The sequence below is a fragment of the Ctenopharyngodon idella genome, chromosome 17, assembly GCF_019924925.1.
Source record: "Ctenopharyngodon idella isolate HZGC_01 chromosome 17, HZGC01, whole genome shotgun sequence".
NCBI classification, from domain to species: Eukaryota; Metazoa; Chordata; class Actinopteri; order Cypriniformes; family Xenocyprididae; genus Ctenopharyngodon; species Ctenopharyngodon idella.
In genome coordinates, this window is record NC_067236.1 from 8,756,273 (window position 1) to 9,044,630 (window position 288,358).

The following is a 288,358-nucleotide window of genomic DNA, read 5'->3' on the forward strand; positions in this document are numbered from 1 at the left end:
CTTACTGGTCACTTTATTAGATACACCTTGCTAATACCGGATTGGATCCCCTTTTACCTTCAGAGCTGCCTTAATTCTTTCATGGCATAGATTCAACAAGATGCTGGAAACATTGCTGAGATTTTGTTCCATATTGGCATGATAGCATCAGTTGCTGCAGATTTGTGGGCTGCACATCCATGATATAAATCTCACGTTTGACCACATCCCAAAGGTGCTCTATTAGATTGAGATCTGGTGACTGTGGAGGCCATTTGAGTATAGTGAACTCATTGTCATGTTCAAGTCACCACCGCCAGCCTGAACTGTTGATACAAGGCAGGTTGGAGCCATGCTTTCATGTTGTTTATACCAAATTCTAACTCTACCATCTGAATGTCACAGTAGAAATCAAGACTCATCAGACCAGGCAATGTTTTTCCAATCTTCTATTGTTTAGTTTAGGTGAGCCAGTGCTAATTGTAGCCTCAATTTCCTGTTCTTAACTGACAGGAGTGGCACCCGTTGTGGTTTCTGCTGCTGTAGCCCATCTGCTTCAAGGTTTGATGTGTTGTGCGTTCAGAGATGCTATTCTGTATACTTCGGTTGTAACAAGTGGTTATTTTTAGCTACTGTTGCCTTTCTATCAGCCTGGACCAGTCTGGCCGTTCTCCTCTAAACTGCTGCTCACTGGATATTTTCTCTTTTTCTGATCATTCTCTGTAAACCCTAGAGATGGTTGTGTGTGAAAATCCCAGTAGATCAGCTGTTTCTGAAATACTCACATTAGCCTGCTTGGCACCAACAAACATGTTCAAAGTCACCTTTCTTCCCCATTGCTGGAAAATATGATCATCAGTTCATGCAGCTCAAGTGCTGCTGCCATCAAAGCAATAGAGGGGCAAACCAAATTGTGAGAAATAAGTGTTCATTTTTTAATTCCAGACCTCTGGAAATGTTTTACCCTGCTCTGTTAATTTGAGCTCTTATTTTGTCCTTTTCTTTCATGTGTCCCTCAGGCTGGAGAAGAGAGAGAGATTTCTTTGATGACACAGCAAGTGTTCGCAGTGAGGGCAGCAATGTGCGTGGAGGCCCGAGGGGCAGGGGCAAAGGTCGCGGCCGGGGCAGAGGTCGTGGACGAGGTAACCAATAAACATCCCTAAACAACCTAAACATAGTTTCTCACAGTCAGACTGTCTGTTAAATCAGGTTTATACTTAGAAATTATAGATGTCATGTAAAATTAAAGTGAATTTGGAGCAGTATTTACATTTTAAACAAACCTAGCAGGAGTTCACATTCAAAGCTAAATGGAACCGAGTCACCTTAAACTTTAAAGGGTCATGAAACCACAAAACACATTTTTTTTAGATGTGAACAGATATGTACAGGCTGCACATCACTAAAAAAACACTAAAAGCCCTCATTTATTTTATAAATAAGTGAAAATTGGTTAAAAAATAAAAATCAATTAAAAAATATATATATTTTTGCATTTTTCAGAGCAATTTCGTTCTTCCGAGTTGAAAAGCAAAATCGAACCAATGTCACTGAATCAGAGGTAGAAGCCAGAGCCGTTTTTCAAAGGCTCTGGTAGAAGCGTTCATCCGGAGTGTGTGATTGGTTGCAGAGGATAGAGAGCACAAATTCTCGTCACTGCGGTTTTGAGCACTTCTCTGCATTTATTCATGAGAAAGCACTTATTCAATCCAATCACTTCGTCGTAGTATACATGAGATCGCATTACAGCGGAAAATTCAAACATCACGAAACACCATTTCAGCGCTGTTCCTTCACCTCTGCCTGTTCAGCGTTGCGTTCAAACAATATGTGCCTTAAGTGTATGTTTCCTCAGCACAGTAGCACAAAAGTGTTGTTTCATTTTCTGCACGATGCTGTCAGAGCTGGAGTTTGACCACCAACACATGGAAAATATTTAGTATGTAACAACATGCGGAGCGCACATGAGAATCGTTTTTTGCGCGGAATGTCGCGATAAGTTTAACAACGCTCGCATTAGATCAAAGATCGTATACGAACTAAGTTTTTATGGACATATTTCATATACTGTAGTGCTCTAAACATGAACCAACACCATGTATGCTCACATATTTAATCACAACTTCTTCAAATGAAATATATGTGCAAATAAGGACACTGATACAGCCGTACATCTGATCACGATGAATTATTCTAATACACAGAAGTAGATACACAGATGTAGACTGTCTGAAAATTCAAAGAAAAATGGACAAAAAAAGTAACTATGCCTTTAATCTAACTGTGTGTCGTTTGTTCAGAAACTGTAGTGCTCGTAAATGTAATAAATATTATTTGACCTTTTAAATGTTCTTCCGCGTGTCTTCCTCATACTTGGGAGTTTTTTTTTCCCCCTCTGTGGTCATATTTTAATATTCATTTGTCTGTATAATGAGTCTGTTGCAGGTCTGTGTTTTATTGGTTATTTTCTCCTCTTTCCCCACCTTCTACTCCACAGCTTTACATGCCCATTTCTTGAGACTTTTGAGGTGTGAGGCTAAAACAAGGGGGATTCATCACACTTTAAAATCTTCCTTTCTGCCGGCTATGCACAAAAATCAACTCCTGACACAGTTTCCCACAGTTACGATGCTTTTTGTGTCATATTTGCAGCGTAAAAATAGATTTAGTTGTACAACCTCACTGTAGGTTTCACTTATTCAAAATCAAGTGTGTATATATATATACAGTGCTTTACAAATTTATTAGACCACCTGTCATAAAGAGAAAACACAAATATTTTGGGAATCTGTCAAACTTGTTTAAACCTAAACATTTTATTGTCATTTATTAGGCAAATAACAAACTGAAACAACGAAATAGTCTTGAATCACACATAATAACCAGAAAAATTGTTTTATTTTTATTTGTATGGCCTCCTTTGGCCTTGATAACAGCTTGCATTCTTGCTGGCATTGTTTTTATATACTTTTCCACGTTCTCTATCTCTGTTGTAATTGACTTCCAAATAGTTTCTAGTTGTTCCCAAAGACTTGCTTTTGTGTGATCTATCTTTGAATCCATTAATTTACAACAATAATTATATTTTAGCTTTAGAAGCACTACTACGACTAAAGAGCTTACACATACTGGTGTGGATTAACCATTACAGAAACATAAAAAATGATTTTGGCAATCACCAATACTGTTAGTTTTGGGGGCGGCTGTGGCACAAACTTTACATTGGGTGGTGGTCGAATAAATTTAAGCGCTGTATATAAAAATATACATTATGTAATAATCTTACATCTTATCTCTTTCTTTCCAGGTCGCTATGATTACTCCCACAGTTACCGGGACTCTTACGTGGATAGGTCCACGGTTCCAGCCGAGTTCGGCACTAACATGATCTATTACTATGACGACGGTAATCGTGTGCAGATGTATACGATTGAGGAGAGTTTGCTTAAAGAATACATCAAACGCCAAATGTAAGTTACATATCTCTCTTCTCTTTGCATTTAAACAAAATACAGCACACCATTTGCTTTTTCCAGCTCTGGGGCTGTCAGTGTGTCACATGGTTTCTTTTTTTATTGGTCATATTTTGACACACAATAATGAACTTGTACATTCAAAGTTTATCTTTAGTTTCGTAAAATAAGCCAAACAGCGTGAGAATGGTTGTATTATATCAGGTGTGTCCAATGCTGTTTCTCGAGATCTACCTTCCTGCAAAGTTCAGCTCCAATCCTGATCAAACACAACTGAACCAGCTAATTAAGATCTTCAGGAGCACATGATAATTACAGAGAGATGTGTTGGATCATTCCATCTGAACTCTGCAGGTAGGTAGATCTCCAGGAACAGGATTGGGCACCTCAGTATTATATGGTCACTGTCTTTTTAAAGTGTTTAATGCATTACCACCAGCAGGGGGAGCAGCTACAGAATCAGGCAGCCTGGCACTGCCTGTCTATGTGTGTCCTTAATATAGCTCCTCTGCCTTATGGATGATGTGGAAGGGGTCAGATGATCTGGGTCAGAAAGATTAGGGCAGAGGACACTGGGTGCATTGTGCGTGTGGGTTCATTTTTAGTCAGAAATAATGATTTTTGCTTTTCACATGGAAATAAAAATGTTGTATTGTATGCATGCAGTCAAAGTCTGTGTGTTCATGTTTTTTTTCTCTACTACCCAGCATGAGTTTATTGTTTGTGGGTGTGCGTTCTTGCCCATGTAATCTTTTCTCACAGAGTTCAGCCAAGCTTACTTCACTCAACACTGTGAACGTAACAAGCTGAGATTCCTCAGGGAACACACACACACACACACACACACACACACACACACACACACACACACACACAGACAGACACAGACATGTGGTTGATGACTGACTGTTTAACACTGATCTGAAACTGTGAAGTCTTTCAAAAACAGTGAAGATCTGCGCTGACTAAAAAACTGCTCATAGATTAGTAAAATAAAAATGAGATGGAAATGGTTTTGGAAAGAGATGGAAAGCACTTTGTGGAAACAGGTGAACAGAGAGAGAGAGAGAAAAAGATGAGTAGAAAAAAATATAGAAAATGTATATATAAAATGTATACATACCACATATATTTATTTGTTATTTTGTTTTTTATATATATATATATATATATATATATATATATATATATATATATATATATATATATATCATATCTGTTGAGAGCATGAATGCAATGGCCTATCAGAGACACTAGCTTAGGCCTAACTGCTGAAAATGCACAAGGTTTTGTTTTGTTCAAGAGACCCATACACTCACAAATCTTTTCGTTATAACCAACAAAGTGCAAACACAATGTAAATAAGAGATTCATTGTACAATTTTTATTACAAGGGAAGTTTTTGCGAGAGTGCTGAATTTAGTGAGCTTGCACTTTAGAGATTGACAGCCAGTGACTATAAAGGGAGCCTCTTCTCATGCTTATATATATATATATATATATATATATATATATATATATATATATATATATATATATATATATATATATATATATATATATATCTTGTTATATATCTTTTGTTCCCTTGAAAAGGGGATATAAATATAAAAGCGTAAAGTTTCTCCATTTCTCACGTTTCTAAATCCATTGTACTGGATGCTGTCCCAGGCCAGATTTTCCTCACACCTAAATATACCAGTAAGTGAAACTTGCACAACCTCGGCTGAAACTCCCCAGATTCATTTGCAGTGTGGCTTATGGGGCATCTTGTCCTAGGCTGACTAAAGCTGCTGGAATGTGAGGTGTGTTCTGGGTGGAGGCCGCACCGTTCTTCCCAGAATACATCTGCTGCTTACAGAGGAGGTTTTAACAAATCTTCATGTATGCTAAGAAGTGTTTAATGGGCATGGGAGGCTTTTCATTGGTTGAATTTTATCATCAGTTACGTCTTTTGAAGTTCCAACTTCAGGTGCTTCATCAGGATACTTTTTAGGAACTTGCTTGTGTTAGTAGAAATTTGATCAACTTTTCTCCAAACTGCTTGTCCACAGAGGCTCTAAATGTTTAGTGTACAATATTTAATTGTGAAATTCAGCTGTGATAGTGGAGGTTTAGTCTGCAGTTTGGTTTCGCTGCACCTGGTCTCACTGGAATCCAGCCAGAGGGCAGCTCAGTGCCGTCTGCAGTGAGACTGCTCTGTTCCTCACCTTTAACAATACACAAAACCCAGAGGACAGAGATAGACAGAGAAAGGGTACTGATCCGTGAATGCATATGTTGCTGGAAAAGAGATGGATAACTAAAGGGATGTGAGATTTGTCTTTTATTCCCATGATGTCCATTCAGTTCTCTCTTTGCCTGCAGCGCTTGCAGAACAAGACTGTAATACCCAACAAAATTGTTCTTGGATATGTGTACTATATGTCCAAGAAGATGTATTTTGCATTACATTGAATCAGACTGAAAGAGCTTATATTATAGCTATATTTTTATTTGGTTGTAAGAAAATATTGTATTGTCTATTGCATATAATTTAATTTATTTATTGTTTTCTTTCAGTTAAGTCTTTTAGGGTTTTGAAAAAAGAAAAATGACGTTATGGCAAAAAATGAATTCAAAATATTCTGTTCATGCAGCTCAAGTGCTGATGTCATTGAAGCAAGAGAGAAATCAAATACTAAGACGTTTTGAAATGTTAATTTTTCAGTTCAGCATTTAAATTGATTTGTTATGGTTATAATATCATTTGTAATAAAAAAATATTTGTATTAAATTAGTAAAATTAGTAAAATGCAAAATTTGCTTTAGTGATCTCAGACCTCAGAAAAAAATAAGTATTTCACTGCCATTATATCAGATGTGAATGGAACAAATTAATAAAACTATTAAATGAACCTCTAGTATATATTTGTATGTTTTTCAGAGGTAATATTTATGGTTTTTATTTTCATTTATTTATATTTATATGTATTAAATACATGGCTTTAAATATGTGATGTGTAATAATAATAATACATAAGTTGTATCAAGACTTCATATACAGAAAGACGGTGCACTCATATTATTATGAATGGGAGAAAGTGCAACACGCAATATGGAGGAATAAGTCCCGCCTTCTAAGTAATAGAGCCAATTGCCAATTGGTAAAGTCATTGTATCACTGCGGCTGCCATTAGAAGAAGCTTTTTCTGAGACGCGCGATTATGACTGCGCATGTACATTGGCTGGTCTAGCCTGAAAAATGCTGGGTTTTTTTGTCATGAATTGAGCATTTAGAAACTAAATTTAAGAGACAGTTGTTGTCAGATTTCATTGGTAAATTAAAATCTGAAATTTAACCGTAAGCTTGGTTAACAACTTTGGAGAATTTGATGTTTCCACATTCAAAGAGATAGGAGCTGTACTTGCATGACTGAAATAGCTGCCCAAGAGGTGTTTCAAAGATGGCCGCCGAGTGATATGACTTGCCTGAAAGGGACTTTGGTTGTATGTAATTATATCTTATTTGCACACAAAAGCGACATGCACGAGCTATTTTTGTGGTTATTATTTAAATACACCGTAATTAGTGGCAGCAAATGTGAAACTCTACTGTTTAATTATTATTTTGGAGTTTACAGATTGCTGTTTTTGTTTGTTTTTAGTGAATACTACTTCAGTCTCCCAAACCTGGAGCGTGACTTCTTCCTGCGGAGAAAGATGGATTCAAAAGGCTTTTTGCCCATCTCCCTGATCGCCAGTTTCCACAGAGTCCAGGCCCTCACCACCGATATCAACCTCATTAAAGAGGTGACATTGACCTCTGACCTACCTCTTTTTCTGGACACACATCAGAGATTATTATCTTTAGTCTGTGTTATATCTGGTTTTTATGTGTATAAACAGGCGGTGAAGAACAGTGATGTCGTGGAGCTGGTTGATGAGCAGATCCGTAGGAAAGAAGAGCCGGAGCATTGGCCCATCCCAGGTCCCCCTCTAGACTCCCCTCGCACAGATTTCTCCCAGCTCATTCACTGCCCCGAGTTCGTCCCAGGACAGACATTCACCTCCATCAGCACAGGTTCTGATGTGTTCTACTGTTCTGGCTTTTTTGTTGTACTCGCTGTTGTTTTGCATTGATGAATTATTCTGTTACTGTTGCCCTGACTTTAGCATTCACTCACTCACACTCTCTCTCTCTACATGTGTCACAGTATCATCCTCCCCAGTCAGTCAGCACATGGACGAACCTGCTCTGGTGAATGGCCAAACTAGCGATGACACAGACACAGCTAAACCTCAGTCCAAAGAATCCTTTCCTTCCGACTCAAAAAGCAGCTCTAGTGAAGATGGGAATACCCCAAAAGAGCAGTCCATCAGTCTCTCTGATCCAGATGCCCAGCCGTGGATACAGGTGGAAAAACGACACAGAAACTCCCCTGGAAAAAATAAGGTACTTCCGGATCCGTTCAGAGTCTAGTGATAAACAGTGTTTTGTAGGGATGCACCTAATTTTTACCGATAACATTAAGCCAACATTAGTTTATATGTAATAGCTGATTTTAGATTAAAATGCAATACTGTTTTGTTTAAATAAAGTAAAAATAGGAACAAAAATCTACAGTCATTTTAAATCAAGGTAATTTAGGAATCACAACATTATAACATGCAAGTATGAAAAATGTAATGTTCATTTTAGAGATTTGGTAAAAATTTCATTTGAAGGGATAGTTAGCCCAAAAATTATCCCATGATTTACTCACCCTCAAGTCATCCAAGGTGTATATGACTATCTTCTTTCAGACGAACACAATCAGAGATATTTTTAAAAATATCCTTAATCCTCCAAGGTTTATAATGGCTGTAAATGGCACTCCTGATTTTGAAGTCCAAAAAAGTGCATCCATCCATCCATCCATCCATCCATCACAAAAATAATCCATATGGCTCCAGGGGGTTAATAAAGGCCTTCTGAAGAGAAGCGATGCATTTTTGTAAGAAAAATATCCATATTTAAAACTTTATAAATTAAAATAACTAGCTTCCGGCAGACGGTCTGCGCAAATCGACTTGCGCCAAAAGAGTAACTTCTGACGCGATGTATGACGCAGGATGTAGGAGTATCGTAAGCTTAGATGCCTCTCGCAGTTCAAACAAATAGGGCTGTGCAGCAAACTCAAGCTCAAAAATATCAGAGCAATCCTCTGATATTTTTCTCTTTAAAAATTCTTGTTTTAGACTTCTAATTCATGACCGGTGTTTTGTTTTACTCTATCCTCTGCGCTTCCGCATTCATCAATGCGTCATGCGTCAGGTCAGAGGTTACTCTTTTGGCGTAAATCAATTTGCGTAGGCTGTCTGCCGGAAGCTAGTTATTTTAGTTTATAAAGATTTAAATATTTAGATATTTTTCTTACAAAAACCCATCACTTTGCTTCAGAAGGCATTTATTAACCCCCTGGAGCTATCCATCCATCATCTTTTATGATAAATGGATGCACTGATGGAAGAGCTGGGATATTTTATAATATAACTCTGATTGTGTTCTCCTGAAAGAAGATAGTCATATACACCTAGGATGGCTTGAGGGTGAGTAAATCGTGGGATAATTTTCATTTTTGCATGAACTATCCCTTTAACAGTGTTATTAAATTAGATTAAAAGAGTGTTATTAAAAAAGATCAAATAGTCTGTGTTTGAGTGAGTGTAAGATGATGATGACAGAGGTAATCTAAATGAAAAAAAAACTGGGAAATGAGAATGCCCAATTAAATATACACTACTGTAGAACTTTTGAAGTCCGACATTGAATCTCAATATTGGCCAATAACCAGCATGAAACCAATGTGTTGTGCATCCCTATTAATTTGCTTAATTCATTGCAAAGTCATTTTAAACACTTCTTTCCTTTTCCTCCTCCATATTTCTTCATCCATCATTTCTTCTCTCCATCCATTGTTCCATCTCCTGTCCTGTGGGTGTGCAGACCTCAGTAACTCCTCTTCCTCCTAGCTCTCCTTCTTCTCCTTCTCCTCCTCCTCTTCCTCCTTCTTCTCCTCCTCCTCCCCTTCTTGAGTTGTTCCCATGTGCAGTTGAGTATTTGTCCTGCTTTCTGTTTGAATAATTTTTTTGTTTGTATTTATATAAGGAAATAAGACCTGTTTTGTGTTTGCTTCAGGAGAGCACAGAATTGGTTCAATCCTGCCCAAAGCAGCCGCCTGAGGCAGACCAGGAAGAACTGGACTTTCTGTTTGATGAAGAAATGGAACGGCTCGCAGCGCCTCGCAAGAACACCTTTACCGATTGGTCAGATGACGATTCTGACGATGAACTTGACGACCGAGACGTTAACAAGATCCTGATCGTTACACAGACCCCCCCTCACTTGCGGAAACACCCTGGGGGAGATCGGACGGGGAATCGTGTGTCACGTGCCAAAATTACAGCTGACCTTGCCAAAGCCATTAACGATGGACTGTTCTACTATGAACAGGATCTTTGGACAAAGGAAGAAGGACTGCAAGAGTGTGCCAATGCCAAGGTAAGAGTGGCTGTGCTTTGAGAATTATTCTTTTAATGTAATAAATAATTTAGTTTACGTCACAATAAAGAATCGTTTAATAAAATGTCCAAGATGCTCTTTTCCATATAGTGAAAGGTGACCACTGTTATCACTGGTCAGCATCCACTTTTTTATTGTGTGGAAGAGAGCAGCTTGACAGAATTCTCATTTTGAGCTGAAGTCTCGATTTAACTACATCATTGATAAATATTCCCCCTTATTTTGAATGTTGAATATAACTTATGTTGAAAAGTGATATTTCTTACAGTGGCACCGTGGAGTTGCCATCATATGAGCATCGTGAGTTCGACATTTTGTGTCATTGTGTTTCCCTCGTCATTCCCTAAAATACACTTCCATTAAAAAAATAAAATAAAAAATGTTTTTTTAATGTCTTAAAAAATGTCTTAATGTTAAAATGTCTTAATTATGTATATTTTTTGTAACAATGTAAAAGTCTTTACTGTAGCTTGACCAATTTAGTGCATCCTGGCTGAATAAAAGTAATTTCTTAAACTCTTACTGATTGAACAGTAGTGTAAACAAGAAAGTTTCTTTTAAAGAGTGAGTAATAGTAACTCAGAAGATTGTGCTAAGTGTGGTGTTTGTTCAGCAGCTGTTGGCTTCAGATAAATGTCCATACTCAGCAGTAACATGGGAATTTTCCCATTGCAAATGTTTGAATTGCTTTGTGGTTGATAGAAATATGCTGAAATATTTGCTTAAGGTCACACATTTTGTCTTCACTGACTTATTTCTCAAACAACCTGTGCACTCTAGGATTCATCATGTGATCACAGACCTCTTTAGGGTTTGATATGTGCTAATATCTATATTATCATCAATATTATCATGTTATGATTCAGTTTTTTAGTACATTACAATTTTATCACAGTATTGGGATTAAATAGTGCATTTGCATTTGGTTAATCAGACTCCAGAAGTGTTATCATTTGTTCAGTGCAGTGACAAATATCTGCTTGTACCCTTTACAGTCAGCCAATCAGACAAGAGCTCTCTGATAGAATGTGTATGTTCTTTAGAGGAAGAGTTCTGTTCTCGATTGGCTCCTCCTGGATTAAAAACATAGTATGACTTATTTAGATGTATGAGCCCATTCATACTTAACTGTATCTGAGCCCTTAGCAAACTCTAAAAGAATTTGGCTGTTTAATTTAAATCTAATTAGTCAGACACTGAGTGCATTTAAATTGTACAGTGGTATCAGGGTTGCCCATATGTTCCTGCTCATGGGAGCCGTAACACCTGTGTTAACTGTGCCAAGGTCTCTGTGGGCTGGAGTTCATAGTACAGACACCTGATAAACATCTGCACAAAATGACAGAAATGAGCACATGTGGTTTGCTTCATATCAGTTAAGAGTTTGTGATGTTACTCTGAGATGAAATCAAATGAAATGATTTCTCATTTTTGAGGGCTGTGATGTTAGTGTGGAATTTTTGCATTAATATTTTCTGTGTATCATGGTGGCCAATGCATTTATAAAAATAAATTTGACATATTAAGGTTTAAGAACATAATATCAGTCATTTGTATCAAGAAAAGTCCAGACATTCATCTCTTTGTTATTGCAAATTATGTTCTTGGAAAACTTCTGATAGACTACAGTATGTCTGAGTTAAGGCCAAACGGCTAAATGGACTGAAGTCTTTATGATGGACAATAAAGTTGTCATTTCTAAACTGCTGCGAGTAATAGCTGCTGATAAACCTGTTCAAGTGCACTGCCTGCAGTCAGATACAGAGCAGTTATATGACTTCATTGTTCAAACAGGCAGAAACAGGAAGCCCATCAGAGCACTTTGTCTTCCTCCTCTCTCATTTGTCTTTAAATGAAGAGTGTGATGCTCCGCTTGTAGTTTATATGCTTGCATGTTCTTATAGTAATGTTGTTGCTCTGTGTTTAATGTGTCAATATGATTCACATTTTTAGGATGTGGAGAACTTTAAAAAACTCAACATGATCAGCCAAGACGAGTTTGAAACTCTGACCCCTAAACTTCCCATTGACCCCAACCAGGAGGTCCCACCCCCTCCACCATGTCAAACAGGTGATTGCACACTTTATGTCTCTATGAGATAACTATGGAATGTCTGTCTGTTTTTGTTTTATTAATTAAACAAATATTTACGTAAACAATTACATTTATTTAATTATTTTTTATTTAATTGTTTATTTTATTTAAATTATTTATTCAGTGTAATTTATTTAATTTTACTCATTTAAATTTTTTTCTGTGTAATGTCACATATTTGCACAGACATGTTCAGGAAAACAATGATGAAAGCAAGATTTTTTTATTTAAAAAAAAATACTATAATGTTAAATTCCAAATGTTTTATATTTCCAGATATTTAATTTTTTAATGTTGGTTCTTTCTGTAGATGATTCCAGCATGGCTCATTCTCTCCCCACGGATGTCCCAGAATCCCCCAGTGTCCCCCGTACCCCACGCACACCACGCACCCCTGGAAGACAGGACCCCACCAAAACCCCACGCTTCTACCCTGTCATCAAAGAAGATAGTGGAAACCTTGATGGAAAAGTAAGTTTTTACCAGGCAAACAGATTTCATGATTTTCAGGATGACTTGTGTATATATATGTGTATATGTATTCTAACCTATTCTATTTCTGCATAATTTTATTTTTTTCTCTCACCCTTTTAGACTCCCAGAAAGAGGAAAACCCGTCACAGTTCTAACCCTCCTCTTGAGTGCCATGTAGGCTGGGTAATGGACTCACGAGAACACAGACCCCGCACTTCCTCTATCAGGTTTGTGGCTTCTTTAGTCCACACCCTCAGCACTAAGGTGAAAGTTGGCTCAACAGTGTCTCTTTCTTCTTGTTCTTCCTTGTCCTTTGTACAGCAGCTCTAATGCGTCTCCATCAGAAGGAGCCCCCGCACTGTCAGGCAGTTACGGCTGCACCCCACAGTCCTTGCCCAAGTTCTGGCATCCATCCCATGAGCTTTTGAAAGAAAATGGCTTTACCCAGCAAGTTTACCACAAATACCGCCGACGCTGCCTCAATGGTACAATGATTATTTTGAGTTTACACCACACTATACTTGCTTTACATGAATTTCTCATGTTTGTGTACTTTTTTTTTTTTACCCCCCTCAGAGAGGAAGCGATTAGGTGTGGGTCAGTCTCAGGAGATGAACACCCTCTTCAGATTCTGGTCCTTCTTCCTCAGAGACAACTTTAACAGAAAGATGTATGAGGAGTTCAAGCAGTTTGCCTTGGAGGATGCCAAGGAGAACTACAGGTGAGTCATGGTCCTGAATTCTGTGTTTTTTCTGCAGATCTTGTCTGGAGAAGTTATCGACCTTTGAGAAATCAGAGGCTTAAGCAGGCAGTAAGTCAGCCAGGTTCACTTGACCCCTTCTCAAGTGCCTCCCAGTTTAGCAAGAGGGTGCATAAATGACATACCTGAATTAAAAAAGGGTTTCTGCTCATGAGTCCTTGTGACTATACCGGTCATGGTATTAGCCACAGGTATTATAGATATCTCAAAACCTTAAAAAATTCTCCTGATTTTGAGTTGCATCACTGAATATAAGCTACAGAAGAGAAAATGGCTAATGTCTATTAAAAATAATATTGAAATATACATATATCATAGCAGTTTCTCATGAGAGTGTTAAGTTTGGCATTCACGTTTGACCTGCACAACATACAAACACACCCACGTCAAAATGGCTGCCAAGTCTGAACATTAGTTGTCTCAAATGACATACTATACAGTATGCACTTACACTATGCACTGTGTAGTCAACTGTCTAGTGTATGAATTATATACGGTTGTTATTTTTGTCATCCAGCATCGCAGTCTGTTAGCCCCTCCCCCTCCAGTACGTGATTAAAGTTGAGTGCATGAAATGTCCAACATTCCACACTTCATTTTTTTTGGTTAATTAAGTGCATCTTTTGAAATGCTTTTTGTTTTTTGTTTTTTTTCCTCAGTGTGTACACACTATACTACAAAATGGCATAGAATAGTGCATAAGTATGTGAATTGGTATACACATTTTGTTCTTCATTTTGGATCAACTTTTAGAGGAATTAGATTTTTTTTGTTGTTGTTGGGGAAAGTCCTGAATGCAGAGGTGTTGCACTCCTATTGAACTAAGTTATTTCTTGGATCAACAAAACTCATAATGGAATATTAAAATCATTCACGATATCGAAAGGAATTTGAACTTCAAATGCTATCAAAATCACAAATCTTGCAGATTCACAAACAATAAAGCCATCCTGTTTCAAGCAATAAAGCAAAATGAAAATAAAAAGTAATTAATAAGAGCATTTCACATTAAACAAGTTACCAACAAAGGATTTGTGTGGGTCCTTAAAAAGTCTTAAATTCAATGTAATCCAATTTAAGGCCATAATTAATAATAATTTCTTAAGTCTTAAATATTTTAAATGGTATAACAAAAGTCTTAATTATCATTTTAAGAGGTCCTAAATTTGGGGACAGAAAAGGAATCATGATACGACCTAATGCGATTATTAAACCTCAAAACAGTTTTAGAGTTTCAAAATAAGAGTCCCGTTGCATTATGAGCTAGTTTATAATTAAAAATCCTGCATTATCCAGAAAATCTTTTTTTTTTTTTTTTTTTTTTGTTGTTGTTGTTGTTGTTGATATTATTTATATTTGGTTACACAATATACTGTGGTATTCATTTTATTTGTGTAGGTCTTAAGTCTTACATTTGATTTTAAAAACTGCAGAAACCCTGCAACAAAACATTTATAACATTCATAACATTAATATCTTATTAATATTAATTAATATTAATATCTAACATTTTAATAAATTGTCTGGGAACTCAGTTCATTGCAGAACAATATTAGTTCATAGAATCTTGCGCATGTTTTTTTTCTTCTTTTTTTTCTTTTTTTTGTGCACAAAAAATGACTTTGTGTGAACAGGCCTTAAGACAAGTTCAAACTTTATCAGCTCTGACTTCCTGCATTTATAGTATTTTCAGTTTTTCTTAGACATGAAAATGATTACACTGGTAAAGGATGCCCAACACTAGTTTCCTAATGTGTGTTCATATGTTTGTCACAGGTACGGACTGGAGTGTCTGTTCCGGTTCTATAGTTATGGACTAGAGCGGCGATTCAGACAGGACATCTTCAAGGACTTCCAGGAGGAGACCATGCAAGACTATGAGAAAGGTCAGTCACTCTTAATTTTTGACAAACGAATTTAATGTTGTTCCAAACCCCTAAGACCTTCTGGGCCTTGAAAGTGGTTAGAACGTTGCAGTCTATAGGGGAGTCAGAAAGCTCTCGGATTTCATTAAAAAATATCTTAATTTGTGTTCAGAAGATAAAGGTCTTACGGGTTTGGAACGACATGATGGTGAGGAATTGATGACAGAAATTTCATTTTTGTGCACTAAACCTTAAAAAAAAAAAAAAAAAAATCATGCAAAGGCAGAAATGTTTTTGCCGTTTCAACTTTGCATATCACCCACCATCAGAGTCTGGTGTTTTGCTGGTGAAATTCACTTCCCATTGGTGGAAACTTGTTCTTGAACCACCATCTCTGCATGACTGCAATGTCTGCATTTCTGTTTCAAATGTTTACATCAAATGTCAATCACTATAACTAATTCTGAATATATTTCTTGATCATTTAGTCATGTGATGTTGTTTTTTCACTCTACATGCTGATGTTTTTGGGGGGTTTATATAGGTCAGCTGTATGGACTGGAGAAATTCTGGGCTTTCCTGAAATACGCAAAGGTGAAGAATCAGCCTATTGATCCCAAACTCCAGGAATACCTCAGCAAATTCAAGAGCATTGATGATTTCAGAGTAGATGTGAGTATAGGCATCATCCCTTGCAAAGGGAAATGAGGTTTTGAGTCCAGAATATGATATTAATAGGATTAGTCTATATGCATTGAATTGCTTTCTAACTGTTAATATCAGTCTATTGCAATCTAAATCAAATGTAATTTCCCTGTTCTTAGCCACCAATGACAGAGGAAGGAGTAAGGAGGAAAGCACACTCGTCCTCCACAGGAGATGAGGTGAAACGTAGGCGACACAACTCGACATCATCATCGAAACAGACCCCCATCTCCAAGACTTCAGACAATCAGCCAGCCGCTGGAGGGATGGCAAAAACAGCCACGACTGATCAGGCCACTGCCCCAACGGCAACGAAAACCAACAATCAACCATCAGCCAAGGCAGCCTCAACCAATCAGAAACCAGCACCTCTGACCGCCAAGAGCAGCTCGGCTAATGACCCATCTACAAAAGCCCCACCCAAAGAGAATGTGAAAAAGAATACCTCATCAGATGTTCGCAAAGGAGAGGCGGCGACCAGCAAAAACAAAGATGCCCAACAGCCAAAGAAATGAGGCCCTTACTACACTATATACAGTATTTGAGTGTGATTCTAACTCTAGAGCTGTGAAAAGATTTTCAGTGCTGGTGCAGGCTTACGTTTTACACCGTAACCTCGGAAGTGAGCCAGTCAAACCGTTAGAGCAAAGACCAACTGTCAGACTGCTGCATTCACAAACTGAAGAGTAAACCAGAGACGTCTTTGTGTTGTACAAGACACTTTTTCTGGACAGGTTAACTTTCATTAGATTTTTTTTTTCCTTCATTTTTTTTTTCTGCAGTTAATAGTTTCAGAATCAAGTACGCATGGTGAACTTGTTTTGCTGTAAAGTTTACAGAAGATGCATTCCTACATCGAATGCAGTTTTATCACTTTTAAAAATTAATTTTACCTTTGCAAATGCCTTACATTTCAAAAGCAACAAAAAATATATATATATATATTTTAAAGCATTGTCAGCATAAATAATGAATAATCTCTTGGTGTTTAAAAGTGTTTTTAATTTGTGTGTGCATGTCCTGCACATCACACATATTTACTTCATTTATTTTATAAACTCAAAAAAAAAAAAAAAAAAAGATCAAACAAAAAAAAATCTCTAACTTGAACTGAGGTTGACACAAGGTAACACACACTATATAGCTTTTTGCATTTTTTGCTCTTTTAGCTTGTGTAGGAAATATGACAGTGATGGAATACTAAGTTCTTTATGCTTTTATGATTATCTGAGTGTCTGAGCTGAATATCGGAGAAGTACATAGATATCAAGCCAAAGTGGTGAGGGATTGTAAAAAGTGTTAACATCATCAGGAAATACACGATGTTCCTGCTTTTAATTGTTTTTTTTTTTTTTTGCCGTTTACGCCATGAAAGTGGTGATCTCAAAGACGCCACATCTCTAGTTTAGGTGCAGAGTACAGAAAGAGAAAACATATTTGAACTTTTTATTAATTTTGACTTAAATTGGAAAACGTCTGTGTACTTTTAGTTTCTAGGAAATGTTATCTTTTTTTGAGAGGAATTATCCTTCCTTTTAAATTTTGAATCCTATTGGAGTTGAGTTTGAGATAATTTATTGTTTTACTCTCTTTTGAAGACTTAATTGATTACAATCTTTTTTTATTGATATTACAGAGAGAGTATAGATGACCGCAAACATGGTGGCCCAGAGAATAATTTTATTAGCATTTTTATTTTGCAGGTTGCTGATAACATTAAATCAGTGTTTTTTTTTTCTCACTTATGATCATTAATCAGACACTGAATTGATGTCCCGATTGTATCATATTTGCTTATGAAAACTGTACATAAAAATATTAGAAGCAACTCTCTAATATCAATCAGTTCATTTTTATTGATTCATTTTATTGTGATATTTTTGTTTGTGTGCGCTTGTGTGTTGGTATGCATGTCGGTTTAATTTTTTTTTTCTTTCCTCATAATTGTAAAATGTAAAAAAAACACAAAATATATTAAAATCTGTTTATAAAACCCCAAAATAATATATATTGTATTTCTTGTCAAGTTCAATTCAAAGACAAAGTGTGCAGTGTAATGTTATACTGGGTCTTACTGACACAGAGTTTTTGAACGATGAATTTTCATAACCTTTTCCAGTTATTTGGATTACTGGATAATAAATATTAATAAATTAATATTAAAAAATATAATAAAAAAATTAATTAATAACAATAATAATAATTTGCACTCAAAAAGACTGATATTTACCCAATATTTTAGAGCGGAGAATAACCTGAAGCATGTGTTTTTACTATAGGAATTTGTTTAAAGATTTTCCAGGCCTGCAAGCCCTCTTAAAATTCCATGGCATTTTCAGGTTTTCTGTGATTGTGGGAACCCTCTTAAAAAGACATTATAAACACAACACACACTGAGAAATACAGCTGCTTTGCTGTAAACAATACATTTAGTATACACAGTAAACAATTACTTGAGACACTTAAAAAAAAAAAAAGACAAAAAAAAAGTATTCAGAAACTAGAAGTCAAGGGACATGGAAACAAATTGTGTAAGCTTGGAAATTAGGTTGTGAAGATAAAGGTCTGATAAGGGATACTGTTATCTTTGTTGAATTATAATTTTAAAAAATTATTTTTTTAAAAGTGATATTATAGCCTGCCATGTAATATTTTAAGCAGTTTTGTATTTAATGCAAACATTTTTTTTTTTTAAATGTGTGCAATAGATTTTTCAATTTGAAACATACTTGAGTTTCAGGTTAATTAATAAGCATATTTGTGAATACCGTTGTATTTTATCGCGGTTAGCTAATGATAAACATAATCATAACAGTTAGCGCCTTTTCATTATCTGAAACCTTTGTCTGGTCGCATCTGCTCCGTGGTCTTGTAGGCGCCATGCTGACAGAAAACTACAAATCCCAGGAGCCAACGTGGTGTTCCGGCGACGGTTAGCCAATCAGACGTGCTTCTGCGTGCCAGCTGGGCGGGCGCGTGCGGTGGGAAGGCGCTATCGTTGCAGTATGGCGGACGATGGGGACGGTAGGAGTGCAGCGGCGGACACCAGCGGCGGGCAGGGGACAACGGAGGAGTTGGATGCGGGGGCCGGTCTCGGTATAAGCGGCATGATGCTCAATCTCAGCGTTTTAGTGCTCGTGCTGGCCGCGTGTTACGTGCTTTACGCGCGGTGGTGGAGGAGGGCGGGTGCGGACGCGGGCCGGAGCAGTGAGGCCTCGCCGCTGCCCAAGATGAGGAGACGCGACTTCACCCTGCAGCAGCTGCGCGAGTACGACGGGGTGCAGAACCCGCGCATCCTCATGGCAGTCAATACCAAGGTCTTCGATGTGACCAGCGGCAAAAAGTTTTACGGACGCGGTAAGGAGAGCGCAATGCTCATGCTCACACTCACATTTAGCGGTGTGTTTTTTAACTTGAGCAGTGGAGAAGATACTAGTATTCAGTAAACAAAAGTCTAGTAATCCTGGAATACATACTAGTAACTATTGGGATGGTTAATACTAAACAAGTATTCGTACCTTATTAATGTTTAAGGTAGCGCTTTATTTTAATTTTTATAGTAAATTTTGCATAATTACAAGCAACTATAGTATACATGCAACTATCCTATAATAAGTAGATGTGGTTATTAATATTACTCGGTATTTATTTGTGTAACAACACTGCAACATGGGCACCTTAAAATAAAGTGTAGCTTATTTTTCCACTAAAACTGGATTAGGTTCCAGCAACAGTTGGAACACATACCAGTCTGAAGTTAATATTTCATATCAGTACCACAGATTTAGCCATTTATTACTAGTAATAATAGTTACATGTCACAGCTGGGGTAGTTGGTAGTATCCAATAAGTACTAGAGAATGCTTGGATACTAGTACTTACTCCAGTATCGATTCGTATCTATTCAGTTAGTCACTAGTACTTATTCAATAGATCTTAGTCACTACTGGAATAAATACTAAAAGCTAATGAGCAGTACTAGCTACTAGTAAAATGGTGAAAGTTACAATTAGATTACTTACTAATCATGTACTTATTATAGCAATAATAGTAAACTGTGCATGATTACAAACAACTAACATAAGTATATGTTGTTAATTAATATTACTCAGTGCTTATGTGTAAATATACTGTAACAATGACACCTTAAAATAAAGTGTAACCAGATTACTTAATAGAAAAATAGTACAAGTAACAAAAATTGATAGTGGTTAGTTTTAAGGAATATATAGAATAGATGCTTATCAATATTGCAGTATTGCAGTACAAGCGAAATAGTAAAAGATAGTTAGATTACTGGTAACACTTATTTACTAGAAAATAGAATTAGTAACATACTAGTACGTTTTAAGAAACAATAGCTTGCCATTGGTGAAGAGCCCGTGTTAACCAGCTTATATTTGCCAATACATTGGTCAGAAGAAAGCTAATGAGCAGCTCATACTGGTAAATACTGGTCAGAGTAAAGTCACACAAAGCCTCTTTCTCCCATGGACCTCTTGTTGTGATGCACAGTTTGGTCTGATGTCTTATCGGAGTTTTCCAACCTCTTGACGGGTCCTTTCTGTCTTATTCATAACTGCGGTCACCTTTCTCCTGCTCTGTTTTGCCTTGGTGAAACTCTTTCCCTGGCATCAACCTGTCATGTCAGTGCATTTTTGAATGAGAGTCATATGTGATGTGGACAAACAGGGTGAGAGCCATGTGCTGGCACACCCAACAGGTATGTACTGTACCGGTAGTACATTCATTTGTGCAATAATCAATATGCTTACTTTAAACTTGTAAAGTGAACAGTTTGATTTGTAATGACGGATATAAGGTCAGCTAAGTTTAGCAGTAGCCTTGGTTAAGAAATCAAGCACTGAGCCTCATTCCTTTCTCCCTCCCCTGCGTGTTTCTTTCCCCTGTGCTTTAAGCGTGGTTTGCAGACTTGCAGCTGCTTTGCAAAACAGCTGTCTGCTGCAGATAATATTTGAAATATTTTGCCCTCAATGCCAGAACAGCAGTCCTTTGTCTGTCTGGAGTCTATATTTGGAGACCCAGCTCAGAAGTGAAACTGAGAATGCACATAAAATCTGGATTATCATGGCCTTTGATTGCATTTACAGAGTTTTGATTCACAGTCCAAGCCAGGGCCTGTGATTGGGCTTCACATCTCCCTCGGCTATATTTGTATATGGGATGTTATCTGACCATCTGTGGTGTTTATGGAGGAGCGCGGGGCGTTCAAGGTGTGGTGTCAGCAGTAGACAAGACTCTGACCAGTGCGTCATTCATTTAGACACCTGTGTCGTCTTGCAGCTTTTCACACAGGCAGAATATGATATCAGTTTTATTTACCTGTTGCTGCATTCATTTATAACCTAATGAGACTGTGGCAAAGGTTTTAACTTTGTAGACAGAAGTGGTGTTATCATCACTGGACCATAGGGCAGCTTGATCTTTTTGGTCAATGTTTGGCTGGACCTCTTGTACCTTGTAAGACTATTGTTGCTCAACTGAGAGAGAGAGAGAGAGAGAGAGAGAGAGAGAGAGAGAGAGAGTGTGTGTGTGAGAGAGAAAGAGGGAGAGCTAGCATGCTTTTGCACATGAAGATCAGATGATGAACCAAAAAAAGAAGTATCGAAAGAGGCCTTTTTCCACTTCTATTGCCTTCTGTTCTGAATAAACAATGAAATGAAAGCGAACAGAAGAAACTGCACATGCCAGAGCAGCCTAGTCATCGTCAGGCCTCATCTGGCTTTGGCAGTCGTATTTAGAAATCATAGATTCTAGTTTCTATTCAGGAACTTGCTTATATGAAGTAAAACAAGTCTTTGAGACATGCATTTCCTCTTGTTGTCTTCTTTTATTACATCATCTCATCTCGATTAGGTGACTGAAGTTCATCAGTCTGTTGTGCTCCGCTTTATCACGTCTCCGGTTTGGGAAGAAAGGTGTGGCCTGAATGGTCTGTGCACAGCTGGAGTTGTTTCTTGTTGGTGTGGTGTATTGTCATGACATACATCTCCTTATTCAGCAGAGTGTGTTATTTACAGAATCTCTCACATCTGTTCTGAAGTACCTTTTGTGTGTACCTGCATTCCTCTGGTTTGCGTGAGCGGCTCCATTCATCCCAGCTGTATGGTTGTTTTTGAGGCAACACTCTGCTTTGGTGTCAGCTTGTCTGGGATTGTCTGACCCACTGACTCAAACTTTTTTTTTTTTTTTTTTTTTTTTTTTTTTTAATATATTCTTAGCTGTTTTATTTTGATTGAAATTCAGCTGGGGTCTTTAAGTTTTTATCAGACTTATTGAATAATTATAATAATTATTTTTATTATTAATAGTACTACAATACAACTATTGATTAGTAGTGTCAATAATAATCCTTATTGTTAATGTTTATTATTTATTTATTATGAATAATAATTATACATGTTGTTTTAACCACTTTACATACTTCATTGCAAAGACAGTAAAAATAATTATTAAATGTAAGTTAATTTACTTTATTCTTTATAAAGATATATTTTAATGTGAGAGGGACATTTAGCTTAGCTTTACCGTTTTTTTTTTTCCCCAGATTTTTTTCCACACATTTTTTAGATCAAACAATAATTGTTGGAGCTCTGGCAGCGTTGCACTTTCAGTTCTGTTCCCTGTACCTATAATGTGTAGAGGTTCTTAAATTTGTCTTGCTGATCTTTATACCCGTGGTATGTCTATCATTCCAGAGGGCCCCTACGGGATCTTTGCGGGACGTGATGCCTCTCGGGGTTTGGCAACATTCTGCCTAGAGAAGGATGCGTTACGGGACGAGTATGATGACCTTTCGGACCTGAATGCTGTACAGATGGAAAGTGTTCGAGAATGGGAGATGCAGTTCATGGGTAAGCAAAATAATTCCTTTGTAAATTCAGAAAGAAAACATGTAGTTACTCAAAAAAAAAAAAAAAAAAAAAAATCTTAACAATGTCTGAATTTTTTTGGGCCTCTAGGATAAATGGAGGTTGGATAGTTATGCAGTCATGTTGGTAGTTATCACTCACTCCTCCTTGTCCACAAGCTTTGCATGTTGTACCTGTTGTGCTGGTTAGGGCTTGTCTGTACATGTTAGTGATGGTATGAGTTCTCGTGCCACGAGATCTCACGTTATTAAAACGTGACGTTATTTCTCGTCGAGGTGAAAAGCTGTATCGCAATATCAGCATCACTGAGTTGAGTTTGTGGCAAAATCTTTTACAGTGCTTGCATTATACTGTCCTGTCTTTTACAGCATATGATAAGTGATACTCAGAAAGTAGAACTGTAACATTCATTACAAGATGAAAATTAAATAGCAGAAGTGGCGCATTCGAAGGATGAGAATCCATGAACCGTATTAGATAGTTTTCTAAGGCTGCATGATATATTAAAACAATTTAAAAATCATAATATAGCATAGCGCTATCTTTTATAGACATACACTAACATACACAAAAAATGAACATAAAGTACACAGGAGTAAATGCAAAGTGTTCGTTGTTAGTCGCAAACAGCACAGCAGCTCCAGACAATCAAAACCCAGTGTACTCGCATGAGAAGCGGGATCAAAGCAGTTTTCAGGCCTTCCCTCTTAGCTCTCTCCAGCACTGGAAAGCTTTTCTAATATAAACCGGGTCCTAAAGTGCTTGCCCAGTCCAGTGATATTCTTTTGAGCTCTTTTGTATTGTGTCCCATTTCTCGTTCTGCAGGGTTTTTTTTCTTCTTATTTTCAAATCTCCCTCTTGCTCGTTCTCTCTCCTCGACTGTCATACGCCCCCTGATGCTGATTGGTTAGACGTTTGTTGTTGGACTCGGCCCGACTAACTTCCAAACAGTGAATTTGAAATATCACTGAGTCCCCCTTTAAAGAATTGATAGATTGTATTGAGTGTTTATTTATTTTTACAAGCAAATTGGCCAATTCCGATACTGGTTGCAGATATTTTTATTATTATTATTATTATTATTATTATTATTATTATAAACAAAAATATCTAGCCATTCCGAATTAGAGGTAGCCACTACATTTTAATCACAGTCCAAACAAAGATGCTACACAGGTTGAATGAGCAGTTGTTTTTCATTTGAATTAGATTTAATTTCAAGATTTAAAGCAAAAACAGAACGGTCTGACTTTATCTTTGTGAAATTATTTGTTACACAAAAAAAGCATGAAGCAAAAACAGCAGACAGGCTGAATGAGACGCAGATTCACTCTCCGACAGCAGGTGTTGCTTATGGAAGAGCAGTGATACAGCGTTTCCTTGGTTACCACTGTAAACAAAGCAGCACTGCGCTTATAAATAGAGGGTATGCATAGACGTCACTTTCCCGCCGGAACGCACTCCCTCAGCTGAACTGAGTGGCAAAAGAACCTGCTGGATGACTGGATTTAATAGGGGAAACTGCGAAAACTCGAGTAAAACAAACAATTACACTAAAGGTTGGGCTCGAAAGTGTTCCTTATGACATGCCAAAGAAACCTAATCCATGGATATTGACATGCATCCAGGAATCGTGTTTCCTTACATTTATATGTGCCTGATTTCGACGCCGGGGAAATGCATAAAGCAAATCCGACTGAACGCTTTATATAAATACAATATAGGTAGGTCTAAATCGGAGTGAAGACTTATAACAATGTTATATATCATCCATCCCTAAAACTTGTATCGTTTTTGTCAGTTTATTTAAAAACACCCAATTATGCAGAATATAAGATGGTAAATATTTAATTGATGAATTGTCAACACAATATATTACAATACAATATATAGGGTATGATTTTACCCCAAAATCCAACATTTTGACAAAAAAAGATAACTGCAAAACATGTTTCTTTGCCTGGAAGTCCAGCTATTTCTGTGAATTGCAGCGACCTATTTGCTTCTTTTTTCTGTGGCTTTCAACAGTCTGTAAAAAATATACCTCAGATTTTGTGTCAAAACTATTTGTGCAGTCAGTCGCAAAGCTCTTTTCCGTTTTGAATGTGTTTTGTGTTTTTCGCGGCCTTCACACCAATGCCCACGTCAATGAAAACTAATGCTGCCACTCAGTGGGCGTAACGGTCGACGGTGACGTCACGTGTATACCCTCTATAGCTACTTTATTCGGAGGTAAGAGGAAAATAAAATGCCATTGCCATCGAAACTTTTCTGAAGACAGTAAGTTCCTTTCAGAGATACATTCATATAACCCCTCACCCCAATTTAATATTTATATTTTCCTCGTATATTTCGAGTATCGTGAACAGTGCGCTGCTCTGCCTGCTACAGAATTTTCTCCTCTCTGCGTCCGTCTTCAGCGTCTCTGGCCTCTTTAACGTCCGTTTACAGACTCAGGCACGATGTGGGCTATTTACTTTTATCACTGTCCCAGTAGCTCCCGAAAATAACAGAAAAATAAATACAAAAATACAGTACAAATACTGGACAAATGTATTTTTGTACTCATATTTAGTCTTTGTACTGTATTTTTGTATTTATTTTTCTGTTATTTTCGGGAGCTACTGGAACAGTGATAAAGATCTACCAGTCGATCGCGATCGACGGGTTGGCAACCACTGTGTAACAATCACCAGGCCGTTGGCGCCCTCTGCAGGCATTTGTTATAATACATAATGTACATAAGTTAATTGTTTATAATATTATGTATAATGCATTATGTACTATAACAGTGTTGTTCAATAAAACCACTAATTGTCTCACTTTTGATACTTTATTTAAACCAATTATTATTGCCTTTTTATTATAAGTCGTTCAAAAGGGTATTCACTTAGGTCTATTTTTATTACAACAAAAAATATTATCCGATTACTCCATTAATTGTCAAAATAATTGACCATTTACTCGATTACCAAAATAATCATTAATGACAGACCTAGATTAGTTAAATAAGTAAAATGCACCTGCGTTGTTTTTCATTTTGTGACTTTGTCGAATAAAACCTTTTTTTTTTTTTTTTTTAGTCAAAATTTGTCATTGAGGATTTCTTAAATATAGTGTTTCTTAAAAATCTTGTCTTCATGAACCTAATATCGTGTTTCGTCTCGTGAGCTAAGTGTATCGTCACATCCCTAGTATATGTACTGTAATCAGATAGCTGATGCATGTATAGTATAAAGCTGATGGTTTACAGTATAAAATCTCTAAAAGATGAGTGACAGTAACCTTTAATTGCTTGAGAGCTATAAAAAAAAAAAAAAATATGGCAATATTTTATCAGCACCATTTAGTGGGTACCACAAAAAAAGCCAAAAATAAAAATTATTTTTATTGCATTGTGTTGCATCAGGTAGCTTCACTACAAAAGATATTTTGAAGAATTTCTGTAACTAAACAGTTGATGGGCCCTATTGATTTCCATTGTATCTCCCATCTGTTTGGTGACTGACATTCTTCAAAATATATTTTTGTTTTCAGCAGAAGAAAGAAATTCATACAGGTTTGAAACAACTTGAGGGTGAGTAAATGAGACCAAATCCGAGCCCATTCATTATTTCTTTTGTAGAAAACAAAGACAAATGGGCCTTCTCTTGAATACTACTGATTTTTTTCCCACATTCGTTCATACTGACCCTGAGGCTAAGGTTAGTGCTAGGGATGCACCGGTAGTATTTTTGGGGCCGATACCGATTTTAACAAACAATTATTGGCCGATACCAATATTTGTCACTTCCTGTGTTTTGAAATTTTGTCATCAAAATAGATAGTATTTTGATCATGTTTTAAATCAGCAAAGTAAAAAAAAACACCTGCATTAAATTATACTAGCAGGTTTATTGCTGCATCATCAAATAATTTCTAATGAACATGGATTGGATCCATTTAACATTCAGCAGGCCTACATAAATACAACAGAACAAAGATACTTATGAAATAAACAGTGCTTTTTAGGTAGGTTTAATAGTTTTCAGGTACAGAAATAAAGTAAACAAATGTAAAATAGCACTGCGTATTCTTCACTGTATAAATTAAATACATATTAATCCTTTATTGTAACAGACTTTATTATGATTAATTTGTTTTTGTATACATTTTAATATTTTTTTGTAAGTTTAAATATGAATGAGATCTCCTTTACAATGGCGGAACTCTAATTTTGACGGGTTTTCTAGTCTACGGAGCTACACGGGTAATGACAAGGAGTGATTTTTTTGGAGTGAAAATGGACGCAATAAACTTAAAACATCAGTAAAGTTTTGGTCATTATTCAGATGGGGTCCGCTACTCTTATGAAAGTTACAAAAGTTGCTTAGTCAAGAATAGTGTGTGATCTTTTGTTATTTGATTAGCATAGCGCAGACAGCAGCACTAGGATTACGCAACAGACATTATACAGCTCAGTGCCTTCACGCAGTTAATTAATAAACTATCGGTTTGTTATATCGGCCTTTTTCCTGCTAAGGCCAATATGCCGATGGTTGTAAATTGAGCAAAAATCAGCCGATAAATATACATCGGTGCATCCCTAGTTATTGCCTTTATTTCCACTGGAGGAACTGCACGGAACTAAGCCAAAACAGTGGTTTAAGTTTTAAGGCATTAATGGGTATGGAAGGAGATAGGAGAGATGTGGCGTCTCAGGATTATAACATCTTGCAACATGAGTGTCACACCTTGGCTAAGCATTTTGCTTCCGTGTGGGATCACATGATTTACACTTCTCCCTCTGAGGAAGATGTTACTCATAAGCTGTCAAATGGTAGAATACCTCACCTGAGTATTGGGCAAGTTAAAGTGAGACTTCGCAAAATGAATGCAGCGAAGGTTGCTGGTCTTGACTGTATTCCTCCTTGGGTCTTAAAGACCTCTCATGAAGAACTGGCACCTGTTATGTGATATCTTTAACACATGCATTCAACATAATATTTTCTCAAAACAATGGAAGTAGGCTATGGTTAAAGCTGTTCCTAAAAGAAGCAAAGCAGTTTTCCAGCAGATTACTGCCAGGTTTCAGTAATCAGCTGTGCTGGAAAAGTATATGAAGCAATCCTCAGAGATGACATTCTGGAGGATACAGTCACTAAGATTGAACCATTGCAGCATGGCTTTATGGTGAACAGATCAGCTGACACTGTTCTGATTTATATTCTACAATACAGGTGTAAAGCAACTAATAGCCACCCTAAAATGAACATTCATGCTGTTTTGGTCGATTTTACTCGAGCCTTCGAGCACTGACAATTGCTTCATGCTCTGGCTGACATGCATATCAGACATCCCCTTTGGCTCATTGTAAGAAGTTATCTGAGTAATAGAGAGCAAATGGTGAAGTGGGGTTCCTGTGTGTCTAACTCCTATCCAGTTCCAGCTGGTGTTCCCCAGGGGGGTCTTTTATCCCCTCTGCTTTTTGTCATCTGTATATAAACAGCAGTCTGCCTCCCTCGGTAATTCCTGTGAAATATGCTGATGATTTAACAATCACTTCAAATGGGATCCTTACCTGGCCTAACCAGAAGACCTTGGATTCAGTGAGGACAGGAATTTGCACTAGCAACGAATGGAGCTAAGACCAGGGATATTGGTAATTAGTGCCAAGAAAGATGACAACATCCCTCCTCCTCCTGTAATTTTAGGATATGTAATCAGTAGTCTCCACTTTTAAACTGCTTGGAGTTCTAAAATCATCTGATCTTTTATGGGACGTCCACATGAAGTATATGATTTTAAAGTTGTGTCCAAGGATCTATTATCTTAGTGTTGCTAAGAGAGCGGGTCTCCCTTACGATGTTTTAATGCAAATATATTTGACTTTTATACAGCCAGTTCTTGAGTACGATAGCCCATTATGGAGTGGAATGCATACACAAGGGAACACTGAGTCCCTCAGTTGTCCTCAGTGTGAAAAGATGGATCTTAAAATCATACAGTCACTGCTGGAAAGGGTTCAAATATGCAGAAGATACTAGAAAACCAAAAAATGTGCAGGACCTGGAGGATTTTTCTAAAGAATGTTGGGCAGTTTAAAGGCAGGAACACACCAAGCCGACGCCGACAAAGCATAGTGGCGACGAAAGCAGACTGCGGGGTTGGCTCACGTCGGCAGCGTCTGGGTCCAAAGTTGGCCTGACACACCAAACCGACGCTCGACAGCCGACGGCCCAACAGACCGTCGAGCTCCGACGCCTATTCAACATGTCGAATCGGCCGGAAAAAAATCCGACAAGGACCAACTTCAGCCGACGGTGCGGAACACACTGAGAAAACCTAGTCGGCCAACTAACACAAACTGCCCGACGGCCGACCGTCGGCTTGGTGTGTTCCTGCCTTAACTGCTCAGGACAAACAAGAGACTCATGAACAACCAAAACAAAAAAACAGCTGTAGATCATTTAGGTAACAACATAGTATTAAGAATCAATGAAAAGGGGAGACGATTACATTTTAAAGCAACAGTGTGAAAACAAACCTGGAAAGGGACGTGAGGATTTGGGAGAAAACGAGAGATCCTTAGTGCATTCCAGTGAAACATTCATAGGATAAATAGGATATATCGTAAATTAAATCGGGAGAACAGACCACGAATGCACAGTATATGTTGTATTTTTCATACTTTTACAGCAGAATACAAGGGGGGGGGGGGAAGAAAAATAGAAAATAATCAGGAGAAAAAGAATCCATTGTTTGAAAAGAGCTCTTGCTATAGATATTCTTATGAAACCATTCCGCATTAAATTACAAAGCGTTACGCTATTCTCCTGATGTCTGAAAATAGAACATGAAGGAAATTTTACAGCTCATTCAGTCAAACTGACAGATAAGGATTATTTGTAATGCAACCATATGATTTGAAATGATTTAGAGTGGAACCCAAACCGGAAGTGCCTCCTATAATCTAAAACGCAGCAGGCTCATCAGGAAAAATGTGGATAAAGCCAAAGCAGAACTGTTGTGTGTCTCAGAGCAACACGCAGCTGTGTTTAGTTTCTGAATTAATCCACATTTCGAGCGAATCAATCAGATAAACCAATGATTCAAAGGCCTATTCATAAAGAGAGCCATTAAGTGTGTTCGACTTGAAACCGCAGACCAATCGGTGTATGATTATAAAAATAATTTCATATTTTGGAGATAGTTTGCCCAAAAATGAAAATTCTGTTTATTTACCTTTTACTTACCCTTGTGTAGTTTCAAACCTGTATGACTTTCTTTTATTTTACAGAACAGCATAGAAGAAATTTTGAAGAATGTTGGTAACCAAACTGTTTTGGTCTGTAAATATATCTAAAATACCAAATCAAATGTAGCTTCTGAAAAAAATCATGGCCATTGTAGCCTCAAAGTTTGTGTAAAGTCTGTTGAATTAAATTAAATATTTCTAAAACTACTTTTTGTAATGTCTATTTGATGCTCTTCTTATTTAACACAATGACTTTAAATTATATTTTGGGGCTAATTTCTTAACCATATTTGATGTGCAGTTAATTAGATTAATTAATCTGTACATCATGTTATTAATTAAAAGAAAAAATGTAATCTTGTCTTTTGTTTGATTAACATTAAAAACACAGACCACAGCACTTTGCTGTCACTTTAAAGCAATGTATGGATCCATAATGCTGATATTGTACACATTGTCTTTCTAAACTGTTTAAGCTCACACTACAGGACTGTGGTGCTGATCAACAGCAGAAAATCCTTTCTCACAAATTCACATTCTCAAGTGATTGAGATTTTTCTGTTTATGCCATCTGCATTGTGATTGGTTGGATTAGTTCCACCTTGTCATTGCATTGCACACACTAGATCATGTGGCAATATCAAACAGGTTTAAAAATACTGCAGCGTGACTGCTCCAGACCTCAAATCATGTTGCTGACCTGCTCATACTTAAAGAGAGTTCACCCAAAAATGAAAATTGTCGTCATTTACTCACCCTAAAGTTGTTCCAAACCTGTATGAATTTTTCTTCTGCTGAACACAAAACATGGCAAAGAATATTTTGAAGAATATGGGTATCCAAACAGTTGATGGGTCTCATTGACTTCCATAGTATGGAAAAAAAACACTATGGAAGTCAGTGGGGGCCCATCAACTGTTTGGTTACCAACATTCTTCAAAATATCTTTTAATTGATTGTTATAATGTTGTTGTTGTTATAATGTTGTCTTTTGTGCAAATTAAATGAGTGATGTACCAACTGGGGTTCCCTGTATAGTTTACAGCGTTTGTTAAGAGATTTTTTTTTTTTCCCTTATGAAAATTTGTACTGTACCTGATAGCCCCCAATTAATTGATATTGAATCAAATTTAATTGAAATAGAATCAAGTCGCAAGCTTGTAAATCAAAATCAAATTGAATTGTGAAATTTGCGTCAATGCCCAGCAAGCCCTAGTTTACATTGAGCTGATCTAGATCGATTGGAGCACAGTCTCATATCTGTTTGTTCTGCCATGTGAGATGAGGGGAATGTGTGATAAGCTGCTTGACTCTCCTGTCACTCGCCTGTGGGGAAAATCAGGGCTGTAATATGACCGATTAATGCTGTTTGACATAAGGTTCTCTGATGATAAAGTACACAACTTTTTCACACTGTTTCAACCAAACCAAACTGTTTGTTTGCCTTGTTGCTACCAGAGAGGAATTCATGGTTAAAAGCCCTATTAAAAAATCACTCATTCTGGAACATCTAGTATTTTTTTTTTTTTTTTTTTTTTTTTTTTTTTTTTTAAATGGTATTTTATTTTAGCTTTATTTCAAATGACAAACAAATTTCAGTTTTAGTTTTGGTTTTAGTTATTAACACCATGGATGGAGAAAGATGTTCTGTAGCCATGAACAAGAAATAGCATAAATGCAATCTTATATTAAAAATAGCATCATTAATTATTTCTCCTCTCATTCTCTCTCAGAGAAATATGACTACGTTGGACGTTTGTTGAAGCCAGGAGACGAGCCGTCTGAATACACAGATGAGGAGGACATGAAGGATCATCAAAAACATGAATGATCTGCTGAATTATTACAGCAGCTGAAGCCCAGGACTGAGAAGGCCACCATCCAGAATTGTTAAACCCCAGCAAGAAAAACCCCTCAGAATCTGCCCTTTACCTCAGTCGTACGGTGTCCCCCTACTGCTCCATCACAGCGGAGATAAACGCGTCTGTCTAAAAGCCCCTGCTGTCCTGACTGTTCTTTTACCAAAACAGACCAATAGCCTGTCAGAGTTTCCTGTACTCTTCTTGTCTGCTCTTGATACTTCTCCTTAATCCAGCTCCTTTGTCCTTGCCCCTCCATCTTCCTGTCACACCTAAACACTCAATTTAAAGCATAAATACCATCAAACACTACTGTATACCTAAATCATCAGTCATGCAGTATAAACCCCAAATCCTCCGTCATTTACACTACAGTCCAATGGAAAGTGAAACGGCCTGAGGCTTTTATAGCATCCTGCACATTTGTGCATTCAGGCTTGGACTGACAATGTGAAGAGATGAATAAAAAGGAGGAAGGAGAAAACACTCAATACACATTCATTTTCTTTGGGGACTTCATTCATGACCTCAAAGGTCACGTACATAGAGCAGGGCAGATGCCTGGAGTTCAGTACACAACAGGTTAAAAACTGGGGTCTCTTTTAATTTTTTGCTTCCATTTGTTTTGTTGTACGTGTAGTTATTGTACCACAACACGCGTCTCAAACACTTCTGGAGCATTAAAATCTCATGCTTATTCGTTGACTGTGGAAACGTTGTTGTTTTAAATCAAAGTAAATGTCGAATGGAAGTAGTAAACAATCCAAAAGCCAGATTGTCTGCCATCAGCCAATCAATCCAAAGGTTGGGAGGGTCTGGGGTGGGCGGGTGCTCTTAGCAATTTTTGTATTGTGTGCACCACTAGTGTGTAGCGATTTTTGTCACAATGTGATTGTAAAACATTAGGGATGGGGAATGTTTGTGAGGGGTTGGGTATCGTTCGCATTCTCGCCATAAAACTGTTGTTTTATTTGAATTGTATAAATCTGAATGGCTGGTTGGGATGAAAAGGGAAGATCAGTAGGGTAGTTCAATTGGATCAGCTCGTCTGCTCATCGGTCAACAGAACTTTCCCCCTGTTAATGAAACAGTCAGCGTAGTTATTGTGCCTTATTTCCGTTTAAGTCTACTACAGAATAGTCAAGAGATGTAGAAAGCTACAGGTATGAAAACCAGAGGGAGAAACCGCAAAGATAAAACATGTTCTGCTCTGCCCTTTCCACATTATCTGCTTGTAGGGGGTTTTCAGAAGCCAAGGCATCTTTCACCTCCATTTCCTCACAGTTCGTACGACGAGGCGTGCTCGCATCTGTGAGCGAATCGGACACGGGAGGCTCGACCGCCATTATCGTGACCTTGTACATAGACTATATGAGCTATTTCAGTGTTACTGCCATATCTGCGCTGTTATTAAACTCCACGCACTGCTGTGTTGTACTGGCCAAAAGATCCATTGCTCTTTCTTTTTGTTTCCATCTCTTTTTCCCCTCTTTTTTTTGTGTCTCTGCTGAATTTATTTTTAATCGTGGGTAATTTTCAAATCCACCCTTAAGTGTTATATTTTGTTTTTCTTCTGGAGAGGGGAACTATGAGTTTGGAAGAATATTTTGTCTTTGCTGGGGAGGGGATGAGGCGAAATTCAAAAATTGTGGATTCTGTAAATATGTGTATCATTTTATTAAAGCATGTGCAGCAAACAGTGAGGTAATGCTGGCTCTCACGTCATGTATTTAAATGGAGTTTGCAAGGATGAGTGTGTGTGTGTGTGTGTGTTTGTGTGCGCGCTAATGGGGAGGACAAGAACGTGTTGTTGCAGAAATAAATACATTTGGTTAATAACTACTGTTATCCTCTACTGTTATATTACTGTTATCTGCCCCTTTGATGTGTTGGTCTTGAGTGCAAAAACTGTCCTCACAAAGGGCAATATTTCAAATCGCAGAGCTGTAAAAATGGCAACCAAGACTGTAACCACTAAAAAGTCAAATGTGTTGAGAAACCAGTAGGTTGGTTTGTTTACTAAATGTCCCTTAATGGATATTATGCCATTCCGTCATAATATTTGAGTGTTTTGGACCAGTTTGAAGATTTTGCCTTTCCACAGTAAAGCATATGGCTCGCAAAAAATATGGTGAAGCGAAAGGGAGGAAATTTGTGGTTGGTTGAGGTATTTGTCAGGCTCCAGTTATAATTACTGAGATTGCATATGCAAAAATGTAACGGTCGTAGGAGTAGCTTGTTGAGAAACTTGTTACTTGCAGACTTGGATATATTTTTAAACCTAGCTAAGTGAAATGTCACAATCTTGTTAGAGCTGTACAATAACACTGAGACATCAGTACTGTGCATCTCACAAGTCTCACCCCATTTACACAATGAGTAATGCAATAAAACTAAATCACCGAATATGTCTAAACTGCAAGCAGGGGTTGATTCTAGGATTTTAGATCATACCCCCCGAACGAGGGTATGATTTAAAAAAAAATATTTTATATATTATTTGTATACTCGGATAGGCATGAACAATACAGTAGGTTCTACACTACCGATCAGAATCCCTGAATATTGATTTCATTTCAAATCATTTTAAATAACCAACTAATATTCATTAATAATATAGACAAACCTTATATTACTCGATTGTATTATCTGTCCCATATTAAATAATTCCCTTTTTGTTTTGTTTATTTAAAAAAAAAAAAAAAAAAAAAAAAAACCCCGCATATAATCAAAGTTGTATCAAACTCTGGGTCTCTGAACGCATGAATCATGCGAATTGACTGAGATCGCCCCCTAGCGGCGAACCATTATACAAGTCTGTGGTTTTTCCTGATCTCTGATCAGTTTTATACATATATTTGTAGACGTTTTAAAAATTTGTATAATTAAAAGGAGTAATAGTAGTTAATAGTCTCTTACTGGCCTGAGGTGCGTTTACCAAAAGCATCGTTAGCCAAATAACATCGCAAGTTGCGTTGTTACCTACATAGTTCAATATTTTGGTGTTTCCCGAAATCATAGTTCAAACGAACATTCGCAAACTGCATCGTAAACTTGTGTGGTTGGAACGACAGCTCTCGAGCTGTGGTTAGAAGCATAGTTTCTTGTTTTTATGACATGTGGACATAATTCGTTATCTTGAGCAAAATAAGCAAGCTGTCGTTAAGTACAATCTATATCTTTTATTTCGAATATATACAAATGTCATTTACATATTTTAGTTTGTCAAGAGATAGAGCGCCGTTTTTGAAGAGGGCGCATGTGCGTACGTGCTCTAATATGTAAGAACAAGCCTATGATTGAATCTGGAAATAAAGCAAAATTAGAATTAGTCCTCGGATGCCATATCCGTAATTTGTAGCAATAAATAAATAAATAAATAAAAATCTAGCATTAATTCGATCTCAAACGGATTCATTTAAATAAGTTATTACTAAGGTTGCAAAATTCCGGGAATTTTCAAAGCTGGAAACTTTCCATGGGAATTAACGGGAATTAATGGGAATAAACAGGGAATTTGCAAAATTGCAGGTTAGCCTATAACAGGGTACTTAAATGTAGTTGGAAAAAAAACATCTTGCAGCATAATTTTGGTTAAAACTACCATATTTATTGCAATTTTAATTGAATTTTTACCCTGCACATTCCTCAGTCACATTCACACAGCACACTACTTACTGCAGGGCTATTGAGGCCACACCCCCTGCATGCACTGTGCATTCCACCAGTCCATAACATGCACATTTGATCAAAAAAACAGAAAAAAAAAACAGTAATATTGTGAAACATAGCTACAATTAAAATAATGGTTTTCTATTTTGATATACATAAAAATATAATTTATTTCTGTGATGCAAAGCTGAATTTTCAGCATCATTTCTCCAGTCTTCAGTGTCACATGATCCTTCAGAAATCATTTTAACATGCTAATTTGATACTCAATTATCAATGTTGGAAACCGTTGTGCTGCTTAATATTTTTTATAACCTGTGATACTTTTTTCAGGTTTTTTTGATGAATAAAAATGTAAAGAACAGCATTAAAATAGAAATCTTTTGTAACAATATACACTACCGTTCAAAATTTGGGGGTCAGTTTTTGTTTTTTTTTCTTTATTTTTTTATTCAGCAAGGATGTGTGAAATTGATAATAAAGAAATTGATATTAAAGTGATATTGTTAGAAAAGATTTCTATTTTGAATAAATTCTGTTCTTTTTAACTTTTTATTAATCAGTGATCCCTGAAAATAGTATTACAGGTTCCAAAAAAATATTCAGCAGCACAACTGTTTCCAACAATGATAATAACTGAGTATCAAATCAGCATATTAGAATGATTTCTGAAGGATCATGTGACACTGAAATAAATAACACATAACAATTGCTGCAATATTTATTTTACATATTTACTAAATTAGAATCAATTGAATGCGAAAAATAAATAACTTATTTCATGTTATGACCAAACAAAATGTTTATATTTGTTTTTAATATGATACATTTTATATAAATATTATAAATTGTATAAATTTCCCAAAATTTCCAATTAATTCCCATAAATTCCCATAAATTCCTGTTAAGTTTCCAAATTGGAATATTTCCAAAATTCCCCAGGTTAAGTTCCCGTGGAAAGTTTCCGCCCCTTTGCAACCCTAGTTATTACTCCACCACCTGCTTGACATTCACCAACGTAGCTGAATGACAGGTTTGCGTCGTGACTAGTTGATTTGTTGAACGATGCATCGTACTAGTGAAGCAGCGAGTTACGTCGTTGTACGGGAAACGCACCCCTGTTTAGAGCCATCTATGGAACAAACAAAACAAGCCCTGAAAATTAATAAATTAACATATATTATGCAGACACTTGATATTTAATATTATTAGATGATTAGTTAATTGCATTTGATAGATTTTACTTTCAATAAAACATTTGCAATGGGTTTGTAAAAGTTGTTTTATGCATGTTTGGCCTGAATTTTTGTTGCATTTACACTGTTCTGATCAGCAGGGGTCACCAGCGTGTGGCGTTTCGAACGCTTCGAAACAGTGAATCATTTTGAGAAGCAATTGGTTCATTTGATTCGAAGCTTTGAAATTTTCATTACAGGGTCATTCTACAGAAACGTCCACTTTTTTGTTCCTAGCCTTTACAGAAATATTACACTTGAAAAACACTTTAGGATTACAATTTTTTATATTTTAAAATGAAACAATATGTTATTTGAACAATTACACCACCTTGAGCCATCAATGTGGCAATATTTGTTTTTTAATTAATTATAAGAATTCCAAGCACCACAGAAGTGCTCGTCCCTACAGTCATGTACAGAGAGAAAGTGCTTTATTTGAGGTCAGAAACAGGTTTTTCTACCATTTAATATACAATAGTGTATACATGACTGTCAAATATATAATGTAAATGACATAAAAAAAAATATATATATATATAAAATATATAATGAATGTAGTCATCCCCTGGAGTTGTGTCACTGGTGTTACCATTTAACAAAAATCTCTTATTTTGAAATAAAAATCACAAAGATGACATCACTTGACTTCCCTTTTCCTATTGTTTGTCAAGAGATCTATGAAAAAAGGCCAATGGAAAGTCCACTGTCTCTTTTCAGTCATCTGAAATTTTAATCAGAAAATCATAATTTCATATGAAGCTTTTAGTTGAACTCATTGGTATGACCTACTTTTTTTTTAAAAACTAGAATACAAATGGATTAAACTGCTTAATTTAGTGAGTATACAATGACTGACAACATGTGGTTTGATACCTTGCAGCAGCCATTTTGTAAAATGCATTTTTCATGAAAATTGTCACTGGTGTCACCTTTTTATGGGTAACACCAGTAAAGATCAGTAACACCAGTGACTCCCATTTACAGATAAACTTTATTCAGAGCTATTCATTTAGTTATTTTGCATAAAATAGCACTGAGATTAAGTGATTCTAACTTTTCTTTCTCACTGTTAATCCTATGTTAATCCAGTATGTGGCTATACTGAGTGCAGCTGAGAAGCAGCGACTTTAAAATGTTGTTTATGATCTTTTACTGTCTGCTATCACTATGTGTCAATGATTGATGTATACCAAATGCAAAAATTTAGTCCCATCTACTTAATTTTAGTTGAAGAATAAGGATCTTTAATCTTATGTATACGTCACTGGTGATTCATTGTTAAATAAAATGTGTCATATGTGACATGATAATTTTACATCCATTGAATTCTGCTACACTCAAGAATTAAGATTTAAAGGACTGCATCATTACTTGTTTATAACTGTTTTTCAAATATTTTTATTGTTATAGCAAATACATGGTTGCGCAAATGAACTAGCATCATTCAATCACACTTTTAACAAACTTGATTAAAATAAATAACACATAATCTCCTTATTTTTTTGCATTATCATAATTTTTTCTGTAATTCTGGCTGCATGTGCTGAAAAAAATTAGAAATAATATTTCATAAAAACCTTTAAAATCGCCAGCGAAGTAAGGTAATACCAGTGACAAAAAATGGTACATGCGGTCTTTAAATAAATACACACAAAAAAAAAAACATAAAAATCATTAAGCTGTCATTTATGTGTATTCATAAAGTCAAAGGGTAATCTAATAATGTGGTCTAAGTTTAAATGTTAGAAAAAGAAATACATTTTAAGACCATTTAAGACCATGACCTTGCCATACCAAAAGTGGACGTTTCTGTAGAATGACCATACAACAGATTTTCAGAGTATCTGGTCAATAATTTTACCAAATTTTGGCTCCAAATGAACAGATTGTGCAGCATAAATAAGTCTTGAGAGGACTTCTCAAATAGAGATCTCTTTGTAGCCACTGATTAAACCTTATCTAAATTTTATCCATAAGGGGTTGAAAATTAAAAATTATTATTATTATTAACCTTTTTTTTCACTGGAGTATCATGAATAAAGGAGTCATTGCATTTTATTTTTATTTAATTTTTTTTTTTTTTTTTTATGGCCAAAATCTCACATGTTGCCATATTTAAATGCAGGCCTGAGGCTCAATCAATAATATTTATTGCCAGAGGGATCTGCATAGCATCCCTAAGAAAGGGTCGAATCATCAGCAAGCTGACTGATGATCACCTCTCCTTTAGCAATAGCTATTCCTTTCAGATTGCTGGCTTTTATGTAAAAGAAGCTGAGCTGCGAGAAGAAAAAGGTAAAGCGAAATGGGACAGTCCTGCCTATCCCCTTGAAACTTCAAAAAGGTGGGTTACACCATGTTTCAGTTTCAGAATAACAGAACTACTGCCATTTATATAGGAGGAGACGGGGAGTGTTGTAACACGGGGTCAGTTGTAACACTGTCAGACAAGTCAGAAAAGAGCTGTGGTGATGTCATCAATGTCATACACTCCCATCACCTTTTTTAAGCTCACAGAAGAAGTGCCATGTGACTGAGTAACACTGTAGATTTTATGACCAAAAAAAAAAGATTTTCAGAAAGAAAAGTAAAAAAAAATTTATCACGATTAAATATATAGCACAAACACCCACCAAGTTACTGATGCTCAAACAAAAGGTGTTACTTTCATCCCCGGTCTCCCCCTACAGAGTTTTTATGCGGCACTACAGAAGAGCTTTTCTAAACCATTTCCACTCCCTTTTATAGTTCTTTTCATGTGTTTTGCTTTTGGATTTATTATAAAATGAATATCATAACAAATTTTAACAATTTTTTAAGTACGAAGTATAGCAAGAGCAGAAAAAGTCACAGTCTCGAAGGTCCCCTAGAAAGGCTTATTATTTATTTATTCATTTATTTTTAAATTGCCAATTTTAAATTTGAAATGAAAATAGCATCATGATCTTTTTCCTTCATGGGTGTAAAGCACTCTGTTTTTGCTGGAGGTGTGATTAGGGGTTAACAGCCTCTTAAAATGGACCTAGTGACGCCACTGACTGCAAGCTTATTTCACAGGACACTTTGAGCCTCTAATTAAAGGGTTAGTTCACCCAAAAATGAAAATAATGTCATTTATTACTCACCCTCATGTTGTTCCACACCCGTAAGGACTTCATTCATCTTCGGAACACAAATTAAGATATTTTTGATTAAATCCGATGGCTCAGTGAGGCCTGCATTCACAGCAATGACATTTCCTCTCTCAAGATCCATAAAGGTACTAAAAACATATTTAAAACAGTTCATGCGAGTTCAGTAGTTCTACCTTAATATTATAAAGCGACGAGAATATTTTTGTGTGCCAAAAAAACAAAATAATGACTTTTCAACAATATAGTGATGGGCCAATTTCAAAACACTGCTTCGGAGCTTTGCGAATTGAATCAGTGACTCGGTGCGCCAAAGTCACGTGATTTCAGCAGTTTAGCCGTTTGATAGGAGATCCGAGTCACTGATTCGATTTGTAAAGCTCCGAAGCAGTGTTTTGAAATCGGTTGTTGAAAAGTCATTATTTTGTTTTTTTGGCGCACAAAAAATATTCTTGTTGCTTTATAATATTAACATAGAACTACTGAACTCGCATGAACTGTTTTAAATATGTTTTTTTAGTACCTTTATGGATCTTGAGAGAGGAAATTTCATTGCTTTGAATGCAGGCCTCACTGAGCCATCGGATTTAATCAAAAATATCTTAATTTGTGTTCCGAAGATGAATGAAGGTCTTACGGGTGTGGAACGGCATGAGGGCGAGTAAGTAATGACATTATTTTCATTTTTGGGTGAACTAACCCTTTAAGTCCAAAGTTTACTGCATTAAATGTAGCCCAATTCTTTTATGCAAATCTTTTTGAGCTCTGCATCTTAAATGAGTATGTCTGTGTTGTCATTTAATTTATTTTTATTAACCACTTTGCAGTGGTCAAGAATTTTTATATTTTTCACAAAGGCTATCCTTTAGCTGTTAATACTGATGTTAGTGGTGTTGTTTCCCCACCATAAATGATGCCACTTCCTGGATGATGATATCATTTAGTATTTTTATTTTTTCATTAAAAAAAAGGAAGAAGAAAAAAAAAAAGACAAATTAACAGCATAGTCTTGAAAATGTGGGGTCGTTAAAGCAATGAACTTCCTAGAACAATTCCATATTTGGAGTTCCATAGCCACACCCTAGGAGCTTGTCATCAGTGACGACGATTCCTGTTTACATGCTTTTGGGCGTCACTGACAGCATGGCAGTGACTCAGAAACCGAAGGCTGATGTGACTCGAGATCGCAAGGTGAGGATTTTTAAACAACTTGATAATTTAAATAACCACACCGATAAACAGTGTAAGGCAGGCGAATCGCTCATATGACAAGCAATTCCCATCCCTACAAAACACATTCTTCCACTGTGACAGAGAACCAAAGTCAGATTTGTCAGTGCTTTTCCCCCCTTTATTTGTAGAGTCGTTTGAGCTTTTTTTTTTTTTTTGCTGTCTGGGTTCTTACACGGGGGGAATAAATGAGTGTACGCATTCAAATTCCTTTGTAGACAAAATGGACAGTCGGTGCTTTACTCTATGGGGTTATTTGCTATTCTTTTCTATTTCCACAGCGATAGTTCACCCAAAAATAAAACTCCTGTTATCATTTACTCACCTTCGTGTTCTTTCAAACTTGTATGATTTTCTTTCTCCCGTGAAACGCAAAGGAGAATGTTAGGAACCGACAGCCTCAGTCACCATTCAGTTTCATAGCTTTTTCCATATAATGAAAATGAATGGTGACTAATACTGTCATTTTGTCTGACGTCTCTTTTTGTGTTCCTTGTTTGGTGAAGTATCCATTTCAGAACCATTTGATGTTACTTTGAAAGGTTTGAGTCGTGCCTCTGGGAACACAGGTTTAGTTTCACAGTCGGACACCGGAGCCACAGCTCGGAAACTGGAATCGGTGATGGCCACGCTCCAAACGCGACTTTAGTCAAGGTTAATTGGCTTTTCAAATTTGAAGATTCAAATGTCTGTAAGTAACTTTCATGACGCCACTCTCCGAGGTTCGTGGTCTTGCGCAATCCAGTTTGAATGATAAAAAAATGTGTTTGCAGTTTAAACTGTATTAATTCTCCATGAACACTACCCACTTGTTGGCTGCCTTTCCTTCGCTATCTGGCCCGAATCACTCATTAAAATGTTTTGCTTGTTATATTATTTGTAGCCTACTTTTTCAGTTTTGTAAAGAAATTCATATGTTGGCCCAATTTATGTTGTTCTGCAAAATTAATCTGGCGAAGGATTATATCACGAATATTAATTAGGTTATACAGAAAGCATTTAACACAATTTTCTGTTTATAGTTAGGTGCTCGAAATGAACTTTTGGCATTTAATTTATTAACTTCATTCTGCTGCTGTGAGTTCCAGGATTTCATAGGTTCTTATCCACATAATAATACTTTATTTTACCAAACCAAAATTGCTGATGTGCATCAGTGGACGTATATCAGATAAAACTCATCCAAATGCCTCAGGATTTGGTAACAACAAGCTGTTTGTTTATGCAGTGTTGTGCAAGAGGACAGATGCTTGGTTTCAGCTGTTCTGTAGCGTCCCTGAATCAATAATTGCTCTTGGTACAGAGTGGCAGTATTCGTGTGTGTGTGTGTTCACACCCAATGATTGTAATCATTTTGTTGTTAATTTCAAATAGACTCAGGCTGTTTCAGTTGAGTATTATTTATTTAAGTTGCTCCCTACTGAATGTCGTGATATTTTTTAGTCTAGTTCCAGGAATGTCACATGTTTGACAGTCTGTCATCATTAAGGTTCATAACAGATCAGTAATAGTAGACATTAAATATGTGCACACAGCACATACCAGTCATACACATTACTTCTTAAACATTTAAAGGAATAGTTCAACCAAAAATGAAAAGTCTGTCATCATCATCATCATCATCATCTTTTTAGCATAGCTAGAAATGTTGGCTTATTTTTAGCTCATCCTGTTGTGCCAATAGGTCTAACATAGAGAACTAATAAGGGTCTGTGTAATGTAGTTCAGCATGTTTAAGAAAACATCAGTGTTATCAGATCCTTTCTATCTGTGTGCAAGTCCTTTGCAGCAATGACGTGTAAACATTTGAACTCAAATTAAGATCTCCATAAGATCAAGATCTTGAGTTCCATGTACTTGTCTAAATGAGTATTTAGTGAGATCACGCAAATGAAATGACTAAAGGTCACAATGTAATTCAAGTCTGCAAGCACCGGTTATTAGGTTTGATAATTTAGACTTAGCACACTGATCACATTTCAGACATTATTTGAACTGATTACAGGTTACAAACAGTCACGGATGTGTCCTATGTATGTTTGTTAGAAACTCTGCACTTTAGCACTGAAGATTGCATGAATGTACTCGGATAAAAGTAGTACTGATTGTACACAGACCTTTGGAGTCAGAGAGAGAAGTTAAAATTGTTGAGCTGTAGAGAGTGATTCAATGAGACCAGGAGTGTACAAAGTGAGTGTCTGCTTATTCTGTTGGATTTATCGTCACTGTTTGGTTTAAGGGTGTGCAAAACTACATATTTTCAAAACCAACTTTTCTGAATGACTAGCTGACTAATGGTTCTTAAATATGTAGTCATCATTTACTCACCCTCAAGTTTGAGTTTCTTTGTTCTGTTGAACACAAAAGATATTTTGAAGAATGTTGGTAATCAGACAGTAGACGGTAGCCATTGACTTCCATAGTAGGAAAAAAATGCTATGGAAGTCAATGGTTACCGTCAACTGTCTGGTTACTTCAAAATATCTTCTTTTGTGTTCAGCAGAAGAAAGAAACTTGTACATGTTTGGAACACCTTGATGGTGAGTAAATGATGACAGAATTTTCATTTTTTGGTGAATTCTCCCTCTAACTGAAAACACCGCTGCTAAAAATATTAAAAATCTAAAACCAACCATTGTGACCCTTCCTTAGTACGAATTCAGATGTTAGAAGAAAATTCTTCATGTTTGTTTGTGTGTTTCTGCATTTTATCCTTGTACATGTGTAATCATATCTGTCTCTGCAGGTATGCCGGGCTCCAGGTTTGTCAGTGTGGAGAGTTGGAGCAGTAAGCAGGTAGCTGGCTGGCTCAGAGAACAGGGGTTTCGTGAATATGTGGATCTCTTGTGCTCTAAACACCGTTTAGATGGTGCCAGCCTGCTGTGTCTTACAGAGACTGACTTGCGGTCTCCTCCGCTGGAGCTTAAGGTGCTGGGTGATATCAAGAGATTGATGCTGGCTGTGCGAAGACTACAGAGACAACACGCAGCCCACGTGCACTCAGGGTCAGAGGTCAGTGCATTGTCTCCCATACACACTGACGGAAAGGACCTTGTCATCTCTAATGGCTTCACAGAGCGAGGTTCAAGAGACCACCAACACTGTAATGGGGCAGTCACTACAGTTGGTGGTGAACACAGTTACTCAAATGGAAAGCGTAAGCAGTATTATGGTCGGTTGGACCCAGAGTACTGGAAGACCACCCTTAGCGCACTCTACGCCATGCTGGTGTGCGGAGTGACATCATTTGTCATGGTGCTAGTGCATGAGAGGGTTCCTGACATGAGGACATACCCGCCACTTCCAGACATATTTCTAGACAGGTGAGTTATTATCTGGATGGGTGGGGTGGATGTATTTTTTGGATAGGTGTGTTGTATTGCTTCACCAGTGTTAAAGGGTTAGTTCACCCAAAAATGAAATTTCTGTCATTTATTACTCACCCTCATGTCGTTCCACACCCGTAAGACCTTCGTTCATCTTCGGAACACAAATTAAGATATTTTATTACCAGGAAAGGTAGTAATGCAATGGTGTTGTTGCCTATGTGTGGTTCAGATACTATCGGATTTCATCAAAAATATCTTAATTTGTGTTCCGAAGATGAACAAAGTCTTACGGGTTTGGGATGACATGAGGGTGAGTAATTACTGACAGAAATTTCATTTTTGGGTGAACTAACCCTTTAAGACAGATACATTTTAATAGCATTTATTCAAACCTCATCTGCAAAACTTTGTTTCCATTAAAGGGTTAGTTCACCCCAAAATGAAAATAATGTCATTTAGTACTCACCCTCATGTCGTTCCACACCCGTAAGGCCTTCATTCATCTTCGGAACACAAATTAAGATATTTTTGTTGAAATCCGATGGCTCAGTGAGGCCTGCATTCACAGCAATGACATTTCCTCTCTCAAGATCCATAAAGGTACTAAAAACATATTTAAAACAGTTCATACAAGTTCAGTGGTTCTACCTTAATATTATAAAGCGACGAGAATACTTTTGTGCGCCAAAAAAACAAAATAACGATTTGGAATAAATAAATAATAAATAAATAACCTTTATGGATCTTGAGAGAGGAAATGTCATTGCTTTGAATGCAGGCCTCACGGAGCCATCGGATTTCAACAAAAATATCTTAATTTGTGTTCCGAAGATGAATGAAGGCCTTATGGGTGTGGAACGACATGAGGGTGAGTAATTAATGACAGAATTTTCATTTTGGGGTGAACTAACCCTTTAATCAGTTCATGACACTGAATCGAACATTCTTTAAATAAAAACAATAAACACATGTAATATTATTTGCATATGTAAATATATGTCATATAACTAACTGTTACTATGCAATGATCGAACAGTTAGTAATGAACTCTATCAAATAATTTCAAAATTAAATCTAAATAATAAATGATTCATTCATTTATTGGAAAAAAATGAAAATTTTGCTTGATTATGTCTTCTAGATGTGCTTAGTGACAGAGGTCAAAATGATGATTCCTCTGACCAAGAAAAAAAAATCACGCTTTTGGCCAATTCAAATTTTTCATTTTAATCTGTTTATGCTCAGTATCTTGTTTTTCTTATGGTTTGAGAGTGTTAACAACAAGCATTATGACTCTTTTTATTTATGTGTCAGTGTTCCCAGAATTCCCTGGGCCTTCGCCATGGCTGAAGCATGTGCAGTGGTGTTGGGTTCCATATTAATGCTGGTGTTGTTGATGCACAAACACAGGTAAACACACAGAAAATGCAAACCAGAACTTAGAGACACTTTATAAAGTTTACTGTGGTCTCACAACTGTTGCATATTGTGTGTATTATAATCTTCTCAAAGACAACGGTGTTGCTGGTACTGAAAATGCTTCATTACTGTGAAAATCTCATGTAAATGTTAGACAGAGGCTTTTTTCTAGATGTAATTTGACTATGTAGACTATAGTATTTGGTTGATGGGTTTACAGTAACATTTAAGAGTTGGATTGTTTTTGTTTTTTTCATTATGGTAAAACAGTGAATTTCATATTGTTATTTTGCTCATTGTGGACCCATGATCTTTTTCATTTCCCATCTTATACTAACTTCTGTCAATTTGTGTGTGTGTGTGTGTGCATATTAGGTCCATTCTGTTTCGCAGGCTGTGTAATTTGACAGGCACTGTATTCTTGCTCCGCTGTGTCACAATGTTTGTTACTTCACTGTCTGTACCTGGTCATCACCTACAGTGTTCAGGCAAGGTGAGGAACATGCATATATAGACACATATATGCATATGCATATGTCTTTCTCATTCTCCGTCTTGAAGGTGCATCTGGGGTGGTTAAAGGGATAGTTCACCCAAAAATGAAAATGTTGTCATTACTTACCCACCCTTAAGTAGATCCAAAACTGGATGAATTTCTTTCTTCTGTTGAACACAAAAGAAGATATTTTAAAGAATGTTAGTAACCAGACAGTGGATGGCACCCATTGACCTCCATAATAGGAAAAAATACTATGGAAGTTAACAGGTGCCATCAACTGTCTGGTTACTAACATTCTTAGTACAGGTTTGGAACAACATGAGGTGTAAATAATGACAAAATGTTCATTTTTGGGTGAACTATCCCTTTAATGAAGTAAGAATTATTTTACTGTAGATAGCCCCTGCAAAATTCTTTAAAATTTCTTGAAAACAAGACGACATGCTCCACCATATTAATTCTCAGGTGACTAAATCTCTTTGGACAGAATTAGAGTTGAAATATGTCATATTATATGTAATATAATACAGTTTGTAACATAATCAATGCACAAATTAAGGATATTCATTCTGGATTGTAGAGAGGAAAACAGACATGTAGATGGTCACTCTGTTACTCTAGACTAGAGCTCCTTGGAAAGTTTTTATAGGTTTAGCATTTAGGGACAGACTATAGAAATATAAAACGAGACCTTTTTTGTAAAGTGTTACCTACTAATCATATATGGAAATATTTTTTTTATGTTTTTACTTGATCAAAAATACAGCATAAACAGTAATATTGTGAAAAGTTATTACAATTTTAAACAACTGTTTTCTGTTGTAATAAATTGTAATAAATAAACATTTTAAATTTGCTGCTCAAGAAACATTTCTTGTTATCAATATTGAAAACAGTTGTGCTGCTTGATATTTTTGTGGAAAATGTTATACATTTTCCAGCATTTTTTGATGAATTAAAAGATCAAAAGAACAGCATTTATTTGAAATAAATCTTTTGTAACTTTACAAATATCTTTACTGTCACTTTTGATCCATTGAATGCATCATTGTGGAATATGGTGATGTGGAAATATGTTGAGTCAAGGCGTTTAGTGAAATTCTGTGGTATTATTTGAAATGTTGGGTCATGTTGGAGATCTCATTTCATGTACTTGTTTACATTTTCTCTTCTACATATCTCTTTACAAGAATTTTTCTTGACAATTTAAACAATGCAATCTTGATTTGATCTGCAAGGTACAAAGAAAGTCTTTATGTCATTACTTCAGTATAATATCAATATGTACAAACAATCCTTCTTGATCGGACTGTCTTGCTTGATCCAGTGTTATTTTAGTTTTATTATTTTGAATTAGCTTTTATTTCTATAATTTTAGTTTTCATGTTAATTTTAGTTTAATTTGTACTCATTTCATTATGTGCTTTTGTCATTTTATTAGTTTGTTTAAAATATTTAGTTATAGTTTCTATTTATTTCCAGTTAATAATTTTAGGGCTTCAACTTATTTCAGCTTATTGCCAAGGCAACATTTCTAATTTTCATTTAGTTTAAGTTTTTCAGCTATTATTTGTTATTTTATTTCAGCTTTATTTCAATTTCAGTTAACAGAAATGTTTTTTTGTTGTTGTTTTATTTAACGATAATAACCCTGGTATAAATTAACCTTATTAATTTTGTATTTTTAATAATACTATTTATTATTTTAATTTATTAACTCTGTTTCTCCCTCTATTTATATTCCTCTTCAGCCTGACCATCATTTATCTGTGCAGTGTGTGTGGCCTTTAACATTCATATCTGTGTTTTGCAGATGTATGGTGACGCATGGGCAAAAGTGCAGCGTGCACTGGACATCTGGACCGGGCTCGGCATGTCTTTAACTGGTGTTCAAACATGTGGCGATTACATGTTCAGCGGACACACTGTTGTTCTCACCATGCTCAATTTTTTTGTCACTGAATGTGAGTGTACACAAATAGTGTAGAGAGTTTTACTCATTTTAAATATCTAGCACTTACATATAAACTTTATCGTCTGTGATTCAGTGGTTTGATCATTGTCTTTCTGTGATTTTTAGACACACCACGTAACTGGAACTTCGTCCACACCATGTCTTGGGTCCTGAACTTGTTTGGAATCTTCTTCATCTTAGCGGCTCATGAACACTACTCCATCGACGTCTTCATCGCGTTCTACATCACCACCAGACTCTTCCTGTACTACCACACGCTGGCAAACACACAGGCCTATCAGCACAGCCGGCGAGCGCGTATCTGGTTCCCTCTTTTCTCTTTCTTTGAGTGCAACGTGACCGGACCGGTTCCAAACGAGTATAGCTGGCCTTTCACCAAACCCGCCTTCATTAGGAAACTTCTAGGATAGGCCGTCTGTGTTTATGTTTAGCTTAGACTTTTGCTCCACAGTCTACAAATTTGGAGTTTTGGGGAAATTATTTATTTTTTTATTTATTGCTTTTGTTCATTTTCTTGAAACCGTTATTTGTAATACTGTATTCTCTCTAAATCAAAACATTGTTTTGGTGACTTTAACTTCTTATAATTTCACTATGTTTGCCTATATAACTATAAAGCCAAACTATAAAGCACATATAAAGCACATATATCTTTTTTTTTTTTTTCTTATTCTGCAGAATCATATTTTCCATTATCTGGTAAAGCAGTTTTTAGTGCTTACAATTGCAGATTTATGTTACTCTAACCGTTAAGCACATAGTATTTAAACTCCTGAACACTAACAGTATGTTTAACAGAGGAAAAGTGCTAATATACATTCAGTCTTTATTAAATAATGATGCCTCATGCTGCCTCAGCTATTTCATAATGGTGCGTAAAGTCTTACAGCCACAGAGAGATAATTCTTGTTTTGCTAACATGTTTTTTGACATTTTGTAATTAATATGTGACTATTGTATAAATAGATTGAATTTTATATGTGATTCCAGGGATAGATTACTAGTATGAAATGTTTTGCCAATATCAGCATCAAAGACACTTTCAGCACTTTTATATAGACTTCTTTGGTTAAAGGGAGGGCATTTATGATTTCTTTTTGTTTGTGCATGTGGTGTTTGTGAATGTAACAAAAATTCTAGTACTGTTTCTTTTTTGTTGTTTTATTTAAATGTAACTTGACTTCTGCCTTATCAATTGGGGTACCCAGAGGATATTTACTGGAAAAATAAAAGTTTACAGACTCACTACATCCGTTTATATGTGCGTTTTTATACACCAAACTAGCAGCATGACAAATGTCCAGTGTGTTGTATATTAGCTTATTATGACAGTTTCTATTTATACAGTTAGGTGTGATATATAAAGTAGCTTAGAATAAACTGCACTGTTTGATTGGAGATTAAATGATTTAACTTTTCAACCTGTGTGACGTAGATTACAAGTTTTATTACAAAAAGAGTCACACAAACTAGTTGATTTAATCTAGCATACTACAAATTAAAGTGAACTAGAAGAGAATACAGTTTAATTTCAGTATTTTTTATATTGGTGTCAGGAATCATTACATGAAATATAATATCTTGTTTAACATGTCACCATCAGGATGTTGATCATGAGGAAGAGGATAGAGGCAAGAGGATCTTTGTGATAAGACAAGAAAACAAGTGAAGTTCCTAAACGTAATTTTGGGAGGAGTGAACCCATCTAAACTTAACATAACTGCCGAGCATATAAGCAGCCGTTCACCTCGCTCCGGCATCAGCTGATTCCTCCACCAACATAATTTAGGCATCTTGCTACCATACTCGTCTTCCAAGCATTAGTGGTCCCATTGGGGGGTATATCTAAGCTCGAGTTGAAGCTGCTTCCTCGAGCCCCTCCACCGTGGACAGCTTTATCCAAAATAGCTTAAAAATTACATGGGCAAACTAACTTGTGAATGAACCCTGAGCAACCAGACAACATTGGCATCATTGTAGATGTTGGTACTAAAACCAAGAAACCTCACATGAAGACTAATGAAAATGAATGATGTATATTACAAATGTAAATTTTTAGTTAGTCATAACATTTCATATAAATCCTATAAAAATGTATATTCTGTTTTGTTTTTTTTTGTTTTTTGATTATTTTAATACTTCATATGTAAATTACTTAAAGATAATAACAATGTTGACTTGTTTAACTCAGTTGTATTAAATATTTTTAAGTGTATTGGCTGAACTTTGATATGATCCAGAAGAGGGAACAAAAAGGCTCATTATTTATTTATGCAGTTATGATTAATGCCAACACATAAGAAGTGACATGATCAAACATAGGCTCAAAGTATTAATTAACTGCTCTAGATTAATGACCTTACCTTCCCATCATAGGATAAAACCAGTTCCTGTTTATTAATGGAGGACAAACTTATCACAGCGGCGGTATGATATAAAAAGGTGTGAGATTGTCTATTTAGCCACTGGTTAAGTTCTAACCGATCCTTCATCTGCACCTGCTTTAGCTGGATATTACAAACATTTACAACATGGTACAGTATAATACAGCCTTTTTAGAAGTCTTTACCACAAGCAAATACTCCTTTTGGTATTAGCTCTGTCTTCTTTTACAATCGGGGAGTGTCTGTACTTATTAATTACACAAAAAATAACATTCGTATTTCATTGCTGGAACATTCATTTTTAAAATACTCTTTTCGTCTATCATTATTTTTTTTTTCACTGGCATCATGTCTTGACATATTTAACTGTCCAGTAACTTCTCATCTTCTCAGGTGTGTTTGTTGAGAGTGTGTATTCTCCTCTTCATGGTGGTCTCCTGTAGTGCCGACTGCTACATTCAGAAACCTGAAGTTGATTTGTTATCCCCCGAAGACACAACAGACCATCTACAAAGTGACTAAAACTGTTCAAAGCTTTTTCTTTCTGGCATATGTTTCCGCTAGAAGTTAAATTAAACATATAATTACTTTGTATATTTAACATTTAAACAATATTTGACTTGATCGATATTTTAATTATTAAAATATGTCATGTTTATAATTCATTTATAACCAAGGATCATAGTATCTTACAAGCTAGGATAAACCACAGCTGTTATAAAGGATCATTTTGTAAGCTCTCCATCTAGTGTCCCGTTTTAAATAATGGTTGTCAATTATCATAAATAACAACATTTGCATACAGTTTTTCTATGGCTCTCAGCGTGCTTGTTTATTTAGGTTGTGTCGACTCAGAGGGAGAAACTCATGACTTCGACTCTGAGTGGCAGAATGACTGTTACAACTGTCTCTGTACGCAGTCTGGCATTATTTGCTGTAACATGTAAGTTTAGTAGTTGGGCATGATATTTAGTCCTTTCATAACCATTCTGTTTTCAGTAATAATACAAAGCTTATACATGATATTGTGTGTTTGCAGGATCCCAACAGCAATAGAATACCCTGAGGAATGCCAGATGGTTGTTGACAAAACAACCTGCTCTTTCACCCTAGTACTTGTTTCAGACCACAGCAAACCATGCGAATTTGCCTAACACAACTGGAAGCAATCACGCATCTGCGGAATAAGTCTCAGATTGTGAGAAAACCCTTACAAATACAATAAAGGCTTAACTTTATAATCTTACACAATAAAATGATTTATCTGGCTTTCTCTGGATTTTAATCCATTGTAAATGTGCGGAATTGTTCACCTAGGCAAATTTGCAAATATCATTATCTCTACTGGTTCTGAAGTGTCTAGCTTGAGTTCAGTAATAGAATTGATTTTTACATTGGTTTTATGTTGTTTGTGCTCTATTCACTACAATGATTTTTCGGCTGTATATCAATAATCATGTCATTTATTTGAAATATGATGTATGAATTTTAATCGCATTACTGAAGTTTCTTTCTTTTTCTCTGTTGCTTTTGCTATAAAAGTGAATGCAAAGTTTTTCGCTTTGTTATGTTTTGTATCAAAGCAAGGATTTTGCATGTGTATGATTATTGTATGGCTACTGTCTTTAAAAAATAATGAAATATTAATCATTTTTAGGCCTACTTAATTGTTAACTTTTTTTTGACTTAGCTGATGTAAAAAAAAAAACACATTCCAGGAATTCACCAATGAAAGAACTAAATGTATATGAGGATTACCTTTTAGGTTTGCTCTTGGTCAACGAGGCCAGTAAACACTTTCACTTAATGTCAGTAAGCTGATGTGGAGGGTAAAGGAATTGGAATTTTTTTTTTTTTTCATGATGAAATTAGTTGGGGTATAATTTTGTCAGAACGTTATTAACCATTATTTTTTCTAAACAAACCGGTTTCGGAACGTTAATAATACAGAAGGAACGCTGGAACAGAAACATTAGAACACCGATTCAGCTCGGAGTGAAACGATTGAATTTTTTTTTTTTTTTTTTCGTTTTTAAGCCCTGTGTAGGTGCAATGTTCCTTATAGTCAACAGAATGTCTAAAGGGGACCATCAAAATAAAGTGTAACCTTAAGTTTTTTTTTAGTTGTAGTTCTGGCATTCTAAGGCCAAATAATTCAAGTGGTGCTCTGCTTTGACGTGACTATTAGTTTCTTGTGACCATAGTTCCGATTTATCTTTGAATGAGACCTGGTTGTATTCTCCCCACGGAGTGCAAAGATTTTCAGCAGTTAAAAGGTTATTGGCTTCAGGGGCTGTTTACACAGAATGCGTTTTTGAATTCCACTGTGCTGCTTGTCTATTGTTTTTCTGTGTAAACATAGGCAGGGTGGTAGTGTTTGACCATTGTGCTCATGTCTTTTGCAGCATCTTGTGAATGACAGGCTAAAATGTGGTGCTCAGGTTAAAAGAAGTTCTTCTGCTCTTTGGTGTTGCTCTTGGACCAGGACAGTGTAAGAACTTTTTACAAAAACGTAATTCCTCAGAATTTCTATGACTAAAGAGAAGCATGAATAAAGACCATTCTTTCAGTTCTTAAGAATATTTATGAACTGGACTTATTCCAAACAATATATTATTATTCTGTGATGAATACCGACTCATTTAAAATGAAGTGACGTGATCAAACATATAGGCTCAGAGAATTAATTAGATGGAAAGCTTAAATGGAGAATGAGGATCCGATCTTTCCTTCATGAGGAAACCCAGTTCCTGTTTATTTAATGGAGGACAAGCTTATATAATTTAGCTTTAAACCAGGTAGCATATGTGCTTAAATCACTACTTTATAAAGATAAATCACAGGATTTAACCACAAGATTTATGTAGGCTCTCCTTTCTCACAATTGACTACATGCACTCATTTAAATAATGATTGTCAGTTATCATAAATAATATTTTTCACAACAATAACAACATTGTAGGACCCCAACAGCAATACAGCTCAATGAGCTCCTCTTCTTTCACCCTAGCGCTTGTTTTAGACCACAGTAAACTGGCACAATCACACTACAGAACAAGTCTCTGATTGGGTCAAAGAATTCTTGTTAAAAGCAAGGATTTGTGAGTAAGGCATCTAACCCCCAATCACTCCCTGAGCGCAAAAAAAAGAAAAAAAAAGAAAAAAGGCCTGTCCACTGCTCCTGGGTGTGTGTTCAATACTCACTGCTGTGTGTGTGCACTTGGATGGGTGAAATGCAGAGCACAAATTCCAAGTATGGGACACCATACTTGGCTAAACGTCACTTCACTTCACACTTTGATAAAATAAAGGCTTAGCTGTATGAAATGATGGTAACACTTTACAATACGGGTGCACTAATATGCATTAGTTCATGCTTAACTAATGCACAGATAATCATGTTTTAATGTATGACTCATGAAGAACTAAACCATTAATTAATGATTACTGCATTAGCAACTAATAAAGTTTCTATATGATAAGTAATATATGAATTGTTATTAATTAAATGTGTCATAATGTATTAATTCCTTAATAACATATTTTATTAACTAATAGTGTAAGTTAATGTGTTAATTACCAATGGTTACTTCAACTTCCAGTTGTCTGCTTTAATTAAGCGTTAACTAATGATTTGCAAATGTATCGTTATGTTATGACTTTACTTGTTGAGGCACATGACTATTAACTAATTGTTAGCTAAAATGTCATTATGGTTTTGACATCTACACTAAGCCATGGATTTCAATTTACAACTATCTACAACCGTAATTCCACTGTACCAGAACTGCTGCATCCAGAACCGTGTGCAGCCCAACTTACCCATCCTTCAAACACATTCTCTGACATTACACTCACTGCATGTGCAACTGTCAAAACCCATTAATTACATATTAGCTAACAATTAGTTAATAGTCATGTGCCTCAACAAGTAAAGTCATAAGATAATGATACATTTTCAAATCATTAGTTAATGATTAATTAAAGCAGACAACTGGAAATTGAAGTACATGGCTTCAACCCATTGTGGTAGTTAACACATTAACTTACACATTTAGTTAATAAAATATGTTATTAAGGAATTAATACATTATGACACATTTAATTAATAACAATTCATATATTACTTAATCTATTAATCATATAGAAACTTTATTAGTTGCTGATGCAGTAATCATTAATTAATGGTTTAGTTCTTCATGAGTCATACATTAAAACATGATTATCTGTGCATTAGTTAAGCATGAATTAATGCATATTAGTGCACCCGTATTATAAAGTGTTACTGAAATGATTATACAATAATATAATGTTTCGGGATTTATCTATGTCTGTTTGTCTCAAATTTATGTGTAAAATCTACATAAAATGCTTCCACAAAAAAATCATGATTCATCAGTACCTTTCATTAAAAAAGTATTCTAAATTTACAAAAAAAAAAAAAAAAAAAAAAAAAATTGTAGGGACAACTGAAACCATATGTATGCAACAATCATAATCTGGATGCCTTATAAATGTGTTAAAATGAAATTATACTGATAGATTTTTGTTATAATCATCTGTATGAAAAAATGTATGTAAATATCTGTATGTAAATCATCTGTATGAAAAAATTAAGTTCTTATTTCTTTCTTCAGCATCTTAATGGTTTTAATTACCATGTGACTGAAACGTGTTAGTTTAGTTATGTGTTAGTTACTTTCTCAGAATCCCTAATCTGATTAATGAGAACCTCAAATAAATGTGCACAGTCCTTCTAGTTTTATATTTACTTAGTAAACATTTAAATGCTTATTTGAAGATATATAATTTACAACAAATACTTCAGTTATATTCAAATTCTTCGGCAAACAGACAACACATAACTATGCAGACAAACACATACCCACACAGGCATGCAAAAAACATTGGATGTCAACAGACCTTTAGTAGAAAGAGGGGGCAGATTATTTTTTAAGAAAAGTGATTGGATGAAAAATGTGTCAACCACATCTGTGATTTTGAATGTTTATTTAAAGCCATTAAAATAGTTTAAAGAATGCTTGCTGGCATTTCATTAAACATTTTGATAGGTCTTCTTATTGCTCACCAACTCTCATCACAACATGGTACTGTAGTTTGTTTATTGCTATTCTTAAAAGGGAGTTTTATTGGGTCTCTTCCACAATATGCTCCAATGCTGTCTTGAGGTCTCTTCAAGAAGACTGGCCAGTGCTTTTTTCCCCCTGCAATATGATACAATGTAATTTACAGTCAAATTTAAGGCCACCAGCGTGGTTCTCAGCACACTGAATTGATGTGGGCTCAGAAGAACAGAACAGACTAGACAAGATGAGATGAGACTAGACTAGAAGAGAATAGAATTAGTTGTTTAAATTTATCTTTATGCCACTCCAAGTGAGGGAGTTTTACATATATAATAGGCTACAAATTCAAGGTGCTGTAAGCCTGCTTTTTTTGTTTTGATACCAATTTCTTCCCACAGAGCACAGAATTATTTTTTCAACAAAAGTGAATATCTATGTCAATAAATGTAGCCCATGCAACTCTCTGAATTTGAAGTCTTCTAAAGCAATATAATAGTTTTATGTAGAAGCAATACACAATGCTTATCCCTGTTAATTCCACCATACATTATAAATATAAATTGTTGTTCAGTTATTGTAGAAAAAGACTATCAGTAACATCTGTGATTTTGATGGCGGTGTGTCCCATGTGAAGAGAATTCTTAAGAAGTGCTTGTTGATGTTTCATTAAACATCACATGTTCTCATATTCCTCTGCACAGCATGGTACGTTCCAACCTTTTTTCTTGCTTCAGTGCCGTTTTGGGGTCTCTTTCGCAGTATTAGACAATGCAAAATTGTTTGAACTGTATTAAATTGTTTGAACAATTATATTGAATTTTCAAATCAGATGTCTCTTTGATGTCTCTTTGTCCTCTCTTTCAGTTGAGACTTTTATAAACATTTCTCATTTACAGAGCACTGTTGGATCATTATTGCATAGGGCTTGATAATTTTACCTTTGAATAAGAAATTTAGAATAAATTTAACACTCTTCCAATGATGCAAATTGTTCATTATAGCATAGCTTTTAGACAACTCTTGATTCCTTATAGACCTTATTTACCAGAGAAACAAGCGCGCCGCCATCTTTAGAATATTGTCTTTGAACTTCCGTTTTTGCGGTAGCTCTGTATATTTCTATGGCATCGCTGTTGAAGAATAATTAGCTGGTGAAGTGGATTTACCTGTTGTAGAGTTAATGAAAGTTATCATGAGCATTGTTATGTTTAAAGCAGATGTCTTAACAAATGTCTGTAGACCGGGAAGATTTTAAAATGAGCAGTTCATTCATAAATACGTAAGATCGTTGTGGAAATACAAACCGGAAGTCAAAAGACAACGAGCGCAGCGCTGAAAAGGGGCAGAGCTACATAAGGTCTATATGACCTTCTAAGTCATAGGGCTGGAGCCTATCCCAGTTTCCTATAGGCCAGAGGCAGGGGAAAGCACCCTGGACAGATGGCCAGTCCATCACACACACAGGCAGACTGCGACTGTCCATTTTATCTAATCTGCATGTCTTTGGACTGTAGGAGAAACCGGAGGAAACGATATTTATTCCACTTCAAGCTAGAAAGTAATTATGTATGTAGCATTCGACCAGAAGCTGTTTCTAAAGGCTAATGCATGATTACAAAAAGAAAATAAATCCCCAACTACATTTCTGTTAAACTAAACAAATTTTATTATATACACAGCATTTGATCATTTGACCTAAGCCATGTGTGTACGGGTGAGGTCTTGTGTGCTCAGGCCACCTCAAAACAAGAAACTGCTCTGAACATACTTATACATATAATAAATATATAAATAAATATACATAGAAAAGCAAAACAAACAAAAAAAATAATAATAATAATAATTATTTATACGTTTATTTCCTTACGTTTATTTTTTCCACATTTATTTATTTTTTCTTTTATTTATACGTTTATTCATTTCGATTTTTATTTATTTCCACATTTGTTTATATATTTATTTCCATATTTGCTCATTTCCACATTTATTCATTTCTACATTTATTTATTTTCACATTTATGTATTTCTACATTTCTTTGTCCGCAGGGTAATGAGGAGGGCGTGGTTTACCTCAGACATAGCAATCGAGCTCAGAGTAGGCGAGAGCGAAGCGTTGAGGCCACAGTGACACCTTGTGGTGTGCCCGAAATATAAGAAGTGTAGGCTACTGACGTTGATACTAGGATGAATGATTTGAGATTCGGACACCAGTCAGAACACGGAAAGGATCGAACCAGCGCACATATAAGCTACAGTGAAGTACATTAAGCCACGTTTTTCACGTTAAGCGTTTTAGAATGACCCCACGAGGGGAGACGCGACGCCACAAAATGTTCTACTGTAACCGATGCATCGTTCTATTTTGGATCTTTGAAATATGCGTAGTATTTTAAGCGTTTGTCACATGTTGTGCATGTAAAAGTAGGAAATATGAATGTGAAGTGAATTTGTGGTCTCGTTTCAAATGCATTGATCAATATGCTTGCGTCGACTTCACTGTAGCCTATATGTGCGCTGGTTCGATCCTTTCCGTGTTCTGACCGGTGTCCGAATCTCAATCAAACACAAGCCCATTCATTCAAATGATTAATAGGAAATAACAAGCGCTTCCATTTCAGAGTCACTGTTATCAGATCTGCTGAAGATGTTGCTCCCTTTATGTTTGCCAGCGCAGGACATTTTACACATCCAGACCAGACGATTTTCTAAGGCCATGTCCGGAATAAAGAATAGCCTATCCGTGTCACACAGTACAGTTAGGGTGATATTACTTAACCCGTGATATAAGATTTTGGCCATATCCAAATCATTCATCCCAGTATCAACGTCAGTAGGCTACACTTCTTGTATTTCGGGCACACCACAAGTTGTCAATGTGGCCTCAACACTTTGCTCTCGCCTACTCTGAGCTCGATTGCTATGTCTGAGGTAAACCACGCCCTCCTCATTACCCTACGGACAAAGAAATGTAAAAATACATAAAAGTAAAAATAAAGAAATGAAGAAATAAAGAAATGTAGAAATGAATAAATGTGGAAATGAACAAATATGGAAATAAATAAATAAATGTGGAAATAAATAAAAATCGAAATGAATAAATGTATAAATAAATAAAAGCAAAAATAAATAAATGTGGAAAAAATAAATATATACATAATAAATGTATAAATAATTATTATTGTTTTTTTTTTTTTTTTTTTTTTTTTTTTTTTGCTTTTCTATGTATATTTATTTATATATTTATTTATTTATTTTTGCTTTTTTACATTTCTTTGTATATTTATTTATGTATTTATTTATTTTTAATTTTGGCAGACTTGGGATTCCACAGTACAGAAGCGTGAAGATTTGAGAGTTCGGTCAGAGGATGTGATCCGTACAAAGCAAAATAATAAGTTACAATGAATTGGCTTCTAATTTGTTGATGGAAGTTTGTAGATTCATGGAGTGATATTTTAGGTTTTTATTAAGTAATATGTTTGTAAAGCCACCAAAAATTAAAATTAATTAATTACTTAGCATTCATGCACTCCACCAGCTCTTAAGTATATTTACCAAAGAGCAATTTATCTAATTCTACAATGACCCCGCCAATGCAAATTATTTGGTTTTGGATAAGTGTTGTATTCTGCAATAATCGCAGATGCAAAGTAATTAAGCAGACCAGTTGAAGAAAGGGGGGGTGGGGGTTAACTAATCATGCCACCATACAGCTGCTTTTGGTTGGAGGAAAAGTCTGTCAGAGTCATGCATGTGAATTTAGAGGTAGTACATATTGTAGAATTTCAAGAGATTTCCTAAAGTGCCTGTTGGTGTTTGATTGAACAGTCTTCTCGTATTGCTCACCACATCTTACCATGGTACTGTATCATTTTCATCCTAAACAGCAGGTTTTTGGGGTCTCTTTCGCAATATGCTGTTTTGGGGTCTCTTCTGGAACTGAATATTCTGTATAGCATGCGTTTTCTTCTGTAATATGATTTATAATGTTTCTGTAACACACAAGGAACCTATATGGGGAAGGGTCTTATGTGCAGTATGTTGTAGATGTATTTGGTAGTCTCTTAAGCAATTATTTCAAATGCAACTATATATTTTCAGATTGCCTTTGTTATGTTGATTTTTTTTTTGTATATACTTTGCAGCATATATTTACATTAAATCTATGTCAAATAAGTTCATGTTAATCTATCAGTCTCTATTTTTCCTTTCTTTCAGTTGAGACTGTTTGTGTTGCTTACAGCAGTGGTCTGCTGTAATGCCTGCAGATTTGAAAAGCTAGACAGAGATACCACTGACAGTCCACAATCAGGTGATGTTACTACCTGGGCAGCATTTCCCAAAAGCATCGTAAGCCCAAGTTTATCGTAGCTCCATTGGTGGCAATAGTTCTAGGATCAATTTAGGCTTACGATGCTTTTGGGAAATGCAGCCCTGGTCTGCTGTGAAAAACATAACTATTCCCACATTTTTGCAAAATGTTAAATATGTGGCTGCAGGTGTGACCTGCTGCAATTTCCAGTTGAAATGTCCACCAACTGGAGCTATAACATGACTATGCATTTTTTGGCAGACGAAAATTACAAATAACTTTATAGTTGCTCGCTGTGTATCTCCATTATGGTCTACTATTGATTCATTGATTGCTTGATTCAGAATTTGTCACTGCACCTCTCATTAAAGCATTGGGCCCGTTGGGTTCAGAGACCACGCATGGCTATACCAGTGGTTTGAAGATGTATCCTTGTTTAAGCATTAAATTTACTAAAGAAATACCTGTTTTTGCCACCATCCAGTGGATATTTCATCTGTTATTTGCAGTTATGAAGTTAAAAAGTATATCCATGTTTATGTGTTTATTATCCTGGATAACAAAGTAATAATATTTGAAGCACGTTTCTATTATTTATTCAGGTTGTCCTGACTCTGATGGAAATCTCCATGAACTTTTCTCTGAATGGATGCGTGAATTTGAAACATGTGTCTGTTTGGATTTTGGAATCATCTGTTGTGAAAGGTATTTGCCTACTTGCACACACCTCACTTCCCCTTGTTAATTTTTTGTTTATTATAAAATATTTATATTGTGATGCTCTGATGCATGACTGTGTTCTATTATCTTTTTCTTATTTGTTTTCATAAAATGGCATAAGTGCATATGAAAGGCAGCATATTAAATTATCTTTATTTAAATATAGGCCACTTCACTTTCACATTTATAGAGAAAATGTAGTAACACTTTACAATAAGGTTCATTAGTTAAACATTAGTTAATGTATTAATTAACATGAACTAACCATGAGCAATACGTTTGTTACTGTATTTACTAATCTTTATTAACGTTAATTAATGAAAATACAGTTGTTCATTGTTTGTTCATTAGTTCACAGCGCATTATAATGTTAACAAGATTTTAATAATGTATTAGTAAATGTTGAAATTAACATTAACAAAGAATAATAATTGCTGTATAAGTGCAGTTCATTATTAGTTCACGTTAACTAATGTAGTTAACTAATGAGCCTTATTGTAGCCTAAAGTGTTACCGAAAATGTAATTCCAACTTTCTCTTAGAAATCTGGGGCCGTATTCACAAAACATTTTATCTTACCACTAAGAGTTCTCCTAAATAGCAGTAAAAGTTCTTATCTAAGAGTTTTCTTTTGAAACCTATTTACAAAGCTGCTGAGAGAAACTTTTACTACTAGACTGAAGTCTTAAGCTAAGAGTAAGTGCGGGGTTGACCGTCCATACCGCCGTGATGAATACGATCCTCAATTGGATGGAACTGGAATAAATACTTTGAATGTTGCGATCCTGTCGGACTTATGATAGCTACCTGAATCGTAACAAAGCACTGTTGGCCAGAGGAGAACTGCCCCCCCGACTAAGCCTGGTTTCTCCCAAGGTTTTTTTCTCCATTTAAACACCTATTTGCCACTTGTCTGCCACCTGATGTCACCTGATGGAGTTTGGGTTCCTTGCCGCTGTTGCCTTTGGCTTGCTTAGTTGGGGACACTTGACATTTGACTTGACATTTGATATTCAACAGTGCTTTGATCTGCCTGCATTGACACTATTCTTTTAAGAGCTGCTGTGCAGCCAAACAATGTACCAGTTATCAATGTAAAGCTGCTTTGACACAATCTACATTGTAAAAAGCGCTATATAAATAAAGGTGACTTGACTTGACTTGACCTCGTTGCTATGGAGTATGTACACAGTGATTAGCTGATGGGGGAGGAGTCAGCGATTTAATCATAGAAATATTGTAGAATGAGGTGTCATGTTTCCATATTCAAATAAAGGTTTTAAAATGTAGATTAAGTGTCACTAATTAAACTAGTATATACAGTTAATTGTCCTGGATGTCTATCTCAAGAGAATGCAGAATTCAAGCAACAAATTATGTTTTGTAAACAAAGTTTGGGAGGAACGCATTCAAACGGTCTTTCTGATCAGCACGAGAAGAGTAAAAAATACACAGACGAGAGCCGACTCGCCTGTAGTTAGGCTACTTTGACAGTTTTCTGCATCCTTCCACCACCCCGTCCCTCACTCTCGGCTGGGGATATGGGGAGAACTTTGGGATTCGGCTAAATTCCAAGCTCGGAGCCCTTGATCCCCTTGGACAGTACACCAAATACGCTTATTATATATTTTATTACTCTATTCAATCATTTGTAAGTGTGAACTCATGAAAACCACTGCCACAGGTAATCGGACAATATATATTTATTTGTTAAAGATTAATTTTTGGCGCCTCATCGTAGATTACAATCTATAAATCAAAATGTATTGCATTTATGAAGAAAAAGTTCAGCACCTAAGGCTCTATCGCTGTTGCCTCAATGGTGTAGGGGGAGAGTGGGGACGGTTGCAACACTTTTTGCATTTCCTTCAATTTCTTAGAGACCGTTTGTATTTGAAAGCCAAATGTTCAATACAGTAAACCCACATCTGTCAGCTACCCACCCACACCGGTGTAACATGCGTACATATGATAATATACATACAATTTATACTTGAATAGACAAAGTCAAATGTTGCAACTGACCCCATAAGAGGGGACGGTTGCAACGGTCCACAGGGACAGTTGCAACAGTCATTAAAATGTAATTAAAATCATTCTTTAACATCATTTTGCAATTTTTTTTTAATTTTATTTGTGCACAGAGTCTTCACTAAGTTAAATTAACTGTATAAAGACAAAGACTCGTAAAAAAAAAAAAAAAACATTTTCAAGTAACAAGTAACAACCATGTATTGGTTAATTGTTATAATAAATTTGCACTACAAAATATTTTAATCGTAAATCAAGACTTTGAAATTCACTGAAAAACTTTTGTGTACTTCTGGGGCCGTATTCACAAAACATCTTAAGGCTACAAGTAGCTCCTAACTTGCCGATTTAGGAGAAACTCTTAAAAATAATGGGCGTGTCAGTCCTAATTTTAGAACTCCTAAATTTTTGTTCTAAGAGTATTTCACAAAGCATTTTAGCACTAAAACTAGCTCCTAAATCTGTGAAATGTTAGGAGTAGTAAAGAGGACTCCTAAGTCACTAAGACCAAATCACAAACAGTCCTAATCCACCCAAAGACACTGTACACCATTGAGGCAATAGCGATAGAGCCTTAGGTGCTGAACCCTTTCTTCATAAATGCAATACATATTTTGATTTATAAATTTGAATTTACGATCAGACACCAAAAATAAATATTTAATAATAATTAAAAAAAATTATTACCTGTGGCAGTTGTTTTTATCAGTTCATACTTACAAATGATTGAATAGAGTAAAAAAATATATATTAAGCGTAGCCTATTTGGCGTGCTGTCCAAGGGGGTGGAGGGCTCCGAGCTTGGAATTTAGCTCAAACCCAGAGTTCTGCCTCGTATCGCAGCCGAGAGTGAGGAAGGAACGGGGTTGCGGAGGGATGCAGAAAACTGCCGAGGTAACTATAGGCGAGTCGTCTGTGTATATATATACCTCCACTCGAGCTGATTAGATAGACCATTTGAATGCGCTCCTCCCAAACTTTGTTTATAAAACATAATTTGTTGCTTTAATTCTGAATCTCTCGAGACGCAGACATGTAAGAGGCTGACAATTAACTGAACATATACTAGTTTAATTAGTGACACAGCCTACATTTTAAAACCTTTGAATATAGCAACATTTTTATTAAATAAAAATCTTTTTGAATAGGGCAACATTTGTATTTTAAAACCTTTATTTTAATATGGAAACATACGGAGCCCCGCACATGACATGCAAGAACAAAAATTAAATTGTGCTCACGACTTACTAATTCGTTCCCTCAATTTACTAAATTTTGCGCACGATTTAAATTTTACATTGTGGCCTAGGCTGACAGTATTTACTTAAAAAAGGGAGATACCTGGCTATTGAAAGATGTAATTAGAAGTTAGTAATTAATTACTTTTTAGAGTAACTTACACAATACTGGTTATGACAAGCTTTTACATTAATGCAACAGCATGTTGCAACCTTCCCTACAGTGACAGCCAGTGCATATTGTTTTTACATGCCATTTATAAGAGGTTTTATCTGGAATAGATTATACCACAATGATGAAAAAGCTCTTAAAATAATTGCAATGCAGTGTCTGACCACAACTGTGAAAAAAATAGCATAAATGTTTGTAGAATTTGTAATTTAGAATCCTAAAGCAGACTATACATGGAATCTTGTTTCCACCATGAAATAAAAAATAAAAAAGCTGATTGCAACTTTTTATCTCACAATTCAGATTTTTTTTTCTCTCAGAATTGCAAGGTATAAACTCAGAATTGTGAGTTATAAAGTCTGAATTGCGTGATATAAAGTCAGAATTGCGAGTTATAAAGTCAGAATTGCGTGATATAAAGTCAGAATTGCGAGTTATAAAGTCAGAATTGCGTGATATAAAAAGTCAGAATTGCATGATATAAAGTCAGAATTGCGAGTTATAAAGTCAGAATTGCGTGATATAAAGTCAGAATTGCGAGTTTATATCTCACAATTCTGATTTTATTACTCGCAATTGCAAGTTTAAATCTTGCAATTCTGAGGAAAAAAAAAGTCAGAATTTTGAGATAAAAAGTCGGAATTGCCTTTTTTATTTTTATTTAGTGGCAGAAAAAAACTTCCATATACACTTCTGCCACTGAACAAATTGTGAAATATTATTATAATTTAAGTTAACAATTTTGTACTCGAATATATATATTTATAATGTAATTTAGATAAAACTTGCTGTGCTAGCTTGACACAATAGCCTTGACACATGATAGCTATACCTTTTAGAAGCTAAGAAAATACTGATTAAAATGATATCTTTATAATTCTCATGCTTAGAGAGTATGACACAAATATTGAGCATGAAAAAAAAACTGTTTGTGATTTGGTCTTAGTGACTTAGGAGTCCTCTTGACTACTCCTAATGTTTCACAGATTTAAGAGCTAGTTTTAGCGCTAAAATGCTTTGTGAAATACTCTTAGAGCAAAAATTTAGGACTCCTAAAATTAGGACTGACACGGCCATTATTTTTAAAAGCGCGATTTAGGAGCTACTTTTAGCCTTAAGATGTTTTGTGAATACAGCCCCTGGAATTTATTTCTGCTGAATATGACCAAAATTATGACACTATTAATTTGTCTTTATGCTTTTTTTGTGCAAGTTTTTTGGAGGGCACTCTCCCACCTGAACCCACCCCTGAAATCATTGTCGATTACTTTGGAGCTTTCACTGAGAATGACGTCGTAGAGCCTGAAGAACTGTTCATGTAAAATCCCAAACAACCTTTACAGAAAATATGTCTCTTATTATTATGCTGTGTTTAAAATCAATGAAATGTGTACAGTATGTACCTTGCATGCGCCATTTTCAAGAAGCACTAACGCTTTGTGCAATAATTTGAGAATTATTTTGACCTATAAAATGCAAACATACAATTTATAGATGACCTTGTGTTTGTGCATGTTTCAGCAATGATGGAGAGCCTACTGCTCCTGAAGTTCCCAATCAGCCAGATTCCTCAGACTCACCTGAAGTCATTGCTGATGACTCTCATGAGTCAGCTGAGGACAGTAAATAATCCAAACATCCTGAACAGCAAAAATACTCTTGCATTTTTTCACCCTGATGAATGAGCCGATGTATAAAGGCTAAGTAAAATAAAATAAACATACCTGAGCATGCATCTGTGGTTGTTTGAGCATTTATGAAAACATGTTAGACCTGAACAATATAGCAGTATACTGCAGAGATACAGACAAAGTAAACTGACTGTTGAGGCAAATTTGTTTGAATGTGTTACGTCTACTGAAAATGTTTACATCAGGTTTAGTGGAGAAGTGATTTCTTAGCAATTTCCTGATTAAAGAGAAACATTTATATAATAAAAAATAATTAATATCTGCTATTTTTGTATGTAAAGTCACCCAATAGCAATTGCTTTCTTTGAATTTGCATTTTCCACCAGTTTTCAGAAATCTTTGGCTACAGCAGCTACAATGACTACTATGTGTAAAAGAAAGTTAAATTATATTAACACTGTGTTGTAGATGAAGAATTTTGTGTAAAAACATCTGGTTTACACTAAGACAAGTGCAAATAGTGATAGATGATATTCACACAATGTGTAAATAAAAGTCATGTCATCTACAAAGGGTGAATTGTCTGAACAACAGTTTACGCATTTCCAAATTATTATTTACCCACGCACAAACAATTTTATTATTAGTTAAATTTTATTTGTGCTGTAGCCTATGCCATAAAAGAATTTTCAACAAGAAAATAAGAAAAGTCCATTTCAGTAAATAACAGGTTACCATTAAAGATCAGTAGGTCATTTTTGGAGAGGCTAGCAATAGCGAGCTGGCTTTGAAAGCATAACTTTCAAACCCCACCCTCCCTTCAGAGTGTCTCCAAAGCCACGCCTCCTCCAAAACATATGAACGCATACAGCAGGGAGCAAACAAAAGTGTCAAGAAAGACGGCATTAAACTACCTCATGTCTCAAAGCACATAATAACATTACAATATTAATGAACATAAACAACTTAAAGGGTTAGTTTACCCAAAAATGAAACTTCTGTCATTAAGTACTCACCATCATGTCGTTCCACACCCATAAGACCTTCAATCATCTTCGGAACACAAATTAAGATATTTTTGATGAAATCCGACAATATCTGAACCACACATCTATGTAGGCCGCAACGTCATTGCACCTTTTGAGGACATTGTTAAAATAGTCCATGTGACTTCAGAGTTTCAACCCTAATGTTATGAAATGACGAGAATATTTTTTGTGCGCAAAAACAAAATAAAAATAATGACTATTCAACAATTTCTTCTCTCCCCTGTCAGTCTCCTATGCTGTTGACGTAGTGAACGCAGTGCAGCACTTCTCTGTTTACATCCGAACGCCGGCTTAGTATTGGCCAATGCTGTAGATGTGAGCACCTGGCCAATAATGAGTCTTTCTCATTTATTTATTTCTGGCATAATATTCGACCACGACTATTTATTGTAACTTTTTCCTCTGTAAAATTAGGCATTGGCAATAGTAACAACGTTACGATAGCTACTCATCATTTCAAAGTAATGTCATCACTAAATTGGACTAATTAATAAGGGGAATTTAAAGCTTTGTGTCAGGGAAAAAAATAAATCAAGTAAGGGATTTGCGCTGCAACTAATTTCATAAACGTTTAAACAGAAATTTTGCAACTGACTATTCGACTAGTCTGACCCCGCCCCCTGGAGACAGTCTGTATATGCAATCCATTTGAAAAAGACTACTTAAAGGGATAGTTCACACCAAAAAATGAAAATTCTGTCATATTACTCACCCTCATGTCATTCCAAACCCCTAAGACTTTCATTAATCTTCGGAACACAAATGATGATATTTTTGTTGAAATCTGAGAGTTTTCTGTTCCTCCATTGACAGCCTACGCAACTACCACTTTCAAGGCCCAGAAAGGTAGTAAAGACATCATTAAAGTAATCCATGTGACTGCATGTGTTTTAACCTCGATTTTATGAAGGGAATGCTTTGTTTTTGAGCAAAAAAACATAATTTATCACTTTATTTACAAAATATTAATCTCCAACGCACGTTTACGAGAGCACCACGACGCATGACTGATGTGTTGACGTGAGAGCAGACCAATAATAACCAACTGCAGAACAGCAGAGCTAGTCTCAGACTGGTGTTTGGGTGGAGCTTATAGCATCATTAAGGGTAGGTTTAATGGTGGGGTGGGGTTGGGCATTCGTTAAAGTAGAGCCTTACGGAACGCGCTGATGATGTGTGATGTCTGTGTGATAGGGTACATGGAGGTATGGAAATACAGGTAGGTAGGACATCTTATCATTGAATTTGGAGCGAATGCAATGAATGGACAAACATTTTTTGGACCTGAGACTTCCACAGAAGATTTATGTACCTTGTTTTATATATATTTAGACCACTTCTATTATTGATTGTTATCAGGATGTGAAGAGAGTTTCAACCAGTAGCTTATAACAAATAGTGTTTATGAAAAACATTGCCTACCCTACCTTTAAATGTACTGCACACCAATAAGCATACATTTGTGTTTACTAGTGTATTTTTGAGGAAAATATGTGTTAAAGGGACTTGAATGTGTTTTATAATCTGTATCAAAAAGAACCTGATGCAGTGCATCGTTCATGTCACACGTGGGCAGTAAACACAATGCAATCACATGGGGTTATGCTTACAGTGTGAAGGCCAGCAGAATAGTTACAACAGAGATGGCACATTGCAAGGATGTGAGCTCAGAAGAAGCCCAGCGAGAGAGAGAGAGAGAGAGAGAGAGAGAGAGAGAGAGAGAGAGAGAGAGAAAGAGAGAGAAAGAGAGATGAGGTAGAACACCTGGAGTTGACTGAATCAGAGCCTTTATTCCCCGACTGCCTGACAGCAATCTGCTGTAGAAGACAGGTGAGTTCTACACTACATACAGAGAGATGCATGTTTCTACACTATACAGCTTTCAGTAATAAAACATGATAATATGTACACAATAATTTATAAGTGTAACTATTTATTTTATCTACTTATTTCAAAGATGAGAGAACGTACTGTAATTCGATTTATGAATGTATCAAGGTCACAGATTAAATATTCTGTAGAGCGTCTTCATGTGTTTTAAGTTTGATTCACTGTGAAGAGAGGATATTAAGCATCTGTGGATGCTTTTGTCTCTTTAACTAGGAAAGGTTGTGTTCTAATTAGTATTTTATATCTGATCAGTTTCGCTTCCATATTGGAGATGTTGATATTGCAGCTTGCGTCAGCCATACATGCACGACATAGTTGTTCAGAATAGGTTGTGAAAAGCTTGAAGTAACCCGCTATCCTCTGTTGGACTTGTTGACATAGACTGCAGCTCTTTGGTGTTGCCATGAAGTGAGGACACACAGGCAATTTTCTTGCTTGCACACATAAATGCACACACACCTCCTCAGATCAGTAGGTTTGTGCAGGCGGGCAGTATGGCGACAGAATCTAGTGACTTTTAAATCTTTATTTGGATCATATTTGAGTCAGACTGAAAAGCTGTCTCAGGGTTCAATTTTTAAAAAAAATCTTTTTAAGGGTGTTCTGCTTCTGATAAGTCACCACAGACGATCACAATGTTATGTGTACCCTAGTGAAAAATAAATAAACTAAAATGTATTTGAAATACATTTATTTTATGCTAAGTATACTACAAATACATTGACATATTTATGTACTTAATGTAAATACCCTGCAATTGTACTTTTGGTATACTAAACTGATATACTTAAAGTCTGCTAAATTGGAACAACTAATTTTGTACTTAATGTACTTTAGTTATCCAGAATAACTAAGGTCCAACTAAAGATATACTTAAGTATATTTGATTGTGCTAAAGTGGAACTATTGCAAGTATACTTTAGATACTATAAAGTCATCATACCATACTTACTAATATTGATATTAAAACACATTTTAAGCTTAATATTAAGAAATGTGTACTGTGCACTAAAGAAGTACTCCAAATAAAGTTTAACTATAATATTTATATCAGTAAGTCTCAATTGATGTCAGTAAATATGTTAATGGATTTGTAGTATATACTTAGTATGAAATAAATGTTTTAAATACATTGTGTTATGGGTTTGTTTCACTGGGGTAGGGAGGATTTTCTGAAATTTACAATTACCCTTGACCAAAAGGAGGTCAGAGGTCAGCACAACAGCATCTGTGATTGTTTTGAAAATGAAAATCATGTAGGCTACAAAGTATTTTAGTAAATAGCTAAAACCACATAGAATCCCCAAGGCTTTAATATCAACTACATAATCTACAGCTCAGGTTTTGTATTATAGTTCAGTCAGTATGTGTGTATGCAGTAGTATTTTAGTAGTGAGTAGTATTTTACGGTTTGGTCAGTGTGACATGTAAACTGTCTAGATGAAAATCCACACCTGTAGAAGAAGAATGGAGAGAGGATGTGAGATTAGGATGATTATAAAAGGGAGCGAAAAGAATGAAACTGACAGAGAGAGAGTGCAGGAGGATAATGTGATCTCACCCTCTGAGTCCTCTCACAGGTGAAGAATAACATTTGGTGATATTAAAGAAAAGGATATCGGTTGTAAGGCAGGGTAGAGATCACGCTTCCTTTTTTCCTCTCTTCATCACACAAAAACACATGTGCAGGTGTTACAGGTACTTTCATGCCATGGAGAGGGATTGTAATATAACCTAACATTTTTGGATGGTCACACATTAAAATAATCTGGAAACTTTTTTAGGCCTTCATAGTTTTTTTTTCTTTTTCTATTTTTCAAATACCTGTAGTTTTCAAACTTAAACTGTGATTTCAAAAACTGATAATCAATAAACTGATAAACTGATAATCTATCCAAAGATTGAAATAATCACTCAATAATCAAAGCATTTCAATGTTTACTAAGTGAAAATGATTGTATCAACCAAGTTCTCAGCATATTTTATAGCATTATTTCCAATCAAACTGTTTAACTAAATTATGCTAAAATTGTGAACATATTTAATTGTTTGTGGTGGAAACACCCACACATTTGACCATAACAAACTGATTTTTGACTCATTTCGGCTCTGTGTTTGCCAAGTTGCAGATATGTTTGGTGATGAGAGAATTCTAATATTATATAATTAAAGCTGCAAGCAGCATTTACCGGGGTTCAAGCATTTAAGGCTTTTAAGCACATAAGAATGTATTATATTTTATTTAGCAAGCATGTAAGCACTTAGATCATAGATGGAAAAGACCATTTACAGCCAATACAGGCAATTTACTAAGGAAAAATATGCTTTTTAAAGGTTTTTTGACAGTTATAGTGCCACCTATTGCCCGATCTCCACCACTTTTTTGGGTGTCCTCAGAGTGTTTCCATACATATGTGTTAATTTGGTGAAAATATCTCATTTTGTTTTGGAGTTATAGACACTTACATATATGAGAGCATAAAAAATGACCCATGAGCGACTTTGATTGGATTTTTTTGCCACTTCCTATCAAAATTTTGACATTTGGGCTTTGACATATAGTTAACCAACTTAGGTTTCGTGTTTCCTGGTTTTGTCTCGATCGGACTAACGGTTTCGAAGATATTCGCAAAAGTTTTTTAAGCGCTAAATCACAACATTGCACAAACCATAAGCCGAAACCTGGCAAGTCTGGTATCGTTGGACTCAGCAAGGTTTCAGGAGTCTAAGGATGTGACTCCCATGAAAATAAGTCGACCACACAGCCACACAGTTATATACATTTTCAGCCAAAACCATTAAAAATATGTTTTTTAAAGCTTTTTAACAGTTATAGCGCCACCTATGGTCTGATCTCCATAAAAGTTGGCATGCTTCTTTAGAGTCATATGCTGCATGTGCTCACTTAATTCTGTGAAGTTCTGAGTTTTCTTTTAGGATTTATAGGCTTTTGGTATATTTAGCCATGCCCATTTTCTAAATGACCCTGTTATAGCGACCCAAAGGGTAAAGTTCAACTTTTTTTTGATAATTATTGATCTAGAGAGTCCAGAGAATTGTCCTGCACTGGTGTTGTTCCGATCGGGCGAAAAACCTAGGACTAGTTCGCAGAAGAAGGTTTTTCAGATATTTGTGAATAATTAATGAACTATTTGATTGACAGCATTGGTTCTTGAGGCAAAGTTGTTCAGCCTGAGGAGATCTATCAAATGATATGCATATTGTGGGGATCTGTGAAACCGCACGTGATTACAGAGGCGTAAAACTCGTTAGGACCATGAGTCGAACATGCCCACCGAGTTTCGTTCCGATCGGCCTCCCTTAACCTTGTCTAATAGGTGCTCAAAATTCATTGGCCGATGGCGGCCATGTTTTTTGAGATACACCAATGTCCTCATAGACTATCATGCACCCTTGGACCAAGACACTGCATGCCAAATTTCAAGTCGATCGGACTAACGGTTGCATAGTTACAGCTGTTTTCATGTTTTTTTTTAATAGTTATAGAGCCACCTAGTGTCCAACTGAGGCGATTTTTTTATGGTGACCAAAGATTGAGCCCCTACACACATGTACCGAATTTGGTGCAAATATCTCTTTTCTTTCTTGAGTTATAGCCATTTTAGTAAAAGTGGCTCTGCCCTCATCGTTCGTTTTGAGCGACTGTGAATCAAAATTTCAACTTTTTTTGATAATTATTGATATTCAGACTCCAGAGAACATTTCTGCACTGGTTTGGTTCCGGTCGGGTCAAAAACCTAGGACTAGTTCGCAAAAGTAGGTTACATACCCGGGTGACGAGCGTATCCAAGACATGCATCTTGTTCGCCCTGAGCCAAGGATTCCAACAATATAAGACACTTGAGCCTAATGGTTCAGGAGTTATGAGCCATTTCGTACTTTTGACCGCTGTAGCGCCCCCGTCAGGCCGATCGAGGCGAGCCTTGGTGACATTGTAGGCGGTACTACCACTCTTTTCAGTATAATGAATAATGACTTCTAGTTTTATGAATGTTTTATGGTGTTTTTCTCCCCTTTTTGGAGCTTGACAACCTATGGTCACCATTAACTTTCAGTGTGTGGAAAAGAACAGTGTGAACATCCTGCCTAATGCTGCTGAAATGACCATAAATATGAATTATCGTAAAAAAGATAATTTTGATACCTGAGTTTCCAAGTTGGGATGGGCCATACATTTTTACCATTGCTGTAGTGATCGTTAAGTTTTAATCGTCTTTTTCGCAACATCTATATTGCTTTCTCTTGCAATACAGATGCAAGAGAATGGGACAGTGGGACACTACATTTTATTTAAAATCTGTTGGATTTTATATTGACTAAATATCTTCTACACTTTGCATAAAATTACGTCACGAAAGTGCGGACTCGTAGATAGGCCGAGAGTGTTTAGGGTGCCATTTGGGACAGGGCCCTGGTGCCAGGTGTCAGTCAGGACCGGGTGTGCCTCATACGTCCTGAAAAGTGAAGCTGCGGGCTCTTTGATCGCCCCCTGGTGGCTGGATGCAGTACAGGTCATAAACCTCGCCCTCTCAATGCAAACGAACGGGACTTGAGTCAAAACAAAAAAATAAATTATGCTTCAAATAAAATTTTCCGAAAGATGGTTTTGGTCATTTAAGGTTGTTATCACGCTGATATATATTCAATTGTTCGTTTTTGTGATAAGTTTGATTTTAGCTAGCAATTTTAAGCTATAGAAACGGGGCGTGTCGTTGTGATTGACAGTTGTGACTGACAGCTTCTCTGAGGACTGTCGGAGCTTCGAGGGGAGATTGAAGATATATAACTATTAATTTTCGATTTCTGTGTTATTTCACACCGACAAAATTTGTTGTTCATTAGTAAACTGTACTAACCCAGATAGCAAGGTGACTGATTCAATGTTGAAATTCCATCAGAATCATCATTTTGGTTGAGATTGAAAATTCAATGCTAAATAATATTGAATAACGTTGAAATTTCAATGCTTTTCAGTGTTGAAAAAGACAACATTGAATCAATGTTGATTTTTGGTCAGCTTCATCACTGGTGGAACTTAGCTATGTCAATTCATCTGTCCCCTCATTCAACACTTTATTCACATATTATTATTCATGCTCCTCATGACCCTTCCCTCTAGTCCCACAAAAATAAATAAATAAATAAATAAATAAAGAATCCTGCCAACTGAAGTGTGTAGATAAACTCCAACCAGTTGTAAGTCAGTGAGATGAACCAGCTGGACATTATTATTATAATAACATTACACTCTTTCAACTTAAACAGTAAATTCACAACTACTTAAAACATCTCACCTGCACTTTAAGGATCCCGCGTCAGACATTTTTCTGACGTTACGACGAACGAGCGTCTTGAACTTTCTGCTCGAATCGATCGATTTTCTCGGACTGAAAGGTAGGTTGAATTTGGAAATTTGTTTTACTTTATATATTAGATAATGCAGCGTTTGAATGTGTGTTTTATAGTTCATTAACGTTGTTTGTGGACATGAATACTAACAGAATCGTAATTAATCGAATTTAAAATGAATTCCTCATTTACCGTGTAGCAGCGCGAGATATTTGAAATGCTGTGGGCGGGAAGTGCGCGTGGTGCGGGAGAAAACGCCCGAGGCACAGTGAGGATTCCTGCATTATAATATTGAGTTAAGTTTTTAAATTAATATTTGTCTGTTCTTTTATTTGTCTTTGACATGTTTGCTCTGATTTGATGTATATGTTTGCCCAAAATGATGATCCAAATCTGTAAGAAAAAACATTGTGAGCTAACGTTACATTTGCCTAACTTGGTGTTTTGCTTCGTCCAGGGAAAAATGTTAGGATTTTTTTAGGATCATGATCATGATTTTTTTTTTTTTAGTAGTAGTAGAAATAGTAGATTATAATAGTAATATTTGCACAACTAATTAATTGACCTGGCAAACAACTATCGACCACTAATAATGCTGTAAAAATGTTTCTCCCCTTAGGACCTAAAGCTTTTCAATGATGTTTGATGACTGAGGACACTTTACAATACATGATAAGTAATGTCTATAAAAACTGATATAGTTGTTAATGGATAATGAATTACTAATGTCCAAACCAGATGTTCATTAACTCACCTTTATGCCATCCCAAATGCATGTGACTTTTGTGTTGTTGTTTTTTTTCTGGAAAAATTTTGTTTTGCCTGTGTTCCCATGTGTTATTGAGCAGCTCTTCGTGGTGGTGTTCATTATTCGGAAGTAGGGGGAGAATTTCATGAACCACCTGCTGACATTGACATTGTGATCGAGGGAGATAAAGTTTTGAATCAACTCACTTGTCACATCAGCTTGTGCCCTGCTTCTGGGTATGATATACATCAACCTATAATGGTTTATATTAAATAGTAATACAATTGAATTAAGCGTGTTTTAACTTAAACCTTTTTTTTTTAATCATATTTCAAGTTTCACTTAATTTTGTTGTACATTGTAACAGTCACATTTCCAAATATTTATGACCCACCTTCTGTCAGTCATACACTACTACTGATCAAATGTTTAAGAACATTGTGCAGTTTTAACTTCCTGTTTGTTTTTGTTTTCTTTAGATGTCTTACAACAAGTGAAGGCTGAAAAAAAAGGAGGCCTCATGGGCTTTTTGTTTGTATTTGCTGTTTCTGCAAAACTGGCTCTGTTATGCTCCTGATCAGTTTGCGAGCATTGCTCGTGGTGGAAATCCCTGAGTTCGTCAGAGTATCAATTTAATGAATAAGGACATACATTTTGCATTAGACGAGTAGCTTCAATCCTTCAAAGTCCTGAGCAGTGAACTGTGGTAGTGTTTCAGTCTGTAGTACTGTGTTTCTGTCTTTGTTCCCATGTGTATTTACTTCCATTTTACAGATGCAGGTTGCATTTATGTTTTCACAGTTTTCCAGGCTCTTTTTCCAATGACTAAAATGCATGTTTGAGCTGTTTTAACTGAAAGAAACTTGCACTTACAACTTACAATTTGTCTGTGCTATTGTTTTGTCTCAAGATGAATGCCAATAATTTTTTTTTTTTTTTTTTTTTACTACTTAACCCCTTTCACAGACAAGGCTTAAATCTAGTCCCAGACTAAAATGTATGTCTGAGCTGTTTTAACTGAAAACATCTTAAAATATGTCACTGCCATTGTTTTGTCTCAAGATAAACACCAGTAATGATTGTTTTTTTTCTAAGACATGTCTGTAAAAGCTACTGAAATAATTGAACTAAGGTCTGATCCTGGCTTAGCCTAAACCTGGTTTCACAGACAGGGCTTATTTGTTTTAGTCACCATGAAATGCCATTTTTTACAGCCACTTGTTTTTCCTGAATGTGATGTTAATTCCTGTTCAAACAGTGTGTGGTTATAAATGAATACATTTGTATGGAAGTTGTGAATTTTTCATTAAAACCCTATTAACTGCAGCCCTTACATTGTCTCTGATTGAAATGAGTAGAAATAGACATTTAACTGGCTTAGAATCTTGCTGTACATAAAGCAAGATTGATTTGATATTGTTTCCATGTTAATTCAATGTTAAATAGGTGATTTAATTAAGGTTGAAAAGACATTGATTTTACAACCATGTTGATGTATTTTTCATCATTGAAATAACATTATTTCAGGGTGCAAACCTGATGAAAAATCTATGTAAAATTCAACGTTGATTCAATGATAATTTGGTTAATGCATTAACATTGATTCAACGTGGATTCAAGGTTGGTCTGCTATCTGGGAACCGACCTACAGGATCTGACGGATCACTGAACTTTTTTCGGTAACGTTAAATGTGGGCTTTATAAGCTAATTAATAAATGTTATTAGTGAAGATAACACGCCTGACGTTAGCCATGTTGGGAAAAAGCAGGTGATCCTTATCTGGCAGTTACTAATTAATTTTATGGGTATAAAATAATAATTAGCAGGACAAAACTAATGATAGCCTACTCTAATTAATTATAGAGCACTGTCTACAGCAATCGATCTCCTGTAACGTTAGTTCAACTTTATTTAAAATGGCAGGACCGTTTCTGACATTTTAGAGTTGTTTCTAGTGGCATATTATATTGAGTTCATCTACTGAATTTGCTGTTTCAAAAATATTATTGCTCTAGAAACAGAATAGCCTATTATTTTATAGTTAGAATTTTAAATTGTGTATCATTTATATAGCCTATTTAAAATACCTCAATGATGACGCAGTCGTCTGGGCGGACGCAGTCATCATTATGCAAACTGATGACTATCGATTAACATCTTCTGATAAGGCCTAGTTACAGTAGGACTGTCTTAAACAATTTATATGTTTTCATTAAAAAAAAATCACTATGGAGAAAATGAAATACTATAAAAATAGTTTTAGTTATGATTTTTTCCCCATTTGGTTAAGTCTAGTTAGTTTTGTATCAAATACAATGTGATTTTCGGTGATCGAGATCTGGCAGCAGCTCATTTTTTTCTCTTGGGCGAGCGATCCGCTCACAGCTTATCCTGCCATGTAATCCACCATAGGCCAGCAAACCAATGAGAACACGGGACAATGATGATGTTCCATAACAAAAGCGCGAAGGTGCAAAAGCTGCTGTAGATCAGCTTACCCGGAAGTCTCCGTAACTGGCAGATCTAAAGAAAATTACCGTCGTTTGGCAAATAAATAAATTATGGACAGTTACATACGCATTACCAATCATGTAGGCTTCATGGTACACCTCAAACAAGGGATTTAATAGTAATTTATAATGTTAATATTAATTGCTAAGAACCACGAATGGCTTGGGTATGCGGAGCATTTGCAGCTTATATGGACCGCACGCCACTGATATAAAGACCTTATGCCTTTTCGGGTGGTGCTTAATAAACTGGTAAACTTTATATCCGTAAATCAACTCCGATCAACTGTAATAAAGTGCTCTCACCTTCATGACAGTAATAGAGCTCCATGAGCTCCTCTTCTTTCACCCTAGCACTTGTTTTAGACCACAGCAAACTGGGCACAATAACACTACAGAACAAGTCTGATTGGGTAAAAGAATTCTTAAAAATAAGGGGAATGTGAATGAACAGTGCTCTTTTCCACTCTCATTACCCTGAGGTGCCCTTGAGCAAAGCACCTAACCCCTAGTCGCTCCCCCGGCGCCGCAGCAAAAAAAAAAAAAAGACTGCCCACTGCTTTGGGGGTGTGTGTGCACTTGGATGGGTGAAATGCAGAGCACAAATTCCGAGTATGGGACACCATACTTTGCTACACGTCACTTCACACTACAATAAAGTAAAGTCTTAACTGTATGAAATCATTAAAATGATGTATCTGGATATATCCATGTCTGTTTGTCTCAAATTTATGTGTAAAATCTACATAAAATACTTTCATGAACAAATCATGATTCACCAGTACCTTTTATACAAAAAAAAAAAAAAAGTATTCTAAACTTACAAAATAAATGTAGGGACAACTGAAACCATATTTACGCAAAAATCACATAATCTGGATGCCTTATAAATGTGTTAAGATTAAATTGTGTTAATAGATTTTTGTTATATAAATCATCTGTATGAAAAAATGAAGTTCTTATTCTTTCTTTAGCATTTTAATGGTTACAATTACCATGTGACTGAAACGTGTTAGTTTAGTTATGTGTTAGTTACTTTCTAAGAATCCCTAATCTGTTTAGTGAGAACCTCAAATAAATGTGCACATTCCTTCTAGTTTTATATTTACTGAGTAAATATTTAAATATATGAAGATACATATCATTTACAACAAATACTTAAGTTATATTCAAATTCTTCTGCAAACAGACAACACATGACTATACAGACAAACACATACCCACACCAGCATAGATGCAAAAAACATTGGATGTCAACAGACCTTTGGTGGGAAAAGGGGGCAGATTCATTTTTTCTCATTTTCCACCAAAAAGAAAGCAGTAAAGTGATTGGATGAAAAATGTGTAAGCCACATCTGTGAATTTGAATGTTTATTTAAAGCCATTAAAAAGAGTTTAAAGAATGCTTGTTGGCGTTTCATTAAACATTTTGATCATTTTGGTCTTCTTATTGCTCAACATCACATGGTACTTATCTTAAACGGGGGTTTCATTGGGTCTCTTCCACAAAATGCTCCAATGCTGTCTCGAGGTCTCCAAGAAGATTGACCAGTGTTTTTTTCCCCCTGCAATATGATACAATGTAATTTACAGTCAAATTTAAGGCCACCAGCGTGGTTCCTAGAGAGACAGCACACTGAATTGATGTGGGCTCAGAAGAACAGAATAGACTAGACGAGACTAGACTAGAAGAGAATAGAATTAGTTGTTTAAATTTATCTTTATACCACTCAAACTGAGTGAGTTTTACAATAGTGGTTCTTTTATACAACTTAAAAGTTGTTAAGCCTACATTTTTTTTTTTTTTTTTTGCTTCAGTGCCATTTTGGGTACTCTTTTGCAGTATTGGACAGTGCAAAATTGTTTGAACTATATACTGAATTGTTTGAACAATCATATTGCATTTTCAAATCTGAAGTAAAATTATGTCTGATGTCTCTTTGTCCTCTCTTTTACAAACATTTCTCATTTACAGAGCACTGTTGGATCATTATTGCATAGGGCTTGATAATTTTACCTTTGAATAAGAAATGTAGAAGAAATTTAACACTCTTCCAATGATGCAAATTGTTCTTTATTGCTTTTAGACAACACAACAACAATAATAGTAATTATAATAATCAATTATGGTTTGTCTATGGGTTCATTTGGGGAAATTAGTCTGGTGATGCTCAGAGAAGAGAACAATATTTATTCCACTTCAAGCTAGAAAGTAATTATGTATATAGCGTTCAACCAGAAGCTTCTAAAGGCTAATGCATGATTACAAAAAGAAAATAATTACATTTATAACAACATTTCTGTTAAATTAAACAAATTTTATTATATACACAGCATTTGATCATTTGACCTAAGCCATGTGTGTGCGTGGCGTGCACGGGTGAGGTCTTGTGTGCTCAGGCCACCTCAAAACAAGAAACTGCTCTGAACATGTTGTACAGAAGCGTGAAGATGATTTGAGAGTTCAGTCAGAGGATGTGATCCGTACAAAGCAAAATAATTAGTTACAATAAATTGATTTCTAATTTGTTGATGGAAGTTTGTACATTCGTGCAGTGGATATTTTAGGTTTTTATCAAGTCATAAAGCCACCAAAAATTAAAATCAACAAATTATTTTGCATTCACAAACTCCACCAGTTCTTAAGAAAATTACTAAAGAGGAATTTATCTAATATCTACACTGACCCCACCAACGCAAATTATTTGGTTTTGGATAAGTGCTGTAGTTTTCCAACAACAGCAGATGCAAAGTTATTAGTTGAAGCAGAAAGGGGGGTGGGGTTTAATCAATCATGCCACGATACAGCTGCTTTTGGTTGGAGGAAAAGACTGGAAGTCATGCATGTGAATTTAGAGGTAGTATTTATTGTAGAATTTCAAGAGAGTTCCTAAATTGCCTGTTGGTGTTTGATTGAACAGTCTTCTTGTATTGCTCACCACATCTTACCATGGTACTGTATCATTTTTATCCTAAACAGCAGGTTTATGGGGTCTCTTTCACAATATGCTGTTTTGGGGTCTCTTCTGGTACTGAATATTCTGTATAGCATGCTTTTTCTTCTGTAAAATGATACAATGTAATGATTCTGTAACACAAGGAACCTATATGGGGAAGAAACAGTATTTCATTCATGGGTCTTATGTGCAGTATGTTGTACTTGGTAGTAGTGACTTTATATATCTCCAGTTATGCAATTATTTAAAATGCATCAATATATTTTTAGATTGCCAGTGTTATGTTGATTGTTTTTTTTGTTTTTTTGTTTTTTGTATATACTTTGCAGCATATATTTACATCAAATCTATGTCAAATAAGTTCATGTTAATCTCTCAGTCTCTATTTTCCCTCTCTTTCAGTTGAGACTGTTTGTGCTGCTTACAGCAGTGGTCTGCTGTAATGCCTGCTCATTAGAAATAGAGGGCCTTCGAGATGTCACTAACGGTCCAGGTGATGTTACTACCTAGTCTAGTGGGGAAAACAATTAACTATTCCCTAACTATTCCCACATTTTTACAAAATGTTAAACATGTGGCTGCAGGTACAAACTGCTTCAATTTCCAGGTGAAATGTCCACCGACTGGTGGGTGGGCTTAAATTCCCATTGGGTTCGGAGACCGTCCATGGCTATACCAGTAGTTTGAAGATATATGCAGCTTTTTATCTCGATTTAAGCATTACATTCTCTAAAGAAAAAACTGTTTTTGGTGCCACCCAGTGGACATTTCATCTGGACACCTTGATTTGCAGTTAAGTTTTCTCATGAGATCAAGTTAAAAAGTATTTGAGTGCGTTTATTATCCTGGATAACAAAATAGTAATATTTGAAGTACGTTTCTATTATTTATTCAGATTGTCCTGACAATGATGGAAATCTCCATGAATTTCACTCTGAATGGGAGACCGAATCTGAAAGATGTATCTGTACTGGTGTTGGAATCATCTGTTGTAATAGGTACACCTGCATGCACACACCTCACTTCACCTTATTAAATTTTTGTTTATTATAAAATATTTATATTATGATGGTTAGTTAACATTAGTTAACTACATTAGATAACAGGAACTAATAATGAACTGCATTTATACAGCATTTATTCATCTTTGTTAATGTTAATTTCAACATTTACTAATACATTATTAAAATCTTGTTAACATTAGTTAATGCACTGTGAACTAACATGAACAAATAATGAACTGTATTTTCATTAACTAAAGTTAACGAAGATTAATAAATACAGTAACAAATGTATCGCTCATGGTTAGTTCATGTTAGTTAATACATTAACTAATGAACCTTACCGTAAAGTGTTACCAAATTATCTTTATTTTAATGTAGGCCACTTCATTTTCACATTTCTAGAGAAAATGCATTTCCAACTTTTTTGCAGAAATCTGGAAAACAATTACTGAATATGACCAAAATTATGACAACCTGTCTTTATGCTTTTTTTGTGCAAGGTTTGGGGACATATTTGACAGCACCTTCCCACCTGAACCCACCACTGAATCCACCACTGAATCCACCACTGGATTCATCGCTGATAGCTTTTATGAATTATTTGGCTACACTGAGCATGAAGAACCACCCATGTAAAATCCCAAACAACCTTTACAGAAAATATGTCTCTTGCAAAAATCCAAATCAAAATTCAGCTGTAAAGTTTTCTTATGCCATTTTTAAAATCAATGAAATGTGTACAGTATGTATCTGTGTTTCACATGTGCCATTTTTAAGAAGCAATAACTCTTTGTGCAATAATTTGAGAATTATTTTGACCTATAAAATGCAAATATACAATTTACAAATGACCTTGTGTTTGTGTGTTTCAGCAGTGATGGAGAGCCTGCTGCTCCTGAAGTTCCCAATCAGCCAGATTCCTCAGACTCACCTGAAGTCATTGCTGATGACTCTCATGAGTCAGCTGAGGACAGTAAATAATCCAAACATCCTGAACAGCAAAAATATTTTTTCACTTAAATGGTTTTTTACAAGGCTTCACCCTGAATGAGCCGATGTATAAAGGCTAAGTAAAATAAAATAAACATACCTGAGCATGCATCTGTGGTTGTTTGAGCATTTATGAAAACATTATGTTAGATCTGAACAATATAGCAGTATACTGCAGAGATACAGACAAAGTAAACTGACTGTTGAGGATGTTGAGGCAAATTTGTTTGAATGTGTTACGTCTACTGAAAATGTTTACATCAGGTTTAGTGGAAAAGTGATTTCTTAGCAATTTCCTGATTAAAGAGAAACATTTATACAATAAACATGAATATGTGCTATTTCTTGAATGTAAAGTCACCCAATTGCTTTCTTTGCATTTGTTTTTTCCACCAGTTCTCAGAAAAGCTAATGATAGTGTAAAAGAAAGTTAAATTATATTTACACTGTGTTGTATATGAAACATTTTGTTTAAAACATCTGGTTTACACTAAAACAAGTGCAAATAGTGATATGGTATTCACACAATGTGTAAAAAAGTCATGTCATCTACAAAGGGTGAATTGTCTGAATAACAGTGGGCGGAGTTAGTGAAAATCATTTGCTAATGACATTTGACTATTTGCGCATTTCCAAGTTATTATTTACCCATGCACAATCTATTTTAATATTAGTTTTATTTAAAGTTATATTTTATTCGTGCTGTAGCCTATGCTATAACAGAATTTTCAACAAGAAAATAAGAAAAGTTCATTTTAGTAAATAATATTTGGTTGTCAGTAATATTCTTCAAAATGAGATATTAGTAATACGTTACTGCTGTGGATATTCCAAAGCATAGCAACCAAAGGTGGAAAAACTCTGCACCTCCAAAGCACTCTCAAGCGCCACCAACTGCCTGTTTTCAGAAGAGCACCAGGCATTTTTTCAGCTGACTAAAATGCTTCAGTGGACACACGTTAATTTAATATTTATTGTTAGGCCTATGGCCTATTAGTCTCTTTTGCATTTATGCAATATACTGGAGCCAAACCTGAGAAGGGAGTCCAGAAGATTCTACAGTGTTGCCAGACACGTAATCTGCGTAGCTGTAATTCATAGGCGAGGATTATGTTAATTGTGAATGAAAGTGCAAGCGCCCTATTTCGAATGATTGGAATTCATTAACATACACACGTTTAACTATAAATCTGATGTTTACGAAGCGTTTGTGAATCTGGAGAAGAGTTTTCAGGAATGTCCGTTTTACGCGCAAATTACTCAGAATTTCATACTCATTTACTAAAGTTTCATGAATGTTTAAATGGAACGCTCTAATGGCAAATTCACACTGCACAGACAAACGCCAACAAACACGTAAAAGTTCTAAATCCAGCAGCCATCTTGTTTGTTGGTGTTTGTTGGCATTTGTCTGTGCGGTGTGAATTGGCCTTAAGGCTACGTTCAGACTGATTATTTGTGTATCCGATTGGAATTCTGATCTAAAATTATTGACGTCCACTATGGCAACTGTTCAGATCCGATTTGTGTGTCCATGCCGCTCTTTGGTTTTCCGGGATATCTGCATTGTTTTCTATGGCAATGACATTGAGTTGGTAGGGATACACCAAAAACAACAACAACAACCACAGCATAGAGGGGTTTGCAATACAGATGTTTTCTCATTTACAACATGACATTGTGTAGTCGCTGTGCGCTGGACTACTGCATTATAATGAGGCAATGGCAGAAACGTAAGAGGCTGGTATGTGTGGCTTTATTCTGTGATGTCATCTCCGCCAGTTTTAAAACATGCTCCGTTATATTCTGCTCATCTGGCACTTTGCAACAACATAACCTTGTTTATGACTTTCAGCATGTTTCCTATAACAACGTCTGATGTTTATGTTTTACGTGGTGTGAGAAAGTCACATAAATCACGCGAAATCCGATCAGAGCAGTCAGACTGAAACGGATTTCCAGAAATGCTATTTGACACAAATGATGATATTTTTAATAAAATCCATTGAGAACCTACGCAACTTCGGGTCTGAGGCTCATGTGTGTTCACGAGAGCCCCATGACGTATGAGTGTTGTGCTGACGGTGTATTGGAGATTAATATTTTGTAAATTACACTACCAGTCGAAAGTTACTATTACTATTTTTAATGTTTTTTAAAGTCTCTTATTTCATAATAAATACAGAAAAAACAATAATATTGTGAAATATTATTACAATTTAAAATTATGGTTTTCTATTTTAATATACTTTAAAATATAATTTATTTCTGTGATGCAAAGATGAATTGTCAGCATCATTACTCCAGTCTTCAGTGTCACATGATCCTTCAGAAATCATTGTAATATGCTGATTTATTATTAATGTTGGAAACAGTTGTGCTGCTTAATATTATTTTATAACCTGTGATACTTTTTCAGGATTCTTTGATGAATAAAAAGTTAAAAAATATCAGCATTTATTTAAAATAGAAATCTTTTGTAACAATATACACTATCGTTCAAAAGTTTGGGGTCAGTAATTTTCTTTCTTTCTTTTTTTTGAAAGAAATTAATACTTTTATTCAGCACGGATGTGTTAAATTGATAAAAAGTGATAGTAAAGATTTATATCCCTAAGTCTTTAGGGATTTATAACCCTTTAGTCTATGAACAGACAAATCCCATACTGAATGCTGCTAAAAATAGATCAGATACATGCGTGTGCTTGCCTTGCACAGACAGTGCAGCGCTGCCATGTTCTACTTCAGAACGCCGGCTTAGTATTGGCTGACGCTGTTCACATGAGCAGCACGACGCATGTGTGTGATGCTGACAAAGGAGCTGGCCAATAATGAGTCGGCATTCTGACATAGAGCACGGAAGCTCTGCACGGTCTATACAATGTAAACAGCATAGGAGACTGACAGGGGAGAGATGAAACAGTTGAATAAAGTCATTATTTTTGTTTCGTTTTTGCGCACAAAAAGCATTTTCGTCACTTTATAACATTAAGGTTGAACCACTGTAGTCACGTTAACTATTTTAACAATGTCTACTACTTTTCTGGACCTTGAATGTGGTAATTACGTTGCTTTCTATGGGGGATAAAAAAACCTCTCGGATTTCATTGAAAATATCTTAATTTGTGTTCCGAAGATGAATGAAGGTCCTGCGGACGTGGAATGACATATCACAAGAAAAACATTTTTTAAACATAATGATGTTTTATTAACATAGTTCGGGAGGAGCAGGTTCAGATAATTAACCTAACCTGGAGAGCATTCAGTTAATCAACTCAACCAACAACAAGAGGTATAAATACAGCAGACTTACCTCTGTTCATTTGACAGTTTATCAGCATCCCTCCTCCACCCCATTTCCTCACTTCTAGTTCTATCTATTTTTACCACAACCGGGGGGAGTACTCTGGGTTTGGGCCAAAATTCCGAGCTCTGAGCCCTCCCCCCAGACAACATGCCAAATACGCATAACTTTTACTCTATTTAATTATATGTAAATATGAACTTGTGAATTCTCTTCGTTAGGATGTTGATATAGCAACTGTTCAAGTGTCATTTGTTTCATTCATAATGTTTATCCTTTAATCCGATATAAAAATTTCATACAGTATTGTGCTTATAACCGGTAGTATAAGCCTATAACCTTCATTGTTATGCTAGTTTGACATGAGGTTAAATGAAATGATTTTGTTTTCTGCTCAAATTTACACTTTTCAAAATAATATATTAATATAAACTTTTCAAAATAATATATTCATTTTAAAATGTAACATTAAAGGATTAGTTCACTTTCAAATGAAAATTACCCCAAGTTTTACTCACTCTCAAGACATCCTAGGTGTATATGACTTTCTTCTTTCTGATGATAGAAATATTAATAAATATCCTGACGCATCCGAGCTTTATAATGGCATTATGCGTTACCAATTGAGTATGAGCTGAAGAATGTGTCTCCATCCATCATAAACATATTACACATGGCTCCGGGGGGGTTAATAAAGGCCTTCTGAAGCGAAGCGATGCGTTTGTGTAAATTTTTTTTCCATATTTAACAAGTTATGAAGTAAAAAATCTAGCTTCCGCCAGACCGCCTTCCGTATTCTTCAAAAAGCTTATGCTGCACGTCCTACACCTTCCCTATTCAACTTACGGAAAAAACAGAACTGGAGTTGCGTCAGTTCCGTAAGTTGAATATCTTGCGTTCCAGCTCATGGTGAAAGAGATGCGAGCTGCATTTTTGCTGTCGCTTAATTTTATCTATCCTCGTGATTCTTTGTCTAATTATACGCCTGAACTGTTTCATTGCGTTAGGTAAGTCACAATCATTCTTATTTTGTGTATATTTGTTACGTATATTAACATGTTTGTATAAATGTTTTGTGGAAGTAATGCTGTAAGTTTAAAGCAGGGGTGTCCAAACTCGGTCCTGGAGGGCCACTGTCGTGCAGAGTTTAGCTCCAGCTTGCCTCAACACACCTGCCTGGAAGTTTTTAGTAATCCTGAAGATGTTGATTAGATGGTTCAGGTGTGTTTAATTAGGGTTAGAGCGAAACTCTGCAGGACAGTGACCCTCCAAGAGTAGGATTGGACACCCCTGGTTTAAAGTTATGAATGTTATGTGAATTTAATGGATGATTTCACTGACATCACTTGCGTGCCAGCTAGTGGTGAGAGAGATGCGAGCCGCATTTTTGCTGTTGCTTAATCTTATCCATCCTCATGATTCTTTGTCTAATTATATGCCTGAACTGTTTAATTGCTTTAGTGTTTTTGGCGAGAACATACTGTTTAGGTGCACCGTGGTCTTTCGTATTCGCGCCATTGAGAGATAGAGCCACGTTGGACTTCACTACGGATGGATTGCATCATCAAAGGACTTTTCGTTGTAAGGAAGAAAACGTTTTTTCTGGAGAGGACTCTGTAGGCTCTCATGCACACACACACAGACTGAACTGAGTCAAATCCATTCCTGTTTCAGTTGGGACTTCTGGATTATTATTATTATTATTTTTTTTTTCTTTTCTTCTAAATTGTAATTGTTGTAGGACACCTTTTATTGTTCAAGGGGGTGAAGTGTGATTAATTGGGAATATATTTTCTTTGCCATATGTGAAAAAAGAGAGAGCTTGCAAGCATATTGCAATACAGTTAAAGTGAAAGAAGAAAGAGAAGTGACAGTGAATACTAATACTATTCATTGAAACTGATTACTGTGCATGTGCCTTATTCAAGCAGTTAGTGACTAAATTGAGATCTGAATTACATGCAAGTGCAGACACATTTCATAAACACATTTTTTTTATTATTTTTTATTCTGTGTTTAGTGTGATTATTATTATTATAAGGGGATATTATAGGTGTTTGGTGATCTCAGACCCAAGTAGATATTTTTCCTTTGATCTAAATTTGATAAACGGGTTACATCATAACGACTGCAATCTTGTATTACTCCTGACCCTGTTTTGATGTAAAGTTGGAGTCGAGGAGCTGATTCCATAGAATCCTATGTTGGGAGTCGGGAGTCAGAGTCAAACCCCTAAAAAACCTGGAATCGAACACCTCTAGGCTCGGGTATGCAGAGCATTCGCAACTTAAAGATAGATCCCACCCGTCCCTACACAGCTCTCTCCAAACCAACTCTAAAACACATGAATGTGCACAGCCAGAGCAGAGTCTGCAAAGCATCACGAGAGACTGCGTTATTACCTCATGTCTCAAAGCACACAACATTACAATAATGAACGTAAACAACTTACAGAGCTCTGCCATCTTGTAATTACGGTTACGACATCGCGTGAAACATACGCTTGTTGTTTTGGTTCGGGAGGAACTGTAAAAGGCTGCTGTTTGTTTGCAATGCTCTTCATAGCCTTACAGAAAACGCTGATGATGTGTGATGTCTGTGCGAGCAGGGTGCACGGAGGTATGGAAATACAGGTGGGTGGGACGTCCTGTCATTGAATTCGGACCGAATGCAATGATTGGACGAACATTTTTTGGTCCTGAGACTTCCACAGAAGATTTATGTACATTTTTTTTTAATATTTAGACCACTTCTATTATTGATTGCTATCAGGATGTGAAGAGAGTTTCAACCAGTAGCCTATAACAAATAGTGTTTATGAAAAACATTGCCTACCCTAGCAATAATGTGCTGCACACCAATGAGCATACATTTGTTTACTAGCGTATTTTTAAGGAAAATATGTGTTAAAGGGACCCGAATGTGTTTTGTAAAAGAACCTGATGCAGTACATCGTTCATGTCACACGTGGGCAGTAAACACAATGCAATCACATGGGGTTATGCTTACAGTGTGAAGGCCAGCAGAATAGTTACAACAGACACGGCACATTGTAAGGATGTGAGCTCAGAAGAAGCCCAGCGAGAGAGAGAGAGAGAGAGAGAAAGAGAGAGAGAGAAAGAGAGATGAGGTAGAACACCTGGAGTTGACTGAATCAGAGTCTTTATTCCCCGACTGCCTGACAGCAATCTGCTGTAGAAGACAGGTGAGTTCTACACTACATACAGAGAGATGCATGTTTCTACACTATACAGCTTTCAGTAATAAAAAATGATAATATGTATACAATAATTTATAAGTGTAAGTGTTTATTTTATCTGCTTATTTCAAAGATGAGAGAATGTACTGTAATTCAGTTTATGAATGTATCAGGGTCACAGATTAAATATTCTGTAGAGCGTCTTCATGTGTTTCAAGTTTGATTCACTGTGAAGAGAGGATATTAAGCATCTGTGGATGCTTTTGTCTCTTTAACTAGGAAAGGTTGTGTTCTAATTAGTATTTTATATCTGATCAGTTTCGCTTCCATATTGGAGATGTTGATATTGCAGCTTGCATCAGCCATACATGCACGACATAGTTGTTCAGAATAGGTTGTGAAAAGCTTGAAGTAACCCGCTATCCTCTGTTGGACTTGTTGACATAGACTGCAGCTCTTTGGTGTTGCCATGAAGTGAGGACACACAGGCAATTTTCTTGCTTGCACACATAAATGCACACACACACCTCCTCAGATCAGTAGGTTTGTGCAGGCGGGCAGTATGGCGACAGAATCTAGTGACTTTTAAATCTTTATTTGGATCATATTTGAGTCAGACTGAAAAGCTGTCTCAGGGTTCAATTTTTAATCTTTTTAAGGGTGTTCTGCTTCTGATAAGTCACCACAGACGACCACAATGTTACGTGTACCCTAGTGAAAAATAAATAAACTAAAATCTATTTGAAATACATTTATTTTATGTTAAGTATACTATTTACATATTTATGTACTTAATGTAAATACCCTGCAATTGTACTTTTGGTATACTAAACTGATATACTTAAAGTCTGCTAAATTGGAACAACTAATTTTGTACTTAATGTACTTTAGTTATCCAGAATAACTAAGGTCCAACTAAAGATATACTTAAGTATATTTGATTGTGCTAAAGTGGAACTATTGCAAGTATACTTTAGATACACTTCAAATATCTTGCATTTAAAGACTGATATTATAAAGTCATCATACCATCCTTACTAATATTGATATTAAAACACATTTTAAGCTTAATATTAAGAAATGTGTACTGTGCACTAAAGAAGTACTCCAAATAAAGTTTAACTATAATATTTATATCAGTAAGTCTCAATTGATGTCAGTAAATATGTTAATGGATTTGTAGTATATACTTAGTATGAAATAAATGTATTTTAAATTCATTGTGGTATAGGTTATTTTCACTAGAGTAGAGAGACTTTTCTGACTAAAATTTACAATTATCCTCAACCAAAAGGAGGTCAGAGGTCAGCACAACAGCATCTGTGATTGTTTTGAAAATGAAAATCATGTAGGCTACAAAGTATTTTAGTAAATAGCTAAAACCACATAGAATCCCCAAGGCTTTAATATCAACTACATAATCTACAGCTCAGGTTTTGTATTATAGTTCAGTCAGTATGTGTGTATGCAGTAGTATTTTAGTAGTGAGTAGTATTTTACGGTTTGGTCAGTGTGACATGTAAACTGTCTAGATGAAAATCCACACCTGTAGAAGAAGAATGGAGAGAGGATGTGAGATTAGGATGATTATAAAAGGGAGCGAAAAGAATGAAACTGACAGAGAGAGAGTGCAGGAGGATAATGTGATCTCACCCTCTGAGTCCTCTCACAGGTGAAGAATAACATTTGATGATATTAAAGAAAAGGATATTGGTTGTAAGGCAGGGTAGAGATCACTCTTCCTTTTTTCTTCTCTTTATCACACAAAAACACATGTGCAGGTATTACAAGCACTTCTATGCCATGGAGAGGGATTGTAATATAACCTAACATTTTTGGATGGTCACACATTAAAATGATCTGGAAACTTATTTAGGCATTTATAGTTTTTTTTTTCTTTTTTTTTTCTGTTTTTCAAATACCTGTAGTATTCAAACTTAAACTGTGAAAGTCTATTATAATATACTTCATTTCAAAAACTGATAATCCATCCAAAGAGCAAAATAATCACTCAATAATCAAAGCATTTCAATGTTTACTGAGTGAAAATGATTGTATCAACCAAGGTAAACATCTCAGAATATTTCTATAGCATTATTTCCAATCAAACTGTTTGCTAATAGTGTGAACATATTTAATTGTTTGTGGTGGAAACACCCACACATTTGACCATAACAAACTGATTTTTGACTCATCTCTGTGTTTGCCAAGTTGCAGATATGTTTGGTGATGAGAGAATTCTAATATTATAATATAATTAAATGAGACACACTGATTACAACAGGAAGTCCAAAATTATCTCATTATCTCTATCCTCTGAATGAGAGAGCTAGATAGAGAGAGACTCACAAAGAGAGATAAAAGAAGACAGAGCCACAACTACAGCCAAGCATGAAAATGTAATTTGTTGCGCAAATAAAGGATGGTTATGCTCATTGTTACAAATCTATTCAAAAGCTAAGAATGCCTCTCCACCTTAAACTAAGCTATTCTGAGTTTAGCTGGTATATAGTGAGCAAAGCTAATGGCTTTTTCACATGATTTAAATCTAGGCAACACAATCAGTCTCTTTGTCATCTTGTTTTGATTTTCACGCCGGCGCCCACATAATGATATGTCACGCAAATTGTAATGATCAACTGTGCCGCTTTCATCAGTTACTCACTCTCATGTTGTTCCAAACCTGTATGATTTTCTCTTTCATTGAACACTAAAGATGCTGCTCTTTTCAATGAACATCCTGCCTAATGCTGCTGAAATGACCATAAATATGAATTATCGTAAAAAAAGATCATTTTGATACCTGAGTTTCCAAGTTGGGATGGGCCGTAAATTTTTACCATTGCTGTAGTGATCGTTAAAGGATTAGTTCACTTTCAAATTAAAATAACTTACTCACCCTCATGTCATCCAAGATGTTTATGTCTTTCTTTCTTCAGTCGAAAAGAAATTAAGGTTTTTGATGAAAACATTCCAGGATTATTCTCCTTATAGTGGACTTCAACAAACCCCAAAAGGTTGAAGGTCAAAATTACAGTTTCAGTGCAGCTTCAAAGGGCTTTAAACGATACGAGGAATAAGGGTCATATGTAGCGAAACGATCGGTCATTTTCTAAAAAAAAAAAATAAATAAAAAATTGTTTATGCTTTAAAAAAACAAATGCTCACCTTGCAAGTGCTTCCGCCAGACCGCCTTCTGTATTCTTCAAAAAGCTTACGCTGTAGGTCCTACACCTTCCCTATTCAACTTAGGGAACGAACGTGGAGCCAGTTCCGTTTTTCCGTAATTTGAATACGGAAGGTGTTCTCGCGGAGGCTAGATATTTGATTTCATAATTTGTTTAAATATGGATAATTTTTTATACAAACGCATTGCTTTGCTTCAGAAGGCCCTTATTAAACCCCCAGAGCCATGTGGAGTACACATTTATGATGGATGGATGTGGATGGATGCTTTTTCCTCACCTTATACTCGTGGGTCTCGTTCACTGCCATTATAAAGCTCAGATGTGTCAGGATATTTATTAATATTTCTTTGAATATGTTCATCAGAAAGAAGAAAGTCATATACACTTGAGGGTGAGTAAAGCTTGGGCTAATTTTCATTTGAAAGTGAACTAATCCTTTAAGTTTTAATCGTCTTTTCCACAACATCTATATTGCTTTCTCTCGCAATACATATGCAAGAGAATGGGACAGTGGGACACTACAGAAATAGGCAAGAATAAACCTGCTGTCCTCTGTGATTCTTTTTTTCTCTGACAAACTGATTCCACTGAAGAAATAAAGTCATGAGAGTGAGTTAATGATAGATTTTTCATTTTTAGGTTAACTATCCCTTTAAGAATTTAGATTGGTGATGGATGGAATGTGAGGAGCTTTTCAGACACCGCTAAAAGTAAATGATGAACAGTGGCTTCAGTGAGCTCTATGTGTGTTAGTGTGTGTGTATTCAGAGCATCTATAGATTATCCATATAGAACACCCAGATCAATGTGAGACCGGTCTGCAAGCCTGCTACCCAAGAAACACACAAATAACACACTACAGTCTCCAATACACTCTGTGGATACTTTGCTGAAATGGTCTGATTGTGTTCTCATTATGAGCCATTGCAGGTCCCGATCAATGGCCACCCCCCAAAGGAACATCTATAATTGGATGCACTGCAAATCCCTCAGCAGGGTCACAGTATCATTCCTCCCACACACTTCTCTTTTATCTCTTTCCCATTATTACCAACTACAGAAAAAGTCAAATAACAGAGTTCGTCTTTTTTATTTTTAATCAAAGGTGTAAACCTAGCTCTCTCTTACACATAAATATAAAGGTCTCTCATGTTTTATGTTCTCAGAAGAACTCATAATAGCGCTCTGCAAGAGTCACTGTTTGGGTTTAAGTAAAACCCTTGTCTTAAAATCACCTTTTAACATTCTTACACAAGCACCTAGTTTCACAGACAAGGCTTAAGCCTAGTCCCAGACTAAAATGCATATTTGAGCTGAAAGTAACTTGCACTGACATATCTTAAGGTGTCACTGCCATTGTATTGTCTCAAGATGCACACTAGTAATGTTTTTCTGTAAGGCACATTTATAAAAGTTACTTTAAATGTCCTACTTGAACTAAGTTCTAATCCTGGCTTAATCTAAGCCCTGTCTGTGAAACCAGGCCTTTATGTCCTCATTATTTCTGAAATAACCGTTATAGTCTCTATAGTATCATAGCTGTTGAAATGCATGCATAGAGTGCCCTAGGGGTGTGAACATCTAATTTAGATGCACCTCTTTGTTATTTTCAGACTCCCAAGATGCTTTGCTGTCTGGAGCTATCCTGAGGTGGCCAATGCCTTCGGCTCTCTTTGACGTGCCGTGGTGGCAGGCGCTCTTAAACTCCACCCTCACCCTCAATCAAAGCAACAGTAGTTTGTTCCTGCTTGACGTCCCCTGCTGGCAATCAAGCGCCATGACACTTACATTAGTGTTATGCTACTGCCTGGTGCTTCTTTTGGGCTTGCTTGGTAACATCCTCCTCATTTGCATTATTATGCACCAGCGGGACCCTCCTAATGTCACTAGCATCCTCATTGCCAACCTTTCAGTTTCTGACATCCTGGTGAGTGTGTTCTGCCTTCCCTTCACTGTGGTTTACACTCTTATGGATCACTGGATCTTCGGTGCACTGCTATGTCGCCTAATGCCATTTGTACAGTGCGTGTCGGTGACAGTTTCAGTTCTGTCTCTGGTTTTGATCGCACTTGAAAGGCACCAGCTCATCCTGCATCCATCAGGCTGGAAGCCGAGCGTCCCACAGGCGTACATAGCTGTCTTGATTGTGTGGCTGTTGGCCTGTGTAACATCATTACCTTTCCTGGCATTCCACTTGCTCAGCAGCGAGCCATACAGTCTGCTTCCTGCGCCGCTTAGCCAGCTACAGGCGTGTCTGGAAGTCTGGCCTTCTCAGCAGCACAAACTAGTCTACACCACAAGCCTGTTACTATTCCAGTACTGCTGCCCGCTGCTCATCATGCTTCTCTGCTACCTTCGCATCTTCCTGCGGCTGCGACGCAGACAACGCATGCTGGAGCGCCAGTGCAGCCGCAATCGAGAAGACGAACATAGGCGTGTGATACACAGCAAACGCATAAATGTTATGCTTGCCACTTTGGTGGCTGCATTTGCTGTGTGCTGGCTCCCATTAAATGCTTTTAATGTGGTGGCGGACTGGCACCAGGAGGCGTTGCCTGTGTGTTACCACAATCTGCTGTTTTCACTCTGCCATCTGCTGGCCATGAGTTCCACCTGCATCAACCCCATCATCTATGGCTTCCTCAACAGCAACTTCCGCAAGGATGTGGCCTCTGTGGTGCTACACTGCCATTTTCAGCCAATCGAAGACAACTATGAACACTTTCCAATGTCCACCATGAACACTGATGTGTCACGGACATCTTTTAGACTCAGAAACAATTCTGTGTAATTGGGCTTATTGCTCCAGTGACAGATGCCAGCCCTATATATACATATACATATATATATATATATATATATGTGTGTGTGCAAATACGATTGAATGGTGTGGATTCTGATTGGTCCAAGGAAGGAAGTCATAACTAGAACCCATTTGATTTCTCAGGATTGAATCCTTTTAATCTCCTTGTTGTAATATTGAGGTATGTAATGCACACTGATTATATTTTAGATTTTACTCTGCTAAATCTAGTAGACTAAGGGAAAAGCAGCAGATGTTTTCTAAGCTATGTAGCTTTTTTTCAACTCAAACACAATGAAAGCTCAAGGAATTTATTAGTTGAAGGCAACACTTGCATTTGAAACATTATCTCTTCTTCCTTGAGGCACAGAGCTAAGTTTGGAGGTACTGCCAGTGTACAAATGCCTGGAAATTGCAGCTAGCTAAGCCCTAATGTTAAACCTAATGCCTAGCGTAATAGAAGCTAAAACCCCCAATAAATCTGAATATACCTGTCAGCTTATATTGTCAAGCTGCAGCCTAAAAGGAGAAAACTGACAATATCCACCGGACAAACAAAACTGGGCTGGAGTTTTTCATTCTGCTGGGGCTTATTTTTGTGACTCATCCTTCCAAACAAGCGCACACACAAAACCAACACAAAGCAGCATTTTTTTTTATAAGATACATTGTCTAAAATGTACTATCAAATATGTAGTTTTTCAGAAAATGTTAACTAATATTGTACAACATTTAAACTAAAAAAGAGCATTAAATGGAATTGGAGAAAGAGATGTAAAAGTCATCTTCATAAGCATATGTGTTTTCTTGTGAAATACACAAAATTAATATCTGTTCAGAATAGACCCTTTTCACATTTCCGGGTTTCTCAGAAGACACCCTCACAGCAGCGTTAACTAGTTTTTTGTAATTTGATGCAAAGGTATAATACTAAGTATAGTGTTATAAATGTACATATGTTTTTTTAAAAATGAAAATATAAAAAACTTTGCAGGATTTACGATATTGATGACCATTAAAACGCTTCATCACAGTCTATGAAAAGGGTCTATGTTGATCTGGTGTCAGGCCCTATACAGTTGAGCTCAAAAGTACATAAGAGAAAAAGTACATACCCCTTGCAGAATCTACAAAAATGTTAATCATTTTAACAAAATAAGAAGGATCATGAAAATTGCATGTTATTTTTTTATTTACTTTTATTTTTTATTTACTACTTAATAAATTGTTTACATAAAGTCCACAAGACAAAAAAATAGCAGAATTTATAAAAATGACCCCATTCAAAAGTTTATATACCCTTGATTCTTAATACTGTGTGTCATTACCTGGATAATCCACGACTGTTTTTTTGTTTTGTGATGGTTGTTCATGATTCCCTTGTTTGTTCTGAGCAGTTAAACTGAGCTCTGTTCTTCAGAAAAATCCTCCAGGTCCTGCAGATTCTTCAGTTTTCCAGCATCTTCTGCATATTTGAACCCTTTCCAGCAGTGACTGAATGATTCTGAGATCCATCGTTTCACACTGAGGACGACTGAGGGACTCAGACAAAACTATTACAAAAGCTGCAAACATTCACTGATGCTTCAGAAGGAAACATGATGCATTAAGAGTCAGGGGTGAAAACTTTTGAACAAGAAGTTGATGTGCAAGTTTTTTTTATTTTGTTTAAAGAACATATTTTTTCATTTAGTTCTGCCCTTTTGAAGCTACAAAAGATACTTACATGTTTCCCAGAAGACAAAAAAAGTACAATTTATTCTGTTCATCCAATTCAAAAAGTTTACATCCCCGACTCTTAATGCGTCGTGTTTCATTCTGGAGCATCAGTGAATGTTTGAACCTTGTTTAATACTTGTGTTTGAGTCCCTCAGTTGTCCTCAGTGTGAAAAGACGGATCTCAGAATCATACAGTCACTGCTGGAAAGGGTTCAAATATGCAGAAGATGCTGGAAAAGCAGGACCTGGAGCTCAGTTTAACTGCTCAGAACAAACAAGGGACTCATGAACAACATCACAAAAAAAAACAACAAAAAAAAAACAGTCGTGGATCATCCAGGTAACCACACAGTATTAAGAATCAAGGGTATGTAAACTTTTCAAATTCAGCAATTTTTTTGTCTTGTGGACTTTATGTAAACAACTGTTATGTGAAATAGTTTATTCAGGACAGTACTAAATAAAAAATAACATGCAATTTTCATGATCCTTCTTATTTTGTTAAAATGATTCACATTTTTTCTAGATTCTGCAAGGGGTATGTAAACTTTTGAGCTCAACTGTAGCTCATCTGTCTGTCACATAAAGACATGATTGATGAGAGTAATAATTTTGTATGATAAAGGGGCTCTGGTAAAATACATCAGTTTATTTTCAAGTGCATTCCCAATAGATCCACATCTCAAGATTACACCCATTACATGACATGGACAGTTGTAACTTAATCATCTAGGACTGAGTGCTTGTAACCTTGCCAGGCAGAACATCCTTGTCAGTCCCTGGGAAAGGTCGCCGTGATTTTGCCAAGTAAGACATGTTCCTGGATCAGCGTCTTTTGTTGATCCTGGAACAACAATCCTGTCCAAAAACATAGTTCTAACCCCATCCCCACCCCTAAACCTAACCCTACCCATAACTTATCCCTAAAATCAGAGGGAAATGATAGGTGAATAACACTGACGTAGAAGCACCTACCCCTGGTTGTAAGCCTAAACTTGACATTAACTGTAAAGCCATCCCTCAAATCTGATTGTTTGATTGGAATGTTGTTCCAGGATAAACAAGGATGTTGATCCAGAAACATGTTTTATTTGGTAAAATCAGATTATCCAAGCAGGTCTCATATTTGAATGCATTCAGCAGCAAGATTGTAACTGCTCAAACTTCTCTAGACAATTTTTAATGCCTGAACTGAATGTGACTGTGTCTTATTTTAGTGTTGTATATTTTCAGGTTTTGTGAAACATTATAAATGTTTACTCTTCTGTTCTGTATCTGTGTAATGTCATATCCATGGGTGGAACATCAATAAATCTCTTTTATGGGCAATTGGGGTGATACCAAATGTTGTAAAATAGAAAAGCAGAGATTTAGAGGGAGAAGTAAAGAGAGAAGAGAGGATAGATGAGTTTAATATGAATTTTCCTGGAACGGTACAATTGGCTTATGCTATAAGGTTCTCACTTGTGCATCTGTTTGCCTGTATTTCTTCACTATACTTATAATTGTTTTGATGCTATTTATTATTTGTAAATGTGATAGAAAGTCAGCACATAAATAGGTTAAAATGATTGGCTATTGCAATGTATTTTTAAGTTTATATTAGATCTGATGTCATGCATGCCTTGATGTTGTTTTAGCACTTTATCTAATGGCCAGGAATTATACTTTCATTTATTTTTATAGTAAGATTTAAGTCAGCAAGTTTTTAAATCAGCCATGCATGCACACTACTTCAAAAAGCAATTTTTTTTTTTTTTTTTTTGGCAGCAAAATAAGGTGTAGGCTGTGTACAATTTATAGGGATGGATAATATTTCTGAGAATTCACAAACTAAACATCAGCAATTGTAATCTTCACATGGACTATTTCAACCACTGTCATGAATGTTTGTAAAACATTTTTCATTCCTCTTGAAAACTGTTCTAGGTGCTTAAATTGATTTTCACTAGTTTTCAGTTGTTTGGAGTTTGACTTTCATAGTAGTCTGACATTTTACATGGTGTGATTAACTGTTCAATTTTAAAACGTATTTGTTTTAAACAAAAAATATTCAAATATTCATCATATTCATCATTAAACCTTGGCCCTTTCACCCCCTTCCCTCATCGGGAATAAAGTAAACTCAGCCTAAAATCAGCCTAGCTTACTGTGTCCTCTTCTATAGAGTGTAACAGTGCCCGTCCACCTTTTTAGCAGTGTTGGTTCCGGAAGTATTTTTTTCCATTCATTTCCCCCAAAGGGATTTCAAAAACATCTTTGTTAAAGCAATTTAAGCCATAAACCAAACCAACCAGCTACAAGGTTAATCATAACATTATAAACTTTGATTCGAAGCAAAAAAGGAAAATACAAAAATACAAAGGTACAAGCCTGTGTACTTAACGGCTTTAGTGACAGAAAGAACTACAATCTGCATAAATTAAAAACAATAGATAAATAAATAGAGAAATCTAAAAACTAATATATAATAAAACAATTTTTTAAATATACATTCAAATATTTAAGTATTTTGAGAGCTTAGGGAGACCAATTCGATTACATCATTTGCAGCGCTTCATGGGAGTGGGCAGAGCTAACAGAATCTTTTTATGTATAGTCTCTCTGATTGGTCTAATTTTCTGTACAGCATCATGGGTAATGTAGTTTTTCATTTGTTGTAGCATTGTGTAGGAAAACAGCACTGTAGAATCAGCTGTGGGGAGAATTTTGCGCTGAACTGGATTGGGGGAAAACATTGCGCATGCATGTCATGTGCCTATCTGCCAATGGGAGGAAGCCACACCCTATTTTGGAGTTCCCACCCCCATTTGGAGATCTCCAGGCTGCAGTTATACCCTTCTCACACTTAGCGCTGTCGCTTGAACTGAGGCACCTATACAATGATCTGTTACACCACATCAAAAAAGTGTCAAAATGGCATTGTTTGAATTTCATGATAAAATGGTCAGAATTTTAAAGATGACACTTTGTTTCTTATCGAAAGTAACAAAACACAGAGCTTATTGCGATTATTGGTTGTTAATTCTGGTTAAAAGTAGTTAGACTACAATGTATTACCGCACACGCATCCCCTGAACTGGAGTGTGGATCGCATGTGACTGACTGTATCATCTGACTGTATGTACCGCACCGTGACGGTTTAGGACGAGTATGTATGTTACACCCCTAATAACATTACATAAATTAATATGGTTGCTGTGTTCGTTTTGTTGTTCGGCCAATCATTTACTAAGCGGAAACTTTAAAGTGCCCCTTTTATGCTATTTTAAAGGTTCCTAATTTTGTTTTGGAGGTCTCCTACAACAGGTTTAAATGCATCAAAGGTCAAAAAACACCTTCATTTTATGAATATACATTGCACATCATCTCATTTCTCAAAGACTCTAAAATGACTCATCCAAAGATTCAAGAGATAGATAGTTCACCCAAAAATGAATATTCTGTCATCATTTACTCACCCTCAAATTGTTCCAAACCTTTATGAATTTCTTTCTCCTGCTGAACACAAAAGAAGATATTTTGAAGAATGTCATTAACCAAACAGTTGATGGGCCTCAATGACTTCCATAGTATTATTTTCCATACTATGGAAGTCAATGGGGTGTAAATGACTGATGTAACATTAAAGTTTGTAAAACAAATCTTGCTGCAATCCTTTATCAATACTCAAAATAGTAAGAAGAATATGCATTAATCTACACAATTTTAGTTCACTTAAAAAAAAAAAAAAGAACCTGAACAAACAGACAAAGGTTTACTTTCACAAGCCATCATGTATTTGTTCTTAAGTGAGAACGAGAAGTTTGACACTTACAGGCTTCCGGGTGGTACGTTGGACGATAACGGTATTAATTATTTTTCTTAAATATCACAATTATCGCCAATACCAGTATATTGCGACACCTCTAATAACGATATTTCATTTTTTTAAACATCAAGATTTTTGGCAATAATATCAATATATTGCGACATCTATAATAAACGCGATAAAGCTTAGAGCGGTACGTCGACCGCCCGCAGAGTCAAGTCAGCATTCAATGCATCCTCAATATCAAGAACATCCGGGTATTTTCATGCGTACTCTGTACTTGCTTTTTTGAGTATTCGACAGTTAATGCTGACGTAGAGCGAGAACACAAGTGCTGCATCCGAAAACTTAGGCAGCTGACTTGTTGACTTTGCAGGCAGTATTTACGCACGAACTAAGGCACCTCACGAAACTGATTTCAGACAGATTTCTGAGGCAGCGTAACAGTTTAATGATCTACAGCAAAATAGCGCGAACTTTGGTGATGACTAAACGAATATTTAAGTAACTCTCGCTAGAAATGACATCAAAAGTGGTAAACAATGGTCAAAAACATACATTTACACACAAACTGACCATCAACTGCAACTTTTAGACGCCATCTTTATTTTTTAGCTCAACTGTCGCAGCGAAGACAGCATTTTTCAGTTTTCGAATGCAGCCAAGGACACAAGATTGCTGAAGAACGAATATTGAGAAAAGACCAGTAATAGCTTCAGTTAGCTGGAGACCTACAGCTTCACTAGGTGTATACAATATAAAACACAAAACTACGTATTTTGAACACCTGTTAGAAAATATATACATCAATAATTATTCATACTTACAGGCTGTGAATATGAGGAGCAAGCTGGTCCAAATAAAGTGATTACTGACCCATCTTTAACGGATTAGCGTTTTGCAAATCCCGCGTTGACTTCGCAGAAACTTGAGAAGCAATGGTCAAACGGTTATATACAGCTATTGTATCACTGTGATAATTTTAACCATTGACTCTTCACATCCTCATCCTTTGGAAGTGTATACAAAGAGAATATGCTTTTGCATCTAAGAAAACGTCTTCTGGACATGTACACAACACGAACCAGCTGCAGCGTTTGAGGGCGCGTCATAGTAGACGTTGTTCCCCTGCAGCCAATGAAGACCATAGGTTGGCAATTATGCAAATTTCTTACATTTTTTTTAAGTATGAATGTTACGGAAGTGAGACGGGAATTACTGATTGTTTCGGCAGTTCAGAATCGATTCTTTCTTTTGGGACAATAACTTTATCGAGCACTTTGATCTTTAAAACTTTGCAGACCTTTTACATTCACAAACAGCTGTAGGCTACACTGCATAAAAGCGAATATCTGAAAAAGCATAATAGGGGCACTTTAAATAATAGAATAATAATATTTAGAATAATAACAACAGTTCATGATTACAGCTCTAAATTCCCCCGGACTGCTTCATGAGACTATGTTAATAAATAAAACAAAAGAAATAAAGGTGGTGAAACTGTTGTGTTTGACAGGATTAAGTGAACATGATGCGACTAGGCTAGTGAATTTCCGTTAAGTAGGCTACTCCATTTAGTAAAAACACATACATGTAATATATTCGTTTCTGTATCATTGTACTTTTTTAAAGAAAACTTTAAATAACTTTAATTAGAGCTTTACAAAACACCCAAACACTCGCATGAAAACTCTTTAAGCTCGACCGGCTCAGCTCTGCCTCCCCCTTCTGTTCACCAGAGGAACAGCAGGAAATTTTGATCTGTTTAACAAGATGCTGTGCGAACACACCGCTGCGCTTACTCAACTAAACAGTAAACCTGTGTCAAAATGAATGGAGAATATTTCGTGTTTTTCCGTGGATACTCGACCATTTCCGTTGGTGCTCGAGCTCGACCCACGCCTATGGTCAGGATTTATAGCTAAAGTCTATAATAACATAATAAAGTCAAATGGCTTATCTAGCTTAATGTTTGAAAAAATGTGGCTTTCATTCACATTGTCAGGCATTACTCTTGAATCAGTACATTTATCCTAAAGAGGGCGCTATTGCTCAGCTTATACATATAATATAAAATGAATTTAATGTATATTTACTATTATATATAATAGTATATATGAGTAAATATAGATTAATTGCAAATTAATTTAATGAATTTATATATATATGCATATACATATATAGTATATATATAAATGTATGTGTATATATATATATATATATATGTGTGTTATATAAGTAAATATATAAATATAACATGCATTTCATGTTGTATTTAATAATAATATCGAACAGTTTATGTGTTTCAATGTATTATTGGCTGGCAATATTGTTTTTGTTTGTGGCAAAGTGCTCAAGAGGGTGTATCAGAGGCCAGCCAGATTATTAATAGCATGGAAGTATTTATAGGTTTGTTTACTGAGTGACCAGACAGTCCATCTAAGTCATATTAAAAATACATAAGGGCATCTCTCTCTCTCTTTCTCTCTCTCTCTCTCTCTCTCTCTCTCTCTCTCTCTCTCTCTCACACACACACACACACACACACACAAACACTCACTCACTTTCTGTCTGTTATTTTTCCACTGCTCCAAATGAAACATGGTAATAGGAATGTCTTGTATGCAACAACATGACAAGGTTATTTTCCTGTACTGCAGGAACTACACACACACACACACACACACACACACACACACACACACACACACACACACACACGCCAGAATATACGACTGGTACATAAATTCCACAAATAAACATAGTTCAAAGATATTACATTATTGTGACAGATGATAGCTGAAGCTTTATTTTAATAAGCATCGACACACCCTTTTTTATAGACTAAACAAAGGAACCCCAGACACTTACTGAAAAATCCAGAAAGCATTGCCATGTTCCACCAGTTCATGAGTGGGGAGCTTGGTGCACCTTTTAAAATGAAGCTATATTAGATGCAATTCTAATAATTTGTAGGGTCACTGAACTGCAGTCTTTAAAGTTTTTGTATTTGGTCCCCACAATGTAGAAAAAACCTGACCCGCACACACATTTATCTGTCCTGTACAGAAAAAAAATAGTGAAAAGTACAAGGTTGTAAAGGTCAATGATGAAATGGGATTTCACAGTTGACAGTAGATGTTTTATGTTTCTCCTTGTACGTTGAAGGCCAAATGTCCACTTATAAGGTGACTAATTACAATAATTCTACCAAAACTGGAAAACTATCAACTCAGACTTTCCAGATCTCTCAGGAAATGTAGATCAGACACTCCATGAGAAAGCTGCTTAAGATTGATTAGCCATTGTTGCTTCAAAGAATTGAATTTAATGAAATCTTTTTATTGTCACTTAAAAATCAACAAACGGTATGGTACAAAACAAACACAATGAAATAAAAGAAAAAGACAGGTGCATCATATAGGGGGACAGTGTTACACTTTATAAATAATTTTGTACCTTGTCAAATGTTCACTCAAGACTCAAAGCAAGTCTTTGGTCAAACGTGTAGCGGCCTTTTCTTAACATTATTTTGCAAATATTTATACATAATATATTATGGTTCTAAAACATACTGACATATGAAATAATGACACTGGCATTTCAAATATACAGTAATATAAGATATAGTGTTGCCAGGTACCAGCCTGTTGAACAAATGTGGAGGATGACAGTACATTGCAGTCACAGAATTTAACACCGTCTTTGTTTTTTTTTGTTTTTTTCTGTCTTTCATCAACATATTCTTGCATTTCTAAATGATTAACAATTAGAGATACCGAACATGCTGAGGTATGTCTTAAAGTCAAATGTGGCTGAAGTAAATACATTTCAAAATAAAGCCTTTCTCTACCAGGTAATGAAACTGATTGTGTCACTTTGGTATTGCATACAATAAAAGGAGATGATATGCAGGAGATTGTTGCAAATAAAAAAAAGGTGACAAAAAGTAGGAAAATAATGTGCAGTTACTGACTATTTAAAAGAGTGCATTAAAGTGCATTTCCTCTTTGTTTCAAGTCCTTGTCACTCCAGACATAATGAAAGAAATCTTTGGATCTGGATTTTTTTTTTTTTTTCAATGGTTTTCATGGATGGTGCAGTAAAAAGCCCTATTCACACATCCTATAATTCTCTGCAGCCTTCAGTCAGAAATGTTCTCATTAATGGAAACTATATTAACAGGTTGGTGATATCTATGTACAACACAGCGAGACCATTCATCTCATAGAGTAAAGTAGCAATTCAAGTGATCAAGGTCTACAAAAAAAAGCATCTGTGTCCAGTAAACAATCTACTGAATATACTATTCGCAAACAATTTCTGCTATCAATATATAAGCCTCAAAAATGAGGCCGTCTTTATAAGCATCTAAGAAAAAAATAATACACCCTCTCAAAAATGACAGGGTTTGTGGGAAATGTATAAAAATATATATATCATATTGAACCAAAGAAAAAGTTTGGCACCATGAGAAGTCGCCTGACAAAATGTCAGTCTAATCACCAGGTAAGAAAACTGTAAGAAAAGGAAGACAAGCTTCTACGTTCAACAGAATGTTAAGGCCAAGTTCAGTTTTAGACCTTGGAAATATTGTTCAAGCCACAGAGGCTACTTTGTCACAATCAAGAGTGTGCTTTCGCTGCAAAGTGTTGATGTCCTCTTCTGGAGGAGAATCTCCCTCCTCCGTTGTCCTGTTCCAGCAAGGCAGGGTGGCCAAGAACAGAAACAAACCAGACACTAAAACACAAGTGCCACTGATGTAGAACGCCAGGTCATATGACTGAGTCCAGTCGAAGAACCAACCTATAAGAAAAGAAAATGGAGACAACATCAGTAAAAGAGCAGGGTTGTTTGAAAACTACCTGTGGTGAGATATCACTTCATTGGTGAAACCAACAAGGAAAATATATTTGCTTTTTACTTTATTACTCATCTATTTTTTGCTCTTGTTTTTAACTGCACTCGTGTTGATAAGATTATTCTTACCTACAACAGGTGGCCCAAGCGTGATTCCAAACCCTCCGAAGCACATGAGAATGCCGTGAGCCTGACTGAGTCGTTCCATGCCCACTATCTTGGTAGTGATGTAGGACGTGAGAGACCAGTTCCCTGAGAAAAATCCAACCATGGCCGACAAAACTTGCAGAGTCAGGTAGCTCTTAGACACTGGGATGAGCAGCAGAGTCAAACCTGTGCCTGTCAGCGTCAGGGCATACAGGTACAGGCTGTTTACCCATCGCATGTCTGCCAGCACACCCAGGACCAGCTTACCAATGCCAGTTGTCATTGCAACGATTGAGACAAGGGGTATTAGTGCAATCCCATCGATAAGCCCCTCGCTCTGGGCTACGTCCTCCATGAAGAGAACAGGTGGGAATGCCCCTAAGCTGAACAAGAAAATAGCAATGCAGAAAGCCATGAAGACACGGTCCTGTAGGAGCTCTATAGTCTCGCACATGTACCGTCTATAGGGACGCATCCGCTTCTTAATGGCTCGTGCTACTATTGAACAGGACAATATCCTGCCATTTCTTTCCCCTTCACTCTCTTGCAGCTCTGTGGATTCCTTGGTGATCAACAGCTTAATGGCGACTATGTTATTGGCCGAGCTGGGTGTGGTTTTGAGATCTGAGCCAGAGTCAATGATAATTGCAGTTGGTTTGGTGTAGAGTGGTTCTGGTTCCTCTGTACGCTGTAGAGCAGCTCTCTGTTTTAGGTAGTAACCAGGTAAGTTCATAGGTCGCATTGGCCCAGCACATGCCATCAGGTTGAGCGCCAGCGCTCCAACGATAAGCAGGCAGCCCTCCAATCCAAACAACTCAATGAGTTCATTCTGGAGTGTGGCGTAAGTGAACCCACCCACACTTGTACCTGAGAAGAATGAAAAGAAATATCATCTGACCCATTCTGAAAAATCATCTTAAAGAAGAACATAACCATGCAGAATCTATTGAATCTGGGAATAATTTTTTTGCTATCTGCTCCACATCTAATGAAAGTTTAAAAAAACTCTTTATGCATTTTTTTCCCACTAAATTTGCCAAAGCAAAAAATTATTTGATACAAACTAAGGTATCAATGAAATATTGTAATATATGGGCTCTTGCTTCAAAGCTTGAGGATGTCCTCCCCACTATTGTTTCCAATGATCAAACAAGGTTTATAAAGAATCACCAACCTTTTTTCAATATCCGTTGTTTACTTAATGTTCTATATTCTAAGCAACAGGCTATCCCAGTGTGAGTGTTTGGTCTCTTTAGATGCCGAGAAGGCATTTGATAGGGTGGAGCGGGAGTACCTTTTCTTAGTTTTGAAAAAAATTGGATATGGCCTGGTCTTTCTTTCTTGTATTAAATTATTATATAGTGCTCCTTCCGCAGTAGTCCTGACCAATATTCTGTACTCTAGACCATTTAATTTGTATCATGGGACTCGACCGGGCTGTCCTTTAAGCCCATTATTATTCGCTTTAGCCATTGAGCCTTAAGCAATTGCCCTAGTCAGCAGATTATTGGAATTACTTGTGGTGATGTAGAGCATAAGGTAACTTTATATGCAGACGATCTATTGCTTTTTCAAATCCTCAGACTTCTTTACCCACCGCCCTATCCTTGCTTGATAATTTTAGTCAGTTTTCTGGTTAAAGGTTTAATCTGCACATGAGTGATTTATTTTCCAATCAACAAGGTAGCTACGCAATTACAGTATACCACTAAAGCCAGTCAAAAGTAAATTTACTTATTTTGGGATCTGTATTACACAACATCATAAGCATATTTTTAAACACAATTTTGGTAAACTTCTCGAACAGATTAAAAAAGATCTTTCCAGGTGGTCCCCTTTGAAAATTTCTCTCACTGTGTGCATTAATTCTATTAAAATGGTTAAAATCTCTATTATTTCTACTTATATTTGGAATGGTAAGCATCCCCATCTGTGTAAAGCATTCAGAGGTCCGGATGCAGCGGTAGGTATGGCCCTACCTAACTTTAAGTTTTACTATTGGGCAGCCAACATACGAAACACACTGTATCGGTGTCACTATCACTTCTTGCCTAACAGACCATCCTGGTTGGATATGGAAATACATTTTTATAAGCAAATCAACCTTCCAGCAGTTCTTGCAGCTAGACTACAACTAATTTCCTACACTCCTGCTGAATGCCCAGTAGTGAAACACTTGCTGAAGATTTGAACCCAGTTCAGAAAATAATTTGGCTTTCAGGATTTTCCTCTCTTCTTAGCCCTATTGTTCGTAATCACTTTTTTGCCTTCAATGCAGGATGGATCATTTAAGAGATGGTCTGACAAAGGGATAAAATGTTTCAGACTTATTTATTGACAATTAATTTGCTTCCTTTGAAAGGGGGATTGTTGAATCTGATTTGTATTGAAAAACAAGTAATACCGAAAAAAACTTTGAAAGAGAAAATATCATAATACACATTTCATTCCATAAAGTGCAGTTACATTCAAAGAGAGAGTTTAAAGGTCACACCTGTGGTAACAATGCCCAGTGCTAGGCCACGCCTCTTGTCAAAGTACTGGCAGGTTATGGTCAATGTGGCAGCATAGACAAGTCCGCAACCCATGCCTTAAACACAAAAACATGAATGTAGCATTTCATAACTATATTTACACATTTAAAATCTCTGCAACTATAATTTTAATGTCTATATATATATATATATATATATATATATATATATAAAATACACACACACACACACGCACTAAAGGCCTTGTCGCCATTGTTTTTTATATAATTTCCCATATCATGTACTTCTGATTGAGGGGAAAAAAGAAGTAAAGATACCTCAACAACAGGACGTAAACACTGAGTAGATTAACTCTGGTGTAAGTAAAGTAACACCACTGAACTGAATATGCAATGGTATTTGTGGATAGTACATTTCTGTGTGTGTGTGTGTTCAGAGGAGGGGTCGGCACTGTAAACAGTGATGGTACCATGGTTTCAAATTCTAAATTGTCAGTGAATGTTATATAATCATAAAAGCAACCCTGTCACAAACACTCCAACATATGCTTCTGACATAAGCAAACTATTTAGCACTTACTATTAATCATACACACAAACACATACATCAGACACACATCACTCTCGACCAATTCACAGAACCTGATTTCACAAAGTGCAACATGTTCCTAGATCAACATCCTTTTTTATCCTGGAACAACATTCCAGTCAATCAATCAGATTTGAGGGACAAGTTTACAGTTTATGTGAAGTTTAGGCTCACAACCAGGGGTAAGTGCTTCTACATCAGTGTTATTCAGTTAATCATTTCCCTGTGATTTTAGGGATAACTTATGAGCAGAGCAATGTTGTTCCAGGACCAACAAAATATGTTGACCCAGGAACATGTTTAACTCTGCAAAATCAGGATGTGCCTACTAATACAGGGCATTCACACGTAGACTCACATGTTCATATAAGTTTGAAGGTCAAAAAACAGACACAAACACATCTGTTTCTCAATACCAGCAAACTGCTTTTCAATTAACGCTAACGATGCTTTTATTTTCTTACCGACAACAATGCCGTAGGAGAAGATGAGAAAAGAGACACTCGGAGCAAAAGCGCTCAGCATCAGACCGCCGGCCACCATCACACCGCTGAAGACAGTAACTGGCCGTGCACCGAAATTATCCACACAGGCACTGCACACCGGGCCTACAAAGAGAGACACAGGAACAGAATCTTACTGAATGCAAACAATGCAGAAGAATCTCATAAAGGATCTACAAAGAAAAACAAAGCGCAATGGAGTTAAGCTGCTGTGCCGTTTTATTTTTTGATTCTTTTTATTTGTACTCTTATCTCTTATTCTTTTTATTTGGTCTTGAATTATTGTATCATTGTATGTAGTTTATTTACCTTGCAGTTATTTTAATTATACACTATTTTCAGCGTGGCAGATAAGGCACCAATGCATAGGCAACACATATGCACCTTATTTTGTCTTGCCAATAAAAGCTTAACTTGAAAACGAAATTATTGGTACCATGTTATAAGACCCCTCACAGGACGTACAGCCCTTCTGTCCTATTAATCTGTAGAGGGGACTCTCATTTCATCTCTGTATTAACATATACTAAAATAGACGCTCTTAAACTTAAGTAGTGAAGAGAATGTGTTTTTCTATCTATCTATGATTAGAAATAACAAATGACTCAGCACTGTGTTGTTCCTAATATGGCCAAAATGTCTGGACAGTGTGTGTTTGTGCCATCCACACGAAATAATTTCCCTGTCTTTATTTTGATGGGGCATTAAGTTCTGTACTGTCTGGTATGGGATACTTTATATCCCCTAACATCACTGCCAAATGCCCACAAACACTTACGATTACTCAACACCAGCCAAACGAATGCTGACCTACACTACACTAGTTTCAGACGACCAGCTTTATCAGTATGAATGGACAACTCAAAGCTGAATCAGAACCACCCAACCAATAATAACCAGTACTCTATCAAACATAATGAGAAATTAAACTTTAAAATAGCCAATGTAACCAGTGGAGCGGGCAACTATCTGCTCTGTTTTCTCCATAGCTCCTTCCCAGAGTTGGTCCAATCAGGAATTATTCAGAGAATTTTTGACATCTAGACAGTACTGATGTGATGTGTGTGTGTTTCACAGGCCATAAACAACTCTTCACTTCTGAATCAGCATGACCAGGGCACACAAACACATGCTTATGTCCCTGACAGTTCTGTTCAGTCAAGACTTTCCTTCTCATGACGATAGACTACACAGCTATGTCTGTAAACAAAACCTGACACCTCCAAAACCCAAACACGCACAGACACATTTACACACACACGCATTCGGCCTGTGTGAACTTTTACTGTAGCTCATGAAAGTTGAGAGAGGGTTGTCTTTCTTGTCTTTAGAACACAATGTTTTCCCCATCCGTTTTATGTTATAAGAGAGCTCTCTGTTAGCATTCCCATTAATGTCAGTAACTGCAAACTCTTTACGAATGGTAAAGCAATGTTGCATCATGTAAAATAAATGGGGAAAAAAAAAAATTGACATCTTATCTTAAAAGTCATCATTTGATAACCAGATTATGGCAATTACCACCAGGGGCTAACTTGCTAACCAGCCAAACCTAGACTGCTTGACCATGTTCTCTCTCTCGTAGGTAAAGATTGGAAGGTGTTCTTCTGGCCTCATTGTCAATTTGACACCTGCAACGCAGACAGCAATGACCGACTAATATAAACATCTGCACTGTAAACAAGTAGATAATTACTCTATCTGTCAGCATGTCTTTTCATGGGACAGGGGATTAGAACAATGAGTCAGCAGCATACTATGTGAATAAAGAGCCATGCTGAGTTTTAGTGTGTGTGATTTCTATGTCCAATTAAACAAAGAAACAGGTTTGATAGGTAGAAAAGAGCTATATACTTTAGCTCATGAATTATCTTAAGATTTTTTGGCTTGTTTTCCATTTAAAATAGGTAAAGAACATTAAAACAACATATTTTAGTTGAGAAGAAATTGCATGAGATATTACAGATTAAAAAAACAAAGAAAATAATATTTGCCAATAAGGTAAGAAAAAATAAAAGTAAAACTTATATTACACAATTTGGCTTGCTAAAAAAAATGGGAAATGGGAACCCATTTGTCAGCAAAGTGACTCTTTCTGTTTGCACTTGCTGCTTTTTATTAGGAAACCTGTTCACTTTATTTATCTCCCTCTTTCTCTCTCTCTCACACACACACACACACACACTGGTTTCCATGTTTTATGGAGACTTTCTGTAAACATAATGATTTTTATACTGTAGAAACTGTATGGTCTGTCCCCTAACCATACCCACCAAAGAAAACTTTCTGCATTTTTACATTTCCAAAAAACTCCATTTTGTATGATTTATAAGCTGTTTTCCTCATGGGGACCAAAAAATGCCAAAGTCAAAAACTACTGGTATTACTATCCTTGTGGGGACATTTGGTCCTCATAACATATGGAATACCAGGTACACACACACACACACACACACACACACACACAAGAGAGAAATGATCAGTAGTACTCACTGGTGATGAGTGCCACACCAGACACCATGGATCCGACCCAAGCCGTCATGCCTTTTCCTTCCTGGAAGGCACTGAGCCACTCGGGGTACAACACCCCAACGGACTGGGGGGATCCTAATGACAGGAACTGGGCCATGAAGGAGGTCAACACAATCATCCATCCCCATCCACCATCTAATGCACCCTCATCCTTTAGAGCACCCATTCTCAGCAATGATCTTACACTGACTTCACTTGACACAGGGGCCTGCAGAAAGAAATTGTGAAACATATATGATAATAGCCTAGGAAGGTGTCACAAGTCAAGCAGTGACAGCAGTGTGACATACTATAATTTATGCAAAACTAATTTAAATAATATTCTTGCAGGAATGCTATATGTAATTATTTATAATTTGCAATACCCTATTTAATCTTGATATACAAATAACTTTTTAGGTAATAACTTTATTAAAAAAAGCTAAAATGTGATTCAAATTAGTTGGCAAGTTACTGCACCTACAATGTCCACTTTTGCATTTTCAAATCAATCTTAAACTCCATATCATGTAGTTCACGTGCATGTTATTTGTCAACTCGAACAAGCTGAGAAAATTAAACAAAATTTAAAAGCTGTGATACTTACGGCAGGTAGATGTTGCTTTTGCTTGCAGAGAGCGGTGTGCTGAACCGCTCGTGCCTGGTAAACCAGGCCAGCCTCACGTGCTTCTTTGCTGAATACCTTCTCGAGATCAGCAACGCGCGCCGCCAAGTTTTAAACGGTTCTGGATACAGACCACACCTCGAAGGTGGAGAGACCACAGACCGGACTGCCTTCTTATCGCCCTGTTTTCTTTATATTCGTCCATAACATAGATAACAACCTGCAGTCGCGAGGAGAACTGGTGCCGCTTGGAGCGCGCGGATGCATCTTTCTCTCTCCAGCGCGCACAGAGCGGTGCAACGGAAGAGTGCTGAAGTTTCTCATTTTCTCAACATGCGCCCTTCTATCTCGTGAAATAACTAACCGGTTTGAAGCTGTTTTCACCGGCCAGACTTGTGAGATCAACTGTACGATCAACTGGCAAGAAGAGCGATTGAGTCTAGTATTTTATATCGCGTCCCAGGAAAACTATACTGTTGCTTTAAAATGCTGGTATAATAATAATAATGATTATTGTTATGTAAATTAACATTTTAAAATTCAAAATAAATAAAATAAAATCACAATTAATTATAATACTTTATTAATATAGCATAGCATCAATATTATAAAACTACATCCCCTATGCTGAAAGTGAAACATCAGCTCCTTATAGTTCATGAAGTATACAACTCTGTGGACATATATCACATACATTTCACATATATATTCTGCAATTTTTATATTACAAAACTTATATTATAAAGGGAAAATTATGAATAAAGAACTGTTTTTTTTTTTTTTGAGTAAATCTTTGGACATCTGAATTCATGTCAAGGTTATGTCTAATGACATCTCTAAAGTAATGTGCACATTTTTAAAATAAAAATCCCAATACCTGCACCTGCTTGTATGAACACACTCATTATAATCTATAGGAGTTTGGCATCACAAAAGGTTTCGACCACTATGTTACTATAATTCACTTATTTGTAGGCAGTACATATAATGAAATCTGTTTGATGCCAGAGCTGAAGTTTACACTGGCTCCTAGAGAAAACTTCATAGGACTAGACTTCTGTTAGGACTAGATTAAAAACTTCTTCCCACCATTCTGTCTCTCCTCTCTGGGTGGTCGGCTGAACTTTTGTGCTGGGTGAGTGCGTGAGGGTTAGACAGCTTGGGCTTTAAGCCCACCGAGATCCTGTTCCTGCCTTATGCTTGTACTCGTTCCCACACACACATAAAACGAGAAGTACAGTCTTCCCCCACCCTGACTCTGTAATCCTCTCTGACATGAAAAGAGAGGGAACAAAAAAGACAGAACAGAACAGTTAATTGCATTTGCCTCATATCACCTTTTTGGACAACATCTCTTATTATGCAGCGTGACTGCAGCCCGTGGAGATCTGGGAAGCCAATGGGATACTTCTGGAAGGAGCATGTGCTTGGCTCTATATTACATTTGGATTAAAAAGTATACTTAATAAGAAAACACAGCACTTGACATGATGGACAGAGCATCTGTACCAGTCCAAACACACCTAATTAAGTCTAATACTATTTTGCACAGTTAAGAATTATAGCAAAGTCATCAGTCATCTATGAAACAAGTATTTTATGTTTTAAATTTTGTTTTAAACACTTGAATGTACTTGCCGTTACTAACAATTCTACAAACACTTCTTGGCAATCTCTCAAAACTTCACAAGTAGCCACTTGGGATGCTTTTCCAACAATCTTGAAGTAGTTCCCATGCATTCTAGTCATTCAGTTGTTTTTCCTTCAATCTCTGGCCCATTTTTTTCTTTTTAGCTAAAATCAAGTCAAGTCACCTTTATTTTATATAGCGCTTTATACAATAAAGATTGTTTCAAAGCAGCTTTACAGTGATAACAGGAAAATGAAGCTGAAGTCAGTTCAGTGTTGATTCAGTTCCATTGTAAAGCAGACATATATCGCTGAATATTAAAGCTGCTGTCCATAACTTTTTTTTGGTTAAAAATGATCCAAAATCAATTATTGAGCAAGTACATAACCAGCCAGTGTTCAAAACTATCTACTAATGTTTTATAATTCAGATGGTACTGGTGGGTTTTTGCGGGAAATTCGAGCATGTCGCCGTTTGTCTTTGCGTCATTGCGTCATGTCTGTTTACATAAAGAATGAGGCCCAGCTAACTAGGCTATATAGCATGTGAGGCGGATCATTTATAGCCTTTTCTCAGAGCAGCTGCAATAATTAAACTTATCATTTTGATGGCGGATTGTATATGACAAATTAACGTAGTGATTTGACTGTACAAAAATTGAAATCTACAGGTAACGCTAATATACACTAAATACACATAGTCACGCAATGCTGATGTTGTTAACATTAACAATTTAAGAATAAAGTATAACAACTATAATAATTTGCACGGTTTGACATGATAAGCAATCGTTAGATTTATTCATCATTGTCAGCGCGATTTACTGTAATGCTTTCTTTTCCTCAGTCAGAACAAAAGTAGCAGACATGTTACTTACTTGTTTAGATTACATTCTCCATTGAAAATTCTTATTTTGGTCATACTTCCAAGACTACAATCTGTGATTCCGAAGTACAGTATCCACACCGATGTGGTGACTGACAGCAAACATTAGATTCATCCGCGCTGAGGAGCCGTAAAGATGATAATTCCGCAAATAACTGCAATTGCAGGTTTCAAACAGAGATGGCGACAAAGAGGCAAAATTACGGATTGCAGCTTTAAGTGTCCCCAACTAAGCAAGTCAGAGGCGACAGGGGCAAACAACCCAAACTCCATCAGGTGACAGAATGGAGAAAAAAACCCAGGCCCAGTCGGGAGGCCAGTTTTCCGAACGAACATGAATGAACGGCATGATTATGAAATTAAAAAATTAATAATAATAAATTCATAGAAAAACAATTTATATTTGTCAACAAAACTACAAAGGTCTTTAAGATCATGAGAAATGTTAAAAAGTCGAGTGTGTCCAAACTTTTGACTGCTACGGTACATAGCTTTAAGTTTATTGATGTTTCTCCTTTTGTGCAAGAGGGTCAGGTCAGAGCAGACTGAGTCATGAAATTGCTTTTGGTTTAATTTTGTTTTGTTTGCTGTAATTTTAATTAATCTTGAATGGCATTCTTATTAAGAGCTTTTTTATAAAAAAAAAAAAAGGTTTTTCTTGGAAACCAAGATTTGTCCCATTTCAGAGGAAGTGTAATGAGAGCAGCATCAAACCTGTGCTCTGGAATTAGAGGAAATCGGTTAAACAAAAGCTTTGAGTGTGACATGATCTCCATGTTTACTATGAGTTTTCGCTTCCTCTTTCAAGAGTGCTGACTCAAGTGTTTTCTAACTTGACTAGCATGGCAGGAGAACATAAACCTTGAGCGACCTCTGCGATATCCTGTCACTCCTTTCCCTTTCCCCCCTCATACTGTTATTGACTTGCTTACACATACAGCATCTCCTGATGTGTACAGTCTTGCTTTGCCATTCCATTCATATCCTTAAACAGGTCAGCAGCAAATCAAGCTAAGGTCAGCTGAGGTAATGAAAAGCGAATCTCTCCAAAGACTGACACAGGACAGTGGACAAATTATAGCACTGCTGTAGAGCTGCTTTAATTAGCATCTTCATCTTAACACATACAGAGCATCAAATCAGTGTAACTAAACTAATACGTCAAATAACATTTCTATCAGGATCATTTCTCCTTTTAATTATTAAATACCAAATGATTGGAACCATTGTTTTTTACCTATGTACCCCCAAAGATCCATTAGTAATGCTCAAGTATTGATTGACATCAAACCAGAAATGTAACTCTTGCCTTCATCTTTCTTGTCATATTAAACATCTTTCAGTACTATCATTAATATTAATAAAGAGTCTTTTAAATTAAAATAGTTGATTATGTGAAAAGACTTTTGACAGGCTCTCTACCAGAATTATTTAGTATCAAAATTACATAATAAATGATTTTATTTTATAATTTTTATAATTATATAATAATTATTTATTATTATAATTATTATTGACTTTTGCCAGGTTCTCTGTGATTGGTACCAGAATTATTATTATATTTTACTTAAAATCATATTATGATTTTTTTTATTATTATATTTTAATTGTATTATAATTATAATTCACGTTCTCCATGATTGGTACTAGAATTATTATTATCATTATTGTTAATGATTATTATATTTGTTATATTTTATTATATTTTAAATCTTTACAGGCACCCCTGGTTGTTCCCTATACCTGTTGTTAATGCAGTCACATGGGTATATCTATGTTAGTTCCTTCAGAACAAAAGCAAACAGTGAACTGCATGACTTCAACTATTCCTCGAATCTGACCGGAATGTTAGAACTTGAGGGTCAGTTACACCCCTCTGACCACCCTAGCCTGACAAAACCGGTCTGAACCAGGTGAGAGTGGCTTGGCAGAGAGAAAGGGGCACAGGACAGCTTATGCTGAAATACTTCTGCAGGAATTACCACACAGCTACAGGACTGTATGTGTGTGTGTGAGAGAGAGAAAGAGTGCTTGGTAAGACATGAGAGGCATTTGGTAATTAGACTGGAAAACTATTGTGGGGGGTTCATATGCAGTGCCAAACAGGTGCACGCTGTTACCTGACACCTAAAAAGGGCTGATGTTATGAAGGGGATGCACAATGTCAGTCTGTCTGTCCATGTCAACTGAAGGTTCACACACTTTTTTAGAGTTGTGAACGTATAACAGAGGTTAAGTTTTACATAATCCTACTCACAGATAGCTCACATTAACACAAGACGTGCTTTCTGATAGGTATCAAGACATCTTGGTAATGATTGAAGCCGAAATGGAAATGTAACATCCTCAGAAATGGTTCAATAGCCCAGGGAGCACATGAAGTCACATATGGTACTATTTAAAAGAAATTTTAGAAATTTAATCATCAACAAAACTCCACTGATTCAATACTTTCCAGGTCCTTAATATCAGATTGAATCATCTAGCTCAGCATTTCTCATCTGGTTATACGGTTGTGCTCAAAAGTTTACATACCCCTTGTAGAATCTGTGAAAATATGAATAATTTTAACTAGTGCTGTCAAAATTAGCATGTTAACGCATGCGATTAATTTTTTTCAGTTTAATCGCATTAAAAATATTTAACGCAGCATCCGTTTTTTCTGTCATAATTTGACTAGCGTTACATTATATGATCACGCTCTTAAGCCCAAAGTATACTTTACGCGTATGTGAGGGTCAGCGTACAGTGCGCGTGACGCGAATTTCTTCATTAGAAGAGAACGTGCGTACTATGCGCGTACTATACGTGCACTACTGGATTTTTTACCAGCCAATACAGAGTCAGCATTCTGATGTAGAACACGGAAGCTCTGCACTGCATTCACTGCAACTGCGTAACATACTGACAGGGAAGAGGAAAAATTGTCCAATAAAGTCATTTTTGTTTTGTTTTTGCGCACAAAAAGTATTCTTGTCGCTTCATTACATTAAAGTTGAACCACTGCAGTTGGAACGACATGAGGGTGAGTAATGACAGAAATTTCATTTTTGGGTGAACTAACCCTTTAAAGTCACAGCAGCCTAATAAACAAGTTGATTTGACATGTCACTAATGTAAGTCAAAGAACAAAGGTAACAGAGAAAATTGTTGCTTTAATAAGGATTAATCTATATTAATAATTTATGCAGTGAAGATTGTAAAGTGTTTGATAACTTTCTGTATATTTCCTACCTGTTAGACTATTGTTTTAAGTTCCTTTAATATCCTTCAAGTTCCAAAAACCCATTCACTTACACATTTCAGGTAAAAATAAAATAAAATAAATAAATCACACATACAAGTTTTTTTTTGTACAAGCATTTAATCATGTTGAGTTAATTGTTCAACAGTACCTTATTTTGTTGCATCAACATGTCGGTTCATATTTAGGTGTTATATGACACTGGCATTAAGCAAAATTCCCATTCTGAATAAGCATTCAGGGCACTCGCTTTACAGCGAGGGCTCCGAGAGAGGTCGAGCTGCTGATCAGAAACCAGTATTGACTTTGTTTTCTTAGTGGGTCATGTTTGGATTCTAGCAGGGAGAGACTGGTCCCCGACCAGCAGTCATGGGAAACCTCTATGGCTGTGCAGAAACACACAAACACCCGCACACACAAACACTATAATCCCACTATAATACACACGCAGAGAGGCAACAAGTGCTGTTTCAGTACATTTCAGTCTGTCTTCTTTACCATCTACATGCTGCCAACGAGAGCCACACACACACCCATCTGTTTTACAAACAAAAATGGCCTAAAAGGAACAGACAGACAATAAAACGGAAAAAAAAAAAAACATTTTACTGCCGCCCCCACGGCAAATGTGCTGGGATTCAGTTCTTTTTCAACCTTTGTGAAGAAAGTCATATGAGAGGAAGGATTTATCCAATCGAGCATTTATTTGTTTATTAAATGTAAAATTTTGATTAGATAACAGTCAATCTGTTAAAACAATTAAGATTAAATGGGGGCAAGAGTAGACTTTCCACAAACAAAATGCAGACATATGCAGCTGACAACCCTCTCAAACTATTTTCCAAACCTTTCCTAATCATTTCAGCCAGCTTGATCATTTTACACGCACACACCAAAAACAAAAACAAAAAAACAAAACCAGTAAGAATAACAAAACTTAACGGCATGGGGTTGGTTATGGATCTGTCAGTCGGCCAAGCATCTACACATTCTCCCTTTTCACACTCCCAGTCCTTTCGTTCCCCAGTTCAACTGTCCTCTAATTCCATATCCACTCCAAAACCATTCCAACCTTTGCCCAGTGGAGGATCACTGAGTTGTTGTCATTGTAGTAGTAGTGTAGCCTAGCTTGGAGCAGCCTAGCTTAAGGTAGCGCACGTTGCATGCATTAAGGCTGAGATGGGGGATTCTGTGATGTCACAGAGTGGGAGGAGCCGGATTGAACCATCGGCTGTGCAGGTGGCGGGGGAGGAGGAGGGTGCTGTGCTCCAGAGTGTGTGTTCGGAGAGGGAGGCGGCGTCGGACGCTTGAACTTATCTGGGCTGGTGCTTCTCCTTGGGGATGGCCTCTATGTGGAGGAAATAAAAGACAAGCTCATAATGTTATATGCATTACCGTTCAAAAGTTCAGGGTCATTAAATGTTATGTTAAAGACAATGTTAAAAAAAAAATTCTATTTCAAATAAATGCTGTTCTTTTGAGCATTTTATTCATCAAAGAATCCTGAATAAAATCACCTTTACCACAAAAAAGGGCTTTTTCCTCAACTAACTTTCTATGATGTTCAAAAAATCTGCATCCTTATGCTGGGTACACACCACAAGATAATCGGGCTGATTTTGGGCCGATTTCTCCCCTTCTGACAATCCTAGGTAACTATATTACCTACATGTATTATATTATCTATATTATACTATAACTATATTATCTACATATTGAATATTTACGATCAGAAATCCTGATGTGTGAGGGGGGAACCCCGAGGACGAACGCACGCATGCTCTGGAGATTATCACGTGAAATGAAACAATATCCAATCAGAAAGCAAGCTGACAGAAGATGGAAGCATAACAAATGCAATCATGGCACAGCACAAAGTTAAATGGATTTGGACAGCAGAGATGGAGGATCAGCTTGTTGATTTGTAGCAACAGCACGAGTGTTTATACAACGTGTCCTCTAAAACATACCAAAATCATTCCAAACACCATCATCGCAATTTCTTCCTGCCTATCGTCCGCCATGTTTATTCTGAAGTCTCGAGAGATTTTGCGAGATTTCCTGTGTTCACAGTCAGGTTGAAAATCTGTTTGTGTGTGGTGTGCTGTCTTTGTCATATCACGGCACACCACACAATATAGGAGCAAAATGGATAAATCTAGGATTTTTTTGTCCTCATGTTTGTGGTCTCTCACATTTCTTATACAATTTCTTATCAAAATCTTATAGAATTTTAAAAATCTTTTAGTGTGTACCCAGCATTAGAAATGATTTGAAGGCAGCTCTCTGACTTGAAGAATATTGGTAACCAAACAGTTGATGGGGAAAAAAATAAAATAATTAAATGCTATGGAAGCCAGTGGGACTCACCAACTGTTTGGTTAATGACATTCTTCAAAATATCTTTTGTGTTCAGTAGAATAAAGAAATTCAATCAGGTTTGGAACAACTTGAAGGTGAGTAAATGACGACAATTTTCATTTCAACTATCCCTTTAAAGCGCTCCGACTTGTACCATCTGACTGCTGCAGATTAATTTTGCCATTGACAGTGTTGTGCACAATTCTGAGTTAGAGGACATGAACAGCTCTGAGTAGAAATGTATGGGGTTTTCATCTCACAATTTACAGTAATTACGACATGGTGTGAACGCAGCAAAAGCTTGTTTTGGTTCAGAAGGAACTGTAAAAGGTGGCCGCTGTTTGTTTGCGGTGTTCAGTGACGGTTGTCTACAACTCTGCATATCCTTACGGAACACGCTGATGACATGTGATGTCTGCGCGAGCAGGGTACACAGAGGTATGAAAATGCATGTTGGCAGGCAGGTAGAACATGATGCAATGATTGGAGGAATATTTTTCAGTCCTGAGACTTCCACAGAAGATATATGTACATTTTTTAATATTTAGACCACTTCTATTATTGATATGCTATCAGAATATGAAGAGAGTTTCAACCAGTATAACAAAAAGTGTGTAACAATTCCTAGCTTACCTTTAAGAGATAAATGTATTGACTGCAGGGGGGCTTCAAAATATATTAAATAAATACATATTTTTAATAGAAATAATATTTCACAATATTACTGTTTTACTGTATTTGTTTATTAAATAAACGCAGCCTTGGTAAACATAAGAGACATAAGAAACATAAGGTTTCAAAAAATGACCGAATACAAACTTTTGAACAGAAGTGTAATCCATAACTTGTTCAAACAATTCAACGGTTTCTGACAATTGTGGTCATGTTTTTGCTAAACAAACCTATGCCAAAACTCTTGCACATAAAATGTGCATTGGTATCATCACCCCTAATTTATTTGACACATGAGTGTTTACATGTGCAAACAGAGTGTGAAAGTGCAAATGTAACCCCTCTGAGTGTGCTGGAAGGGTCTGGCTCTGCTGTCACTCCTGGTTTATCAAAACAAGCTGACTTTTTCATGGCACTGCGGGACATGAAAGTGAGCCAACCACTCTTTGCTAACACAAACAGATCACTGTTGCTATAGCCAAAAGCTCCCCAACAGGAAAATATAATCCACAATGTTCAAATGGGTATTAGGAAAGCAAAAAGAAGCAAACATAATGAGTCATGAATTAGCAACTACTCCAAACATGTCACTAAATATTATTTTTCAAAAGCCTGTGATCACCTGTGTAGTAAGAAGTTCAAATTCTTTATTACCTAACAAAATCAGTTCAGCTGCCATATCAAGGCTACATCTGTTGAAAAGTACATGGAATGATGGTCAAGTGACTGGATTTACTGAAAGATTGCTAATACTACTGCAAAAGATCACAAAAGCATATCTAAAATAACCTATAACTTTGAATTTTTTTTGTCTTGATAACCTACCTCACTCGGATGAAGCAAAAGTCTGACTAAAAAAAAGTTCTTGCTTCTTATTGTTGATGTTTTTGGTTATTTGTTAAAATTTGCAATGAGCAATCCTATTAAGGGATGGTGAGGGTGAGGTTATATAATGTGCTTACCTAGTCAGTCACTTCATCACTAGTCTTTGCTGGTAAATAGAGGGGTCGTATTTGTGCAACAGACATAAACATGAGGCTGGACTAATCGCTGCTGCAACAAGGCTAATCTTGCATTGTTGGCGTCCACTCAACTGGACTATATCCAAAGGGTGTTGCAGAATATACGTAAACTGAAATTGAGACTGGTTAAAATGGTTACTTCACTGCTGTACATTTATAGCTAACTCATTTATCTGCTAGCCAACAATAACATGATAAAATGACACATTAAATCCACATTGCTCCCATCATTTATCTCAAATATTACTAAACAGCTTGGAAAAGCAATAGGCCTATAGACTTCCATTCAAAAATTTGGGGTCAGCAAGATTTTTTTGAAAAATTAATACCTTGATTCGGCATGGATACATTAAATAGATAAAAAGTGACAGTAAAGACATTTATGTTACAAAAGATTTCAATTTCAAATGCTGTTCTTTTAAACTTTTTATTCAAAAAATTCTGAAAAATCAGGTTCCAAAAATTATTAAACAGCACAACTGTTCAACATTAATATTAAAAAACAAATGTTTACATGCAGGAAGCAGCCCTTTCGTTTGGAAATCAAAAGCTGATGTGTGACCTCAATTACTCTACTGCTACCATGGATGACAGAAAGTGTGATAAAGAATGTCTAGGCCTTGTCTGATCTGGCATGAACCTGGTCCTGACACATATAGAAAATATCCTTAAAGTAATTTTTAAACCACTTTGTCTGACTTTCCTAAACATTACAGCCATTTCACTTTTTTCTTACCCAACACTGAGTGTGAGGAATAAAGGTGTGTTTTTACACTAGATAGTCAATCTTTAATCTCATCAAAACCAGTGGAAAGATTAAAGAATAAAACGTGTCAATTCATCAAAATACTATGACGGGTGTATGCAACATCAAAAAACACTGTGGATGTTTTTGTTCAGCAAGTTTGTTATCTTATCAGGGTTTCTGCATTATAATATAATTTAATATCTCTTTTACATAATACAACATGACATGGCAGCTTTGAGTTTGTGATTGATAAGATGACAAGGTTTAGGGTTGTGTGCAAGATTCTGTATATAAGGGACTCCCCACTATCTCTCCATCTAACAGGTCAGAATACACTGAAAAGGACACAGCAAGGGAGGAGATGCAGAAGAAAGAGAGAACGCAGCTTTTGTGCTTTATCTTATTTAGATGGCTGAGGATTCCAGGAACTGGTCTATATTAACTTAAACATACAAAGGGGATGAGGAAGAGCATTCTGAGGTCAAGTGTTACCAGGTGAGTCACAGATGACTCATCTAATGTGCTGTTAGCAATTCAGTTGAATGGCGTTACGATGGATATTAACTGAAAACAGGCCATCCATGATACACACATGCTTCCTGCATGTAAACATCTTGCTCATCATCATCATGAGCTTGTGCAAAGTCCAAGTGTGTTTATATACAAGGTTTGGACAATGAAAAACTGAAACACCTGGTTTTAGACAACAACAATTTGTTAGTATGGTTAGGGCCTGCTTTTGCAGCCATTACAGCATCAGTTCATCTTGGGATTGACAGTGTGAAGTCTTTCACAGTGGCCAGAGGGATTTTGAGCCATTACTCTTCCAGAACAGTGGCCAGGTCACTATGTGATGCAGGTGGAACAGAACATTTTCTGACTAGCTCCTTCAAAATACCCCAAGTGGCTCAAAAATATTCAGATCTGGTTACTGTGCAGGCCATGGGAGATGTTCAACTTCACTTTTAAGTTCATCAATCCATTCTGTCATAAGTCTTGCTGTGTGTATTGGTTCATTATCATGCTGATACACAGCACCCCCTTCAGGGTACAATGTTTGAACCATCGGGTGCACATGGTCCTCCTGAATGGTTCAGTAGTGTTCACCCATCAAGCACAGTAGGGAATGCCGTGATATTGCAGCCTAAACCATCACTGATCCACCTGTGCTTCACTCTGGGCAGCAACAGTCCAGGTGTTAAGCCTCTTTGGGGCTTCTCCACACCGTAACTCCCATGAATGTGGGAAAGAGTGAAGTGAAGATGGACTTATCAGAGAACAATACATGTTTCACATTGTCCACAGCCCATGATTTGCACTGTTGGCACCAATGAAGCCGCATTGGCACGAGTGACCAAAGGTTTGGCTATAGCAGCCCAACCATGAATACAGACTCCTGACAAACAGTTCTGATGGAAACAGGAGAGTCGAGGTGCACATTCAATCTGCAGTGAGTTGGGCAGCTGTGGTTTTATGTTTTTTGGAAACAATCCGGGTTAGTACCTGGACATCCCTTTCAGACAGCTTCCTCTTGCTTCGACAGTTACTCCTGTTGGATGTGGTTTGCTGACATTACCCTGGATACTATAGCTCTCGATAGACTACAAAGACTTGCTGTCCTGGTCACAGATGAGCCAGCGAGATGCACACCAACAATTTAAATGAGAATATTTTTTTTTTATTAGGTTCAGGTTTTATTATGTTTAGGTTCAGTAATTTCACTTTATTGGCAATAAAAAGGTTACTAGACAGTTACTGAAATGCCTTATTTTCAAAAATGTCACTTTAGTCAATTCATTGGCATTTATCAAATTTTGTCTTTTGCTGCAAAACCAGTTAAGTCCATGTGTGCTTTTTTTAAACCTCTAAAGTCCACCTTTTTGGACAACAAAACATAATAAACCGTTGCAAAATCACTAAAGATGCAACTGGAAACACTGCAAATGATAAAAGCAGAATTCAAAATGTAACAATGAAGAAAATGAACCACACAGTAGGGGGAGCTGCGATGCAAAAGGCTGCCATGTCCGTGTCTTACTACAGCTGTTCTTTAATGCAGGTTATGTCCGTTTCTGTCCAAGTTACAGCAACACACGAAACACTCATGTCTACATGCTACTCGTGAAATCATGTCATTGCCACTGTAACAATTTTCTTTACATGCATGCCGTCATTCATCTTGAAATCATATGAATCGATTTGCGCTGCCTTATTGGTTCTGTGGACTTAGAGGCTTTTGCTGTCAAAGGGAAGTGGCGTTTAGCGTTTTTTTTGCCAATAAACCAGTATTTCTGAATGGGATGAGGCTGTGATTTAGCTGAAAGGAGAGTATTTGATGAACGTATACTATGTGCGGAGAGCATTCGCTCAATATCGTTATCTAATTTTTGACAAGGTGAAGTTTAGTGGGTTTTGCATCTGAAGTCTTCATATATATATATATATATATATGCTGATAGAGATGCCGGACATGTGCACATAGTGTGTACGCACCTGTACAGCATGCGAGGGTCCTGGGTGGATGTGTAGCCCGGGAGATGTGTAGTGGGGGAGTGGTGCTCGGCTCAGCGTGGCTGGAGGGGTGAAACCAACCGTGTGACTAGCATACGACAAACCTGGAATGGAAAAACAGCATCTGCTAATCAGTTTTAGTGAGGTCCTTTATGCTGTTTATAATGTGCCAATATATCCAAAAACAATGCAACCTGGCCAAGTATGCATACTGACAGTATGCAGAACAAATATAAATAACTCTGTAGATCACTCCTCTGGGATCATGGGAAAATGTATAAATAACTCCTTTTTAAAGGAACCTAATGAAAGAAGACTATAAACCAGTTTTCCTCAGGAATAGAATATAAAAACTGGCTTTCACACCATCAAATGTGCACTGCTATACTTTTCATCATGCATATGTAAATTCTATGAGGTCATCTGACAGACTAAAGCAAACATGTTTTTACAAGATGAAACCCATTAATGCGGTTATTAAAAACCAGCAATAAACAGTACACTGCCTAAATGACGAAATTTTTTTTTCTTAATTTAAACATTCCTTATTGACATTAATCTTTGGAAATTTCAACTACATATACTTTTGAATTACACAACTTGATATACTTGTTCATTTTTCTTTTTATTAAAGACTATTTTAGTTTATCATCTAGTTTATCTATTTTGTGTTTATCAATGCCAGCTATATATGCAAAGTAAATTTACAACCCATAAACATCTACTGCAGCATCAATCTGAAAGATTCTTGTTTGAAGTCATTTATTCAAAGGTCATTCATCTGTTTGATCTCAGAATGGGAATGAAAGCAAGTCTCTGACCTATTATACCTTCACATCACAGTACAGTACAGTTCTTAACTTGTATAATAATTAACACTCCATAAAAACATGTTTGTCTAATCAATTATCACCTTATAAACTGACCCAAAGTCTGTGTGCCGAAAGCCTTGAGCGTTAAAATTTGAATAAAAGACAAAGCACATACGATCTGTTAATCATAAACACTTGTGTTCAAAAGTCTGTACCATTTATTTTAAAGAAGTCTCTTACGCTCACCAAAGCTGAATTTTTTTGTATAGAAATAGAAGTATAAAGTAAATACACAGTAAGTATGAGTAAAAACACTAATAATGTGGAATATTACTACAATTTAAAATAACTTTTCTATTTTAATTATTTTAAAATAATTTATACCAAAGAACATATTATTTGTCTGTTATTTGAAACAGATTTTTTTTGTTAATATTATGAACGTTGTTATTGTCGCTTCTGATCAATTAAATGCATCCTTGCTGATAATAGTATTAATTCCTTTCAAAAAAAAAAAAAAAAAAAAAATCTTACTGACCCCAACCTTTTGCCAAGTACTGTACTCTTTCATTATATTTTGCTATAAAAGAGTGATAAATGTACAAAGTTAATTGTGTGGACACATACCAGGGGAGATGGGGCGGCTGGAGGAGGGAGAGGGGGTGTAGGGGATTGGGCTTGACACCGTACGAGCTCTCAGTCCCTGAGCAGACATCTCATTAAAATATCTAGAGGGAGAGAGATTCATTATAACTAAAGTTGCAATATCCAAGGTTTAACTGTAACCAGGGCTGTTTCCCCCAAAAGCATCATAAGAGTAAGTAGATCATAGAACCATTGCCACCAATAGTCTCTACGATCAACTTAGCTCATGATGCTTCTGGGAAATGCAGCCCAGGTAAGTTCTACATTATGAACGACATGTTCGGTTATTTACAGGTTTATCATATTCAGACCGTCAAAAACATTATATATAGATAAGGTTATGATTCCAGTCATCTTTTGTGTACGTGATTAAAGCACCTCTCATCATCCATCTCAAGACTGCTCTCGCTCTCTGACAGTTGTCTACACAGCGCCTCTCTTCTCTCCATTTCTCTCTGGAGTTTCCTCTGAAGACGGATGTTTTCTTCCCTCATCTGCCTTTCCTCCTCAATATACTGAGCCCGCTTCTCTGTGTCTGGAGGGAGTGATGATGGGAAAACAAATGTTACAAACTGATATACAAACTGTAATAAACTGAAGATGACAAAGATGCTCCTTGGAAAATTTTCGAAATGCGTGATTACATGATCATAATTTTAAACTTTCAAATACTAAGACAAATGCTAATTTATGCTATTTATTAAATTAAAGATTTTCAATTTTTTATTCATTATAAATTATAATATCAGCATACCTTCACAGTACAGCTGATGATATAATTTATAATGAATAAAAAAAGAAAAATACAAACATTTTCACAGTTTGAAGTCCACTATATAGTTAATAAATTAAAATTAAGGTAATAAATTAAATAATTAAAATAGTTTTACACACAAATACATACATACAGTATATACTTATATATCTACACACAGTTTTTAAACAGTATAAATACGATGATCTTTTATTTGCTAAGTTTTAAAAGCTTTTATGTCTACCTTATTGCTGACTCAATGCACTGCTGTGTTAATACCTACTTAAAGCTTTAATAAGTGTGATACCATGAGCTAGAAGTGAGCTATGGTTGTCTTAAAAAGCAGATGTCTCCCTCTAGTGGCCATAACACAATTCAAAAAAGCATTCAAGCTAAGAATAAGAATGTAACAAGAGTACATTGAAACATAAAATTGCACCTTGATACCACAAATCTTGCTGTCATACTGTTAGTATTTGCATCTGTTTATATTTACATGCAAACATTTATACAAATGCAAAAATGTATACAAGTTACACAAATTTTTTATCCAAAAACCATACAAAGACACATACTTTGGATTACCACTGGAAATAGTATACCATCTGGGTATTTTTGGCATATTATTTCCAATGTACTATAAATTGGGACATACTTATCCTAATCTGGAATTCTATTTAGTATGAATACCATGCATCCAAATTCACAGCACAGTTTGTTTGCCTCTGGCTTAGTATGATGGCAGAAAGGCTGTGTTGGTGCAGGAGTGCATGTGTGCGTAATGAGACAAGGACTCACGCTGTAGTTCTGTAGTGCGGAGACTGCGCTTCAGCCTCTCCACTTCACTCTTCAGGAAGCGGATGTGCCGCATCATGTTCTCGGGAGAGTCAATCTCCATGGAAACTTCACGTGGAGAAGGCGGGGCTGACACTGGCTGGTCAAGCTTCTCTTGCAGAATCCTGTGAATCAGAATGAAGAGGTAAAATTGTGGCGTCAAGACACAAATTTTTCAGGTGGTGTAAAAAAAAAGGACCACATTACAAGGGATATTACCTTTTCTCTGCCTCAAGTTTGTCCATGCGCTTCCAAAGCCGGTTGACCAGTGCCTCCTGCTCTTGTTCCAGAGTGTTTTCCAGATCAATCTTCTCACGCCGGAGCTGCACACATTACACGCAATTAATAAAACAATACGGCATTTTAACAATACAATGCACGGCCTTAAGGAAGAATGTTGGGCCACAATAATCATCATGGGACTCCGAAAGTACAAATGATGTGTTTGCTCCTGAATAACCTGTTCTAATCTGAGAAGACTGCTGAATGTGTGTTTCAGAGCAAGGTACTGGCAGATGCCCAAACTAACAAAAAAAGCAAGGTTATTGTAGGCACCTGCTCTGTTTTGAAAAGGCAACTGGTTTAGACCAAATGATCTGAAACTATGTCTGTGCAATAGATAGTGGCCAATCAAGAATGAGTGGTTTAGAGGCGATCCTGTTCTACATCAGGTTGTTTGAAGAAGGTACCTGCTCTAGAGTGAGCTGTTTGGAGATGGTGTCGTTCTCCAGTTTTTTGATCTTCTTCATCAGTTTATTGACCTGGAACTCCTGCTCCTGCTCTAAATGCTGCTCCAACTCTGCTTTTTCATGCTGAAGCTGAAAAAGAAAGAGCACATAAGAGAATATAAGTAAAAAAGATGCACCTAAACATGATGGGCACCCCAAAAGGTCTATGATGCAAAGCAGTTATGTTTTGTTGTCACATTTTACCCTTACCATGATAACCCATTCTTCATGGTAACCATTTTAAATGCTCATGTATAGTTACTTGTGTTGCAAATATACTAGGGCTGCCCCCAACTAAAGATTTTCCTGTTAGTTGTGCATTCAAGCCATTAGTCGGGGGAAAAATACTAAACCATAATAATGAGCTTTTAGAATAGAAATGCAGCACTTGGGTGTGAACACGAACAAAATAAATATACATTACATAACAACAAAGAAAAGGGAAAAAATAAAAATAAAAAAAAAAATATATATATATATATACCAGCAAACAATAATATGGATATATTCAGGCTATACCTGACTCGCGTCACTATTTTTTCACTCGATCTCAGTCTTCTTATAATGAGAAAGGAACATGAGTTTGTCCACGTGGACGTGGAATTTAAGTTAAACATACGAGCAGTAAGCAAGGTACTAATTTAGCTTCCACACTCCACACAAACACTTGGGATTTTCACCTCATAATGTGAGGTGAAAATTCCTGTGGAGTTTTTTTTCTGTGACTAATCGAATGATTAAAATTTAACCGACCAAGCCTCTTCTCGACGACTATTATTAGGGGGCAGCCTTAAAGGGTTAGTTCACCCAAAAATGAAAATTATGTCATTTATTACTCACCCTCATGTCGTTCTACACCCGTAAGACCTTCGTTTATCTTCAGAACACAAGATATTTTTGATGAAATCCGATGGCTCAGTGAGGCCTTTGTTGCCAGCAATGTCACTGAACCTCTCAAGACCCAGAAAGGTACTAAAGACATAGTGGCTTTGTTTACATGATCCGAACCACTAATTCGAAACAAAAGATTTGTAAAGCTTCAAAGCTTCATGGAGCAGTGTTTTGAAATCATTCATCACTAGATATTGTTGAAAAGTCGTTATTTTGTTTTTTTGGCACACAAAAAGTATTCTCGTCGCTTTATAATATTAAGGTAGATCCACTGTAGTCACATGAACTGTTTTAAATATGTCTTTAGTAGCTTTCTGGATCTTGAGAGGTTCAGTGACATTGTTGGCCTCACTGAGCCATCGGATTTTATCAAAAAATCTTAATTTGTGTTCCGAAGATGAACGAAGGTCTTATGGGTGTGGAACGACATGAGGGTGAGTAATTAACGACATAATTAAACTCATTTTTGGGTGAACTAACCCTTTAAAATATACCACGCAGTTTACCACTGCAACACATTTTAACCAGAAGAATTTGCAACAATGTTCCAAATTCAATATGCCACAGAAAAACAAATGTTTGCAAGCCATTAAAATCAATGAGCATAAGATATACTGACTACACAGCACTGGACTGATAGGGTAAAAGGCAATTCTAACAACTGGTCCAAAACTCTTCCATACTGGGCCAACCTTTCATTGTTGAGCCATGTCTGCATATATTATATTTTATATCACTACCATTAAAAGGTTTATGGTCAGTAAGACTTGTTTTTGAAAGAAATTAATACTTTAATTCAGCAAGGAAGCATTAAATAGTGAAGACATTTAGAATGTTACGAAAGATTTCTATTTCAAATAATTGCTATTCTTTCTATTAATCACAGACTCATTAGAAAAATGATCACAGTTTCAACAAAAATATTAAGCAGCACAACGGTTTTCATTTCAAAATTGATATATATTACTTAAACACCAAGTCAGCAAATTAGAATGATTATGGAGGATCATGTGACACTGAAGACTGAAAAATCACATTTTAAAATATATTAAAAGGAAAACAGTTATTTCAAACTGCAGTAATATTTCACAATATTACCGTTTTATTAAAAAAAAAATGCAGTGAGAGACTAGAGACTTTCAAAAACATTACAAAAACTTACCGACTTTTGAACAGTGGTCTAAATATTAATGAGTCACGCCAACTGTATACGCACACTAATTCCACTGTCTCGTTTCTCCTCCACACAATACAGCACACCTACTAAACACACGCACCATAAACAATGTCATCTGGTCTCGGCTAAGTAGAGCCAGATTCAGTCTCACTAATGACCACATCACCAAAAAAATCTCTCAAACAATTTAATCAGCTATTGTTTGCTTGCATTCAGCAGCAACCAAAATCTGCATTATAAAAGCAAGCTGCTGAACGATAACTTTGTAATAGGTCACTGTATCTCAATGTGAAAGTTACCTTTACGGATGATTCTAAGGGCAAACGATCACATTTCCTACCCCTGACCTCAAAAGCCACTGATGTGCTCTTTCCTTCTAGAGTTTCTCACCTGCATGAGCTTCCTGGACAAGTCATTGGTGAGGAACTCCTCTTCTTTCTCATAGTTGACAGCGAGAGTCTCCTTCTCCTTTTGCAGAGCCTGAATCTTCTTAAATAAAGTGTTGGAGATGAACTCTTCCTCTTGTTCTGCCCGTGCTTGCTGCAGAAAAATAAACAAAACACTCATACATTTGAAAAAGGTAATTATTCTTAAAAGATTTCTCTTGGAAAAAATAATATTTTCATATATTTCTGTAACCAAGTAATTAACATTTCATCATGAAACATGATTTCAAAACTATTATTTACCATATTTTAGATCACAAATACTGATTACAAAGGAGCTAGACATTCAGACCTAATTAATATTGACAATGAGACATGTAATATCTATTCTGCACAATAAATCCAGCAGAATTATGCAGAAATGCATTTCACAAAGTAAACAATTGCAAAACCAACAAGACACCCAATCCACTATCAATTTCCACCATTACAGGATGCCATAAATGCAAATGCACTGGATATAAGTGTCAGTGTTTCTCCAGTGACACTTGAGTATTGGCTCATTGTCTAAAATGCAGATGGTCTGATTCACATACAGGATGTTGACGCATTAGAGCCAAATATTCAGAGTGCCAACTTCCCACCCTGACACAGGCCTCAAATATAAAGTACGAATGACAACCTCATTCGGTTAACACAAAGTATCAGACGTGCAAAAACACGTTCTGCATTAAAAGCATGACGATGCAGCATGTGGTAAATCAGTAAACGCCTTGTGTGGTCAGTATACACACAGCGGGAGTACTACTGACCATATAAAAACAACGTTAAGATTAAAAATATACATAAAGACAGGTACAGTGTAGGTTATAACAGTCCATGTTGAAATATAAACTATTTTAAGAAGCTGGCCAGTGATATACATTTGCACTGAAACTATTAACGTGCCATCAGGCTTTTGTTGGCTGTTTTTACAGTTAGCTCGAAGGCTAGCAGGTAAAACGGCCTTAAACGGTTCTTTTTGCCCACAAACAAGTTAACTTTGCACCCCAGTGTGGTTTATAATGTGCCTCAGACGTCTTTACATGCCGTGGTGGTGTTGTCAGGTGTGCCGCGGAGATTAAAGCGACATAAACACGGGCTGACTCACGATGGTGACGCTAGCTTTGCGCAGGTCGCGGTTCTCCTCCTGCAGCGCTTTGCACTTCAGCTTGAACGTCTCGAGCTCGATCTTCAGCACTTTGTTCTCCTGCTGCAGCGACGCGAGTCGGTTTGTTAGCTCCTCCAGTCTGGACTGCGAGATCACGACGCCCTGTGCTTTGGTGGCGGCGTTCGTTGTGGTCGTAGTGGTGTTGGAGGCGGCCGCCGAGGTGCAGGAGGACTGCGGGGTGGCAGAGCTACTGCTGCTGCCCGCACCGTCCGTGTCGCTCTCGCTCGCGCTGTCCGCCATGGTGTCGCGAACTCGTTTACCTAGTGTTCGCGACGGTTTTCAAATAGAGAGGAAGTCTATTTCAGGGGCTAGGAGAAAGAGGGATGGAGCAAGTGTGGCTAGACTGGAGAGGGAACGGTCCAAGAAATGACTGGGCGTGCTGAAAGTGCAGACGAATGGGGAGGGTGGCGCCGTCATGTGGTGGAGAGGACAGTGTGTTTGGGTTTTTTGATTCATCCCAGTGACTCAGATTTTTTTTAATCGCTTCTGCAAAAGGATTTGTTCAAATTCGTTCGCAGATTCGTCAGCGGCCCTTTCTTTAGGCTACATCATTACGCCAGTAGATTGCGATAAGTGAGTCTTCTTGTGTTGTTGCGAGTGAATCTTTGAATCACTCACTCAACTGTTTCGTTAAAACACCTGCTTCCTTCACGAGCAAAACAAGTCCCCCCCTTTTTTAAAAAAATATGCATGTGCACACTAGCCTACCAAGAGACTCTAGGACGATTATTTAATCATCTTCTTCATTAACAACAACAACAACACAATTCTCATTGTTTTCCTCCATTTTCTCAACTGATGGGCATGACTTTTTTTAAATGCATAAATCACACCACAATAATAGCCTAAATAAATTTTAATAACGTCATTAATTTTATGGCCTTATCATTTTACACATGTGTGTGAATGTTTGCATCATGTTAAGTTACATGTTAAGTAGCTAAATGTTTACACTGCATTTTATATAATGCCCTTACTGTATGCACTTACATTTTTTTATATTCTTATGATGCTTTTTGTTTTATTTTGTGTCATATAGCCCACATCTGTATTTATTGTTAATTTGTGAACTGCTGCACTGTAAAAAAAATATATATTTTCATGAATTATCACAAAATTTTTTCTTTTGTCAAATCAACTTCAATAATTAATGTGGTTCAGATAACCTAACATTTCGAGTTTCTGTTGATTAAACCAATCACCTTAATTGTATTAACTCAAATTTTGATTAATTTATTAATTTCAATGAACTCAAAATCTTAAGGCAACCAGGTAACTTACTTTTTTAAGTTAAACCAACAATTCTTTTTTAGTGTGTATATGGTGAAAAGTTTATGTAGAAATCTGTTATACAGTGGCCCTGAAAAATATGCTGACACTTAAAAATAAATGTCGTTCATATATAGCAAAATATTTAACTGAACGTTTATGTATATAGAAGCATGCTTGTGATGCAAAATATTTCACAGTAATAAGTTTAACCATTAAACCATTAATACAATATTTGGACACTTTCTTGAATTACACTTGTGGCCTAGCTTCATTTGTTTGTAAATTCTACTTGATTTGATATTTTGTAATCAAATGCAATAAAATGAAATTAATACATTACTAAGTGTTCAAATACACAGTCACAGTTTGTTTTGCACTGTGGCGCCTGGTAACACTATTTTCTACTACTACACAGGAGAGAAAAGACAAACCAATAAACTTATTTGACTTTGCCTTAACATGGCAGTCTACAATAAACTCAATATACAAGGTCAACCTAGTCATATTTCTAGAGTAGAAAGGTACGACCATTATCAATTATAATGTGTTATTAAACAGAGGCCAAAGCATGTTTAGTTAAAGTTGATTTTGTGACAAAATGTTAGTTGATACATCATGTTTGTTTTGCTCTGCAAGCTGTTTTCATGGTTCTGATTTCAGTAATGGTATAATGGAGCAATGTTTAAAGAGAAGTTAGCATCTGTTTGAGGCACAACAAGAGAAATGCAAAATCTTGTTTCACAAATTTCCACAGACAGCGGCCTACTTCATTCCAAAAAGAAAGCCTTGTGAAGCCTACAAAGAAGAAAACTAATCATAATGATCAGGGCATTTTGTCAAAACGACAGATATGAATCCAGCTATGAATGGAGTTATAGTAAAGAACGTATCATATCTCTGCAGACATATATACATCAAATAAGACAATAATCATAATGTCATGACTTATGTATATAGATACACATTACATACATAATACATTCAATGATGTGATGCACAAAATACATACATTGAAAAAGAATGTAGTAGGTTTGCAAAATCAATGCGTTTATTTTTAAATCAGATTTTTGTAAGACATTTGAAACATTATGGTGGCATCATAGCTGCTAGTTTCTAAAAGAGAAGACCTCCAATAACCAAAGTGCTATTATAGTTACATTTAAATGGCTTCACTCATTGTAAGAATTTTACATCAAAAATGTTGCTCAGGTGAAAACATATTATATTAAACAAAATCAACCACTGGACCATGCCAGGCCCCTCCCACAGTTTGATTGACAAGTAACAGGGAAGCAGAACCACACCCCATCTTGACCTAGTTTCCTTAAGTCTTTCAGATCTCATTGCAATAGCAAAGTTCAGCACACTAAAGGATATTTCACACCATACACACCACAAGCTAAAAAGACTTGAGCTCTATTGGAGGAAAACAAAACAATCAAACAAAAAGTAATATCTAAAGAAAAATTTGATATTATTAAAACCGATGCAGAACACTGCAACACATTGACTCGCTGGTCTAAAATATATCACACAATTTCAAAATTGGAAACGATTTCTTGTAATACTTGAAATTATAATGACCATCCAGTGTGTGTCATTTGTAATACATAAGCTATTAAAACTACAAGTAATAAAGGTCTAAAGACTTCCCATACGAGTAAGTGTGACTCCAGATGAAAATGTTAAATATTTACCTAACCTGAAACAAACTGCCAAAATGTTATTTTTGAAACCTCAGCAATCGAAATGAAAAGAAAAAATGAAGACATTCCTATGATGATTACAAACAGCCTTAAGACAGAGAGACCTCTACATTGTACAGCCAATACACATGATACAGTGATAGTTGAACAGAGATGCTGATAACTAGCATATACATTCTGAACACCTCTTACTTGCAGCGCTCAGGCTAATATCAGCAGACGCTCTCTTCCATACAAAGGATAACTGACACTACACTTAACTCCCGAGGAAGCAATCTGGTTAGAGCTTTTCACACTTTCTACACAATGGACATTTGTAGGGTGACATTTTGGAATATAAAAGTTGAGACATGTTAGAGTTGTATGTGTACACAAGAAAAAGTCTTTTCTTATTTGACTTTTTAAATACAGTGTTTTGCAAACTTAGAAAAAAGGTTCTTAAAATAAGGTGAACTGCATGCATCAAAATATTAGTCCTCTGTATGACTTCTTCACAGAATTCGATAAATTCCCATTTTGGGAATAGTTGAAATTCGCAGAGGATTTTAAGGAAATGTCCCCTGAAAACCGAACCAACTTTTCTCATATACAAACGTACCTGCTATAATAATTAATTATACAAGAGCATGTGAAGTTTCACTGTCTTTAAAATGTCGAAAGCACTTGTAAAGTGTATGTTTGCGGTGCTCTCGACAAAACCTAACTACTAAATTTTATTTTATTTTTTACATAATGTGATTTATGTACAGAAAAGTCCACCACATAATTTATTTTGTTTTATAAATTAAAAAAAAATTAAAACACAGGGATCCTCCTCCTGACGTCATGGGTCCACGGTAACGTGTAAGGCCAATGTAAGGTGTGGTTCAACAGCATCTATTGTTTTTTTCCCCCTAAAACACGAAAAAGAGCTTTTGTGCCATCTTTGGTCACAGGGAAATTTGTGTGAGTATACGGTTTGGAGTTTAAGGAGTATTTTGAATATACCCCTTTACTTATGCATCTGATATTCATGGCACACAAAACAGTTTCCGATTTCCTGATGGTCCAAGTCAGCACAGGTATTAACCATCAAGAAAAATGAAGTGTAATCTCGTAGGTCCCCCAGAAACAGGAAGTAGAATTATGTAGGACCCAACACAGAGAGGAAGTAGAATTCGCCGGGACCCATCTCAGGAAGTAGAATTCTTCAAGACCCCCTTGGAACAGGAAGTGTGTCAGCAGTGTGATGCATGCTCATGCGCAAGCGAATAGGTCAAAGTTCTGTCTCTTTGAAGACCATGCGTTTCAGAGTGGAAGCCGTAGACGGTTTTTCAGGCCAAATGTCTCTTTTCATCTCTTGTGGCCCCGCCGCTCAGGAAACAGATCAAACATATACCTGCAAACCTTGGGAGACACAAAACAGACCATAAAAGAATACAAATAATTGTTATCTAAAAATTGGATCTCTAATTGTAATGTTACAGTTATATGGGGAATTATTTGACATACATTATTATTCAAAAGTTTAGGGGGGGTAAGATTTTTCATGTTTTTGAAAAGAAGTCTCATATGCTCACCAAGGCTGCACTTGTATTATCAAAACTTCAGTTAAAACAGTAATATTGTGAAATATTTTTTTATATTTTAATATATTTTAAAATGCAATTTATTCTTGTGACGCAAAGCCGAATTTTCAGCAGCCATTACTCCATTCATCAGTGTCACATGATCCTTCAGAAATACTAAATACCTTACTGACCCCCCAAACCTTTGAACGGTAGTGCCAGGGGCAGACTTAACCAATAAGCAAGGTAAGCGGCTGATTAGGGCCCAAGGGAATTAGGGGGCCCCATCTTATTTGGCTAAACATATTTGGCAAACGTATTTGACAAAGAAACCACTCGCTCATGTTCTACACGCTCATGAATCCTCTCATTATAATAAACAAAGTGTAGACACGAGGTAAATAAGAGATTCAGAATGCAGTGCAGAGCTTCATTGATTATAACGGAACTTCGAGAGGTTGCGATGAACTGAGTGAGTGACAGATTTTTAGTGATTATAAGGGGAGAGCTCTTTGCGCGCTTTCTTGGCTATATATAATCCAATAGGAATTTTAATATTACAAGTAACAAAATTATTAAATGTTTAATTTTAAATTTTTTAATTATTTGTAAATTAAATAATTTAATTATTAGCATAAAGAAAAGAATAATATATTGTGTAGCCTACTATACATTCGTTCATGTGACAATCTGACTATCTCACAACAGAGATCCTCACCTCAGAGAAAAAAGTATACACATGCTTTTGAGATTTATAGGCCTCGTGTTTCATGCCATGATTATATTTATATAGATTTTTTAAAAATGATTCACTTGTATGCTTTTCCTTTGCGCACCGCATAAATGTACACAGCAGTGAAGAGACCAAATATTTTCGCTTAATGGCAGATTACATTTTTGGTTTGTTTCCAGCCAAGCCCTACCATATGCCCTTCAGAACGCTTGGAATACAGTTGCATGGGATTATTGTTTGAATCATTTTATTTTATTTTTTTTTAAGACTGACGAAACCACTTCCACTGCCATTAAACTGACACGTGCAAGTATGATTTTGTAATCCAAAAAAATAAGGTAATATGGCTTTAGAACAATATCAGGTTGACTAATTACTGAATTTGCACAATCCCATAGACAGGGTGTGCAGGGGTACATAAACTCCAAATTATGAGACAGCAAATAAAGGTTAAAAAACGTAAAAGAACACACTAGCTGGTATGTTAGGGCCCCATACCTGGAATTTGTTTAGGGCCCCCACATTACTAAGTCTGCCCCTGAGTAGTACATGAGGCACAGAGAATAATTAATAAAATAAATAACAACAATAATAAACAGAGCTAGCTGAAGTGCTGTACCTGCCTATAGTCGCGAAGCCGCATCTATGAATGATGTTTTCTCTCTGAACGCTTTTCTTCCTTCTTCCTCACCTTGGAGACGTCTCCCTGTTTACACACAAAGAGAGAAAACAATCTGCATCAAAGAGATGGACAATTTCTGTACAAATCTTTTAGGAATAAATTATAGTTCAGAATCAATACATCACCCTGAAAATAGCCAGACACCATCATTACATAACAGTTTATCAGTAACAATTGACAGGAAGTTAATATTAAACAGATTAGTTCAGTTCATGTTATTTGTTCCTGTAGGAAAGGCATAGTGTATAGAGCTGGGAGGAAGGCAAAAAAGGTTAAAAGGGAAGGAAAAGAAAGAGAATACAGAAGACAAGTTGAAGGTTAGAAGAGAAACGGCTGAAGAACCATATTCATCAGTTTGTGCATGAACAGAAAAAAATAACTAATACATGATGTTTTATCAAACAAAAAAATAATTTAAAAATCTCAAACCCACACACAAATTTACAGCAAATAATTTAGGTTAATTCTGGTCTCCAGTCTGTGTGGATATAATGAGGATTTCTGGTATCCAAAACTGTCCTACTGTCTTCTAAGCCAGTATAACACCAAAAACCTCATGTGCATTATTGTTTTATTATTATACACATACACAACAATTCGAAAGTTTGGGGTCAGTAAGGTTTTTCTTTCCTTTGAAAGAAATACATTTTTATTACTTTTATTCCGCAAGGATGCATTAAATTGATCACAAGTGACAGTAAAGATATTTATATATATTACAAAAAAATTAAATTTCAAATAAATTTATCACGGTTTCCACAAAAATATAATGCAGCACAACTGTTTTCAACATTGATGATAATAATAAATGTTTCTTGAACAGCAAATCAGTATAGTGATCATGTGACACTTAAGACTGCAGTAATGATTTTAAAAATTCAGCTTTGCATCACAGGAATAAATTACATTTTAAAATATACGAAAATAGAAAACAGTTATTTTAAATTATAATAATACTTTATAATATTAGTATTTTTACTGTATTTTTGAGTAAATAAATTCAACCTTGGTGAGCTTAAGAGACTTATCAAAAACCTTACTGGTCACAATCTTTTGAAGTGTAGTGTATTTTATATATTTAGTTTCAACATTTATAAATAATGATGTATAAATATAATTCATCAAAAAATCTTAAAGATCACATTAAATACTTTCTGTTTTCTTCATCTTTAATGTATCAGGACATAATAAAAAAAAAAAATCATCTGGTCGTTAGCAGTAACAACCTCAGAAGAACAACGATACATGACATATTACACTATTCATTATTTAACAAAAAGACAAAATGGAGAAGCCATGTGTGGAAAAACGAAGTACATCCCATTATTTAATAGCTTGTAGAACCACCTTTAGCAGCAATAACCTGAAGTAATGGTTTTCCGTATGACTTAATTAGTCTTTAATCGTTGTGGAGGAATTTTGGCCCACTCTTCTTTACAACGTTGCTTCAATTTATTGAGCTTTGCGGGCATTTTTTTTTCTCTCTTTTAGGGTCCCACCACAGCATTTCAATTGGTTGAGGTCTAGACTTTGACTGGGCCATTGCAACACCTTGACTCTAGAATACTTTTGTATATAGAGGAGTTCATGGTCGACTCAGTGACTACAAGGTGCCCAGGTCATGTGGCTGCAAAACAAGCCCAAATCATCACCCCATCCACCAGCGTGATGGACAGTTGGTATGCTGCTGTGCATTATGGCCAAACATCTCCACTTTGGTCTTGTCTGTGCAAAGGACATGGTTCCAGAAGTCTTGTGGTTTGTTCAGAGGCAACTTTTCAAATCTAAACCATGCTGCCATGTTCTTTTTAGAGAGAAGAGGCTTCCTCCTGGGAACCCTTACAAAAAAGCCATACTTGTTCAGTGTTTTTCTAATTGTACTGCCCTGAAATTTAACATTTAACATGTTAACTGAGGCCTGTAGAGTCTGAGATGTAGCTCTTTGGTTTTTTGCAGTTTCTCTGTGCAGTGCACAGTCTGACCTTGGGGTGAATGTGCTAGGATGTCTACTCATGGGAAGATTGACAACTGTCTTGAATGTTTTCCACTTGTAAATAATCTTCCTTGCTGTAGAATGATGGACTTCAAATTGTCTGGAAATGGCCTTATAACCCTTCTTAAATTGATGGGCAGCAACAATTGCTTCTCTAAGATCATTGCTGATGTCTTTCCTCCTTGGCATTTTGTGAACACACACCTGAAAGCTCTATACCAGCAAACTGCCAAAACTTTTTTACTGCCAAAACTGATTTTATAGAGCTTGCTGATGATTAATTAATCAAAGGCATTTGATTAGCAGTGCCTGGCTGATACTTACCCTCTTAATTTCTTATGGAAGCAGTAAGGGTGTACTTAGTTTGTCACACATGGCTTCCCCATTTTGGCCTAGTTTTTGTTAAATAAATAATGATACAGTTTAATATGTCATGTGTTGTTGTTCATCTGGGTGGTATTTACCTAATTTTAAGACCTGCTAAGGACCAAATGATTTTTTATTATGTCTTGAAACATAAAACCATAGGATTCATAGAGGGTGTACTTTCTTTTTCACGTGACTATCTCTTTTTATAAATAGACAGTAGTGCTCACCATTATATTAGGGAATAGATTAGAAAAAGAGACTTTAAAGGTATCATAATATCAATATGTAAATATCCAGAAAGAGAAAAACTCCACACAGACTGTGCGAACCTCAGCATGTGCAGCGAGGTGGGTGTGGATGTCAGGGACCAGGGGGGCATGGCTCTTCCCCAGGGTGGCAGGGTCTCCCTGTGACCCCATGCCACTCCCCAAGCCCTGGTTTTCAGGAGTGGGACTGTCCACACGGCAAATCACCTTTCGAATGACCTGTAGATGGGTATTAAAGGTCAGAGGTCATCCTGAATGCTTGCCATGGTAAAACAAAGCAATGTGAGGAAAGACAAGAAAGGATCAGTTAAGGTTATGGAGGAGTGAGCTGCAAGAAAAATGTATTATGTAATGTCTTTTAGTATTTGATTTATGTCTCTAAATCAGCTCTGAAGAGCTAAAGTTAAAAAAACTACAAGCAACCTAAGGAAGTAAAATATGATGCTAAATTATAAATGGGTAAGAAAGTAGGAGAAAAAAAATGAACATAAAGGGAACAATAGAGATACTTTTCTGGTGATGATGTTTCCATCTTCATCAATAAACTGTTCCTCTGAAACTGACTCGCCAGGAATGTTCCGCGCCTCCTCTCCCTAAAGCAAGAAATCACTTAGTTTAATATGTAGACACACATATCCAGGACACCTTCAAAAGCGGCACACCACACCTACAAGCACCCAGAGCCATGTGAACCTGCAAGCAAAGCTGGAACTTTAAATATGAGCCAACACACCTTCATGCCCAAGATCACCAACAAGATCACACAAAGCATTAACAGAAACACACTCTTTTATGTGCATGTACAGTATATATACATCACACAGGCAAAAAGATGATAAAGTGCCGAAAAAGATGAAACCCAAACCAAGCACCTGTAAGCACAAAGAAAAAGCAAACAACACACAGCAAGAATCAAGTGATGTATAAATAAGTTTTAAAAAAGTGATCGAAGATCAGATCACACTGTTGGGTGAATCAGATTCACTCCACCAGCTACACCAAAATCAGACTCTGACCAAAACCTGACCGTCCTGCAGTTTAGCAGGTGGATACCTTGAGAATGAGACGTCTACGAAACACTTTGGTGGTGACAGTACGCTCTTCATCCAGGCCAGTCTCTGTTGATGAACGCTGCTAATGGATTCATATAAAATACATCTTAATATGAATGTGTGCGATGTCAGTTCTCTCCATTAATTAGTGTAAATAGTCATCTGTATATTCTTTTTTCTGGAGCAAATACATGTATTAGGATGAGAATGATTCTGTTTACCATGAAATTGTATCTAATTCCACTGTAACAAAGTTACGAGAGTCAATTCATAAGTTATCACAGATGAGGCAAAGGGAGCAGAAGAGACTGTTAAACTGGCAGTGGCAGCATTATCTAATCAGCTATTGTATGCTGGTAATCCAGTGATTATCTCACCTGGACTTTGTGCTCAGCTATCAGAGCTCCTTCTTGCTTGCTCGCCCCTGTCTTCACACCACTAGGTGATTCCGGAGACACTGAGTTGCGGGGTATGGCGTTGGAGTGCTCACCATTTTGTCGAGGTTTTCCTGATTCTGCTCTGGATGACGATGTCATAGAGTCGCTGGAGTTCTCCTGACTGCAAGGGAGTTGAAATGTAAAAATTTAGCAAGTTAGGAACAAATAGCTAGAAATGATACTGGGTAAAAATTAATTAAAAACAAAATCATGCATTCTGGCAAACTTGTATAATATTGTACTTTTTAATTTTATATACAGTAAAGTTCAACAGTTTGGGGTCGCTAAGATTTTTTTATGTTTTTGAAAAAAAGTCTCTTATGCTCACCAAGGCTGCATTTATTTGATCAAAATTATAGTAAAAATGCAAAAATAATGAAAAATTATTATAATTTAAAATAACTGATTTCTATTTTAATATATTTTAAAATGTAGTTTATTACTGTGATGGTAAAGCTATATTTTCAGTATCATTACTGCAGTCTTCAGTGTCACATGATCCTTCAGAAATCAATCTAATATGCTGATTTTATGCTCAAGTAACATTTCTTTATATTATCAATGTTGAAAACAATTGTGCTGCTAAATATTTTGTGGAAACCGTGACTGAATTATTTACAGGATTCGTTGATGAATAGAAAGTTCAAAAGAATCAATGCTTAAAGGCACAGTATGTAAGTTTCGTCGCTAGAAGTCGCTTTGTCAAAACAATAACAAAGATGTAGACTGATGACGCCATGAATAAGCGTGGAATCATGGGAGTTGTCGTCTTCACATCTACAGCCGATGGAAAGCAATCCAAAGAGGCAAAAATCATGTTCATGGGAGAGCTAATGTAATAAAGTTTTATTAACGATACTGGGGTAAGAAACAGGGTAGGGCCGAGAGCCTGGGAATGCTGAATTACTACTCATACAGGTCACTTTATCTGACGAATTAAAATTGTGGGGTAAAGCAGCGCTGTTTTACTTGGTCAAAACAATCATACAAGAATACGTTGAGTGTGTTGAAAGTTATGAAAATGTGATTCTGTGCGTTCGCTCAGTAGCTGGTATGAGACACCTCATCTCGCAAGCTAGATCCATAACAGAATATCATATTAATAAAAGCTGGATGACTTGTGTTACTAAATGGAATGCAATTAATTTTAAAATATACTGTATGGTGGAGAAAATGCTGTATTACTGTTACTACAAATAAGGCTCTTTCTGATCATGCTATGTTAGCCACTTGACGAAATAGCATTGTCTCTGAGGCATTACTCACAGTAAATAAAAAAAACAAGAGATTCAATAAGACCAACCGTTTTGAACTATATAACAATGATTAGTTTTCTGTCGATAAAGTATCCAAACAGTTGCTCACCTGTCTAATAAAATGCATAACATATTAAAGCGTCTTTGGTGTTTCCATGGTTTCTACGGAAATCAAGGGTAGCGCGGATATAACATCGACAGGCGACGCAATGACATGGACCGTTACACTGGATAAAATAGCTGATTTCTCTGGATTTAAACCTTGTTGGAAACATTTAGGATAATGCAAGCACACCATATATATATATATATATATACCAAAATATATAACATTGTTTTATTGGTGTTTGGACATTTTAATCCAAAAATCTTACACATTGTGACTTTAAATAAAGTACTATTTTCCTTTAAAAAAATCTTACGGCAAATGTTTTAACAGTAGTGTATTTTAGTAGGATGTTAATTTATAAGCATTTACATCTTTGTGAGGCAAAAGTAGTTTGAAACATCAGTTCTAACAAGATCAAAAGGCGCTCTTTGGTTTTCAACTGTGATAACTAATGTGATAATTAGACACTGCTGTTTTTTACATAACATTTCCCGTTATGAATTATGATACCACTTTCCAAGTTCGTTGGTCCGCTGGGTCTGATTGCTTTCTTACGTCAACCGAATCACCCCAGAGTTCATTTTCAATCGGGCCGAGACCACCTCATACAGGCGATCTCAGAGCGATTGTTTTTGTGCGGATCCGAGTGTAATTGCCATGTTCATATATGCCTAAACGAACCGAACTAAGGAAGAAAACGCACAAGGTTTCGAAAAATGCTCCAAATGAGCCAGGTGTGAAAATGCCCTTCGTTTCAATAGATGGTCTTTTTGGAAAGAGGAGCAAGCTTCGAAAGTTACGGTATGATTTTCTAGTACTTCAAACACAATCAAAAGATCAAGTTTAAAATTTGATTTCTCAAGATATAAATCGCTTTAAATGTGGGTTCATGTAAGCATAACTGTGTAAGGTACCTGTTGTCCTGTCTGTCCATGAAGTCTGACCCATGACTCCGCCCTGAAGTGGGCAGCTCCACATTAACATTCGATGTCTCAGTGAGCCAGCCTGTGGAGAGTGAGCATATCTCAGACTCAATTTGTTCAACACCTCTCACTACCTCTCTCACTTTTTCCTTAGTCATCTCCTCATTCACTTCCCTCTCCCTCTCTCTGACGTGGCTTCCTGACACCTCCAATTGCTCCTGTCTCTTCTCGGCTTCCTCCTCCTCCTCCTCCTCTCCTCCTGAGCCAGACTCCCTCAGGACCTCTGCCCAGGGTCGCAAAGGGTACTTATCATAACCTTTGACTTCTTTCAGGATCACTCTCTGCTGTCCTTTCATGTTAACATCTGGTTCTTCTAATGGTGATGGTAATAATGGTGATGAAGGACTCTTACGCTCTTCTTTTCCCTTGTGTGTTAGGTCAGTCTGTTCCACCGTAGGGGACGATTTCAGTTGGGAGTGAAAAGACTTTTTTTTCTCATTTTCTTCTCTCAGTTCCCTTTGTTGAGATTCCTGGTTCCCCTGTATAAGGTGGTCCTGTTCGATCAGAGATGGTTGGTCTGTTTTTGGGACAGATTGGAGTGGTACAGAGCAAACTGAGGGATTTAGAGGAGGTTCATCATGGTCTAGTGGAGAAAGCTCAGGGATAAGGTGTGAGTCAGGGTCACATGTGACAGCTGCAGGTTGTGTTGTGCATTTGGGATTGTCGGGAGGGAGCTGAGAGTGTGTATGAGGATCAGGGGAGAGTATGTGTGTGTGTATTTCTGCAGATGTTTCAGAGAGTATGTGAAGCTGGTTTACAGGTTTGGACAGGGGCAGTTCGCAGGGTCTGGATGGGGTGAGAGACTCGTCCTCGTTGTACAGCACTAGCCCCCAGGAGGGGCAATAAGGGGGAGGGTCAAGGGGCAGATCTAAGATTGGTTCAAGGTCATCAGACATAGAGAGGCAGATAGGGGGTGTGGTGGGGGTGGGGTTGGTAGTTGACTGCAGTTGAGCCAGGATGTTGTGGAAACCTGGGTAAGATGATATACACACAGATGGATGGACATGACAGGACACAATTATGATCACACACACAAACACACACGTTCACATGCTTAAAGGAGCAGTTCACCCAAAAATGATTTCCTCGTTATTTACTCACCCTCATGTTGTTTCAAACCTGTATTCTGTATTCTGTATTGTTATTTTTTTTTTTTTTTTTTGATGGATTGAAACAACATGAGGGTAAATTGACAATTTCATTTTTGGAGAACTATTTAAATGTACACATAAACCACCACCTAAGCCCACCTTGAAAATCAAAAGCACAGTTTTAGACTGGATTTCCCAAAGCTTTAGCACACACACAGGCCAACGAACACAGTTAATACACAATGACAATGGACCGATTCAGATCTCCAAAAACAGAGGGCTTGTGATTTCATGTACACTGCCATTCAAAAGTTTTTTTTCCTTTTTTTTTTTTTTTTTAAAGATTAATACTTTTGTTCAGCAAGGATGCATTAAATTGATCAAAAGTTATAATTATAATAATAAAAAATATATATTTTTTCAAATAAATGCTGTTCTTTTGAACTTTCTATTCATCCAAGAACCACAATTTCTACAAAAATATTATCTGTGTTAATGGTTTCCACAAAAAAAAAGAAAAAAAAAAGAAAATGATTGATAACAATAAGAAATCTTTCTATCTTTCTTAAACACAAAATCAGCATATTAGAATGATTTCTGAAGGATCATGTGACACTGAAGACTGGAGTAATGATGCTGAAAATTCATCTTTTCCATCACAGGAATAAGTTACATTTTAAAATTTATTTAAAATAGAAAACAGTTATTTTAAATTCTAATAGTATTTCACAATATCACAGTTTTACTGCATTTTTGACCAAATAGATGCAGCCTTGGTGAGCATAAGAGACTTATTTCAAAAACATTAACTCTTACCAACCTCAAACTTTTGAACGGTACTGTATGCGTATGTGTAATCTCCCTGTAGTAAAAGAGCTGTGTGTATTCACGTTTACCTTTGACTTTAAAAAGAAATGCACAGCATCAGAGTTAACATTATAGTCTATAATAATAAAAAGTGGGTGTTACTTGTGGTAGTTGGACAACATTACATATGCTGCATAACTGCAAATAAGAAGCTCAGTCTTAATTTCATAAGCCAAGTTTCCATCCAGTTTTTGCGCTGTTTTGTTATCGACAAAGTGAATATGCATAAAAAAAATAAATAAAAAAAACCCATTTGCAAAATTTGCTGTCTCCAGTCTGTTTCCATCCAATTGGCCTTTTACCGATAAAACGGTGTGTGTAATGATGTCATCCCTAAAAAACTATTATTATTACTATTATTAGGAAATAGAAAACAATGGTGAAGTGGAGCAGCTTGACTGACAGGACTGCATGTAACTGCCTTTATGTGACAAAACCCATGGGTTTGGACAGGGCAGATCATTTGTCCTGTATGCAAAATTTTAGGGTCCATAAAAAAGATTGGTATAGTGAAATGTTCAGTCTTTGCATATAGCAACAATCTGTAACGTAAGCTACCCTTGAACATGCAGTCGCACATATTCAGTCATTCAAAGGAAAAAAGTTATTTGTTCTGGTTCAATAACATCAAATTGCTGCTGTTTTTTTTTTTTTTTTTTTTCAGAATCAGATGCAGCTGTGACTTAAAGTCCCCCTGAAATCAAAATGTAAGTGATTAAGTGTAAGTTAGTATGAATATGTTAGCCTTAAGGTTATGAATAACCTTAAGGTTATTCAAACATTGTTCCAAAACAATGACAAAATTCGCATTTCGGAGATATAAGCATTCAAATCTTACAGTCTCTCACTTCCGCTAAAATGGATCATGGATTTTCATAACGTCACATCACACTTCAGTTTCTCGTCAAATCTTCGGTCCAAACAAATGCTCTCTAGAATCTGAAGTCCCGCCTCCTCCTACACTCTTACAGACGCTGAAGCCTTGGCTGAAATCGGTCATTTGCTCACACATTTACTAGTTTCTACATGGTGAATGGCACATAGTGCACTATATAGAGAATAGGGAACGATTCAGACTGTGTAAATATGCTTTCCTTTGACGCGAATGAAGTCCGTTTTCACGTTTCACGCAAAGCGAGCAGTCTGCTCCGGTCCAGAGACACGAGAGCACAGAGCGGATCATATGCGCGGGTCGGCACAGACCACAAAAGGTGTCGGACCCATTTGAATTCTGCACAGAATGCTGTATATAAGCGATATAAAGGACATTATGAGGAGAAACGGATAGAGATTAGAAGGAAACTCTGGCGTTTGTACATTTGTACTATTGTACATTTTACTCTGGCGAGCTGTAACATAAACAAAACGCTATTGGCAATTTAAAAAAAGTGACGGGGCTGTTCGATATATCGCCGTCTTCCTGTTTCAGTTGAAATTACGTCAACACATTGAATAAGGCTGTGCGTCCCAAGGCTCTTCAGTGGGCCTTTAAACATTTTATTTGTGTATTAACCTTTTTAAATGGTCTTCATAGTTGAACTGGTGTTGTCTTTATTCTTACATAACAATTCTAAAATTCGTTTAAAGGTTTTTAGATTCAACCCACTTTAATTTCCTAATTTATTTGAGACAAAAAGATATTAAATATTAATAAATTGTATTTATACAATGTACTAACTAGGGGAACAAACATAAACAATATAACTAGTATTACCAATATACTACAAAATTAAAAGGCAGGAAATGTAATTAATTATGAACAAAATTGTTCGATATAAAATATTTAGCCTAGATATTATAAATGAATGAATGAATGAATAAAATGACATTGAAAATAATAATTTAACAAAACTTTAATTAAAAAATAAATTACACCAATGAGTTGTATTTTTTTTATCGAAAAATGGCATTTCCATCAGCTATATCATTAACAATTTTGAAGAGCTAAACCTTTTGGGAAAAAAATAAAAAAAAATAAAATTCCTGGGATGGAAACCTGGCTATAGTCATAGTCAAGATGTGTGTTGCTACTCAATTTAAGGAGACTCAAAATCAGGTAAAAAAAAAAAATAAAAAAAATAAATAAAATAAAATAAAATAAATAAAAGATAATTATGTCTCTTCAGATGAAGAGCTCAATAGTAGAGGAGTTGGGACAGAGGGATGGAGTGGTGAGGGGTGGTCCTGGGGGCACGCAGGGGCAGTGACAGCATACACAAGGGGGTAATGGCGTGGGTGGTGGGGAGAAGGAGGCAAGATTCAGGCAACGGGATGCACAGGGAGAGAAAGAGGGGAGAAGAGAAGGGCAGGGTGAGGGAGAGAGACAAATTCTATGTGCGGAAATGGGAGATGACAGACTGAGAGCAGAAGGAGAGAGAGAAGAGAGAGAGAAGGAGCACTTGAGTGGTGCAGATGGGAAGAGAGAACTGGATGACGAGTCTTGGGCCACATCAGGATACAGTTGTATGAGGTGTTGTGGTGGAGCATTGGGAGTGTGGGATGACACGGGGGAAAAAAAAAAAACATAAAAAAGAACATGCAAGTTAGAAAAACATGACAATGACTGAGAATGATAAAAATGAACGGAGGGTCTGGGAGGAGGAAATGAGGGATTGTACTGGAGGAGAGGAGCGCACAGGTCATTTTGTAGTTAAGAGGGAGGCATAGGAGACTTCAGGAGGAGGAGACTACGGAGAGAAGGATGATCTCCTTCTTTCTCTTCTTTTCCCCCTCTCTCTTTTTATCCCTTGCTCCAGTGCAGGGGAGGAGAGGAGAGAAGGATAGATGGAGGAGGAAGCAGATCGACAGCTTGAGAGGCAGAGGACAGCTGAGTCTTTTAGCTGAGGCCATGCGCTGTGGTCCACTACGTAAACAGCTCGTATATAACACACTTTCCAACTAATATCAAAACAGCTTCATCAGGATACAGCTGATAATAACATGCATTTGGTTTAGAAGTAACTCTTTCCTGTCCTTTCAATAACAGAATTAATGTAATGGCTGAGAACAGTGTTTGTTTCTAGTTCCACTGGCGATATACTGTAGGGCCTTCATTAAAACTGTAAGAAACGTGTGTACATGTGTAACAGGAAAATACTGTTTCGAGCGGCCCTTCCTACACTTCTTGAGGCAAAGCATCATGCTGTGATTGCTTCACGTTACATGACCATATACATGCATGTTCAAACCAGGTCCATGCATATGGTGTTGGGAGGAAGGGAAAGGGGTAACAGAAATGAAGAGTCTCTGAATACAGAAAGTCTTTAAAATAAGAGAGTAGTGAGTGATTCAACACACTGTGTGTGTGATTGGGGCCTTTAAAAAGATGCTTGTGATCTGATCTTATATAAAGGTGCCAAAGGTAATGTCTGAATGTAGACTTCAAGTACAAAATAGTAACTATTTGTGGTCCATCTGTGATTAACACTTTGGCAAAATACACAGGGAGGTTGTATAGGAAAAAACAAAGGTGATAATAAAAAAGGAATGATTTAGGGAGGAGGGGGTGAGGTCAGGTGGGGGGGGGTCAGCTAGATGGGGCTAAACTTTACCATCCGCCTTTTCCTGGCACACAGCGCTATCATCTGCAAAACTTCTGGTGCCTGAAATGTTACCATAGTCAAATATGGGCCCTTCCAGCAGAGTCACAATATCCATCCGGTTCACTTTAGTCAGGACCGCCGTCAGTGCATCCGCTAAGAAAAAAATTTAAATAACTTCATTTCATTTGTTTGAGAAAGATTATATTAGATTAAAATAACTTTACACAAGTAAGAAAGCAAAAGGATGAAAAAAAAAAAAAAAAAAAAACAGGCCAGGAGATATGGATAAAAATTGATTCTCACTTGTGGCGTTTTTCCCATCCCGACTGACCCACTTCTTAAGGAGCATAAAGCTCTGGGCTGTGAGAGAGTTTGGGTTCTCTGTGCGAATGTGGTTTATCTCATCCACAGAAAAATTCATCTCTCGAGCCAGCTCTATAGAACATTAAAACAAATCACATTATAACTAGCATCATATAACTAGCAATACCTCTGCACAGACAGCTAGTAAAGGATGACAGATGTAAAGATAAATTAGTAATAATGTTAAAAATACTGAAACTTTTTTAGCCCTCCAACATTTGCTGTGCTCGAGTTCTTTGTTGAAGGATTCCTGTTTCTGAGTTTTAAGTAAACATTTGAAAACGTAATCAGAATCAGATATTTAGGAATATACAGCGAAATTTGTATGATGTGAAGAATTAAAAATGTAAGTTTTAAATTAAAATTTAAATTAAAAATCTGAATTAAAAAAAAATCCAGGACTGCACTGCAATACAACGCACAGGCACAAGAGGGCATTAAATAAATCATCATTTAACTTTCTACTTAAATATTTTAGGTTTCAAATGGTCAATAATAAATAATTAGTACATGGCAAGAGGAATGTAAACTCAGTCATAGCTAGTCATAGCTCTCACCTGTCCAGCTCAGACCCAGGTGATCAGCCACAATGGCCATGCGGAGGTCTGTTCTCTCACAGGGACTCTGTGGACCTGTCATGACATACAGAACATTACAAACATGTTACTTATTCACTTCAAATTAAAAATACAGACGACTTCCTTCTTTTCTGGCCAAAACAAGGAAAAATTAACAACACTATTTTTCTCCAACAGAGGCTATGGACAGGAGAGGTAAAGGAGAGACGTTTTTAGAATAGTACTGTGTTTGGCTAGAAAAGGAAGAACAGACAGATGGTGAACTACAATGTTTGGGCTACACAGTTGGTGCTCTGATTGTGTATGTAAAACAAATTTTCCACAGAATCTATGCAGGCAATAACTATGAGTTTATACAATGGTATAAAAAATAAAAACAAAACATTAAAAAAAAATAAAAAGATTTTGTTGAGATGAGGCATGCAGACAACATAGTATTGTACATTTTTTCTAACAAAGTTCACAAACACTGAAGCAGGTATAAATTCCTCAACAATGTTCCTTTAACCAACCCAGCACAGATACACTGTTCAGTGCCCCACCCCTCATTACGATAAATTATCTGTGTAAGGTAGGGGAGAGAGAAGGGGAGATCTGACAGGGACAGATACAGTACGGTACAGTCACACAGCACAGTGATGAGAGAATGACAAGAATGACAGCTATTGTTCACGCCACAGGCAATCCAATCAAGTAACAAAGGCTCATGCAACTAAGGATTAAGTAAAGTTTTCAATAAAGTTTTACAAACTAGGCTTGATCTCCGCGACGGGGGGCGACCTGCGAGCCCCTTCGTTCTTACTGCCCTCCTTCCCTCCTCCAGTCCGCTTACTCCTCCTCCTCTCACTGCCCGCTGCCCTTGTGACCTTTGTCCTCGAGGGTGTGACCCCTCGGGAGGAGCCAGCGGAGAGGGAGGGCTGGGACTGAGAGGGGTCCGATAGTGAGGTGCTTCGTGAAGTGCTGCTGTCCTCCTCCGATTGCGACTGCTCTCCCTGTGTCTGTTTCTCCTCGTCTGAAAGTCGTTCAGCCACCTTTATTGCTTCTCCGCTAACGTTCTTTAAGAACTCAATTGACTGCCTACACACCTCACTAAAGTTGCCTCTACCTTCCTCGCTAACTGAACCACCGGAAGCACCAGATGACCTGTCTTTGAAATGCAGCCTGGAGGGAACTACTGGTCGGACTGATCTCTCAGAGTCTGTGGGCTTACTTGACCTTGGAACTACCTGAGCTGTGACAGTTGAGTTAACTGCACCATTTCTTTTGATGTCCTTGACAGGAATTCTAGACTTGGGCTCAGATGTTATGGATGCAGGATCCACTTTCCTTGCCTCTGGCCTCACAACCTGTTTAGGCTTCTGCTTTCCTGAACTGTGTGTGTTAAAACTGAACCCTGCTGCCTTAACTGGGAGTCTAGACTTTGGTTGCCTGTTCTCTAAGACTACTTTAGTCTGATGACTTTGAGTGCTAGCTTTCTCCACAGACTCCCTACAGAACTGAGCTTCTATTCTACTAGCTTTTTGTAAGGTGGGTTCAGAAGATGACTGCAAATTAAAAACTACACTACCACACTGGATGTAGTTGGCCTGCACATTAGAGAACTCTAAGTTATTGTTGTTATTGTAGTTTTCTGAGGGGTAATCTTTTCTGCCAGTCAGGGAAGAGTTAGTGCTATCAAAGTGACTTTCAGCTAATTGAGACTCCAAGCTAATGTATTCCGGCATCTGACTGTCTGAGGACTCAGCTTTAACATCAGTCAGTTCAGCTGAGCCAGGGTCTTTCTTTATAGTAATGGAAGCTGCGATGCCCATCTTAATGGGGGTGCGTAATTTGGGGTCGACCTTGGAGGCTGTGACAGTGCATGAGGTGGTGTCAACGGATGGAGGTGCGTCCAGGCAGTCAGCACTGCCCTGCACTGTGCTGCCTCTGGATGGTGTTATATCTGTGGTTGCCTCTACCTTCCCCTCTACAGCTCTTTCCCCTGCCTTTGAGTGAGAGGTGACTATCCCCGCACTCCTGCCCCCTTTCCCCTTGTCCCCTGACTGCCCATCTGATGTATGCTCACCAATCTGGAAAAACTGAAGTCTCTCTTCAACAAAGTCCCTCTTGCTCATGTCAATAGCACCACTGCGGGTCATCTCAAACATCTTGCCCTCATGGAAGGGGAAAGGGTTGGGCTCACTAGTTGGGGTGCTTTCATCTGTTGGGGTTCTTGCTGGAGTGGTATCCGGCGTGGTTGCTTGCGATTTGTCATCCACTGACAAAGCACAGGGCTTCGGATCTTCGTCTCTGTTTTTAGCATCAAAAGCTCCCTCCTCTCCCACTTTAGCAGACCATGGATCAAAATCCAAGCCTTTAGTAGCAACCGTTTTAAAGGTAGTGTTTATTCCCTCCTCTAGTTGTTGCGTGAAATAATTGTCTGTAAAACCTTGTCTATCAGGGTGTCGTCCCTCCAAAGAATAGATTTTATCTTCTTTCCCATTGTCTGATTTTTTCCCAGATGACCTTTTTGTCTGTGCTTTTTCCCCTGTTTCCTCATTTGGCGTGCTCTCCTCTTCAATCACTTCAAGTTTACTCTGGCTGAAAGACCGATCTCCTGCTTTTCCCTCATTTGACAGGCTGGACGTTTTAGGGTCACTCAGTCCATCGTCCTCATCTTGTAGGTCATACCCATCAAGAGAATCTATCTCAGTGGCATCTGTATCATGGGAAAATTCAGCAGTTGTTGCTAAAGAGCAATCAGTGATAGATTGATCATTTCCATTCTGTTCACATTCTACCTCTTCTCCTTTCACAATGCCATTGATACCTGACTCCTTGTGAGGTGAGCCGTTTCTCTCTGGTTTCTTAGGCTTAACACGTTTCTCGCACTCCTCAGCCATTTTGAAGGTGTACTTCTTAGGGGGGGCAGGGTGAAAAACAGATTCATCATCACTAGAGTCACTATTGTCAGCTCCAGGTGGGAGAGGGGAAGGAGGCTGGACTCTGATTACTGGCTCTGCAAGTAGATGCCTGTCATGTTCCTCTTGAAGGTTAACCTCCATCATCTCTGTTTCTGCTTCTGAGGAAGGACATGACCCCCTCTTTACAGGGTCAGCATGTTCAGTCTCTAAAGGTGGTGGTGGTGGGAACTCGATGTAAGCTATGCGTTTGTCTTTTGATCTTTTTCCAGGGGAGTCTTGTTTTCTTTTTGAAGACTCAGATGATTGAGTAGCTGGTTTGACTTTTTCTGCTGGTAATTCCTTGAAAATGAATGTTTTAGGCTGCTCTTCTTCCTCAGACTCCTCTGGGATTGGGCTAGGCATGCCAGCCATGGAACCAATGACAGACTCTGGAGCCCTGGAGTCATAGCTGACCTCCTCAGAGGTAGGTGTCTCAGGAGTTACCGGACTCTTCCCTGAACTGTCTATAAATGTCACCTGTTCTAATGTGTCATCTTCAGGGCTTCCCTGTGGAGAAGGCGGCTGTTTCTGTTTGACAGAATAAAATGCTCCACGTGTTTCATGCACTGTCCTGCTCTCATGGCTTACTACTTTTTTGTAAGTGCTCAGCTGCCCAGTAGCAGTTTCTTTCTCATACTGTTTACCTACTTGAATGCTGACATACACAGGAAGAGGTTTAATGTCCGCAGTGACACCTGGGGTCACTTTTTCAATATACTCAACTTGGTTATCATCCACACCATTACAGACTATATTAACAATCTGCCTGCTAGAATCTGAGTTCACTACAGATGACAATTCACTAGGTGATTTGCTGGCACCTGAATTAGGGTGCTGTGTATTTCTGGCTATGTGAGACCCTGTTCTTTCAGATTTAATGGAGGAATCTAACTTTAAAGTACTACTTTGATGATGGTCTATAAAACTAGATGACACCCTAACAGGAATTTGTGATTCCGAGTTTTTTTTTAGAGCACCATTGCATTTTTCAGCATCTTCTCGAATTACCAACTCTGTGTAAATGATCTTTTTAGTTGTTTCTTCCTTTGTAGTATTTCCATCTCTCAATGAGTGCTGCTCATTCTGTGAGTCTTCTTTTTGCCTATCATGCACTAGGGTATGGGTGAGCTTTGTCTTTTGGCCTTTCAGTTGCCCATTGCCATGGTTTTCCCAAGTTTTATATATTTTCCTGTCTTCATTGACAATTTGCTCCTTGCTGTAAACATTTTGGTGATGTTTTGGTGAAGAGCTATCTGACCTATTTCTCTGTCTGTCACTCTGATTTTGGGCAAACGCTTGAGCCTTTCGAACATTGTAACTATGCCCACCCTCACTATCTTTTTTGGAGCTTCTCTCACTTTCTGAAGACTCTGCTGACTTTGGGAGATTCCCCCCTGCAAAAACTTGGTAAACAGGTAGCTTACTTTCCTGCAGCTTCCTTACGGGGGATCCTGAAGTTTGTCCCCATTGTGGACCTTTATCTTGTTTCTGGGCCTCTGATTCAAATTTCATTCTTACTGAGCTAACCTTAGATGTTGAGGGCTGGAAATATTTAGATGATTCACTTGCACTGCTAGCAGATGAGCAGTCCCCCTTTTTTGGGTCATCATTGTATTGAAGCAAGACCCGTCTTTCAGGACTGCTTGGTAGACTGGCACATTTTCTGTCATGGGAACCATATTTATCCCTAAACCTGTCTCTGCTCCAGTCCTCTCCAGTCCCTCCATTCCTGTGAATTGACCTCTCTGGGCTACTACAAGTTGAGCTGGGCCCAGAACGAGTCTCCCTTGCATCTTGTCTGTGATACTTCTTCTCAGGGGATTGAAGCTCGTCATTCAGTTTTTCAGTTTTATCACGAAAGAATTGTGACACTTCACTGAGTTTTTCCTCTGCCTCTTTGACAGTTCTGTCTACTCTGTCCTCATATTTTTGCTTCTCTCTGCTTTTATTCTGCCCGTCCTCAGAAACTCTCATCCAAATAGACTTTTTTGGACTATCAGGATCAGAAGCATACTGCAACAAAGTGAGTTTGTCATAACTGTCATCATCTGATGATCTACCTGACCTATCAGGCTTTAGCATGAATTCTCTAATTGAGCCACCTTGTGTTCCCTCACCATAGTATCGAGACCTGTCAATCACAGATTCATCTGAGTCTGAATGGGACGAGTCAAATTTTTCTGACAGGAGCATTTTCTCTGCAAACTTGTATGATTCTCCCCTAGTTTCAGATGATTCATCATCATGGTACTCCACTGACTGCTGACTAAGCAATTTCAAGGTCTTATCATTCTCCACAGAGACAGGCATGTGTATTCTGGAGTCCAGATAACAAGGAAGAGATTCTTCAGGTTCTATGTTGTCATGTTGCTCATTGCCCATTCTATTTTGTATTTCTTTCATGCCACTTTTCCCCTGAAATATGTACATTTCCTTCTCAGGGTGATTTTTTGTTTCTCTGATAATTACTTCAGTTGGTTCAGCTTTGTTGCCTTTCTCGATATGAACCTCAATGATGCGCTCGACTTTGGGCATTGGGTCTAGAGGCCTAACAGATGGATCTGCCCCTTCACTGTTGCTTTTATGCTCAAACAGGCCTGTTAACTCTCTGGATGGATCCTTTCCAGACTGGAAGGCCTTCATTATGTCTCGTACAGACATTGTTTCCTCCATCCTCTCAGATGCAGCCTCTTTAGCAGGAGGTTTGTGGTACACCATTCTTGTAGTTGTTGTTATGTGAGTTTCCTCTTTGACCCGCATACCTTTGCCCATCATATCATCCTCTGCATTGACTCTGGCTTGGTAAGCTTTAACTCTTTCTTTGATGGACCCACCAGGTGATCGAGGCTCAGTGTCTGCACACCGCAGTGGAGGCTTTGTCATTCTAGCATCTTCCAATGCTGGCTCCTTAGGATCCTCTGGAGGCTCATAGCTCCGTATGACATGTACAACCTCAGTGCGCGTTTCAGTGATGACAGGGGGAATCTCCTGAAAGAGGCCTTTGGGCCCCATTCCCTCTGCACTTTGGGGTGCTGAGGGGGTTCTCTCACTGCGAGTCTCAAACCCACTGTCTGAAAGCGGACTCTTGTCTTGGTCATGGGAGACATCATCGGGAGAGTCCAGTGCTATTTCAGGGCCAAACAATGCATCAGCTAGCTTTGAAAGTTCTTTTTCTGATGGTGAAGGGCGCATGTTGGTTGGAGGCATTTTGAGCTTGTTCTCCTGTAATGCCATTGCAGGTTTCAGGACACGTTTCTGTTTCTCCTCTCCTTCTCTCCTTGCTTCCTCAGTTCTTTGTTTAGCCTCTGCTATTTTAGAAAGAGAACTTGTGCCAATGTCATTAGTTAGGTAATCAACAACTTTAGCAAGGTTAAAATCTCTGTCAGATACTTGTTTTGTTTTCACTTGAGGGGCTAATGTTTCATATCGAGGGGGGCATCTCCATTCATTTTGTTGATTATCATCTATGTCATCCTCTAGGACATCTTCTGTTTTGCTGTTTTTAATATTTGCCTTACTCTCTCTCAAAACATCTTTGCTAAGAATTTCACTGACTTTGACCAGGTCCTGTTTTACTTTCTCTACGATCTTGAAAGGCTCCTCATCTTCCACTTTATGTTCCTTAGAGTCAGAATGATAACCTTTGGAGCTTGAATTTGTATCTGTTTGTAAAATTGCAGACATTCTGATTAGGTCCTCCTTCATTTCAGCCACATCTTTTAATATCTCCTGGCTGTTAGACAGAGCGGATGAAGAGGTAGCAGATTTTAGTGTTCCTGGGGACATATGGAGGGGAGTCTTGACAGGAGACAGAGTTCTGGCAAAAGAGGACTGAGTCTGGGTATTAACCTCTTGAGGCATGGCCTTTCTGGGCGACAGGAGAGCAGCTGTTGACTTGGAGACTTCAGGGAGCTTTTTAAACTGGTGTTCTGGTAAGACATTTATAACGGAATAGACAGGAACTGTAATAGTGCTGGAAGTTACAGATGTGGTAGAATTGGGAGGGGATCTGAGGGAGGCATACAGTGAGCTGGACGCAGAGGAACGGATAGACTGGTAAGAGGATGAGGGAGTGGAGGACACTGACTTTAGTGTGCCATAGCCAGCAGAGCAGGAATTAAATGTTTTTTCCACTTCATCAAAGGCCGCATTCACATTTGTTGTTGCTGCATTTGTTGTGGCTTGAATTCTTTCCTGCAGGGTGCTGGTAAGATGGGTTGTTGGGGAGGAGGAGCGATATTTGGTTGGGGAAACTGTCCCATTGATCAGCGCAGCTGCTGTAGTGGCTGAGCCGGATTTCAATGGTGAGGAGAGGGATGACAGGAATCCTCTGGCAGAGGCATCAGTGTTGGTTCTGATAGAGGAGAAGCCTGGGACAGTTTTAATGGGGGAGCAGTTTGCTGGAGGGTTTGAGGTTACAACAGACTTGTATGGCAAACTTGAGCTGTACATGTTTAGTGAAGATTTAGGTGAGGCTGGAGGGGTCATAGAAATGGAGGATCTTTCCAGCAAGGTCCCGCCAGATGGTACCGGAGAGGTCCTGGCTGAGAGCCCCGTGAGGCCTTTAAGTAAAACTGGATCAGGGGCACTCTTCCCTGGAGAGGACAGAAGGGTGGGGGAGGCTTGGACTGGATACTGAGCACCTTGAACTACAGTCTTTATTGGTGAGGAGATTGTTCTGTAGGATCGTATCGGTGATGCAACGTCGCTGGCAGATTTGATGGAAGATGCTGGTGAACCTCCAATGATAGATTTGATGGGAGAAGCAGAGTTCACAGACCACACCGACCTCAGTGGGGAGGCTGAGGGGGTGTTGGATGAGGAACTGGAGAGGGAGCCAAATCCAGACTTGGTCTGGCTAGGGACATTGACGGGAGAGCTTGTCGCCCAGGCCTGGTAGGAGCGCGTCGTAAAGACAGGCTTGTAAGCGTAGCCAGAAGGCTGCGGCGTGGCTTTTGGAGTGGTGTTATGGCCTCTTTCAGCTGTTTCTAGCATAATCAAATTAATAAACAAAGTAAACAGAAATAGTTAAATAAGAGAGAAAAGAGAAACAAGAAAGATTTAGTCAGGGGATAAATCCAAAAACAACTAGCAGTGAAAATACAGAAAGTCTTTTGACAATGGAAAACTAAGTGAAAAAAAGAAAAGAAAAAGTAACTCATGCCTGTGGTAAATGGGTGGAGAGGCAAAATTATGGAAAAATATCAGCCACATAAATAAGATAACAAACTCTAAATATTCAGAAAATATGTTCAAATTTAGTGGTTTTTTATTTTTTTTTATTTAATAATTTATGCTTAGAAATGTCATAAGTACTTGTGCTTTGTAAATTTAGATTTAGTCAATAAGATTTGTCAAAATATATCTGTGCATTATGCCTTGCAGTGTAAATGCAGACCTGCAACTGTTTATCATACTGTTAATATTAACCAAAAATGAAGGGGAAAAACACTCACCGATCACAGCTGGGTAACTTTAATACATTTAATTAACAAGCCATCTACGATCGAACATGAACACAAAGTTAGGCCCACATGGGAAAAAAATATACTGTACTTCAAATTTTTAAATTAGAATCACTGCTAAATATTTACATGCCACTGTTTTAATTTAATATTAATATTTACATTAATAATTAACTAAAGGAGTGTGTTAAATAGCCTATTAGTTTTAGATATTGGCTAATATTGTTAATGACTATTGAAATTTTGGTTCTGTGACAAACCCACTTTCAATTTTCCCTTACAAATCTGACAAATTACAAGTCATCTAGTTTTAATAAGTTACAAAAAACAACCTAAATAAATGAATACGGAAGCGAATGGTAAAATACTGATATTGAATACCATGTTTTTTTAAATAATGAGCAATTATAAGAACTGTCAATAAACCAAGCAAGTTCTTTTGAAAATAATACAACAAATAACAATAAGACAAATGATAGGTTTATTCAAAAACACATCAGGCAATACACAATGTGGTAGCAAATCATATAAAATGTCAAACAATGGAAAAACAACACATGACAAAGAAAAAAAAGGCAAAAAAAGCAAGCAAACAAATGTAATTGTTTATGACTACTGTACACAGACATGACATACTGGCAGTTCAGTTTTTGAAAATGGTGAGATATGAGATTACTGTGCCTTCATATATGCCTGTATCAGATGCCTGTGTATATGTGACGCTTTGACTGTGTAATTATGTCATGCTGATGTTTCAAGAATAAAGAAAATGTAGGACTCACTGGATGCTGGATCGGCCAGATAGCTGTAGCGCTTTCGCAATGCTAATGAGGCAAAGGTATGTCGTCGATCTTTGTCATTCTGCAATAACACAAAAGTAAAAATCCTATGTAAGAACAAAGTGACAAAAATCGTAGTGCAATGATCTTTTAAGTGGCTAATTACTATCATTTCCTTTTGATTGTTTTGAAAGCACTGTATCTATGTTGGCCCAGATTTTTTTTTTTGAAGGAATTATTTGATGTGGTACATTTAATTTAGGATATCGATAAAACATTCAAATTGCTTCAGTTTCTGTAAGGAATGTTGTGGTACATTTCACTTTGAAATGCAGTCTCCTGAGAGAGGGTCAACTAGACAAGCACAGCCCATTTGATAACAGTGTGAAAGGTATTTTCCAGTGAAACTGCCTAATTGCTTCACTTTGAAATAAAATTAAATAAAAATCAAATCTGCAAAAGAGATATGTGAACAATGTTTCCAATAAGCCACAAAATAACAATGCTTTAAATCTACTGATAAACACAAAAAGAAGTCATGCACTTGCATGACCAATGACAAGCTGGTACAAAAACTTTGACCAATCACATAAATAAGCGTATGATCACATAAGCACCACACTAAAGGCAAAGGTGGACAAGTTATGAAATATGTACCTCATCATCAGGATCTGACTCCATTTCCTACAATATCCCACGATGCATTGCAGCAATACATAATGGAGCAGCAGCAGCCGAGGATGGTGAGTATGTGAAGATGGCGTTGGAGGTAGAGGAGTAAGAGAAAAGGAGTTGAAAGAGGACAGTAAGTGAGTGGAAAAGGTAAAAAAATGCAGATGCAGAGAGATTAAAAGTGAACAAGACAAAAGGAAAGGCAAAATAAAGTTACAGCTAAAGCAGCGACACAAATAGCTCTGTGATGATGTTTAATAGTTGAAGACTCTAGATAACACTAGAGAAAATGTCACAGAATCATGTTTATGTTTGTTCTTACCTTTCTGTGTGTTGGCAGTGTGAAGTTAAGGTTGCAGATTGCACTCTGTGGCAGGCCTTTTGCGATTTTAGGTTCTCTGAGGAAAGATATTCTCCCACATGGCTCTTGGCCCATATCTCTGACCTACAAAACACATCCATACACACACAACATAGAATGACAAAAATCTTAACATATAACTCCAGTCATATCAGTAGCCTGATAAAAGCTGTTTTAGTTTATATTGAGCTGAGCTGCCTCATGGGATCTGCTATGTTGAGATCACATGACCAGCCGATAATTATTTTTTTAAATTTATCTTGGAAACCCCCTGTTACAGGACACTTTTGCCAATGGAATAAATTATTCAAGGCTGACTGTGAATAGAGCATTTTTTCAGCGGCACTGGTAACCTTAAACGTTTGTGATGCTGCTGCCTTCACGCCGCTAAGAATCAATATTATGTCCAAGACAATTGTTATATCTGCCAGTGCAACACACAAAAATATATACAGTCATGGTCAAGTACATACAACTTGCAGAATCTAAAAAAAATAAGAGGGATCATATAGAATGCATGTTATTTTTTTATTTAGTACTGTCATGAATAAGATATTTTACATAAAAGAGGTTTACATATAGTCCACAAGACAAAATAAAAGTTGAAATTCTTCTCTTTCTACATCCTCAACTCCATCTCCTCTTCCAATACCATCCATTCCTTTCTGCTCATTTCTTTTTACCTCTTCCACAGTTCCTCTCCCTCTCAATAATACACTTCCTCTACCCCCTCTACCACCTCTCACTCTTACACCTCTTCCTTTTCTCCTTCTTATTCTTCTCCTTCTTTTGTTTTGTTTTCTTTTGTTGTAATTGAGATAGTTGTAAACAATTAGGAAATTTGATTTTCATGCATTGTGTTTATTATTAACATAGCAGATACTGGTTTAGGGTCAAGTGAAATCATTCCACATGCAATTGAAAAATTACAGAGTTTAGTTGGTTCTGTTTGGAAAAATGGTATATAAATGTTTGTGATTTTTGTAAAATTTGTAAAATCAGCAAAATGTTTTTTTCCTGATATATTAAAATTTTGGTTGGCTGTGTGAATGGATGTGAACACATTTGAGAATTTTGTACAAAATATTTTGAGACAATTATGCATATGATTTGTATAACTGAATGAAAACTTATAATTTGTTTAGGACAATTATAAAGTGTTCATATCACCATGCTAATTGTTTTGAAAGCAGTGATCTGAGTTTGGAGAAATGTGTCAAATCAGGATGTATGAGCCACTGTCTCTCAAACCTTGATGTTGAATGGGAGTCGGTTCTCTTTGAAGGCATAGAAGTTGAAGACGAGTTGCTGGCCACTCTTTGCCAGAGGACAGATGTTACCGTAGCATTCTACATGAATGGGCTTACCCTCCAGAATCTGACAAAGAAAAAGAGGAACGGATCATAAGAAGTTGTACATTTATGTCTCTAAAGTGTTACTGAATGATCACAAAAGTGTTATTGTGTTATAGAGGAATATGGAGAATATGAATGTGTGGATGTTTTATAAATATTAACTGTGAATGACAGAGGAATAAAGGTTTGTGAGTACATGTTCTATCAAGTTTTTTGCAATGAATTTCTCTATGTGTGTATATACATGAATATTCACAAACTCATGACTCACAGCTTCCAAACACTGAGAGATCGTTAATTATTTATGTGAACATGTGTATAGAGCATGTGTGTAGGCTAGAGTGTTACAGTTGCACACCTCAATGTCTTTGCTTCTTGCCACCTCCTCAAAGTTCTCCTGCTGCTCCAGAGTTTTGTCGGCTTTGTCATCAGTCATGCAGAAGCAACGCAGGCGGGACTCTACAGGGTCGATCATTTTAGCAAACACCACAAACTTGGCCAGGTACGGAACACAGATCAGCTCTCGATACAGCTGAGATGCTAAACCCACCGTCTCACTTATCTGCTGACAGTCTGCCAACCAAAATCTACAGAAAGGAGAGGAGAGGGGGGAAATTCCCTAAGAATAAGAAAAATCCTCCCCAATTCTTAAAATTTTCACAAATATTTACAGTACTTTTGCTGTTACAACTTCAAGGGATGAAGAATCTAGGTTCTAAGATGTTTACATGATATAAGTTTCAGAAGCAAAATCTTTAGTCAGCTGTTTGACACAAACAATGAATGTTTGTACCAGTGGTGCTCAGCGGGACGGCCAAAATCCAAAAAAGCACCACAAATCTATTCTGATAGGTTCATAGACAAAAAATGCAAATAACAAAATATGACTACAGAAGCATGCATATCTAGAATAAAAAAATAAATATGCTTATCAAAAGGGAGGAGAAAACATATCCCATATCTTTTGTTGTTGATGTCAAAGGCTGTGCGCACCAATCAAATATTTTGCTTAAATTCATCTTAACAGTAGCTAGTCAAATTAGGAAGATCCCAACATGAACATGGGTGGCATCTGTACCCTATCCTTCTACTTCTCCTCCCTCCAATATCTTCTTATATTTTCTTCTCTTGCTCTTTCCACTATACCATTGCCCTTCATTCTACCCATCTGTTCTCCCTCTTCTCTTTCCTCCTCTCCTCTATCTACATCCTCAACTTTTCTTGCTCCATCTCCTCTTTCTATACCATCTATTCCTTTCCCCTCATTTCTTTTTACCTTTTTCATGGTTCCTCTCCCTCTCAATAATACCCTTTTTGTTGACGTGTATATTCCCAAAAACGACAAAATAAAATGTAAAATAGGTCAAATAAAATACAACCCAGAGTACATTAAATGCAGGCTTACTGGCAACGAGAATAAACATGGTTAAATTTTGCATATTGCTAGGCTTATGCAGTTCAAGGTAATATCAATTCATTTTAATGTTTGATTTTAAGAACATTTTTGTTAGGAACTGACACACACAAGCCAGTGAGCCAGTGAGAAATTATGGGCTGAAAGATAAGCAGATCCCTCACAATATTTATAGAAAAGGTCTCTGTTCTTTAATGACCTTATGTGAACCTTCTTCTTCTCACTAATTCATTTTTCTAAGCAACAGTCTGCAGTCATATTTGAGTTCAATCAGAATCTGACTTTGCAGATGTGCAGATGAACATAATTAGAATAATATAATTTAATCTAGGGCAGAAATCCTCCACTGTCCTCTCACTGTCTCTCACATGATTTGAATCTGCATGTGATGTACTCCAACATCAGCTGAGACTCACCTGGCAGACACATTTGTAGTGAAGGAAACACAATCTGTGACAAAGGAGAGAGGAGTGGTCCCGGTGATGTCTTCCCACTGCGCAGGGGATGTTCCACCTAAAAAAAGATGCAACACTTTTAAACACTGGTGTTGGGAATCACTACAGAGACTGTGATATGTTATCAAAATATGTTGTTGGGTATGATACAGTAATGTACTTAAGATTGTGCTTTTTATCCGATAGCAGTAAGAAATTTGATGTTCCTTAGCAAATGCACATTTTATCTCAGAATTTACCTGCTCTTTTAACTCTGTATACACCAAAGCAAACCCAAATGTTGAATTTAAATTGAAATGATCTCAAATCAATGTGCAGTTGTTAATTATTTATTTATATTTCTGCTCTCAAATAAAAGAAACTCTCAAGTATTTCATAAAAAAAAAAAAATTAAACCTGACATTTTCTCTCCCATCTCATTTAAAATACACAAGCTTTCACTATTCACATGCCTGTGATGCTACAGAGCAGTCTAAGGCAGGGGGCGGGTTCTCCTTTGCGTCCATTAGCAACAGCCTCTTTGGATCTGGGCGGCACAGGGATTGTCATGGTGATGGGCTTGTGGAATTTCCTCCTTCTGGGCTCCACAGTAACAATTGGGCTGAATGATGCACGGTTACCAGTGATGGTCCACACCAGGTCCTCTGGCACTGGCTGTGCCTAAGAGAGAAAAAGACAGAAAGACAAGCAGTATTAAGAACAGGAGAAAAAACAGAAGAGCATCTATTTTAGAGAGCATCTACTTAACGGGTCGGGTGTTCTGTCAAGTACTGCAGGTGCGGGCCGGGTGCGAGTTTATAAAACAGGAACCATGCAGGACTCTGATAGGCACAAGGTCACTCTAGGCATATGCATCTAACTAATCATCATTAGAATGTGTATAGCTTTTTATTGCTTTAGTCTCCTGACTTGTTCCTTGTGTAATATGTATGTATATATTCTATAGTTTCTATGCTATATTCATGAGCTGTCTGCCAGGAAATGCATGTTGACCACCGTTTGAACAGACGGAGTATCCAAAGAATAGACGATATTCTGCTATTTTGTGTGTGTGGGAAAATATTCTACTATTGTGTGTATGTGAGAGAGAAAGAAAGTTCCCAGAGCTCCTTGAGATGACAAGGCAGGCCAGTTTTATGTAAACTTCTAAAATTTCTTTCTCTGAAGAATCATTCAGATAATTTTGTGAACCAGTTTGACTGATTTATTAAAAATAAACTAACTCAGACGAAACAAAAGCACTCACAAACTGAGCTTATTAAATATTTTAAAGCGGATAACCACCATAAATGGATATTTATTTACTATAGAAAAATCCTTCTCCAGCTCCTGAAAAAACAATTTTAAAATTATGTTTATGGTTTTCCATGACCTTGGGAACTAAATTAAAAGATTAAGCTTGATCAAACAAAATTTGACAACAACCATCTTGATAAGCCCTTATACCTGTAGTCCAACACGAATCTTCTTTGTAAGTGCTCCCTGGGGAAAGGCAGCTTTCACCATGGGAACCGCCTCACTACTCAGGACTCCGCCCTCAGGTCCCATGTGATCACTTTCTTGCTTGATGCGTGACACCACCGCAAAGTACTGTGGGAAATCTTTTGTGATGATGCGGCAGATACGTTTTTTCTCAAGCTCTGCTGGACTGTCCATCTCTGTAATTACATATGAAATCACAAATAATCAGAATGATGTGAATTAAATGAAAGCTCCCCGTGAGGTAGTTTTAGTTACGTCAGCTGTTTGTACATTACCCTCATCCATGCCATTGAGGATCGAGGTGAGTTCTGTCACCCTGCAGTCATAATGATGTTCTTTCCAGGTCTCTCCATTATCGCTGCGTAGGACGATCAGCTCTCTCTCCTTTCCCCGCATAGAGCCAAAATGAGGAATTTCTACTATCACAGGCCTGAAAATGAAGTGAAGACAATAAGGAGTGAATTCACTAAACAGATTGTGGAAGTCCAGTGCATTCAGATGGAGAACTGCACCATGCAAACTGCACTGATTTTAAGAGAATTTAAGTGAAGAAGAGAATTTAAGATGAAAACCCTGATATTACTCAGTCTGAACTCATTCCCAATTGATGTTTTTTGTGTAGCTTAAAAACTGATCAATTTAAGATTAATATGTATATTAATTTTAAAAATTAAGATTGTTTTTTATAATTTATCTCCTTTCCTGAGAGACAACAGATATTTTGAGCCACCTCAGAGGAACTCTTACCCCAAAAACTGTGCCCCGGATGGCCCCATCTCCACCAGTCTGCTCACAAGACCCTCCCCCTCCACCATAGGGGGTGGGTATGCCAGGCGGTGGCGCTTTGCTAGGCGGCAGGTGATTCGTGTTGGTGCTGGACACTTCCTGGGTGGAATGATTATACGCATACCATCATGACGACTTCCTCTCATCGACCCACCCCGAGCGTCCACCATGAAACTCACTAGGAACCTGTAAGAAGAGAATGAAAGATTAATGAAAGAGAGAGGTGGAAGGAAATGAAGAAAGAAAGAGGGAAACCACGCTAAAACCACTACACAGACACGAACGAGTGAGAGACGATTCCCATGCTGTGATCACTGTACACCCAACACACGTGGCGAGAGAGAGAGAGGGAGGGAGAAGGGAAAGGTCTAAGCAGAAACGAAAAGGAGGAGAAACAGTAAGCAAGAACAGACCATTACAGCGAGAGAGATAGAGACAGAGGAAAAACAATTAAAAAGAGTGACAGTGCTTCGAGCTGTTAAACCTGGCAGCATTTATTCCCTCATACAACAGCAGCAGAGACAGAAGAAACACAAGGGAATCCTTGAATATCGACTTACCAAAATATTACCACAGTCACTGTACTCATGACTCGGAGTCAAATGCTATCCCCTTTACTGCCAAGATCAATTGTTTCGAAGCAGTGATCAGTGATCAACAGTGTGACCAAAAGCACCTCCACAGGTGGACAGAAAACCCAAAACACCCATTATCTGTTAATGTGAAATGAATGCAATTGTGTGTTCATGAGATTCTAAAACTGTTGATGAGGTCTTAAAAACACTCTTGCATAAATGCAATTGCTCTAAAATGGCTTGAAAGTATGTTTTTGTCGTTGTTGTTGTTGTCAGAGGAACCATTTTGACCACTGATTCCATTTCAAAATGTTTAATGTAGGAACTGAAACTGTAAAGTTAATAATGTATGTTTTACTATATTATTTTTAATAAAAAAAATTAAAAAAAAATCTCATGGAAGAATCATATTTAATCATTTCCTTTCATAACAATAAATATTATCTAATATAAATAAATATTGTCAAATGGTGTGGACTAAAATAAAAACCGTGTTAACATCATTGTGAAATTCACAATTCTTATTTTAAATCATAATTATAATATATTGCCCATTCCTACTGAAAAAAAAATGATGCAGCTTTAACAGGTGATTTCTTACTGAGAAGTGAAGAACATGACAAAAACCTCCCTTTCATTACTAATTTTCTAATGTGCTGTTGGTGGTAGTACTAGTGTGTGTAATGAGTGATCTGCAATTTATTTTAGAAATGTGCTGAAGTTGCTGATCTCTGAATATAAGGTCCATTTTCCAAAGACCAGCTAAACACACGCACAGTGTGGAGGAGCGCTCACACAGATGAGGAGATAAAACAGGGAATAAAACACCAGAGAACAGGAAAGAGATAAAGTGAAAGAAAACACGAGAGAACAGATGAAAAATAGACGGAAAAGACAGGACAGAAAGCTATAGAAAGAGTGATGTCACCGGACTCAGTTTTCACCTGGAGTCATACTGAGGAAGCGGGGAGGAAGGGCTGCAAAAGGAAAAATTAACGAAAAGAAAACAAGAACAGAAAGCAGGAGGTAAAAATAAACAACATTCATTATTACAGTTGTTGTCATGGTAAAACAGCTGACATACAAGTAAGCAAGACATGAAGCTGATGTCAAAAATCAGATCTTATGTGCAATGCAGCTGAAAGTGTGTGTGTGTGGGGGGGGGACCTAAAGGAAAACAAAATGTGCTTTATGCAAAACAACTCAATAAAGCCAATGAAAAGCTTTTTGCATGCTTGCCCAAAACAGCATTATGTTTGCAGTTTGGTTGGGTTAAATCATCTTCCTCCGATCATAAATGGTATTATTATAATATGCTAATGATATGCTCAATCCCCCATTAGGAGAAACAGGTGGTTAAAGGTAGGGAGTCAAGTTTTAGCATCGAAATGAATGAAAATGGTAACAGAAACACAGTTCATTTGGTGCCACTACTGGAAATGACTACCTTTAATTTCGCATAAATAAAAGAAATTTCTTTTGTAAAATAAGTGGGGAACTGCCGTTCAAAAGTTTAAGGTCAGTAAGAAAGTTTTTTTTTTAACACATTAATATTTTCACTCAGCAAGGATGCATTAAAATGTTTAAATGTGACAGTGAAGACATTTATAAGGTTTCAAAAGATTTCTATTTCAAATAAATGCTGTTCTTTTGAATTTTCTGTACATTAAAATATGCTGAAAAAATATGTATTATGGTTTAATCAGAATATTAAGCAGAACAAGGATAATATGATGCTGAAGACTACAGTAAATGCTGCTAAAAATTCAGCTTTGCCATCTTTATGATATTATCTTTATAATATTCAAAATTATTTATTATATATTAATCAGTTATTTTATAAATGCAGCCTTGATGAGAATAAGAGAGTGACTTCTTGCAAAACCATTCAGAAATCTCACTGACCCAAACTTTTGAACAGTTGTATAAAAAACATCATATATAATCAAAATGTATTAACGTTGTGGCTACTAATGTGTTTGCATCCTTTAAAATCATCTAAACACAAAGCCGTTTACTTACCCAGAGTGCACAGGACTGCACACAGTGTTGTGTGAGTGGTCCACTGTGTCAGGGGTCCAACTGTAGCGCCGCATACACTCGCTGTTGTATTCACGAGTCACTGCAAGGTGCTGTAAACACATACAAACATAAAACACACTTATAAGGGTCAGGAAAGTTGCTTACCCTTATAAAGGAGGGTGCAGGTTGTTAAAAATGTAATTACATTCAGAAATGATATGATAAAATTAAATTATGTTATATTTTTAAATTCAATGACTCAGTTATCTAAAAATTCCAAAGATGCCTTGTAAAACCACTGTCAAGATAAAGTTAAGAAAATAGAATGTCTTCGGAAACACTGTGTTGATGCATCTGGATAAAACATGGCACCAAACAGGACACTCAATCAGAGAAAAAAAAAATTCTGAAAGCACAATGAGTGAAAGACAATGAAATAAACACTGACAGGGCCGTCGATGGGGGTGGAGCTTGTATTGTATAAACAAACAATAACACATAAATGCTGATGAGTGAATCAATGAGAGAAAATGAGTGTGTTCGGATTTTTGTGTAATGAAAGAATGGAAAAATGGAGTGATGATCTAACATCGTGATGATCTAACAAGAACCTGTACCTTATTCTGAGGGTCCACCATGTAGGAAATATCTTTAAATACACTCTGAAGCTTTAAAAGAAAAACACACAGGCATGTTTATGCTACTTGCTGTAAAGCAGGAAAGGGTGATCCTTGCTCAGCCAAACAAAAAGAAAGCAGGTAGTGTGATAAAACAAATTACAAAGTCTTTCTATGATGTTGTTCAAAACCTAGTGATCTGTCTACCTAATCGAACCTGAATTGAACATTTGTATGATACCCAAAAAGCTGTCAAGGTAGGCAGCCCAATCACTTTTGGAACACAAATTCTGACACTGAAGCAAAAATGAAAACACTTTAGTATGCAGTAGTGCACTCTCAAGGCTGTATGAATACTAACCATAACCCTTACGTTTAGCTAAAGCTAATTGCTGTCATATTTGATATGCATAAGTGAATCTGATTCAAATTTGTATCTTCGTATTCTTTAGGAATGAAGTTATTTCAAGAGTCTGATGTGAATATTTACTCCTGAAAATGGAAAGAGCAACAGAACTCTGAACAGGAAAACACATAATGGAAAAGCTTGACAGAGTCCAAGTCTGACACTCCGTCTCTCTCTCTCCCTCTCTTTCTCTTTCTCCCTCTTGTCTTTCTCCCAGTGTCTAGCCATCTGCTTATGGATAGATTGAGGTCAAGCATTTTGATTTCCAAATGTGCCTTTATTATTAGACTGAAAGTCTCAAGTCTAAGAGTTTATTTAAAGGCACATTTGGAAATGAGAATGTGACACTGGACAGAAGAGAATGTGAGAGTGTTTGTATCAGTGTGGATGGGAACCGGGCTTTCGCAAACCCCATGGGACCCAACACAAATATTCCAGGACATTTCGCTGTGTTGTTGAAAGTCCTGAGGAAGAAAGTCTGACAATAAATGAAAACAAAAATAAAGCTATGGCTTTTTATAATTACAGGGTTAAGGGTTATCCGACAAGGGTCTCACTTTATATTAAGTGTCATTAACTACTATGTAATAACATTTAAATTAAGCATTTGATACAATGCACTTATTGTGCACATGTTGTTGCACTGCACTTATATTTTAAAACACACCTGCATGTAATTACAGCTGTACCAACAAATCTGTCCTAACCTTACCTGTATCCCACCTCTATAGTTTTACAATACAACATAAACATAATAAGTACACTTTACCTACATTTTTATTTCTGTAAGTACATAGTCGTTAAAGATAGCTAATATAAAGTGTATAAAGCAAACCTTATGTTGTATATAGTTTCTAGTGGTGACCAGTCAGTGTTGATACAGATCAAGTGTGATATCTCATAGCGGTGCAGTGGCACACACACATAGCACACAAATTTGTGGTAAAATAAATTTAAGCCATTTTTAAATATATATTTCAGTATTCTATGAATTAATTCTATTTATAATAAATTATAAACAGGTTATTATTTAAAGTAAGACTTTTAGTTATTACTATTAGTTATAAACTTAAAAAATAAAAGTTATTAGTTATAACTTTAAAAAAAAAAAAATGTCATTCATTTAAATCTGAAAAAAATATAAGAAGAAACAAATGAAAGTTACAACTGAAATAAAATGACTAAGTATTTAAAAAAAAATTTAAATATTTAATATACAGAAATAGAAATATTTAATAATAATAATAAAAAAGTGACAAAAGCACATTTTAAAATTACTAAAATAAAAATGAAAATATAAAATATACAGTCAAACCAAAAATGATTCAGACATTTTTGATATATTTTTACTAGTGGGTGCAGGACACTATAGTTCATTTATGCAAGTGAGGATAGCAAAATAAAGTAAACTGTGACATATTATACCTAAAAATTCTTCATACAGTGGACTACCAGTAAAATTGATAAAAATTTAGGACCAAAAATTATTCAGACACTTTGACCTGACCATGTTTTGCTTAAGTGTTATCTGACATAATTAAGATAATTTTTTTCTGACACAGTTCAACTCTGAGATCTTGTCATGTTTTATTACCATTTTTTTTAACACAGTGAATAAACTGTATTAACGAATGAAATGTTCAAGGTGTCTGAATACATTTAGGTTTGACTGTATATAAAATACAAAAATATGAAAAATAGAAAAATAAAAGCTAATTCAAAATATTAATAAATAATAAAGTAGTATAAAAAAATAATACAACACTGATTATAAATGTTTTTTTTACTTCATCCACCATCTTTGATGTATTCATCACATTCCAGCTTTTTAAACATTATAGGATTGCCTTTACTACTAAGGATGATGCTACCTTAAAATTTGGCAAAAAAAAAACAAACAATTAAAACAATTAATTCTTACTGCTTTCTGGAAGTATGATGCAGAGTATTATACTGAATGAAGAGTGAGTGAGTGAAAAACACAAGCAACAGAGATAAAGAGAGTGAGGATTCTTACCGTGTCTTTGGTAGGTACCAGCATCTCTTCAATCATCATGCTGTCTCGAGCGAAGGAGCTTCTGTTCAGAGTGTTGGACCTGTCTGAGCTGAAGGAGCGCAGACTGGAGTGTGTAAGAGGTTCACATATGTACACACGCACAAGCAGATACGCACAAACATAAAGCAAACGACACACAAACAGGGACAAACAAACATAAACACAAAACAAAAACACAAAAGTTACAACATGCAACATCCAGGGAAAACAAAATCAAACCCTTCACAGAAGTGAGGAGGGAAAGGGATATCTGATGGACAGAGAGGAGGAAGTAAGAAAAAACTGACATGGGCAGACATGTAGAAGAGAAGTTGTATGGACAATAGGGATGCTAAACCTAAAAGTAATTAACTGGTTAACCGTTAACCGACAGTAAGAAATTTGATTGATTAATAATTTAAGTAATTTTAAAGATATTTTAAAACGTTTGCTGAATAGTTAAAAAATATGCCACAGTAAACATAATGTAAAAACATTCAGAAATAATGTAAAATACCTGTAAATAAAGCAAAATGTTTACAAACATTATAAACACTATAAACATTACTATAGGCTATTTAGTTCCCCTCACTCCCTAACAAATACTTTTAATTTAACAGTATTTAAAACAAAACAAGAATAAAAAATAAAGCCAAAATTAATTAATTTATAGCAAAACTGAAACAGAAACCGCTCATTTGGCACGAATCCAAATGTTTTCATATTCATGATGTATTTGGATGCTGAACTATTATTTAGTATGTAAACTAGGTTTTGTACTTCGTTCCAATATCTACGTAAAACATCATCATTTACATGGACAAAAATGTGCTTGACAAAGCGCATGCTGAAGCACAGATTTTACTATAGGACTATTTCAATTAATCAGTGTAACGTTATATATGTTTCGTTGACTATATTTTATTTTGATAATGAAGAGGCTGCGATGTCAAGTTAGCAATGCTAGAACTGATATGTTGTGTGTGTGCGTGAGGCCTGTGTGACCACTTGAATTTTTTCCTTATAACAGTGGAAACAACTTAAAATACTCCATTTTTGGGTCATAAAGATAAGAGCAAGACATCTTTCAAAACTGTAAAGGGTTTACTTTTCACAATAAAAACAAAACATTGTGCCTTTGTAAAATAAAGAAAACAAACAGGATGCCACTTTCTGCCGTTTCATTTCTGTGAACTTGTTTGTGAAGCGCATCACAAAAATGAACCGAAACTCAGCATATACTACTTGTTGCAGTTTTTTTCTATCATTTTCTTCCTTGTACTGCAGATGCATGATGTGACGATGTGTGAATCCTCATGTTTTGTTGTTTATGCTGCTATTTGCACATGTAAAACTAAACCCTTGTTTTTAGATATTCTTATCCATTCTAATTTAATTTAATTCTAATTTAACATAATCTTGTCCGTTAACAGTTATTGATTAGTTGACGAGTGTCGGTAACGGTCAGGAAAAAAACCGAAATGAACATCTCTAATGGGCAATATTATAGTAGCATTCAAATGTTTTAACCAAATACACTAACATTCTGGGGTCGATAAGATTTGTTTAATTAATGTTTTTGAAAGAAGTCTCTTACATTCAAATACAGAAATATAGTGAAATATTTTAATATATTTTGAAATTAAATTTATTCTTGTGATGGCAAATTTTCAGGTACTAGTCTTCAGTGTCACATGATCCTTCAGAAATCATTTTAATATGCAGATTTAAAATTATTTAATATTTTTGTAGAAACATTTTTTCAGAATTTATTGATGAATAGAAAGTTGAAAAGATAAAAAAAGACAATAAAAATCTTTTGTATCATTATAAATGTCTTTACTTTCGCTTTTGATCAATTTAATGCATCCTTGCTAAATAAAAATATTAATTTCTTTCTAAATACCATAAACCATAAACTTTTGAACTGTAGAGACATATTTAAATGAGCAGAGGTCTTACACTTTGTATGCTAGTTAAATTTCACCTGACGAGTTTTGAAAAAACAAAATCCACTAGGAGCAGTTAAGCACCACTAATAAACTGACAATTTGAGCTCATTTTAAATGTACATGTTCATGTGTGCACCCTTCTGCAGTGCTCCTAGAAACGTCCGGACCTCTGCAGGACAGCAGTCTTGGGTTGGTTGCACGGTGTGTATGAGAGATTGAAAATTCTGCAGCAATCAGCAGGATTTAAAGGTACAGCACTGTAGCGCACACAGCAGAACTGTACACGAGGGTGTGTTTACGGAAGAAACAGTGTTGGTTTGTGAGCTAGTTTTTGGATGAATGGGTGTACAACTTTCTTTCTATCCCTTCCTCTCATACGTCAGTTTCATTCATCCTGATCTGCATTGTTTTTATGGTTCTGTAGCATTACAGCAGCCGAATCACCCTTGTCTGCAGTACACACTCTCTCATTTCCTTCCTCTGCATAAACTTATCTCCTTTTCCTTTTGTTCTTCATCATTCTCCTCCTTTACTATGCACTTTTCTCTCTCTCTAATGATCTTACTCTGAACAGAGACGGTATGTTATAGGAAGGCTGTACTATGGTTTTGTGTGCATTGCATGTAAAACAGCATACAATGAAATACAAGGAATATTTGTTCTCTCATCCTAACAGGCGAAGCTATATTCTAATCTAATGCCTCCTACCTCATGTTCTGCAATAAAGTTGTGCAAATATGTGTGCTTGTATTAACTAATCTCTCTATGCTTCTCTATCAAAAGCACACTAGTGATTACAAACAAACATGCTTAGAACACCATATCTATTCTTAATTTTGCAATAAAATTAACCTGTGATCAATGCTGCGAGTAATGGCCAATTAAATTTGCCATCAGCAATGTGACAGACTGATCGGCTTCAAATGCTGACTGATCAGCTTGAAGCTTTTGTCCCTGGATGTTACATAGAGCATCACAACTGAAACAACAGCAAAACACAACATATATAAACACAGTCCATGCCACACTGAACAAAAACTCATAAAGCAAACAAAATACAATAGTTAGCACACTAATCATTAATATTTCAGACATCAATAACATTTAAAACCACAATATTTCACAACACACAACTACTGCCCCCTTTTCCTTTTATTAAAACACACCTCACATCTTTTCCATTTATAAACCGCCTTCAAAAGTGGTAGATGGCTTTTGTGTGACCGATAAGAAGCGTGTTCGGCTTCAGAGCCGGATAGAACAAATCAATCGTCAATGCAAGAGGAGTTCAGAGACCAGAACTCCAGTTGAGATGCATGAATTTGTTTTATCAGGCCGAGGAGCTCAGGCCTCAGTGTATGAAAGGGATGAGACTCCACAGAAACGCACTGCACCAGATGACACAGTGGAGCGAGGCATGATGGGAGTTGTAGTACGTATGGAAAGGGGCAGTGACAGAAACGACAGCTACGGAGAGAGAAGGCGAAAGGCACAGAGAGAGAAAGGCAGAGAGAAAGACATCACTCTTACCTTATCCTGGGGCTAGAGAGAGTGAGAGAAGCGAAGAAAGAGAAAAGAGAGTAAAATGTACTGGACGTGGCAGAAGCAGTGAGAGTTAAGCATGGTACTGAGGCTCTGCCACAGCATGTGTTGTGCTCCTAGACAAGACTCGATACGCGTTTGGCAAAAACGAGCAACATTTGTAGCCCTATCTAAGAGCAAACAATGCCAGGCTGATGTTAAAAAAAAACAAAAGAGGCAGAAGATATGAAGCTCAGTAGGGTAGAACATCATTGATGACATTTAAAAACATCAAAAAAGTAACAATCTAAATAACAATAAGCATTTCTAAAGCAATTAAAACTCATTTTCAGACATGAAACAGCATGTCTTACCTTGGCTAAGCAGCTGGGATACTGAGTATTTTGCAAATGACATAATTATAGCAATAATCTATACAGCTAATTTGACTCACATTTGACTATTCAATGCCTCTTGTGTCGATATCCAAATACAGTAAACCATAGAGCTAATTCTTCCCTCTGAGCTGCACTAGTGTTCTGAGCACAAAATTGAAATGATCAATTCAATCAATCCATCATAACTAAAGGTGATAAGAGGCTGAAGGTCTGTATCCATCACATCACACCTTCACATGTTCACAGAAACAGAGTCACGCAATTTCCAAGCTTTGTCACTCAGCGTTCCCTTCCCGGTGATGATGTCATTGTTTTTTTCAGCCATTTATTTCCTGTCCTCGAATGCTATATCCACTGGCACACAAAAGCCGTCCAATCAGAATTAAATGTCTCGTGCTACAACAGAAAATCAGGCTCCATTGTGCAACATAATGCCTGCATGACAGGACTGGTATACCTTTCCATCTCTCTCACCTGCTACACTCATCATCCATCTGCAACGATAAACAGATACTGTTGAGATGACCTCTTAAATGATATGATGGGATGTACTTCAGCACAAAACACCACAGATGTGTCTTCTGCCCTAAACCTTTTTGAGAAACTTAGCTGGTCAACCATAACCTAAGGGACTATAAGGTATTGTTCAAAATTTGTACCTTTAGGTGTACAACACCATGTCACTTTTTTCTAAAATGTCTAATATCAGATCGGATTTTGCATATAGTTGAGGACATCATCCTTGTTATGAAGTGTCCTCAAGGCTGTCAAGATCCATTTGATCATGTTTCATTAATCATTAATACATTTAGCCCACAATTAGTCATCCGAGCATCTGTTATGCGGTTATTTCCACTTGGTCACTTACTTGTATTTTTGCTAATCAAATAAAAAACATTAATAGAGCATACTGTGTATGTAAATACCAAACCAACTTAGGAGATGGAACAAAACACAACATTGGTCAATGCATTAGGTTGTTCAGGCCACATAAATACTGTAGACTTTATGTTAAAATAGGGCTGTGAGATTAACCGTAATTGATTTTCAATTTCAATTTTGGCTTCCAACGATTATGAAAACAAGATAATCAAGGTAAAATGATTATTATGCCGCTGCCACATTCAGTGGTGCGCTTTCGTTCCTCTCTAAGCCAAAATTAACATCCAAATCAGCCGAACAAGTGAGTGCTGTAAAATGTAGTCTACTGTTGCTAAACTGCGGGACGTGCCTGATTAAAAGTCATTAAAAGCGCATTAAGCCACGAAAGAGACACTGTTCCCCAGTCGGCTTTCTGTGCGCACGCTCCGAGACGGAGCGGAATGCGCAAAAGTATACTGTGGGCTTCAGGTTCAGTGAGATACATGAAAAAAAGTAAAAAACTTTTTGGTGAGTATCCTTGTATCACAGTCGTTTATGTCTTAAGTGAATGTAAATAGTTGAAAAAGAAAATGTACGTAAACAGTATATTGGATCCGTGCATTCGGTCTTAAAGTGACAGCAGCCAAATATTACTGCTTCAGTCTGTCATAAATGTTAATCAAACAACAAAAGACAAAGATAAATCAGTCACTGCTCTTGAATGAATAGGTAGCTTTAATAAGGATTAATCTATATTAAATGTACACAGTGAAGTAGTGTTGTCAAAAGTACCGGTACTTTGGTACCAAGTCGGTACTGAAACTTTGAAAATGTTAAGATACCAGCATTTCTGTAGTACCGGGAGTACCGAGAATCCGGGTATATTTGGTACCCACTGAGGGGGCTGTGCCAGTATTTACGTGAATATGACACGAGTGAAGCACAAAGCTTTGTTTACAGAAGAAATAGGCTAATAGGTTAGCAATTAAATGTGACCGCAGCCATGGAAACATTTTGGTTCATGCCGAATGAGAGAGGTACGTCATACATTTAGCTTTGTACTCTGTTTTGCGAATCGCAATCTGGTTAGCAGAGAATTTAACAATATTCCAGTAGTTATTCCACTGAACATGGAATCTCTGTTTCTTTTCCCAAATCTTCACTCATGCAAGGGATTATAAACTTTTCTTCCTTTGGTCCGCTTTTAATTAGGCCTATTATATTCACATTCTTTACTGTGGTAAAGTAGGAAAAAACACAGTAGGACAGAAACCCTTTTTGCTTGCACGTCAATTTCTATTTAACACGGTTTGTGCTTGCTATTAGACTTTATAAGGCGCATCAAGTTTATTTGTATAGCGCATTTCACACACTCCGGTGATTTTTAGTTTCGCTTTCTCTGGCAGCGCAAAATCAAACATAGCCTGAGCAACAACTGGGACTGTCACCTGAGCAACTCTACTGTCACCTCAGTTTTTATGTTTGATAAAATCACAGTTTGCAACCACGAATTACTGTTACAAATTCGTCAAAAGTTGCCCAGCAGTAGAGCATGCAATAATTTTCCCTAAAGTGGGATAACTGCATGATATGACCTCTTTAAAAATATTAAATACTATAAAGATTAAAGCTACAATATGTAAAGTTTTCGCCACTAGAAGTCACCTATTCAAAACAAAGGCGTAGCTTGATGACGCCTAGTTTGAGTGCGGAATCTGTCGTCTTCACCTCACAGCCAGTGGAAAAGAATCGAGACGGGACTTGAGCAGAAATCATGTTCATGGATGAGATTATTAATGTTACTGTAGTATGAAGCAGGGCAGGGCTAAGTGACGTTGGAGCTGAACGAGGCCGCTGAAGAGATTGCTAATGAGAGAGGAACGCGACACATGACTCGCGAGCAGTGGAGCTTTTATTATGCTGCAGTCGCTGCTTCTGCTTCTTCCGGTCAAGCGTATGAGGTAACACAGCACTGTTTTTCGTATTAGATACATTTGATTGTGTTGAAAATGATGTTATAATGTTACTCTGTGCGTTCACTCACCGGCTGCTGTGAGACACTTGTTGCACACTGCAGTAAGATAGATCGATTTTAGAATATCATAATAATAAATGCTGGGAGGCTTGTGTTGATAAATGGCATGCGATTAATTTTAAAACATTGTATGATGGAGAAAATGCTGTATTACTTAGCTACTTGACAAAATAGTGTTTTTATCTAGGGCATGGTAAAAGCATGGTACTCTCAGAAAATCAAGAAAACTAGATTTAAACAACTAAATGTGTTGAGCTATATAACAATAATTCATTTTCTGTCTATAAATGTAACCAAACAGTTGTTCCCATGTCTAATAAAACATGTAATATATTAAAGCGTCTTTAGTGTTTCCATGGTTTCTACAAAATAAAACCAGAAGCCGAGGGTAACATGGGTATGACAGGTGACTTCCGGACACGTCCCGTATGCTTGGTTAAATTTGCGATTTTCTCACGATTTACAAATAGTTGGAAACATTTAGGATATTGTAAGTACTCAACTGAACAAAATATATAACACTGGCCTAGTGGTTTTTGGATATTTTACTGCAAAAATCTTACATATTGTAGCTTTAATGTCTACACTAAAAGTAAAACAGGTGTTTTTCTGTTATTCTTTGCATAACAATTCCTCATAATTTTATCCTGTCATCTAAAAACACGGTGTGTCATGCACACTTTAACTTGAATGGCACATGGTGAGCTGAATTTGTGTAATGAGAACAGTTTCCTGAGAACCAAACTCCCAGTGTTGTTTATTTACAGTAAACAACAGGATATGAAGACTGACAGTGCTGAATGCACAGTGAATCTGACCAAGATTTGGCTTTCCTTCATTCCTGGTCTGTTTCCTACCATCTTTCTGTTCTTGAAGCATAATTATTAATGCAGACTGAAAGCTAATACACAAAGTCCTGTCATTAAAACAATAAGCCCACAGCCTGGACTTGATGTTTTAGTTTGTTTGCTTACTAGTAGTCCATTTACACGCCTTTAAGATGTAATGCTTTTAGAGAAGACCAGCTGAACACTATTCCTTGTCTAACTCCACATCCTAAATCCCATGATCCTTCATTCAAACAACTCCATATATCTGCCACAGCAACTTGCAACACCTAATCTTTGCCACTAATGGAGAACCAGCGCAAAGGTAACAAACATCTTCACAAAAAAAGAGAGCATCCATTTACAGTAAATAAAGTAAATGTGCTATTACCTGGCAGAGCGGGCTCCAATACTGAAACCCATGTACCCCTCCTGCGGCAGGGAGTCATCCCCCAACTCCCTCAGGTCCTGTGGCCGAAGATACTTCTCAGTCTCGCCAGTCATCGCATCTTCACCTGCAGGGATAAGGCGGACCGAAAGGTGAGCTCACTTGAAGGTGAACGGGTAAGGTGACCTATCAGCAGCTGCGGCAGTCAGTTCCCCTTCGTTCTTCTAATTAAATAAAACCCAAAGTGACTTACAGTACAATTATTGCCAAGACAGTCCCACTAGAGCAATCTGAGGTTAAGTGTCTTGCCTCGAATACACAATGGTAATAATTTGTGGATCATCTCTTGTGGGGTGAACCTACCAGCCCACAGTCTTCTTGTGTCATGCAAACATCCAGCTCGCAGCTTCTAGAATATTAATCTATGTCACGTAATCTGTGTCACCTGGGTGATTTTCTGTCCCACTGTGAATAACAGAAGCTTAGGTGGCGATATTTCACTAACACACAGGGAACGGTTACTGCTGCATCAGGACACCACTGCGTCTCCTGCTATAAAGCACATTTCCATCACAGCCCAAAAAGTTTCTTAAACCTGATGAAAAACCACTAAAACTAGGCTATGCCGGTTTGCAGTTCTCTTAGCATGGTCTGTTTGCTGGTTTTAGAGGGGTTTGGAGCACGTACATGCAGGCCAAGCTAGGAGACTAGATTAAATCTGGTAAGACCAGCAAATCATCTTAGGCTGGCATCTTTTAAGCAGTTTGTTTTCAGGGAAATATATAAATATATATATGACAATAAAAAAATAATATAGATTAAATTAATTTAATGTTTTACATTATATGATTTATGATAGCCCGTATCTGCTTTTATTGTCTAATGGAAAAAACTTTTTAACCCACCTAAGATGGTTAGCTGTTCTGTTGACTAGTTTTAAGTGGGTATTGGGCACTTTTCAGATAGTCAAAACAGCTAGACAATCTACTTGCACCAGCAATACAGTTTAGGCATGTTGGTTTGTAAAGTTTAATAACAAATTCAATTGTAACGGTTTTTGTAGCAGTTATATTTTAAACCACTCGCGAAAAACAAACAAATAGTCACTACTGCCGCGCGATAAAACACTTATAAAAAGCAACGTCTGCGTCTCAAATCTCGTTAGCTGCTAACTAACGTTACTAGACATTATCATAAACATTCAACGCCGTCTAGGCAGACAGCTTTCAATGTTTTCAGACTGTCGTTATTTTACAAGATGATGCACAAAATGACATCAGGGTAGGCAAGGTTCTCAAGGTTTTGAGACACAGCCAACATCTTTGTCGTATCTCTCATAAACGCGACTTTTGCTTGTCCTCTCTCTCTCCGTGCTGCAGCCCCTCCCCTCCCGCTACAGAACTCCTCCGTTTCCCAAACAGGCTCGCTAATTCCTTTCTACTCCGGTACCGAATTAACGACTTAATGACAACGAACACTCATGACAAAGACTACTAGATGACCCTGTCTAGAAATAGAAGATACGGCATTTGACGTCATTGTGAGTTTTAAAAGTGTACATTTGAATATATCCAGCAGCGTCCAGCCGGTGAACACTGTATGCAGCAGAGCACCAAAACACCGCAGTATTCTGACACACCGACAATCCCTATCAAACACTCACATAAAAGCGCTGCCATATCCCACTCCGATACTGATATATCCGTTATTAGCGTATTCCCCCGATTATTCGTTCAGTTTTCAATGAAGTCTGTATCCTCTGAGAAAATGAGTGATGGTGAGGTTGGTCTATTCCGGTTGGTCATGTGAGAGTCGGTCGTCCCGAGTCGACCAGAACTCTCGTGGCATTGGATGTGCGAAATTTACATCCGTTCATTCGCCCGGTAAAAGTTGAATCACAAGGCAGCCTGGGTCAAGCGAAGGAGGATCTACCAAAGCTGCACTCTCACATGTCAGGGGAGCTCTGCTCTTTTTCCAGCCTCCCGCGTGCGCGCAAGCACACACACACACACACACACACACAACAGGCGCGCGCGCAGAAACAGAGCAGGTCCGGTGTATGTGTGTGTGTGTGTGTGTGTGTGTGCTGCTGAAGATTTTGCAGGTCTAGCAGCAAGTGCAAGGTGGTAATAAGACACCAAGTACTGTCAACATAGTTCTCTCAGGAAAATGAAGGGAGGGAGACAGTGCAAGCACTTCTCATGTGTGTGTGTGCTGGTTTGGCTACTTCTGAGGGTCAAATATTTAAAAAAAAATTCTCACTATATAGAAACATGTTGAAAACTAACTTGTGGAGATCTGAAGTGGTCCTCACTGCTTGAGATGCTCACGTCTGAATAATTTTATGCTTGACAGTATTGTAGGTGTTAAAAAACCCTAATTTGGGGGTTTCAGAATGAAATAATCTTACAAAGTTAACAGGTCTGTTCCAGTGTTGTTATTAAATAACTAATACTAAAACTATCAAAATGCAGCCGGAATAAATTATACGTTTAAAAGTTAATACAGCTGTTTAAATGCTAATTTATCATGCCTCATAAGCACCACAAGTCTGTGTCTACATGTGGTAAAGTTCTATCAGCTAATGTCTACTGTAGAGCGTTCTACTCATTACAAAGTGCGAAAGAACATTACATAACTGTAAGGAAGTTCACCCTTCTCTCAAGTATATACTGTACCTACAGTTATGCACACATCATCTTCTTTTAACCATGTGTGTATTTAGATGTATTTGGCACTTTATTTTGTGTGGGAAGGATCAGGCTTTGCTTAAATGCATGAAATGTCCCCACAATGACTATTAAACTGACCTACACTGTGATAAAATGATAAAACAATGAAAGCAGTGTAATGAAGGGATTAAACACATGGTTCACACAGCCCCGGAAAATATCAGGGAACTTAAAAAGTGTGATTTCTAGGCCTGGATACTCATGTAAATACAATTTTAAAACATAATTTAAAAAACAAAAACATTAAATGAAAAATATAGCAAATTTAAAAAGCTAAGTTTTTGAATAACAATTATGATTTCATTTGTATGACAAAAAGTGGTTTCATAAATTTCTTAATTAAAGAAAATAGAGAATGATCTAAAAATAAAATGATTTTAAGTGACCCCTTTCCAGTCATCACAAACAACTGGAAAAGTCATGGAAATTCATTGGTTGAAATTTTTAAAAATGCTGCCTTGAGTTAAAGCTGCAGTCCGTAAGTTTTGCCTTTTTATCGCCATCTCTGTTTGAAACCTGCAATTGCAGTTATTTGCGGAATTATCATCTTTACGTGGGTTGTGTATTGGCACGGCTCCTCAGCGCGGCTGTATCTAATGTTTGCTGTCAGTCACTGCACCGGTGTGGATACTGTACTTCGGAATCACAGATTGTAGTCTTGAAGTATTAATAAAGTAAGAATTTTCACTGGAGAATGTCATCTAAACAAGTAAGTAACATGTCTGCCACTTTTGTTCTGACCAACTGAGGGGGAAAAAAAGCATTACAGTACAATGCGCTGCCAATGGTGATTAAATCTAATGATCGCTTAGCTCGGATCACGTCAAACCGTGCAAATTATTATTGTTAGGCTATACTTTTGTCTCAAATTGTTAATGTTAACAACATCAGCATTGCGTGACTATGTGTATTTAGTGTGTATTAGCGCTGTAGATTTCAATTTCTGTACAGTCTAATCTCTAACGTTAATTTGTCATATACAATCCGCTATCTAAATGATACGTTTAATTATTGCAGCTGCTGTGAGAAAAGGCTATAAATGATCTGCCTCACATGCTATATAGCCTAGTTAGCTGGGACTCGTTCTTTATGTAAACAGACATGATGCAATGACGCAAAGACAAATGACGACATGCTCGAATTTCCCGCGAAAACCCACCAGTACCATCTGAATTATAAAACATTATTACAAGCTTACCGTTGTGAATCCAGCTAAGGTAAGGAGATAGTTTTGAACACTGGCTGGTTATGTACTTGCTCAATAATTGATTTTGGATCATTTTTAACCAAAAAAATTACGGACAGCAGCTTTAAAGCACTAAAATTACTAACTGGAAATAAAAACTAAAACTAAAAACTGAACTAAATAGTTATATTTTAAAACAATAAAAGCTAATAAAAAAGACAAAAAGCACATAACAAAATGACTAAAAAATTTACTTAAAATTGAAATGAAAACTGAAAACAAAAATAAAGGCCAATTCAAAATAAAAATAAAAACTATAATAGTATATAAATAATACTAAAATAACACTGGTTAAAAGTTAATGTAATCATCTTAAAATCTAGAAATGCAAAAAGGTTTCTATAAGGAAAGGCTAGGGTTAAGGTAATTAGCATAAAATAAAAACAATAGACATCATTAGTCAGTCTCCACCATTATATGACAACAAACAGATGTGTGTATGTGTGTAACAAAATCAGATTGGAGATCAAAGGTGCAGTGTTCACTGCTTCTGAACGACATGCACAGCTCAACAGGATTACACAGACAACTTACAGGATAACCTATAGATATATTACAGGCGTCTGCTGCTAACACACGCACACACATGCACTAATGCACACTTAACCTCTCAGCATACTGCTCAGACAGCAGTTTCAACACTAGACTTATGCATTTTACTGCTTTATTATATTCCAAGATTGTCTCTGTATCCCTCTCTGATTATTTTGCATGTTTCTCTCGCTCTCAGGTAGAGGGGTGACACCTGTGGGCCAAGCCAGTGTCACCTGCGGGATTCTAAGCATATCTGCTGACACACATGGTAACCGTACACCCTCAGCTCTCTGCGTAACCATGGAGAGGGGTGCAGAGAGGGACATTAAGCTCATGAATATTTCAGTGTTGCACCAGGAGAGGAGAGAGAGAGAGTTTAACATCATAGTCAACACGTGGAGTGTTTTTTTTCTCCTCCTGATCCACTGCACGTCAGCTTCACTGTATCCCAGGCAACCATATGAGTCACATACAGGCTTTTGTGGGCATCTGTTATTGTGTTTCTACATGTGAGCATTTGTAAATATGTGTTTATAGTTATGAAAAACACTGCGTGTCAAGTTAGCATTCACAGGAAATTACAGCAATCACACTCTGGTCATGTGCATACAGACTCAAGAAAACACACACAGCACACTGCAAAGCCAGGCGAGAGGAACGCATCTAAGCCGAGCGAGTGTGTGCGTGAAGCGAGGGATGATTAAAAAAGGGAGAAAAAAACAGAGCTGTGAAAGTGTGTACCTTCTTCCCCATCAGTCTGGGCTTCATGATCTTTCACAGCTGTCAAACATACAGTACACAGCAATAGGTTAAACATTCACGCTCACACACACACATTGTCACACAGAATAATGAAGGCATATAGTGTTAGCCCAGTGATCATGGTGCAAGCAAGTGGGGCAACTGTCAACATAACTAAATTTGAATATAACACTGGTGGCCAGACTAATTTAAATAATATTTCAACAGCTGCCTCACTGACTCAGCGTGCATATGGTCACAGCAGATAAAGAGCTCTTTTCAGCAGTATAAACCTATAAAGTTCACAAAGAAAAAAAGTGAAACATTGTGTGTGCATGTGTGTTTAGATCAGCACTAGTTCAGCTGTACCTTCATCATCAGACATGTCGAAGAACTCATTCATGGTCTCCGGGACATTGATCTTGTGTTTCTCAGTTACAGGCTGGTCAAAAATGGAAAACATGCAAAATACAACAAAAGTTAGAGATACTGAGACTCCCATAAGAATAAATAGCATAAAAGGGCAAATTATATTGATATATTGTATCATATTATTGTATTATACTGACAAACTATCGATGTAAAAATTTTGGATGTTGTTTTCATGTTATGGCCGATAATCAATAAATTGCAGATTTAATTAAAAATATAACCGTAAAAACTAAAATCATTTACAGTTTTTAAAGGTAATCTAAATGTAAAAATAGAAGAAATGCACATGAATGATTAAATATCCAATATCGATTGAAAAATAAAATGCAGTATATCCAATATTCTAATTAGGATGCGCAAGGCAGTTGGACATAGTGGTGTTTTAGAGGTGGAAAATGATATAAATAATGTTCGGTTTCTCACACAAACCGATCGTTTCGTGTCTTAAAACATCAATGTGTCGTCAGGAGCAGCAGGGTTTAATTTGGATTTGTCTGTGCATGTTTTTTTTACTCTTATAGATGGAGTTCCCATTGCCATGCATTATACGACTGACAGACCGCAACGGTTGGAGTTAAAAATCATCATTTGTGTTCTACTGAAGAAACAAAGTCACCTACATCTTGGATGCCCTGGGGGTAAGCAGATAAACATCAAATTTTCATTTTTGGGTGAACTATCCCTTTAAATAATGGGGGGCAGAATATATGCCTCATGCTCAAGCACACGCATAAAGCTTGCCACAAAGCACCGGCAAGTGTAATGATTTTGAATGTGTTGGGAAAAATTGCAAGGAAACCTTTTAAGCATTTATTAATAAATTATAGTGTTTTCTGAGTCAATGTCGGCTGCAAAGATGAAGTTGACGATGCTGACTAGTCATCTCCACAGCTATAGTGAACGCGCCTATAAACCTTTCATATGGATCACATAATCAGAGAGTATTTGTTTTCGATTCAAATTGGTTTGTTTAAAAGTAGACACTTCAAACTTTCCATAGATATATTTCTCATGTCTATGAGGCAAGTAGACTATATGCTAAGTTTCAGTTTATTTATGTGACGTGCTGCAGTACAGGGAGACCGAGATGGCAGAAAGCACATCCTGTTTGTTATCTTTATTTTACAAAAGCACAACGTTTTGTTGTTATTGTGAGTGTACACAAATAAAACAGTTTGGAATGATGTATTACTCTCATCTGGATGAACAAAAATGACTATGAGTAAAGCACGCTAGACTTTAGCTTTCACACTCCACACAAACACTTGAATATGCACCTAATAATAGTGCACATTTATCTAGGTTAACTTTAGAGAGAGCGACTATATAAGGTTGCTACTATTTACATGTTTCAAATGATAAGCCATATTTGAGGTTGACGGATGACAGGCGAACGTTTGGATTTTTTCTACTCGACTAATCACCACAAGGACCCCTTGTGTTTAACGATCTGTCCCTCATGGACTGCATGATTTCGCCACTTCCTGTGGATTTTTTTTTTCTGTGACTAACCGACTAATAAAATCTTGGTCGACTAAGCCTCTTCTCGTTGACTAACGTTTAGTCGACTATTAGGGGGCAGTGTAATTTGGACTGAAATTATGAAATTATGTAAAAATTAAATTCTTTACTCAGACACTATGCTCAGAAGTGATTTGCATGATGCAGTTGGTTGGTGCGCAAATGACACAGAATGCAAATGTGAAGTTAATTGTGGACATTGTTGCTGCGGTAGAGGATGTTGAGGGATGTTACCGTGGCAGTGAGGTTTTCATCTGTAACTCCTCTCAGCGTGTCCACTACGGAGATGTACCCAAGTCGCCGAGCGATAGAGAGAGCCGTGTTCCCATTCTGCCACACACACAAACACACAAAAAAATGATTGGATACTGTATTATCTGTAAATGAGGCATTTCTTGAGTAAAGGAGAGAGATGTGAAAGGTACACTACCATTCAAAAGTTTGGGGTCTGTAAGAATTTTTGGTAACACTTTATTTTACAGTGTCATTGTTACATATGTTACATGTAGTTACTATAGTAATAACCATAAATTATGCACAATTACATGCTACTAACCCTAAACCAAACCAAACCCTAATCCTATAGTAAGTACATGTAGTTACTTAATATTACTCAGTACCTAAATGTATAATTACAGTGTAACAAAGACACCTTAAAATAAAGTGTAAGCAATTTTATTTATGTTTTTGAAAGATGTTTCTTATGATCATTTGATCTTATTTGATCAAAAATACAGTAAAAACAGTAATAGTGTGAAGTATTATTACCGTTTTAAATAACTGTTTTCTAATTGAATATGTTTTAAAATGTAATTCTAATATGCTGATTTGGTGCTCAAGAAACATTTCTTAATAATATCAGTGTTGAAAATGATATATCTGAATATCTGAGTGAAACGGCTTCTTAAGGAAGAAAAAATGTAGGGCGGGACATGATTTTGTCCATTGGGAATTGATTTGATCATTGGATTGTTGTGGTTTGCTATTGATGCTAGTGACAGACTGTCCCGCCCTTACACCAGTAAACACGTCATCAGAGAAGAGAAGAGATATCGTTGCAAGAGGGAAATGTCCATTTTGATTTCATGTTGACTTTAATATTTTTGTGTAAACCGCAATGCATTTTTTCAGGATCATTTGATGAATAGAAAGGTCAAAAGAACACCATTTAATTAAAATAGTTTTCTTAACAATGTAAAAGTCTTTACTGTGACTTTTGATCAATTAAATTAATTCTTGCTGAATAAATGATACAATTCTTTAAAAAAAAAAAATGCCTCAGTACTCACCACTGTGAGCTCATTGGCCGAAGCTCCATACTGAAGCAGCATATTAATGATGTGGGTGTGGCCTTGCTGTGCTGCCTGGTGAAGAGGTGTGTAACCGTTCTATGCACAGAACAACAGCAAGAGTCAGTTTTCAAGTAAAACAAGATAATATATATTTTGACAAGCTACAAACAGACTCACTTTTGTTTTGGCCTTAGGCCTGGCCTGATTCTCTAACAGGAAGTTGGCCATCTTTATGTTGCCATAGTGACATGCCACGTGCAACGGAGTGTAACCACTCTATTAGAAGAATAAGAAGGACAAGTGAATAATAGACACTGATACAGACAGCACAGTTGACAATGAACCACTGAATGAATCAGTCTGCTTTTGCTGATTATGTAATCTATGGAAGCACCACAAAATCAGACCACTGACCTTGGTTTGGCCATCAATTTCCGCTCCATGGTTCAACAGCACTTCAGCAACGCCTGCCCTGTCATCCTGTGCAGCCAGGTGCAGCGGCGTGAGGCCGTTCTGTTTTACAAACACAAACAGTGAGTCAAACTACTTTTATTCCCCAATATTGTGCTCTGCAAGTGTAAGTATGTTTACCTTATTGCCCATATTAACATTAGCATGTTTGCTAAGCAGCAAGGAGACAAGGTCCACACTGCCCTCCTGTGCTGCCAGGTGGAGAGGGCTGATTCCCTGACGGGTCACTGTGTTACACTCCGCCCCATATTCCAGCAACGTTGTCCCAATCTCCAATTGATTCTTCTTAGCTGCAATGTGAAGAGGCGTGTAGCCATTCTACAGAGAATGAGAAAGAAACAAGATGCAAAGATTCAGTAATTTTTTTATTTGAAATATTATGCATGCAAGCAATCTTTTCTTGTTTTTTTCTAGTACTTTTCCTGACAAACCACACATTTCTTTCCCTTCCAAATTCCCAGCCTGTTATCATGGAGATTACATTAACATCACTCTAGGTACATCAACTCTGGGAAAAAGCAAGCCATGAAATTTAGAATTGCAAAAAAAATCATATACTTAATCCATATTTTTTGCCTTGTTTTTCATAAAAATACCTAAAAATGCTCTAAAAACATATCTAGTATGTAACCAAAAACAAAATTATTTCCTTAAGCATAAATCAAAAGGGATAAGGTCATGGAAAAAATATGAGATTGTATATTTCATTGCTTTTGTGTTAGCTTGCAATGCTTTTGCATTCACCTGAGAAACTTTGTATTCAGTTTTGTGTTTCCCCAAGAATTTTTGCACTTAATCCCAAAAGTTCTGTGTTCCTCTGAGAAAATTTGTGTAAAAAAAAAAAAAGAGAGAGAACACCAAAGCATAACCTTGTCCCTTTAGCCACTCAGTCCGAATAATCAAAATTTAAATAATAAAATTAATTCAATACATATCTCTGACAACAAACCTTTATATCTTACACAATTTGTTACTAAAATAAAATATCCCATATTCATGTTTTAGATATGTTTACATATGTTTATGTAACACAAAATAAAAATAAGTAAAAAAAAAAAAAAACACTTCTGCAGAGCTCAATGGCCTGTTTAACAACTCTTCCGTGCTGTTGTGGGTCAGATTGTGTGAGTTTATTTTATTTTCCTTAAAGTTAATCAGATTTTATGCAATTTCAGCCTTCATGACATCCTCTACAAATGTGATTTGAACATGGCAACAAAGTCACAAACAGCACTTTGTAACTGTGCTGTGAGATGTGATTTGATATGTAGGGTCAGTAATAGCTACACTAGACCTTCAATGGTAAACAGCATGGAAGGGTTAAACCAGCAACCCAATCTCGTACCTTCGCTGCAGAATGAGGAGATGCTCCCTGGTCCAGCAGTAACAGAGCCACTCTCTGATTATCATAGTGAGCAGCCACATGCAGCGGTGTTAACCCAGTCTACAATATACACACAGACCCCAGCATGATCACAAGCACCCACGCCAGCATGCAACACACATACACACAAACATAGATAAGACGCATGCATGTATGTCAGCACATACAGTACATGGGTGTGCACACGAATGGATGTACACACACGCACACACACACACACACACACACGCACACAAACACACACACACACACACACACACACACACACACACACACACACACACACCATGTTAAAGTTAGAGGGAAGAAATCCCAGCAAACCACATTAAGATTATGGAGGACCAAACCTGCAGAAATTAGAAATAAATAAATATATAAAATGTAAAATATATAATATGTATAAAAATTTAATAATATTAAAATAAATAAAATAATAAATGACTTGATAAAACAAATATAATTCATTTTTAATTTAATTTAATGCTGAATTTATTTTTGTATTACTTTCTTCTTCATTTATTATTTTCTGTATTTATTTTTATTCTTTTATTTATTTATTCTTTCATTCATTCATTCAGATTTTAGGTTGATGACACCAAGACACCCAGTGGCCATTAGGTTTCTAGTCTAATGCCTGTGTTTGTTTTGTAATCACATAGAAAATCTTGACTAGGTTTACTAGGTTCATCTGAACCTAGGTTTGCAATGCTTTTGGGAAATGCTGCCCTGGATTGGCAATATTTTCTCAGTGTAAAAAGCTATACAAAAATAAATTCAGGATTAAATTTAATTAAAAATTATATTTGTTTTATCAAGTCATTTATTCATTTATTTATTTTCCTATTATTACATTTATTTATCTATCTGTGTATTTATTTAGAATTTCTGCAGGTTTGGGCCTCCATATTAAGCAAGCAGAAATGAGCTCACACATAATATGAAGTGAAAAAAACCCGTTCTCAGGATGAGTGTGTCTTTCCTTAACACAGATTAAGCTTCTGTGCAATATTTATGTATATCTGTATACTATTGTTGTACTTATTAAAAAGCTTAATCTTTGTTAAGGAAACCAGACCTTCATGACAGCACAGACGACGTAATGACACTTAGGAAAAACAGCAAAACTCGTCAGCTCTGTGATTCTCTCAATATAGCTAGTTATGTGGGTGACAACCATACTTTGTAGTTTAAGACTGGTGAGGAACCATTTGGAGGAAGGTTGACACAGATCAACAGACAAGATGAAGACAAATGAAGGCCCTGTCCCAAATGCCGCCCTCTGTCCTTGTGGTTTAAGGCGTCATGGTTTGGCTGGTTAGTGTGGCCCAGTTAGCCCCTGCTGGTAGATGTTGTAACTACACCATCTGGCTACAAAAAGCAGGTTTCTCCATTGAAGCCTTTCAAAAGTGTCCATGTATAATGCCTTTTTACAAGAAACATTTCAAATGTAAATATTTCATTATATTTATATTATATTATATTTTACGAAAGCCTCAATTTTGGACTTTGACAAGCCCAAGTGAAGTCCACATCAAGTGCACCATTTGGGATAAGATCAAGCTGTATTATGAAATGCACAAGCGGACTCATAAATGTTTCATCACTATTCAAATGTGACCCAACCATGCATAATATGCATTATATATGCATATGTTCACCAACCTTTCCTGCTGCATCCGGTGCAGCTTTCTTCTGCAGTAGAAGATTGGCCACTTCCAACTGTCCATACTTTGCAGCCACATGTAGGGGAGTGAATCCTTTCTGTGGATTTATATATGGGGATGAAAGAAGGAAAGAGAGCAAAAAACTGTGAAAAAGATTCTCATGACAGAGTCAGCTTGAATCATCTATTCAGTCTGAGATGTTTTAACCCCGATGTATGTGGGCACACAGCACAAACACAAACACACAAACACCTTAGTTGCTGCAGAGAGGGAGGTTCCCTGCTCCAGCAGGAGAGCTGCTATTTCCTGATGACCCTCACGGGCGGCGAGGTGGAGAGGGGTGTAGCCGGAGGTGGTGGCAGCATTGGGTAGTGCCCCCTTCTGCAGCAGCTGCTGCACAATATCCAACTTTCCCAGACGGCTAGCTATATGCAGGGCTGTTTGGTCATCCTAGAAATTGTTGTTATGGAAAGAGAGAGAGAGAGATGAGATGAGAGGCAAAACTGCAAAGCACATTTATCATCTGTCATGTTCTAATCGTATGTGTGGCAGGATGTGGACATTGGTTTATTCAAATTGGAGCTTGTGTGTGTCTCACCTTGGCTTTGATGTCCACTTTAGCACCATTCTGTAGCAGGTATCTGACAACATCAACCTGGCCGGCCCTTGCTGCCATGTGTAGTGCTGTTTCACCTCTCTACGATACAACATTCGTGTCCAGAACATTTGATAAAGTGCATGTGATTTGCAAGCTTTAATACATTACTTCAAAATGAACTATAAAGAATTTTTGAATAACTATAAAGAATTTAATAATTACGAATTATAAATAATATATAACAATATTATTAACATTATGGAGTATTTTTAATGCAGTACAGCCAATTATACAAATTCTATTAAAATATTAATTAAAAAAAAAAAAGATATCAACCAAACTTTTTTCTTACTAATATATAATTTCATATGTATTAATTTAGATTGAGACGGAACAATGCAATATACTAACACGTAAAGTTGTGTGTATGATAGAATGTTTAAAATGACAGAAAATCCAAAAGTAACTTTTTTCAAAAGTAAAAGTTTCACAGAATGTATGTCTATGAGTGACACTGTACTAAAAGAGGAAACGTACCACGTTGGTGGTGTTGGGTGAGGCTCCGTGATGCGTGAGCTGTTTCACTATGTTCTCATGACCCATAAATGCAGCAACGTGGATGGGTGTCAACCCCGACTACAAACAACCAAAAAAACAAATATGAAAACTTCACTATAACAATGCTTGTTCCATTATATTTCAGAAACATATACACACTACAACTATAAACATTAAAGTCAATTCAGAACTAGACAATGAATTTTTTAGTGCTTTTATGGCACTATATCATATCACATATATTTTTAATGAACGTTCAATCCTCATATCTCTCTCGTACCTCAGTGACTGCCTGCAGTGACGCTCCATGTTTCAGCAGCAGTTCCATCACCTTTACTCTGTTCTTCTTACAGGCAATATGAAGAGGTGTGAAACCGTTCTGTTGATGTGAACACAAACATGCCCTGCTTGACTGAAATACCACCACACCCAACTTTACCAGAAGTGGGTAACCACAAAAACCTCCCTTTGGTTGATTTTGATCATTTTATCGATTTAAACCTCACATCAAGTTATTTCTGATGTTCAGGTTTATTTTAAACTGTCATTAAATTGTCTCAGTATTACTATGGCAACATGCAAAACTGTGTATTTGTCTTGCACTTTGTGAAGTGAGAGATTAACATTCATACAGCTGCATCTGTTAACACAGGAAAATGAACCCAGTCACCCTTAGAAAGAAATGCAGAGAGAGAAAGGAAACAGCGAGAAGGTATTTGATTGTGTATGGTTCTTTTTTTTTTCTTTGCTCTCACCAGGGCTTTAGCGTTAGGGTTGGCCTTCTTATCTACGATGACTTTGGCCACTTTGTAATGTCCGCAGTGAGCGGCCACGTGCAGTGCTGTCAAGTAATCGTTGGTGACATCATCCACGGGGGCATCGTGCTGGAGGAGCAGTTGGACACAATTTAGGTGATCCCCTTGGGTCGCCATGTGCAGTGGAGACAGACCGTTCTATAGTAAACCAAAAAATAGCAATGTCCATTTAACAAGATTAACAGATAGTGGTTGGTCAATATAGATTTTTTGATGGCAAAAGCCTATGTCTTACGCTGTGTCTACACCGGACGCGAGCGGCGCAATGTGACAAAAGACAATAGAACCCATTATAATCAGTGATGTTGTCTACACTGGATGTGGTGCGACAAGACACAACAAATCCCCAACAGTAAACTGATGCCTCGTTCTATTGATGACGTACTCCAATCACTTGCCATGCTTCTCATAGGAAGGACAAATGGATTTGCAACGGTCTCTTTGTTGCGTCTAGTGTAGACAGCTTCTAGCTTTTGCGGCACGGCCCAATGCGTCATCAGTCCAGTGTAGACACGGTGTTAGAAAGCAAGGTGGCCAATGGCCAATATAAAGCCGATATAAATTATATCACGGTATTTAATTTAAAGATAGTAAATAAACCCATGCTGCAATGAAATTTACATTTATTTTAAATAATATTTACTAAGATAAAAATAAATAATTAAAAAATGTACATTTGATATGATGAAAAGATTTGTATTTTAGCAGCGTCTTGATTCTGTAATCCTATTACAGTATTTTTCACAAATAAAGAATAAAACATGACTACAAAGGAAGTAAGCTGATAAGTTTGTGTGCAATGGGAATCATATTTTCTCAAATAAAGAGCAATAATGCTAAATTTACATACAGTACACAGTGAATATGACATGAATATACTGGCATTGTCAAAATAAAAGCTTGTCAGCCGAACAGAAAAACCTATCGGACGTTGCCAATAATTAAAAAAAATCGGCCAATATATCAGCCTTGACCAGTCTTGATCGGTCGACCAGTAGTGGTAGAAAATAAAGGTGCAGTCCAATGCAAAAAAAAAAAAAAAAAAAGAGCCATTGTCTGTTGTCAATAATGTGGCAATTTATGAAGCATAGCTCACACAGAAGTCACTTTCAAAATAAGCAACCATCTATTGGTCAAATCGGCGAATTTGCATGACTAACTGAACCCGATGCGAAATCTGCTTGGGGAAATCTTTTGCCCTCAAGCGAAATTCCTGATCGCCTGGATTCCTATTGAAATGACTGGATTAGACTGTGAAAATTCACCAAACAACGGTGAATGTGACCACACCTTTAAAATTAAATGGATAACTTCTATACAGTAGCTAAATATTTAAACAGACTATTCTACACAAATCCTGCAGGATAGCCTTAAAAATTCAAATGTGCAAAGAGGGCCAATGTTTAAAGAAATTGATGCATTTATGTTGTCATTTTGAAGAGCTTGTAAGTATAACAGGAAACTGATTTGGCACCTAAAACCACAATCTATGGTGAAATATCGGATTCCTACAGTCAGGAGAAAATTTGATAGCAAGAGGGAGAGAGAGAGGAAGAGGGCCTGATAAATATGTTGTTGCTTCTGTAGAAATAATGGCCACATGGGGGCAGTCTTAAGCATGGGGAGAAATTATGGGTAGACCAGCAATCACACCTGTATATACTCATTCACGCACAAAGGGGCAGAAATAATAACTGGGGGCAAAAAAGCATAAGTATTACCTTTGTCTTAGACAGGATGGGAGCTCCCCTGTCCAGCAGCATCTCAACAACCTGCTCATGTCCACTTCTTGCACCACAATGCAATGGGGTTAAACCATCCTATAAGCACACACACGTACAGGCCAACACAAAGATAAAATGTTACGTAATCTTAGAAACAGCTGATACCACAGACAAACCTCAGCACCTCCAGATGCTTCACTGACACTGCATGCTGACCTATTTGATATTTCTTGCAAAGCTATTCATTTTAATGTACTGCATTTTACACTTCATTGGATCTTGCCTGTCTTACTTTACTTACGTGCCTACATTTATATATATATAATTCATTTATTTGCTGTCATTTAAGACATCACTGAGGTAAAAGGTCAAAGGGTGAGCTTCTATATATAACTGTAGGAATGTCCTAAGAAGCTGTCTGACATTTTCCTTAAAGTAAAGAGCACTGAAGTACAGATTCATTCAGGAAATTACATCTTTTTATTCCATTACTACTAGTATAATAGATTATAATGACTTCATATTTTATAATAGTGGCTGCCCATTGCCATATTTGCTCACAAACACTACCGTTCAAAAGTTTGGGGTCAGTAAGATTTGTGTTTTTTTTTTCTTTGACATAAAATTGATACTTTTATTAAGCAAGAATACATTAAATTGTTCAAAATTGGAATTCTGTAACATGTAACAAAAGAGTTTAATTTCTATTCATTAAAGAATCCTGAAAATGTATTGCAGTTTCCATAATAAATATTTGTGGAAAATAAAATATATAGAATTAGTGTTTTAAACTGTGATAATAAGAAATGTTTCTTGAGCACCATATCTGTATATTAGAATGATCATGTAACAATGAAGACTGGAGTAATGGCTATACAGATTTTAAAATATATTAAAATTGAAAACAGTTATTTTAAATTGTAATAATATTTCACAATATTACGGCTTTTACTGTATTTTTGATCAAATAAATGCAGCCTTGGCGAGCATAAAAGACTTCTTTCAAAAACATTTAAAGACATAATACCCAGCACAAATGTATTTGTAGTTGAAGTATAGCATGTGTTTACGTGTGTGTGTGTGTGTGTGTGTGTGTGTGTGTGTGTGTGTGTGTTACCTTGGTCTTGGCATCAATTTTCGCTCCTCGGTCCAACAGCAACTTCACCATGTTTCCATTCCCTCTCTTAGCCGCCACATGCAGTGGAGTGATATCATTCTGTATGCAACCCACACAAACACCATAAGATACACAGCGGGTACAACAGAGATGTTACAATCACACTTCACAGAAACTATGTATGAAATAATAATAATATATATATTTTTATGGAAGCATACACAATATCCTGAACTGCATATGAGATGCACTGCGACTGTGTGACCCTCGGGCTGAAGCAGATTCATGCATGCGCTTATTTGGACAGTGCTGGCCACATGACAGTTTAGAGGTTTCATTCGATAGGGCATTTGGCAGATTCACACACACAGACACACATACATGTGAGAATGTGTGCACACAAAGAGCCTTAGGCAGATCATTTAGCTCATTCAGCAAAACACTTTGGAGCATTTTAGGCTTCAGTCTGGATACATTTCTGTAGAAAACATTAATGCAATACTGCCCCCCTCTGATGCTAAGAAGAACTGCATGTCCACGGTCAAAATGAAACCAGGTCTAGCTACATTTTGAATGGAAATCAATGCAGCTGAATATTCTATTCAAATGTGTGGACCCAGCAAAGCATTTGGGAAGATTTAAGAGAAGATTTAAACTATGGAGGACCTTTTCCCCTATAATCTGTTATCATTCATTGTCCACCAAAACTTACCCTTGCCATGAAGTCCACTGCTGCTCCTCTGTTTAACAGTAGTGTTGCAACATTGATGTTTCCATAGTGGGCAGCAATGTGTAGAGGAGTGAAACCGCTCTGTTGAAAAAAAAAAAAAGAAAAAAAAAAAGACAAAGAGCAGAATGGTTAAAAAAAAAAATACTCATTCCATTTAATTACCTGTACTTCTTATGTCGTATGTCTTTGCCTTGAGTTTGGGATTATCTGAAGACAGTTGCTGCATCTGAATTCGCATACTATATCGTAGGTACTAGATGTTTAGTTTGAAACTTTCTTCGCGACCGTTAAAAAAAGTATGTTCTATATAGTATGAATGAAATGTGGACGTACTAAACCTGGCGTCAGTGGCGATGCTTCACTTCCATTCTAAATTACTCTCCCGTGACCACATGGGATAGCATAAGTGTCCATCGCTGGAATCTCGCCGGACATAGTAGGTACTTTTTACCTACTGTTTAATGAATACTATGAATTCGGACATACTACTCGGCTCACAAACTGTTTTTCGCCTACTATATAGTATGTAAGTAGGCATATGGGGACGCAGCGAGCACATGTTCAAGACAATTTAAAATTTTTACAGAAAAATGAATATGCAAAATCCTCTTCCTACTCAATACTATCTTCTCTTTAATGGTTAAATTAAACTATGTAGTCCCATTACAAATGCTAATGATCAAATTTAGCTATCTGTATTCACTACATTCCATCAATAGATACTCAGACAAAGTGAAGGATAATGGATCTGAATGTTATATCAAAACATCAACTATTTTTGGACTATGAGAACATTTGGAATATGAGACACAGTTGTCAAAGCGAGATGGAGGTGTCCTGTAGGCTGCATTACAGCAAAGGCCTTCCAGTCATGGAGATTTCCATCTCAATTAGCCAATAATCCAACACAAAGCAGGTGGTTCTCAGCATAGCCCTTCCCCACCTCTGTTTGCTCTCTTATCTCCAAGGGAACAGGGCTCCACCCATTTTGAGGGGAATTATTGCAATTATTAGCCACAGGCGTGAATGGAAAAACAGTAGGGGTTTAAACATTTCCAGATGCACACTAATAAACCATGATATTTAAAGAACTAACACTGGACTAGAGACAACACATAGTGCACCTATTCTCAGATTATCACCATAAAGTCATCATGATCAATGATGCATTCAAATTTCTATTCACTCAGAAAACCCTTTAAATGTTTATGTATATTATACTGGGATGAGTATATATGAGAGATATGTGTTTGTTAGTTTGCAATTTGGCAATGTTCTCTATCATGCAAAACTGTGAACTGTAAATCTAGACAGCCAAACTGCTTTTGCTTGCCGTGTGGGCAAACCTGACCATGCACATGTGCAGATTCTTTTAGCTAAATTGCAACAATCCTAAACTGCTAAATTTCTAGCTGTTTAACTGAAACCAGGGGAGTTTTTGTCTAAAGGCCCATGCACAAGCCCCAGGGAGGAGGACTAAACTAACAGACCGTCTCATCTCTGTAGCTGGCCAGCCGGGTTCCTCTTTCACACTTTCACAATCTCTAATGCTCTAAGGAACAACATGCTACTTCCAGTTAATAATAAAAGTTGTTTAAAAGGTCAAACTTAAAATTGTACCGTTTTCTTAGTTCTACAGCAGCAGGATGTGCCAGTGAAGTGACCTTTGCATTATGTAATACCCTAATTCTAATGAATTTTCTTTGAATCTCCAAAAGGCCAGATGGACTTTCACACTTTATAAACCTTTTCACACAGTCCAAAATGCTGTATTGTAATGATTCTTATTTGGCATAAGAAAAGGAAGCCATATATTTACTTGCTTGACTGTTCGGAATAGTTTTGTTGCAAAAAAAAGTTTATACTATATTTTATATTATAGGCCTTAAAGACCCCATAAAACGGTTTGACAAATTTGAATTCCTGCAATATAGACTCTTTAAAATTATTAGATTGAAACAACAACTTTCACAATCAGATGATGGTTGGGAAATTAAATAAAATGTTAGCACAACCAAATACCCACAATTCTTTTTTTTTTTTCTCTCTCCATGATTCTGAACAGACGAGGCATAATAACATGTAATTTACTAGAGGTTCTGACAAAATGTTAATTGCTGCAGTCCATTTAAAATGTTTTGAATGAATTATTTATGAAAAATCAGTTTGAATGAATGATTCAATTACTCAGTTTGAATTTTTGTAACACAGAAATAACGATCCTGTGTGGTTTGTGAAGCTGTTTCATACCTATACATTATAACTGCTCTCTCTGTGTCAGCGGCAACGCCAATGCAGATTTTAATGTTACAGTGTGATTTTGTAAAGGTTTGATAGACACAGGTGAATCGCTGTCGATTCATTCTCATTCCTTTTAACGATCGTGCAGCTCTACTACACAGTATAGATGTCAGAGGTAGGTGGCAATTATAATTTAAAGGGAGCATTTTATTGGGCAAATCAACATTTTGGAGGACAATATCAATATTTTCCTTTAAAGAGAATTAAATTAAATGTATATGTACTATTTCAATTATTTTCCAATTTTGATTTCATGTGATCTTTAAATGTGGCAATAGTAATGATCATGTTCGATCCAGCAAAAGTAGCCTAGATCTTGTGCTTTATTTACTCCACACGTTCTTTAACCCGTCTGAAAACCTCTCTACAAACAGCAGTATCTTAGATCAAAGGGCTCTAAAAACTGAAACACTTGAACCAACAGTTTATATTTTCCATTATCAACATCATTACCAGCAAGTAAACAAAACCACTGATAAAACTCTTTTAACCAATCAGAAAGCTGCATGTTGAGATGTGGAACACCGGCCCATAGCTGCAGAAATCAAAGCATGCTTCAGCCCTCCACCCAAAGCATGGTCTCATTCCTCCATCCCCAGAGAGGGAGGGCACATAGCGAATAAGAGAAGAGAAAACAGGAAATGATACAAAAATAGAGATGGTACAACAAGGGTGGGAGCAACACTAGGGGGTGTTCTAGGCAAAGCAGGGGGTGGAGGTGGGGGTCAACAGCTTAATTTTTATCATGGGTATACCTCTGTTGTTCTATTCACCATCATCTACGTTGAGACGTGAGGAAAGGAGAGAATGGGCAGTTAGTGAACACTGACAGGTAAATGAAAACAAAGAAACTAAGGACACGTATCTAAAGACAGAACTAAGAGTGGGTGAGTGTTTTAAAGGAAAAAATAACACCTAAAATCACATTTAAAAGCAAAACATAGAGTATATGGTAAAGTATTCTTAATTACATAATAAAATATGAGGAAAAAAGGTGTGGGAAAGTAAGTGTGTGTGTAAGAGAGTGTGTGGGTGGTAGAGGAGTATATACTTGACCAGGATGGTACTGTTTCAGTAAATAAAATAAGTGATAGACAGAGGGGGAAAAAATATGAGTAATGGCTGAACATGTTTACAAGTGTCTTTCAGACAGACCTTGGATTCAACATCCGCATTGTGGTCATTCTGAAGAAGCAGAGCTGCAGATTTGGTGTCGTCCTTGCGGGCTGCAATGTGGAGCGCAGGCAGACGGACTTTACCTTTCGTGTCATTCTCTAACAACAGAGAAACCACCTGATCATGACCCTGCTGCAAGGCCACGGCTAACGGTGTAAAGCCATCCTAAAGAGAGGAAGAGAAACAGGCCTGATTATTGATTCATATACCCCAGTTAACATATATTACTGTATTTTGTTTCAAAATATAAAGTTTGAATTTTTTTAAAGAATACTTTTATTCAGCAAGAATGCATTAATTTGATCAAAAGTGACAGTAAAGACATTTATAATGTTACAAAAAATGTATTTTAAATAAATGCTGTTCTTTTAAACTTTCTATTCATCAAAGAATCCAGAAAAGAAAACACTGCAATTTCAAACAGAGCACCAAATCAGCGTATTAGAACGTTTTCTGAAGGATCATGTGACACTGAAGACTGGAGTAATGATGCTGAAAATTCAGCCATCACAGGAATACATTACATTTTAATATATTTATTTTATAGTGCAATAATATTTCACAACATTACTGTTTTTGTTGTATTTTTTATCTAATAAATGCAGCCTTGGTGAGCATAAGTGACTTCTTCCAAAAACATGAAAAATCTTACCGACTCCAAATGTTTGAGAAAAAGAGATGTGGGGAAGAGGACTGAGGAAAGTAGGAAGCACTTATCTGTAAACTACTCAAGGTCACTCCGGTTCACCTCAGTAATCAATAACAGACTCACATAGACACACACACACACCTCTGTGGCAATGCTCTGGCTGGAGTTGTTCTCCAGGAGGAAGCGCACCACATCCAAATGGTTTTCCTGTGCGGCCATGTACAGTGGGGTAAAGCCATTCTGAAACAAACATTACATTAATATTACATATACATTTGAATCATTAATCAGTCAGTATTTTTCTCCCTTTTCTCTCACCCTTTTACCTTCATTTATTTTAGTTTTAAAAAGGTTTGAAAAACCTATATTTCAAGATGCCATTTAAAAAATTAAAACTATTCCCAAAACAACACCTCAGAAGCCCAGACTACTCAAAGCAGATTGCCATAGACATCACTTTTAGACCCATGTGATGTGCCCCATAATATATATGAATTGTAAACATGACGAATATTTTAAAAGCCATCAAAAGGAGACCAGAGACAAAATTCAGTGTTTCATATGTTTTACTAGACTCACTGTTTATCCCAGTTACACTCTGCTGGCAACCCACCCCCTCCTCTCGGCAAAGAAAAATCAATCAGAAGTGAACATTTTTATTTCAAATTTCTTAATAAGTAGTATCTTGCTTTGGTGACTAGACACACAGGTTGCCATGGCAACTCTGTCATTCTTAATATTTTTGAAATTCCCTGGAGAGGACAGACCCCCCATTTCATTCCCCTGCCGTAACCTAAGTGACCCTGTTCCCATGGCAACACAGAGATGCTGACAGTGCAGGAAAAGAGAGAGCAATACTTTGTGATGATGGTGCATCAAGCAGGGACACAGACACAATCTCTCTTCATCATCATGTTTTACCTATTTTATGTCTTAGCACTTTTGCTTTGAGTTCAAAATCCATTTCATATTTTTTTTTTTTGTGTATATTTATAATTCTAATGGAATATGTAATGGAAAACAGAAATTTCCTTGCTCCTTTTACATACATTTTTTTAAACTACCATGTAGACAAAGTCCCACGCAAAAAAATAAGGTCTTATTCCATTTACTAAACTAAATCTGTAACCTATGTGTCATTGAGACATGACCATTATATCAACATTTACATATGACCACCCACATTTACACAAAAACATCAATTCAGTAATAAACTATAATGAACATATGTGTAGATTTGCCTTTAAGTCAAAATTAAATGGAAGTAGCGACATTGTGAAATACATCTAAGTGAAAAAGAATTATTGAAAAAGAAAAAAATGTAGGGCAGGGACTTGGTTCAATCCATTGGTTATTGATTAGATAGAGGCAGATTTGAATGTGCATGGATGAATCTTTACATTAAAGGGTTAGTTCAGATATTTTTGATGAAATCCGATGGCTCAGTGAGGCCTCCATTCCCAGCAAGATAAATAACACTTTCAATGCCCAGAAAGCTACTAAAGACATATTTAAAAGAGTTCATGTGACTACGAGAATAATATTATCATTAAGGTTGAACCACTGTAGTCACATGAACTGTTTTAAATACATTTAAATACATACATAAATAAATACAATATATTTCATCTTAATTTGTGTTCCGAAGATGAACGAAGGTCTTACAGGTGTGGAACGACATGAGGATGAGTGATTAATGACAGAATTTTTATTTTTGGGTGAACTAACCCTTTAAGATCAATAACGTGCATTTAGAAAATAAATAGACTTTAAGGGTACAGCAGCAAAAACTGCACATATCATTCTAAAGGTCAGAGAGGGAGTAAAACTATTGTTATTAAAAAACCCAAGTATAATTTACTTGGCGCAAAGAATCTTGACTAAAGTGTAGCATTTATAAAAAAATAAAATAAAAAAAAATTGCTACAAAAGTGCAGAATATGTCCTTTTTTACCAGTGTTTACATCTGTATGAACTGTGTTGAGCTCAGTGCAGGAAATACTATTATTACTGGCACACCAGTAATGTAGGTGGCCTTCGCAACTTACTGAGCTCAAGTTTAAAGCAGTGTGTGTGTGTATGTGTATATTTGGGTGTTTATTGGCTAGTCATCTAAAATAGCAACAGATTGAGAGAGTATGTGTGCTGCCTTGCAGAAAAGCTGGTTGATCCACCTAAATGATGCGTGCGCGTGCATATTAACTCCTCCTTCCGCTAGCGTTTTTTTTTTTTTTTTTTTTTTTCAGCCACGCCAGCATTTTTGATCATTTTCACAAAAATTTCATGGCCCCCAGAATATTTTGCTATATGAATATCTGAACATGCAATATATCAAAAGAAAGAATAGAGCCTCTAGTAAAAAAAAAAAAAAAAAAAGTATTCTAGCTTCATGCAATCTTTTTTTATCAATAATTGAATGTGGCTATGTTTCATAAAAAAGCAACATTTTGAACAAAAAGCTGAGAAAATCAAGTTTTTTTTTTTTCAAAGACTACAACGTGCATAAGCGATGCTTTTATCGCTTGTTTATGCTTCTTTTTCACCTGTGTTTTGATCAGGAGGTTCTGTACTCTTTCAGAAGACGTGTAATAGCGCCCCCTACCATATAACATTGAAAATCAGGGAAAGCTGGAAAATTCCGTCAATGGTGGGGAAAGAGTTATAGGTATGTTTGAAATGTGTACCTGACTCTGTGCATTGACGTTGGCCCCATTGGTCACTAGCTCTCTCACCACATCCGTTTGTCCCGCCAGTGAAGCGATGTGCAGCGCCGTGTTTCCTTTCTGGATTAGAATAGATAGAGAAACAACAGCGAGAGAAAATGAGTGGCATATTTTGATTAATCCCTCTACCACCTGTTTGTGTCACCCTATCCAAAGGGGGGTTTTGTCCCACTGGCATCCCACCACCATTCCGTGCCCTCTGCCAGAGAGGTGTTGTTTCCGCTGGCCTGTAATTTACCTCCAGACACACACTTCATTCCTGCAGAGTGAATGCAGCACTAGAGGCTTTTTATACCCAGTGTGAACATGCTCACAGGAGCAGAGAACACCATGTGATATCAAATACAGAAACAAACATCTCCTCAAGCTGTGTGTGTGTGTGTGTGTGTGTGTGTGTGTGTGTGTGTGTGTCAAACTGACCTTGGTTGCTGCATCTACGTTGGCGCCCAATTTGAGCAGCTCGGCCACCACCTCCACATGCCCCTCTTTGGATGCCAGATGCAATGCATTCAATCCATTCTGAAACACACAACACAAGTTTTGCTAGTGAACAGGATGGTTATGGTTACCAGGAGCATACCAATACAAACCAGCCTAGACCAGCATGGAAATATATACCCACATATCATATTTACCCACTGCTGCATAAATGTGCAGCACAGCAGCACGTCCTAAGAATGGCAGCTGCATCATATACACTACCTTTCAAACATTTGGGGTCGGTAAGAATTTATGGTTTTTGAAAGAAGTCTCTTATGCTTACCAATGCTGCATTTATTTGATCAAAAATACTGTAAAACAGTAATATTGTAAAAGATTATTACAATTACTACAGTCTTCAGTGTCACATGATCCTTCAGAAATCATTCTAATATGCTGATTTGGTGCTCAAGAATTTTTTTATTATTATTAATGTTGAAAACATTTCTGCTTCTTAATATCTTTGTGGAAAATATGATACTGTGCATTATCTTCTGGATTTTTTTATGAATAGAAAGTACAAAAGAATAGCATTTATTTGAAACAGAAATCTGTTTTAAAGGTACAATATGTAGAATTTTCTGTCCGCTAGAGGTCGCTAGAGGCTTATTCAAAACAAAGGCGTAGCTTGATGACACCAAGTTTGAGCGCGGAATCTTGGGACATGTGGTCTTCACCTCACAGCCGGTGGAAATAATCGGGATAGGACTCGAGCAGAAATCATGTTCATGGATTAGATTATTAACGTTACTGTAGTATGAAGCAGAGCAGGACCGTGTGTTGTGGGTGCTGAACGAGGCCGCTGGAGCGATTGTTAAAGAGAGACGAACGCGACACACGCCTCACGAGCAGCGGAACTTTTATTATGCCACAGTCGCCGGCGCTGCTTCCGCTTTTCCGGTCATGAGTATGAGGTAACACAGCTCTGTTTATCATATTAGATACATTTGAGTGTGTTGAAAATGATGTTATAACGTTACTCATGCAATTAATTTTAAAATGTATTGTATGATGGAGAAAATTCTGTATTACTGTTACTAAAAATAAAGCTGCATCTGATTATGCTGTGTTAGCCACTTGACAAAATAGTGTTTTTCTCTGAGGCATGGTAAAGCATGATACTCACAAAAAAAAAAATCAAGAAAATTTTTTTAGATTTAAACAATAAGACTAAACGTGTTGAGCTATATAACAACAATTAGTTAGTCTGTCTATAAATGTAACCAAACAGTTGTTCCCTTGTCTATTAAAACATGTAATATATTAAAGCGTCTTTGTTGTTTCCATGGTTTCTACAAAATAAAACCGGAAACCGAGGGTAACGCAGGTATGACGCAATTGACAGGCGACTCCTCACACGTTTCCGGAGCCTTGGTTAAAATTGCAATTTTCTCATGATTTACAAATAGTTGGAAACATTTGGGATATTGTAAGTACTCAAGCAAACATAATATATAACACTGGCCTAGTGGTTTTTGGATATTTTACTGCAAAATTCTTACATATTGCACCTTTAACATTATAAATGTCTTTACTGTTTAATGCTTTATCAATTTTTAATGCATCCCTGCTGAACAGAAGTATTAATTTATTCCAAAAAAAAAAAAATAATAATAACAATAATAATAAAATAAAAATCTTACTGATCCCAAACTTTTGAATGGTAGTGTATCATCCGTCATATAGAAATACACAACACCATCTGTGTGTTCTACCAGTAAAAATGTACTGTACAACCATCCAAGAGCATCACAAAACAGCAATTTATGGAAATTACATTTAGTCACACTGTAAATTTGACTACCAATTACTACCAATATTCTTAGTTATAATGATATTGTTACATCCTGTCATACAGTAACTAAAATAATTTCCCATAATTAATCCCCATAGGGATTAATAAAGCTCTAAACTAAAAAAAATAAATCATACCTGATTACAGATGTTGATGTCGACACCAGTCTTCAGGTAGTCAAGGACCTTCTCAAGGTTCCCTGCCCTCGCTGCCCGCAGGTAACTGGCATTGCTGTCCGGCTGCAAGTAACGAGAGAAAATACATAAGTATATTATTCTAATGACAGGGTTAAAGGTCAAATCCAGGGCAACAACTGAGGTCAAATGAACAAACCAAACATATTTACAGCTTTCAGCTCACTAAATCATTGAAATGCAAAGAAATGAAAAGAATTCATACCAACTCCATCTTTACTCAATGCCATTTGTCTCCACAAACACACATACACACATCCAGGGAAACATCAGCTTTTGTTTACAAGTCGACATCCTACAGAGAAGCTACAATTGTAGCGTGACAGAGGATCAAAGTTTAACCGAACACCAAGAACCACTGGCAGTCCATCTCTGAGCAGATATCCCAGCGTTCCAGTTAAAAATCCAGCCAAAAACAGCTCTGGTCTCTCATCAAAGGATACGGAACAGAACACTAAATAACGGCTATTATTCTGACACAGGTTTCCGCCCACTTTCCCTCCAATCTTTCAGTCTCTCACTCAGAATTAGTTTTCTCTTCTCATGCGTATATGAGAAAGAGAGCAAGATTTTGAGAGAAAATACGATGTGTTTGTATGTGTGTGCCTCATGAGAATGTGTCTTCTTTTGTCAGCCTCAGTTTGATTCAGGGACACTGCTGTTGACAGAAGAGGACACACAGCAAAATTTCAGTACAGTTTAACTCACACACACATAAGCACACACTCTTTTATAAAGAATAGGACAGGGTTATCTCAGAGACACACTCACATGGGGAATTCCTCTAAATGAGAAGCTATATTTAGTTCTCACTAAACCCAGGACAAACTCCTCCCCATATCTACCATCAATGTGTGTGTGCTGGCAAGAAGGTCTGGAAAGAAAGGTTCACTTTCCAAAAGTAACTCATTTGAGTTTGACAAGAAGAGGCTAAGCTGGCTTATCATGAAGATAAAACACATGCACATTCATCTAGTGACCGAAACACTCAATAACATATTACACAGAAAAGGACAGATGTGTTTTTTGTAATGGTGTTCTTTTGTGAGATTCACAGTTCATAATAAACTCTAAGCTCATTAGCTAGTCATTTACTCGACCTATTCTGCAGGGAAAACCTCCATTTCCTCTGTGTGTGTGTGTGAGTGTGAGCTTGTATCATCAGACACTTACAGTCTGTGCTGTATGAAATGATGGATTAAAATCACACGCAAATGCCTTTGCTTAGAGGGTAATGCTTACCGTAAACAAATTCTGCCCCACACATAAACAATAAAAAAGACTGAGAGAAAAAGGACATTGTATGTGTGTGTGTTTGGTGGTCTTTTTTGTGATTTCCCCTCTTATCTCTGAGTTAATGAGTTTTTCCAGCTTGTCACCCATAACTCCCTCCCTGGAGGATTCTGTCTGGGAAAATAACACCTATCCACACCCACTCACATACACACACACATATATATATATATATATATATATATATATATATAGTCACAAAGAACATAATGTGAGTGCTGGTGTCCTGTTGGATAAGATCTGGCTTTCTAATATAATGTTTTTTGTTCAATCCGAGGCACGGGCTGCCATTTAGGAAGGACCTCCTGTCCTTTTATCACAGTGCCCTTGAGCAAGACTCTTAACCCTTCATTACTCTGATGGGATTCCCTGTACTATAAGTATAAAGAAAGCTTTGGGTAAAAAGACTGCTGACAAGTGACAAGTTCAACAGTTTGGGGTTGGTAAGATTTTTTTTTTCTTTTTTTTTTTTTGAAAGAAGTCTCTTATGCTCACCAAATCTTTTTTTATTTGATCAAAAATACAGTAAAAACAGTTATAATAATGTTACTGTTACTGTTAAAATGCAATTTATTCATGTGATGGCAAAACAAAATTTTCAGCATCATTACTCCAGTCTTCAGTCACATGATTCTAAATCGTGTGATCATTCTAAAATGCTGATTTTCTGCTCAAGAAACATTTATTATTATTATCTGTATTGAAAACAGTTGTGCTGCTTAATAATTAAAATTGTGATTTTTTCAGTAATGTTATAAATATTTTACTCTCACTTTTGATTAATTTAATGTATCCTTGCTGAATAAAAGTATCTGTTTCATACAAAAAAAAATGTACCCCAAACTTTAGACATAACTAAGTCTGAACCTGCTAACCAGTGCTTAAGTGAGTTGCTTTACAAAACAGGACACACAGGGAAATTGACGGTACACAACGGTACACAAACCAAAAACATCCATAAAACATCCATAAAACATTTTAATCTAAACTTTACATTACCTCAACACTCATAACGTCAACACAATCTTCACTCCACCTTGGTGATTTCCACAGCATTCAAACATTTATCTCCATCAGAACAGATCCTTCTTTATCTTTTGTATCTCTTTAGTATTACACAAAACCATACATACTTCGGGCACCACAGAAGATAAATATTTTCTCAGTAAGTAAAACAGTTTTGTGGGAGGTTGTGAGAAACTAGGTAAAAATGTATGACTGAACGCAAACTCAAAGTCCCACTGTGGACACACACACATACTTGTATATGTGGTTTATGGGGACTCTCCATAGACGTAATGGTTTTTAAACTGTACAAACTGTACATTCTATCCCCCTACACTACCGCTACCCCTAAACTTACCCATCACAGAAAACTGTCTGCATTTTTGGAATTAAAAAAAAAAAAAACGTTTAGTATGTTTTTTAAGCCATTAAAAAACATGAATTGGCATTGTGCGAAATATGAGTTTTAAAAAACTGGTGCCGTATCTTACAAATAGCCTTCTGTAAATGCTAACATTTTTTTCCTTTATATTTACAGGTTTATTTTACAGTTTCTTTGTGATTATACTGTAGTGTAATGCATAAAATAGATTCTAAAAATTACTTTTTTAGACATGCACAGTGGAGCACTTACTAAAGATCAGTTTTGATATACTGCCAGGACGTTGCAAGAGTATTTCAGATAAAAATTAAATTACTATGTTGATATGCACATGCTAGGATGTTTCGGATGGTTTTGAGGTGATTTCTTAGGTGTCCCGAGTGGTGGTCTCTTCCTGACTTAAATCAAACAGAACTCACTCCCTAACCTGTCTATGGGACTTTCTTCATACACATTTTTTTACTAATACTTAAAAAAAAAAATTAAAAGCAAATAAATATTTCCCTGTGACACAAGTGTTAACAACCTGTGTGTCAAGTGTCAAGCTCTGAATCTTTATAAATGCTACCGTTGTATAATTCATCTCAAGCATGGAAATGTGAAAGGCCTCTCTGTTTTAAAATAGTAAGCATCAATATTTCAGTGTGGGAAATCCTGTGAACACTTTATGCACGTACACACAGTACAGTGGAAAAACTCTGTGCTACCTCACACACAGTTACGGACACACACCCAGTGGAGTTGCATAAGACGTTCTCTAGGGTACAGCTGTTATTAAAACATCAGAGATACTGGACTGAAAGAAAGACATGAGGAAAGAAGAGAAAAGGTCATAGCTGATAAAAAATAATGTGACACTATGTATGAAAACAAAATGTTAAATGTCAGTACAGCTGTTGTTCATAAAAGAATAAGAGAGAGAAAGCATTTAAATAGTTTCTGTCTCTCTGTCTCAGTGTCTCTTCAGTTCCTAGATAAGCAGTGAGCTCAAATACTGCATGACTGGCAAAAAAACAAAGCTACCCATCAGTGTGGCTGCAGACAGGGCGACTACACACACACACACACACACACAGAGGAAAAGAGTCCTGTCCTTTGAACAGACAACATCAGCATCACTATATACAGCTACAGTCAAAAAATGCAAAACATGTTGTGATTTACAGTAGGAATGGACCAGTTGCAGTTTGTTTTGCAATGATGTTGGCCACAACTGAAGCAGCCTGGTATTGTTTAGCTTTAAAATCCCTCCTCCACTCCTTTTTAGCCTGTCCGTTTTGATTCTCACGTAGACCATTTCTAAAACATGCCTAAAACCTACTGGTGACTGATTCATATAAATTGTTCTTAATTTAAAGTAAGTCAAAATATTCACCATATACTATAAGCTTATAAGTACAGATGCACCAATGTAGAAATTCTGGCCGATTTCAAGTCAATAATAATTTTCATGTTATGGCAGATAACTGATAAACAGCCAATATTATAAAGTGCTACTACTACTAGTACTAGAAAGAAAAGAAACAATAAAAACTATCATTACATGAACACAGCAACTTATGTGGACTCTTAAAGGGAAAGAAATAGTAAAATAGTAAACTTAAAGGGTTAAATTTTGACAATCTATCACTATTAATTACTGCTAAAGTAGATGGATATCTAAATCTCAATAATGGCCAATACGATAGATAGTCAGATAGATCCAAATCCAAGACTGCAATGTCTCTCCAACATCAGCATCACAATAAAACTGAGACCCACAGTCACAACTGCTTAAAGAGGTAGAATCATTCAGTCATGAACGTATAGAGCTTTATTGGGTGAATGACATAGATAAAGTGGTCTAAAGCAGTAGTGAGCACTACAAGCACTCCGTGCTTGTGTTACATTGCATGCACACGCACCAAGGTCAATAAAATAGCACTAGAGCAAAGGTAGAGTTGCAGCGCCTGACCAGCATGAATGTCAAAATGGTGCTAATAACACTAACACACGTGAAGCAGATATTATTTTGCACAACTGAAAACAGAGCCACTCACCAAATAAACAGTTATTCTATATTATTTGTGAGGACATTTAGCTTTGCAGGATTCTGCAAACAAAATTTGGAAATCTGAGCCCAGCGAGAGCAATAGATCAGATTTTGCGCCATTTAGACTGCAGAGGATGTAGCAGAGAGTTTAAAATTACCAACAGTGTCAAATATATCATGTATTCAAGAAATATTTTAATAATAAAAGATCTGAAACACAAAATCTGACTCAAGTTGTAGCAGATAAACAGCAAGAGCATTTCAGGGTCTCTTAACACAATGACCCAAACATCCTCAACCAACAAAACTTAAATTTTCCCAACCATTCCCAAAACACATATTTAAAACAACACGCACTTCCCAACCTTTCCCAGTCATATTTGTAGAGTACTTACAGATGAAAAATAGTCAGCAGCCTCTTCCACCGCCATTTTTCCTGCAGTCCCACAGAAACCCGATCACTTACTTCACAAGCTCTGCGGCCAGCAAGGTGCCATTCAGTCATGTGACGTATAAAAAATGCCCTGGCAGCAAGATGCTCAAAGACACGCTTCCACCTGACGTGTGTGTGTGAGTACGGATACAAGGATACAATGCTCTCCGGTACTACAGTAAATACAAAGTCACTTTGAATCCAACCTTCCTTTCCTGTTCTTCCTTTCTCTTTTACAACTTGACCTCTCCTTCTGCATCAAAGACAATCGACTTCTTAGCTTTCTTTCACTTTTCACAGTCCGGTTTCTAACTTCTGGCAAAACGATCTCTCTCTTTCTTTATACTACTCTTCCTCTCTCTCTTTCTATTTATCCAATGGGCACCAGCTCCAATCTTCATTCAACACAGACAAAATGTGTATCATTTACATTGCTGTCATGTTTTATGTGCTTTCTCACTACCTCTCTGATTCTCTCTCTCTTTCTGTCATACACACAGAACACAGAGGGTGGGGGTCTTTTGAATAGTGATATGAGGTGTTAAGGGGGTCCAAATATAGCAGCTGATTCCAATGCATTTGCAAATAGGACTATGGCAGACTCCCTTTCCTTCCATTCTGCAGTCGCCCCCTCCCTGCCAACCCTCATGTGCCTGGTTTGTATTGTCTGAATGCTTATCTACTCCCTTTTTGGACAAAAAGAGCGTGTGTGTTTAGGACTGCTGGGGGTCGGTTTATTAGGCTGAATGCTGGGTTCATGGTGCAGCTTAAAAAAGGATTAGGGGGCATTTCCCCCCAGTATTAGGGCCACCGCACCATCATGTAAACACACCCCAGCTGTACCTCTGACAAAGGGATGAAGTGTGTCACCCATTATACAGTGACACAGACTGTGTTGTTTACATACTGTGCTTGCTCTGTGTGTATCTTAGTGTCTGTTTGAATATACTGTTCTGTTGAATGTACGGTTGGTTGTTTGTTATTTTCCGTTGTGTATTATCAGTATTGTGCCCATGTGTTTATGGTAAAGGGGAGTGGCCTAGAGCTGTGTGTGAGACAGACACATACTGTGTGAACATATGGAGAGCAAACCGGCATTGACAATTTGATTTTACAACAAAAAAATTATTTTACTCTTGCTTTTGTACATTATTGAGTTTTAACCACATAAATTGTAAAGCTCACAGCAAGAGATTTTTAATATATTTAAAAAATAATAGTACATTTTTTTAGAGATACTAACAAAAGGTGAATCTCATCAAAACATTTTCAGTGATAATTCAAACATAGTACAATGAAATAGCATAAATTAATGTACAACAAATACTACCATGATGTATGGATATTTTAAATCAATGATGGAAATTTAAATAATAGTATTTATTTAAAAAATAATTTCATTTATTTAAATCATTTTAAAACTACATTTTAAAATATATTCAAATTGAAAAGAGTTATTTAAAATTAAAATAATATTTCACAGTATTACTGTTTTTACTGTATTTTTGATCAAATAAATGCAGCTTTAGTGATTGTTAGAGACTTCTTTCAAAAACATCAAAAAAATCTTCCCAACCCCAAACTTTTGAATGGTAGTGCATATTTATAATATATAATAAAATGTTTTCGTACCAGAGTAAAGAAAATGAGATTTATACTAAAATTAAAAATCTTAAAATCTTAATAGTACTAAAAACATGCATCACGTTACGCAAAAAAAAATCCTTCTTGTTTTTTTATTTTTTTATTTTGGGTGTGAAACATGTTGAAAGGCTTTGTGGGATTCACCTAATACGTCTGTAAACCCCTCAAATACTACTTAGACGTATTTCCTGATACACATCACATCTGCAACACTTTTTTGCTGTGATTATGTATTGTGCGGTTTCGTGTTTCATGGAATTTTCTCTGTAAAACATATGTAGACATATAGACATGCACTTAAAAATACACTTTGATTATGCAGAGAGGCATCCCATGATGCTTTGGGGTGCATCACAGGTCTCCTCGTTCTGGGATGGTGGCGTTGCTATGGCAACAGAGGAGGAGGGGAAAGAGAATGTGATCTGAAGGAGCTCAAGATGTTCAGTAACCGTGGTGATGGTTTCCCTCAATGACCTCCACCTCATCAGCCAATCACGGAGAGTGTATGAGAGTCATCATTCTCTCTCTCAAATACAGTCAGACACAGAGGAATTCACAAGGGCTACACCTGCTTTAAACCCATGGGCACTGGAGGATTTCCACGCTTTCAGAAATAGGGCATCATTACACATTCTAGAAAGATAAATGAGCTTCGCTCCTACATGACTGAAATGCCAACACAGACTCTGGATGTAGAAATACAGTATTTAAGTATGCGTTTTCACTTAGTTTTGATGTGAGCGATGCATCAGGCTGTCAGTACTGTGTCTGGATGTATGTTGGTTATTTGTGATGATGTTGTTTGTGTGTGTTTACTGCATTTGCTGAAAATGTGAAATTTAATGCCCGTCGGCAACACTTGTATGTCTTCTTACATGTAAAGCAGAGGCATGAAAATGTCTATGTCAGACAGACACAGAGGAAATGAGGTGAACAGCACTACAAAGACAGAGTGACTGCAAAGAAACACCAGAAATGATGACATCATCAGAACGTGCCTATTATCCAGACTCACACTGGACCCTAGTGGAGAGATTCAATACTACCTAACAGAAACAGATAAACGAACACATCTATGCATTCTCCTTTTTGTTACATTTGAAATGGCATAATGTTAAATTCAACATGAAATCAAAACTGACACTATTTACTTTCCAAATGCGTGGTACTAGTTGTATTGTGGAAGACTAATCAGATCAAGTTATTCCTAACAAATCAGCATAATCTTTAATCAAACATAAGAACAATAGACCATTTGGGAGCAGACGTCACAGCATTGTGGTGGCAGAAAAACAGTGGTAACAAGTGGAGGAAAAGGGGTATGATTCACGGAATAAGAGAAAAAATGTCTTCTTCTGCCTTTGGATGGCAAAATCGTAATGCAAAAAAAGATGGTCTTCATTTTTACAACATACCATCGCCAACATACCATCGCCAAAGACACCCTGACGCAGATGTTTATGGTTGCAAGCCATTAAATGGATAGACTTAACTGATGAAACCTGTGTTGATTACCCAACTATTAAAGCATGAATTTAATGTAAACAATAGGTCTACTGTACATAATATTCACACATGCAGTTCACAGGGGGCATAATGTTTTGGCCTTATAGTTACTGCATGAAATAACTTTTAAACCTATAACATTTTTATCTCCCAATTCTGACTTTTTTCCTCGCAATTGCGAGTTCATATCTCTCAATTCCGACTTCATAACTTGCAATTGCGAGTTTATAAAACAAAAATTATAAAAAGAAAAAAAAAGTCAAAATTGGGGGATATAAAATCGCAATTCTGGGGGGAAAGGCAGAATATTGAGTTTAAATCTCACAATTCTGATTTTTCTTCTCAAAATTGTGAGGTATAAACATGGAATTGTGAGAAAAAAGTCAGAATTGTCAGATTTATGTAATATCGCCAAAATAAAAAAGGTTACAAATGACAATTTAGGTTGACTTTGAGCCTGGCACCGCATAAATTATGACATACAGTCAAACCAAAAATTATTCAGACATTTTTGATATTTTTGATATATTTTTACTAGTGGGTGCAGGACACTATTGTTCATTTATGTAAGTGAGGATTGCAAAATAAACTGTGACATATTATACCCAAAAATTCTTCATACAGTGGACTACCAGTAACATTTATAAAAAATTTGGAACCAAAAATTATTCAGACACTTTGACCTGACCATGTTTTGCTTAAGTGTTATCTGACATAATTAAGATTATTTTTTTCTGAAACAGTTCAACTCTGAGATCTTGTCATATTTTATTACCATTTTTTTAAACTATAGTGAATAAACTGTATTAGTGAATAAAATGTTCAAGGTGTCTGAATAAATTTTGGTTTGACTGTATAATAATAATAATAAGAAGAAGAATTATATTATTATAACTTCCACAGATAATGTATTGTAAAATTATAATATTATTATTATATTTAATGATAATATTAATACTAATTTTTATTATTAATGAACTAACTTAGCAAGTTTACAAATCAGCCAAACACCAAATCAGTCAATTAATGAGTCGATCAAAGATGTACTGAATAGTTCATGTAAGTTCAACAGCTGGAAATACTTTAAACTCTCTCCTGTTCTCTCTGAGGGGCAGCAGTTAATGTGTGCCGGCATGCATGAACTTGCGAGTGTGTGTGTCTGTGGGTCTCTGGAGGCAGAACAGCAGCGTGTGACCCAGAATCATTTTTCTACAACGAATTTATCACTACAGACCCCAACCATCCTCCATAAAACCACATCTGACACACACAGTGAGAAGTAAAATGTTAAAACTAATTTTCTGAAATGTGTCGTGTGTGTGTGTGTGTGTGTGTGTGTGTGTGTGTGTGTGTGTGTGTGTGTGTGTGTGTGTGTGTGTGTGTGTGTGTGTGTGTGTGTGGCCTCAACACCCAGGTGCAGACTGCCTGCAGATGTGGGATGCAATATACACATGCACACATCTGTCTTACTTAAGTCTATTTTGTTCAGAAAAATAATGTCTATAATAGTCTATATTTTCTAAACTCAACAAATATCCATAACACAAACATGACTGCTGCCACTTCATTAATAATAAATTGGATCTTAACATGTTTTTTTTGTTTTTTTTCTTTTTTTTACATATTTCATCTAGAATTTATTATAATTGATTTAGTGGTATGCTATAAATCATACATTACAGATAATCTTAATAATATCAGTGGTGAGGACTGGAGACGTCCATCCAGCTGTGGGACTGAGATTAGCTGGATTCCTGGATTATAATTTCACTGTGAATTTAAAGTCAGGTGAAAAGGATAATCCCAACCCCCGTCATTAGGTCAGAGAGAAAAGAGAGAGTCTAACTGAGGGAGCAGCAAAGACACAAAAAGTCTGAAGGTAAAAGGGCTCCACAGGCTTACAAGTATTTTAAGGTATCATACTATGAAATACTGTAAATCTGGATTAAGGAAAGTAATAAAGGAACTAAGTGTTGACAAGACCATGGCCGCAATGTAATGTGGGTGTGTTTAATCATTTGTGAATTAGTCAGACAATAAGAGATGGAGGAGGCAAGTGAAAATGAGAGAGAAAAAGAGAGAGTCATGTGAAATTTCTTTAAGCCGTGTATGATATTAGTCTGCTGAGAGACAAAGTGTCCAAAGGGTCACAAAAAGTCCAGAAACACAGTACAACATTCAATAGCCATGATTTAATGCTCACAGTAATATTGATTTTAAATAATAGCCATTTCCACAGGGAGTACTACATACAAACAAACATAAGAAATGATTGCAAAAGAAGAAATTAATACTTTTTTCAGCAGATGCGTTTAATTGATCATTCAAATTGACAGAATTCATTACATCAAATCAATTCTGTTCTTTCTATTTCTAAACAAAACGGTTTCCACAAAAATACTAAGCAGCAGTCGTTTTCAACATTGATAATGATTAGAAAAGTTTCAGCATATTAAAATTATTTCTGAAGGGTCATGTGATACTGAAGACTGGAGTAATGACTGCTGAAATCATGAAAATAGGAAACAGTTTTCTTAAATTGTATATTATTTATATAACTATATAATATTTCTCAAAATTACTGTTATATTTGATCAAATGAATTCAGCTTTGATGTGCCTAAGAGACTTCTTTCCAAACGTATCATTTTTGTGGTGGGGCCAGTGAAAAAGAACTTCTACCCCAACCAGACAAAAAAACTAAACAAAAAAACCATAAAACCAATTTCAAAACTTCAAAAGAATCAAGAGTGTGTTTGTGCGCCAGGATTTAACCAAATGCTATGACAGAAATCCCTGAAAACCTTGAGATATAGTTTAAAGACTCACGCCCTTTACTTAAAGATAAGTAACCACATGCTCTGCTTCTAACATATTCTAATGCAGAATACAGGATCAAATCTGTGCACATGCTCGATGAATGACTGTCAAACACTCCTCCATTTAGAAGCGTGTGTGTGTGTGTGTGTGGGATATTATCTGGCACCCAGACTGTAGCAGATGAGAGAGGAGAGAAAGGCCATCTGCCTGTATTACTCCCCCCTGTGCCCTCAAACACCCCCAAAACACACACAGACACACAGACGCAGACACACACACCTCAAAATATCTCAAATGTACACACATGCTGTTTGAAGACCATGAGCCGAGATATTGCATCATTCAACCGCTTTTATCCTTAAACTAATGGTCGATCTGTAAAACATGAATTGAATGACACACATTTTTCCTTTGTTAACGAAATGAGGGAAGTCAAAATTACTGCATGCAAGAGATGATGCAGATTCCCACATTGTTACTTTAAATAGACCCCACCAACAATTTTTCTACAATATAATATTTTAAAATAATTAAGTTGTAGAAACATTTTACAATAAAATTACATTTATTAAAGGTACACAATGTAACTTTTGGCCACTTTAGAGGTTTAAAAAACAAAACTGCATGCATTTTGCGGAAGAACATTGTTTTGTATATTGTTTTGGTGCTTTCTCATAACTTAAAAAAAGAGAGAGAGATTATCCTACTCATCATAAAACATTCACTACTAGGCTTAAGAGATATAACCAGTTAAGATGGAAAGGATCTCAAGCTGACTGAAGAAGTTACTGTAGCTGTACGCATTAATAGACACGGTTCTTCCTTGAAAATAAATTCCAGCACAGCGCTACAACAACCTATATTGAAATGACCCTTCACAATAGATAATGCTCTACAATGAACTCTGTTAGGAAGCTACATGTGATTTATTTATATTTTCAGTAAAATACCTTACTCACCTGTTGAGTAATAAAAACCCCATCTTCACTTTTATAACATTTCAAATCCCCTCAGTTCTCCCCTTCTCCAAAAAGCAAGTCAATGTTGATTCTTGTTTTATTACAAGCTCTGTCGCGTTCTCTGTTTGGCAGCAGACTCTCCTTTATTCGCCGTTTTTTTTAAAACTGGTGATTCCCCAGAGGATCGAGATTTAACATGCTCCATGTCAACCTTTCTCGGTCGTTGTGACAACTAATGAATCAAAGTAGCCAGAGCAACTTTTCTCTATTTACGGATATGACGAGACACGGACAGGCAAGTGACGTATGTACACAATTTCCCGCAAGAACCATCCGAGTCCACACTTTCATGACATAACACTGCTGCGGAGCTCCTGGAGCTTAAGTGGAGTCTAAGGGTGCGTTCACACTTGGCATGTTTGGTTCGATTAAAACGAACCCTGGTGCGATTGCTCTGTTAGTGCGGTTCATTTGAGCATGTGTGAACGCTGCCATCCGAACCCTGGTGCGCACCAAATAAGCGGACTGAGACCGCTGAAAAGATGGGTCTCGGCCCGCTTCCAAATGAACTCTGGTGCGGTTCGAATGATATATGAACGCAACACGGACCAAAGACATGTAAATGAACCAAAAACAGGAAGATGAGACCCTAAAAAGGACAGAATCCTCACGCATATCAGTTTTCTCTCGTCACAGTCGCGAGTTTGCCCATCACAGGCATCAGATGCGTGTCTCCACGCAGCACATCGTTGTGTGTGTGACGGATGGGTTCCCGCCACTGTTTTGACTCCTTTACACATTTTATAAGCTCTTCACGAGTTCCCAGCTGGCCAAAATACCATCATATGCAGGCTACGCACACACAACGAGTGCGTTTACCTCAGCACACAGCATTGTTTTAGATGTTCAGTAAGTTCCATCTCAAAATAGGCAATATGTCATAAAATCCAACCAATCAGTTTGTGAATGTATCCCTGTGCCTTTAGGTTCGGTATCTTTTGGTTCGGTGATAAAATTGCCTGAACGCTAATCGGACCAGGACTAAATGTTTTTTTTTTTCTTTTTTGGTCCGGACCAAATGAACCAAACAAACCAAACTACAAGTGTGAACGCACCCTAAGTTGTATCTGTTAATGCACTTTGAAATAACATGAATAAACAATGAACAACTGCATTTGTATTAACAAATGAGACATTTTTTTAAGTGTTACCGAAATATCACAGAACTTCAAGCTGTGAGGACCTGCCAGCTCACCATAAAACTTTTAAAAGATATTATATTGTAACCTTTCAAAGACACACACACACACACCTACACACACACACACACACACACACACGCACACACATACACAAATATATATACATCTCTGTTAAGTTTACAGTAAAGGAGTTTTATAAGGGCAGACAGTCTGGCTGCTACCCTGAGAATGTACCAGAGCTGATATAACAACACTCTGAACAAGATCAATAGAGAGCTGCTGGGTAATATACCATTATCAGACAGATAGACCATTACCTTAGACTGGCATTTACAGGACAGAAGCAAATGTGATCTAAAAAAGAATTACAGTGCACAATAAGATGGACAGAAAGAGCCAGAGAAATATATTTACAGAAACACTCTGTTGTGATTTTTTGAAAGAAAAAGATTTTTTTCAAATAAATGCTGTACTTTTAAACTTTTTATTCCTCCAAGAATCCTGATCAAAAGTTTCTACAAAAATTAAGCAGCACAAGTTTTCTACAGCCAAAATGCTTCTGAAATAAATGTAGTCACTTTATTAACTTTAACTTTACTAATTGGGTCACTGAGAATGACAATGACGCTTAAAATTGTTCATTGTTGCTATTTGGTCAGTATATACGACCCTTGACTGAATGGCAGGGGATAAGTGAGTAATAAGCGGAAAGGAACTCAATTTAAACCAGAAATGACTTAAATACATCTTTGACTGGATCTATGAATAAATCCGTGACTGGGTTTGGACAGTACTTGGGGAAAAACAATGAATGATGCACTCTGAAGCTGCTACTGCTTGTGCATGATATGAATTGTATTTCTGTTATTCCTAGAAATCATGGATGATGCAATCATAGAAAAAGATGCAATCATAACATGATGCAATCATCACTCTGTTGAACAAATTGCCCTATATCAGCTCTAGAAATCATACAGCAGGGGTGGAAAACTCAATTCCTGGAGGGCCACAGCCCTGCACAGTTCAGTTCCAACCCTGCTCCAACACACATACCTGTAGTTTTCAAATAAGCAGTGTCGTGCTCTCTTATTTGTCAATGATTTTGCAAAGGGACACATTTCAGTTTAGCCAAAGTGAGCAGAGATGCCTTCTGCTTGTGTGAACAGTGAGTGCAGATAACTTCAAATGGAGCCCATCAATGCTTGCAGACTATTGCTGGACAGTGACAAGAAATGCTCCATTTAATGAATACAAGAGACATGCCAAGAAGCTCCCAGTAGACACTGAATAGGACTAAACTATGTACTATAATAGTTTTTTGCATTTTTGTCTTATAATAAATTTGATTTATTTAACACTTTTGCTGATTTTTAAAGTGTTACACAAAACAGGAAAGGTGACAGGTACTATCTACACAATACGCATAGACGTAAAATGTAAAAACTTAAAATATCTTGGAAACAGTAGCCAATCAGTTGTCATATTTAAATTCAGCCCATCAAAATACATAATAAATAGCATATTTTATCTCTGAAGCAGATGAGTAGTCAGATGACCAGTGTATTAATAAGAAATGTTTCTTGAGCATCAATTCAGCATATTAGAATGATTTCTGAAGGATCATGTGACACTGAAGACTGCTGACAATTCAGCTTTGCCATCACAGGAATAAATTAAATTTTAAAATATATTATAGAAAAAAGAAATTTTAAATTCTAATAATATTTCGCAATAATACCTTTTTTTCGATTTAATAAATGAGACCTTGGTGAGCATAAAATTTGATTGGTACTGTACATACTAAAGAAAGTAGACAGATCATTAACTTAATATAGAGTGTTAGTGCACATACAAAGGTACTTCATCCCTACAGACAGAGATACTTAAGAACATATTTCCAAGGTTAGCAGTGAACTCATTGACAAACATGTTGTGTAACGGACTATTCAAAGACACACTCACACGCACAGGGAGACTTTCATGGTGTTGCTGACTAAGCAGAAGATATAATATACTGTGAGAAGGGCGACCTCATTTCTGATCACATGAGTCTCTCACGCACACATCTTTCAAGAAATCACTCACTTCAAAAGACACACCTTCATGTCATACACCCTTAATATGATCTATATTGAACATAAGAATTAACTGTAGCTGGATAAAATTCCAAAATAGATAGAAAGAAAGAAAGAAAGAAAGAAAGAAAGAGATGCATTAGCAGCCAGGCAATCACACTGTACAGTACACAGAAAATATCTGTCTAGCCACGATACCCTCATGTCATGATTCGATACATATCACGATACTGAACTCACGATATGATATTATTGCGATACATATGGTAAAAGGATAACAAAAAAATGTACTGTTGATTAAAATGTTAAGTTTGATATTACATTAGGGGTGGAAATGAATATGCTTGGACTTGGTGCTGGTAACCAGAATAAAAATATTCATGTTTCTAAAGCTGAAACAGATTTATTTTAGATGAATATGTTTGCACTCTGTCACTGATTAGATATATTTAAAATAATATAGGCCACTTTTTACTGGTAACATAAAACATCTGGCATTATCAGGACCCACAAATATTCCCCCATTGCATTATTATACATTATATTTAACATTATATATAGTAGTTTAATGTAGTACTGACACTAAATCTCTGTAAACTTGAATTTTTTCTCACACAGTAATTTTCATTTTGGGTGAACTATGTGCAACACATATTGTCACTATCCACGATACATATTGTTGCATTTTTGTATTGCAATATATTGTGACACGATATATTGTTACACCCCTACTGCCTAGTCATGTGATCTCAACATGGCAGCCTTCATGAGAACAAAATGCACTATATGTAAAATAAAACAACTTTATCTAGACTACTGACTGTCTTGATTCATACAGTATGTATATTATTTTAATTTTTTTTAAAGTACAAATCACTTTTTTAGGAGTAAATCTTTTTTACAGTGCCGTCAAATCTGTTAACTTACACTACTATTCAAAAGACTGCATTAATTTGATCAAAAATACAGTAAAAATTGTAATACTGTGAAATATTATTACAAATTAAAATAACTGTTTTCTATTTTAATATATTTTAAAATGTAATTTATTCATGCAATAGCAAAGCTGAATTTTCAGCATCATAACTCCAGTCTTCAGTGTCACATGATCCTTCAGAAATCATTCTAATATGCTGATTTGCTGCTCAACAGACTTTTCTAATTATTATCAGTCAAACAAATCAGTTACCAAACAGTTGTGCTACTTAAAATTTTTTGTTGAAACTGTGCTACATTTTTACAGGATTCTTTGATGAATAGAAAGTTCAAAAGAACACGATTTATTTGAAATAGAAATCTTTTGTAACTTTATAAAATGTCTTTACTGTTACTTTTGATCAATTTAACACGTCCTTGCTGAATAAACGTTGGTATTAAGCATGTCTTTAGCTTTTGTTTGCAAATTGGACATAACTAAGGACCAAACAAACAAAAACATCCACAATCAAGCTTTCACACACTGCTCACTCATTAACAAAAAATGTACTGTACATGCAAACAGAAGCCTATGTTTATTGTCTAATGAGAGAGATAGATGAGCCATTTTGTTCTAAATCTCATTTTCATTCTTATTTTAAATTTGACTCTTGTGGAAATATGGCTGTAAGGAGGTATGGTTGTGCATGAGTGTGTGATCTGTCCTCTGACACACAGTGTTCTCAGCAGGGAACTGAAGCTCTATACGGAGCCTCAAGCATGTATCAACCTTTAACAGACAACTGATACAGCTTGTAGACCAACACAAACACTCAAGGAAATGTCAAATGATACAAATGTAAAATATATTGCTTATAGCTTTATAAATAAATAAAAGATCTATCATTTTCATAAAAGCCCAATGACCCATGGATTTCTGTTGACTTCTATCCCATAAACATAACCCTCACACAAACATTGTTGCCATTTTTCTCATTGGAACGTCAGTTTTTGCTGTCCCTGTGGATACATTTGGTACCCACAATGTAAGCAAACACTCACACACACACACGATTATTATCATAAATATATTTGTTTACACCTGTTCTCTCCAACACTGGACACCTTAAACATCTGCTACTCATGTTTCACTAAATAATAGACAAAAAGTCCTGGCATCATCCATCTCTCAATTACAATCACAAATGCAGTTATTTGTTGATGTGCATCTGCTTTGAATGAATCTCGCAACTGCGACAGATGCAGTTCATCCTGAAATGGCTGAATACTGTCTGCAACACACACTTGCATTTACAGGCAAGCATATATGGTAACAAAGCAAGAGAGAGAAAAAGGGAGTGAAAGACTGAGAATGATCTATCCCATAATTGATGATCACATGATCACATACAAATAGAACAAAGCATCTGAATAGATGGATAATGGGCCCTTCTCCACCTCTCCAACAAAATCACACTCTTCATCTCCCCCTCGATGTGTGTGTCTCTCATGCTCTCTATCACCCCCTTCCCCTCCCCCACATCATTCCTTCTTCATGTTTGTGTGTGTGAGCAGGAGAGAGACACACACTATTACATGGCTTCTCTCATTAATGGAGTGGAGCAAAGCTCATTCATCACATTGTCCTGCCACATGCACATACGTACAAGAGCAACTGTATATTCTGCTGTAGGGGCTCCACAAGGCACGAGTACTCACCAGGGACAAACCCCCAAAAAAGCATTTAACCTCTCACTGCCCAGTGCACAAACCACTGTAAAAAATACAGTTATTGCATCATTAGAAAATCCAGTCTGTACCAGCTATGAGAAAATCCAGTTAACAGCTATAAAAGAGAATTGTTTTGATAATCTTTCAAAATAAATTTAAATGTACTATATATGAACTATATTTTTTACATTATTCTTTACCATCTTAAAATAGAAAACCCAGTCTGTTCCAGCCATGACAAAGGCCCGGTTTACACCTGGTATTAAGATGGGTTTTGGTCGATCGGATCACAAGTAGACGAGTGAGACACATACCCGTTTACAATCCGTCTCTTTTTCAACCACTTCTGTCCTGATTTCTTCGAGGGGAGGGTCTATGGGCGGATAAATGTATGGGTTTTTTTTCAGATGTCTCGATCTAATGGACAAAATAAGCTTGCACAATTTACATATTAACGTGCCCAGAGACGAGGGAAAAAACACGGAGAGCATCAGCTTTCATTTTTGCTATGACAGCCGCAAGACCACGCCGAACACAGTGAGTGTGTGTTAGAAATCAGGAATGGTGAGAGAACATTGTGATTGGTACATTTTTCCTCTTAAAACCAAACTTGTGTCTTCAGCTGACAAAGTTTAAATCTTTAAGTCTGGATAGCGCACTTTCCATATTGTTTACGCATTAGGGCAGTAGGCAGAGAGTAGGCGGTCTTTTGTGCTGTTTGAACGCATTCGACCACACAAGCGTCTACACTACGAAAGCAATCCATGCGAATTAGTTTTCCACTACCTCTGGAAGTGGTCGAAAGTGGACAAGCTCAAAACATTTTAGACCCCGTTTACACCTGTATTTAGCGTCGTCCACTTGTGATCCGATCGACCGAAATGCATCTTAATACCAGGTGTACACTAACAGGTTAAACATTAAAATGACTCCATTAAACATATTTAATTAGTTATTTTTGACAGTACAAAAAAAAGACATTAAATTTGCATGTTTTTTTTACCCTGAAAATTGTCACAGATGTTATGAGGCTATATAATAAAACATTTGAAGAGAAATAACAAAAAATGTATTATAAAGTTTAATCAAAGAAGACAAAATGTAAATAAATACGAACTATATTTTTTTTAAATATTGGACTGTGAGCTGATATTTTTCAGCTGAAACACAAAACTAGAGAGAAAAAACAACTACATCATCCTTATCTATGATATCTGTTATCTGTTCTTCCCCTGACATCTAAATGGGATACACCATCTCTTAAACTGAATTTTTCTCAATGGTCATCTGCTCAAAGACAATTGTGAATATCAACAACTGGTCAGCGAGTTGAGCTCAAACTTGATTCAAATTGTCCTGAAGGATCCAGAAGCTTCACTTCTTCGTGAGTGAGTTCTGTATCAGGATACACTGTCCTGGGGCACACAAGCAAAACATCTAACCTTCATATGACCTCTGCCAATGGCAATCAGCTGGTCTTTCTGCCTCTACCTCTCTCTGTAATTTTTTCACTCTGGTCTTCTCTGTCTATTTCTGTAATATAAGATGAAGACATTACACCAGCTGTAAAAGAGGAGGATGAAGTTCTAAGACCACAGTGACAGCATCATACTTCACTGATTATTTTATGTTCCTGACTGCCTTTCTCTTAAGTGTAACAGATTGATTTTATACTAAAGTCACTCTAAATACACGCCTGAATAAAAACGTTTACATACACATACAAGTTGTTATAGCTCTGTGTGAAATGGACACCTACTTTGGCCCCTGAGAGATGAGACCTTTCATTAAATCACAACAACACCCTGTGGACTGATCTGAGATCAGGTCAGTGACACTCAGACGGCCTGACTCCCATATCACAACAGATGGTTCCCTGTTCCCACGGCAACCCTCGGCGTAACCTAAGATGCAGAAATCTACATTGTGTGACACAGCTTTAAAACAATGAGATCTGTAGTTGTGTGTTCTCAAAATAATCTGAGAGAACTCAGAGGAGTCAAACACTAAAATAAACAGAGAATCCCACTCTATGGGGAAGAAAAGTGTACCATTTTGATATATATCATTGTACCAAATGATAAAATGATATTTATATACCATGGTATTACCAAGGCCGCATCCACCATAGACATCAAGGGTGACACGTGTTCCTGACTAATAAAATTAAAGCTTGATCAATGGGTCTTTCGATGGTCAGTTCTTCAAACATTACATTTGGTTCCCAACCATCCAGAAACCCATATTTAAAACAAGTCTATCTTTGGCAAACTAGACTTCATAATTGCTCTCCTATTAGATGCATGTGATGTACTTGTGTGTGTGAAAGCACATGTGTGTCTCTGTCCCACAATGCCAAGGCAATTACCTCCTCTATGCAAGAGTGCGACACAGATTAACCTCCATTTTTATGATGTCTCTCTGTTAGAAGGAAACACTGTCCTCTTTTCTCTCATACTTTCATTTCATCACTTATTCTTATTTCACATTTCATTCTTGTTTCAAGAAAATAAGATGAGATAAAATTCGAACAAATAAATGAATGAATAAATGAATAAATAAGGTGACAGCAATGGTAAAGGAATGAAAAAGATCAAATTAAATGGATTTGAATGGAATTAAATGGAAAAGATCAAATTAAATAGTAAATAATAGTAAATAATAAAATAAAATAATAAAATAAACTGAAAGGAAATAAAATAATAAAAAAATAAAATAAAAGTGATAATGAAAATAAAATAAAATACAATGAAAACTTAAACCAACAAAAGAAAAAAGTACTTAAAATAAAATAAAATATATTGGTCTAACAATATTAAAAATAATAAATATTTTTGATAAAATAAAAATGTATTGATATTGTTGAATGTGAATTCTCTCTCTCAAACCCTTTCAGTTTTTCAGTGTTTTAATGCTTTATTATGGAACATTAGTAGAGGGTGAAATCTCTCTGTCTCTCTCTCTCTCTCTCACACACACACACACACACACACAAATCATAAAACAGCAAAGGTCAACAGACGTTAACACAGCTCGGTGTGTTGATCACAGGTAAGACACATGTTAAAGGAAGCAAAAGGGAGGCAGCCAGCCAGCCATCGCTAACACATGTCTTAAACCACTTCATGTCTTAAACCACAATCACAAAACGCACTCCAGTTTAAAATTTCACAGCAGCAACAGAAGAACAAATAGGAACCGCAGAGATACTGCTGAAGAAGATCTGTCTGGGTGTGGTGGATATAGGCTGTGTGTATGTGTGTGTTGTGTCTCTATAATATGAAATGATAGACAGTTAGCACGGTTAACATCCGCATGCTTCATTCCATCACTCTGTACAGAACAAACATCAATAAATCAGGATGTGATGTATAATACACGAGTGTCTGTGCGCGTGCACACACGCACACGTTTCAGAGGACAGTAAAATCTCTCAGAACATGCTGCAGTGTGATGCTCTCATTTTTAACCTGAACGCACAAGAAGACACACACACACACACACACACATCATGGCTGGCTGTTTATGGGACATATGTGTGTGTTTATGTGAGAAGGAAGGTGAGCGGTAAATGTAAAGTGTAACCTTGGCACTGCAGCACAGATTTAACACACACACACACACACACACACGATAAACTCACTAGCAGTAACAGGCGAGATGTTGCCGTCCCACAAACCCAATCAATCTCCCTGTAATAACACGTATGTGTGCGGGTGCATTCCCGGTACCTTTTTCTTTTGATCCCGCGATTGTTTCCTGCTCTTCCTCTTCTTTTCCTTTTCATCCTCCAGTGCATTAATATCCACATCTTTATTCTTCTTAATCTGAGACGCCGCATGAGCCATTATCAAGCATCAGCCACGTCCCCACAGCAACCATACACACACACACTCACACAAATACACTGAGATAAACGTCCAGACTATGGAAGATTTCCAAAGATTCCAAAAAAAACCCTCCAAGTGGAAGAGAAAGATCCCATCCAGAAAAGAAAAAAAAAAAAACCCGACTACTCCGTTTTCTTTCCTCCAGTCTTTATCATTGGCTGCTCAAGGAACCATATCCAGAAAGAAGAAGATACAGAGAAAGAAAGAGGGTGGGAGAAAGAAAGAGAAATGGATGGTGACACCAACATCACCAGGCACGAGTGAACAACTGAAGGAGAGAAAGAAAGAGAGAGAGAGGGGTGGAGGAGGGCAGCTGGGGTGGTTACTACGGAAACCACGTTCTCTCTTCAGCCATCCACAAACGGTCCTACCTGAACCGTGTACGCAACAATCAACATCAGTTTGTGCGAGTGTGAATATATGCGCATATGTGAAGCCCCCCACCAGCACCGTGTGTGTGTGTGTGTGTGTGTGTGTGTGCATGGTGGTTGTAGGGGAGGGGTGTTGCACAATTTAGCTCATGCATGTGCGATCTCTCTCCCTCACACACACACACACACAATTCGATGTGAGGGAGGGTACCACTACTGTTCCAATCACATTATGGTAACAGTTGACCCACTCAAAAAGAAGAAAGAGGTATATTTTCACACATTACAAACTTAGACATGTACACAATATTTTGTGTATTGGTAATGGATCATTGTATTTAGATATTTATACAGATATTGGGATTTTGGGTGAATTCATGGCCAGCTAAAATCAGTGTGGCCATAAAGCCCAGTGTCTTTCCCATAGGGAAACATGAGAGATGAATGAACACAAGTGAAAAGCGATCGTGGTTCACACGTGTGACAGCTCTTGGCTTCTCTCTGATGTCACTGACATTCTGAGTATGGAGTGACGGCAGCCATGTTGGTTTTCTCCTGCGTTATCAGCCACCTGAGCGCAGTAGGGTCCTTGGCAACTCCACGACTGCCTCAGTCACTGCCTGTACAAAACACCCTGCACTTAATGTGTGTGTGACAGAAGAAGAGAATAAAAAACACCAAAAAGCCCAATCCATTTCACTCCTTTGGATGACACACATTGTTTAACTACATGCTAAACATGTAGTAATGTCTTAAATGGAAAGTTTACTCAAAAATAATAATTCTGTCATCATTTACTCACCTTCATTTCATTTCAAACCTTTTTTCCTTCCATGGAACACCAAAGTTCCAATGTACAAGAGTTTCAATGTACAAAAAAATATATGGAAAAGAGCACTGTGAACAATACTTTCCTTTGTGGAGCACAAAAGGAGATGTAAGGTAAAGTCATACAGGTTTGGAAGGACATGAGGGTGAATAAATTATGAGTTTTCCTGTATTGTGTGTAATCACTCTTTAATCCGTTATAATATTGGTCTTCACACGCTGCAGCTCATTAACGCATCATATGTTATATATATCTGATATTAATTATTTAATAAAAATAAAAGTGTTATTTATAGTGTCTTTTTTACTTTCTATTTAATAAATACCATTGGTAATTTATTAAACAGAAAGTAATTAATATTATTTGTGTGCAGACCAATTATATAAATCACTTTCTATTTAATACAAACCTTGAGTGGTATTCACTGATAATTTATTAGACAGAAATGATTTTTACTATTTTGTGACTATCATCTTATTTTTGTGATTTGTACTAATTTGCATCAGTCTCTATTTGAAAGAGGTATCCAATGAAAAAAGTATGATGTAAAAAAAAAAAACTCTTTTACTACAATACTTCTCAACATTGTCTTAAAGTCCCAGTCAGACTGAGCAAGTGGTCTGTTTTGGCTCACTCTCAGCCTGGCCCAGTTCCCTTTGCTCTGAATACACTGTTACTGCCACAAACACAAGTCGAAAGGGTCCATTTACCCGTCTGACTGGGCAAAAAGCCCAACACATACACTACCTCTGTCTGGGAACTCTGTTTTTATCGTACTGCTTTTGTTTTTATAAACACACACAATCTCAGGAACCTTTTTTGGTCACACTTTGGATTAGGGTCCAATTCTCACTACAACTAACTATTAACTACGACTTTGGCCTCAGTAAACTCCTTACTGCTTATAAATACTAAGTAAGGTAGTTGTGAAATGAAGGTATTGGGTAGGATTAAGGAATGTAGAATTTGGTCATGCAGAATAAGGCATTAATATTTGCTTTAAGTACTAATAAACAGCCAATATCCTAGTAATATGCAGGCTAATAAGCAACTAGATAATAGTGAGAATTGGACCCTTAACTACCCCTTAAAAAGCCGACCCACCCATTCATCAAAACTATGACCACTACTAAATGATTGGTTGTAAAGGTGCCAGCACTAAGAGCTGATCACAGCACATCAGAGTCCAAACGATTCCTGAAAAGCTGATTCATAATTCATTGGCACACTGAGCAAAGCTTGTGCTCATAGTCACGGTTCCTTACTCCCTTGGGACAGTGTGTGCTGCACATTCCCAGCTCACCCGTATCAACAAAGAGACCATTTCCACCCCATCACACCTTGGGGAATTACCCATGATGCATCTCTGTGCTTAGTTGTTGAACCCAGTGACCTCTGCAGTCATGCACAAGCAGAAATGCACCCCTGAGCACCTCCACCAGCAGTGACCAGTTCAGCATTCAATTCAAACTGACCAGTGATAATAGTCACAACAGCTGGACCAGTCAGATCAGATAGCCAAGCTAAACCCATCAAATCAGCTACTGTCAGATCAGACAAACAAAACAAAACGGAAGCTTCCATTGAAAACAATCTGTAACTTCATGTGGGCAAGTACTGATAAATCATAAGGACTGTGAACGCCAACAAAACCTGTCTTCAGTACAGAATTGTCAGATTACGAAGAGGGACAGATATTGCTGGTTAGCAACTTTCTCCAATGACAACCATAGATGTGTGAAATCTTTTGTAACAGTGTAAATGTTCAATTCAATCACGTAACTTTGATGAATAGTATTAATTTCTTTTATAAACTTTTCTTTTCTTTCCCTAAACTTTTGAACAGTAGTGTAAATCACAAATTTTTCATTACATTTATATTAAATTTGTTTTTTGTAACCATTAAAGGAACTAACTTTCCCTGTCTACTGCCTTTGATGATACAGTCGCCATGAAGGGTTCTGGACATAGACCATGCAATTTCAATAGTCACCAGGCAGGCAATGGTTGGTAACTTGCCAAAGCTAAATTTAGGGCCTCAGGCCTCCGGGCCACTGTCGAAGGGGACATCCGGAAATGTTATCCTCACTCTAAAAAAATAATGTGTTGGGGAAAAGAAAAAAAAAAAAAAAAAAAAAAAAGGTACGCAACCGTTATTAACATTTTTAACAATGAACTTTAAACAACTTTGAATGAAATTATTTTCACCCAAAAAAAAACATATTGAATTAGAGGAACTTTTTAGAGGAAATTTTAAAGTTGATCACTCAAATAAATTAAGTTCCTCCAACTACTTGTGTTGTAGCCCTGGAACCAATTAACCTTATCTATATCTGATAAAATCCACAACTATCATTGCACATGTTAAATGTAACTTCATTAGCGTGTATATTTATCGAACAAGTAAGATATTACTTGTCACTGGCATTAGAGTACCAGTTATTGCTAATAAAGTCAACATAGTTTTCACCTTTATGTATCTACTCTTCAGCACAAAGGTAACCACAAAAACTTCAATATTACAGAAACTCCTTTAAATGTCAAACATAACAGCATTGAACAGTAACAGGTCTCTCCCTTTAATGCATAAAATATCACCTACAAAACATGCTGGGAACTAGAAATACACTATACCCAATTTCCAAAGTTATCAAGACAATTTCAAGTTATTCATTTAAGTTGTGGTAACAGGTCCCGTGAATAAATTACTTTTTAGAGTGCTGGCCCTGTGTTGCAAAACATTTAGGTCCTTTAAGTGCTGCTGTAAATTTCAGAGGGGACCCTGCCCTCAATCCACATTTAGACAGCAAGTATAGGGATGATTTAAAAATAGTGTAGGGATCATTTCAAAATGATAATCCTAAATTGCAAAATGGCAGCTTTAAATTCACAGCTGAATACTGAGGACAATAACCAATATATGTAAATGTTACTGCTTAAACGTTGCACAGCATGTATATGCATGCAAATCAATTCACTAAGCCGTAATACTGCAATATTCACATATGCTCCTGATCTTGGAACTTACAGTGGTGCTCTACTGCCCTCTTGTGGTTTGAAAGAGAAATTGAAGCAATGTGAAAATGAAAAAAAGAAAAGGCATTCTCTGAATATCTACTCTGATTACTCTGAATGACAAAAGGAAGTTTTTTTTTTCTTTACAGAATGTTGCTGTAGGTCCAAAGCATCATTATTACCGTGTACAATAGACTCTTTTATAAAAATAAAATATAAAATAAAATAAAATAATAAAGGCCTATTTGAAATAAGACTTGCTCTACATTATACTTTGGTCCTCCTATTAAACAATAAAACAGCATGCAATAACAGCAATAATTGAACAATTAAACAATAAACATTTATTATATTGCTAACTAATAAATGCTCACCTTTTGATTATTATTGTTTCCTCTAGTAATTATGTGTCTGATTTTTATTTTTCCAACCTATTTTGGGTTCATTTTAGGCCAGACATATAGTAATTTTTAAACAATAGTTGGGTTAAATAAAACTGCCCAGCATGTTGGACAAACATTTAACCCAACTGCTGGGTTTGTCCATTTTCAACCCAGCATTTTTAGAGTGTACAGTTGATAAAAAAAAAAAAAAAACATAATGTGCAAAGCATGAAATCATTGAATAAGAGAGAACTAATGTAGTCAAAACATATAATGTAATGTTGTGGGCATGTCTCTGAATCTCGTCAGCCAATCAAGGCATCTGTCTAAAGCCTCTAGACCACGGACAGGCAGCATCAGTCCTGGAATGCCGCTGTCCTGCAGAGTTTAGCTCCAACCCTAATCAAACACACCTGAACAAGCTAATCAGCGTCTTCAGGATTACTGACCCTGCATCCCAATGTGCTATCCACCCTATCCGCCCTAAATAATATTGAATATTACTAATGTCACATATTATTTAGGATGGATAATATGCACATTGAGACGCAGGCTGAGGTTACAGGCAAGTGATTTTTTTTTTTCAGGGTTGGAGCTAAACTCTGCAGGACAGCAGCACTCCAGGAACGATGTTGCCTATTCCTGCTCTAGACTTTCAACTGAAAACGTGCTAGTACATGCCTATTATAGGTCACATCCAGTCAAAGGTCAATGGTCAACTTGTGTTAGTGTAGTGCTACAGTCATTTAACGTGTAAGTGGACACCGGTTCAAATCCTGACCTTATATATATATAGTTTTTTTTTTTAAATCAACCAATAAAAATGCCACATGAACTTGACAGCCACTTCAGACAGAGTTCCATAAATTCATGAAATCTTTGTCTCGTGTGAAATGTTCTGTTTGAGGAGGTTATGTCCTTGCCACAGGACTCACATTATATACATGGAAAAAATGAATTCTCCCCTTCTCTCTCTTTATAATGAAGCCAGGTCACACTCTATTGTTTCGTCTCCTCTCTAGAGAGATGACAGGTGACATTAACTCTCTGTATGTTAACCTAGTTAGCCCACTTTACACACATATACACACACGTTGAGTTTCCATGTTTTATGGGGACATTCCACAGACATAATGACTTTTAAGCTGTACAAAATTTATATTCTAACCCTAACCCTACCCATCGCAGAAAACATTCTTACATTTTCAAAAAAACATCATATAGTATGATTTACAAGCTGTTTTCCTCATGGGATCAAGAAAATGTTCCTACAAGGACAAAGATTTCAGATATCGCCATCTTTGCGGGGACATTCTGTCCCCATAATGTAGAGTTCCCACACACACACACACACACACACACACACACACACACACACACACACACACACACACACACACACACACACACACACACACACACACACACACACACACACACACATTTTTAAAAGGAAAGGCATTACCTTCCTTAACCACAAGGGGTGTGTTACACAAGGTAAACGTCACTCTTGAGCATAATACACACACTCAAGGCCTGATCAATTCTCTAAATAGCATTTAAATATTACTCTATAAAAGACAGTGAAAGCCTTCTTGCCATATATGGAAAAGACCATAAGTGTTCACAATAAAGATGGAGAGAGCTGAGTTGAGTCCATCCTTTCCTGTGTGAATAGCATCATGCCCACAGTATTTGTCTTTCAGCTCAAGTTAGCTGTATAAATAAATCTGATCCCTTAAAAACACTTATGCAACATCAAGAGGAACAGATCGATCGCAAAGTGGACCATGTTATTCTTGCAAATGGCCAGTTCTCTGTGTCACAGCAGGGAAAAAAAATTCCTGTCACCATAGTGATGCCACCTAAGTGCTTTCAAATGCTAATGGTGCTTTATGCTAACCGTAATGTCACAGTAACAGAATTGTCTTTGTAAGCACTGCATTGTTTGGGACGACCATATTTACATTACCATTTAAAACTTTTTTTCAAACTTTTTAAAAAATGTTTTAAAAAGTCTCTTATGCTCACAAAGGCTGCATTTATTTGATCCAAAATACAGTAAAAACTGTAATATTGTAAAATTTTTATTACAATTTAAAACAACTTTTCTATTTTAATATATTTTAAAAAGTAGTTTATTCCTGTGATTGTAAAGCTGAATTTTCAGCATCATTACTCCAGTCTTCAGTGTCACATGATCCTTCAGGAATCATTTTAATATGCTGATTTGCTGCTCAAGAAACATTTGTATATATATATATATATATATATATTATCAATGTGTATTTTTACAGTTGTGCTGCTTAATATTTTTGTGGAAATTATGATACACTGTTTCAGGACTCTTTGATGAATAGAAATCCTGAAGAAGAAGCTCAAAAAGTGAAAAGAGAAAAGTTTCCCCAATTATTATAAAATAAAATAAAAAGCAAGGGAAAAAGGAACGATTTGATTTTACGCTCTGGTAGAGCTGGTTATTTCAGTCCATAATGATGAACTCAGAGGGGTTTGTGTCTGTGGAAAGACCCAGTAAAGGAGGGCATTCAGAAATCCAAAAAGCCTGAGGTACTCGAATGACATTTAATGCAGAACCCAGTTTTGTGTCACTGATGACGATAAAAAAATTATGTAACCCAGCTCCACTCCTAGCATGCTGAATCTTAATATATGCCGTATATAGTAAATAAGAATGAATTTGTGAATGCAAGTCTGCAGTTTTTCTGTGTGTGTGTGCATGTGATATATCTTTGTGTGTGACCATATGTGTGTGCCCATCAGTGGGTCTGTATGCCATCTGCTTGCTTGTGCTGGCACAGGAGTTTCTCTAAGCTGTCAATTTCACAGCCTTGATCCAAACACTTACACGGGTGCTATTTCACAGACTAAGCTTTATAAACAAACTCCAAAAACTTTAAGAAATCTTACTGACTAGTTTGACATACAACCTCAGCTCTAATTTGGTGTATGCACATGTGTGTAACCTATGTGAAGGTTTTGAGTAGCGTTACTTGTATCTTATGTTCTGAACCAGTATTACATTACACACACACACACACACACACACACACACACACACACACACACACTAAGCTTAGCGCTGTCAATCACTTTTACCACTTCAAAGCTGAATCTACGTAACAGAGATGCACCTCAGGCAATTCATGTCTACAGGCAATTTTCTGAATTCAGGAACATCATACACACAGATATAATCAGGGAGAGCTGATTACAAATATGCGAAAACCAGTTAGTCCTCTTCCTATGGCAGACGGCAAGCCCCAAATAAGTCCCACTGATGTCCCACAAGTTCCAAATAAGTCCCACTGATGTCCCACAAGTCCCACTGATGTCCCACAAGTCCCAAATAAGTCCCACTGATGTCCCACAAGTTCCAAATAAGTCCCACTGATGTCCCACAAGTCCCACTGATGTCCCACAAGTCCCAAATAAGTCCCACTGATGTCCCACAAGTTCCAAATAAGTCCCACTGATGTCCCACAAGTCCCACTGATGTCCCACAAGTCCCAAATAAGTCCCACTGATGTCCCACAAGTCCCAAATAAGTCCCACTGATGTCCCACAAGTTCCAAATAAGTCCCACTGATGTCCCACAAGTCCCAAGTAAGTTCTCAGAAATAAAGGTTTAGCTATCTATAAAATTTTGAATGGACACAAATCTTTCTTTTACAAAATTTAAAATAATGTCTCTTATATGGCCTAATCAATTTTAGAAAAAGATAAACAAACATTAAAAATCCTTGCAAAAGTAATGTATAAACAAATAGTTTAAATTATATTTATTTAAATATGCTTAACTTTCCATTTAAAATTTGCACCACACCAAATGTAGTTACTTTGCCATTTACCACACACACACACACACACACACACACACACACAAATAAATATATATATATGAAGTCTTAAAAGTTTACTTTTAAAAAAATTTTAACACCACCAACTGGTTACAGAATTCAAAACTGTCATACAATTAAAATGCATTCTGAAAAACAGAAATATTCTTTCACAGATTTGTACAAAAAGTCTGACAAGACTGTTCCTTTGTTTCTTAGCTTTTAATTCTTTATGATTTACTGAAAATGTATTTCAGATTCAAATAGGTATTGTTGCATTGGCTTTTCTAGCTAATAATGGGTTTCATTTCCTGGAACATCACTTTGATGTTTCCTAATGGTCCCAACTTGAAAGCTGAATGTTATTATGATGGCCATTAATCCTCAAAAACATTTCAATGGACACACATGCATGCAAACACACATTTATCTCCAGGCTGTAATTATGAGAATAGCTAAACAAGTATGTGAGTCAGACATATCCTGTCATGTTGTGTTCTGCTGTGTCACAGATCATTCTAGCTTGCTTAATTGAGCACACTGGCAGTGACTGAGTGACAGCTGGAGTCTGAGTTAGCATTCATGCTAACAGCAATCAGAACATGATCTGGCACTGTTAGCGTGCTAATCGCTAATCTGTTTAAGAGATCAGAGGATTAATTTCACTACCTAGTCAGCGCAGAGACAGAAACGTACATGCAGATCTACCTGTAGAAACAATATCAAGTCAGGATTAGGGATTCAGTTATACTGATTTTTGTGATAAAGCCACTATATGCTTTTCTTGTTTAATGAAACTTGTACTGTGTTCATTCAACACAGAAAGTTGCAATTTACAGCCTACTAATAGTTCTGACTTGGATACTTACAAATTTTAGCACATTAGTGTTTATCAAACGTTGTAATTACAATATACAAATGACAGTTATAAGCTATTATTGATAAGATATTACTCCTACTTCTTTCCCTGCTGATGAAAGGAAAAAGGAAAAAACAATTCAGCTTATTATGGCCATTTATACAGATATCCGCACTTTATCCTCAAGCACCCAGTTTTTTTCAAATGGGACAAACGCAGCAGTGGCAGAACAAATCGCAAGTGAAAGTGGCACTGCTTGCCAAATTCATGCACAAAACCAATGAATTAGAATTTAGCTTCTATATGGTCAAAAAATAACATGGAAAAAAGCACAGTTCTCCAAATTTCCACAAGTCACAATTAAACAGAAGCAGTGACAGAGCTTTTCTTTCTTATTATGACATATATCAGAATGAAACAGTTTATCTAAAAGAAAAAAAAAACTATAAGACAGCAACTTGGTTCAATTCATCAGATGTTTATTGGATGGAGGTGGATCTGAATGTGAGCTTGCAGATAACCGTTAGAAAGGGGCGGGGTTTGTGTGAACAAAATGATTGGAAAAGTCCGGCATATGTCACCAGAGAGAAGTCAGCCATTCTATTTTGATTGTAAAAGGCAGGGCTCGACAATAAAGACTGCCTGATGGCCCGGGGCCAGTGTGAACGATGCTCGCTTTAATAGATTTAGTCTATTAAAATGCATTTAGAATGCCCCCAGAAATGCCCCTGTATGTATTTTATATGTATATAATTTAGTTAACCAATATTACATGAAGAGTGCCATTTTTATCCAAATATAAGCATGATTACAAATGTGATATTGATTTTATACAACGTACAGTTTAATAAACAAGCAGTTTATATTAAAGGGATAGTTCACCCAAAAATGAAAATTCTGTCATCATTTACTCACCCTCTGGTTGTTCCAAACCTGTATACATTTCTTTGTTCTGTTGAACACAAAGGAAAATATTTTGAAGAATGTGGGAAACTGAACAGTTCTGGGGCACCATTGACTTCCATAGTATTTTTTTTCCTACTATGGAAGTCAATAGTGCCCCAAAGTGGCCTGGTTACAAACTGGTTACAAAATATCTTTCTTTGTGTCCAGCAGAACAAAGAAATTCATACAGGTTTGGAACAACTTTAGGGTGAGTAAATGACAGAATTTTCATTTTTGGGTGAACTATCCCTTTAAGTGACTTACATTTTAGACACCAAATTGCTTGTTTCGCTCTATTTCTCCAAAAAAAAAAAGGTCCAAACAAAGTCCACAGCATTGTTTTGCGTCTCTGAGCAACACTTCCTGAATGAATCAGCCGTTTGAATGAATCGGCTGAATCACAATGACTCGCTCATTAACAGGGACTTGCTGCCACCTCCTGGCAGGTTTAATTTCACATTTGAAGTATCTTTTCATTTTATAAATAATTTTAAATAACACTAGGCCTATTTAACGGTTCATATTTTCAACTTTTCACAACATTATTTATGCATCTGTAACTGCTCTTGACTGATTAACTTTAATAAAGTTTAATATATAGTTATAGTTATATATTAGATTACAATTTCCGTACCTGTAAATCTCCTGTTTGAGTCTTCATAAAAACCTGAAAAGCACAGTTTATTTCATTTATGTTTATTCTTCTGTATTTATTTGTGCTATTACTTGTAATTTGATTATTTGTTCCTATTTTATTACTCAGTGTTTACTTGTCTAACAATATTTAAAATGTTAAGTGAGTTAATCTAGTAGCTTTTGGTATCAAAACCTTATTTTATATGGTTTAATTTATCAAAAACAACGAAAACAATAACTAGGCTTATTTTATAGGCCCATTTTCTTTTACTTTTACTTTTTTTTTTTTTTTTATTGTGGGGCCAGTAAAAATTTGAACCACTGGCCAGTAGAAAAAATCCTTAGCATTGTGCCCTGCAAGGTATAATTTTTTTTTACAAAAATTAAACATGCAAGGATTAATCATATGAAAATTGTATGAATCTCGTAAAAAAAAAAAAAAAATCACAATTCAAAAATATAATTTCCATTTTAATGATGACTTTAAGAAAAAAATAATGCCATTTCATTTTGTCAAATTTGTTTGCTTCATTAGATATCACTTATATGTCACTTAGAATACAAAATTTACAACTGCTTGCTAGCAATTAGCTAAAACAGTAGCGAGTAACATTGCGCTGGCATGTTCCACGCTAAAGCTTATGTGCATGAAAATAGCAACATTACAAAAATTGCCCTTTACAGACATATAATTTATGAGAAGCACAAATATAAAACTCTGAACTTTGTACTCTGATTTGAAGAAAAAAACTGAAAAAAATATTTAAAAAAAATTTTATCTAAAAAAGTATAACTTAGTAATAATGACTATATATTTATGAGTGCTGTCAAACGATTAATCGCATCCAAAGTAAAGCTTTGTGTTTACATAATATATGTGTACTGTGTATATTTATTATGTATATATAAATACACAAACATGCATGTATATATTTCACTAAAATATATTAGATTTATATAAACAATATTTATATTTATATAAATTATATATATATATATATATATATATATATATATATATTATACATACACACACACACACACACACGCACGTAAATATTTCTTAAATATATATGCTAAAATCATTTTATGTGCATGTATGTTCATATATGAGAGAGAGAGAGACAGACAGACAGGGGAAGATAAAGAGCAAAGGAGAGAGGCGACCGCTGATATTCAGTCTGAAACCCCGCCCCAGGGTCGTCAAGGCAACGGACACAGGAGAGTAACCAATGGCGACACAAATAGAGCACCATGAAAAACACCCTCACTCTGAGAAAAGAGCACAACACATACACACCCTCCTACCATAAGCTAAGCACATTTCACACACTCATTAACAGCTTTAAAGCAGAAATCACAATACCGACCCTCTTTCTCAATCTATTTCGACCATCTACAACAACATTATAACACCAAGACCACTCAAGATCATCTAGATGCAAACACACACACAGGCTACACACTTGAAAACAGGTCATGATTGTCCCTGCTTCACACACTTGCCCTTTCATTCCCATCTCACACACATTGCTAATCCTGTAATATGGCTGCCAGTGTGCTGCCGTCTATCCGTGTGTGACAGACTGCTTGTTTCAGCGCCTGTGTCTGTGCGTCTTCGTGTTCGTGTGCAGCCAGACTTCAAAGCATCCCTTTCCTTCCACCTGCCAAGAAGATGAATCCGAAGCCTAGAGCGAGCTATGCGAGTTTGCACATCTGTGTGTGCGCATGAGTGTGTATTTCTTGGATGGCCCTTCTCAGGGTCAGATAGCACTGTTAAAAGAAGGAATTGAGACCCTTGCTGTGGCTTGGTCTATGAATATTAATGGCTCGTTCACAGTGACAGTGATTGTCAGCGACCAAAAGTCATTCATTTTTAACGTGAATATGTGGTTCGAGATGACATGAGCGACAGACTGGTGAGCGACAAAGATGAGCTGAGTTTAACTTAAAGTGCAAAGGAGTATGATGCAATATAGTGATCACTGATAAGCAACTGACGACATCAGGTAATTGTCAGTGTAAACAGACCTCCATGTCAATGCAAAATCAGAATTATTGTCTTATTGTCAAGGATTATCAATAACTTGCTCCACCTACAAAACAGCTTGACTTCTTGGTAGATGTCACCAAGTCTCCCATCCATCCACTGGTCATTTATGCCATCTTCATCCATTTTCATACTGCAGAGGTGGCACAAATGCTGTGTGTGTGGCTACAAATGGCTGTATCATCATCAAATAGTGCCCTATTTAAGGGTATAGGGGGTGATTTCGGACACAGCCGAAGTGTGGAATGTTGGAGACTTGAACTCAACTGTCGCAGCTTTAATTACGTATAGCGGAGGGCGAGGAGCAATCAGACTCAGATGGTGAATGACAAAACCTTATAAAATTCATACAACACGGTTGAGTACACAGTGCATAAGTACATGGGTCAATGACGTGACGGGTCATTTTTTTTGTCCAAATAATAATAAACAAAGATATGACATCCAAAGTATGTAAAGTAATACAACTAGATCTATTTTATTGAATCTAAAAGGTTTTAATTATATTTTGCTACATATAAAGGTATTTTAAAGATTTTGAAGTGTCAAAAGGTCATTCGGTTTAACCGTCCAAAGGCCAATACAGCCATTTCATTTGTGATTAAAATATCTTAAAATGTAATAAATGTATATATTTTTTATTCTGGCATGATTTTATAACATCATATATCCACATAGCGCAAAATGGTATTAAAATTATGTGTAGAAGTCGTTGCTTTGTTATAAGAAATAATGTCCTGAAAAATGAATTTCATTGATGTCATTCGGAGTAACCAATATAAAGGGAAAATTTTGGAATCAAGTCATGCAGCCAGTATCATGTGACAGGATGTGACATCATTCAGACACCTGCAAAGGACCACATGGTCGTGAAGCAAAGTAACTAACTCTCTTTTAACTATTTGAAAAATTAATGTTTTTACTTGCTCATACGCATGTCCCGAAACATCAGGTCATTCGGTACAACCGCTATAAAACAGAACATTTTGTAATATTTTAACTTGCACTAAATATAAAATGTTTGATTGTCCTTTTGCTAGCTAGCTATCTAGATATCAGCCTGTTAGCATTGTTTTAAAATATCGTCATTCAGTATAACCAAAAGTGTCATTCGGTAAAACCGAAATTTTGGTTAAACCGAATGACTTTTTTGGTGACAGGTTTTGTCCATCTTGTAAAAAATGACAAAAGCAGTGTTAATTGATTATAAAAACCACATAATCTCATTGTTAACACTTAATAAAACTTCAAAATTAATTATATCTCCATTATGTTTTTTTTTTTACACTTTTAAAAACCTTATTTGTCAATGACCCACATATTAGTGTATAAATGCACAGTGTATGGCGTGTCACTTGGGACACAACACATGTTTGAAACTTTATATTGTTAGCATTTCCTCAAGTAGAATCACTTTTTGTATTCCTCATTTGCATTTCACTTTAAATAAAAGCTTCTGATAAATAAATAAATGTGAATATATTTTATATTTATATATTATAATATACAATTTTATAAAATATATAAACATAATACTACATGAAAATACATATAAATATATATATTAAAAAATTTTTTTTGAAATTAACCTTTTAAAAACCTGACATTGCAAAGACACCTATTGAGACATTTTTCACAATACAATCAATCCTAGATAAAGTCCCACCCTATGTTTTAATATCCTGTTTCACTCTGAAATATGTCATATTATGGGAGTTCCTGAACACTGTTTTTTGTTTATATCCCAAAACAGAACAAATCATCTAGGTCTAAACCACAGTATTACCAGAAGGCAAAGGGTGGTTATTAACCACATTAAGAGCTGGTTCACACAGACACATGCTCAACCTTCAGAGCAAATCTACTGCTACTTCCCATCAGTGTAATTCTTCATCAGTTCTCATTTGTGCTCCGAGCTCTCTGCTCCGTCAAAATGCTCTGCACACACAACCATACACAGGGCTGATAATCTCTTATGAAAAGCTATGCTTCATTTGGTGATTCTGACATAAGCCTTTGATGATTAATTGAAGATTAATAACCAATCTATCTTTGTGCATTCAAGTATCTCAAGTAAGCTCAAGGCCAAACCTGATCCGACTTCTGTTGAGCTCATGAAATGAACGAGAGAGGACATAATCTGATGCTTTTGCCATATTTAACCAAAATTCAATATCCTATTTGTGTGTGTGTGTGTAAAAGGGAGATCATACAATGATTGTGTGACTGATGGATTAGACAGATTGTCGTATAGACCAAGAAGGAAAGAATGTCAATATGGCTGTAGAAGGAGGGATGGGAAAAAGAGACACAAAGGTTGTGATCTAAATCATTCACACTTCATCAGAAAAAAAGTGTAGGAGAATCAGATTTCAAAATTATTTGTTTTTGTTTTGGTTCTAAATGCTTCATTTCCTTTGGTTCTTCTCTCTGCTTTTTTTGCTGTGCATTCTGGGTAATAATACAGGAAAGATTGACGTTTGGGTAGGGACACCATCACATAGTTCCTATAAATGGAAGATGAAGTATTTTAAACTTGTTTGAAAACAAAAATTATTTTTGCAGTTCTGATGGTGACACTAGCACAGAAATTACACACTACCTCTGAAGATTTTGTTTACATTTTTAAGAGAAAATTATTTTTTCCTGTTCAACAGTGAAGATACATGAAAAAGAATAAAACCAAAAAAAGGAATGCGGTGATACAAAAATCAATAAGCTGATTTTTTAATATTATGGTTGATAACTAATAATTGGTCAAAATTATATATAATTTTGTCTACATTAATTAATCATAAGTTGTCTATATCAATAGACATATCAATTTAGAAGTGAAATGCGGAAGAGCAATTACATATCCAATATCGACCAAAGCAAATAAATTAGAAAATCTTTAAAATCTGCAGATAATCAAAATATATCATGCATCCCTAAAGAAAATGTATAGTGTTGTAGAGGTTAAGGTTCAGAGATTGTAACTGTAAGGTTTTTGGGTCAATCCGCATCAGCCATCACCACTGTGCCCTTGAGTAAGACACTTAACCCTAAGTTTCTCCAAGCATAATGTCCCTGTAACAAGCTTATGGCACCATTCCACAGCCAAATCCCATGAAATTTGCAGAATTCACTGCAGCTCCTGTTCAACCTAAATCTGTACGAATAAAGAAAGTGTTGACCTTTCAATGTAAACAATAAATCCAACATTTCAAACATGGCTACTGAAAAAACTTTTGTGTTCACAAAAACACCAACAAACTTAGATTTCTGGTTTGAAAAATTTTCTGTGCACTTCACACCTAAAACTTCTATTACAAAACCTACAGAGAGAGTCTGCTTGTATGCATGTTCATGAATAGTATGTGAGTTGACATTACTGTGTACTATTCCAGTTCTGTCTGCACAGCCATACCGAACATACTTTAAGAGAGCAAAAGGAAATATGTGTATGTGTGTTTGAATACACAAATGACACAAGCCATGTTTATATAACTCTTTTCAGTCATGTGGGAGTTCTTCATTTAGTCCAACATAATACACCATTAGCACTGCCATTTCTTTCTCTTGAACTTCTGCTGTCTTTGTGAGGGTGATCGCTGGTCTCAGGTGCATTTCTGAACTGAGATTCTAAGCGCTGGAATATGGCCAACTGATGTAGAGAGAGAAACAGAGAGGGAGGAACAGGCAAATGTAGGCAGATCTCTCTGGTGATGTTTCTGAAATAGAGCTCTCTAAACACGCTCAACTACACAGAAGCCCTTCAATCATTTCTACATCTTCAAACATCACCATTTTGTCTTTTTTTCTGCTCCAGTTCTCTTATTAATCTCATTAGATCTTAGGCAGTCACAGGACAGACACAGCCTCCATCTCCTTCTACATTTTCTGTGTATTTCAATAGATTATCTAATTATCAAGACAGTTAGAGCCAAACTAAGTTCTCAATATGTTCTTAATAATATTAATATTTTAAATAGACTATATTGTTAAGATTGTATATTTTAAAGATTAATATCACCATACCCACTATGATAACTGCAACAATGTACAAACACAAGCTAAGTAAAAAAAAAAACAAAAAACATAAAGTGTCAGCAAATCTAACTTTCACACTCATATTTCACATCTGTCTTGGCCGACAGCCTTTGTCACACTCAATTTCACATAATCTGTACACGTAAGTACGCAGACTACAATGTAGCTGTTATGAGTGGGGAACTGTAGTCTCCAATGGTGTTGCGTTTACACATTCGCACCATCATAGTTGATATAAATGAAGTAAATCACACTTCACAATCACACTCACAAACACACATATCTCAAAAGACACAAAAACAGTAGGACTCATTTATGTTTCTAAGGCCAACAAGATTCTTTGATTTTTGCATCTGTGGTTTCAGTTTGTTCTAACATTTATTGCACAATTAAATATGCACAATCAGTGCATGGGACACATTGTTGATTTGAAGTAAGTCATGAATTAGTCATCTCACTGATGGAGCAAGTGCATATCAAAACAACTCATTATAAAGGCACAAACAATTATTCCAGTAATTATTAGTGGTAGTTTCAGTAAACAGGGCGTGTAATGGAAAATCAGGTAAAACTGTTCTTCCTCTCATTATTGCAACAGTGTGGAACTAAAAGTATGGAAACCTCAGACAACAACAACAGTATGTTGTGCTGATGCAATGTTTACACACCTAGAATTATCTTTTATGTACTGTATATTCAAAGCTTTCTATTGTGTGTGTTTCAATCTTATGCTATGTGATGGCAGTTTAGTGTTTATTGATTTATGTTAGTAACCCAAGGGCTGTAGATTCAAACCCCCAAGAGGGCTTCCCTATTACCCATGTACCCATGTGCAAGGCACTTAACCCCAGGTTACTCCAAAGGGACTGTTTCTGTTGTAAATGTAGTGCACTGTAAGCTGTTTTGTATGAGAGCTAAATAAATAAATGGAAATGAAGGCAATGGCTAAGTAACTGCTGTCTTTCTATAAATATGCCTGTTTTCTGGAGGTCAGTGTACAGGTTAAGTCCCTTTAAAGGGATAGTTCACCCAAAAATGAAAGGTTTTGTCATCATTTACTCACCATCACATTGTTCCAAACCTGTATGAGTTTCTTTCTTCTGTTTAACACAAAAGAAGATATTTTAAAGAATGCTGGTAACCAGACAGTTGATGGCACCGAATTTTTCCCACTATAGAAAGTCAATGGCTACCGTCAACTGTTTGGTTACCAACACTTTCAAAATATCTTCTTTTATGTTTAACAGAAGATAGAAACTTATATACGTTTGGAGCAACATGAGGGTGAGTAAATGATGACAACAATTTCATTTTTGGGTGAACTATCCCTTTAAAGCATGTCAGTTCACTCTGCGGCCATATTGGTAAACAGCCCCAGGCAGTTGTATGTAATAGGTAAAGCTTCTATTTACTTTACAAGTGAAGCTCCTATCTACTTAAATGGGGACATGGGAAAATTTTGGCATACTGTTTTGTTTAGTTTCAGTACCATTTAAAAAATGAAATCGGACGACAATGAAATGATAATGTTACTTATTTTTAAACTCACACAAAAAAGGTATTTTTCATGCTGTTGTAACTGTAAATTGACCGTTCACAAAGACCCGCCCCTTTTAGTTACTGTTGCTACGTCCAACAAGCCATGTCGCTCTCACGCCACACATCGCATCGCGGAGCAAAGAGGACACTGACAACGCGTTGACAGACAAGACAGAGCAGGTTACTTTTGATATGAAACAAAGTCTCAAATTTTTAAAGAAATTTAAACAGTAAATACTGTTTTGTGGCTCTTTAATATGTCATGACAGATCGCTGTAGTGCTTCCTCAGTTCAAGCGGTTCGTGAACCGATCATCTCTTAGTTCATTTATAGCATCAAATAAACATGAATGAACATCAGAAGGAATGTTGTTTCAACTGCGGAAAGATGTCAGTACACACCATTTTTCAAGTTGTCCACCAGTATATTAAAGTCCACCAACGTTAATCTACTAACTCTCCTGACTGCTTTGTCGGCGTTATGATTGGTTAGATCGCCTGTCAATCAAGCTCCCGGCAAAGGGTCAATTAATGCATGTAACTTTTTTAATATATTTAATATATTGATATAGCTTTTAACTCAAGTTATAGAAAAACATTATTATTTTACTGATATAATTTACTCCCCTTTATTAGACAGACAGACAGACAGAGAGAAGAGCGCATTAAGGGTTCAGACAGTGCAACTGGGTGTCCAGAATGTGTGATATGGGCCAAAGAGCTTCATCTCTGCAGAGCCAAATGCCCAGCAGCACTAGTACCCAGACTGCCTCATCAGCACTTCAGACTGTTACAGCTCACTAATGCTGTGGATTCTTTCCTTAAAGATTATATCAGTTACTTACACAAACATAACACATGGATTTACACTTGTACGCATAGTCGCATACACATGCACACTACTACGACAATGCACCAGATGTCTACATCTAGATCTGCTGTCAATAATTCTGTAAATACTTTTAACAACAGGGCTGACAACAAAGGTTATTCATATGGATTTGCTAATCAATCATGGTAATTAATATTAATGAGTGTTAGATCAAAATATGTCCTGAAAGCCAGACGATACATTACCCCTAGTGTTAGACCTGTCTTGCATATGCTACTCTAGTCAGTATGGGGTCTAACTGCTCTCGTCCTGTCTCTCTCCCTGACAGGTGTACAGTTTCTCTCCTCTCCGATCTGTCTCGGGGTGCCCTTCCGTGTGCTAAATATTTCTCCAGGCCGGCTTTTGGAACCAAGCGTGTGTTGGATTCTCCTGCAGACACCGGAGAGGCTGGGAAAATCTGTCTGTTTGCTCAGGAGTGGGATTAATATTACAGAGAGAGCAATATAAAGTTTAGCTTTAGTATCAGTCACACTTTTTCTTCTAACCTACATGTTCTGCTGGCCTTGCTGAGGAACACCGGCACGCATTTAGAAATGTATTATTGATACCTTTGGCTTTAAATATGTATTCTTTTATTTCAAATCCTAAAATATGTTTAGGTTTCAGAAGCTTAAAGGTACAGTTCACCCAAATTTTCTGCCATCATTTACTCACCCTCATGTTGTTCCAAACCTTTATGAGTTTCTTCCGTCTGTGAAACATAAAGTCAAAAGGGTCTAATGTTGTTTCCTGGGTAGATTACTTACCGTAAAATGTAATATAATTTATTACAAGTACTTAATTTTTGAAACCTGATTACGTAATCCAGATTACATGTAATCATTTACTACCCCTTTTCATTTTTGGGGGGACTAACACTTTAAGGATCATAAAGGGAAAAAAAACAAGTGTAATGAAGAGTGGAGGCTTTCACTAAAAAGTTAATAATCAAATGAAATAAATAACCATGAAAAAAGGAGTGTTTTCTTGATTCTCTCTCAATATTTTAGATATTACGCTAAGATTTACATTGATACATGAACCAGCCAATGGAAAGTATCTCTGAAATCATGTGACTTGATAATTTAAGGTCTAAGGAAAATATTTTTTTGTTGTTGTTGATTGCAGCAGCATTTAGGCCAGTTCAGCATAGTTCAGGAAGCTCTAATGAAAGTATTTATGTGTGCACAAATGTGTGTTTACATTCACATGTGAACATATGTGTCTGCGCTTGTGTAGTTGAGCAGACTGATAGATTGCCCCTCTGCCGAAAGCTCCATGGCAACGGTTTTTCTAAGACTCTTATGATTTAGTGCCCTCAGCCCCTTTAAATACACTGGCTCTCCATTTAGACGAACGCTCCCTCGCTCTCTTTGTTTACATCATCTCCTACTCTCACACTTTTATGTTCCCATGCTTTCTGTCAGCACTTTAAGTCGAGATCTTTTCTTATTCTCTCTACCTTCTCAAAAGAAAAGCAGTTTGTTCACATCGTCTCTCTCTTTCAGAAATCTCTGCTTGCCATTTCTCTCTTTCATTCTGTTCTCACACTGGTCCGATCTTTCCTTCTCTCCTTTCCTTCCCTCTTGAATATTTCCTTTCTTGCTTTCTTCCTGCTAGCATACCAACAATATTTCTTTAATTCCTTTCTTTCCTGAATGTTTTTCTTTCTTCCTTCCTGCTTGCATACAACTATCTTTCTTTCCTTCCTAATTATTCCTCCATCCTTCCTTTCAGTACCAATCTTTATTTTTCCTCCCTCCTTCCTTTCTTACTTCCAGAACACCAACAATCCTTCCTTCCTTCCTTCCTTCCTCCCAGTATACCAACCTTTCCTTCCTTCCTTCCTTCCTTCCTTCCTTCCAGTATACCAACACTTCCTTCCTTCCTTCCTTTCTTCCTTCCTTCCTTCCTTCCAGTATACCAACACTTCCTTCCTTCCTTCCTTTCTTCCTTCCAGTATACCAAACTTTCGTTCGTTCCTTCCTTCCTTCCTTCCTTCCAGTATACCAAACTTACTTTCCTTCCTTCCTTCCTTCCAGTATACCAAACTTACTTTCCTTCCTTCCTTCCTTCCTTCCTTGCTCCATCCCAGTATACCAAACTTTCCTTCCTTCCTTCCTTTCCTTTTTTCCTTCCTCCCAGTATACCAACCTTTCTTTTTCTTTCTTTCTTCCTTCCTTCCTTCCTCCCAGTATACCAACCTTTTCTTCCTTCCTTCCTTCCTTCCTTCCTTCCTCCCAGTATACCAACAACACTTCCTTCCTTCCTTCCTTCCTTCCAGTATACCAAACTTTCATTCCTTCCTTCCTTCCAATATACCAACCTTTCTTTCCTTCCTTCCAGTATACTAACACTTCCTTCCTTCCTTCCAGTATACCAAACTTTCATTCCTTCCTTCCTTCCAATATACCAACCTTTCTTTCCTTCCTTCCAGTATACTAACACTTCCTTTCTTCCTTCCAGTATACCAAACTTTCATTCCTTCCTCCCAGTATACCAACCTTTCCTTCCTTCCTTCCTTCCTTCCTTCCTTCCTTCCTTCCTTTCTTTCTTTCTTTCTTCCTTCCTTCCTTCCTTCCTTCCTTCCTTCCTTCCTTCCTCCCAGTATACCAAAATTTCCTTCCTTCCTTCCTTCCTTCCTTTCCTTTTTTCCTTCCTTCCAATATACCAACCTTTCTTTCCTTTCTTTCTTCCTTCCTTCCTTCCTTCCTCCTAGTATACCAACCTTTTCTTCTTTCTTCCTTCCTTTCTTTCTTTCTTTCCTTCCTTCCTTCCTTCCTTCCAATATACCAATCTTTCTTTCCTTCCTTCCAGTATACCAACAACACTTCCTTCCTTACTTCTTTCCTTCCAGTACCATTCTTTCTTCTTCCATACCAGCAATCCATTTTGCCGTCGTTCCATTCTAAAAATCCTTTTCTTTATTACTTCCAGCATACCAACAATGTTTATTTTTTTTCCCTTCCTGAATGTTTTCACCCTTCCTCGCTTTCTTTTCTTCCTTCCTTGCCTTTCTAACAATAACATCAATCCTTCCTTCCTTCCTTCCTTTCTTTCTTTCTTCCTTTCTACCTTCCTTTCTTCCTTCTTCAAACACACTTTATTTCCCTCTTTTGACAGGTCTGATCTCTCTGGCCAGAGTGGTCAGATCTCTCATATTTGCTAACCACTCCGAATTGAATTCACATCTGTATTACAATTATAATGCTCATGACCACTGCAAAGTCTGTGTCTGTGTGTGTCAGCCAGAAGGACATGATGGTGGCAGAGGGGCTATAATGGAGCACCACACCCCATGTCAGCATCACACACAGACTCACTTATATCCATGGGTACGCAAATGTCAAAGCACACACTCATACATGCACAGTATGTGAGAAAAGTGTAGTTGTGTGTGGTTGAGAGAGATGAAGTCAGAGCAAATGAGGAACCATCCATTTCACAAAGTGACAGTTGAGAAGGAAACAAGAAGTAGGAAATATGGAGGAGAGAAAAAGAGAAAAATATTTTGTCTATGCTGTTTTTTATATGACTTCAAGTAAATGATTTTTATTTTAATTTAACAGCAACACAACATCTATCTCACTCTCTTTCAGACACTCAATGTGATCTTGGATAACACCATAGCCACAAGAGACATGAGAGCTGTCACACGCGTGACATTGTCTGACTGTTGATTTGGCTGATGAAGAAAAAAAATGCATCAAACACCAATCTCTAATTTCAAAATGCAAAATATTTCATATGACGTATGTTGTATGTTATTTAAAGACATGATTCTTATGACAGCTTTTGTACTTTGTGTCTGTCTGTCTAGTCTAAATCTCTCTTTCTCTTGTTTCCATGACTACAATCATTAACACATGGTTATTTCACAGTGTAGTAACAAAGCAGGCCAAGGCAAGTGCACGCACAGGCGCAAACCATTAAAATGCTGACAAAATGCCTTCCATGCCAAAACCTTTTACTAATGGCTGAGGTAAATGATGCCAGTCAGAGGGGTAATGAAATATCCTTGGAACCACTACACTGCAAAAATTCATTTTCAAAAAACAATTTGCAAATAGGTTAAAAATAACATAAAATACTTTAGATAAGTTAAATTTAGATTTTTGAGTAAATTTTAATCTTATTTTAAGAATGAAAACAAGACAAAAACAGTCCGTAACAAAATAATTTTGCAGTGTGGAAGGCTTTAGGCTTATTTTGTTCTTTGCGCAAATAGGATTGCAACTACAAAGACTACATATCGTTTACATTTGTGACTATGTGTAAGTGTGTTTCAGCTGCTCTCAGTTTGTATGTTTTTAGATATGAATGTTAATTTGAAAGAAAAACTTCCACACACCACATGACTCATTAAGAACAAGTACACACTCACACACAGAACTACAGCCAAAAACGGAGGGGCCACTGGCCATATGTGAAAATCCTTTAATTGTTGAGGTGTGTGTTGGCAGGGGGAGTTTGTCCCTTGAGGGCTCAAAGATACCATCAGCTTCAAAACCAAAGAAGAGCAACTGCTTTAAAGTATTTGTGTCAGTCATAAGACTACACGCTTGACATTACCAAACACGCAATGCTGATAATCAGGTTTGTAAATGATGTTAAAATATTCATTTCATTTCAGTGTGTGTGTATGCTTCATACATGATTGCTGGCTAAAGCATTTGTGTTGTTTTTCCTCAACTTCCCAAATAACTGAATGGCAGGACCTGTCAATCACTCAGCATTCCACAATATGCAAATTCAGATATAGAGAGGCAAACATATGCACAGATGTGTAAACAAGCATGCACAAACTTGTGCTTGTACACACAAGCACAAAAATCCTAAAGGTACACTTCTGAAAAGAGCACAACACAAAGTGTTCAGAGTCTGATAACATCACATATAAACAAACACACAACATTAAGCTAAGCACATACCCAGCTTCATGAAATGGACATGCTGTCATGAATGCATGACCGTTTGCACGTCCTCTTTTCATCTCAAGCGCACAGACGCCTCCAAAATGTAGGTACAAAAAATTTGGTCAAATTGTTTAACTGTCAAAAAAAGGCCCATCGACCTATTGACCTAAACCACACCCACTAATAACCATCTTCTGACATACCAAGAAATCATCTAGCAAAACATGCCTGATGTTTAAACATACACACGTATGCACACACAAACAAATGATTAAATATTATGTTTTGGTATTATAAAAAATTTTAAAATGTATATAAAATATAAAATAATTTATAAATATATTAAAAAATATATAAAAATATATTAATTTATTATTAAAATATGCTGTGATTGACAGCCAACACAAATAACATTAGAGTCAATGCATTGAGATAGCAGTCTTCAGATCAAAAAAAAAAAAAAAAAAAAATCAATCAATACTAAAAATCAAATACCCATAGTTCACAATCAAAAGCCTGACATACACCTCCCTTATTGGCTTTTCTTGGTCTCAGTAGGTTTAAAGCATCTTCATCCATCCATCATGAGCCCTTAAGCAAACAACAGCCAAAACCACAATAACACAACATATTGCAATTCTATCTTACCTTCTTTCCTTTCTTTTTACGGTGCGCTGGTTTGGAGCTACTTTTTTCTTTGGCTTCTTCACTCATTTTGGGAAAGCTGATCCAATCAGACTCCCTGAGCGATCCTCCTTATTCCAACATCCACTCGGATCAACGTGGGCCAGGCAGAGAAGTCCATTAAAGCTTCGCTGATGGTGTTTGTTTATGGGAGAGATGCTGAGAAGCAAGCGCACGCTCTTGTGTGAACTCTCTCCCTCTGTGTTCCAGAAGACTCGCCGCCTTCTGTCTGGTGTTCCCCAGAAAGGGTGTGGAGAGATAGTGGAGCGAAAGAGAGGGAGAGAAGGAGGGGACATGGAGAGACAGGAAAAAGAAATGAGATGTTGATGGACAGATTAGTTTAGAACAGAGAAAGAAGAAAAAGCAGAGGAGCGTAATCCTGTTGAATAGCCTACCTGCTTTGATCTGTTAAGCACACCCACACAGATGCTCCTAATATTCATAGAGAGAGAGAGAGAGAGAGAGAGAGAGAGAGAGAGATGGGGGAGAGAACACATTAAATAAAAGTGAAACAAAACGAGGAGGTGTAGAGGAACAATTAAATGACATGAAAGAAAAAACAATAGCTGTAAAATGACAGAGAAATTCTTATTCTTACAGTAAATGGAGAGATATATTCAGATTGCTGCCAATACTCCGCTCATGTGCTCTCTGAGAATGTGTGTGCGCTTGCAAGTGTGCACAGAGTGAAATATTAAATGTGACACCTCTGTGCTGTGTGCGTACGTGTGCGCGAGGGTGTGTAAACGTGTGTGTATGTGCAGGGCTAGACCAGCATGCATCAGGTCCTTCCAGAAAAGGAAGACTCCTCAGCACGGTGCCAAGAGATCAGCTTACTAACAGGGAGAGAGAGACGGGGAACAGAGAGAGAGAGAAAGATATTAGAAACATTTATGTTGTGAAACATAAAACGTTTTATTTTTACTTTTATTTTATTAATAGAATTATTTTATATTATTTTATTGTAGGAATAGTCTACCGTTCAAATGTTCAGCATTGTTGTTTTAAGTCTCTTATGCTAACTAAGGCTGCTTTTATTTGAGTAAATATACAATAAAAACAATATAATAATATTTTTAATATATTTTATTATTAATTTATTTCTGTGATCACAAAGCTGAATTTTCAGCATCATTACTCCAGTCTTCAGTGTCACATGATCCTTCAGAAATCATTCTAATATGCTGATTTGCTGCTCAAAAAACTTTTATTATTATTTTCAATTTTGACAAAAGCTGTGCTGGTTAATATATTTTTGTGGAAACTGTGATACATTTTTTCAGGATTCTTTGATGAATAGAAAGTTCAAAAGAACACAATTTAAAAAAAAAAAAAAAAGAAATCTTTGCAACAATGTTTGAGTCTTTACAGTCACTTTTGATCAATTTACTGCATTCTTACTGAGTACAAATATTAATTTATTTGAAAACGTGCATAAATTAATGTACAACAGGGACCAAAAAATGTTTCTATTTTACATTTTTCTTATTTAACAGATTTTTTTTGTGTCTTGGTAATATTGTATGTAAAACAGCCATGTTAATAAAGTATTATAAAACTGAATTTGAATTCAAAGCACCCCTCCAATATTGATTTTACACTCTTAACTATTTTCAACAATTATTAATTTTCAACACATATGCCATACACACTCTCTCACACACAGGCTACAGTTTCTAGCATGTTTGGTAAAGGCAAATTTTCTGTAACATTACCATGTTTATTTGTCATTTTTAGAGCTTGACAGTCCCTGGTCACTTTCATTATATAGAAAGAGCAACATGAACGTCCTCAAAATATCTTTTTTTGTGTGTGTGTTCCACGGAAGACAGAAACACTAGTGCAGGTTTGGAGTATCATGAGGGTGAGTAAATGACAAAATTTTAATCTATGAACGAAATTATTCCTCTAAGAATCACCAATTAAACTGAATATTTAATAGATGTATCTGGTGGTTATGTCCTTGCTTTATTTGTTAGAAAAACATGCAGTGCCATCAGATGGCATGTCTTTCTCAAGGGGTTTGTGATATAATGTTCTTCAGTGTATGATATGAGAGCGTGCAGACATGGCGGCTTTCTTTCTCTTCCTCTCCATTTGGATAACAGAATCATCAACATTGAGCGATGAATACAGGGAAAGAGAAGAGAGAGGGAATGGGAGGAGGGAAATTGGAGGAGAGTGAGAGAGTTAGCGAGTGTGAAAAAAGAGGGAGGAATCGGGGGATGAAGAGAAAGACAGTAATCTGGTCACAGACTGCTGGGCTTGGCCAAGCAAATGCTTCTAGCCCTACAGCACATAACTGACAACACACACACACACAGACGCTCCACCCACAGTTTCACATACACATCTGTGATCGCCACCATAAAAAAAAAAAAAAAAACAAGCTCTGTTTATCTCTCAGGCGTTAGTCAGTGATTTTGTGTGTCACTGTGACTGACTTACACCTCTCTCATGAATAATTTATAATGTGTCTGTGCATCTCTTTGTATCTGTGTGTGTGTGATGTACACAGCTTATTGCTGAGACGTGAGGGACTACCTCCAGTCGGCAGTGATCGATTCTGCTCTCAGGCGCACACACAAACACAGCGCCCACAAATTTGGAGCCTCTTTGTTCCGCCCTCTGGTGGTTAGCACCATAAATAATAAGTGTTCTTTGAGACTGACCTGTCCTACAGTGTGACCAGCATCCTGCAAGCTGTAGAGGAACTTGAAACCGGCCTCAAAGACTGTCTTTCTATGTCAACACAGAAGTGCACAGTTACCGTCCCAGCCTCCAGACATCCCATCTGTGGATTGTAACTGTAATATATAAACAAAGATATAATACAACATCATCTTGGTATGTTTTTACAATCTCAACTAAGCCATACCTGACAATAAAAAAACAGACTATAAGAAACATCATATTTTAGGGATGTTGAAAAGATCAGGTTTAGGCTTAGGTCTGGGGGGTTTTCTCTCGGATTTTAGGTTTAGGGCTAAAATCATTAGCGTCTGTTTAACAGGAATATTGTTTCAGGACAATGAAATGAAGAATGAAGACAAGACAGAATGCGTAAAATCATCAATCATCAAAATAATCATGGTTACCAGCATTAGAGTGTGATACATTTCCTAATCCTGACATATAAAATGTTTCAGACAAAAACATGGGGAAGAATGTGACAATCAAATACAGTTGCGTGCAGATGTAAATATTTTCACTTCAGGAGTCTCTGTGGTTTTTGAATGAATCTGCCACAAATTACAGGGTGTATCTCCCAAATAGCAACTTCACTGTATAATTAATGTTCACGTGAGTGGAAGTCTTTTGTTGAAACGCGTGGTGTGGCAACATTCTGGCAGTCTGTTGCCATATTCACATTAATGAAATTTCTAGACGGGCTAGATGACAATATATCAAACAAGTTCCCATGATTAATTATTTAACATTATGATTTTATAAATAGACCATAAAATAAGTCTGTAACTACAGGGTTAGTTCACACGAAAATCAAAAAAATGTCATCACTTTCTCACCCTCATGTCGTTCCAAACCGGTAAGACTTTCATTCGTCTTCGAAACACAAATGATGATGTTTTAATGAAATCTGAGAGATTTCTGTCCTTTCTTTGACAGTACATGCAACTACCACTTTGACGATTAATCGCAAAACTAATCCATATGAATCAAGTGGTTTAGTCCAAATTTTCTGAAGAGACACGATCGCTTGAACAGATAATAAACAGATTTATTTTAGCCTTCACATACTGTGTTAACATTGATCAGCAAACAAACAGAAGCTCAACCGTACTTGTTTGATACACAAGAACAAACCTCAATGGTTTTTTGCGGAAGCTCAAACATGCTGCATAACACATAAGAATAAACCTCACTGGTTCTCGCACGTCAAGCAAGCATGCTTGAGCTTCTTTTTACCATATCTGATCAATAAATCTATTCATCAAATAAAGCGATTGTCTCTTCAGAAAATATGGACTAAACAGCTCAACTCATATGGATTAATTTTGCGATCTCTTTATGAACTTTTTGAAGTGTCAGTAGTGGTAGACTGTCAATGGAGGGACAAATCTCTCAGATTGTATTAAAAATATCTTCATTTGTGTTTCAAAGACGAGCGAAAGTCTCACAGGTTTGGAACGACATGATGGTGAGTAACTGATGACAGAATTTTCATTCTTGATTAAATTAAGAAATATCACAAGCAATTCGGCTGTAGCCTAGATCAGTGTTTCTCAACTGGTGAGGCGTAACCTAAAAGTGGGTTGCAACTTGCAAGACTGTTTTAAGGGGGTCGAGGATTATGTAGTCAAAGAAACAACAGCAACAACAAAACAAAAAAAGTTATTCTAAATGTTTTTCTGATGCAATACTTTTATTTTGAAAGATGTGGGTAAAAGCTGTTGACCCTTCTGTCAGAAGCAGTTTAAGTTAAAGGGTAAGTTTACCCAAAAATGAAAATTCTGTAATTAATTTGTGTTCCGAAGATGAACATGTCATGTCATTCCAAACCCGTTTAGACCTTCATTCATCTTCGGAACTCAAATTAAGATATTTTTGATGAAATCTGAGAGCTCTCTGACTCCTCCATAGACAGCAATTTAATTACCACTTTCAAGGCCCAGAAAGGTAGAAAAGACATTGTTAAAATAGTCCACGTGACAGAGAATACATTTGTGTGCAAAAACAAAACAAAACAAAAATAACCACTTTATTCAACAAATTCGTCTCTTCCCTGTCAGTCTCCTACGCTCCTACCTGTGAAATTCTACCCAGAGATATTCATGTCCTCAAGACTTGGATTTATGCAATTCTATGTCAACACTATCAATGCCAAAATGAATCTCCAGCAGTCAGGTGGTACAGGTAAGAGTTTACGTTCATTATTACTATAACGTTATGTGTTTTGAGACATTAGGTAAGACTCTGCTGTGTGCGTTCATGTGTTTTGAAGGAGGCGTGGCTTTGGAGAGTGCTCTGAAGGGAGGGTGGGATCTCATGCTTTCAAAGCTAGCTTGCTATTGCTAGCCTTTCCGAAATTGCATACCCTACCTTTAAGTAAATGATTCAATGACTCGCACATAAAGATAGTCACATGTTTTGTTGCTGAATTAATCAATACTTTTGAACAAATAGGCTGAGTGATTGATTAAATGACTCAATAATAAAGACTGGTTTTGTTCTTGAATGAATCAGTGTTTTTTGATCAAATCAGTTGAATGAATGATTCTATGACTCAAATAAACTTGTCGCCACCTACTGGCATAACAATGTAACATACAGAAAAACTTACTCTAAAATCCTCATCACTAATGTAGTCTGTCTAGAACACAAACACATACAAGTAAAATGACACAAACAGAGAAAATTCCCAGTATGTACATCTGCTGAACAAATTGGAAGAAAAAAAAAAATAAGGAAAAGAGAGAGATGGATAAAATGAGAGAGGGGGACAGAGTAAATAGAAATAAGTTTTCTTCTGGATCTCAACACACAGGTCACGTAACTACATTTACTTGCTTTCACTGACCTCTTACAAAAAAAGTTGTAAGAGGTCAGTGAAAGCAAGTAAATGTAGTTACGTGACCTGTGTGTTGAGTTTCAGAAAAAAAACTCATTTCTATCTGTGCGGTTCTCATCGTGTGAAACAACCACACTAAAGAATCTCAAAAGCTGAATGAACATAGGGCATTTAAAACGCAAGTGTTGACATAGCCAAGCCAGTTGCACACATTAATGTGTGCTTTTCTCATAGCTTGTGCTGTGGTTGTCTGAACTCTAAACCTTCATTTAGACACTCTAATCCTGTTCACATCATTTCATACCAACATTGGGAAGCTTTGCCATATGTAAATGCTTTATGAATTTCAGCCCACTCAGTGTGGCCACCTGGGCATCCCAATCGACAGTTGCCGTGACAACATGACTAATCACAGAACTAAGTGACACTGAGAGACAGTACAAATATGACTAATATATCCAAACTGGGACTGAAATTGACTTTAGATCTACTATAATTGCATTTCTGTTCATATTCAATTGTACAAAACCATAAAAAGCTAATTTGTGCAGAAAAGGTCCCATTATATTTCATTATAGTTTTAAATAACTTTTTTTAAATGGACTGGATGACATTATCTAGCTCAAACAGGAAAAATTAATTGGCACCATGGCAAATTGGGACAGAGTGACCCCAGGTCCTGTCTCGAACAATGGAGGTCAAAGCAAACCATCAGATATAAATCAGCTTAGCTGCTTAATGCCACAACACAAAGAAGCTCAGTATATAACAGTGCTTGAAACCGGCACGCTTGCTCTTCAGAACACTATACTGCATCTAAATGTTTCTGAATTCTCAGTCTACAGATATATCTCTCTCTCTACCTCATGATCTGGAATGCTCCTCTTAATCAACAGTGAATCAACAAATCCTTGACCATTTGTGGGGACCCTCTCATGTCATTATGAGTCAGTTATATTATGGAACAATTTTACTCTGAATAGAAGATGATTCAAAGCGGCAAGTATGTGTTTGCATAATTTTTATGCCACACAAAAGCTGTTGATTCATGGTTTTGTGTCCCTGCTGAGTACTTTTATTCAGCAAGGACACATTAAATTGATCAAAATTTACAAAAAAAAAAAATCTGTTTCATGTAAATGCTTTTCTTCTGAACTTTCTATTCATCAAATAGCTAATCCTGAAAAAGTGTATTCATCAAAAATATTAAGCAGCACAACTGTTTTCAACATTTTTTTGAGCAGCAAATGAAGAATAATTTCTGAAGGATCATGTGACACTGAAGACTGAAGTAGTGATTACATTTTTAAATCTATCAAGATAGAAAAGTTATTTTAAACTGCAATAATATTTCACAATATATCTGTGGTTACTGTATTTTTGATCAAATAAATGCAGCCTTTGTGAGAGACATCTTTCAAAACATTAAAAAAATCTTACAGACCCCAAACTTTTAAAGACAGTGTACATAACTGACATTTCTTATAAAAAGGTCACTTAATACATTAATTACAATTCTAACTGTTACAGATAATTATTTTCCTATTCATCTGCAAAACTATTTCATCCCTTATACAAGTGTTATGACGTGACCACCTGATGCCTCGCCTCACGATTCCGGTGGGGTCCAAGATTTGCGTTACACCACTGGGCACCAGAGCTCTAGGTCTGTCTGAGCTGCCCACTTCTTTTCCGGTGAACATCTGTGATTTGATTCAGCCCTTTTCACTCGTTCTCTGGAGCTTATTTTCCAAAGTGACCGTCTGGCTCTGCCTCAGTGCTCAAGTGCCCCGTCAGCTCTGAAACACACACACAAGTATTTCACTTTTACTTATGAACTCGCTCTTAGGCACACGTTCACAAATCTTTCTATCCATTGTTCCGTTTATCTCTTCTCCAAATATCTATATTTAACCACTCCACATTATGGATCTTTATTGTGTAATCACAGCTGTAAAGTATGCACAGCTGGATATGCCTGTATTAATAGTATAAATTACTATGAACCAATAAAGTGTGACTCTGATGACTAGTAACTCTGGGTTCAAAATTACGGTGTACTTGTACTTTGGTCTTCAAATAGTGTCTTGAGGGCATATAAGCAGATCAGTGTGCTGATAGGCTCATTTCCTTTTGTGCTGCTAATTTTGGTTAAAAATATAGCAGTCTCTGATTAAGTGGGAGACAGGAATTGGCCAATTACAGACAGAGAGAGAGACATAATCACAAGCCTTGTTAGTCCTTCCATCCACCTGTCAAGCCATGTTGCTACGGTGATCACTCCATTACCCCATCACTATGGTAACACTCTCTAGCCAGCCTACTTGTATGCTTTTGGGAACCTGTGAATAATGTGTGATTCTCCCTTAGCACCATCAGCTAGGGAAAGAGAAAGAGAGAGAGAGTCACATGAAAAGTGTCAGGATGAACAAGAGATGGCTCTTACCTCCTTTGGAAGATCTGATGCTGCAAGAAAGAGCGAAAAAAGAAAGGAACCAGTGACTGTGCTTTTGCATTTCCAGGAAAAGAGATGTCATGGGTAACCGTGGCAACAGGCATCACTAATAGACAGCCATGAGAAAAAAAAACAAAAAAAAAACACTGAAGCTCTTTTTAGTTCCTCTGGTTTCCTCACATCAGAGCTGCTGATCACCACTCCACACTGTCATCAGGTTTTTCACTATTTTGATCAATTTATTTGTGTATACAGACTAGGTACATCTATTTATATATATATATATATATATATATATTATATATATATTTATTTATTATTTATTTATTATTTTTTTCACAACATCTGATCTGTAATACAATGATGTGCTGTGAAATAGTAGGTCTTTGTGAGATTGTAAAATACAAGCTAATAAAAAAGGCCATGCTACCTTGTCGTTTGTTGCCACACTACTCCTTAAAATAATGTGTACATTTTAAAACCTGATGAAGACCTGTTGGTCGAAATGTTGCATTATTTAATAAATTATTGGAGCAGTTATTTTCAGTGTGCTGACTTCACATTTCTTTTTTCATTAGTTTTTTTGTTGTCCTGCACCAGAGCCCAGTTTGTTTGTTTTTTTTTTTGTTTTTTTTTGGGATGTGCACATCTACCTATATGAATATTTTGATACATTTTAAAACCAAAAATATTAAATATCATTTTATAGTAATTGAAATGAAATATAAATATTAGAAACTTAAATGATAAATAGAAATTTTGCCTAATCTAGCTAACTGAAAACTAACTTCACCCTAAAATGAAAATTAAGTCATAAATTACTCACCCTGGTGTTGTTTTAATGCTGTATCGACCAACATCAAGCTTTTTTTAAAAAGACGCAAAAGTATCAGAGAATGATCCTGTGTTCTGGGGGTATACAACATGAAATTTAATGTATTATTTAACGAAAATCTTGACCTTGGCCGTTGTTCTTCAGTGCACGGTTACGCGATGTTCGTGTGATTTTTCACTTCGTCTCGTCCAGAAAAAGCACACAAGTTGTGAGAAATCAAGATTAACAAAAGCGCAACACGAAACACAATGCCTAGAATTACCAAAAAAAAAAGTACCCGTGTACTTTCTTACTTTCTGATATCTCTGGACTAGATCTCCGCTTGTCTGACAGTCAGAATTAAGGCTGATTTATACTTCTGCGTCGAGTGTACGCCGTAGCTACGGTGTAGGCTATCGGTGCGTTCCAAACGAGATATATCGCCCTCCAAAGGGCACTTCGGAGTGAATACAATCATGGCCACCATATTGAAGGGTCGTTCCAAACCGAAGTGCTCAAAACTGGCCACTTCAAAGGGCCCTTCGGAATGAAGGATTTCGAAGGGTACAACTGATGGACACTTCGGGCCCGCATGATCCTTTGCACAGGGAAGTTGTTTGACGTCACAGAATAGGTACAGGAGGCTCGGAGTTCAATTTTACCTAGAAATGTATGTATAGTATTTTTCTATATATTTATACAAGTTAGATTTGGTACATTATTATGGTCAAAATGACATTGTACTTCAACAAAAATGCTTTAATGCTACCTTTATCAGTCAATTCAAATGTTTCAAATACATAGACATAATATACATTATATTTAACGTAAAAGACCGGCAGTAGCTTATAATGTTACTACAGTAAATGAATGTGTATTAATACAAAAAGTAAACTAGAGGAAAAAATATGAAGGCGCCTCCTTGATTGTCTCGTTAAGATGACGCAGAAGTGCGTTCCAAAAAAATAGTTTTTTTGACCCCTACACCCTTCATCCCTTCGAAGCTCTCACTCCGGAGGGTAAACCCTTTGAAGGGATTAGGGCATAGGGATGAGCCCTAAGTTAACTTGCACCTCTTCAAAAATGTAACAACGAGTCAATTCTACGCGGACCGCAAGCGCTGTGATTGGTCTGCTAGAACCCCTCCCCAGGGCTCAACGCTAAGGATTTTTTCTACCAGTCGGGCCAGTGGTTCAAATTTTTACTTGCCCTGCCAAAATTTTCACTTACCCCACAACAAACAATTAATAAAGTAAAAGAAAAGAAAATGGGCCTATAAAAAAAAGCCTAGTTATTGTTTTTGTTGTCTTTGTTACATGTAACCTTAATAAATAGGGTTATGACACCAAAAGCTACTAGATTAACTAACTTATATTTTAAATATTGTTAGACAAATAAACAGTAAGTAATAAAATAGTAACAAATAATCAAATTACGAGTAATAGCAAAAATAAATACAACAGAACAAACATATAAATGCAATAAACTGTGCTTTTCAAGGTTTTCATGTAGGTTTAAACAGGAGATTTTCTGGTACAGAAATTGTAATCTAATGTATAGCTAAAGATTAAACTTTATTAAAGTTAATCAGTCAAGAGCAGTTACAGATGCATAAATAATTTTTTGAAATGTTGAAAATATAAAACGTTAAATACTGTTATTTGAAATTATTTAAAAATGAAAAGACACTAAAAGTGAAATTAAACCTGCCAGTAGGTGGCAGCGAATCACTGTTAATGAACGAGTCATTGAGATTCAACTGATTCATTCAAACGGCTGATTCATTCAGGAAGTGTTGCTCAAGAGACGCAAAACAATGCTGTGGACTTTGGAACTATTTTCATCGGCGAAATAGAGCGAAACAGGCGATTTGGTGTCTGAAATGTAAGTCACTTGATATTAAGTTCTTGTTCATTAAACTGTACGCTGTATAAAATCAATATCACATTTGTAATGTGCTAATATTTGGAGAAAAATGGCGCTCTGTGTAATATTGGTTAACTATATTAAATTATATAAATATAAAAGATATACACATTATACAGGGTAATTTTTGCTCCTTATCCTGAATTCTGGGGCATTCTAAAGGCATTTTAATAGACTAAATCACTCTAAACCACTCTAAATATGCACGCGCACTAGTCTAACCTACTAGCGCATGCGTGCACTCAATGAGTGTGTTTTTGTTTGGTTTTTGTAAAGTGAGGGACATACTCGATAATTTCAGATAGTTAAATCAACAATTACGATATCATAGACTATATATATCGCACACCCTACAGCACTGGCCCGATCGGGCAAGTTACCGTTACGTCAACTGTCCCGAGCGTCGTTTACACTGGCCCCGGGCCATCGAGCAGTCCTTATTGTCGAGCCCTGCCCCTCCCTTAGGTCAAAAAACTGGCGCGGAGCAATCGGAGAAGAGCGAGCGTTTTCAACTTCCATATGAATGAAAAAATGCTGTTTCAGGGGACACATACAGTCAAACTGCAACAAAAGTCGTTACCCATTTGCCGCTTGACAGATGTGAATGCGATAACTTGTTGTTATGACGAGTCTGCGACGAATATTCACCTCAGAAGGTACATGGATTGTATGTCATCTTGATTAATTAACAGTAGCAAGTAAAATAAACGTTCAGTTTGTTTTGTTATGCACTATATAGTAAGTTTTTAAAAAAATTAATTAATATCGTTCGTATGTATAATCATTAACTATAGTTGATAGGATTACCCCAATTGTCAGGTCACCGAGCAACATTTCTCTATTTACGGATATGACGTGATACACACGGACAAGTGACTTACATAATTTGCCGCGAAAACCATCCTGATCGGTCTAAAATATTAACACTGATAATAAGCATACCATAGTGAATCAGGGTAAGACAAAAATGTGTTTTGGAAGAAGGACTGATAATGTATTGACTCATTATTTAAATTTTAATTTAAAACAAAAAAGTTACATGGTGTAGGCAACCTACCTTTATTCTTTTCAAATTAATGAGCAAACTATAAATAATAATAATCTTGTCATTTGGAGGTAAAAAATGTGTATTAAGAGGTGCAATAAATCCCTGGCAATAAGCCCTGGTAAGTCATAAAATGAAGCACATGGTATCGCTAAAATAGCCTAATAGCATATAGGCCTACTTTATTTTTTATAAATTATCTCAATAGAATGTTTATTTTGTGGTGTACTGACTGACTGAGATGAATGAGCAGTCCATTATCTTTTAATGTTCATTTTGTTATGTTGCAACGAATAATGTTTCCAGTGGCAGTGACCTCTGTGCTAGAAGGCAATGATCCACCATACCATGTTTATTAGCTCAGGCATTTCTCATAATCAAAGTCCGAATTCTGCTTCTTCAGCCGTTCTCCTCTCCTTCAGCAGGCTAATTAAACCCTCTATAATTCATCATCAATATGAGGTGTAAAAATGAGAGCAGAAATGATAAAGCTGGCCAACTCTCTGTGGGCGGGGAAGTTTTTAGAGCAGTGCTTTAAGGAAAGGAGTGGGAGGTCAGTATGAGAATCCTAACAAAGCCTTCCCAACCTGCTGACCTACAGCTAATGCAACACAACTCTCTCACAGCACAGAACAACCTAATGAAGCACTGTGTAAGTGTGCATGACAAAGGCCATGGTAGATAAAACAGAGCGGCTAGTAGGGCTGACCACAGCAGAGCACAAAACGAAATACACTGGTCTATTCTGTCAGAGAGAGATGGAGAGGAATGGAGAGAGAGAGAGTCAGCAAAAGCTAGCCTGATTAATGTGTGCTAGCCAAATGTGTTTAGCCAGGTCAGAGAATAGAATGGGGTTAGGACCTCACACACACAGACAAATGTTTAGCAGGAGGAAAGGAAAGAAAACAGAAGATAGACATCAAATAAAGAAAAAATAGGGGGAAACTCAATTCTTTCGCCTCCAATTTATTTAGAAAGCACATATTAAAACAACATTGTTGACCACAGTGCTGTACAATACTGAATCAATAAAAGTGTTACAAAAATAAACACAAATTTAAAAACATCTACAAAAACCATTCGAGAAAAATCCGAAGACAACAATACTATACACTCATACATGATTAAAAGCTAGTGTAAAAAAAAAAAAAGTTTTTAAATATCTTTTAAATTCACTCAAGTTCAATGTGATATATTGTTATATATATATATATATATATATAGGTATACATACATATACTATATATATATAATCCTATATGTAGGCTTTTCACATCCGATCAAAATTTGAGTCTGAACTATATTTAATATTATGTATTTTACTATAGCATATTGACCAATCAGAATCCAGTACCAGAACAATATATTCAATAAACACATATACAGAATAAACTCACAAGTAGTCAGAAAACGTATTTCACATGTAAATCAGTCTGCCTTTTTACATTTAAATCTGTTCTCACTGTTCAACTCTCTCACACACTCTTCCCAAATGCATATTTACACATGTACACACTCAGCAGGGAAACACTCACACGCAAACAAAACCTGAGCCCACATACTCTGCATGCTACGAGATTACCGAAGAGGAAGTGACCTTTATTCGAGGTCAAATAGACAAACTGAGACAGAAAGAGGAGGAGAGAAAGTATGTTGATAGAAGTGTTAAAAGGACTTCCGTTGATCTGGCATGGTGAGAGCCTTCAAATATGAATTCAGGTTGACTGGGACACTTTTTCCTAGTCATGTCAATGACAAAACGTGTCCCAATCAACCTGAATTCACCCCTACTCCAAACCAAAAACAACATACTCACGCACACAGTAAATACACCAACTATTAAGGTTGTCCGATGATCAGAGGTATATATGAACACTCAAAACTTTAGACAGAAACCATCCGGCAAGAAGAAGCCAGCTGAGCTGAGAAAAGATAACACTGATTTACAGACTATTGAGTTAGTTCCAATAATGACAGGGTTTCCTCTGTAGAAATGTAAAATGTTTGGGGGAGGTACACAGGTTTATTTTTGTCCACTTCACAGTAATATTAGGAACACCTGCTGTGACAAGCTTTTACAAACCACACACACACAAACATACAAACTAAAGGACCCTGATATGGCTGTAAATAACCAGTATATTACTGCCTGTCTGTCTTTCAGATTGCCAATAGCCATAGTAGGCTAAATTAAATCTGCAGCCTTTGAGAAAATAATTTATAGAGCTCAGCTGAGGTATATAACACATATCTCTAAAAAGTTATCTTGGATGCACCGATAGGCCTGTAGGCTACTCGTACTCGTAAAAATACCCCCGATACCAAAGATCGATACCTCACGTTGTAATGATGGGTCGAATGCGTGAGGATCCATTTGCAGCTTGTTTATTAAAAGTACTTACAGAGTAGACAGGGCAAAGGCAGAGACACAAACAGGGACAGGCAATGGTCGAGGCAGGCGGCAGACAAGCAGAGTAAAGTCACAGGCAATGGTCAGGGCAGGCGGCAAACAAACACAGTCCAATAAACAGTCCAATGGCAACAGAAATACAATCCACAAGAAAACGCTCAGAAGTGATCACCGGGGCAAATCAAGACTTCGCAAAGGGTGTGTGTGTGTGTGTGTGTCTTAAATAGTCCAGGTAATGATCTGCAGGTGTGTGTGGCAATTGGTGATTGGTGCATGTGATTGGAAGGGAGGATTATGGGAAGTGGAGTCCAGGAACTGACAGGAACAGACAGTGATCGTGACACACGTGACGTAACTGACAGAATTTTCCGCGCACAGAGACACCGGCGGCAGCAGCAGAAACAATGTCAGCCTCAGTGGGGTGGAAATACTTCAAAATTAATGATGACAACCGACACATTGCGAACTGCATGCAAATCGCTCTGAATGACAAACCAGCGCGCGCGCTCTCTTTCTTTATTGCGCGCGATCAGTTCTCCTTGCGCCTGAATGGTCAAATGCACAAGTAGTTGTCAAAATGTCCATCGTGTGGAGTATTTCACGTAAATACAGTCAGTTATGGCTTAAGTGGACGTAAACAGGTGGCTGAACACAGGATATGTGTCAGTATATTACATCCTTGGATTCAAGTATATTATCCAGTATATTACATCCTTGGATTGGAATGTGTGTGTGTATATATATAATATGTATGTATGTATGTATGTGTATATATATATATATATTTTGTATTATTATTATGACCTTGGTAATTATGCCCTTTGAAGGTTATTGGACATTGTGAAATTTGTGCTTTAAGTTTGTGACAAGCACATAAAAATTATTACTTTTTTCATTGGAGTAATAATAAAGAAGCTGTCCTACATTCAATAGTCTCACTGTGTTGTACTTGGAAAACTGCCACATCACCAAAAAAAAAAAGAAATTAATAAATGTATAGGCATCGGTAGGCTATCGGTTAGTACCAGAAAAAAAATATCGATACTCGGTCCTTAAAAAATTGTATCGGAGCATCCCTAGTTTCAGTTGCCTTGGAGCAGGATTTTCAGTAATTTTAACACTGTAAAAACAGTTTCTTTCTTCTTCTTTTTTTTTTCAGATATAACCAAATGCTAATGTGCTGTAAAATCAAGTGTGTTTTATAAATTAACACAATTATATCAATTCTTATTAAAATATAATTATAAATTATTTTATAAAATGGTTAGTTCCTGTCCTTGATTCTGATTGGTCAATAGCTGTGTTTTATTCACGATAAAACACGGCTCTAACCGCTTCACCCAACGGTTCTGTGTATCACTACACAACACCCTTAGCAACCACTCTTAGCAACGTAAACTGTATGTTCTCAAATGATATTATAGGCTGCTGTCAAAGCCACTGGAAGGCAAGCCTGCAACCTTTAGCCAAAAAAGCGTAATGGATAATGCTAACACTCCGCCTCTGGCGGTACGCAGGGAAGGAGACCAGAGGCCGTTTTTTGAATGGATGTCAATGGATGAGAGGCTGCACTATGCTGATTAAACAGCTTTTGTGGGGAAATAGCTAATCATTTAATTAATCGACAACCTGTTTGCTAATTGTAGATTTTAGCTTGATGAAAATTTATTTTTTTATGAGAAGGCAGACTAGGGAATGTTGCAACTGATGTCACTGCCATTACACGATAGGCTGAGAGGTGCCGCGCGTGATTAAGTTAGCCATTACGCTTTCTCCAATGGTAAGAGATACAGACCCTCTCATCTCCCTATAATATACAATCTCTGCTACTGTATTATGTAGAAGAGTGTTGTGAGAAAAAGATCGAATGAAAAATCGAGTGAAAAAGATTACCTGCATTCAGATATAGCATTTTCCTTCAGGTCAGTCCTATGTTCATAATAAAAAAATCTGTTTTAATGTCCGATATATTATCTTGTCCTTTTAACAGTTAAGGGGGTTTCCCGTGACTGACAGTGCTAGTCAAAGCATTTGTCAGTTGCATCTTGTTCCGTGTTCACAACAATTCAGTCTTTTCAATGTAAAAGTCTTCGCTATTGACTGACACACTCATAAAGACAGTCTTTGCTGCCATCTAATGGCGTTATAATGTAACTTCTGTTGCTGTTCACGGTCAGGGACTATTTTTCCGGCGGAAGGAAGGCTTTTAGAAAAAGTTTACTTCATGAAAGTTGCATTGATACATGCTTCGGGCTTTAATACTTGTATTGTGTGGTAACCGTTTTATAAAAGCAATAAGGTACTCGAGACTAGTGCTGTATCGTGAATAAGTCACGGCGGACGGGGTTGCAGTATCTTGAATTGGAATTTGAAAACATTTTTTTTCTTACTCTTTTAGCCAAAAGATTATTTTTGTTTAAAGCATAAATCTCACAAACATTTGTTTGCTTTATGCAAAGAAAACATAAAATACAAATGGGGTAAAAAAAAAAATAATAATAATTTTGAAAAACTGTAGAAAAAAAAAATTCTTGTTTTTAGGATTTTTAAACATTTTTACCTTGGGGAAAAAAACAAGACAAAATAATGATTAAGAAAATTACTTTTTTGGCATGGAATGGATCACGCTCAGATTTAAGAATTTTCAGATTTAAATACAGAATATCAAGAAAATTACCAGAATATTATTCAGAAGTCATATTACATTCATATGTAATGATATAAAAAGGAATGCATGAACTGAGAAAATGTATACAGTACCTTGAATGCAAGGCACTGTATAAATCTTCTTAGTGAAATTAATAATCATAGCATACTGTAATTGTGATCATTAGTATCTGAATACTCATTGTCACAGATTCAACGTTCAGCATCTCCTGAGTGTTAATCACCGCCACCTGTAATTGATCACAGCACTCATTTGCACTCACATATAAGTCTGCACTCATCATGTCTGGTCTCGACTAGGACTATCCGAAGTTTTTAATGCTCCGCTTTCCTGAAGCACTTACCTCCAGTGTTGTTCTCCACGTCATTGTCCCTGTTGTTCCTCCTCCTCGATCCAGTCTCCAAGTTTGCTCCTTCGAACCTGTAAGACAAAGAGACATTACTATTTGTGAATCATCAGCAACTTTGGTGTGATGTGATAGATTGGTGTGTGTACAGCATGTTGCTAACTCACCTTTGATAGATTCACCTGGTGAATCTGTGGATCTATCTGCTGCCTTTGACACCATGAATCATCAGATCCTTCTGTCCACCCTCTCATCACTGGGCATCACAGGAAGTCCACTTCTCTGATTTGAATCCTATCTCACAGGTCTTTCAGGGTTGCCTGGAGAGGGGAGGTATACAAACCACATCAGCAGATCACTGGGGTTCCTCAGGGTTCAGTTCTTGGACCTCTCCACTTCTCCATTTACACTACATATTCACTGCTCACCATCCCCACTTCTCTCACTGTTGTTGTGCATTTCCAGTTTACTCACCATCTGATCTCCACGTCATTCAATAAAGCTGTGCTGTTACTTATCTGTGAAGTCTGACACTCATTACCTGCAAATATTTCTGTCAAAAAAAAAAAAATAATGCAAGAAAAAACAGTAATTTATTAGTAATTTATTCATTATTAAGTAATTTATTTATTATTTATTTTACACATAATTAAAATGTTATGTTACCCATTTAGTCTTATTTTCTCCATTTAGGGTGTTAATTTAAATAATCACCAATCTCAGCTGTGAGGTGAAGGCCATAAAATATTTCTGAGTATTTTTTTTTAGCTTCTGTGTTAATGGCTGTAGAGAGATCACATATTACAGCATACCTCATGTTGTTTAACCCAGAGGCCGTTTAATAAGAGCGCTGCCATAATGAGGCTCGTTAGTACAACAGCATGTTTTCCTCAGGAACCTCCTGATAAATGCAAGCACAAGAAGCTCATATAATGTGCGCACGGGGGTGGCTGGGTGAGTGGGTGCTATAATATGCCCGTTAGCTGATCATTTCTGCTCAAGGTGTGCGCTCGTTTGTGCAAATCTGCGTGTCCGTATGTGAAATGAGAAAACCAATGAGGTCACGCTTGCTCAAGGTCACCCTGAGAAAACCTTCATCCTCATCTAAAGGGAATCAAGACTCATCAACTATCCTTTACACAGTAACACTAACTGCCACCCAGGATCCTCAGCAGGGGAGAGAATCACTGGGAAAGACAAAAAGAGTGATAGAGAGAGAGAAAAGGAATAAATCATGAAAAGACAAGTGTATGATTGCTGAAGAAATGTTCAGGGAGGAAATCCCCATGGCAACGCCAGGAAACCACATGCTTTTACCATGGCAACCGAGCCTGGGTAGGAATGCTAATGTCAGGGAGTCTGTTCAGCGAAGGGAGAGAGAAAATGGATAATATTCAATACAGAATATCATGATTTCATAGTTTTACAGCATTCAATATTATTTAATGTAGATATATATATGATTTTTTTTTTTTATTTGTTCCATATATGTAGTGCTATTTTTGGTCAAAAACACATTATGTGTGTTTGCATGCAATTTTCCCCATTATGGACAATGCATAAGGTCGTATAAACGGCTTAATGTAAAGGTTTTACATAATCAGATCTTTCTAATAAGCCAGTTTTCACCATTATCTGTGTTTTTTCCCCCATGTAAATGCACTCATTAATTGCTGTAGTTTTTCACACATGAAGGTCGTATGAAACTTGAAATCTAGGTGAGGGAATCCTCTTTGGTCCTGCATTTGCCCTACATTTGACATGCGCACACTCACACGTATAAAATCACTCAAACACACAACAGCCCTCCCTTGCCCCAAAATCTCAGTGTCCTAAAAACTATTTGTAGCATTTGCCCACTCCCCTGTCTCTGGTTCAGTACCCCACTCTCAACCCCCTTCATCATGACCTCTTTCTTTTTCAGCACACCTTTCTCTCAAAAACATGTTCATATAAACATACACACACATCCTATCTCTCACACAAGACACAAAATACACAAGGTTCATCTTCCTCCCTGAAGACTCCTGCTGAGTATGGCTCAGTGTGCTTCAGTCTCTCTCACAGACATCAGACTACACTGTATGTATTAACCGTTTTATACAGTCTATGGTATTAACAGACAAAGAACATGGCAATAATATGTGTTACATGGCTCTCTGGAACAGGGCCATTATAGTTAAAGGGATAGTTCACCCAAAAATGAATATTCTGTCATCATTCACTCGCCCTCAAGTAGTTCCAAACCTGTATGAATTTTTTTGTTCTGCTGAACACAAAGGAAGATATTTGGAAGAATGTCAGTAACCAAACAGATCTCATCCCCCATTGACTACTATAGTATTTATTTTTCCTACTATGGCAGTAAATGGGGGGTGAGATCTGTTTGGTTACTGACATTCTTCCAAATATCTTCCTTTGGAACTACTTGAGGGTGAGTAAATGATGACTTTTCATTTTTGGGTGAACTATCCCTCTAACTATAACCATAAAAAAATGTTTGTTACCTGAAATAAAATAAATTATACATTTTTTAAACTTATTTTATTTCAGCTAGTAGCCAAGGAAACATCTCTCATTTTCATTTAGTTTATCTTAATGTACTAAAATAACTAAAAATAAAAATGAACAAAAACTATATAGATATATTTAACACCCCTCATCAGTTTGAGTCCTTCCATTCCACTTAAAATGTTCATTTCTTCAGCCAATCAGGGCGTTAAACATGCATCTTAATAATTTGTCACTAATCACTTCTTTAATTAAAGTCTCTACCTCTGAGGATTTGGGTTTTGAATTGAGATTTTATCCTGGGGACTAAGCCTCCTTTATTGCTCTGTAATTAGACAGCCTAGTTATGCTTCATTGGCCTTTTGACAGATTGTTTTTAAATAGTTCTTTTTGAGGAGTTGAATAAAAAAACATTTTGTTTTCACTTTGAGACCTAACATTAAACATTTCTGATAGTGTAGACACATGCTAAGTAGACTGGTATACATGTATATTAGAATAATATTAATTTATTTATTTATTGTACAACACACTTCTCTCTCTCATTAGAATCTTTAGAGGACGAATAAAATGTAAGTGATGTCACCTCACTGAGATTTACAAAACAGCGCTCTCACTGGTGGACAGCTGATTTTCTTACTAAATACAGCGGTCCAACAGTGACGCCAAGTGGTCAAACAGAGGATTGTATGTATGAATGGTTTTTTTTTTTTTTTTTTGAATATTGAATATTAACAAGAACAACACATAGTTTACAAACAAGAGTACATATAACCATACATGTCAGGGGTAAAACAAAAAAACAGGGGGGGGGAGAGGCATTTTACATGAAAAATTTTATCTATTAAACAACTGTATAGTTTTTATTGCTTTCAAGTTTTTGCTTTTGAATATTGTCTCTAAATATATTTTAATATTCAATTCAATTCACATTTATTTGTATAGCGCTTTTCACGATACATATCGTTTCAAAGCGGCTTTACAGAGAATGCATGTCAACATTACAATTTAGAGAATGCAGTTAGGTAATAATGTAATAATTTAGGCAATTTAATTTACAATCACTGTTAGCAGTTTAATTGAAGGTAGAAGCAATGAGCTCCTGGAAATAATGAACATATTAACAACAATTAGGATATATAGAAATTTGGGAATGTGCATGTTGATCCAGATATTGCGTCATCTGGAGTCCTCGCAGGAGTTGGCGTCCCGAGATAAAACAGAAAAGCAAATGGAGAATAATTAGCGTAGCTGCTGTTCATAACATTAATATCTATTTTAAATTCTTCAAAAAAAAAAGTCATTCCATTTGACTTTATGAATATAGTAACGGGCAATTATAATAATTAAATCAAATATGAACAGAATACTTTTATCACCATCAAATGAAAAACATTTTAGCATAACATCAATTTCTTCAAAGTTATCAAGCGTCATAGCTTTTCTTTGTAAGTAAATACTGAGTTCTTTCCAAAACATTTTGTATGTATGAATGTGCATGTGTGTACTAGACAGACTGAAAAAAAAAGAAATAAATTGGTGTACATATGTCCTGACAGACACACACAAACTAACTATACGTGCGGCACATTTAGTGTCTTTAATATCACTGAATTTGTTTGTTGTATATTGGAAAGTTAATGGAATTCAAAAACACTAACACTGATGAAGTTTAAAGTCTGTTGCATTGGATAGTCTGTCTTTTAGGACAACTTATAGATTAAAAAGAGAAAATGTTTTCCTGAACACACTACCAGCGATTCTGTAGCAACGAACATCTGTAATAGAGGGAAAACGTGGGAAAATCACTATTCCCTACCTGTTCTGCACAATATTGAACAAACAAACCACTGCGCACGCGCACGTACTCGTAGACAGACGTATCCTCCCGCTCCTAACCGCCCTACCTTCTGATTGGTTAGTTTGAAGTCCAACGAGAACTCCGATTGGCTGCTTTTGAATTACGTCTAAGCGGCCAGTTTGAATCAAGGAACTCGCAGTTCAGCGAGATATAACATCCGCACGCTCTTTCTCTTCTTCATCAAGAAACTTCATCAAGATATCCGAAGAAAATAGGAGGGTTTGGATATTCATCCACATTAGATATAGTTACAGAAAAGGTGAGTTTTTAATATATGAAGGTGATTGCCTGTTATCAATCTTAATCCTGGTCGTTGAACGTTTTAAAGTTGCTCAGGCCCCACTGGGCAAAAAACGACTTAGTCATTTAACTTCAATATGCAGTTTATACTTGAAAATAATCTTTTGGATGACGTGATTCACAAATATAGTTCTTAAATAAAAGCAGATCACGATCTTTATCGCGTTTCCCTTGGTTTTAATACTTGTTTCCGTTGCATTTTGATTTAACGTGGCCACATTGTTTAATTTGCAAAACATGGATATAAAAATGGGACTTAGTGTTTTTATAATCACAAAATTATGACTCGTCAGAAATTTCACTGTATGTTATGATTATATTCGTGATGTCAATGCTAACAGTTGTAATGAAAGTTCAGAAATGTGTTCAGTCAGTCGTTTACCTCATGTTTATGTATATAAATACATACATTAGATACTGTATTAAAATAAGTGACAAGTTTGTCTGCCACACTATCTTTTTAAGGCGAGTTCTTTTTGGTATAGAGTAACCAGTAGAGTAATTGCACATGTTATGCTGTCATAAATTGACTTTTTTCAATCCTTTGTGTTTCCTCAGAAAGAGTGTTGAGGAAAAATGGATGACTATCTTAAGATAGAGAAAATTGGTGAAGGTAAGTTGAATCTTTTTTTTTTTTTTTTTTTTTTTTTTCCCTCAGTATTTGAGATAACGACCATTTACATTAGCTGACTACTGTTCTCTAGCCTCTCTCTCTCAGTGTGCGGAGTTTGTTTCAAGGCAGAATATGAGATTACATGAAAGTTCCTGGTAATTTGTTCTGTGGAGATGTCTTATAGAAATCCATGTATGTATGTGTTTTCATTAGGTACGTATGGTGTGGTATATAAGGGCAGGAATAAAACCACAGGACAGGTGGTGGCTATGAAGAAGATCCGCCTTGAGAGTGAGGAGGAGGGGGTGCCCAGCACTGCTGTCAGAGAAATCTCTCTCCTCAAGGAGCTTCAGCATCCAAATGTTGTACGGTATGAGATTACGCAGCGTCTCTCACAAATGTCTTTATGGTTGCAAGGCACGCTCCCTGTGCAAGCAGGGGGTCACAGGCGCTGCGTAATATCATTGCACCTGCTGCACCCATGGTACGGCAGCAAAGTTCCTTGATTATTACGCCGGAATGAGAGTATAGTTCCTAGCCATATCGGCCTAGAAAATCGCAACTTTTAAATTTTCCGTCGGTCTTGGTACACAAAGTAACTACAGAAGAGTGAAGTTTTAAATAGTTTTAAAAAATATCGAAACTCTTTGGTCATTTTTAAGCAAGATGCTAACGGTCTAATCCGATTCAATGAACTATGCTAAGCTATGCTAAAAGTGGTTCCGCCAGACCCAGAGATCGGCTGAATGGATTCGAAAATGGTAAAACTCAACTGTTTAACTGTAGGGGAATTGGAAAATGAGCCTATTTTCAAAAAAAGTGGAGTGTTCCTTTAATAGGTTTGTTTATATGTAGTGACATTTCATGTTTCCTGCTGACTTTAACTGTGCTTTTTAATGAATCGAGTTGGCCTAGCCAACAAAATGACAGTTACATTTTACACACCAGTGTTCAGAGTTAATATTGTGAAATATTACAAATTTATTTATTTTAATATTTAAAAAAAATGCCATTTATTTCTGTAATGACAGCTGACTTTTCAGCAGTCATCATTATTCCAGTCATTAGTCTCACATGATCCTTCAGAAAATATTCTAATATGATGATTTGGAGCTAAAGAAACATTTCTTATCAATGTTGAAAACATTTGTACTGGTTAACTTTTTTTTTATTATTATTATTTGGAAACCTTTTGTAACATATCTTTACTGTTACTTTTTAATAATTTATTATGTCCTTGCTACATAACAGTATTATTATTATTTTTTTTTTTTTTTTTTTTTTAAATTACTGACAATTTTTTTTGAATGGTAGCATATACTAAAACATCTATTGTACAAATACTTTACATTTGTAAACTATGTAAATCATAATATAATAGGGAAAATAAAAATCATATATGTACAATTCACAAATTGCTCAAACAGCTGCTTTAAAAATATATGGTTTTCCTGCCTCATTACTACTTTGTGTATGTACTCACCTCTCACCCTTTTTTTTTCCCTCTGTTCTCTTTTTTTTTTTTTTACAGCCTGTTAGATGTGCTGATGCAAGAGTCAAAGTTATACTTGGTGTTTGAGTTTCTGTCCATGGATCTGAAGAAGTATTTGGACTCCATCCCATCTGGCCAGTTCATGGAGCCCATGCTGGTCAAGGTGCATTAAATAGTGTATAACGTGTTCACATGATCACTGTCACTCTTTTGCTTTGCTTATTTGATTTATACATGGTGCAGAATCTTAAATATTTCTTTGCCATTTACGTCCCAACTTTTTATATATATATATATATATAATGTGTGTAAATCCCATCCCAGTATTATCAACATGGACCTTAAAACCCCACTGTACATATATTTATTTAAATTAAAATAGAAAATTTATTATAAATGGTAAGATTTTATAATTGTTTTTACTGTGTTTTTGTTCAAATAAATGCAGTTTTGGTGAGCATAAGAGACTTCTTTCAAAGATGTTTAAAAAAAAAAAAAATCCCACCTACCCCAAACTTTTGAACGATAATGTATGTTCAACACTATACAGATTATTTTTTCATGTTTAAATGGATAAATTCTACTAATTTTCCTCAGGTTTTTATATTGATTTACTTCTGGATTGTACAGTAGGTCCTAAGTAAAGAGTCTGTACCTAGAAGTAACTGTAACTTTGTGTGTCCTCTTTGTAGAGTTACCTGTATCAGATCCTCGAGGGGATTCTGTTCTGCCACTGTCGCAGAGTTCTGCATCGTGACCTAAAGCCCCAGAACCTGCTGATTGATAATAAAGGTGTAATTAAGCTTGCAGACTTTGGGCTCGCACGTGCCTTTGGAGTCCCGGTCAGAGTGTACACACATGAGGTACATACATGCATCCCATCTCAGAGTGACAGCAATTTCTCCCTGCTCAAGGCATTCTGTAATCAATGAGGCTGATGTGCTTCTACTCACTGTTTGATTGCACAGGTGGTAACTCTGTGGTACAGAGCTCCTGAAGTCTTGCTGGGGGCCTCACGTTATTCCACACCTGTAGACGTCTGGAGTATTGGTACCATCTTTGCTGAACTTGCCACCAAGAAACCACTCTTCCATGGAGACTCAGAAATAGACCAGCTTTTCAGGATCTTTAGGTAGGCCTATACCAGGATTGTCCAAACTCGGTCCTGGAGGGGCCACTGTGTTGCAGAGTTTAGTTCCAACTCACTTTAACACACCTGACTGGAAGTTTCTAGTAAGACCTTGATTAGTTTGTTCGGGTGTGTTTAATTGGTGTTGGAGCTGATCTCTTCAAGACAGTGGCCCTCCAGAAGCAGGCTTGGACACCCCTGGCCTATACAGACTTCTGGAACAACGATGATGACATTTTTATATCCTGTTGAGTTTTCACAAAATAAAGTGTAAAATGGCTAATTAGGGCTGTGCTAATGTTAACAAATTGAATTTTAATGAATGTCTGTGCTTTGCAGTTATCAGCAGGGCATTTATGGTGATGCCTGTAGTTGCATTTACACTTTCAATTTAAAATCTTAGGGTCAGTATCCCACCCATGATACAGTATTTAAAATAGTTGATGAAAAAGTTAGGGATGTGCAATATGTTGGTTCCACTGATTTCATTTCTTTCTTTTTTTATGTACCTCTGCCAGTCAATATTGGATATTTAATTGTACTTGCTCTTTTCTTCTATTTTTGCTTTTATTTAGAATGTATGCTATCATAACTCAGTCACTAAATGGTTTAGAAAGAAAACTGATAAGTATTTGTTTTGAGATTACATCTATTTTTTAATATTGTACATTGTGTAAATTAGATGTTTGATTTTTATTTATTTAAATATTGACAGTAACATAAACATTCACACTTATTGTGCAAAATTTTGGGGTAAGTTGTTTTTTTTTTTTTTTTTTTTTTTTTTTAAATATATATGTTTTCTTTGGGGGGGGGGGGCTATGCTCTTATTTGTAAATACAGTAATATTTTGAAATTTTTAAAAAATTATGGTTTTCTATGTTAAGATATTTTAATGTAATTTATTCCTCTGATGGCAAAGCTGAAATTACTCATCTTCATGGTCACATGATTCAACAGAAATCATTCTAATTTAATATGCTGATTTGATGTTCAAGAAATATTTCTTAATATTAATATTGAAAACCATTGTTGCTTTTTTATTTTTAATTTTTTTGGGTTTTTTTTTTCAGGATTCTTTGAATAGAAAGTTCAAAAGACCAGCATTTATTTGAAATAGAAATGTTTTTAACATTATAAATGTCTTTACTCTCACTTTTGATTAATTTGGTCCTTGCTGGATAAAACTTAAAAAAAAAAAAAAAAAACTTGCATCAATCAGTATATTAATATTAGTGATCCAGAGATAAAGTGTGCTGCTGCAATACTGTGAAGATGCTACAACCAGCTACTGGCATTCAAATGAGACATGACTTTTATAGTTTTTTTTTTTATTTATTAATATTAATATTGGGAATGTATATTTTGCACTGAACATTTTTTGTTTGTTTTTTCTGTGGTTCATTTGTGTTCAGGACTCTGGGAACCCCTAACAATGAGGTCTGGCCAGAAGTTGAGTCACTACCAGATTATAAGAATACCTTCCCAAAGTGGAAATCTGGGAATCTGGCCAACACAGTGAAAAACCTAGACAAGAATGGAATCGACCTGCTCACGGTAAGAGGGCATCATGACATACTGGTGTCCTACTTATCTGTTTGGGTTTATCTCTTTCATCACATGAATATTTTTGTCTCTTTTGTTTAGAAAATGCTGATTTATGACCCTCCTAAGAGGATTTCAGCACGGCAAGCGATGACACACCCGTATTTTGATGATTTGGATAAGAGCAGTCTTCCAGCCAATAACCTCAAGATATAGACACCTCAGATCTTATACCCCTTTCTATGCACACGTACACATCCATACTAAAGCAATGTGAGCTTAGGGGTCATAATGAATCTGACTCTAGACTTCTGGGAGTTCAGAATGCCTGGAGATGTAGATTTACTACTCCAATCTGCAGTAATGCAATCTTTCGACATGCAATAATTAACCTTAAGTTTGTTCGTTTGTTTATTGGGTGGTTTTTCTACTTTTGTTTGTCAGTTTTTGTATGTCTTTTTCCTATCCTGTTTTATATGTTGCATAAAACACCCGTTTGTAAATAAAACTAATATTTTTTTTTTTTTTGGACCTGAAACATATTACAATAATAAACTAAGGTGTTCTCAATAAAGAGCACTTGTAGGATCCCATCATGGACTGATGTCTTCTGTTTTCAAGTACATTTTGAGTACAAATACATTTTTATTTATTTATTTATTTATTTATGCATTGGCATCTCAGACAGCGTGCAAACAGAATTGAGTTGAATTCTTTGGTGTCTCCTTGCGTTTGAAGGACACAACATCTCAAAATACTTGTCTCGGCAAGTACTTTGCAAACACGTTTTGTCAGTTATGTTTTAAGTGAACGTAAACAGTTGAGAAAGAAAGCGGATGTGTATCATTATTTTGGATCTGTACATTAGGTCTTAAAGTGACAGAATCCTATAAATACCTGTTACTGTCTGGGTCATTAAAGGGTTAGTTCACCCAGAAATGAAAATTCTGTCATTAATTACTCACCCTCACGTCGTTTCACACACGTAAGACCTTCGTTCATCTTCAGAACACAAATTAAAGGATTCGTCCACTTTCAAATAAAATTTTGAAAGGAGGACATGGACATCTTGGATGACATGAGGGTGAGTAAATTATCAGGAAAATTTTATTTGAAAGTGGACGAATCCTTTAAATTAAGTCATCCAACCTCATGTCATCCAAGATGTCCATGTCCTTCTTTCTTCAGTCGAACAGAAATTAAGGTTTTTGATGAAAACATTCCAGGATTATTCTCCTTATAGTGGACTTCAATGGACTCCACTGTTGAAGGTCAAAATTACAGTTTCAGTGCAGCTTCAAAGGGCTTTAAACGATACCAGACGAGGAAAAAGTGTCTAATCTAGCGAAACGATCGGTCATTTTCTAAAAAAAAAAAAATACAAATGTATATGCTTTATAAATACAAATGATCGCCTTGCAAGTGCTTCCGCCTTCCGTATGTCCTACGCCTTCCCTATTCAACTTCCGGAACGAACGCGGCGCCGGTTCCATTTTTCCTTAAGTAGAATAGGGAAGGCGTAGGACATACAGCGTAAGCTTTGGTGGAAGCACTTGCAAGGCGATCATTTGTGTTTATAAAGCATATACAGTTGTATTTTTTTATTTTTTTTTTTAAGAAAATGACAGATTGTTTCGCTAGATAAGACCCTTATTTATCGTCTGGTATCATTTAAAGCCCTTTGAAGCTGCACTGAAACTAATTTTGACCTTCAACTGTTTGGGGTCCGTTGAAGTCCACTATAAGGAGAATAATCCTGGAATGTTTTCATCAAAAACCTTAATTTCTTTTCGACTGAAGAAAGAAAGACATGAATATCTTGGATGACATGGGGTGAGTAAATTATCAAGAAATTTTCATTCAGAAGTGAACTAATCCTTTAAGATATTTTTGATAAAATCCGATGGCTCAGTGAGGCCTCCATCGCCAGCAATAACACTCCCTTTTACAATTCCCAGAAAGCTACTAAAAACATTTAAAACAGTTCATGTGACTACAGTGGTTCAACCTTAATATTATAAGGTGACTAGAATACTTTTTTGTGCACCAAAAATAACAAAATAGTGACTTCATTCCACAATATCTAGTGATGGGGCGATTTCAAAACACTGCTTCATGAAGCTTCGAAGCTTAACGAATCATTTGTTTTGAATCAGTGGTTAAGTCCAGACTTCTGCTTTTTATTCACGTAAATGAAGATGGCTATGAAATCTACTCTTGTTATTACTATTGTTTTCCAACTTCTCCATTGTAGTTTTGTGACTCAGGTCTTTTAAGAACATCTTGACCTAACGTGATGTGCAACACTGTTTGATCGTCATTAAAGGGTTAGTTCACCCAAAAATGAAAATAATGTCATTTATTACTCACCCTCATGCCGTTCCACACCCATAAGACCTTCGTTAATCTTTGGAACACAAATTAAGATATTTTTGTTGAAATCCGATGGCTCAGTGAGGCCTCCATAGCCAGCAATGACATTTCCTCTCTCAAGATCCATTAATGTACTAAAAACACATTTAAATCAGTTCATGTGAGTACAGTGGTTCAATATTAATATTATAAAGCGACGAGAATATTTTTGGTGCACCAAAAAAAACAAAATAACGACTTATATAGTGACGGCCGATTTAAAAACACTGCGTCATGAAGCTTCGGAGCGTTATGAATCAGCGTGTCGAATCATGATTCGGATCGCATGGCAAACTGCCAAACTGCTGAAATCACGTGACTTTGGCGCTCCGAACTGCTGATTTGACACAAAAGATTCATAACGCCCCGAAGCTTCCTGACGCAGTGTTTTGAAATCGGCCATCACTATATAAATCGTTATTTTGTGTTTTTTTTTGCCGCACCAAAAATATTCTTGTCGCTTTATAATATTAATATTGAACCACTGTACGCACATGAACTGATTTAAATATGTTTTTAGTACATTAATGGATCTTGAGAGAGGAAATGTCATTGCTGGCTGTGGAGGCCTCACTGAGCCATCGGATTTCAACAAAAAATATCTTAATTTGTGTTCCGAAGATTAACGAAGGTCTTACGGGTGTGGAACACCATGAGGGTGAGTAATAAATGACATTATTTTCATTTTTGGGTGAACTAACCCTTTAAGAAACCAGCGTTCTGCAGTGCAGTGAAATCGAGCACTGAAGAACAAACACTCGGCCCATTCATTTTTCTTTCAGCATGAAAGCATACTATTCTCATACTATTCCAGTAAATTTCCCATAGTGTTGGCCAGAAAAAAATATGGAGGGAAAAGCGTTTGGTAATATTCCCTCATGATATCTTTTGATCTTCTTTATCTCTGTCTCATCTGTAAACAGTTGAATACCAGCAGCTTCACTATCATGTTCCATGTAATGTTAAGGTTTTTTCTGAAATATATAGTTTCTTTGTTTAAACAGTGATTGAGTGTTTAAAAGAAATCTTTCTTTACACGCTCCAAAGATATCACTCCAAATGTCACTGCACAGCAAGCTCTAAATGACTGTGTACATGAACCTATCCCCTTTTTTCATAACTTTGGACACAAAGAAATAAAACGTTTCTAACCAGTTTCTTCTTCAGCTCCTAATTGTACCATGTTAAATAATAAAGCCTATTATCATGTCCTAATATCAGATATACTCTTTGAAACAGATGTATTTGTGTATTGTCAGTATAATTATAGTAATTTAAGTCAGTCACATTGGCATTTTAGACTTTTCTAAGAGCTCTGCAATGTAATGATTAACAAAGAGTGCTATAGAGAAAAAAACTCACACTCATCATGAATATTTATGAGGTTGAGAGCAGACAGTAGTCCACACTGTACTGTACAGCCTTTTCAATTCACAACAACAATACCCTTGTGCATTGATTCCTCAAATTATTGGCACTTTTTGAACGAAAATGCAAGCGTACTTGTGAAGACTTAAAAAGTCTTAAATATTTTTTGCTGAGTTTTTTTAAGGTCCATTTTAATTAAATGTTTAAGTCATCTGATTGATCAATCAGGTGTATCAATTATGCAAAATGGTATTAAAATTATGTGTAGAAGTCGTTGCTTTGTTATGAGATAGAATGTCCGGAAATTCATTGTTGTCATTCAGAGTAACAATATAAAGTGACCATTTTGGATCAAGTCATGCAGTCAATATCATTTTACAGGATGTGACATCATTCAGACACCTGCAAAGGACCACATGGTCGTGAAGCAAAGTAACTAACTGTCTTTTAACTATTTGAAAAATTCATGTTTTCACTTGCTCATGCGCATGAAACATCAGGTCATTTGGTACAACCTCTACAAAACATGGAAAATGTTGTAATATTTTAAAAACTTGTACTAAATATAAAATGTTTTGCTAGCTAGATATCAGCCTGTTAGCATTGTTTATAAATATCATTCAGTATAACCAAAAGTGTAATTTGGTAAAACCGAAATTTTGGTTAAACCGAATGACTTTTTTCTTGTAAAAAAATGTCAAAAGCAGTGTCAATTGATTATAAAAACCACAAAATCTCATTGTTAACACTTAAAAAAAAGGTCAAAATTAATTATATCTCCATTATGTTTTTTTACACTTTTAAAAACCTTATTCGTCAGTGACCCACATATTCTTTTATTGGTTTGAATTATTGTTTATTATCTAAAGACATTGTTTTAAACCAGTTCAGAACATTGAAAGAACATTACATTTTATTTTATTTTGTTATCTTTATTTTGTTATTTTACTAAAAATGTATAAAACATTTTCCATTCCATTCCATACAGATACCCTGTACTGCTGAGATAAACAGGGGTTGTTCTATAGCAAATGTGTCCATGGGTTAATATATTGTCAACAGAACTGTACTGATCTACTGTGAATCAAAGGTTACAGTGCAGGTCTCTGTGTAACAGGGATTTCTTTACATAAATACATATAAATATACACACGTATAGTAGGTCAAACTGTCATGGTCATCCATTTAAATCTAAATTTCTTTGTTGGTATCCTGTTTTTTTTTGTGTGGCTGTTTCCTGTTTCCCCTGCTGGATAAAAATAGAAAAATCTATTCTCATGAAATGTTTAATGAACTAATGTGTTTTCCTGCTTTGGGGATTTGTGTATGTTTCAGGAACAACCTGATGATGGGGATAGACATAAACACCAACCCAGTGTGTGTACTTTGAAGACACGCAGGAAACTCAAGAGATACTGTGTGAGAAAGGCGTGATGGTATGCCTCATTTTTCCCCACAATGTTAAAATAGCCATGAAAACCCAAAGGTCAGATATCCAGCATAAATCATCCCACATACATAAACATGAAGAATCCAGCTGGACACAAACTAGACAAATTATTTATTTTAATAGGTTCACAAACACAAGCTGGTTACTGCTGTGTTCATGTTCTGTAACTATCTCTGGTTAAATTGTAAGTTACATTGAAAGGCTGATCTAGGAACTGTTGTAAAGCAACTAAATGCTCTCCACTAAAAAGCAAATAATCTCTGCCTGAGTGACTCAAAGAGTCTGGTATCAGAGAGTCATATCTGAATGCCCACTGGGAGAGTTATCTTGCATGAGCAGACCCCTTTTAACACGCATGTATGCAACAACAAATGCATCTTCCTCTTTGAATTCATAAGACACACACGTGCACTGTTTTCTTACTGTTTTTGAGTCAGAGAATCTTATTTGACTGGTATACAAACATTAAAACAGCTCAATAAAAGTAATATTTTAAAATTAGGAACCAAAGAATGAGTGCCATAATCTAAAATCTACTATTTGGTAGTACATAACATATTCAAAATATATCAAACTGTTGTCACTCATAAATGTGTTTTTAAGCAGTGTAAGCCAGGGGTTTTCAAACTTTTTAGATGCCATGGACCCCTAAATATGATTGCCCTGGTGCGAGGGCCCCCATCCTAAAAAGAGCTATAAAAAAAGACCTAAAAAACTATATATTTTCGTGTATATATAAAAAAAAAAAGACCAAATTTATACTGTGAAAAATTACTATTATAAATATGTGTAAATTGTTATTTGGAAGATATTCAGTTCATACATTGTTTTTTTTTGTTTTTTTTTCCTACTCACTATAGTACTGTACTGTTTGATGTATAACAACATTTAATATGTTTACATTTAATTAACATTTAAATTAAACTTATTTTAATTTGATGTACTAAAATTGAAAAAAAATAATAAAAACTATACAGACAATAACTAATGAAAATGACAAAAACTTTAAAATGAAAATCGAAAACATAAAAATAAAAACTAATTCAAAATATTAATACAAACTATAATACTATCTCAGCTGGGTCCGTGTATCATTCCTTCATTTATGATTTGATTTAATATTGAAAGCAGAAAAATGGGAAAACAACAAATAAAAAAATAAAAAAAAATTGATGAAAAAAAAAGATTCTTAATTTTTACGTTCAGGAGTAGAAAATTAATAAACAGCTTGTATATTCCATCTCTACATGTGGGGGGGAATGAAACACCCCTATCCACTGATTGGTCAACCAAAGATCAAAACGTGCCATTGTCAGTTGTTCCTCAGTATCTGTTCCTGCGCAACAGAATAATAGTCCTTCAGGTGTAAACAAGGCCTTGCATTTGATCGATCGGATCACAAGTGAACACGACGCTAAATGCAGATGTAAACAGGGTCTAAAATGTTTTGATCATTTTGATCCACTTCCAGAGGTAGTCAAAAACGCATTCAACCAAATTGCTTTCATTGTGTAAACATTCATGTGGTCGAATGTGTTCGAACAGCCACAAAAGAGAGAAGGGTCTGTCTACGTCACACCTCTGCAACTCACGCCTACAAGTTACGCCTTCCGTGAAGAAACAAGCGTGGATGTCATTGAATAAAACAATCTTTTGCAGTAAATTATTTTATGTTTTATGAATAAAATGTTTGTTAGAGGTTACTTATATTGCTTTCGGATCTTATGAAGTATGAAATAACAGCTATTAGTAAAAATAAATAATACAATCAAATGATCAAAATGATCAATGATTTATCAATTATCA

The 288,358-nt window shown here is 36.6% G+C and overlaps 9 protein-coding genes and 3 long non-coding RNA genes across 35 annotated transcripts in view; 7 read left to right on the forward strand and 5 right to left on the reverse strand.

The window, feature by feature from the left end:
- larp1b (La ribonucleoprotein 1B) overlaps window positions 1–17,899 on the forward strand; it is a 32,444-nt gene extending 14,545 nt beyond the window's left edge. For 2 of the 4 annotated variants that reach the window (XM_051868929.1, XM_051868931.1), the window contains exons 5-19: window positions 999–1,121; window positions 3,287–3,449; window positions 7,100–7,244; window positions 7,341–7,515; window positions 7,649–7,887; window positions 9,421–9,525; window positions 9,613–9,975; window positions 11,950–12,067; window positions 12,402–12,562; window positions 12,686–12,792; window positions 12,887–13,050; window positions 13,142–13,286; window positions 15,102–15,211; window positions 15,735–15,862; window positions 16,015–17,899. In XM_051868929.1, the coding sequence (XP_051724889.1) occupies window positions 999–1,121; window positions 3,287–3,449; window positions 7,100–7,244; window positions 7,341–7,515; window positions 7,649–7,887; window positions 9,421–9,525; window positions 9,613–9,975; window positions 11,950–12,067; window positions 12,402–12,562; window positions 12,686–12,792; window positions 12,887–13,050; window positions 13,142–13,286; window positions 15,102–15,211; window positions 15,735–15,862; window positions 16,015–16,410 (2,642 nt within the window). In that variant the 3' untranslated portion in view covers window positions 16,411–17,899. The remainder of the gene's footprint in view (window positions 1–998; window positions 1,122–3,286; window positions 3,450–7,099; window positions 7,245–7,340; window positions 7,516–7,648; window positions 7,888–9,420; window positions 9,526–9,612; window positions 9,976–11,949; window positions 12,068–12,401; window positions 12,563–12,685; window positions 12,793–12,886; window positions 13,051–13,141; window positions 13,287–15,101; window positions 15,212–15,734; window positions 15,863–16,014) is intronic. The other 2 variants (XM_051868930.1, XM_051868932.1) reach the window with 2 other exon arrangements.
- The window catches only part of LOC127498962 (uncharacterized), a 425,088-nt gene extending 383,465 nt beyond the window's left edge, over window positions 1–41,623 (reverse strand). Inside the window, exons 1-2 of one of the 2 annotated variants that reach the window (XR_007926009.1) lie at window positions 41,481–41,623; window positions 35,627–36,688 (exon numbers count right to left, since the gene is read on the reverse strand). This is a non-coding gene — a long non-coding RNA (uncharacterized LOC127498962). Of the gene's footprint in view, window positions 1–31,796; window positions 36,689–41,480 lie in introns of those variants that run through there. The other variant, XR_007926008.1, reaches the window with a different exon arrangement.
- pgrmc2 (progesterone receptor membrane component 2) lies at window positions 18,843–33,592 on the forward strand. The gene is made up of 3 exons (XM_051868983.1): window positions 18,843–19,252; window positions 22,615–22,770; window positions 31,759–33,592. Exons 1-3 carry the CDS (start codon window positions 18,901–18,903, stop codon window positions 31,854–31,856), a joined length of 606 nt encoding a protein of 201 aa, XP_051724943.1. The 5' UTR covers window positions 18,843–18,900; the 3' UTR covers window positions 31,857–33,592.
- On the forward strand, window positions 40,999–49,625 carry samd8 (sterile alpha motif domain containing 8). 4 transcript variants are annotated; one of them, XM_051868975.1, is made up of 6 exons: window positions 40,999–41,116; window positions 43,902–44,478; window positions 45,799–45,894; window positions 46,279–46,396; window positions 48,216–48,366; window positions 48,483–49,625. In XM_051868975.1, the coding sequence occupies exons 2-6, from the start codon at window positions 43,904–43,906 to the stop codon at window positions 48,785–48,787; spliced, it is 1,245 nt and encodes a 414-aa protein (XP_051724935.1). In that variant the 5' UTR covers window positions 40,999–41,116; window positions 43,902–43,903; the 3' UTR covers window positions 48,788–49,625. The 4 variants fall into 4 exon arrangements, with proteins under 4 accessions (XP_051724935.1, XP_051724938.1, XP_051724936.1 ...); XM_051868978.1 differs by lacking the exon at window positions 40,999–41,116 and adding an exon at window positions 41,665–41,809; XM_051868976.1 differs by lacking the exon at window positions 40,999–41,116 and adding an exon at window positions 41,702–41,846.
- A 10,007-nt stretch (window positions 49,626–59,632) lies between these two features.
- LOC127499051 (uncharacterized) lies at window positions 59,633–66,056 on the forward strand. Its single transcript, XR_007926028.1, has 5 exons — window positions 59,633–59,708; window positions 60,067–60,160; window positions 60,763–60,865; window positions 65,535–65,639; window positions 65,843–66,056. It is a non-coding gene; the product is annotated as an uncharacterized LOC127499051 (long non-coding RNA).
- A 14,273-nt stretch (window positions 66,057–80,329) lies between these two features.
- Window positions 80,330–82,582, forward strand: LOC127499050 (uncharacterized). Of its 2 annotated transcripts, none has more exons than XR_007926027.1 (5): window positions 80,330–80,473; window positions 80,880–80,970; window positions 81,373–81,475; window positions 81,982–82,113; window positions 82,354–82,582. It is a non-coding gene; the product is annotated as an uncharacterized LOC127499050 (long non-coding RNA). The 2 variants fall into 2 exon arrangements; XR_007926026.1 differs by having other exon boundaries at window positions 80,331–80,473; window positions 82,357–82,582.
- A 10,376-nt stretch (window positions 82,583–92,958) lies between these two features.
- npy4r (neuropeptide Y receptor Y4) lies at window positions 92,959–98,853 on the forward strand. The gene has a single exon (XM_051869357.1). It carries the CDS (start codon window positions 93,820–93,822, stop codon window positions 94,951–94,953), a length of 1,134 nt encoding a protein of 377 aa, XP_051725317.1. The 5' UTR covers window positions 92,959–93,819; the 3' UTR covers window positions 94,954–98,853.
- A 4,963-nt stretch (window positions 98,854–103,816) lies between these two features.
- slc16a9a (solute carrier family 16 member 9a) lies at window positions 103,817–112,491 on the reverse strand. The gene is made up of 6 exons (XM_051868663.1): window positions 112,207–112,491; window positions 111,582–111,828; window positions 109,050–109,193; window positions 107,997–108,092; window positions 105,485–106,369; window positions 103,817–105,301 (listed from the first exon to the last, which is right to left on the reverse strand). The coding sequence occupies exons 2-6, from the start codon at window positions 111,784–111,786 to the stop codon at window positions 105,093–105,095; spliced, it is 1,539 nt and encodes a 512-aa protein (XP_051724623.1). The 5' UTR covers window positions 111,787–111,828; window positions 112,207–112,491; the 3' UTR covers window positions 103,817–105,092.
- Window positions 112,492–118,668: 6,177 nt separating this feature from the next.
- On the reverse strand, window positions 118,669–133,158 carry ccdc6a (coiled-coil domain containing 6a). Its single transcript, XM_051868531.1, has 9 exons — window positions 132,675–133,158; window positions 131,529–131,678; window positions 129,032–129,160; window positions 128,562–128,665; window positions 128,307–128,467; window positions 127,133–127,289; window positions 126,737–126,837; window positions 125,280–125,401; window positions 118,669–119,331 (listed from the first exon to the last, which is right to left on the reverse strand). The coding sequence occupies exons 1-9, from the start codon at window positions 132,972–132,974 to the stop codon at window positions 119,152–119,154; spliced, it is 1,404 nt and encodes a 467-aa protein (XP_051724491.1). The 5' UTR covers window positions 132,975–133,158; the 3' UTR covers window positions 118,669–119,151.
- Window positions 133,159–135,032: 1,874 nt separating this feature from the next.
- Window positions 135,033–230,087, reverse strand: ank3a (ankyrin 3a). Of its 16 annotated transcripts, none has more exons than XM_051867171.1 (50): window positions 229,533–230,087; window positions 207,749–207,850; window positions 205,757–205,855; window positions 205,298–205,396; window positions 202,755–202,853; window positions 201,944–202,129; window positions 201,544–201,567; window positions 198,470–198,568; window positions 197,758–197,856; window positions 196,638–196,736; window positions 194,857–195,054; window positions 194,382–194,480; window positions 194,081–194,179; window positions 193,544–193,642; window positions 193,198–193,395; window positions 192,944–193,042; window positions 191,243–191,341; window positions 190,018–190,215; window positions 189,841–189,939; window positions 189,604–189,702; window positions 189,424–189,522; window positions 188,369–188,464; window positions 186,551–186,623; window positions 186,182–186,220; window positions 180,932–181,055; window positions 172,929–173,031; window positions 170,506–170,556; window positions 169,889–169,998; window positions 168,811–168,843; window positions 167,253–167,477; window positions 166,781–166,935; window positions 166,470–166,681; window positions 165,476–165,683; window positions 164,985–165,081; window positions 163,513–163,741; window positions 163,051–163,176; window positions 161,761–161,883; window positions 161,424–161,450; window positions 160,770–160,848; window positions 153,646–159,510; window positions 151,560–151,634; window positions 150,943–151,074; window positions 150,649–150,792; window positions 145,071–146,109; window positions 142,732–142,912; window positions 142,356–142,436; window positions 141,812–141,895; window positions 141,366–141,521; window positions 138,612–138,698; window positions 135,033–137,098 (listed from the first exon to the last, which is right to left on the reverse strand). In XM_051867171.1, exons 1-49 carry the CDS (start codon window positions 229,647–229,649, stop codon window positions 138,636–138,638), a joined length of 12,339 nt encoding a protein of 4,112 aa, XP_051723131.1. In that variant the 5' UTR covers window positions 229,650–230,087; the 3' UTR covers window positions 135,033–137,098; window positions 138,612–138,635. The 16 variants fall into 16 exon arrangements, with proteins under 16 accessions (XP_051723131.1, XP_051723118.1, XP_051723127.1 ...); XM_051867158.1 differs by having other exon boundaries at window positions 152,332–159,510; XM_051867167.1 differs by lacking the exon at window positions 186,182–186,220 and adding an exon at window positions 176,429–176,440 and having other exon boundaries at window positions 145,071–145,161; window positions 152,332–159,510; window positions 172,929–173,016; window positions 229,533–230,086.
- A 46,232-nt stretch (window positions 230,088–276,319) lies between these two features.
- Window positions 276,320–281,915, forward strand: cdk1 (cyclin-dependent kinase 1). The gene is made up of 8 exons (XM_051868575.1): window positions 276,320–276,502; window positions 277,102–277,156; window positions 277,370–277,526; window positions 278,688–278,811; window positions 279,341–279,511; window positions 279,617–279,780; window positions 281,193–281,334; window positions 281,425–281,915. The coding sequence occupies exons 2-8, from the start codon at window positions 277,120–277,122 to the stop codon at window positions 281,536–281,538; spliced, it is 909 nt and encodes a 302-aa protein (XP_051724535.1). The 5' UTR covers window positions 276,320–276,502; window positions 277,102–277,119; the 3' UTR covers window positions 281,539–281,915.
- A 4,018-nt stretch (window positions 281,916–285,933) lies between these two features.
- tmem26a (transmembrane protein 26a) overlaps window positions 285,934–288,358 on the reverse strand; it is an 11,147-nt gene continuing 8,722 nt past the window's right edge. The window contains exon 6 of the mRNA XM_051868574.1: window positions 285,934–288,358. This exon is cut by the window's right edge and continues 362 nt beyond it. The gene's annotated coding sequence lies outside the window, so the exon portion shown is untranslated.

Excerpts from the sequence above, each read along its gene's own strand:
- pgrmc2 (XM_051868983.1), top strand. The coding sequence starts at position 18,901 with ATGGCGGACGATGGGGACGGTAGGAGTGCAGCGGCGGACACCAGCGGC. Across the intron at positions 19,253-22,614 it reads CAAAAAGTTTTACGGACGCG|AGGGCCCCTACGGGATCTTT; the intron begins GTAAGGAGAGCG and ends CTATCATTCCAG. Across the intron at positions 22,771-31,758 it reads ATGGGAGATGCAGTTCATGG|AGAAATATGACTACGTTGGA; the intron begins GTAAGCAAAATA and ends ATTCTCTCTCAG.
- samd8 (XM_051868975.1), top strand. The coding sequence starts at position 43,904 with ATGCCGGGCTCCAGGTTTGTCAGTGTGGAGAGTTGGAGCAGTAAGCAG. Across the intron at positions 44,479-45,798 it reads CCAGACATATTTCTAGACAG|TGTTCCCAGAATTCCCTGGG; the intron begins GTGAGTTATTAT and ends TTTATGTGTCAG. Across the intron at positions 45,895-46,278 it reads TTGTTGATGCACAAACACAG|GTCCATTCTGTTTCGCAGGC; the intron begins GTAAACACACAG and ends TGTGCATATTAG.
- npy4r (XM_051869357.1), top strand. The coding sequence starts at position 93,820 with ATGCCTTCGGCTCTCTTTGACGTGCCGTGGTGGCAGGCGCTCTTAAAC.
- slc16a9a (XM_051868663.1), bottom strand. The coding sequence starts at position 111,786 with ATGGGTGCTCTAAAGGATGAGGGTGCATTAGATGGTGGATGGGGATGG. Across the intron at positions 109,194-111,581 it reads TGGTGTGGCACTCATCACCA|GCCCGGTGTGCAGTGCCTGT; the intron begins GTGAGTACTACT and ends CTCTCTTTGTAG. Across the intron at positions 108,093-109,049 it reads CTCCTACGGCATTGTTGTCG|GCATGGGTTGCGGACTTGTC; the intron begins GTAAGAAAATAA and ends TTTGTGTTTAAG.
- ccdc6a (XM_051868531.1), bottom strand. The coding sequence starts at position 132,974 with ATGGCGGACAGCGCGAGCGAGAGCGACACGGACGGTGCGGGCAGCAGC. Across the intron at positions 131,679-132,674 it reads GCAAAGCTAGCGTCACCATC|CAAGCACGGGCAGAACAAGA; the intron begins GTGAGTCAGCCC and ends ATTTTTCTGCAG. Across the intron at positions 128,666-129,031 it reads AACAGCTCACTCTAGAGCAG|CTCCGGCGTGAGAAGATTGA; the intron begins GTACCTTCTTCA and ends TAATGTGTGCAG.
- ank3a (XM_051867158.1), bottom strand. The coding sequence starts at position 229,649 with ATGGCTCATGCGGCGTCTCAGATTAAGAAGAATAAAGATGTGGATATT. Across the intron at positions 207,851-229,532 it reads CGCGGGATCAAAAGAAAAAG|CCGGACAGCAATGCCAGTTA; the intron begins GTACCGGGAATG and ends CGTTACTTGCAG. Across the intron at positions 189,940-190,017 it reads ATGTTAATATGGGCAATAAG|AACGGCCTCACGCCGCTGCA; the intron begins GTAAACATACTT and ends TTTGTAAAACAG.
- cdk1 (XM_051868575.1), top strand. The coding sequence starts at position 277,120 with ATGGATGACTATCTTAAGATAGAGAAAATTGGTGAAG. Across the intron at positions 278,812-279,340 it reads TGGAGCCCATGCTGGTCAAG|AGTTACCTGTATCAGATCCT; the intron begins GTGCATTAAATA and ends TCCTCTTTGTAG. Across the intron at positions 279,512-279,616 it reads TCAGAGTGTACACACATGAG|GTGGTAACTCTGTGGTACAG; the intron begins GTACATACATGC and ends TTGATTGCACAG.